The 246,785-nt window shown below is 38.7% G+C and overlaps 3 protein-coding genes and 1 long non-coding RNA gene across 6 annotated transcripts; 2 read left to right on the forward strand and 2 right to left on the reverse strand.

Annotated features, from left to right (window-relative positions):
- Window positions 1–227: 227 nt before the first annotated feature.
- Window positions 228–35,787, reverse strand: FGF9 (fibroblast growth factor 9). Of its 2 annotated transcripts, XM_038573486.1 has the most exons (5): window positions 35,653–35,787; window positions 34,147–34,218; window positions 32,703–33,498; window positions 23,740–23,843; window positions 228–3,544 (listed from the first exon to the last, which is right to left on the reverse strand). In XM_038573486.1, the coding sequence occupies exons 3-5, from the start codon at window positions 32,977–32,979 to the stop codon at window positions 3,299–3,301; spliced, it is 627 nt and encodes a 208-aa protein (XP_038429414.1). In that variant the 5' UTR covers window positions 32,980–33,498; window positions 34,147–34,218; window positions 35,653–35,787; the 3' UTR covers window positions 228–3,298. The 2 variants fall into 2 exon arrangements, with proteins under 2 accessions (XP_038429414.1, XP_038429413.1); XM_038573485.1 differs by lacking the exons at window positions 34,147–34,218; window positions 35,653–35,787 and having other exon boundaries at window positions 32,703–33,807.
- LOC119865921 lies at window positions 29,503–32,552 on the forward strand. Of its 2 annotated transcripts, none has more exons than XR_005378482.1 (3): window positions 29,503–29,740; window positions 31,734–32,043; window positions 32,138–32,551. It is a non-coding gene; the product is annotated as an uncharacterized LOC119865921 (long non-coding RNA). The 2 variants fall into 2 exon arrangements; XR_005378483.1 differs by lacking the exon at window positions 29,503–29,740 and adding an exon at window positions 30,536–30,683 and having other exon boundaries at window positions 32,138–32,552.
- Window positions 35,788–51,014: 15,227 nt separating the features above from the next.
- On the reverse strand, window positions 51,015–51,811 carry LOC607844 (40S ribosomal protein S3a-like). Its single transcript, XM_038573057.1, is given in 2 exon segments — window positions 51,015–51,083; window positions 51,086–51,811. Coding segments are annotated over 2 exon segments (795 nt in total).
- Window positions 51,812–96,597: 44,786 nt separating this feature from the next.
- MICU2 (mitochondrial calcium uptake 2) lies at window positions 96,598–222,630 on the forward strand. The gene is made up of 12 exons (XM_038573487.1): window positions 96,598–96,839; window positions 130,760–130,904; window positions 155,639–155,670; window positions 155,782–155,857; window positions 175,502–175,549; window positions 176,527–176,609; window positions 193,637–193,702; window positions 205,514–205,611; window positions 215,725–215,896; window positions 219,264–219,372; window positions 220,254–220,411; window positions 221,991–222,630. Exons 1-12 carry the CDS (start codon window positions 96,630–96,632, stop codon window positions 222,093–222,095), a joined length of 1,302 nt encoding a protein of 433 aa, XP_038429415.1. The 5' UTR covers window positions 96,598–96,629; the 3' UTR covers window positions 222,096–222,630.
- Window positions 222,631–246,785: the final 24,155 nt, after the last annotated feature.

Here is a 246,785-nt window from a genome sequence, read left to right on the forward strand (position 1 = left end):
AGTTCATGAATCTTTATCCCAGATTACTCGTTTCTTCATCTAATGCTCACAGAAATGAAGAGACATCTGGATATGTTTGTCCTCCCCCTCCACCCTCCACATCCCCCCATCCCCTCAACACACACGCAACAGCTGTAAGAGCAAGGAGAGCATGTTTTTAAAATTCCATTGGTTCATGTAGGCACATAATCTGAAGCAGCTCCAAAATGGACATCAAGTAAAAAATACCAGTTTTCAAAAGTCTGTAATTATGTATTTACACAAATTACATAATCCTGTATGTATTTACATACAATTACAGATTATCAAGTAAATAACACAATGTTGTAGTGTTAATGAGATGAAATAGAAGGAAAACACCATAAACTAAAGCCATTCATTTATCTACAGAACAGGACCTGGCAGGGACAAGTTCCCCAACACTGACCTGGCATGTCCTTCACACTGCCTGGGGACATTCACATGACAGATGGGAGGGTGGTTCAGTCTGTGCCCATTAAGTCTCTGACCAAGGTGCAAGTACTGGCACCAGTAAGATAATGGTTTGGCTATCTGAACATCTGTTTGTGAAACCTGGAACCACCCATCCCACAGTGGCTCGGAGCTGCCATCCAATGGGCTTTGGGTCTCTTATGACAAGAACCGGCTGCAAACCCACTTGCTCTAATGCCCAACAGGACAATGCCCACGCCAAAACCCTGAGCCATCTACTCTCCCAGAACACTTATTTACATAAATTGCATAAGTCAATATTTATTTATTTACAGACCATTACAGTTTATTGTATCCATTGCCAAAAGCATATAACATTTTGTTTCTCTTTAAAAAAAGAAAAAGAAAAAGGTACCAAAACAAAATAACTCCAAAAGTAGACGTTAAAGTAGCATTTTCTGGGAATGCATGGAGATTTTAATCTTTTTCACAAGTTGGTTGCTTTCTTTTAGGCCGATCATCTAGCATCTCATGCTACTTCAAGATTACTTTTGGCTACCTCCTAAAACCAATTTCTTCAGTGCTAAATAGTGTACCTATGACATCCTAGAAACTTGATTCTTCCCTGTGGTCAGATGTTTAATGTTTTCAGCCAAAAATATTAAATGCCTTTCGGAAAAACTGAAGCCTGAATATGTGCACATTTTAGCAGCAGCAAAGGGTTAAGTAATAAATAAGAATACTACATCTCAGAATTAAATGCAGTTTCTGTTTAGAAAGTTAAAAAAAAAACAAGAAAATAAATGAAGAGGACATTCTGAGTTTATCATAAATCAACTATTTTACATTGCTTCTGTCCCCTCCCCCCAAATATTTCTTAATTCCAAATGTGAGACTTAGTTTTTCCTTAATGCACATCAGCAGGAGGGCTCTGCTACATACTCCAACTTGGCCTATAGAAGGGCCACATGTGCTCATGGCAATAAGTCATGCGCTTCTACTTCAAAACAGCTTTAACTCAACAGTGACATACTTTTATTTTTCATAAAGAATGTGCATCAGAGCAAAACAAAGTTGGAATATTAAATTTTAAAATTAGTTACATAAATCCCAACACATTTTTTAACTGTCACTTTCAATTTCCCAACATAACTGGCTAGAAAGTGTTATATGTGGTATGAGAATTTGTTATAAATTCCTTTTTTCCTAAATATTGCTTTAAGAATTTGGCTCTTTTCTCCTTAGTATATAGTAAGAAATAGTCTTCCTTGCCCAAGGGCAAGTTCCAAAATTATTGCTACTAAAGAAATATGTTTTCTTATGCTTTTCAGCATAAAATGTTATAAAAGCCTTGTAAAAGATATTCTATATAGTAACCTCCCCTCTAAAAAAATTGAGCGCTTGTGAAGACCATTTTTAAAAACAAAACATAGTCAGCAAGGATAATACTTTCCCCCTCATTGTCATTATTGATGAAGATTTGTTATGTTGCACGTTTTCCTTGAAGGGTGCTATTCCCATGTATTACGACGGTTCACACCAAAAGCAATTTTCTATAAAAGATGTTACAATGACCCCTATGGTACTTGTATAACGTCATATTTGATAGCCAAGTACACAAATAAAAAGTCTCCAAGAATGATCCTGTTTAATCTGACTCTTGTCCCTTAAAAAAAATTTTTTTTAAAAATCTGTGCTATATAAGCTCTTTTTTTTTTTTCGTTTTGAGGATTCTAAATCAGTACAGTGTTTGATGTTAGTCCTGTTGTCCTGGAGATCGACTAAAATAAAAGCATAGTTATTGTTTAGCTTTGGTATATTCTGTAAGAGATTCAAACACGTAGGCTAGATACCAACCCTTGTATTTTCCAACCGTGAAGTTACAGTGATGGAATAAGTCACTTATGAGAGAGGAAATATTACAGACACAGAATAAAAGTTTGAGACCCAGTTTCTCTTTAATCCTCTGGGATAAGCTATGAAACAAGCAGTCTGAAGAGTGAATACTCAGTGTCATGAATGATGTGCATAAGTTTACAATAATACGGGCACAAAAGAGATTGTCGCCTTTAGTACATTAGGGTCATTAGGATTTCTCCTATCCATGCACCGTTATATTTACTTGCATGAATTTACCACAGGTTCGTAGCGGACTTTGCCATTTAATGCTTACAGAGCCTAAAGCTTCCAAAATGCCTATCTGGCCTGTACATATTTCATTAAAAATAAACTCTATATAATAAATAAATATATAAAATAAATAAAATGTTGCCTTTGGAATTTCTATAAATAAATTTAACTTTTTTTTTTATTACTAAGAGGTCTTTGCTTTAAATTCACTGGGATGGCACCAGTGAGCCTTAAACTGAAAAAGTCTTGTAAGTAAGACTGCACCCTCCATGCCTTTGCAAATGCAGCGTACCCTCGCGCAGGCCACCAGCCAGAATCCTGATGAGTCGAAGTATGGCAGCTGTGCTGATACAAGGTGAAGGACAATTGATCAAAAATGTAAAAGCGCGTCTAAATCCCAGCATGCATCAGGCCGTTGTCCTCTCTGCTTCTGCTTCTCTTCAACCTCCCCTGCTACCCATCCACACACACACTCACACTCCCGCTCAGCCTCCCTCTCCTCGGCTCACAATAGACCGGAGCGAGTGGGCGGCGGCGGCCCTCCAGGAGGACAAGCCTGTAAGTGCACAACAAAATCAGCATGTTCCCCTCCAAGCCTCCATCGTACAGAATGCATGCGGCAAAGTTTGGCAACAGTGGAGCTGGTGTGATGACACAGCTAATCAATAAGAACCCACCGCGTGAAACCTTTATAGTGGTTACTCTGTTAAGGGCTCAAGTGGAGAAATGGTCTTTGTCAACTTTGGCTTAGAATATCCTTATATAGTTCGGGTACTTTGTCGGGGTCCACTGGTCTAGGTAAAAAATGGGTGAATTTCTGGTGCCGTTTAGTCCTCGTTCCTTCTCTTGGGGTCCCGTCTTTATTTAATGCAACATAGTATCGCCTTCCAGTGTCCACGTGTTTATATAGATTCGAAGAGTACGTGTTATACCAGTTTTCTTCAAACTGTTCTCTGAATACACACTCTTGGGTTAGTTTTTCCTGTTAAAACAAACAAACAAGCAAACAAATAAATATTTTGCAAAAGAGCTGTTTTCTGTATTTGAAGCAACATTCAATGGCTACATAATATCACTCTGATGAGAAAACACTGATTTTAACCCAGTTTAACCATTGGGATGTATTTTCCAAAAAAGTGCCTGGCTATATAAATTTAACTACACTTAATTGTTTTTCATAATGGCTGAAGTGCAAAAGATTCCAAATATTTTCTGGTTAGATTTCTTTTCATACATCAATTATTTGAAAGAGACAAAGAGACAAAGGATGATCAATGCTTCGAGTTGTTCCCATTTTTACTACAGCAATTGGATTGGTGACCATCCTGCAAGGGAGAGCCTTAGCTGAAGCCAAAGGTTCAAATACCTGCCTCATCTTTAATACATGTTTTACAAAGTACTTGCCCAACATTCTCAACAATCACACTGTTGTCAGAATCCCCTGCCCTCTGAAGCAGTAGAGTTTACTTACTACTCTAAGAGTGCTTTTCAAACTTCAGGGTTACAGAACAATCACCTGCATTGCTTCTTTAAAATGCAAATGTTCAATCTCCAATCCTTTAAAATTCGGATCCAGAAAGTCTGGAAATATGCATTTTTAACAGGCCCTGGGGGGAATTCTGATACAGTTAATCCCTGGTTCACATTCAAGATAGAATGCTTTCTATGTGACTGAGTCTTCCTGGATACAAAGAAGTAAAAACAATTGTTGCAACCCTCCTACTCCCTTGAATTTAGACAGAAAGAGCCCCCCAACTTAAAAAAGCCACATTCTCAGGCACACATCTACCAACAGAAAAACTGTACTTTTCCCCACATTCCCAAAGTTAAAAGGTTCCCCATTTTCACAGATGAAGTGCACCTCTCCCTCCACCTGAGCCTTATGAAACTCTGGGTCCCACTTATCCCCACAACCCAGAGCTCCTGCAGCCAGGTGTCTCGTGAGCAGTCATAATGACCAGAAACCTCTGCCTCACATCCCAAAACCCAGTCACAAAAGTTGTCCCCTGGAGAAACGGGCCAACAGGATTGAATGGCCTCTTTGCCCCTCTCACCACCGGACTGCAACTTTTCAAATCAATACCTTCCATGATGGCACTTTTTAAAAATTAACACAAAATGACCTTTTAAAAGTATTTCTCTTGCTCTCACCCATCTGGCACCTTACATGAATAAGAAAACAAACCAAAAACCACACACATCCGTGTGCAGACTTAAAAGAGCAGCACAGATCCTTATCTTTGATATTCTTCCCTTTCTGACATTCAGACGCAGAGGACAGCAAACTAGACATCACCAAAATATAGATGTCCTTCTTACATGCACACACATGCACGATTTAGTGCACTGAGTTCACAGACGGCAGCTGCACAGGATCCATCAGATCCTTGCAACGGAGGAAGTCAGGAGAGCAAATGAAGGGGAAAGGGAGAGAATCTGATGAAATCAACAGTCCGATGGAAGGCTGGCTTCCCTACTTCTTTGAGAAACTGAGGGCTTAAGAGCCACTCCAAAGCACATAGGGCCTGCAATCCCCCCCTCCACCAATTGATTATTACTCCTCAAGGCCCTGAAAGGGTCTGTGACATAATCTTATCTCATTGGGCAAGTTCTTCTTAAATCAAATGGGGCCAAGAGAAAATGAAAAAACAATGCATCTGTCAAGGACAGAAATGCTGGGGAAATTTTGGAGCGCGGATGCTGGGTTTGTAGGGACAAAATGAATTGCGGGGAGAGAGAAGTCATCTATGGGCCGCCCCCCGCCCAAGCTGGATTACTCCACTGGGGGCCAGGAGGAGGAGGGGGCGAGCAGCTCAGAGGCAGTGGCACCTCACTGTACACAAGGCACCTCACTCTACACACAGAAAACTAGGGGCGCATTCTTCTTCTCCCCTCCCCTGAGCTGGGGGATGAGGCTGCATGTGACTTCTCTTTCATCTCTATTAAGACTGACGAAATAAAAATAGTGTGTTAAAGACATTACCAGCTATTTTAGTCTTTACTTCCATCTGTGTAATAAATATTCTCCTCACAGACAAGATTATTCCTGGCTAAAAATGTCTGGTTTGGGTTTGCGGTGATTAAGTAAATTTTCTAAACAAATTATGGTTTTGTTTTTGTATTTTTTTTTTTTTTTTTACTTAATAAAATGGACCAGAGTATGGAACTGGATACTGAACCTTTAGTTCCTCAAAAAACATGAAGAACTAATTCAAATTAAGCTTTCTTTTTCTCGGCAGGAAATCATATCACTGATAGACATTTTACTTAAAAACAATAGCACACTTTCTCCTTTTGGAATCATGAGTTAGGTACTGGTTCATGTTTGCTTTGTAGACCTGTCACATCTACAGTACAGTAGCCTTTGTTGGATCAGAGACACACATGTCACCTCAGCAGAAGACAGGTAGTTGGCTGGTGAAGAGCCCACCGTGGTGCCCAAGGGCCATGCAGATGCCAACTCCGCCCTTCACCAGCTGGGGACATGTACGACATCTGTCCTTAACCTCTACGAGCCTCAGAAACTTCGTCATTAAGGCAGGTTAGTATCTTGGGACAGGGCTGTTACAAGCACACAGTCAGAGGACACGCCCGGCACGGAGGAAGGCCTCCATAAACCACGGTGGTTGTTGACATTTTGTTAACACCATAACCTCTCGCAACTGGGACCAACTTTGGAAAACTGCTAATACAACTTCGCCCATTAAATACAGCGGACAGGGAGGCTGTCTGTGAAATGGCTCGTCCCGGGTCGATGCCACAGGACCTCGTTATGATGGGAACGAAGCCACCAGAGCAAGAAGTTTCCAGGAGCCCTCCCTGCTGGATGCGCCGCACTCTGGAGACAGTCCCCTTTTGGGTTTTTTTCTACTTTTCACTAAGCACCATGGTTCCTCCTGACCCCCTCCTCGGGGAGCCTTCTGATGCTGTTTTCCAAAGGGCCAGGCACCAGGAGGGCCACGCAGGGAAACGGCGAGGGCTCACGGACCAGGCTCAGGAATCACACGCAGCAGCTGTTGGTCTAAGATTCATATATGCTTCCTCTCTTCTTTACCTTTACAAAATGTAATTTTCAGAAAACCCTATTCACTTTGGGGGAAGAATGAGTAGAGATTAAACGAAAACAGAGATTATGAACAAAATTCTACAGTGGTAGGGAACTCACAATCTAGCAAGGGAACACATTTGTTTTTAGTATTTATGAAAAGATTCTCATTTTATATGTTTCGAGGGTGTTTTTTTAGCTCATAAAAAAAATCTTTTTAAAAAAAGTTGTAAGCTAAGAAACTGAACTAGCCTTTTCACTGCTCAAAAAACACTCCCCTAGCAGGCTATGATAGCATTTTTTATATACACATAATGGAACTTTGTAGGCAACCCAGAAAATAAAGTGAATTATTCCACTTAAAACAGTATCATTTCTAGCCAGCACTTTTTGCGATTCTTAACAGAGTTCAATTGCCTCCTACACTAAAGAGTTGTCTGACTTAAGTTAAATGAGACTGTGCAGATATTCCATTGCAAAAGCACAGGTACTTTTCAACTCCTGTAATCATTACACAATTAGTATGATGCCACTCAGATAAACTGACATATCTTAAAAAATTAAAACGATCATTAAGAATTAAAGACCCTGTTACTTTTTTATGCCATGTAAATGCTTTTAAATAATTTCTTCCTCTCATGTGTGATTACATTAACACATGATTTCTGTTTTGGATAGACAGATAAAATAGCAAGATTTATAGAATTACTCTCTTTATGATCATACTCTAGAACTCAGTGACAAAATATTCAGTTGAGGTGACTATACTTATGTATTTGTACTCCACAGTGCTTTTTCTAAATTAAAAATAAGCAAATGAGTGTAAATTGGGACAGCAAAAACATATCAACCTGTATTCTTCTATATGTGCAGAGGAGGAAAAAAGTTTCTGCCTTCAAATCAACTATACACTTTAGAATTATAGAACTCAGATGTTTTAAAACTCACCACATGTTTCCAATGCAGACAGTTTATAGAGTATTCCACTATAAAGTGATCAATTCTTGTTTTATTGTATTTCCATGTTTTAATTTTTTTTTAGATTATTTAACTATAGCTGTTTATGGCATACCTATCTTTGAACTGTTGGATTATATCACTAGGCTTGGGTGGAGAATGTGGATTTAATTCAAAAGTCTACTAAAGTCCATGTTTTGGAACAAAATCTGGTGAATGTTAGCAACTATGGAAACCTCTTTTCATTTTATATCATCAAATTCTAAGCAGTGGGAAAAACTGAAATTAAAACTTCAAAACTTTTACGAATCCTATTAAATCCAAAGAATGAGATAATAATATGAAAATTACAGCACACCCTAGAGAATGTTTAGGAATGTTATAAGATAGACATCACTTTAAGATATTAGACAATTGGAAAATGTGTAGTCCACATGGGCATTATTATGCCCAATTCATATCTATACCCACTTAAAAAATGAAATCAGAATTTTTCAGAATTTGAGGCTCAATAGTTCTCATGGAAACCATACAGGCTTATGTCATATGTATACATAAATATATATACAAATATTTTTGTAGATATATATGGTGTAGCTTTAACCACAGTATCCAAAATGGTTGCATTTACTGAACTCAATGGTTCACTTAAACTAGTTGCATAAACTAGCCCAACCCGTAAATCCGAGGTCAGTGACTCTACAGAAACTAACTTGATCATAGAGTTCTCAAACACTTTGTAAGTTAATGATTTGATGTAATCGCTTGTTCTCATATCTCCCGTTTATTACAGTCATGGTATTTCAACCTCCCTCAACCACAATGACTCGTTCAGATGTACTCTCTTCCTCATTAATAATCTAGCAGTAAAGTCTTAATGGGAGTTCTTGCAAGGATCAGGGTGATTAAATATAATGACTAAAAGGACCATTAATAAGAAGCCAGGTCTTTTAACTCTTCTCTCCTGGGAGAAGTCCCCATATAGACAGAAAGCAACAAACACAGAGAATAGGCAAGAGGGCGCTACTTCTTATTTTATTAGACTCCGATTCAGAGCCAACCCTCTGTGCCCTTGATACAGCTCACCATAAGCCCCGTCTTTCAAACCCCCTTTAAAAACCCCCACTATTCCAGACGGGCCCACTTTCATACCAACCACCCTGGAGTTGTGGGAATAAGTGAATCAGTTGTGCCTGGTCAATATAAACAAAATGAAGCAAGGAGGCAGGCAATTCGGTCTCATCAAAATATAGAGAAAATTCTGAATTACTACATTTTCTGCACTAGTAACAAACAGTAAACAAAACAAACACACACAATGCTCAAGTAGAAGCTGCTTACTTGGGCATTTGGGGATTCCAAGGCCAGGGCCAGGGCCCAGTCTAAATCCAGAGACACACAGACATCTTCTACACCATGTACTCACCTGCCTTGTAGCACCAACAATGCTGCCAAAACAGAACCACGGGCAGGCTAGACAATTCAGGGGCCTTCCTTAAAAGCTGCCTATGGGCATGGATATTTGCTTAGCAAATCACAGTAGCTTGTAAACTTGTAATACATTTCCAGAGATGCAGTCCCACAGAGGAAAAAAACCTTGCTCCAGGTACAGTAGGATTCAACTTTGAGAAGTCCAATATTCACTTTAAGGGATACTTGCTTGTGCCCCTATGCACATGAGGCACAGTTAACGGTTCCACAAAGAACCCCAGGGGAAAAATTCAGGGAACTTCTCTTAGGATTGTAGAACACCAAAGTAAAAAGAAATCACATGTAACATTTCATAGCATAGATGATGGCTGGTAAGAGTAGTAAGTCATCCAGTGACCACTGAAAATACACATCAAAGACCTGCAAACACTGAAGAAACCCCACACTAGGTAAGTAGCACAAGAGGGAAGAGCCGGGAGCAGAACACCCTCAAGAATCAGACTGACACACAATGGCGGAAACATGGAAAGCTGAAAAGCTGGGAGGGGAAATTAAGGAAATAAGGGATCCAGAAAGACAAAAACAATGGAATCCAACTACTTTTTTTCCACAATAACCATCAGATATACCACAGGGAGTAGCTGGACATATTGAACAGGAAATGGAAAAAGAAATTGCAGTAGAGGGCAGCCCAGGTGGCTCAGCGGTTTAGCGTCGCCGTCAGCCCAGGGCGTGATCCTAGAGACCGGGATTGAGTCCCACGTCACACTCCCTGCATGGAGCCTGCTTCTCCCTCTGCCTGTGGTCTCTGCCTCTGTGTGTGTGTGTGTGTGTGTGTCTCATGAATAAATAAAATCTTTTAAAAAAAGAAAAAGAAATTGCAGTGGAGGAAAACAGGGAACAACATCAAGTAAGATGTGCTGCATCAGTTGCCCACTGCGGACAGGGCTAGGGCAGCTGATCTGAAATGCAGACAGAATTAATGCTTCCAGAAGCAGCCAAGGGAATAAGGTTGCTATTTCAAGGAAGAAATGAGGACAAGGAAGAAGACATCACTTTGGCACAAGAGGCCCCTTCTTTCTTCTCTCTGGGAGACCATCAGGAGGATCCCACGCTGGAAGGTGTCTCATCTACTACACTTCCTTGCATTTTGGGACACCTGCCACTGCCCTCTTCACCATGTTGACCACCAGAAACATGCCTTATTTGATGAATGTCTGCCTGACCAACAAAGCCTACATTGTAGGTTCTCCCCAGGAGAACTGGCTTAGGAGAAAAACCAAGTCTGACAAGAAAACAAAAAGTCCGCAATATTGTAGATAGAGCACTGAAACCTATCATGGGAAAGTAGGACATGCACATAAGGCAGACAAAATACAACATCACAGAAAAATAATACCAGAACTCTTGAATTTCTCAAACACCCCCATCCCCTCCCAACACCTACAGAGAAATCCTATGTAAAATCTCAAGGTATATAAAGCTTGTCTCCCCACCCCAGTTCTTGGGTCCCTACCTCCTACCTTCAACTGTACTCATGCTAGCCCAGATTCCTCTGGAACCCAAACGTTTCCTCCCTCCTCTGAACCTGTGATACATAAATGGTCCTGATCTCTCAGAAAGTGACCAGTGCTGCTGCTCCCTCCACTTTGAACACTCAGGTGACTGTGTCTAATTCTCTCAAGGCCCCTTTCCTGCTAGAGTGTGACAGCCCACTTCCAACCATAATCAGGGCTGATACTATCAACTAATAATTCCACTGCTCCAAAACCAAATTCATATGCTGACATGGATCCTTCTTAAAACAGTGCTTTAATCCTGGAAAAAGAAACCGTTCTGACAGTAGCCATTCGGGTGCTGTGACAGCCTGGTGAATTTACCAATATGTTAACATTAGAAAAAAGAGTTACAATAATACAAAGGAAAGTAAATCCCAAAGAAAGAAACTTCTTTAACTACGTGGATAAAATAATAATGAGCTACACATAAAAGTAAAGTATCTAAAATTAATCTTGATAAGCAAGGCTTCATGGTTAATACTTTATGATTCCAGGGATGCAGGAATGAAGGAAACACATTTATTTTCAGAGACTATGTCATAAATCTCCATTCCAGAATTCAAGCTTGCAAGAAACAGAGTTTCTGTGCACCTCCCATCCAGGAAGGAGCACAAGAGGCTGTACCAGGGCAGCGTTTCATCACTGCCACACTTGTCCATGAAGAACGCTAAGGGAACAAGCCTGTACTAACGAGCCACTGCAAGCCACGCAGTGTGCTGGCTCTTTTATGGGCTTCGTCTCCTCTCAGCCTCATAGCAATGCTGACATGTGGCTGTCCTTCGCCCTGTTCCACAGTCAGAGCTCAGCAAGTTTGAGTAGACTGCCCAAGGTCGCACAGCTAGCAAGCTGGAGCTGGGATGCTAAGCCTTGTCTTTCCACTACTCTGTGCTTTACCCCCAACTTCGAACTGTTCCAAATGCAAGTAGAGGCTTCACTATTCCATCAAAACATGGCAAATGGGAAAAACCAACCTTGAAAGATAGAGAAAGAAAAAAGATACAGGCCAAGTTAACACAGTCAAGAGAAAACTATCTGAAACATGACAATTCATATGGAAAATAGATGGAGGGATGAAACCTAGAGCTAAGGGTGGACACACAATGGAACATGGCAGCTAAATGGGCAAAACTCATTCCATGCAAAGTAATCACATTAGGTACCATATGGGAAGGGATGTCTTCACTATGACCTTGGCCAGTCTGTTCTTGGAACACCGCACTGAGCTTTGAGTGCTTCATTACAAAGGAAAAGCAAGTCACGATAGAGATTTCAATGATTTATAAAATACCAAAAAAAGAATAAGAAAAAAGGGGATCAGCTTATGTCAGGATTTTAAGCATTTAGAAAGAGGACAGGGCAGCCTGGGTGGCTCAGCGGTTTAGCGCCACCTTCAGCCCAGGGCCTGATCCTGGAGACCCAGGGTAGAATCCCACGTCAGGCTCCCTGCATGGAGCCTGCTTCTCCCTCTGCCTGTGTCTCTGCCTCTCTTTCTCTGTGTCTCTCATGAATAAATAAATAAAATACTAAATAAAAAAAAAAAAAAAGAGGACAAAGGAAGACAGATCCGTCTATGTCTCTCCCACTTAACACTATAACCTCTAATCCTGAGGGGGAGACCTCTGCATCAGGGGTGTCAGGAAGGCAGACACTCTTCTCAGCCACCTGTTAGGATGCTGCTGAGGTGTACCCAGTCAAAGGACTGAGAAACGACGTCTATGCACAAGTACAAATCAGTCCCCGGCACGGAGGGGGGAGGCAAGACGTAGAGGGTGGCCTGGCCTCCGCTGTCACTGCCCTGAAGGGTGCAGCTCCCACTTGGCTCCAGGGAGGCAGTCACCTTCTTTGTGAGGCTCAAGGGCACCTCCCATGCCAGGGCTGACAGTAATGACAGAAGTCACTCCAAATGTCAGCAGTGTAGCCTCTGGCGGCAGCTGGGAAAAACAGAAGCAAAGACCATGGCAGGGGGAATGGAAGTAAAGATAACAGAATTAGGAATGTCCAGTAGCCACCATGATTCCGAATCCTGCAGCAAAGCTGCCTTCACACAAGCCTTCCTCTCCTAAGGACACTTGCCTGTTTTCTCCATCTCCTTTGTGAATAATCCTCAAGTTCTCTCCTGCTCCAGAATTAATCTCTCCCCTCTAAGTTCCCCCAAATCTTTTTTGTACATAATTCTATTATAACAAGTATCCTACCAAATTATAACTCTTGGTCTGTGTATCTGCCACCCACCCCCCCCCCCCCACACACACACAAAGTTGCAAGTTCATGGACCAGTTCTAAGCTCATCCACAAGAGGAAATGCCCTTTGCATTTGTATGTACAGTTGATCTCATTATTCGCCATAGTTCTGTTCTCTGAAGCCACTATGAACGCTGAAGTAGTAAATACCGACACCCTGCTGCCAAGAGAAACACGGGGTTTGGTTCCACACAAGCCACTCATAACACTTTGGTCACATAATCAGTGCATAACCTTGTTTTTTGTGGGTTTCTATTTAAGTTAATATCATAGATTCATTAACAATGAACTCACCTCCAACAGTACTGTGAAGTTCATGCTCACACAAAACTATCTCATTTATCTGGTTTGCTCCATAAGACACGTCACAGCCAACTTGCATTTAGAAACACCAGCTAGCACTTCAGCACTATGCTTGGAGGGATATTTTAAACAGTAAAATCACCAACAAAAAAGTTTAAAAAAAGGAAAAATGTGGCATTAAATAGATCCCCAAAAGGATATTGTTTATAGTGTGAGCTGAAAGAAGGCATAGCATCACATGGTAGGATCTCAGCTGGAAACAGGCTCATCAGGCAATTCCCTTTTGCTTCTCCTTGAATGTCTGCAAACGACCATGGAAATGCCACCAGGAATGATTTTAGGGTCACTAAGCAAATTTAATAAGTAGACAAATTTGCAAATATACACTCTGCAAATAATGAGGAGCAAGTATATTTCTAGCACCTACTACAGTACCAGCGTGTATTAGTAGTAGGGGTGTCAGTGATGTTGGCTTCATGAAAGCCAGCAGGGAAGACTGAGGGTGTGAGAAGACTGTGAACAAGCAAGGGTAGTGAAGGTATAAGTGAATGAAGGTGTGAGGGAATGAAGATGTGAGTGTGTGAGCAAATGAAGGTATGAGAATGTGAGTGAAGGTGTGAGCCAGTGAAGGTGTAAGGGAATGAGGGTGTGAGTGAGTGAGTGAGGATGTGAGTGTGTGAGCAAAGGAAGGCATGAGCAAGTGAATGTGTGAATGAGTAAAGGTATGAAAGAGTGAGAGTGTGAGTGAGTGTATGAGTAAGGACGTAATTCGTGAGCAAGTGAGGGTGTGAGTGAAGGTGAGAGAGTGTGTGAGCAAGTGAGGTTGTGAGTGAGTAAAGTATGAGCCAGTGAAGGTGTGAGGGATTGAGGGTATGAGGGAGTGAGTATGTAAACAAGTGAGTGTGTCAGCCAGTGAGCAAAGGTGTGAGGGTGTAAGCAAGTGAGTATGTGAGTGAGAAAAGGCGTGAGGGAGTGAGTATGTGAGGGAGGCAGGGAGGATGTGAGTGAGCATGTGAGGGTGTGAGTGTGAGCAAGGGGGTGTGAGCAAGTGAGGATGTGAGTGAGCAAGTGAGGGTGTGTGTGCCTGAGTGAGCAAATATGCAAATGAAAGTGTGAATGAGTGAGACTGCCCCAACTCTGGCCAGCCTGTCTGGCATGACTGATCCCAGGGCCTGGGAGGCTGACACACTTGAAAGAGGAGCAGGAGGCCATGCGACCAGCATTCGCCTCTGAAACAGGCCGCGGGCGGGCGGGCGGACGGGCCGTGCAGGTTCCGCGGGGCCAGCAGGCCGCTCGGGACCCCGGGAGACGCGGGAGAGGCGAACCGGCGGCGGGGCCAGGAAAGCGGCCGAAGCGAGGCGGGAGGCCGGCAGCTGGGGCCCGGTTGCCCTCGTGTTATGCTCTCTTGGTGGCCCTCTCACTCCCCGGTTGCAAATTCACCAGAGTTCACAGGCGCAGGGAACCTGAGCACGAGACAGCCAGAGCCAGCACCCGCACCCGGCACGGCAGGCAGCTACCTGGGTCCAATAGCCACGGCATGGATTTGCTGCTCTTTTCAAATATATACACACGAACTGTTCTGTAACGAGTGCATTTTACAATGTTAACGAATTCACAGCACTTTTTGTCCACAATGTATCACCATGAATTTTTTTCAATCAAAAGACACAAGCACAGGGGCCCCTGGGAGGCTCAGTCCTTAAGGGCCTGACTCTTGATTTCGGCTCAGGTCCTGGTATCAGGGTTGTGGGACTGAGCCCCATGGTGGGCTCTGCGCTCAGATGGGAGTCTGCTTGAGAGTCTCTCTCTCTCTCTCTCTCTCTCCCTCTGCCCTTACCACCCACCACCTTGTGGTCTCTCTCAAATAAATAAACCTTATAAAAAAATAAAAATAAATAAATAAAATATATATATATGAAATATATAATCACAATTACTACCCCATGGGACTCCCTAACATTTTTTATCAAAAAGGGAACCTTGAAGCACCTGGGTGGCTCAGTGGTTGAGCATCTGCCTTCAGCTCAGGACATGATCCCGGGCTCCTAGGATCAAGTCCTGCATCACGGTCCCCACAGGGAGCCTGCTTCTCCCTCTGCCTGTGTCTCTGCCTCTCTCTGTGTGTCTCTCATGAATAAGTAAATAAAGTCTTTAAAAAAAAAAAAAAAAAAAGGTGGGGAGAGAGCCTTGTACACAATATGGTCAGGAACCACTCCAGTCTGTAAATTAACTCTAATCTTCCTAAATTAGGTGCTTAAGAGCCAGGGTCTGCACGGTCTTCTTTAAAAACAAACAAACAAAACAGGTGACTCGGGATCCCACTGACAATACGTTCATACTTTCAACTACATGCAAGACACTGTTTTAACTAGTGGCAGTTCCATGGAAAACAAAGTAACCAAGTCCCTGGCTCCCCAGAGCCGCCCTTTATGAAATGGAATTCTATTAGGGACGTGGAAGAACTAGATCCCAGGGGAGGTTCTACCCCAGAAACAGCCCTTCTCTCAGCCTTTCCTCATCAGACACTGAGGCAGCAGGGCTTCAGAAGAGGCAGCAGCATGGAGCAGGGAATCGGAGTCAAACCAAAGAAGACAGAAGGGATCTTATGTGAAGTTTGCACCTGTCATGAGGAAGATTCTACTCCAAGACTCCTGAGCCTAACAAAGACCAGTCCTAAGCATGTTGCCTGGTACCCAGAATCATCCTCCTCCAGAGGAGAGGAGAGCAATCTACTGAGCTATTAATGATTAAAACCAAACCCTTTCCAAGGCCTATAAGTCTCCAGGCTTGTGTTCTGTGACTTTGGAATGTTTTAAATATGCCTCAATAAATCAGTAAAGTTACCCCCACTAAACAACATATACTTAACTAAAATTAAATAAACAAATTGATACATGTGTTAAAAGATGATTTTCCACTAATGGCCATCAGTAAAGATGCTAAGGAAACAAATCAACCACAGTATAAAAACTAGGCTACTAGAAACAAAAAACAGTTCGAAAATCCTATCTGTAAAGGAAATACTAAAATCCTTCTCCAATACATGGTTGATTCCAGTAGAATTATTTTGTATTCACATAAAGGATGGCAACTCTTATGTGCATGTACTGGACAAAGTTTATTCATCCGCTTATGTTCAAATTGTAATTTGTCACCATTTGACCTTGAATAAGCCACTAAGCTGCTAAACTCTCACTCTCTCCTTCTCTAAAACAAGGACAGCGTAGGAACTAAATCAAATAATATGGTAGAAAATGTTCTTCTGAGGTGCTGCCCTCTTTATCATCAAAGAATTATTACTCAATCCTTTGAAAATTGGCAATGTACATAGGCAGTATAAGGCAGTGCTCTATTACCCAAAATATCCGTTAAAACCACCTATTTCCAGAGCATACTGCTATCAAGTAGATTACCAAACAAATGACCCTTTCATTTCCTTTATATGAATTACATTCTTTGGAGACTCTCCACAGGACATGCCTAAACATCTACCATCAAAGTAATGTGAACTGAAAAACCACAATGACAAATTGCTAAGTCTAGTGGTGCCCGGCCATTTGGTATGGCATCCTGTTCCACAAACACTAGTTTATGCTGCTCATTCACACGTTGCTCACGATCACCAGTGCAGAATCCAGTCGAGTGCCAGGGTTGTGCTGCCTCTCTAGTATTCCCACCAACTCTCCTGACTGGACTTCACACCTGCTGTAATGTTTTCAAAACTGGCATCTGCAGATGCCAGGAAGACAAGGGACCAAATTTGGAGGGCTGCAAGTTTTAGAGGTGAATGTTTTCATTTTGTTTTTTCATTTCATAAAAAAGTAAAGGGATTGTTTTAAGGCTATTCTGGACCCTCCAGGTGACTATCTGTAACCATATACTGCCACCCGGGAATGTATTTGTACTAAGTAGTGCTAACTAGTGCTATTCTCACTATCAAGGCTAACAGGAAAAGGAAAAAACACACCTGGCACAACAGCAGAGACCACATGACATCATCTGGTCTCCCAGGAATTGGAATAGGAAGACTTGGGGGGTTAGGGGGACAACTGCCTTCCCAAGGTGCTCCAAGGAACAGGTGGGCTCAGCTCAAAAAACCTTTAGGGCCACACTGACAGTGAAGCAGCATCTTGGCCTCAGTCAGAGTGTATCTTCCATCTCACCAAATCAACCACGCCAATCTGGATTTTCATTGGTCTTAGGTTGAGTGTAAGTTTTAATATTAATAGGTTTTGAATTGGAGTTGCCAAAGAAGAATAAGAAGTCCACATCGGTTTGTATTCAAATGACAGAATAACAAGAATTTAAATCAGTAGGGGTTTCTAGGGATCTGAGACACTTTTTTTTTTTTCCTCTTAGACTGATATATTCCTTCACTCTGGGACAGGTGGATTTACAGGATCTCTCGCCCCCTGTACCCCACACCATGGAAACACTTTGCAAGGGAAATCCTTTGACTCACATACCTCTACCCAGCAGAGACAACGGCCCCAGCCAATGTATTTTTTTTCAAGTTTATACACATAGAAAACGTAGTCAAAAACCCATCACACCTTGTTATTACATGGATTCATATAAACTGGAGCCCAATTGTGTCTTTGGAAACAACCAAATCTACTGGGAAACACATGTTTTATAAGCATCTGCATCAGGATGATGATCGGGTTCCAAAGCACTGGTCTGAGGGCTGCAAGAAGTAGGAATGAGTCACTCTGCCATCTACAAGGTCTGGGTCTTTAAATAAGGAAATACAAGACTCTGCAAGCAGGAAACCACATACTAGGTAGTGCTATCGACACACGGTGCTTAAACACAGCAAGGCTCTGCATGGATGCAGGGCATAAGAGGCTGAATAGCTGGGCCAACGAACACTGACCATATGCCAACCACACATAATGTGTACTGCCAGGCCTTTAAAACCAGAAAGATTTTAAAGACAGAGAAACCGACTCCTAGAAATTTAATCTAGTGGAAAAGACCAACAGGAATTAAAATTCTGGAGAGAATAAAATAAGTGCTGTAGAAGGGATATAAGCTCGAAATCTGCATGTCATCCTTTTGTATCACTTTTACAGATTCTATCCTTTACTTTCCTGTATCATTATAATTGTAGTGATTTTTTTAAAGAAAAAGTGAAATAACTTTTATTAAATGCAAGCTTCTTGAAGGAGATTAATTTTTCCATGGCATTCTTTTTTAAAGAGATATTTATTACAGTCAATTATTCTTGATGCTTTAAAGTATCTCAATAACATTCAGATAGGTTAGATTAAGACTCTAAAAGTAACTATCCAAGCCTTACTTAGAATCTCCTTGATAGGAATCAAAGTGACAAATGTAAACTAATACCCTAATACTATGATCCTCTGGCTGTGTGTGTGTGTGTGTGTGTGTGTGTGTGTGATCTCTCTACAACACAGGCAGGATATTCTAATCTTCACATTTGAAAGCTCATGTGCCCTAACTTGTCTGCCCTACCCTTACTGAAACTCCTATTCATCCCTCAAGATCCAGTTTAAATATTTACCACCAATGCAGTTATTTAAACACTCTTTCAGACTCCCAAGAAATTTGTGTGTTTCTCTAATATACTGCACTTCACATTGCACTGAATTATTTATAAATATATTTCTCCCTCCAGATTTTGAGATCTTTGCTGCACTGTTATACACTCAGCATAGTGCCAGGCACAGAGTAGTTATAGATGTTTGTGAATGAATGAGCAAACAAAGGAATTGATATGAATTAACACACGATTGCAAGAATCAATCCCTACCCTAGAACCAGAATTATTCAGATTGCCCTTAAATCATATCATGATACACACTAGCAATGTAGTTTTTCCTACTGCCATATTCAAATAAGGGGATCAGAATTCTAAGTTTTCTGAAGAAATATGACCCCATTGACCTCTGGCCTTTTAGATACATTCCTAAAATAAACTTGAAAACAAAAGAATTACATAGACAAAAAGAGAAAACTTATCCCAAAATACATTTTAAATTAATTTTTGCTATATTTTGCTTTACTTTTTGAGTGGAAATCTGCTATTTCCTCAATCTTCTATTAGCCTTCTTCTATAACTCTTTTCAAGGTTTCCCCAGTGTTTAGAAACAAAACATCTCCACTTTAGTTTGCTGAGCTTTACACAACTTCATATAGCTAAAAATTCTTTAAGCTGAAATTTTTAGTGTATAATTGATCCTTGAACAATACAGGGTTGGGGCACTGATCCCTGTGCAGCTGAAAATCTGCATATAACTTCTGACTTCCCCCAAACTGAACTACTAATAGCCCTATGTTGCCTGGAAGGCTTGCCAATAACATTAATATATATATGTATGTTATATGTTACATACTACATCCTTAACAATGAGGTCAGCTAAAGAAAAGACAATGTTAAGAAAACCACAAGTAAGAGAAAATAAATTTACAATATTGCACTGTATTTATTGGGGGGGGGGGGGGGACACCTGCCTGGAAGTGGATTCACCCAGTTCAAACACATGCTATTTAAGGATCAACTGTATTTCATAGCACAATCATTGCCTGTTTCTTTTTTTCCTCCTTCTCCTAGTCTTATCACAATGAAAATGTAACATTTCAGTCACTCCTCATTTCCACTGCCACACCAGATATCATAACCACAAACCCAACAGAAAACATGATACCTAGTCACAGCGGAGCACAGATCACATCTTCATTCCCTTCTCCTGCCTTAGGTAGAGACCAAAAGGAAAACCACCTGCTTTCTTGCCAGCTCTATACGTAAGAGGCAAAAAGATCTTGCTGCATGAACACTTCGTGTACATAGAGAACATCGTGCATTAGGCAGACGAGACTTGAGAGTAAAGCCTAAAAAATCCAAGCCACAAGTTCTTGAGATCCAGAATAAGAAAAGACATCCCAGACATCCAAGTCAAGCTATTCACCTCACAGATGAAGAGAACAAGAGCCCAGCACTTCACTGGTAGTAGAGACAGAATGAGAGCTCAAGTCTCCTGACTCCTGTTGCCATGCTTTTGCCACTACACTCTTTTTCCAGCCTCAGCCTCGTCCCCCTAGGGCTGGACACACCAGGGACAGCATATCACAGCCTAACTCGGGATGGGAATGGAAGATGGGGATTCTCCCTTCCAGCAGAGTTCTCAGTACTGACTGTGTACCTGACCACACAAGCAGACACAGTGAGGTCCATGCCCATGTGTTTCATGAAGCATCAAAACAAATCGCAATGCTTAGTTCATTTCAATCCAACAAGTGTTTATTGAGCACATACCATGTGCAGATGCAGGCAAAGTGGTTGGTGAAAAGTACTGAATGTTCTGCTACAGCTCACGGTTGCTCCCCTTTAAAGGATCCACCCTGGGATGCCTGGGTGGCTCAGTGGTTGGGCATCTGCCTTCTGCTCAGGCTCAGGGCATGATCTCAGGATCCAGGATCGAGTCCCACATCGGGCTCCCTACTGGGAGCCTGCTTCTCGTTCTGCCTATGTCTCTGCCTCTCTCTCTCTCTGTGTGTGTGTCTCTCATAAATAAATAAATGAATCTTTAAAAAATAGATAGATAGATAGATAGATAGATAGATAGATAGATAGATAGATAGATGATAAATAGATAGATAAATAATCCACCCTGAGAGGTGACACTCGTATAGGAGTTTTGAAAGGTAATGTTCCCAAGAGTGTGGCAAATGGACTGGAGAGGGAACAAGCTGGATGCAGACAAGCCGCTACAGACACTCTTCCACTCTTCCTTCCACAAAGGAAATCACAATTTGGAAATTATTCCTTATTATACTTTCCTCCCAGCAGTTTCCAAGCCTGAAGATACTCTTTACAAGAGAAACTGCATTTCTCAAGCATGGGAGGAAATGGAGGCCTTTCCTTGGACCCACCCCACCCACCCCCTTTGCCCAGCTCAGGTTCTGTGACTGTGGTTTTCAGACACCTGTGTCACTTGCTGGCCTTGCAGCAGTGGGCCCAGAAGCCTGCTCCTAGCCACTCACTCTGTGCACTCAAAAAAGCCCAACACTAGGCAATCAGACTTCCCAGAAAACATGCCAAGATGGGTTCCCCAGCTCTCTGCCCCCACCACAGGCAGAACCATCGCGGACATTGATTGAGTCTACACTCAGGGCACCCTCTAGAGTCCACACTCTGTTCCCAGCCTGTGCTGCAGACTGAAGCATCCAAAGACAGAAGAGCCCCCAGAGGAGAGGAGACATGAGCAAGAAACCACCAGAAGAACCCAGACAGCAAGATGAGGCTCAGCTGGACAACAAACATAATGCCACTGTGCTGAATTCAAAGTTGCATGCTTTCCTTGCCAACCAATCAACTGCAAGAGGCTGTCATGCTGGCAAGTTCATCTGGAAGACTGGTCATCTCTCTCCAGGGGAGGGTACTCTGCAGGGGCATGCAAGGTAGTCCAGGGAGCAAATACAGCCTCCATTTGTGTTTACTCATTTGTTACAACCTTTAAAAATGTTTACCTTAATATGAGTCTTATAAAATAAAATAATCTATATGAACTATATTTTATATAGAGAAGCTTTAAGTAATTTAATATACACTGTTGAAATCCATACTCAAACAAATTTGTTTTGCTGGTGGTATGTGATCAAGAGTCTGAAGATGGTGATGATAAACCATAGTCCCTTCCACCCACTGAAGTTTGGATTGTGCCCTACACACAAGAAGCATTTTACCAAGTTCAAATGTGACCAACTTTATTTAATCCATAAATTAAATTTCCATATACCTAAAAGTGAAAAAAAAAATGAGGGGGTGACAAAAGGAGAACATTAGTTTATGTTTTAGAAGTGTGAAAGCAGGGGCCCCTGGGCAGCTCAGGCCTTAAGCATCTGACTCTTGATTTCGGCTCAGGTAATGATCTCAGGGTTGTGAGGCTGGGCTCTGTGCTGGGTGTGAAGCCTGCTTAAGATTCTCTCTTTTCCTCTCCCTCTGCCCTCATCACTCTCCCTCTATAAAAATAATAATATCTGTGAAAACTTCCTTATACCTTGTAGCTTTGCACTTAAAAGTGCTGACAAAGATAATTTAGGCAGTAAATAACTTTATCTAAACCATGATCTGTGTTTAAAAAAGCTAAACCCAGGATGCCTGGGTGGCTCCGCAGTTGAGAGTCTGCCTTCAGCTCAGGGCATGATCCCCATCCAGGAATCAAGTCCGGCATTGGACTCCCTTCGAGGAACCTGCTTCTCCCTCTGTCTATGTCTCTGCCTCTCTGTGTGTCTTTCATGAATAAATAAAATCTTTTAAAAATAAATAAATAAAATTAAATAAAAATAAAACGCTAAACCCAATCTTATGCTTAAAAACATATTTTAAAATAATCTATTCTCTCAAGAAAGCTTTTTTTTTTTTTAAAAAAAAAAAAAGGACAAATATCTAACAAAATCTACACTGGTTAGTGTAGATTCAAATTTTACCAAGGCAGAGAAACCAGTCTTGCATCATTAAAAGTGATGTGTGCTATATTCAAATTACACAGGCCAGTCACTGTCATATGCAGTGTCTGAGTAAAAGTTTTGATACTACTCCAACCCTTGCATGTGTGTGCACATGCACACACACATATATTCACTTTATGTGGACAGGCAAGGAATATATCTAGAAAACATTTATCCTAATTATATATGAAAATCCCCTTTATTTCTGTCTCCCATTCTGAGTTTCTTTTAATTTTTAACTTTTTGTAGTTTCTAATCAAAGTTCTCCTATTGTAGGTAACATGGATTAAATCCTTGGCCACCAGTAATGGCCAGGAAAAACTAAAGGTTGATTGCACTACAAGCTTTTTGTTGAAAACTTAAGTTTATAGTAACTAATAATCTATGATTCACACTCATCCATTTAGCAAAAATGTATTAAGTTCCTACTGTGTAGCATGCACTGTGTTTTAGAAACCTGCTAGCACAAGTAAAGAGATAACAAAGATCTAATGTCAGTACCCTTCTCTCAAAGCAGAAATAGGGACTTTGTCTCATTCACTGTCATCCCTAAGCACATGGAAGCACCTGGCACCTGCTAGGTCGTAATAAATACTTCTTCACTGCCCCCTTCAAGGAGCCTACAACCCAGTAGAGATGGGAAGTGAGACGGGGGAAAAAAAGAAACTCATAATATTTGCAAATAATTATAATATTTTTATATTATTATTCACATACATGAATATCTGACAATAACTTCCATTTCCCTCTTCTCTCTACATAATGAAAGTCTTATGTAGCTCAAAGAAAGGGTTTATACTCACAGCATGGTTGTCTATTTCTAGTTTTAATTACACTGCTTTGCAAAGCTTAGGAGAAGATAATTTCAATTCATTTCAAAAATAACTCCCATTCAATACAAGAACATGGGATTTTTCACACTTGTGAATTTTTTATTTACTTGATAATTAAAATGGTTTGGCATATAAATAAAGCATTTTCTTAGAAACTTTGGTCTAGTGAAGAGCCAGGGCTGATATCTATAAATAAAAACAAAGTGGTTTTTCTCCAAAAGCAAGAACTTCCAAACAGATTCAGTTTCATTTCTAGATATTTACAATCTAGAGAAAATGCAGTTTGAATCAAATGTGAGGCATAGAGATTGGCAAAGTCTCTCACAGTACTTACTGATCCATACAGCTCTCCCTTCTCATTCATCCCGAGGTAGAGTCCACTGTCCACGCCTCGAATGCTGACCAGGCCCACTGCTATACTGATAAATTCCAGAATGCCTGTAAGACAAACGGCAGAAGGCAAAAGACAGGTCAGAGCACAGAGCAATTCCTTAGTCTCAGCACCACTAGGACTTTTGAGAGGACACTGAGCCCAGCTCCCAACTTGGATAATCTCACAGTCGTTAAAGAAGTCTCTTCTCTTAAAACCACCTCCTACAAGAGCTGATTTTTCAATTAAACTCTATAATAATGACACTAAAAGACTTACCAACACAACACATAACAAAACACTTTAAAAATGAAAAAGCTAGTATTTACAGATACCCTAAGAAGTGACATAACAGATAAACCAAAATACATCTTCTAAATAAATTTACAAGACTACAATTTAAGAGAAAGCAACTTACTCCCACTTTGTAAATATGAAATTAGTTATTTGTATATGTGTACATATATTTGTGTATATATTTGGAAATATTCTATTCAGAGAATGGTCTTCTGTCCCTAAAACAGGAGTACGAAGTGCTAACCCAAGACCTGATTGGTGTCTAAGGAAAATTATCCAAATCTTTACTGCGTAACTTTATTGAGCTCCATCTGAAAAATTACAATAGCCTATACACATCCCAAATATTTCTGCCTGAACAAAGTATTGATTTTTGCTGTACTTATCTAAGCCTCAGAGAGCTAGTTAAGCAATTAAGATAACATAATATTCGGGGGGGAGGGTGCTGATACCAAAAAAACGCTCTTGATGTAAAATAGGCATGGAAGACTCTACCCTAAAATCAAACTAACATAATGATCCTCTTTTTTAGTTTCCCCTTGCTTACCTCACTAAGAATAACAATACCTAAGCTGGGTATAAATCCAGAATTTTATGGCCATACAACAGCAGCTTTAATTTCTCTAACTATATTATTGTTTTAAGATGATTACCCAACTGTATGTTTGGGACAATGCTAGTATTACTTGTGCTAGCCATTTGCTCAATTTTGTCATAAAGTGCTACATTTTGTGTAGACCTTGAGTTAACACATACCAAATACCAAGTTCTTGTATTAAAAATATCTCGAATATTAAAAAATTCACTTATATTTAAGAGTTTAGGAAAAAACTAAGGATAACAGTATGCTATAGGCAGTCTCATGTGACTAATAAAAAAGCACTTACATGGATTTTTAAACAATTAATTTTGCAACTCTCACAAAATAGACTGTGTTGCAATCGAAAGAAGACATGCACTACATAAATCTAATGAAGCAAAGGGCTCCAAGACGATGTAAAAAAAAAAAAAGAAGAAGAAGAGAGATTTCTTATAAAGGGTATTCTTAATTCTTTGATAAGCACAAAATGTAACAAATATCTTGGGTTTACATTTTATAGAATATCTATCTGGAAATGCAAGACTATTTTCATAAAATGTGAAATAGTGTATGGAAAAAAATATAAAGACAAATTACACATTGTATTTTGGATCTAATAATCCCCAACTCTATATTGGGAGATGGCATCTAAAAGCAGCTAATTTATTACTAGCCTTCCCTACCTCACAAAGCAAATGGAAAGATAAATAAGGAAATATTTCCATAGATTTATTTCACATGAGATGCACTCCCTTATTGACACAATTATTTCATTTCATTGTGCTATTTCTGATTCTTATGATTAAAAATAATTTAGGGATCCCTGGGTGACTCAGCGGTTTAGCGCCTCCTTCAGCCCAGGGCGTGATCCTGGAGTCCCGGGATCAAGTCCAGCATCCGGCTCCCTGCATGAAGCCTGCTTCTCCCTCTGCCTGTGTCTCTGCTTCTCTCTCTCTGTATCTCTCATGAATAAATAAATAAAATCTTAAAAAATAAAAATAATTTAAATCATGGCATTTTATTACCATTAGGAGCCACATGCATACGCGGTGTGTTTTAACTACCTGAAAACACACCACAATATAGGTCGGGGTGATCCTGAAATTAGTGTTAGGAATTCATTAATGTCCAATTTTCATTATAAAATGAATGATAGGACTCATTTTACACCCATTGAGGTCTGACCACTTTAATATCCCATGTCAATGGGGAAGGGTTTAATCACAAAACTAAAAGACACTTGCATCTTCCAACAGGGTCTTTCACGACCTCTCTGTTTTCCCTAAATGGGAGGCAGCTCAGAGAACTAATCATGAATATTCATCATCATTGCCCACCAGGCCCCAAAACGATGGGGTGTGTGTGATCTTACAAAACCATCTGACTAGCTTGTCTTCAGAACAACAAGAAGACTATCAATAACCACAACAATGACAATCATAATAGCTTGAACACTTGAATATTTAGTCTCTGCCAAATGAGAGGCCTTCTTTCACTTGATGCTCAGAACAACCCTTGACATTACAATATTTTAATCTCCACCTCATAAATGGGGACATTGAGGCTTAAGGATGTTAAATAACTTGCCCCCAAGCAATCAGACACCAAAGCCTATGTCCTTATGGATTATGTACATCTTATGATTCTTTTTACCTTTTTTTCATGTATCCATGATTTCTGTACCATTTTTGCATAGTCATTTCCTTACTAGTGACTAGAAAACGTTACCTAGATCAGTCTCCACAGACCCAAGGAGTAGGACTTGAAGTAGCAGAGAAAGTGAAAAGCAGGTTGAGTTCCTGTGGCTGTCTATGCTCTCTCATCATGCCGAATTTGGGAAGATGGGCATCCCCTATGTATGCAGACTATTCACCCAAATTGTTTATGTGCACAGAATTAACCTCTATTAAAAGAGTTAAACACTGAAATTATTATTATATATTTTAGAAATGAAAGTATTAAGATATCTATCTGGTTTCTTTTTCTAGCAAGATGTTGATGCTAGAAAAAGAAACCAGATAGGTGTTAATTCATATGCACTGACTTATTGGATCAACAAACTATTATTGGGCAGCCTGGGTGGCTCAGCGGTTTAGCGCCACCTTCAGCCCAGGGCATGATCCTGGAGACCCAGATCGAGTCCCAGTATGGAGCCTGCTTCCCCCTCTGCCTGGGTCTCTGCCTCTCTTTCTCTGTTTCTCATGAATAAATAAATAAAATCTTTTTTAAAAAAAATAACTATTATTGAGTGACCATAAGCCAAGAAATATGCCATTTGTTAAATATACTAAGATGAATAAGATATAGCCTAAGCCCTCTATCCACAAAGAACTTACCATCTAGTGCAAGGAAAGACAAACAGATAAATATGACAATAATGTGATAAAGGCAGCAAGAAGATGTTTAGGGTATGGCCAGTGTCCAACAATGGGTAGCTCACTCAAGTTTGGGAAGGGGAGTCAGAGAGGGCATCCTGAAAGTGAGAAAAGTTTTTGAGGGGCTCTCCATGTGAGAAGGAACTACCTATATAGTGAGCCCAGGTGGAAAAGATTTCATCATCTCAACCCACCATCCATCTCTCTGCAGCTCCTTGAAAGAGACCTCAGAAGAACAGCCCAGCCTTTTATGAGGTCATCCCAGTGACCTAAGGGCAAGCAGAACACCTGAATGTGTGAGTCACAGCATTCCCCCACACACAGAGAGAACACCAATGTTGTTAAGGTCAGAAAGACCTGGCAACCTGGCTCAAGATCCTCTCCGCCCAGATTGAAATCCTTATCATTCCTGGTACCATCTTGTCCACAATAAACTCTATAACCTCTACCAAGTCAAGTAACCTCTCCCTGGGCCTGAGCCAAGTGAGTGCTTCCAACCACACTTATTTGAGCGCGGACCACTCCCCATGTTATCTGTTTGCATGAGTTTGCAGTACAGAGGGCTGCTAGATCCGGAGCAACCCAGGAGAAGGTTTCTGTGCAGCAACATTTCAATGTTTAATGAGCAACAGGAGAGGAACGAAGGAAGGGAAGAGTGAGGAAGAGAAGAAAGAAGACTGGAAGAAGGGAGGGAAGGAATGATGGGATTGTGCCCAACATTACAACCGTGGCCCTCACATGTGTACTGTGGTGGGCTGTCTCTCCTCTTAAGCAGACAATCAAGACATCAAGTCAGAAGAGTCATAGTAATGGGTAGTGATTGAGTGACAGGGGAAGCACAGGTTCGGTGGCTAGTGGCATTTGGCTGTTCTCTTTCACAGGCGCCAAGAGTTCCTTTGAGGATGTGCTCACTGGGTGGGCCCAAGGGGGGTGGGGTCTGATGGGGTGTGAGGTGATCTCTGGCCCACAGGAAGGCCAGGACAGTTCCTGGGACCACCTCAGGCAAATGACCACACCAGACTTTATCCTTGCTCCACAATCACTAGGCGTGAGCCCTCAGCCCAGAGCTCAGTTCAAATAGACCATTAACCTAAACGTGGCCCAGCTCCCAAGAGCCCCTCCACATTGAGCCTCATCCCCAAGGCCATAATGAGGCCAGCCATGGCCAATGGGAGGGCAGGCAGAAGCTGCTCCACTCTTGGCCCATGCTAAACAACCCTCTAGCCTAAGAGCCCCCAACACTTAACAGAGCTGCATTCTTTAGAGGACAAGAATGTATGCAGACTGTGGAGAGAGGCAAGACGAAGCTTTCCAAAACAGATTAACCCCCCTCCCTCCGGAGCTCCCTGCTCACCCAGAGAATCCCACACCAGGGCTGCCAAATCAATCATCTCAAAGCCCCAGATGCAATAAGTCTGAGTCTGTAGCAACTAGAGCAAACCTCAGTTTCTTTAGGAAATGACTGACTACATGGGAGTTTACAACTCCAATTTTTCAAGAATCTGAACCAATCCGGAAGACAACACCTTCAATAGGAAGTCTTTCCTTTAGTGAGGTATTGAGCATGCAGCCCCAGGCCCTGCTCCTGTGGGGTCCTGATGAAGCCTGGCCTTCCTGGCCTTTTAGAACCACCAGGCCAGGCCCAGAGGCTGAGCGGCAGAGAAGCAGCCACGTTTCCACGAAGTCAAGCGGTCAATCCACTCGGGCTTCCTCGCGCCAAGTTAAATAGCGGATCAGGACCAACGCTCACTTTTTTATTATTCTGCATTACCATTTCCTCAATTGATTTTCTGCTCACTTTTTTTTCCGTCTAGCAAGTGCTTTAAAGAGAAAAAAAATATATATATAAATATATATATATGAAATGAAACCTCTCACTCCCCCAGCCGATTACCCAGAGATACATTCCTTGTCCCTTTCCTCCGTGCTGCACCGGGTCTCCACCTCACCACCCCCAAAGGAAAAAACAAAGGGCTCCCTCAAGGTCCCACCTAAGTTGTCGCTGCCGCAGCTCCTGCTGGGACGCCCGTGAGTCCCCCGCCCCCAGTCCCCTGCACTGCCGCTGCTGTGTCACCGCCAGGCTTGCCAGCAGCTGCAGTCAGTCACCTGCGGCTGCCTGGGGGAGGCAAAACCATTTCTCCAGCACGTTTCCTTCTACCAGTTCACTGCACGTAGAAATGCACCTTCTGTTTAATCAAGGTGTAAGCCCACCCCCACCCTCGACCCACGGCTACTCTGCTCTAGGGAATCGGGAGAGAAATCGGGGTGAAGACACAGTGCCCTGGGGGAAGCTGCAGAGACGGCAGGGAGGGGGGCAGGAGAGGCTGCGGGGAGCGCGCCGGAGCGCCAGGTGTGGCGGAGCTGCCGCAGCCCCGCCGCCCCTCCCCGAGCCCGAGCCCGAGCCCGAGCCCGGAGCCGCGGGCTCCCGGGCCCTCCCCTCGCGCTCCCCGCGGGTCCTAGCGCCGACGCGCCGGCCTCCTCCCGGGCGGGGCTGAGAGCGCGGGCTGGAGGCTCCCGGCACTCGCACCTCGCTGCGGAGGTTGCTAATATTGGGACCTGCCGCAGCGGTAGCGGCGGGAGACCGCAGCACTGCTGCCACCCCGGGGGCCGCTTCTCCCTGCCACCGGATGAAAGACTTAAATAACCCTCCCGCCTCAGCCTCTTCCCCACCCCCACTGCGCACAGCCACCCACTCGGCTCCATCCGAACGCGGGTGAGTGGCACCGCGGAACGCCGGGCGCGCCCTTCCCCCACAGCCAGCTCAGGACGACCCTCGAGCTCGCCCGCTCGGCGACCCTTCCCCCAACCCGGGCCGGGGCTCTCCTCTCCTCCCTCCCGCGCCGCCCCCACCACCCCAGCCGACAGTGCCAACCGAGCCTAAGGAGTGGAGATGTCACTTCCTTGGCGACACCTTTCTCCAACCTCCAGGACTGGGGGTGGAGTGGGGTGGAGTGGGGTGAGGGGTGACGACGTCTAGTTCTTGTTTGATGATCTCTATTCAGCTGCTGTAGCAGCCGTCCTTGTCTGCTGACCCCAGAACTCGCTTCTTGGGTTCTCTCCACCCTCGTGGTCCCCACAATTCCACTCTCGCATCCTCACTCTCCCCTGTGGATTTACTGGATTTCTAATGACTCGACTGCATTTAGCGAACGTCCTACCCTAAAGGTGACTGCGCTAACATTTTTTTTTTTTTAAAGCCCATGGGGGTGGGGCCGTGGAGAACCCCCACTGGAACATCCCATAATCTCTCCAGGCCGGGGAGCAGCCGGGCTGCACCGGGTTCCGAGCGCCCTCTCCGAGGCCAGGATCGGCGAACACACACAATGAGGCTGCCCTGGCCCTGCGGCGGTGAACCCCGCGGCGCTGCCCCTCGCCCCACCCCTCCCAGCCCGGAGGCCGGGGCCCGAGCCGGGGCTCCGGAACGCAGGCGGGCAGGCCGCGAGCTCCGCTCCCCGAACGCCGTCAACAATAGCTCGGCGCCCCCTGCACCGCCTCGGCGGCCCTTTGTCCCCCCACCCCTTGCCCTGTGGCTCCGGCCTTGTCGGCCGGGCCCCGGACCCACCTCCCGGGCACAGCGGAGCCATCGACTCTCCGAGACCTGGCTGCGTGCTTCGGCGGAGGGAGATGGGTCCGAGCGGACACCGGGGAGGTCAAGGGTACGACCTGCGGCCGGTCCTCGGTCCCCGCCACCCGTTCGGCCGCCGCGGTGCGCGCCTCCGGCGGTTCCCACACCGCAAAGACCGCGCTGCCCGGGGCGGCGGCCGTCGGCCCCGCGCGACCCACACTCACACACAAAGAGGAAGCGGAGGGGCTAAACGTGGGCCAGAAACAATCTCATTCCCTAAACCCCGCCAGAGGCGTGCCAGCCCCTGCCCGTCGCCCCCGACACGAGGCGTCCCTGCAGCGCCGAAGGGCGCGCTCCAGCCGGGTAGAAAGGGGGGCGGAAGCGGAGTGCGTTTAGGACCGCGCGGAGCTGGCCCGGCGGCCGCCGAGAGCGCGGGGGGCCCGGGCGGCCTCGGCACCTGCCGGCCCCGCGCGCGGGAGGACCCGGGCTCCCGCCGCCAGGCGCACCTAGGCCGCCCGCCCAGGGCCCTCGCCGTCCGCCCGCGCGGTGCAGGTGTCCTCGGTGGCCGTGCGACGCCGCACGCTCGGTCCCCCACCCACGGCCGCCCACCGCCTGCGGTTGGAGTACCGCACGCTCGGCACCGGGGCAGCCCTTAAAGCGGCCGGACACAGCAGCACTTGGAGTAAAGTTTAGTCCTCGCTGTGCAACAATCAGACCTGAGTTTATCTGGGGGTGGGGGGGATGCAGTTATATTTCAACTGAATAATTGCCAAGCAAAGAGCTACAGCTTTGTCTTTTCTTTTTTGAAGCAGAGGGGAGACTGCCACAATTTACACTAGGAGGTTCAGCTTGGGGCTTGGGGCTTGGGGCTTGGGGCTTGGGCTAGGCGAAGAGCAAAGGGAAAACATCCTGGGGATGGTCCCAGACCATCCCCATCCTCACCTCCTGGCATCATCGACAGCCCCACGAACCTAGACAGATAGTTTAGGCTGTGCTCAACATCTGGCATTAAAGCATGAGGAAGAAAAATCACAGGACTTCGTTTTTTACGACCTAGTTTAAGTGTTGTCAGGTGGGTTCACTGAGAAGTTAACTCCTTCCAACAGTCTGGCTGTCCAACTGGCGCTTTCTTTCTTTCTAGTCACTAAGGAGAACAACCGAGACTCCCTTCGCGGGCACTGAGCTCCCTGACACTGTGCTGGGCTCTGGGCGGCCCCCAGGCACCTGTGTGCAGGCATCAGGGTGAGCACGGTCACCAGCTCTCGGGGCTGCAGCCCTCAGTGCTGAGTCACAAGAACCCTCCTTGGGAAATGAAATCCTCCGAATGCCCTTTAAAATTAGCTCGCAGCGTTTGCACGCGCGCGCACGCACGCCGGAGAGCCACCCAGGAGACCCACGCGGGGCTGCACACGTTAGTGATAACTTGATAGCTGCAAGGACAAACGCCCCCGGTGAGCGTTCTGCCCCTTCCCGAGTCCTGTTCCCCCAGCGCCTCTGCCTCCGCTGCTCTCCGAGTCTAAAATATGACTTTCTTCCTCCCCGCAGAACAATCCGTCAGCAACCTTCGCCTACGGGGTTTTCAGACCCTCACGGTGGGAATAAACAATACGCTTAATTTACAATTCAAGCAGTACACTTATTAGAAGAAAAGAAGGAGCAAAAACTTCCTTGGGCCATAAGATGATAACCACTGCCTCAGCAAAATGCATTTTCAAGTTCTCAGTAGTTAATGATTAAAGCTTTAAACTCGTGCAATCAGCCCATTCAAAAGAAACTTCCTAAACCCCATCTTCCCGAGTATCTGATGCAAAAGAACTAGAGACTTTTGTTATATTTATAAATCATGTCCTCCTTTTAAAAAAAAGTCGCGGGGGGGGGGGGGCTTTCAATGTAGACTTGCATCAGTGCCAGCGGCAGATCTGCAATTCCCGAGGCTTTTTGTTTTTTCCTTCTTTTTTTTTAAGCTGGCAAGACAGAGACAGAGGTACAGACCCCTTCCCGCATCCCTCCTCCCCACCCCCACCCACCCACCCCCGGGCCGCCACCTTCTGGGTACTTATAACCCGGACAGGTCATTGCACGGACATTAAAGGGTTAATGGTATACCTACCGAATCGGCTGTGGTCTTTCCTGGTTCCCTGGATAGTACCATTGGGGAAGATTTCTAAGTGAAATCCAGTCCTGCAGTATAGCTGCCTCCGCCTGAGAATCCCCTTTAAATGATCCAAGTCTGTGACTGCGGGTCCCCTGGGAAGCCCCCCTGCTTCGGACTGACCCAGGTGGTCACTTAACAAAACCGGACTGTCCACCGGCAACACGGGCACATTCCCAAACGGTACCGCATCCTGCACACCGAAATAGTTCCCAACTTCACCTAAGGGAGCCATCAGAGGACTCGGCTTTTGGAGCACAGGAATAAACAATAATGACGGTATCAACCCAGAAGATATTAGGCGAGGTATATCCAACTCCCCTCCCTTACTGCAGTTGCAGAGAGAGAAAAAAAAAAAAAAAGGTTCTTTTCTTCAATCCATTAAATGCATAAATAAAAGTAATCTGCTGTTTCACTGGCACAGGTTCAAGGTCAAACCACTGATAGTCTAAGAAACCACCACTTTATACTCACACACTGACATATTGATAAACATATCTATGTATCTCTATAGATAGATCCCCAGCTCTTAGCAGGCAGGAAGGTCTTCATCCCATCCGACCGTAATAAGGAAAAAAAATCCGTAGTTTCTCCATTTGGTTTGAGATCAGAATGACCATAGCAACTTAAATGCCTAGGCGTTATTATAGGGATTTTTAAGATGCACGGGCTACGTCAGAATTTACGGATCCCGACTCCAGGAAGGCATGCGCTGTTTTTACTCTAACCGACTCTGCAGACATCAGCATGAATCCTTTAAGGGGAAAAAAAAAAAATCTCACGTTGGCGGTGGCGACAAAATCTCCCCTCCTGGTCCCCCCTCCAAAAATAATAATAATAAATTTTTTAAAAAAGAAGAAGAAAAAAACTTTAGGCGTCCAAAGCTAGTATCCAGAATTCTCCGGAGGCTCGGCAGACGTCCATTGGCTTAGAACGGGTGGCGAGCGGCGAGCGAGGAGAGCCACGGCCGGGAGCTCGCGTGCCGCCCGGGCTGCCGCGAACAGGTGTCGCCGCGCCGGCCCGCGGAGCGTTGTACCGGGCGGAGCGCTCCTCCTGCGCAGCCCCCGCCGGCGCGCAGAGTGGCGCAGCAGCGGCATTGGGCTGGGTTTAAGGTAGCGCCGCGGCCGCCCGGGCGCCCCGCGGTCCTAGCGCCCGTCCGCCGCTGCCGCAGGCCCGTGCCGCGTGCCAGAGCGCGGGACTTCCCAGGGCACAGCCGAGGTACCCGCTTTACAGAGAAAGATGCGCGGAGAGCGCCGGCGGCCGTACGCCCGAGTGTCCTGCGGCACTGCATCTGGTAGCCTAAATCTTCCTCGGTGCATTGGTAGAGGTTCGGACTACGATTGGGAAAGTAGTTTTCACATGGACTCTGTAATGTTGCATTGCATTATAAAATAAAACTTACTTGGAAGAGTTGGAGGGACGTGGGGTTGACTCAGTTAGCTTGAACGGGCACGGCAGTTTCTCTTTCATTCTCCTGCCAGACACACAGAAGCGCCAACTGTGTTGCAGGTAAGCCGGATGGATGTGAGCCCAGCCGTGAGTGTGTGTGTGTGTGTATCACACACACACACACACACACACACACACACCACACGCCCGCACAGAGGCACCAGTGGCCTGTTCTGTCCCAGGCTTCCCGGCGGCAGGGGTCGGGGCAGGTATGGGTGCAGCCCGCCGCCGGGTCCCGGCCGCCGCGGTCCAGTCGGCAGGGGGGCGCCAGAGGAGCGCCTCGGTCCCCGACTCGGACGGGCACGCGCACCTTTGGAGAGCCGGGTGGAGGAGCGCCAGTGGGCCCAGGTAGGGGAGCCGTGCCGCCCCCGCTGTTTCAGCCCGTCCGCGGTTGGGGAAGCGCCGGAGGAGGTCCGGGGTCCCTCCCTTAGGGCCGCAGGCCCCGCGGAGCCGCGTGGGGGGCGCCACGGGGCCAGCAGCCGCGCCTTCCTGCTCCGCCTCGCGGGGCCGCAAGTGGAAGCCTGAGCTCCGGAGCCAGGCTCCGCTTTCCGCTCGTGGCCGGCGGCCCTCGCGCCCAGCCACAGGCCGGACAAAGACATCCGCCACCGCGGGCCTCGAGGGGCCCAGAGCCGGCGGCGCGCTCCGCTCCCGGGACAGCCCGCGGGCTCCTGGGTCCCCCGAGCCGCCCCTGCCCCGCCCCGCCCCCGCCCCGGCGCCCACCCGCGGGCCACCCTCCTCCCCGCGCCTCTTTGTTCACATTGTCTTAGGGAGGGCTCGACTCTCGGGTCAAGATGGTGAAAGTTGCCGAGACTCGAGCTCAGCTCCAGACGGCAGGACGTTCGAGGGGGCAGCAAAGGCGAAGCGGAGCCGGGACCCCTGCGCTGGGAGGGGGCATCCGCCTTTTGCGGGGGGGCCGCCTCGGGGGTCAGCTACGGGCTGGAGGTGAGACACTGGGCTGGCCCTGCTCGGGACACAGCGGTTTCACCCGTGGACGTAGGGGAGTCGTGAATGTGCAGATTTCTCGGGCGCAGGAGGTGCGGCGACCTGGAGCGACCTTGCCCTGCCCCCGGGGTGGGAGGCGGGCTGGGGCCCGGCCGGGGGAGGCGAGAGGTGAGGTGGTCCTCCCTCCCTGCGGTTCCCACACCCCTTTGCCGCAGTCCCAGGTCATTGGGTGTCCGCGGGCTGGCTCCGTGCGTCGTGCTTACGTGTCGAGGAAGCACCCGAGCCCTGCCCCGCGGCATCTACGGCGGTCACATCCGCGGTGGGCTCCGACGCTGAGTGCCCCGGGGCAGACACGAGAAGCCGGGGCGGCGGGAGGGGCGGGGCGGAGGGGGGTCACCTCTCCTAACCCGCCCGAGTAGCTGGCATCAATCACCGAGGCAGCCGGCGGCGCTGGGCGAAGCGGGGCGGTCCTGGACCCTCGGGGACAGCCTGCTGGCAGGCTCACTTCTTTACAAACCTGGTCAGCGCAGGCGGGCGGGACCGATGGGGAGAGGGAGACCCTCGGTAAGGGAAGGCACGGGCGGCACGTGGACATTTCCACTGAAGACAGGACTGGGACAATTTCCACCAGTCGTCTCCCACCACATTCTTTCGGTCTGAATTTAGACTGTGAGCCAATGAGCAAAGACCATTTCCGCTTCCGAATCCCGCAGCCTCGTGACTGTCACTTTAAAAAGGATGCAGCAGTGGGAGACAGGGCTAAGTAGCTGATAGAGCACTTTCCCGGTTAGAAGCAGTTTGCCTGCTCGAGCATCTACTCTACTGCGGCGAATTTAATCCACATTTCCTCTGCATCCCTAACTCTACCTGCAGGAAGCTTTTGCTGCTTCCTTGTCCTCTTAACTTGCTGGTCAGGTTTCATTCTCTCCTTCTGTTTGGTCCTGTTTTCCTATTACAGTAATGCAAACAGTATCTTTCCTTTTATTGATCACATCCCTTTTTCTCCGGAACTCACTCCACTGGCTCTGTCTGGCTGACTTCCTCAAGATTCCCTTCCAGCTCTGCCATGATCACCAGCTCCTATGTCCACGCCTGTTTGCGTATATTTTACAAGTGTTCTTCAATGAGTACATAGATGTTAAGCTCCAAGAGGAATGAGGCCTTGCTTTCTAGACCTGTGGTGTAATTGGCTTAATAACACCTGCCTTGGAAGATTGTTGTTAGGAATAAAAGGAAAAACGCACATAAAACAGGCAGCACACAATAGACACTTAAGACAGAGTAGCTATTATTATGCTGATCCTAATGTAGTTCCCCCTAGATTTCTGCCCATGAGATATTCAGCAAATACTATTACTGATTTCAATCCCAATGCTCTCTCAGGCTATCTCTTTTTAAAATATTTTAATCCTTCTGGTTTTCTCTTTTTTCCAGTTTGTCATCTTTTCTGCTGATCATTTAGTGCTTACACTCAGGTGGGAATAAATGATGAGGTAAGTGAAGACAGGTACAAAGATAAATGAGACTAGAATAGGCATCAGCAGATGTGGAACTAGCTTGTCCAACCCTCCCTGCAACCTCACGATCTACTCCCTATGATTACTGATACCCCCTCCATGGGCCCTGGGTAAGTCACTGTAAATATAGGTTTATGATACATGTATGTAAAAATGGCCTGTAAGCTATGAAGTATCTACAGATGTAAGGAGACCACTGGACAAAAGTACTCTGTCCATCTCTGCTGCTTTGCTCATTAACATGTGTCTCCTCCTCTGATTTCCTTGAACCCCCAAATGCATATCACCAAGGAATACTTTCATTCCTTTCCTATAACAATAAAGGTGTAACTGGGCCTCTGCCCTTCTACCTCCATTTCACACATTCTCCCACTCCCACTTTATAACCCTTTGGTCAAAGGCTTTGGATTGGGAACTGTGATGAGTGTGGAGTGGAGAGGAGTGTTTGAGCAACAGACTAGTGTCTGTTGCTAGTCTGACTCCCATGGACTATGTTTAAGTTTCAATGGTAAGAGGACAGGACTATTGTAGTCGACATTTATTGACTACTTTGCTATGTTCCAGACAGTCTACTAAGTGCTTTTGTGCTTTATCTTTTTAATTTTCAAAACTGCCTTATGAAATCGGTACTATTATTATCCCATTTTACACATGAGAAAACTGACATATTCAGGAAGGGGTACCTGGGTGAGTGGCTCAGACGGTTAGGCATCCAACTCTTGATTTAACCTCAGGTTGTGATCTCAGGGTTGTGAGATCAAGCCCCAAGTCAGACTCCATGCTGAGTATGGAGCTTGCCTAAGGTTCTCTCTCTCTCTCTCTCCCTCTGAGTGTCTGTCCCCCACCCCTCTGCTCACTCACTCTCTCTTTCTCCCCTTCCCTCTCTTAAAAAGATTAAGTAACATGCCTATTGTTACAGTGCCGATAAATGGTGGCGCTAAGTTCATGGGACTTCAGACCGCCATTATGTACACTGCCTTCTATTTTAATAGGCATATACTTCTAAATATTTATAAATGGCATGTTTCCCTAAAATAAATATATAGAAGTAAACATCTTATATACACATAGGATCAATCAGCTAAAAGACATAATAAAGGATTAAAGACCCTAGTTACAATCAGGGTGGGGGAAAGAAAGATAAATTTCCTAGGAATACAATTAACAAAATGTGCAAGATCTAAATGAAGAAATATACTTAAAGCTCCTTAGGGACACAAAAGAATACTTGAACAAATAGAAAGGCATATAGTGTTCTTAGATTTTTTTAAATTCAATTTTATAAATATGTAATCATTCCTAAATTAATCTAAAAACTTAACCTTGATGCTAAAGTTAATATAGAAAATTAAATTTAGGGGTGCTTGGGTAGCTCAGTCAGTTAAGCCTCTGCCTTCAGCTCAGGTCATGATCCCAGCCCCGGCATTGGGCTCCCTGCTCAGCTGAAAGCCTGTTTCTCACTCTCCCTCTGCTGCTCTCCCTGCTTGTGTGCTCTCTCTCTCTCTGTTAAATAAAGAAAGAAAACCTTTTAAAAAAAGAATATTAAATTTAAATTGACAAGAGATATGGAGAGTAACTAGCTATACAATATTTTTTAATATTTTAAAGCTATAGTATCAAAACAGAGTAGTGTTGCTATATGATCTATTTATATTAGAATATCAATAGGGAGATAAAACAATAACAGAATAGAAATCACAGAAATAGACCCAAATACACAGAATAAGTTAATATGTGATAAGGCAAGCAATAGGGGGAGAATGGAATGAACAATTGAGTAAATGGTTTTGAAACAACTGAATAGACAACTGGGAAAACATAAATGGTATGTACTCCTCACAGTTTACATGAGGATACAACCTAAATTGAGCAAATATTTCAATATTTTTTTTAAAAGCCGTAACAAGTACTAAAAGAAACAATGGAAGAATTCTCTTCTAATCTCAGTAGTGAAGGTCTTACTAATTGTATAACAGAACCCAAATGTCTAAGAGGGAATAATGACAAATTCTAACACATACAAAATATTTGTTTAATTGTGTGGAGGGAAAACACAAATTCAGAAGATAAATGACAAAATGGAAAAAAATGTGCATCTCATATCAAGTTAAAGAACTCATTTCCCAGGATACCTGGGTGGCTCAGTGGTTGACCGTCTGCCATGGGCTCAGAGCGTGATCCCAGGGTCCTGGAATCGAGTCCTGCATCCGGCTAACTTCAGAGAGCCTGCTTCTCCCTTTGAGTATGTCTCTGCCCTTTCTCTCCTGAATAAATAAATAAAAACTTAAAAAAAAAAAAGAACTCATTTCCCTAATATACAAAAAGCTCCTATAAATCAATAAGAAAAATATGACTTCTATTTTCCAGTCTGACATGTAAAGACTTGGAAATCATCACTGCTGTCCACACAAGAAAAAAGTTGGACAAACTAAAGTCAACAGATATTCTTAGATCCCTCAAAGAATTCAGGTCACAGGATAAGCTGCTGCTGTGAAAACTGAAAAGACAGATAGATGTAGAGACTCATACCTTAGAGGAACAGGAGCCCACCTCTGGAACTAGTATCAGTAAGAACACCTAACTGTCATTGATGAATTGTTAGGAGCTCAGTTTGAACAAGCTTGAGAGTTAAAAATTCAGAAAAGGCCTAATCTTAGAAGGGACCCTACACTTTCCTGACATGTACCCCCAAGAGCTCTACCAGATTCTCACTGAGAAGATCTGAGAAAAATTTCTTCCTGCTTCCTTCAGGGAAGGGAGAAAATAACCATTTTGAAATATGCCCAGAGTTCTCTATTCTTCTTAACAAAGCCTGACCTCGAGAAAAGATATTTTGCCAGCACCTAATCAACCTGGAGGAAGGGAAATATCCACCACCAGGCCCTTCCAGACCTCACTGTGGAGAAAAGGAAATATTCAACCGGGACTTTCTAAAAGACTGAGACCTAGTCATAGGGCCATAGAACATTTCCCCTGCCCCTACATCTTACCATGACATCCAGAGAGCTCCTGTATAGTAAGAAGGATTAGAGCTAAAAGAACTGCAGGACTCAGACCCTATTTTAGAAATCTCTAGGGAAACCCAAAGACAACAAAGGAAACAAAAACAGGGACACCGGAAGAAACTTTAGCCCCTGACCCCATAGCCACTGCAAACAATAAAAACAGCCTAGTTCCTCACCAGATAAATATAAAATCTCCACTAAAGGTGTTTACCTAAGTAATTTTTACCCAAGTCATAAAATCCAGTTTTCAACAAAAAAAATTACACAGCATTCTGAAAGGTTAAAGAATAAAAGCATAATATGAAAAGACAAAGCAAGAGTTAGGAGTTTGGGGATTATCACACCAGGAGTTTGAAATAACTATGATTAGTAAGGTAAGGGCTCTAGTGGACAAAATGGATAACATGCAAGAACAGACAGGTAATGTAAGCAGAGAGATGAAGACTAAAGGAAAGAATCTAAAGGAAATATGAGAAATCCAAAACACTGCAAAAGAAATGAAGAATGCCTTTGATGGGTTCATCAGTGCACAGAACACAGCCAAGGAGAACCAGTGAGATTCCAACATAGGTCAATAGAAAATTCTAAAATTGAAATGCAAAGATAAAGGAAAGAAAGATATGGAACAGAATATCCAAGAACTGTGGGAAAATAACAAAAGAAGTAGCATCCACATAACGGGAATACCAGAAGGAGATGAAAGAGAGAAAAACAACAAGAAACATTGGAAGTGATAACATTTAAGAATTTTCCAAAACTAATGACAGATTCTAAGCCACAGGTCTAGGAAGGTCAGAGAATAATAAGTAGGATAAAAACCAAAAAAATATGCAGTGTATCTCATATTCAACACATATTCCATGTCTAAAGTATAGACAAACATAAAGAGAAAATCTTGAGAAACACCTGGGTCGCTCAGCAGTTGAACATCTGCCTTCGGCTCTGGTTGTGATCCCGGGGTCCTGGGATTGAATCCCACATCAGGCTCCCCACAGGAAGCCTGCTTCTCCCTCTGCCTATGTCTCTACCTCTCTGTGTGTGTGTCTGTTGTGAATAAATAAATAAAATCTTTAGAAAACAAAGAAAATCTTGTAAAAGGATAGAGAGGGGGGAGGACATCTTACCTGTAGTGGAACAAGGGTAGAATTAAGTTGGACTTCTCCTCAGAAACCGTGCAAGAAAGATGAGAGTGGAATGACATATTTAAAGTGTTGGGGGAAAAAAAGAAAAATACTCACAATAGAATAAAATAGTTTACAGAAAATACAAATGGTTCTTAAACATTAATAAATATGCTCAACTCCATTTATATTAAATGCAAAAAAACTGTGCAGATATACCATTTTTTACCTATAAATTTGACAAATATTTAAAAATAATATAAAACACTGTGTTAGAGTTTGGAGAATTCAGATGCTCTCATACATTACTGTGGAGATGAAACTTACACAGCTTTTTAAAAAGATTTTATTTATTCATTCATGAGAAACACAGAGAGGCAGAGACACAGAGGAAGAATCAGGGTCCCTGCGGGGAGCCCGATGCGGGACTCCATCCCAGGACCCCGGGATCACACCCTGAGCCGAAAGCAGATGCTCAACCACTGAGCCACCCAGGTGCCCCCTGACACAGGTTTTAAGAAGGGCACTTTTGATAATATCTACTTATAAATCACAAATACATAGATCCTCTGACTGAGCAATCTCTCTTCTGGAAATTTATCTTCAATATCTATGTACACATGTACAAAATCACATGTGCAGAAGATTCCTTACTGTAGCACTCTTTGCAGTAGCAAAATAGTGGAAACAGCCTATGTGTCCATCGAGAATGACTGGTTATATGAATTTAAAGAAATCTATAAAATAGAATCTTAAGCAACTTGGTAAAAGAAAAAAAATTGGGAAGCTTTTTGTATACTTCCATGAACTAATCTAATCTGCCATGAACTAATATCAAAGGATATTGTTAAGGAGAAAAAAATACAATCCAGAACAGCTTATATGTTATGGCATCCTGTGTGTCCTAAAGGGAAAACTTTTATATTTATACATGTAAGTAAATATCTCTGGAAATACATACAAGAAACAAAGACAATGACTTTCATTGCCTTCAAGAAAAAAAATTATATAGCTAGCGGACAATGGATAGCAAGGAGGATTTTCACTATATACACTTTCTTACCACTTTGAACCACACAAAGTAGTGTTTATTTACAAAAACAGAAGTACGGTTTAATGTTTTAAAGTAATCACATATTCCTCTTTGGAAGGAACGGAAGTACAGTGCCTGATGCAAATGTCTTGAGAGGAACTACAGAAAACATGATCGGGGACCCTGTTCCTCCACACAGCCCAGGTGGGTGAATTAACACATCTCTGAAAATGTAACAGAGTCAAATCCAAATGCTGTTCCTTTCCATCTCTTTCAGTATAATTCTTGTGTTTCCTTAGCATTTTCTCCTGTTAATTTTATCTTTCTTCCTTCCTCTCCTTATTTCTCCTATCATAAAACATGGCTGGGGGGATCCCTGGGTGGCGCAGCAGTTTAGCACCTGCCTTTGGCCCAGGGCGCGATCCTAGGAGACCCAGGATTGAATCCCACGTCGGGCTCCCGGTGCATGGAGCCTGCTTCTCCCTCTGCCTCTGTCTCTGCCTCTCTCTCTCTCTCTCTCTCTCTCTCTCTCTGTGACTATCATAATAAATAAATAAATAAATAAATAAATAAATAAATAAATAAATAAATAAATAAAACGTGGCTGGCAAAGCCCTGGACTTTCTTTACTTCTAATTGTCCCAATATTGGATCACATTGCTAATTCAAAATGCACTACCTTCCACTCCAAGTTCATCCTCATGGCCAGCAAAGCTGCCCAAATTCCAAATGTGACCTCCCCTCCATGTTTGCCTCTTCATTCCCATTTCTCCCCACTTTCCTTTTGGTCACTCCAGCATAACTCATTTTAATTTTTTTTCTTGCCTACTTCCCTAGTTTTATTATTATTTTTATTTCCCCACTTTTAGAATATAGATGGTGTATAAATAATAACAATACCAATAATACTTATCACTCAGTACATGCAAAGAACTTCACATACACTGTTTCATTCAAACTTGATTACAGTATAAATTAGACATCATTACCTCTGCTTGTTAAGGTTGAGGGAACTAAGTTGTAGAGAGCTTTAAAACACTTGACCAGAGTCACACAGCCAGGGAGCAATGGAGCAGGATTCTAATGCAGACCTTCCAACACAAAAGCCTGGGTTTTCCCCTCCTTCTTCTTCCCAGTTTAGGTTAAATTTGTAATCAGACTCCCACTGAGTTATCTGTCTATATTCTCTTCTCCATTTTTTTCTAACTCTGCCCTTTGTTATCATTAACAAGAATGCTAAATTTAATGGAATATCTGTCTGCTTCATTTCTTACACTCCAATGCTTTTTAGTGACTCAATGGGTAATTACCAAGTTAGTATTTTTTAGTAAGTACCTCAAAACATAGACATAGGAAGAATAGAAAAACTTTGAAAGCAAAAATTGTATTAAGAAGAATAAAATAATTCCAGAGGTGTGACTTACATTTTTTGAAGCCATATTTTAAATATAGTAAAGGATGAGCAAAAAACAACAGGCATCTAATTTCTCTTATCTATTAGCCAGCATAAACTTCCTACTTTTGTCAAAGAGTTGCTTCTCTGATTAGATTGGAATCTCTTTACAGTGGGAGAAAACATCTAGAAAATGTTTATTTTTGTACAGCCTATGTTCATTTATATCCATGCACGACTAGATATTGTTGACTATATGCCAGATGTTGCATATAGAAAAGTGGAGGTTATTGCTGATGCTCTATTGCACTAGACAGTGTGTCCCTTTTTTTCTTAGATATGAGGGCTTGATCACATGAATCCAATCAGGAATTTAACTGGTTTGGGGCAGGGTTGCAGTTTTAGGATGAGACTATAGGCCTTTGTCTATAGGCCTTTGTCTATATCCACCCTGTTCCTGGGGCATAGCCCTGCCCTACTTCTGATGGAGAGCCCAGTGGATGTCAGTTTCCTCAACTCTGGAAGATTTCAGACGTTTTCAAACCAGCTTTCCAGGTTCCTTACACACACACACACACACACACACACACACACACAACATGTCTACATCTGGCAAAAGTCTTAAGGCCAAGAGGAAACAGCCGTGTGCTTGAAGTAGGCCCTGTCCCCCCAGAGGCTTCTCGTTTTTTAAGAATGTAAGCTTGTGGGAGGTTTCATTTGCCCTGTAGAAACTTCCAGCCCCATTCCCCATCATCCTATGAATCCTGATAACTCAGCAAATATTTTGCAGAGAAAACCAGCTCTGCGTGTGAAGCGTTTCAAGTTTCCAATTTGTCACACTAGGCCCTGTATTGTTTAGAGCTTTGCTGGTTTCTCTTCCTTTCATGAGGACCATCTGCCTAAGCCACATCTGATCCTAGACCTGTACCCCAAATCAACAAATGCCACTAGGGCCAAGAACACCTGTCAGTCTTCAACTTGCCTGGGAACAATTCTTCCTTCTCTGTCCTTTTAGTTCATCTAGTACTCATTTCTTCCATGACTGCCTTGTGCCTTCCAAAATCTCATTTTCGTCATTCTTCCAGTTCCTCCTAGTGGCCTGCCTCCACCAACTACGTTCTATCCAAAAGGAAAAGTTTCACATTTTAATCTTGAAGATGTGAAGGTGATTATCATAATGATTCTACCTTATACGTCACCGTGTTTAGTCCTTTCTGAAGGTCTTACACATTCACTGTCTCACTTGGTTCAAGACTTCTCCCGGGATCCCTGGCTGGCGCAGCGGTTTAGCGCCTGCCTTTGGCCCAGGGCGCGATCCTGGAGACCCGGGATCGAATCCCACGTCGGGCTCCCGGTGCATGGAGCCTGCTTCTCCCTCTGCCTGTGTCTCTGCCTCTCTCTCTCTCTCTCTCTCTCTCTCTCTCTCTGTGACTATCATAAATAAATAAAAATTTAAAAAAAAAAAAAAAAAAAGACTTCTCCCAAGTCTGGCATAGGTAAACGAGGCTACCCGACTGGGCAGGAAATCTCTGAAGCACACCCCCCAGGCACAACTGGCACTGAAGGGGAGGAGGCCTCTCCTCAGTTCTTCTGAGACCTAGCTTGTCTACAGTCTCCAAATTAAGGACATAAAAATAAATGGGAGATTTTTACCACGCTAGACAGCATAGTCTTCAACAACTGACTTGCACTTGTTAGCCTTCATTTACAAGAATGCTTGAATACAGACAGATTCAGTGTGGGATTTAAGATGATTAGTGAATCACCTTAAATCTTCATAAATGTAGGTTTACAACATTTATGAAACAATCACCTCAGACAGCATTTTCCACTGAGTTACTGATTGAAGAAAATACAAAATCAAAAATAACATTCCAAAATTTTCTAAGGATATATATATAGCACTAAAAGTGTACCCTATATGAACCTCCTGGCACATAAATTTCATGAATTATGCTGGTATGTAAACTCACCTCTAGATAACCATGCTTGCTTCTCAATGTTGTAGAACTGGGAGGATATGTTTATCCTTAGTATCTCTCTAGATAGGTTTACCAAGCTGACCTTTCAAAGAAATGGAATGTACAACATGTTTAAGTACCTTCTAGAGAGCTTTTGCAATTCAACAAAGTCCCTTTCACTGTAGCAGAGTAGTTCTATTCAGCTAAGCTGGTCTTTGACATGGTGGCCAGCACTACTCATTAGGTATTCTCTGAAGGAGGTCCAGAAAGTCCCTGTGGTCAGAAATCTTCCCCCAGCATTAATGCATAATTTTTTTTTATTTTAGAAATCAGAGGTAGAAGGGGAGAGAACAAGTCCTACTCATAAATTGGCCAGATCCAGAAGACACAGAGTTAATATCAACTTGCATATTTTACTCAAGAACAATGAAATAGCACGAATCCACAAAAAAGTTAAAAAACATAACCATACTCAGCATACAACATCACTATAGATAATTCTGGGGAAGCATTCTTATTTGCAATATACAGGAGCTACTTGAGGGCAAAGGAAGTGAAGTAGTGTTTTTCATGCTATAATTTGATCATGTGCAATTAATTTTAATTGATCAGTCACATTTGGGATTGTTTAATGTGGCATTATTTACTTCAATGTGTTGAACACCCAGTAAAACAACCAAAGTTTCATAGTATTTCTAATTACACCCAATATGGAAAGAATGCTGTTACTACTTCACATGAAAAGGAGATTCAACTGACAGTGCCCATTCTTAATCTTTGAACATTTCTTTAATCATAGCTTCATTTTACTTATTTTTATTTATTTATTCATTTTACTTTACATCCTTCCATTTGAGTTGAATGATGATGTAGCACTTTTCTCTGTCAATTTTTAAGCATGTATCTGTCTGTGGATTTCAAATGGGAGGGGTGCCAGTGACTAACCCAAAGTCTAAAACTATGGTTTTCCATAGTTAACTTTTCCTTGGTAAAAATTATTGGAACGTGAACTAAATTTGAAAACATAGATTGAAATGAAGCATAAATAGTCATAAAAGAAAAAAAGACATCCTCACTTTGTCAAACTTTAGAAAAATGCTGGCACTGTATGATACAACATCAAACCAGATATTGAGTCTTTGCCCATATTCTTTCCCATGGAACAAGATGAAAAGGAGTGCTCTCCCACAGTCTGTAAATCCCTTTACCCACAGAAGAGAATATGGTGTAAAATAAGCAGACAAGACAGCATGGCAAACTAGAAAGAGTGCATTTTTTGAAAGCTCTGCCATGGCAGACTGGACAAGCTCTTCAGCGACACCCAGACCAATTTCCTCATCTGTACAATGGGGATGCTAATATTTGCCGCATGCTTGTTTAGAGGATAGAAAGGGATACAGCCGATGTGAAATGCCGAACATCTAAAAGGGGCTTACTTAAAGTACATCTTATCAAAGAGTATAAATTGACTTCACTTAAATGGTAAAGCTATTTTCAACAGAAAACTAAATAAATAAAGGAAAAAATGAGATTTATGAAGATTAAGCAATAACAAAGCAGCAAGCAGGGGAAATTTTAAATACAGCATGATTGCCTCTATACAAAAACTGGCATTTGCTTGGGGTAGGGGTTCAGAACGGAAGCCTCAAGGAAATGCACCAAAATGCTAACACTAGTTATGTTATGACTGTGAATATAAGGTATTTTTCCCTCTATTTTCCAGATTTTCAATAATGTGCTTAGTGTTACTTATATAATGAAAATACTTTTCTTTTTTTGAATTTTGAAAGCTAAATGATGCCCTTTTTTTTCCATAGAAATCACCAACTTCCTAGCAGAAACATTTAAAATATTGTTTTAAATACTCCAGAGGGCAGCCCGGACGGTTCAGTGGTTTAGCGCCGCCTTCAGCCCAGGGCGTGATCCTGGACACCGGGATCGAGTCCCACATCGGGCTCCCTGCATGGAGCCTGCTTCTCCCTCTGCCTGTGTGTGTGTGTGTGTGTGTGTGTGTGTGTGTGTGTCTCACGAATAAATAAATAAAATCTGTTTTAAAAAAATCCCTCCCGCCCCAGTGATTGTATTTTAAAAAAATAATACTCCAGAGCTTTTTGCAGTAATTGCTAATAACGTATTTCATTCGATTCATCATTTATTGAGAGCCATGTGCCAGATTCCAGAAGAAAACAAAATAAACAAGATAGGGGCTTGTCCCCATTCTGTCCCTTGATAATAACAATGCTTGTAGTTCTCCTACTGTAAACCAGCTTGAACATTAAGGCTTGAGGTGAAACAGAGGAGAGAGTGAGAGAGGGGAGGGAGAGATTTATTGCAAAAAATTGTGAGGGCTGACAAGGCAAATTCAAAATCTGTGGGGCAGGCCTGCAAACTAGATCTGCTGGAGCAGAAGCTGAAGCTGCTGGGGGAAGGTGAAATGTTTTCTACCTCAGGGAAAGCCCTCAGTTACACTCAAGGTCTTTCAACTGATTGGATCAGGCCCACTCATATTATCCAGGGTAGTCTCCTTTACTTAAAGTCAGCTGATTGTACATGGTACCCACATGTGTAAAGTATCTCAAAGTAACGCCCAAATGAGTGGTTAAATAACTGGGGACTATAGCCTCACCGAATGGATGCATCAAATGGACCCTCATGGTCACCCAACATTTCTGTTTTCTCCTACTTCCTCATTTAGTTAAAGCCACTAGTTTCTTAGCTCATTCCAGACCTCACCAAAAATGGAATTCTCAGGAAATAAGGTCCTTGCTACATCCCTGTCTTCCTGCCAAGGCAGGGGTAACATAAAGCTTGGTCAATTGGGAACTTTATTACTTCGCTGAACCATCATTACATCAAACAAAATCATCACAGAGGTTTAAAAGCTCTCTCACTAGAGAATGCCTTAACAAATTAGGAGAGTAGTCTTATTCCAGGTAGGCTGTTGCCTTAAATTTGGTGAAAACCAAGGCAGAGAGGCATTACAAAAGTCAGTGTAAAGCAAAATCAGCTCCCTATTAACCACAATGTCAAATGTGAGGAGGCAAAAGATGAAGAACAGAACAGCTATGATCCCTACCCCATGGAGTCCAAAGTTTTTTGATTGTTGTTCTTTATTAAATTTTATTTTTATTAGACAATCCCTTATTTACATGTATTTTAGGCTGTGATCTCTACTTATTCATGCAACTAGCCTTGCTCGTGCCATATGTGTTCGCACCAGGGGTTCTCGCCTGGGCTGATTTTGCCCCACCGGGAGACTTTCTGCACGGTCCAGATACATTTTTGGTTGCTCAGTCAGGGGTACATGGTGGAGGCCAGGGTGCTGCTGAACATTCTAAAATATAACAAAGAATTATCCAACCCACAATGTCAGTAGTGCCAAGGTTGAGGAACCCTGGTCTAGATTGTCCTGGTGTGAGCTCTGCCACAAATTCCAATCAAGTTCCTCAAAAACTAGGTCTATGGAGAAAATAAGTTGTTAATTCCTTTAACCTTCAGTTTCCAGACTTTGCTGAAATTACTCTTTAAAATCATGTCAGAGTTTTTAGTGATTTTGGAAGGGTAAAATGAAGAAAATATGTTCATTTTTTTAAATGACTAAAAATACTAATGTTCTAGGTCAATTAAAGTTATTGATTATAGATAAACTTTCGGGGCACATGACTGGCTGAGTCAGTAGAGCCTGCGGTTCTTGATCCTTGGGGTGGTGGATTTGAACCCCACGTTGGGTGTGGACATTACTTAAAAATAAAATCTCTAAACTATTAAAATTTTAAATATGATAGTATTTTGACATGTCAGTCACGTTGCTGAAACATAAACTCATGAAACAAAATTTACATTATTAACGTTTTAAATTACATATCTCAAGTGACTTATTCAATTTTCATTTATTCTTTAATGGAATTTATATTAAACATTATTTGCTCTTTTCAAAATCTATTTCATCTGAAAAGTAAAATAAAAGGAAGTTTTCTAAATTTTTTTAAAGATTTATTTATTTATTTATTCATGAGAGACACAGAGAGAGAAGCAGAGACACAGGCAGAGGGAAAAGCAGGCTCCATGCAGGGAGCCCAACGTGGGACTCGATCCCAGGACTCCAGGATCACACCTTGGGCTGAAGGCAGGTGCCAAATCGCTGAGCCACCCAGGGATCCCATGAAGTTTTCTAAATTATAGCTATAGCACCCCCATGCCAATGATTGTAATTCACAAATAACACAACATATGTTTTTCTGCTAGCAATCCCATATTGTCACTAAAAAAAAAACGTTTCTAAATACAATGAAAGTCATGTGTTCTTCATCATCCATTGTATTAGTCAGGGTTGTCCAGAGAAACAGAGTCAATATGATATATACATGTGTGTAAATATGCATATATACATAGAGATTTATTACAGATATTATTAGACTTTGCATATAAAGATTATATGCATATAAAGATTATTATATAGAGAGTGATTACAGGAAGAGATTTATATAAGGAACCGGCTTATGAGATTACAGAGGCCAGTAAGTCCAAAATCTGCAAGGCTGACGTCCCAGTTCAGCTGGAAGCTGCCAGGTGGAAGAGCCAATGCCTAGGTCAAACGCCATCAGGGCAGAAAGTTTTTTTCTCTCTCAGAGAAGAGGGTCAGCTTCTTGTTCTATGTAGGCTATAAACTGATTGTGTGAGACCCACTCACATTTATGGAGGGCAGCTTCAATTCAGCCTGCTGATATAAATGTTAACCACATGCAAAAACACTCTCACAGAAACACACAGAATATTATTTCACCAAATATCTAATATCTAAACTGACACATAAAATTTATCATTACACCTATTCAGGAAGAAAAAGACATCTGAAAAAGGGGAAGAATGAGAAATAACTTATGATGGCCAAGATATGTCTATACACACTGGCATATTACTCAGCCAGAAAAAAAAGATGAGATTTTGCCTTTGCGACAACATGGATGCACCTAGAGGGTATTATGCTAAGTGAAATAAGTCAGAGAGAGAAAGACAAATACTGTATTATTTTAATCATGTATGGAATCTAAAAAACAAAACAAGTGAATAAATAAAAAGCAGAAGCAGACCTTTAAACACAAGAACAAAGTGATGGTTGCCAAAGGGAGAGGGTAAAAAGATGAGCAAAATGGGTGGGTGGGGAGTAGGATATACAGAATTCTGGTTAGAGAATGAATAAGTCATTAGAATAAAAGGTCCAGCCTAGGGAATATAGTCAATGATATTTTAGTAGGTGCTATATGGAGACCAATGGGAGCTCCACTTGTGAGCATATAGCATAATGTATAGAGATGTTGAATCACTATTGTACACCTGAAACTAATGTAACATTGTGTGTCAACTAAACTCAAAAAACTTTTTATAGTTGGAAATAACATGTTCAATAATAAGGAATCAGTTAAACAGACAAATTCAGCCCCACAACAAAACCATTATTTTCCTAGTGTGGTAGAAAACTGTTTAGTGTAAAAGTTTCTTAAATACCATTGACCAGGCTCAGCCATTATATACATGAATTCTTACAATACCTTGAGAATACTTGAGAGATGAGAATACTATTTAGATGAGAATACTCCTCTAAAAATGTAAACCTATTTAGTATACTCAAATACTCACTTATCAGAGCCATTAAATGGAATCATATAATTGGAAGAAAACTTGGTGATAATCTCCAACTCCCCTCAATAGTGACAAAGAAAAACAAGATGGTGATTTAGATTTTTCTGCAATTATTGGCAGAGCCTTGATTTCAGACACTTGAGAATAATAAACATTTATTTTTTTCATCACAAATATGTTTTTATTTGTCACCATTAAATGTCTGAATTTTAAACAGATCCTTGGACTGGTGGTTCATATCCATCAGCTCATTCAACTTTAGCACTGGTCTCATCCCCCATGTAGCTTTTCCAGAACTACTACCTTCACCATGAAGCTCCATGAGTTTTCCCAATTCAAACTTGGGCTTCTTCAGCATTTTTACTTTTCTAACAAAAACATCATGGAGTGGATAAATAGACTGACAAGCTTTTTCTATATCTTTTCTGATGCTGTCTGGAATCAATTTATTGACCACTTCTTTCAAGTCATTTGTCTGCACCTCTCGAGTCATGATTTCCATCATCTTTTTCCGGATTTGGTGGACCTGTTGGTGCTGAGCATAAGAGGTCTTCCGAATCTGATTATTGCATTTTTTAGTAAAACCAACAAAAAATAGACGAAGCAAATAGCCATAGGTAGTCTTTACATCAACATGAGCTTCAATCATGGTCTGCCATTTTTTGACCATGGAGCACATTTTGTCACGGGTAAGATCCATGCCATGAAAATTAGTCAGGCAGTTTTTGCCCTGCACATCCTCAGTGATTAGCTTGAATTTCCTAAATGCAACTTCATCATTCTGCAGATCAGCAAGACTAACTTCAAAAACGCAACCCTTGAGACCATCAGACGCAATTTTGGTTCCTTGAGTTCTTGTGACTAGTGTTTCTCCAATATTTCTTATATTGAACATAGCTGGCGCTTTCACATCATACCAATCTTTCTTAGAAAATGGATCAACCGCTGTCTTCTTGGCTCCCTTTTTGCCGCCTTTCGTAAGGTGCTTGTTCTTGCCGACTGCCATGGCGCTGCTCTCGAGAATAATAAACATTTAAATATCAAAGTAGGATTTACGCTGACCACTCAAATAAATGGGAAAAGCACAAATCTGGGTTGGCAAAATAATTTGTCACTATTCCTATTTTTTGTTAATGTCAAGATTAGATTGGAGAGATTGCTTTTTATTCTGCAGAGTATGGTTACTGTTGTAGGAAACCCCAGGAGTAGGTCTCAGTTCTGGCTATGCCTCAGTTTTATGTGCAGAGTGACATAAAAATACAGCTGCTTGGGACCACTTCAGACACTGCTAGGATTTCTCTCCTCTTTTAGTAAGAATGCTAATCTAAAGTTTTACTAAAACTTTTGACTTACTCTACATAGACATGCCCAAAGGAAAAAAAAAACAGAAAGGAGTATTAGGCATAGAAATTATGACTACAATTTGGGAAACAGCATTTTCACAATTACTCTTTCCCACCTTTAAAAGTTCTGTATCAGAGAAAGTCTTACTATAGTCATTTCTGAAGTTAATCACACACACAAAAGTAAAAATACAGAATATCGAATTTAATTGATAAATCTGGGACAAGCCTTTCAGAATTCAGTTATAAGTCTGTGATACATATATCTGTTAACAATATTTAAATATCTAAATGCCACCCCATTCAATTTTAATGCTCTGACATTAATGACAAAAATTTTCCTCTTGTACCATTTGGTGTCTGTGAACTGCAGTGAAGTCTAGAGAAACACTGGCTTTTATTTTCAAGATGTGACTTTTTATTATGAATCTGTTGCTCTTGAACTGAAAAGTGAGGACAGTAACGTTTACAACCTCTGTCAAAACCATTTTTAGAAGAACGCCTATAAGATACGTTGAGTTCCTTAGATAAACGGTGCCACAATAGACACAAACTCTGAAGCTATAGCATTATTGTACCTTATCAACATAATCAACATAATCAGAAATTTTCTCTTTCATTGTGCAAAACTAGTTACTGAAGTGCATTACCTCTATTAGGAAGGTCAATAAATTGATTCTTAAACATAACTCAATAATTTATCAAGGGACCCTCTTTCCACTGGAAACAGTTTCCTAGAACTGGCTGCCAAATGCAGTTGCTGCTACTGAACCAAGTCTATGTACCAGGAGTTCCAGAACTTTTCCTGGAAATCTCAGGATTCTTATCTACTGCACATGCCTGTGTGCAGTAGAGACTCCAATTCAGTATGTCTGAGGTAGCACCAAAGCATCTACTTTATTTGTTTGTTTGTTTTTATTTTTTAATTCAATTTAGTTAACGTATAGTGTATTATTAGTTTCATTGGTAGAATTTAGTGATTCATCAGTTGCATATAATACCCAGTGCTGTTTCCATCACATGACCTTCTTAATGCCCATCACCCAGCTATCCCACCCCCTGACTCTCTTCCCCTCCAGCAACCCTCAGTTTGTTTCCTAGAGTTAAGAATCTCAGGGGCACCTGGGTGACTCAACTGGCTGAGCATCTGCCTTAGGCTCAGGTCATGATCCCAGTGTCCTGGGATCAAGCCCCACATCCGGCTCCCTGCTCAACTGAGAGACTGCTTCTCCCTCTGCCTATGCTCCTCCTCCCACTTATGTGTTCTCTTTCTCTTTCTCCCCCTCCCTCTCTCTCATAAATAAAAAAAATAATAAATCTTTTTTTTTTTTAAAAAAGAGTCTCTTATGGTTTGTCTCCCTCTCTGATTTCATTTTTCCTTCCTCTAGGTTCATCTGTTTTATTTCTTAAATTCCACATATGAGTGAAACCATATAATTGTCTTTCTCTAATTGACTTATTTCACTTAGCATAATATCTACTAGTTCCATCCACATCATTGCAAATGGCAAGACTTCATTCTTTTTGATGGTTGAGTAATATTTATATGTGTGTGTGTCTATGTTTATATGTGTGTGTGCCCATCGATATATATTTATCGATGGGCATCATGGCTCCTTTCCACAGTTTGGCTATTGTGGACACTGCTGCTATGAACATTGAAGTGCAGGTGCCCCTTTAAATCACTATGTTTGTATCCTTTGGGTAAATACCTAATAGTGCAATTGCTGGGTCATAGGGTAGCTCTACTTTTAACTTTTTAAGGAACCTCCATACTGTCTTCCAGAGGGGCATCCACACTTTTAAAGCATGCCCTAAGTGACTCTGGGTGGTGACTGGGGAACCTGCCTTGGGAGGAACTCTGTAGCCTTTGGCAAAGGGAGAACAGAAGTAGGTATAATGACCACACCAGGCCCTGCTCTTAACCTTCCCTAAACTTTTACTAATTATGCTCCCCAGAGAAACCTACCTTCTGGGATCCCTGGGTGGCTCAGCGGTTCGGCGCCTGCCTTCGGCCCAGGGCCTGATCCTGGAGTCCCGGGATCAAGTCCCAAGTCGGGCTTCTTGCATGGAACCTGCTTCTCCCTCTGCCTGTGTCTCTGCCTCTCTCTCTGTGTGTCTCTCATGAATAAATAAATAAAATCTTTAAAAAAGAAAGAAAGAAAGAAAGAAAGAAAGAAAGAAAGAAAGAAAGAAAGAAAGAAAGAAAGAAAGAAACCTACCTGCCCACTCTCTTTGTACCTGCCTAACATTCAAGGGATGAACTCACTCCAAGCACATCTCCAATAGTTCTCCTCTGGGAGATATGTTTGGGAGATATGTTGACTATATATATACATTGGAAAGAAAAGTTTAAAAGACCAACCCAAACAACAGTAAACATATAAATATATATCCTATGCACATGCATTGTGAGGGGGTTGGGAGTCTAGAAGTGATGAACCAGCCTCCTCCACGAATGTTACCTCAGATGGAAGAAAAATGTCTGCTCTGTGTAAACCCAGTCCTCTACATACAAGTTAGACACAAAACACACGTGTTACTCTACATGTACGGGTCTCTGTATGGTGCACTAGTCTGTGTCTATCTCCCTTAGACAATTTACTGCTTATTCATGTTCAATACATTTACAGCTATTTTGAATTTTTAAATGTAGAATAAATAAAGCTTAAAGATAGTTCATGCCAGTTATGGAAAGACCACGTGTAATTTATCTCATTGTTTTTCCTTCCATTGGCACTGCATTCCAGTTCTCATTGCCATTCTTCCATACCTTTGAGTTTAGATTTCCTTCCTAGCAGGTGGCTTGGCTCCTTCTGTACCACCCTCAGTGGAGATGGCCCCCGTCCTCTCCAAGGTAACGATTCTGCATACACTTGAATCATGCCAAAAAGTCTAATTTCAACTGTGTCTCCCTCAGCTACATAACACTGATTTCGTTATTTTGCTTTTATTTTCCTCACCTTCCAAACTTAGGCTGGAGGTGTGGATCTTCTCTGCACTTTCTATTCAGTAGCGCATGCTCACCAACATCACCCAGATGTAAACTCTGCTAAGTCAGGGCTCTTTGTCCAATATATCCAAGTTCCAGGAAGAGGGGTTACTCCAACTTAGGTGCTCAATAAAGATTTGTTTATTGACTGAATGAATGTTCCTGTCTCATCTTTCTGTGTTTCGAGTCAGATTATATCTGATAAATAGTATGTTACAGCATTAACTTTGCCTTCAACTCTGTCTCATTTCTGGTTTCTAAAAAATGAGGTGATGGCTTTGTGCCAAGCCCCACCTTTGCCATTACTGGTAAGTAAGCATAGTGTCTGGCATTATAGGTCAATGAATGCTGACACCTGGATCAGAAACCAATTTTTGAACAAAAGACTAATGCTAACATTTTTCTTTTCCTTTGTGAGTGATTATGTTTTGCTCAACTTTTGTTACTGAGCACAGTGATTTCTAGAAGAACGTCTTTGGCTTGGAAAAGCAAGGGTAGATTGACTCTCCGATAAAGTAAAAGCTACCTCCTTCACTTTGCCTTTACTCCAGGTGGGTTTGCTGTTGTTCCCTAGATTATGCAGAAAGGAAGGGAAGTCCTGAAAGAGAAATCTGAACAGCTATGAAGGGTCCATTAGACTTTGGCAAAGGCCCAAAGAGACCACCAAGCTTGCTCATAAATGCACAGTGTCTAATAAAAATGTGATGATGATTATTATTATTATGCATTTATTGAGCAGCAAAAATGTGCTAAATTTTAAAATGTATGCACTCTGTTATTCATATCTCCCGGATGGGTGTGTAGAAACTTCTTGCTGTTTGTTTTCCCTGGTAATTGGCATGTTGTTTTCCTGGCTTGATGGCTGCCAAAGGTCACCATTCCACTCACGCTTGAGGTCTCTGTGGCCCAAGAGCGATGCCTAGGTAACCCCACCACCTCAGGCTGGTACCACTTCGTTATAGGCCAAGTTCCATTCTATGATGGAATCAATATGGGACAGGCGTGTTTACCAAGTGCATTGAATTTCTTTGCTCTCTTTCTCCAAAGAAAAACATTTGTTTGAGCCTTCAAAGTGAGGAATTTGCTTCTTAACCCAGAGATCACACATAAAAAAAAAAAGTGACTTCATACCTTAAATCTACTTCTGATTCAAAAATCACTGCAGGAAATTGCTGACCTCTTAGGCAAACTCCCATTCTAGTCAGAGAATAAAAACAACAACAAATTAGTTCCTGGGGGATTTCAGGCGCTCCCAACAACCATTACTTTACAAGCACTTTATCAACTCTTAGGCAAAGTGTCACAAAAATATAGACAATGTTTAATATGTGGGAAACGACAACCTGGATTGCCAACCAGAAATAGGTGCTTTGTGAACTGCTTGCTTTCTCTAAATTCTGCAATGAGAAGAGTCAAATCAGTCAATAGGAAACTCTTGTTTTAAATTAGGTGAAATCTGTGATTTTTCCTTGTGCTTCTCCTCTTAAGAAAAAAGAAAAAAGAAGAAAAAGCTATAAGTCACTGGAATGACTCAAGCCAAAGCAGAGAACAAATACTACAGGATTCAACTTGACCAGGCATTATTATACCAGCACACCTAAGGCCGGTTGCTCAAAAGGTTCACGCCCTGTTTGCACCTGCAATTATTTTCATGCATAAATAATCTAAGTCAATTTGGTCACTTGTGAGCTGAATTCAGCACTGTCCCCTCATTCTGAATGGATAAAGGATCATCTTCTAGTGAAATTATATTTTACGAGTCATTTTTGTGTTTGCATGTTGTGGTTGCAACAAACGCTTTAAACGCTTAAACCAATGACAACTAAAACTCTTTAGAACTCAGTACACTACATGTATTTGTTGCTTTCTCTCATCTCCACTTTTCTAATGATGATTAGTCAATAGCTATCATATGTGAACAAACCCCAGGAAGCTAAGGCAAATCTGAAGCCTCTTGGGATTTTTTTCCAAACAAAAAATGTCCAGATTTGAGTCAACCAATGACGCTCAAGAAAAATTATCACAATGAAAAAGACCTAGCTTATCTTGAAATCTACCCAGTACCCATACTGTTGTCTTAATTTTTTTTTCCTTCTATAGTTTTTATATTCAAAAACATTTGCAACTCCTTCAACACCTCGGTCTTTCCACCCAGGAGATGAAGTACATGTTTTCATATTATGCCAAATTTACTAACATATTAATTCAGTAAAAATAAATGAATCCTATCATTTGAAGAAAGAGTGTTCGTGGGGAAAAGTGGAGGGGTTTTTCCCAGGTGGGGAGTAGGGTGATGCAAGCGAGGGGCCTGTAAGAGGGCCTGACAGGCACTCACACAGAGGAGCTGACCCTGCACCAGATACCCCTGCAGGAGAACGCTCTCCTATTCATTCTCAGAGTCTGGGTCCTTCTGGGGACAAGTCAACACTGCCATGACAGCGCAAGACTGGTCTTTCCAACAGATGAAGTAAAGCCAAGTCGCTGACCTTAAAATATGGTGACTCTCACAGCCAGATCTGGAAGCCCCAGTTCTGTCACCAGAGGTGTTAAAACCTGTGACAGGGGACACCCGGGGGGGCTCAGTGGTTGAGTGTCCGCCTTCAGCTCAGGACGTGATCCCAGGTCCAGAGATTGAGTCCCACATCAAGCTTCCTGTGCGGAGCTTGCTCCTCCCTCTGCCTATGTCTCTGCCTCCCTCTGTGTGTCTCTCATGAATAAATAAAATCTTAAAAAAAAAAAAAAAACTGTGACAGTAAACCGGTTGGATCATTTTCAATAGCATTGACCAGCTCTCATTCACGCCCCGAGGGAACTGCCCCGCATTCATGGGTTCTCATCATGAAAAGCCTCTTCTGCCTTTTGTCCCTCCCACTTTCTCCAAGATGTTCCCGGTGAAGTGAAGGCCAAGGCCCGGAGGGAGGCCATGCTCCGTCCTTGTTAAGTAGAGTGCCCTGGTGCAAGAAGGGGCTGCCTCGGAGGAGGTGGATTTTGAGGCAAGGCATGCTTCCTTCCTCACTTGCTGTTGCAATTTCAGTTTTGGGGAGGAGAATGGGTCAGTGTCACCTTCTGTCTGTTTTGGCTTCCTCGGGAGACACGAAAACCACCTCGACCAGCAGCGCTGAAGTACTGGTCCCTGAATAGACGTTGTCACAGGCCTGTTGTTGCTCAATGAGATTAGTCTCTAACTGATGCACACGGGTCTTATTGAAAAGGCCGGTCTGTAATTGTTGCCATTAGCGAGGCTACCATCAGGCCGTTGCCTCAAACTTCCTGGAGGGACTCGCTGGCGGCTCTGGCAGCCCCGGCTCCCTCATGGAGAACAGCGGGAGCCGCGCTAATTTCCAGTCCCCCAGCCATTAGGGGACAGAAGCCGCTCATTAGAGGTCCTCCCCTCTCAACTCCAATTACCCCGAGATAATGACAGAACATGGAGCACACTGGAGACTTTCAGAGCTTCCCAACCATCCCTCCCATTCATGCTCTCTGCTGATTGCCTCCACAGAAATCGGCCCCGGGCCCCAAACCTCCTCGCAGGCAGGCGTGTCCACACGGTCAGCAGTGTGAACGCGGGGTCACGGCAACTTAAAAGCTGAAGGCTTTATCTACCCTTGAGACTTCTTAAGAGAACGCCCAGCGTAAGAGTAGGATAGAAAAGGTCCCCGGCCCCAGCTCTTCTTCACCTTAGGAGGGAAGAAACTCTCAGAGCAACGTGAGCCAAGTCATCAGGCCCAGACGTTTCCATCTCCCTCACCCTTGCAGAAAGCTGTGCGAAGGTAAAGCCTGAGTTAGGCTTCCCCTCTCCCCAGGTCATATTAATTTAGGAGTAAAAAGGTAGGGGCCGGCAAGCGAAGAGGGAGAGAGGGAATTATTCCCCAGGAAACCAGAAAATCACACAAATCTCCTCTCAAAAGGGCATCTCCACCCACGGGCCCACGTATCAGACCCAGACCGCCAGGTAGGGCCGCAGCCCGAGCCACAGGGACAATTCTTCACACGCTTTTGTCTAGTGTCGCCAACACTTAGCTCCTATTTCTTCCATCTCTTATCTGCCTTCATTATCTATTCATTCATTATCACTCCATTATCGATTTGCACTTTGACAATAAATTCAGAGGCCACAGATCTTTATTTTCAGATCTCTCCACTCAGCCTTTCGGGACACTGAAAGGAGTTTGTGTATTTACACACATGTGTCTACCCTCCTCCCCCTGCCCCCCAGCCCCCTTGGAGACGGCCAGCCCCTTTCTTATTTCGGCGTGCGATCTGCAAAAGTGTCATGTTACTCACGTCTGAACTTATTAATGGCAATGTCTCCATGGTGCTGTAACTGTCTGAATAATAAGAAAAAGTACTATTCAGTTGTTTCACCATTTTAAATGAATCAACCACTTGTTTTCTGTATTATGTAAATATTCTCTCAAATATGCAGAAGCCTATTTTGTAAGACTAATATTTTACTGACAGGTCTTGTTCATAGGCACTAATGAAGGAGATGTTTTTCCAGATAATCCAAATAGCATAGACCTCATCTATTATAAGGATATTGTTAGGAGATGAACAGCGCATGTTTTTCTCATGTCCTCATCTAATATTCCCAAGTCCCAGTGGAAAAAAATTATAACCGTTTGGAATGTAATACAACTGTCAAAATTTACATGAAATTAGCTCAGCAAACAGCAAAACATAAGTCACTCTTCTGTTTATCCTGTGCGGGTAGGAAAATTGTTTTTTGCTTCCAGATAGAAAATAAAAACGAAGAATATAGGCGCCCTCTTGTGGAGAGAACCAACGCTACCGCTTAGATCTCACCACATCAGACAGGGTTCCCAAACCATAAATACATACACATTTTTGAAGATGTTCGCCTTCCTAGTTATTGCCCAAGCAGACACTTACCCTCTAGGCTAGGGAACCACAGTTTCATTTTTGTACAGGCCAAGGCCTTGCCTCCCAGGCCCACCTGTGCATTACCTTAGCCCCAGGAACTCCATGAGGGGCTACACGCAAGGCGCCTCCTCCACTGGAATTTCAGATCAGACCTGGGGCTAGCCTGGCTGGTGGAGACTCCTGCTGGTCTCACATCAGGTTTTGCCCATTTGGGACATACTGAAACCATCACAGCCTTATAAATATACATCTAGTGAAACTGATCCCTCTCTTCATCAAACATTGTACATTAGCTTTATCTTCATTTATATGAATAAATCTTATGATCATTGATCTTAGAGAAATAATAGTGCTGTTCTTACGTGCTAGGGCAAGAGCTCTTTTGCCAGCATTTATTATGATAGATGTTCATTGCTTAGCTGCTGGTGGTCTCTCCCCAGGCCACAAGTGCGGTGAGGACAGAGACCACCTCCCCTTTCCACATGGCACTGTCAGGGCCTTGCACGGTTTCTGGCACACAGTGTGTGCTTTATAACTAGGTCTGCATAAATAAATTCCTTTCAATGCCCAAAAGTGTCTTGCTAGAAGCAGCAGCCTAGAGCCCTATATATAATAAGCAGCACACGCACATGGTAACAGGAAGTAGGAAGAATCGTGATAGTATTGCAAGAAGCTTCCCTTTTGCAGCCACAGGAGAGCAGAAGTGAAATGAGAGAAAAGGCCAGGGACAGCTAAACCTCGGAAGCTGAAAGAAGGCACACTCACCTAACACTGAGGCACCCAAACCTGAGCGGGCACCAGACTCACCTGGAGGGCTTGTTACTTGCAGCTGGTGGGCCCCCCTCTAGAGTCTCAGACTCCATAGGTCTGGGTGGAGCCCAAAGAGGTGCAGCTCTAACAAGTTCCCAGGGGATGTTGATGCTGTCGGTCCAAGGACCACTCTTCAAGAACCACTGATTGAAAGCTATGTTTGATTCTCACCACGGCTGTGTATTAGAACCACCTGGAGATTTTTGAAAACTTGGGTTGCCCAGGACAACTGACATCAGAATCCACGTGGATGGGACCCAAGCAGCAGTAATTTTAAAGCCGTCCCCCAACCCCACCCAGACAGAGGGCTTTTCTAGACAGAAAGGCTTTGCCAAAGCCTGGGGCCCAATGCCTGTATAGGTAATCCATTTCAGTGTTGGAAACATCAATAATAAAACATCTCTTTACTGCAGAGTCTTCCCCTATGTTGTCTCATGTGAGCCTCAAATAATCCCAAGAGAAAGAAGGCAAAAGTTTTAACCGAATTTTAGAGAAAAGAAGGCAGGTGGTGACAGCTCTTGGGTTTAAATCCATTTTTTTTTTTTATGTTAACTTTTGAGTAAACTTTGGAGTAAACTTTTTTTTGGGGGGGGTAAACTTTTAAGTAAACTTAGACTAGAGGTGTTACAGAGGCCATGGAAAAGCTGAGTGAAGCAGTCTGCAGATTGGCAACAACATCCTGAACTAAAAGGGCAACGTGTGCTATCAGAAACCCAGGCTCTCAGCGGTTGAGCATCTGCCTTTGGCTCAGGGCGTGATCTTGGGATCCGGGATCGGGCTCCCTGCATGGAGCCTGCTTCTCTCTCTGCCTATGTGTCTGCCTCTCTCTCTCTCTCTCTCTCTCTCTCTCATGAATAAATAAATAAAATCTTAAAAAAACAAACAAACAGAAACCCAGGCTCACTCGGTGGAAGCTGAACCCACGGTAGACCTTGTAGAGCCATGGCAAAGAAAGAGATACCCTGGCTTCTCCCTTCCTGCCAAGCTCCTCCTGGAGCCCTTTTAGCCCAACCAAGGTAGAAGCCAGCTGACATGGGAGCTCAGGAAATGCAGCCTACAGGGCTCAGCACACAGTGAGGATCTAAGTGTGAACAGGCCCACAACAGGCCATGTGGACATCAGCAAGTCTTGGGTCTGCCCATATACGCTGGGCCACAGTGGTCAAGTTACCAGACCTCTCAGGAATGGGAGTCTATCTCTCTAGAAAATGAAGATTATACACCTAGACTGAATAACCACATGAGGTGATACTCGCAGTCCCTAGCACAAGCCAGGCACTGAGTTGGCATCTCAGAGGCATTACTTCCCCTCTCTTTACCTGGCCCTCTGCTAGCAAAGCTGTTGGTCTTCCTGTGATCCCACAGCTCCGAAACTGCTACAAACGATGGGCGCACACATTAGTAATGCCTGAGATCTGAGTGGGGCCTTTTTCCAAGGCACACTGCTCTTACTGCTTCCATTACCATAGATCTCTTTGTGCCAGGACAGCTGGCACTGTCACAGGTGAGTTAGACCAATATGAGAGAAAAGTAGCTATTATGGGCTATGGCAGAGCAGTGTCCAACAGGTGCTAAAGACAGGGTGATGGTCAGTTTGAGGACCTGCTAACAATATTGTCCAGAGGAGGAATGCCTTTACCGACTAGATCAAGAAGGAGGTTTGAGGTGTAGGCTGCCTCCAAAATATTCTTGCCCGTGCCTTAGGTTGGTGGCCACAAGCTAAGGAATTCATCTGCCTCTGCCTTCCAGTAGGATATCCACAAGGGAAAACATTGTCTGAAGATATTTTCATGAACACATAGAGCATTTATTTTTATATCACTAATTTTTATTGTCCATCAAAGGCAGCAGATTCATCTTGCAGTCACCTTTCATCTATAGAAACTGGATACACACTATATAAGAATTAATCAATAAAGACAAGTAAGAAAAAGAAAGGGTTGAAGGCAGGAAATGTAGCTTCATGAATATTTGGTAAGAAGTAAACAAGATTTGCAACATTAAATGTAACAGGGCAGGCTTTGGTTTTGCTAGTCTATACTTAAAAGGCTAAATTACTAAAGTCTAATAGAAAGATGGAGTTTTAAAAAAAAAACACAAAAAATTTTATCTAGAAGAAAGTACTTATCTAGAAGTCAGGAGACCTGGGTTCTACTGCTGGATCCAGCACAAAAGCTTCAAGTCTCTGAGGTCATTTGATTTGTAGAATTAAGGAGCTAATAAATAATTTCAAAAGTTTCTTCCAAATCCAAAATTATATAATTCCTTTATTCAAAAAGGGGATTTAAAATTCCACCTCTTATTTTACTAACATTAGTTTTATTTACCAATATATTGTCTTCATTGTGTATACACAAATCAACTACTATCCCACTGATAGTCAAAGAAGGATTAGGTTTTTTTTTTTTAAGGTTTTATTTTATTTATTCATGAGAGACACAGAGAGAGAGAGGCAGAGACAGGCAGAGAGAGAAGCAGGCTCCATTCAGGGAGTCCAATGTGGGACTCAATCTCGGGATTCCAGGATCATACCCTAGGCCCAAGGCCAGCGCTCAATTTCTGAGCCACCCTGACATCCCAGAGGGTCAGGTTTAAAAGAAGCAATATATTAGTAGAGTGGTACACTGACTTCCTCCCTGGGAGGTAACACAGCATCAAAATTAAGAAGAAAAACTCAAGGGACTCCTGGGTGGCTCAGTCACTTAAGTGTCTGCCTTTGGCTCAGGTCATGATGGAGCCCAGTGTAAGGCTCTCTGCTCAGTGGGGAGCCTGCTTCTCCCTCTCCCTCTGCCTGCTGCTCTGCCTACTTGTGCTCTCTGTCAAGTAAATAAATAAAATCTTAGAAGGAGAAGGAGAAGGGAGACTGGAATAGGACTCTCCTTGGGCAAATCTCTGAGCCTCCATCCCCTGTGAAGTCAAACATAGCAACTTACCTCCTCAGGCTGGGAAAGTAAATGACATACATATTGAGCATGATGTCAGGTGCTAGGCATGTGGCATCAGTTATGTTGACCATTATCACACCACACTTAAGTTCTAAGAAAAAAATTTGTTCTTTTTTGTTAGTATACAAGAAATTTGCAGAATATCATACCAAAATTTCTTATTAAAAACAGAGTATCTTATTATAAGGTCAATTAAATCAGCATTCAAATATTACCACATATAATGGACAAATGGGTCTTTTCCCTTTGTAATATAAGAATAATAATATGGGGATCCTTGGGTGGCTCAGTGGTTTAGCGCCTGCCTTTGGCCCAGGACGTGCTGCATGGAACCTGCTTCTCCCTCTGCCTGTGTCTCTGCCTCTCTCTCTCTCTCTCTCTCTGTCTCTCTCATGAATAAATAAATAAAATCTTTTTTAAAAAAGAATAATAATATATTTTCCCTATTCAGATAACACTTCTATTCCTAAAATGCTTTAAGTACTTTTCTTAAGTATTTTCTTTAAATATCTTGACTACAGGAAATAATCCCAGTTAAAATGTGATGTGCTTTACAGGAAATAATAATTATGATGCAGTTTTACAATCTTCAACTTTATTAGGGAAAATTTATATACACTTTGTCATCTTCAATATTATTTTTAAAAGCATCAGATTTTAAGGTAGATTTTACTATTAATTACTATTATTATCAATAATAATAATAATTATAACCATTAGCCCTTGGCAGCTGCTCAGAGAAGTTAGAGACTCAATAAGCTTCTTCGAGTTTAGCATTTTCATGCAACATATAATTTTAAAATACTGAAAATAGATTTAAACACTAGTAATTCTATATTTGTTTCTTTAATAGTGTTGTGACGTAATAGATTTCTTTCCTATTTAAGTTGTTTCTTCCAGCTGCACACTCCAATTATTCAAAACTCTGGAATTTGCATTAGACTTAGATATAGAGATGCTGGTAAATCTTACTTGAGTTTGGAGTAAAATGTATCAGTTAATATTGTTGGTCTTGACATGCTTTATTAGACTTCTTAATCCAGTTTATTTCAGAGCCTAGAGGCACACGCACACACATACATATATATACACATATATATAAATTTTCGTATTTTAACACCATCTTAAAAAAACTATCAATAAAAAAGTAACAAAATTAATAATTTTAATAAGAATTTAAAAGACCTAATTTCACTAATGTTACACATCTTAAATGTTCTAGAATTGATCATTTCACCTGAGTACACATTATCAATACTTGCCAGAGAGGAATCTGAAAGTGCTCAAATGCATCAAAGGATCCTGGTAAAATGATAGCATATGTGCCTTATAAAGTTTTCCAAAAATCACTCACCTTTCTCAATCCTGTTTAACTTGCGTTTTTTCAAATATCTTCTTTTATATAAAAATATATATACTCTGTGCTACCTCTATCCAAATTCATATCCACTATATTCTATTTTATCACATTTAAAGAATACAAGTATTTGCTTTGGGGTAAATAAGATTAAGGCAATATCTCATTATTCCATACACCTCATCAAAATTAGTCAATTGAGTTTTTATTTTATTTTATTTTTTAAAGATTTATTATTTATTCATAAGAGAGAGAAAGGCAGAGACATAGGCAGAGAGAGAAGCAGGCTCTTCACAGGGAGACTGATGGGAGACTTGAACCCCAGGACCCAGGACCATGCCCTGAGCCAAAGGCAGACACCCAACCGCTGAGCCACCCAGGCATCCCAATTGAGTTTTTAAAACTCAAAGTAGAACTTGTGACATCTAGTGGCTCTCAAATCTTAGTGTGCATAACAATGAGCTATGAGCTTCCAACCAGCAGAGTTGCAATCTAGGTAGTCTGAAAGGCCCTCACACCATGCAACAAATATATTCTGTATAAAAAGCTGTATTTGCTCCATTGCTGCACTTTCAGGAATTAAATTGCAGTAGGCATTCTTAGGAGTTACCAATATCTGGTTCTCCTTTCCTTCTGGAGCCTATGGAAGGTTGTATGTCCCTGGACCCCTGCAGCTGGAAGAGTCACATAATTCCCCCAATAAATATGAGCTGGATGACAAGTGTCCTTTTGGAGTTGATAGAGTAAAGGCTTCATATATAATTCTCTACGCTCTCTTTTCCTTTTACGCCGTGAAAGGAGAGGCCTCACATTGAGACAGTCAAACCAGAAGAACAAAGTAACCTGGGCTGCTTAGTCACAGCATGGAGGACAGGTGCCCTGGCAAGTCCTGTGACCTGCATCAGGCCTTATGTGGGTGACAGATGAACTTTGGCTGTTTTAAACCACTAAGATTTTTGGAATTGTTAGTTAACACCATGGAGCTTACAGGGAAGAAAAATAACCAGCGAGCTATACACATAAGTGCTGTGTTGCATGGCGATATCAACCTATTCCTCATGAAGGGAGAGAAGTTGAAATAAAGACATGACGATTGGGGGAGGGGGGCACCTGGGTGGCTCAGCAGTTGGGCATCTGCTTTCCGCTCGGGGCATGATCCCAGGGTCCTGGAACCGAGTCCCACATCAGGCTCCCTGTGGGGAGCCTGCTTCTCCCTCTGCCTATGTCTCTGTCTCTCTCTGTGTGTTCTCATGAATACATAAGTAAAATCTTAAAAAAAGAAAAAGAGAGACATGATGATTTAGCCAGAGACTCAATACAGGTCCAATGAAACCCCTAACTTCCGGACAAAACAAATGTTCTCAACTGAAGTCCTAGGTTTTCCACATACTAATTAACCAAATATGAGTTCTCAGGACATATGTGTGAACTGTGTGGCTCAGCAGTTGAGCATCTGCCTTCAGCTCAGGGCGGGATCCCAGGGTTCCAGGATCAAGTCCTGAATTGGGCTCCCTGTGAGGGGTCTGCTTCTCCCTCTGCCTGTGTCTCTGCCTCTCTGTGTGTGTCTCTCATGAATAAATAAATAAAATCTTTAAAAAAAATATGAGTTCTCAATAAAAAAATCACAAAATCAGAAGGGAAAAGATAGATCACCATAAATGAGAGTTAGCAGAAACAACAAAAACAATTTGACTCTCAGGGACTTCAGATATTTAAATTACTATACACTGGACCATAGACTATAAAATACTTATATATTTAATGTTTAAATGGAATGGCTAAAATTAGCAAGCAATAAGAGACTATGAAAAACAAAATATTTAAAAATAAAAATTAACAATCGCTAATTTAAGGTGCTAACATATTTGGGAGAATTATTAGTTTACACATTAGGGCTCACAATGTATAAAGATGTAATTTTGTAACATTAACACTGAGAGTGGGGGCACATAGCTGTAAAAGAGCACTTTTATATGTTATTGAAGTTAAACTGGTATAAATTCAAATTAGAATATTGTAACTTCAGGAAATTAAATGTAATCTTCTTGGGTAATCGCACAGAAAATAGACATTACACACAAAAGGAAATGAGAAGGGAATTTAAACATTTCACTACAAAACACTCAACTAAGCACAAAAGAAGACAGTAATGCTGGAAATGACAGACAAAGGGCCATAAAGCAGATAGGAAATAAATGGCACAATGACAGTAGTCAGTCCCTTCTTATCAACAATTATTTTAAAGGAAATGGATTAAACTCTTCAATCAAAAGACAGAGACTGGCAGAATGGAAAAAAACACATAATCCAATTCTATGCTGTCTACAAGAGACTTGCTTGAGATCCAAAGACACAGACAGGTTGAAGGTTGAAGACTGTAAAAAAAATATTCCATGCAAATAGTAACCAAAAGAGAGCAGGTGTGGCTATACTAATATCAGACAAAATGCACTTTAAATAAAAAAAATTAGAAGAGATAAAGAAGGACATTATATATTAATAAAGTGTTCAATACAGTAAAAATGTTCAACAATTATGAATACTTACACACCTAATGACAGGCCATCAAAATATAGAAGCAAAAACTGACAGAATTGAAAGCATGAAATACACAGTTCTACAATAATAGTTTGAAACTGCAATACCCCACAATGATGGATAAAATAACCAGATAAAAGATAAGGGAAAAAGACTTAGCAGCACAATAAGCCAACTAGATCTAATAATCATATAGAGAACACTCTATCCCAAGAACAGCATACACATTCTTCTTAAGTGCAGGTGGCAGATTTTCCAGGATAAACCATGTGTTAAAAGTTGTTTCAGTAAATTTTTACAAATAGATATCATTCAAGATATCTTCTCTGACCACAATGGAATGAAGTTAGAAATCAACAGCAAAAGGAAAACTGGAAAATTCACAGAATTTTTTTAAAGATTTTATTGATTTAGAGCAGCCCAGGTGGGTCAGCGGTTTAGCGCCGCCTTCAGCCCAGGACGTGGGATTGAGAGAGAGGTGGAGACCTAGGCAGAGGGAGAAGCAGGCTCCATCAGGGGAGCCGGATGTGGGACTCGATCCCGGGACTCCAGGATCATGCCCTGAGCCAAAGGCAGATGCTCAACCGCTGAGCCACCCAGGTGTCCCAAAATTCACAGAATTGTGGAAATTAAACAACACACTATTAAATAATCAGTGAATCAAAAAAGAAGTCACAAGGGAAATTATAAAATACTTAGAAATAAACAAAAATGAAAACATAACACGCCAAAACATGGGATGCAGTGAAAACAGTGCCAAGGAGGAAATTTATAGCTATAAAAACAGACATTTAAAAAACAAGAAAAATATCAAATCAGCAACCTAACTTTACAACTTAAAATACTAGGGTAAAAAAGAGCAAACTAAACCCAAAATTAGCAGAAGGATGGAAATAATAAAGATTAGAGCAAAGAAAAATAAATAGAGAATAGAAAAACAATAGAGAAAATCATAACACCAAAAGTTGGTTCTTCAAAAATGTCAACAAAATTAACAAAACTTTAGCTAGATGAACTAAGAAAAAAGAGGGAGAAAACTCAAATTACTAAAATCAGAAATGGAAATGGGAATGTTACTACTAATTCTACAGAAATAAAAAGTGTTTTAAGATTGTGTTATGAACAATTGTACACAAAAAAATTGGATAAACAAGGTGAAATAAACAAATTCTTAGATCACAAAACCTACCAACATTAAATCACAAACAAATAGAAAATCTGAATAAACCTATAACTAGTAAGGACATTGAATCAGTAATTTTAAATTTCTCGACAAAGAAAAGCCCTATACCTTATGACTCTGTTGGTGAATTCTACCAAAAGAAAAGAATTAGTACAACCCTTCCCAAACATTTCCAAAATACTAAAGAGGAGAGATCATTTTTCTAATTCATTCTGTGAAGCCAGCACTACGAAAGTCAAAGAAACAGTAAGAAAACTGCAGACCAATATTGCTAATGAATATTGTTGCAAAAATTCTCAGAAGAAAAATACTAGCAAATAGAATTCAGCTGCATACTAAAAGGATTGTGCACCATGACCCAGTGGGATTTATTTATGGAATTCAAGAATGGCTCAATATATGAAAACTGATCAATGTGATATGCCTTATCACATGAATGAAGGGGGGGAAATTACATGATCATCTCAATTGATGCAGAAAAAACATTTGACAAAACTCAACACCCTTTCATGATTAAAAAAAAAAAAAAAAAACCACCAAACAAACCAGGAATAGAAAAAAACTAGGGGATTCCTGGATGGCTCAGCGGTTTAGTGCCTGCCTTCGGCCCAGGGTGTGAGCCTTGAGTCCTGGGATCAAGTCCCACATCAGGCTTCTTGCATGGAGCCTGCTTCTCCCTCTCCGTGTGTCTCTGCCTCTCTCTCTCTCTCTCTCTCTCTCTCTCTCTTTCTCTCTCTCTGTCATGAATAAATAAATAAAATCTTTAAAAAAGAAAAAAACTGCCTCAAAGACATGAACAGACATTTCCCCAAAGAAGACATACACATGGCCAACAAGCACATCAGAAAATGTTCTGCATCACTGGCCATCAGGGAAATACAAATCAAAACCACAATGAGATACCACCTCACAACAGTGAGAATGGTGACAATTAACAAGACAGGAAAAAGACAGGAAACAACAAATGTTGGAGAAGATGTGGAGAAAGGGGAACCCTCTTGCACTGTTGGTGGGAATGTGAACTGGTACAGCCACTCTGGAAAACTGCGGAGGTTCCTCAAAGAGTTAAAAATAGAGATACCCTACGACCCAGCAATTGCACTGCTGGGGATTTACCCTAAAGAGACAGATGCAGTGAAAAACTGAGACACCTGCACCCCAATGTTTATAGAAGCAATGTCCACAATAGCCAAACTGTAGAAGGAGACTTGGTGTCCATCGACAGATGAATGGATAAAGAAGATGTGGTCTATATACACAATGGAATATTAACTACTCAGCCATCAGAAAGGACAAATACCCACCATTTGCTTCAACATAGATGGAACTGGAGGGTATTATGCTGAGTGAAGTAAGTCAGTCAGAGAAGGGCAAACATTATATCGGTTCACTCATATGGGGAATATAAAAAATAGTAAAAGGGATTAAAAGGAAAAGGAGAGAAAATGAGTGGGAAATATCAGCGAGGGTGACAGAACATGAGAAACTCCTAACTCGGGGAAACAAACAAGGAGTAGTGGAAGGGGAAGTGGGCAGGGGGATGGGGTGACTGGGTGACGGGCACTGAGGGGGGCACTTGACAGGATGAGCACTGGGTATTACACTATATGTTGACTACTCAGACTCCAATAAAATATATACATATAAATAAAAGTGCCTCAACATAATTAAAGCCATATATGAAAATTTCATAGTAAACATCATGTACAATAGTAAAAGATAGAAAGCTTTTCCTTTAAAATTAGAAACAAGGGAAAGATGTCCACTGTCACTATTTATATTCAACACAGTACTGAAAGTTTTAGCCAGAACAATTAGGCAAGAAAAAGAAATAAAATGTGTCCAAATTGGAAAGGAGGAAGTAAAATTATGTCTGTTTGCGGGTGACATCATTTTACATGTAAAAAACCCTAGAGATTTTACACCCGCACACACAACTGTTAAAACTAGTGGCAAAGTAACAAGATACAAAGTTAACATACAAAAATTTGTTGCATTTCTATACATGCATAAACAGTGAAAAATCTGAAAAGAAAATTACAAAAAATAATTTAATTATCAATATTAATGAAAAGAATAAGGGGATGAAAGACTTGTACAATGAAAACTTCAAAACATTTCTGAAAGAAATTAAAGAAGATTTAAATGAATGGAAGCACATTCTTCCTTTAAGGATTAGAACAATTAATATCATGAAAGTGCCAATACTACTCAAAATGGTCTATAGATTCAATGCAATCCCTATCAAAATCCCAATAATGATTTTTGCAGAAATAAAAAAGCCCATCCTAAAATTCATATGGAGGGCAGCCTGGGTGGCTCAGCGGTTTAGCGCCGCCTTCAGCCCAGGGCATGATCCTGGAGACCTGCATGGAGCCTGCTTCTCCCTCTGCCTCTCTCTCTCTCTTTCTCTCTCTCTCATTCTGCTTCTCGTGAATAAATAAATAAAATCTTTAAAATAAAATAAAATAAAATTCATACAGAATCTGAAGGGATTCCAAATTACTTCAAAACCATCTTGAAAAAGAAGAACAAACTGGAAGACTCATACCTCCTGATTTCAAAACTTATCACAAAGCTGAAGTAATTAAAACAGAATGGTATGGACATAAAGACAAACAAATATACCACTGGAATTGAATAGACAGCCCAGAAATAAGATCTCATGTATATGGCCAAATGGTTTTTGACAAGGGTGCCAAGACCATTTCATGGGGATAGGACTGTCTCTTCAATAAACGGTGCTGGAAAAATTGAAGATCCACATGCAAAAGAATGCAGTTGCATCCTACCTAACACCATATACAAAAATTAACTCAATATGGTTTAAAGATCTAAATATAAAATAATAAAATTCTTAGAAGAAAGTATAGGATAAAACCTCATGACATTGGATTTGGCAGGTATTTCTTAGATATGACACAATGGCACAGGTAATAAAATGAAAAATATACAAATTAGGCTTCATAAAAATTTTAAAACTTTGGCGGATCAAAAGACACTATGCACAGAGTAAAAAGTCAACTTACACAATGAGAGACAATATTTCTAATCATATTTTCTAATCTAATTTCTAATCATTTTTTCTAATCAATATTTCTAATTCTGATAAGGAATTAATATCTAGACTATGTAGAAACTTGAATAAACATTTCAAAGGTCAAAGGCCAAAAGACTTGAATAGACATTTCTCCAAGTAAGTTATGACCGACCAATGGCCAACAAGCACTTGAAAAAATGCTCAACTTTACTAATTGCCAGGGAAATGCAAATCAAAACTACAATGAGATATCACCTCACAACCATAAAGATGGCTACCATAAAGATGGCTACTATTTAAAAAAAAAAAAAAAAAAAGACAGAAGACAATAAGCACCGGCAAGAATGTGAAGAAATTAGAAGATTTTGGTAGAAATGTAAAAATGGTACAGTGGAAAATAGTTCCTCAAGAAATTAAAAGCAGAATCACCATGTGATCCAGCAATTCCAATACTGGATATACACCCAAAAGAATTGAAAAGAGGGTCTCAAGGAGATACTGTACAATCACGTTCACATAAGCATTATCCACAGTAGCTAAAATGTGGAAGCAACCCAAGTGTTCATTGATGGATGAATCGATAAACAAAATATGGTTATACATACAATGGAATATTATTCAGCTTTAAAAGGAATTAAATCTCCAACATGCTATAACATGGATAAACCTTTATGACCTATGCTAGGTAACAATAAGCTGGTCACAAAAAGACAAACAATGTATGAATATATTTATATGAGGTACTTAGAGTAGTCAGAATCATAAAGACAGAAAGTAGAATGGTGGTTGCCCAGAGCTGGGGGAAGGGACAATGGGGAATTGCTGTTTAATGAGTATAGAGTTTCAGTTTTACAAGATGAAGAGTTATGGGAATATATGGTGGTGATGGTGGCACAACAATGTGAATGTATTTAATACCACTCACATAAAAAATGGTAAAAATGATAAGTTTTATGTTAGCTGCATTTTATCACAATAAAAAAATTAATAAATACTTTAATAACAGTTGTTAAAAATTCTAAAACCCAATAAATAAAACAACAGAAAACACAGATGAAGAGGAAAGTCAGTGAACTGGAAGACTGATCTAAAAAAAGAAATAGAATGCATATAGAATGATAGGAAAGTGGAAAATTTGAAAGAAGCATTAATAGATACAGGAGAATGGAAAGTAAAAGTCTAATAGGCAAGAATTGTCAGAATGAAGAAGAGATCGGAGTAGAAAGGTAATGACAGAATTTCCAGAAAGGCATGAATTTACAGAGATTGGAAGCAAAACATGTTTTGAACATGAAAATTTTTTTTAAATCCCCAGCTAGACACATCTTAGTAAACTATTGTTTACCATATATAAAGTTATCTTAAGAGCAAAAGGACAGATCACCAAGAACCCACAACTGGATTGCGAGCAGACATCTCTGAAGCAATAACAGAAGTAGGAAAGCAATAGTATATCTTGAAAAATCTAAGAATAAATAATTATCAGTACAGAATTGTGTACCCAGAAAAGTTGTATCTCAAGACAGAGTTCAAAATAAAGAAATGTCCTGATAAATTAAAAAAACAAGCCAGTAATAGACTATGCTAGAGGAACTTATAAAAGATGTATCCAGGAAAAGGGAAAATGATCTCAGAAGGAGGGACTGAGATGCAGGAAGGATAAGTAAGCAAATAAGTTGCTTAGAATGCAGGAAAATAATTTGAATCAATAATAATGTTCTATTTGGAAATATAAGGCTAGAATAAAATGTTGAATAAAAATATCATTTAAATTGGGATAAAGTGATCAGCTAAAGTGTTCCAAGGACCTGAACTGTTCAAAAGAGGGCTAAAATGTTAACTTTAAATGTTGATAAGATAATCATGCATAAGATTTGAAATATGAAAATAGAATGTATCCTTTCCAACCAGTAGACAGAAAGTGAATTAAATGAACAATTATTTTTTTAAAAAATCAATACTTAAAATATAAGAAAGTAAAAAAGCATAGGAAAATGTAGTCAAATAGAAAGCACCAAGTAAGATATTCAAATTGAAATATGTCTATAATCATGATAAAAGTCAGTGAAGTAAATTTGTCAGAAAAAAGATAGGCAAAATCCAGTCATATGCTGTCCACAAAATGCAAAACATACAGATACAGAAAATTGCAAAGTAAATTTTAACTCACCTTTACATATAGAAAAAGAATTCCAGGAAACTAATAAGCAAAAGATAGCTAGAGTAGCTATACTTATTTCAAACAAAAGAAATTCTCTGACCACAAGCACTAATAAGGATACATCACTACATGACCATAAAAAGATTCAGTGCACCAACAAATTACTATAATTACAAAATTTATATACCTCAAAATGAAAAAAAAAATACTGCTAGAACTATAGGAAGAAAGTAACAAATTGGCATCATAAGATATGTATATGGATTCAGGAGAGTAACATATTTTTCCCAAACATGAAATAAGACAGGTCAATGAACAAAAAAAGCAATTCCAACTATAACCATAAAAGAATCAGAAAATGCACAAACAAGCTTTACTTATTGAACTTATCCAGAATTGATCCAATAATTAGAAAATGCACATTTTTCTCAAGCACAAAGGGAATATTTACAAAAATTAAAATAAAACTAGTCTCTACATTTAACTGAAATATCACACAAGTCATATTCTCTAGGCACAAGACAGTATATTAAGCAAAAGATAAACAAAAGTCTCTATATTTGGAAATTAAAGAAATCTTCTAAAAATGGGTCAAGGAAAATATAGTAGTGAAAAATCTAAAACATTTATAAATAAATAATAGAAACACCATATTTGAGGGACGCCTGGCTGGCTCAGTCAGTAGAGCATGCAACTTGAGCTCCATGCTGATGGTAGAGTTTACTTATATACATTACATATATACATACATAAAATTGATATGATTAAATTAAAAGAGAGAGAGAGAGTGGAACCATATTCGAAAACTTGTTAGGGGTATAGGAAGAGCAGTAATTCATGAAAATTTAAAGACTTAGATGCTTATTTTAGAAAAGAATTTACAGGGGTGCCTGGGTGACATGGTCAATTAAGTGTCTGACTCTTGGTTTTGGCTCAGGTCATGATCCAGGATCATGAGATCAAGCCCCACTTTGGGCTCTGTGCTCAGCATGGAGTCTGCTTGGGATTCTCTCCCTCTCCCTCTGCTCCTCCCACTCATGCCCCCCACCCCAAATAAATAATCTTAAAAAGAAAAAAGAATAAAGATGAAATTTAGGTGTACACTTAAAAAGAAGTTAGTAAGAAGGAAAAAAAGATAAAAAGAAACTACAAAGAAGGAAGTAATAAAAAAAAGCCAAAATTAATTCAATCTAAAAACAAAAACAATAGGAAAGAAATCATACCCTAAGAGGTGTCTGATTTCTTTATTCAGTGATCTTAAACTTCACCTTGCAACAGAATCATATGGAGGGCTTGTTAAACATGGGCTGTTCAGAATCATCCCTAAAGTTTTGATTCAATAGGTCCAGGACAAGCCCAAGATTTTGCATTTCTAACAAACTGCTACATGGTGCTGATGCTGCTGCTCCAAGGATCAAACTTTAAGAACCAGTGATCTAAGTTAATGTCTTTAAATTCTAACCAAAATAACTATAAAAGTACTTTTAATTCTAGTCATACGAGACAAATTATACACATGCATTCTTCTCTCCATTCTGAGACTCTGCTAAAATGTAAACCCAAATAAATAATGAGACCAAGAGGAGTCTATCAACAAGTGAGAAATCACAACAAAGTTCTGGAAGAAAACAATTGGAGTAATGGTTGCAAAGTCCATGATGAAGAAAAACCACAACTTTCTTAAGGTCAAAGTCTACTTAATTATTTCTGATAAACTCTGGACAGGATCAGAATCAATCTAGCATCTGTGATAGAAATTCAAAGGGGAAAAAAAGAGAAGGAAAATAGAGCAAAAAAAAATATCAGTAAAATACACACGAACATAATTTGGATTATTTTCTTATTTGGATTATTGAAATACACAAGAAAACCTTGATCTACTTGGAGAGAAACATATACAAATGAAGACAACAGTCACCAAATACTGTCAAGCTGGGTAGCTAGGGATGTAAGAAAAGATTTTACAAAAGAAGTAGAACTTGACCTCATTCTTAAAACCACCAGATGTTATATGAGGGACAAGAGTTTGTTTTTTTTTAATTTCCTTTTTAATGCTTCCTCTTCCAACGTAGTTTTTATCATTGATTAATGTCAAAAGTAGGTTACAAAGTCTACTGAACTACTAAGGAGAATTGTTCACCTTAAGTATTTGATACAAATTAGAATTTTAAACATATTCATAACTTTAGTAGTCAAGCAGGAAAAGTAGATGAGAAATCTTTTATTGATAAAAGATATTAAATAATGCAAATATATTTAAAGCAATATATTTTTACTCCAAAGACCATAGAAATCCAGGAATACCTGAACTATATTATTGCCTATAGATATTTGACATTAGAAAAGATTCAAAATAAATTTGTCAACTTATTACTACAAGGAAAAAATTTTAAGGATTAATTTTATTAAAGCATTAATAATAAATACTTAGTTGTACTTTGGGTGCTTATTATTTCTTTAAATTTTGCTCTAAATCATATGTCATTCTTATATGCAATGTCATAGACCAGCAGAGGAATATTAAAAATAATCTAGCCCTTACATTTTACCAATAAGGAAAAGGAGACCCAGAGGTATTGTGTGAATATATTAATTGTTGTGCTCTTATTCTAATAAAGTTGTTAATTTAAAGAAAAGCCTCAATAGCAATTAAATTTTTATGTATCAGTATAAAATTAAATCTAGCTTATTTAAGCAAGAAGCATTTGTTTGACTATGGTTAATAGCAATCTAACAAACACTCAAATTGCAATGCTCCTTAAGTGGATTTTAATAAAAGTAAAGCTTCATGTGTGCTAGCTTTGCAAATGGAAAACCATAATGTGATTATGGCTGAATCTTGAACAACAAGGGTTTTAACTGCCTAGGCCCACTGTACATGGACTTTTATGGTAAGTACAGTACAGTTCTATAAATGTATTGTCACTTAAGATTTTCTTAATAACATTTCTTTTCTCTAACTTAATTGTAGGATAACAGCATATAATACATATACAAAATATGTGATAATTGATTGTTTATGTTATCAGGAGGTTGCTGGTCAACAGTATGTTATTAGCAGTTAGGTTTTAGGGAATCCAAAATGATACAGGGATGTTTGTGCAGTGCCTAGTTCAAAGGTCAACTGTACAAACATAATAATTAGTCAATTCATCATCATCTTCATTGGTTTTTTTTTCTCCCCAGAGGACATTTTCTTGGACATCTCTGAAGTCATTACATTTTGTATACTTTTTAGGAAGAAATAGGCAGAGAGTATGCAGCACCCTTTTGTGAAGTTTCAAATACCTACAGCATTCAATCATCATCCTATTTCTAAACTTCTCTCTTTTTTCTTCCACATATTCTTCTACACTTCTACTCCTGCTAATGTTGCAGTAGGATGTGAAAGACAATCCTTGGTTTCCTTCATTCTTTGGAATTTATTTTGATAAGTTAGGTAGATTTGCTGGTTAGATATTCTCCAAGAGAGCTGGGTTTTATTTATTTTATTGTTGTTCTCCTCAACAAGAGACCAGACTACCTCATATGCTTAGGCATCTATGCTCATTTTCTGAAGTGTCTTCCTGCCCAAAAACTACTTGTATCTCACATGACTCCCCAATATATCTATGTTCATCAGAACTGAATTCTCCGTCTTCAGGCATGTCTTATATTTCCCTCCCACTTATTAACATTTCTGTTGGGGTGAATACACATGAGAGGCTTGTATGCTAGTGCCACCTATTGTTGAAAAAATATATGTGAATATAACTCTTGCTAATGAGACTAGAATTAGATCAAGATTGGCTTTAAGACTACTAAATGATAGAACCACAACTTTATTACAAAAACACTAATGTAGTGGGAGAGGATACCAAACAGGTATATTTTATCTTTGTTTTATTTAAGATTTACAAAGGCTATTTTCATTTTGCCATAGTTAATTGGACTAATTTTATATTTATAATAAGCATAAGCACATATTCCAAGCACAGAAAGGAGTAAGTTCAAATGAAAAAAAACAAATTAAACAATGAGGTGCTTCTCTTCTGTATAGATAAAATTGTCAGTGTTATAGTCAATGCAAAACTTTAAGATATTTTGTATTAATAGTGAAACTTTATACCAACATAGGCATACTTGGATAATTTTTCCATTTAAACTCCAAGAATTGACTTGAAATAAAATTTTAAGATACTATTTTAAAGTAAAGCTTCTCTTTGTGGCTGCCTTCAAAATTCAAACAAAACAAAACATCCCATAAGATACATTTCCATTCTTACTCTCCACAACCAAGAACTAAAAATGTTCAAAAGTTAGAAAATAAGAATTATGAGGAAAGATAAAAGACACTAAGATTATTTACAATCTCCTGTGATCCTTTTGACTTTGGGTTCCAAGAGAATCAAGAACAGAATTGCCATTGGAACCAAAGGGCAATAACCAGCCTCTCACCCGGGGAGCAACTAACACAATCTTTAACGTCTAATACTGAGCTCATGGGTTTTGGGTGACATTTAGGCCAACTTTTTCTCCCAAAGTAAAAATGCCTTTTGAAATATCTCACAGATGGCCAACCATACTTTTCTTGAACACTTCCTGAGTGGGAAGCCGAAGTCTTCCTGAGCAAGCCTGTTCCATTGTTGGACACTTATTACTGTGAGGAAATCCACCTTCAAGTTAAATAAAACTAGACATGCCTCCTGCTTAATTAGAAGGACTCAAACATAGAGGACAAAACTATTTTCCAGTTAATGGTCTGTCCACACAGCTCTCTGTTCTGACTGTCCCATTCAAATATTACAGTAACACTTTTATGTAAATACATTCTACAACCTTTCAATGACCCATTACAAAATAAAAAATCTGTCAATAACAAGACTTCCCTCAATCAATAAACAATTCTTTAAATCAGGCTGATTCCCCTCTGGAATCCATAAGTCTTTTCTTATTCCACTTAGTGTTTTTCTATTTTATACATTTTTCCTCTTTGGACAAAGTTATGTTTAGTAAATGCCAATGCATTTGTTTCTAAATGTTTCTCCAATATAATAAATGTGCTTGAAGTGTAGATACATGGTATTTCCATAGCATAGAAAGGGCTGATCACCCCCTTTCTCTCTAAAATCCATTCTTTAGTTTATAATATTCATCCCTGAACTCAAAAATACTCTGACTGCTCTTCAAAACTCTAAACAAGCATTTTCACTACCTGCTGGACTACTTTGCTGCATCAACATTTCACAAATACTGCAAGACCAGAATAGAATTTTTATTCCCTTCCTCACCACATCCTTTCTCTCTATATGACCTTCTTCACTGCTACTGCCTCCCTTCATGGTACTGCCAAGATTCCAATTGTTCTATATTCTTCCCCATCTTCAATATCCAATCAGCTGCTTGGTTTTTTTTTTTTTTATTTTACTTCTATCTTGTACTTCAAATCCTCCTATTCTCCATATCCTCTGCTCCTTTCCTTGGTCAGGTTTTTATGTTCTGACTCCTGGACTATTCAATAGCTTCCTAACTGATCTTCCAAAAGTCCTCCAATGAGAAACGTTGATGATTCTCCATTAAACATAGTATGAAAAACAAATACTTCAATCTAGAACTCAAAGGAAAATCCTTCACTCTTGGATCTTTAAACTTCTCTACAGCCTTATTTTCTACTTCACTTCTCTTTATCCATACCATATACCTGTTACTGTTCTCTCAGAATATATCCTACTCTGTCCTACCTCAACACCTTTGCTCAGTATCCTGATGGTAATGTTCCTCAAGGAATATCTGCTACTTGACATAACTCTCCATTCTTGAATTCCTATTGCAAACTCCATTACCTCTTCCAAGAGCACTCCCAGTGATAATCAGTCCCTCTTTCCCCAAATACTCCCCAAATACTTTGAACCTGTCTGCAGCATTTATCTCACTTTACCTTATATCTGAATTATTTATATATGAGTCTTTCTCCCACCAAACTGGAAACTTCTTGAAAGCAGGCCTGTGTCTGATTTATTTCTGCATCATTTACAATTCTAGGAAAATTCTTTGTTCATAGTGGGTACTTTACAAATATTTGCAGTAAGAATGAACAAAAGTCTCAGGAAGATCAGAGTAGATTAACATATAACATGGTCAGCTCTTTAGGGAATGTTGTATATTTCGATAATGTGCCTTGGGAATTAATAAAACAGGACAAAGGATTTTAGAAGATTGATTCAACCAAAACTTGGTTGACATCAAACAAAAGAATTTTACAAACCCTGTCCTATCATTTGTCCTCAGAATCCTAGATTTAGGTTGTTTTGTTTGAAAAAAATAAAATTTCATAAAGCACCTATAACCTAATGGAAACTATGCAAGTGTCTTTTGAAAGTTCTTTGATCACATAATATATTTCTTCTTTGCTTTTGGGCTCAAAGGAAAGGGATGACAGAGAGACTGAATGGAAAATGGAAGGGGAGGGGTAAGAGGGAAAAGAGACAAATAGAAGGAATAGTGGTAGAAGAAAATAAAAGGCATAAGAAGTAACTTAAAAGGACTAGAAGTGATTTATAATCCGTTTGGTGTCCAGTGTGCTCATCACTCTGCCCTCTGGTCCCGGGTTGTCTTTGATCTTTCTCACGGCTCATCCCATCTGCTCCCTGAAGAAGCTGTAAGGACCAAGGGTCAGAGTAATGTTATTTCTTCTCTTGTTGAACCTCAGGCTCTTCTTGTAGTCCCGCTTCCTTGCTACTCTTATTGGGGCTAAAATCAATGACCTGCATATACATGCATGTGCTTATATACTTCAAGTGACTGTTGTGGATTGAACTGTGTCCTCCAAAAAAGATGTTCCTCCAACATCTTTTTGTTCCTCCAAAAAATCCATAACACCTGGTACTTGTGACCATGACCTTACTTCAAAATAGTCTTTACAGATGTAATCAAGTTAAGATCGGGTCATAGAGGCTAAATTGGACCCTATTCCAGTGACTCCTGTCTTTATAAGAGAAAGGAGCAGGAGATTTGGACACAGAGACACTGAAGCACACACATAAAAGATAGCCACATGATGATGGAGGCAGCTGCCAGCCAAGGAACCCCAAGGATTACCAGCGAGCACCAGAAGGTAGAAAGAGGCAAAAACGAATGCTTCCTTAGAGGGAGCATGTCCTACTGACACCTTGATTTCAGCCTTCTAGCTCCCAGATCAGGGAGAGAATACATTTCTATTTTTTGAGTCACTCCGTTGGTGGTAATTTGTTATGGAGGCTCCATGAAATAGATACAGGGTCTAAGGCTATTGAGTGATCAGAGGGGATCTTAAGACTCAAGAAGAAAAAATTATAAAAGTTCTCTCTTCCTAAGATAGAAGTTAATCCATTTGGCCCAGATTTCCAAACAATGTGGTTTGCTCTACTTAGAAAATATTTTGTAATATTAAGTTCAGCCTGGGTAATTTCATTTTGTTATGTTCAAACTTTCAACCAGAAGAAAGACGCTGTTGCTGTAAAAGAGAATAAAGGGGAAGAATCAACAAGTCAACTTGTACCTAATAGGTGTTTAATAAATACTTGTTGAACAAACGAATGAATGAAAACAGAATTACTAAAAAATGTCATAAGACATAAAAGCAGAACCTCTGATCCTGATATCTGAGCACCAGAGTAAAGCACTTTAATAAACTGAGCTAACACAGAATGCACATCTACTACTGGGCAGACATAAAATCAAGAGTAGTTTGCATAACATAAAATATGTATAAAGCACTGCAGAAAGCACTATGTGCTCTGGTAAATAAAATGTTTTCCTAAGAAGATGGATTCGGGGATGAATGTGTGAAGAAATGTAGTGTGTACCCACTGTTCATTAAAAAAAAAAAAAAAAAGGAATGGGGATCCCTGGGTGGCGCGGTTTGGCGCCTGCCTTTGGCCCAGGGCGCGATCCTGGAGACCCGGGATCGAATCCCACATCGGGCTCCTGGTGCATGGAGCCTGCTTCTCCCTCTGCCTATGTCTCTGCCTCTCTCTCTCTCTCTGTGACTATCATAAATAAATAAAAAAAATTAAAAAAAGGAATGAATCAAAAGAATTGCTTATGATGTGATACAATGTGAGCAACTAATTTTATCCTTCCTCTCCCCTCTCCCCACACCAAGCCTGCCCCATTCCATTAGCCTTCTCCAGTTTGAATGTTGTTTTCAAACAATCATTGTCTAGTTACACATTTCTTCAGTAACTTCCAGCCTTCACTCAAATCAAGCTTTCAGTCCTTTTTTTTCCCCCTTATGTCTACTAATACTCTCTGAGATGATGAAAATGACCTTTATCTACACTGTTACCCAACACAGTAGGCACTGGCCACCTGTTACCAAGCACTTCAAATGTAGCTAGTGCAACTACAGAACTAGGTTTTCATTTTTTTCACTTAATTTTAGTTAATTTAAACAACCATAAGTAGCTAGCACCTACTGTATAGGACAGTACAGCTCCAGACTACTTTTGAGAAAATCTGTCTTTGTCAATGCTTCCATCTCCCACTCTCACCCTCAAACTCTGGTCTGACAAGAAAATGGTTAATAGCCATCCATCTACACACAGTCCGTCCTTTAGCCTTGAAACCTGCAGGATCTCCCTAGGAATTGAAGACATGCCTGCTCTTTCCCTTGCCTGTGAAGTGGCAAGAATTTGGGGGAATTAATGAAGTTGCAAAGAAATCCAGCATCCAGCCATTCTGATAATCCATTACTGAAAGGAGTGTCACAAGACTGAATGTTCTACTTTTACCTGGATATTTCCAGTGACCTATGGTAATGACCGTCATTTGGCATTTCTCAACAGCCTCTAAGTAATGAGTGGTTTTCTACACCGTATAAAAAGTAAAAAAGGGACTCACCAGGGCAGGTTTTTCCTCTACTTAGAAAAAGCTAACATTGACAAAGAATAATATACATATCTAAAAACCAGATATTCAAGATATATTTATTTGTTGTCTGGTTTTTCCTTATTTTTTTCATCTGGGATTTGAAGTGCAAGTTCTCTGTCAGAACCACACTCTTCTTAGGGCACTGAGGGTCTTCTGTTCCTATCCTGAACCCCAGCTGTCACATGAGAATCTCTTGGGAGCTTGTTAGAAATGCAAGCTCCACCTTATTACTATGGAACTCAACATGCGTTGTAATGAGATGCCGAAGTCATTTACTTGCACATTACAGTCTCAAAAACTGATCTAAACTATTCAGAATAGCCCACACTGATTCCAATAAATCTTTTTGTGCTCGTTAGAAGGATGGTAACAGGCTAGGCCTCAGCTGGTATTATATTTTATGGATATTTAAATTATTTGGGAAAAGCTTGTCAATTAACTGTAATTAAATGTTAAATTTGAGAAGTAGTATACTCTTATAGAAAGAGTGCTCAATTGAGACTAGAAAATCTGAATTTTCTATTCTTGACTTTGTCATTATCTGGTGATTTAACTTTGGGCAAGCCATTAATTTTGTTAGGTTTCAGTTCTTTTGTTTTTGTTTTTATTTATTCATTACTTATTCATTTAAATATATAAAATGAGGGTTTTCTAGTAGTTGCTCCCAAACTGGGATCTTCAGAATTTCACGAATAAATAATGATCAGACTTCAAATATCTTTTTGTATACATAAAAAAGACTAACATTGGTATCACACATTCCACTATAATACAGTTACCTGAAATTTGCTCTTTAGCTATCACATCTTCATTGCCTCCCAGATTAATGTTAAGATTTCAGCTGTCTCAGACACTGGAGGAATTCTCTCATTTTGAAAGACTTCCGGAATTACGATGGAACTGATATTTACCAGTCTTCACTGTAAACGAACCTAAATCCTTCCATCCGTAAGCTGTAGTTTGAGCCTGATTCCTCAAAGTCAGCGGAGATGAGGGACAGCTAGTCCCTATTTTCTGAAAGAAACCTTTCACATATACTTTCCTGGGGATTAGCTGGCAGTTAGCTTAGGACAAGGCCCTCCAGGAATGGTACCCGGGCTACTTGCAGGGGCCTGTAATGGAAGGAGGAAGTCTGATAAGACAAAAACAAAAGTGGTCTACTTCACAGGAGTGCCCAGGGTCAAAGGCCTTTCAAGTCAAATACAAAAAGAAAGATGGACACAGTTCTTCCTTTGCTCACACTTTTGTTCAGCTTACTTCTTTTGTGGGTTTTACATTGAATCTGAAGTCTTTTTTTCTGTTCAGCTCCAGTGACTTCATACAGTCACCACTTTGTAAAATCGAAAGTAGATCTGTCCCCAGGAGGGATACCTGAACATTTTCCAGTACCTCAATGTTTGAGGGACTTAGTCAAGGCTATATTTAGATACCATGCCACATTTCAGACATGATTTTCCTTGAAGGGTTTGCTCCTATATCCCCTACTTCACCCAAACATACTTTCCAAGTTAATAAAAGCTCTACCTGCTGAGGCAGCAAATCTGACTATAATTAAAAAGGAGGAAACATTTTACACAAGAAAATGTGCTATTTGGTCAAAGCATAAAGATGAAAAACTGTGAAACATGATAGCAAGATATAATTTGTATTCCTGTTTTTTATTTACTGAACAAGAGGTTGGAAGAAAATTATTGTAACTATAACTTACTATATTCTAATACCTTCAAATGTTTCACATACTGACTGCAATCGAGCCTATAAAAATAACCTTAAATTCCAACGTCAAGTGGAGCATGAAGATTTGGTTTCATTTTCAAAACTGCTCTGTTGAGAAATATGCCCTAAAAGGCAATTCTCAATTTACTCCAATATAGCTCCAACAGCTGCAGGACAAAATATAAAATGTATTTAACCCAATCTGAAATTTAGAATTTTGATCTCTGACAAAAGTATTTTTGAAGAGTCTCACACATGCTAGAAAAAGGATTTAGAACTTTGATAAGACTTCACCAAGAGAGAAGCACTGTAAAATTTCAACAAAGGATTACCTTTTTTTCCTCAAGAATGCTTCAGATCCACACTATATAATTTAATACTTTATATACTGTATTATATACAGATTAGTAATATTTTACTTTACTCCTAAATTTTACACCCTCCAGACATATCATACTATCATATTCTGAAAGATCCTTCATACAAATTCAAATACTTGTTTGTTCACAAACAATCAAATTTTTTCACACACACACATATACATACCCATATATATTGGTTTTCTGACAGTTCACCTATAAAGAAACCATGCTTTCAAACACAGTATATCTTTCTGAAGCTGCAGACAGTTCTTTGAGGAGTTACTAGTTAATAAGGACCAAGAGCCACAGTGATTTTTCAAAGCCTATCCCAGGGGATCATCACAGACATCTAGGAAAGTATGGAAATTGTCCACAGTGCCTTCGTGTCTGCACGGGTGAGCCTTTACTTGAGCACAGCATGGCTGCCTTCCCACCTGACATTGGCCGATACCACGACTGCCTGTACCTTATCTTCACTCACAATGACATGTAATTCATCATTACTGTCATCTTAAAAAAAAATCACAATGCTGTATTTAGGTATCTGTTTTACTGCAGCCATGATAATTTGGATACTTGCATTAGGGAAAATATACCTAAGTAATTCTTATATTAACAAAAATGTCCCATGTGCTACTTCACTACTTTTTTCCTTTGACTTCATTAAAGTCAAATTTAATGACATTTGTAAACACTATATTCCTGCCCAAATCATAAGTTATTTGATATCCACATTTGAGCAAGAAATGAAATAGTTCTTACAAAAAGAGCACAATACACACTGAGATCATTTGAACGGAAATGTAGACAAGTATAAATGTAACAAAGTCATGCACACCATATAGATTTATCTATACTTCATGTCTAATCTCTACCTGTTTAGTATTATAATATTCCTTTTCCTAACTTCTGTGTCATTGTAACATCTAATTCATTTTAAATTTATAAGTTTTAAATCAACACATATACTAATATCTTTGTTAATTAATCAACCAAGAAATATATATTAAATGTTATTGGGAGATATACCAAAATTCTAGAAGACACGTTACAAACTCTCAAACAAACTCTCTTTTCATTTTTTACTGAAAATATGACCAAACAGATAACAGTAAGAGTCTACATATTTTTAAATGTATTCATAGCAGCTTCTTTATCAAAAAATATTTGAGGCATTAAAATAAACATTAAAAACACTAAAAGAGGGATTTATTTTTATGTTATAGAAGAAAGTACAGTGACACAGGAAAATAAAGGCAGAAAATCAGGATAACGCATATAACAAAAATTAATAATGTATAGCAGATTAATATACATTATACAGTTAGAAGACAGAAGCCACAAGGTTGGCACTGAAGAAAACATGATCAATTACCAGGCATGAAATGTCACAAAATAAAGAAGACCAGGTACAATGACTGATGAGGGATCCTTTCTTACTACTGGAACTAAGAGAAATTTCCCCCTCTAGATTCTAACTAGGAGATACAATATGACTTGGTGGGCTATAACTTCGACACTCTTTAAACAATTTCACAGTGAGTTTCATTTTCCTGTCTTCTTCAGAGTGATGTCAGTGAAAGACAGTCAATAATTGAGAACTGTACTGGAGAATTTAGATCGGGAATATTAACAGAGAACCTGTGTATCAGGCAGGGCAATTCATGCCAGGTACTCTAATATCCAATCACAAAGCCTAGGCTATTTAACACAAAAAGGGTCAAAGTCATATGTAGACTGTCCATTCTCCTTGGCAGCTCTCCTCCAGCAGGGGATCTCGCTCTCTCTTACATCTCCACCATCCAGAATGCATGGCTTCCAAGATTACTGCAGAAGATGATCAATGCAGAGCACGGAGAAAGGTATACTGACTCAACCCCCTTGGCTCAGAATGAACACAGGCCAACTCCCTTTAATTGCACACCTTGCTGCAAGAGAAGCTAGGAAATGCAACTTCCTGTGTGCCCTGAAAGAAGAAAATAAAATAAGATTTGGCTTATTTATAACACTGTCTTTGCGACAACTGAGAATATGAGGCTGGGAGATAGATTTGACCCAAAATGTACTGGACCTGTGATTCTCAAAGGTGAATGTATATACCACAAATGACACACAAACAAAATATTACAGCTTCTATGTACTATGTTATTTTAATCCAACAAAAAGAAAAAAAACACCTATAAGCAATACATATATGCAGTACTACCCAAATATAAATAATACACATACATGATAGAAGATAGCCTCGTATCACAATATGTGAAGTATCTTGACAAAAGATTAAGGGTTCTACGACCTGAAGGAATGTACCAGATGCCAGTAGTTGATCATTGTCAGGTTTCTGCACACCCAGAATAGATTACATTATCTAGCGTTAATAAAAATAAGTCTGATGATAATGGATAACTAGCTTTAAAAGACTCCTGCAAAAACCAAAAATAGAACATAATACTAAAATTCCAGTGAGCAAGGTAAAAATAGCAGGGCACATGCTCCTCCTTTCCTATTATGAGATGAAAATAACTATCTAATCAGACAAAGTCAGTAAAGACAAAACAAATTATCAAGAAGGATATTTGAAAATGGATTTATATCTATTATCAGTAATAATGAACTTAATCCTAAGTGTATATTGTCTTGAGATAATTAGTTATTAATGGTACAGCACCAAAAAAAGAATTCAAAATAAACTATCCAGAACATGAAGATAAGCCTCTACAAATCATTTTTTCCAGCAACATCCAATTCAGAAGTTAAACAAAATTTTACTAAATTTAAAGATAAATGTTCACAAAGTCCTTCTGAGGTTTGTTAATCACAAAGACAGAACCCCCATGAGGTGCTTGGGTGTCTCAGTCAGTTAAACGTCTGCCTTCAGCTCAGGTCATGATCCCAGAGTCCTGGGATGGAGCCCTGCATCGGGCTGTCTGCTCAGTGATGAGCCTACTTCTCCCTCTGCCTCTACTGCTCCCCCTGCTTGTGTTCTCTCTGTTCTCTCTCTTGCTCACTCTTTCTCAAATAAATATATAAAATCTGTTTTAAAAATTTAATTTTAAAAAACCCACAAAGACAGAAGCCCCAAAACTCATTGAGAAAATCCTTGTTTTTCCTGTTAAAATAAAAATGACTACAATAATATTCATTCATTTAATAAGTAGTTATTGAATGCCTATGTGGTAAGCATTGCTCTAGGCACTAGGAATAATAGAATGGTTACACAAAACAGGAAAAATTCACTCCCTTCCTACAGCTAACATCTTAGAACACTGGTTTTCAATTGGGGAAGATTTGGCCCCCTGGAAGACAATTCAGCAATATATGGAGATATTCTTGCTTTCACAACTAGGAGGGGTGCTATTGGTATCTAGTGGGTGGGGGCCAGGTATGCTGCTAAACGTGCTGCAGTACACAGAACAGGCCATCACCAACAAAGAATTATCTGGCCCAAAGCGTCAATAGTGCTGCAACTGAGAAACCATCAAGGCTTAATTTCTTAAGAAGATGTTTAATAGGTCATAGAATATTTGCTACACTCTTAAAATGAGATAGAAAGTGATTATGAAGCTTTTTCTGGATCACACAACAGTTTGCTAGTCAACTGACAGCAAAGTAATTTAAGCAACTGTCACTGGAAAGATGAGTTGTACACTTTTCTTTTAAAAACGGTGTGTTCCAGATTTGTTGCCCACTTCTACAAGCGGCTGTTAGTAATACAGTAAATTTTTTAAAAACCCACATTAATCTATTTTTTAAGGGCAAAAGTGATGTCTAATATTGACCAACCAAGAAAGTAATTGCTGTTTGAAAGAAACTTGTTCTCGGAAAGTACATTTTGGAAACCAATATTTGGAAATGACTGCATCAGTCTGTGATATGTTGCCCTCAAATAATGCAAGTGTGACTTACAAAAACTCTTTTATCTACACATTTACAAAGCCTGAACACAAAATTTTCTAACCTATTTGAAAATCTTTTTTTTTTAATTGAAGTATAGTTGACATACCATGTTATATCAGTTTCAGATGTACAACACAGCAATTCAAAAAGTCTCTATGTTATAGTGTGTTCATCACAAGTTTAGCTCCTATCAGTCCCCATAGAGCACTGTTATAATACCATTGACCATATTCACTGTGCTGTACCTTTCATCCCCATGACTTATTCATTCCATAACTGGAAGCCTATACTGCCCAACCCCCCTCACCCGTTTTGCCCATCTCTTTATCCCTTCAAAATTTTTGAAGTAAACATTTTTGGCAAATTTCAAGCCCAATTAGTTTGAATGAACAAGTGAGTGATATCAAGGAAATCAAAGGTTTCAGGGGTCAAACTAACAAAATCTTCCCCTAACTGGTGGCTGGAACTGATATAAATATCAGGGCAGTATTTTAGACTTGCAGTCAGAAGTGCCAGTCATGCAACTAACTGCCTGCTGTCCTCACCACACTCCATGCCCAGCACATGGGATGACAGCTCATCCACGCAGGACAGTTACATGTGAGCAGCAGAGAGCAGCCAATGGCCAGCAGCCCTGCTGCAGCCCTGGAAGAAACTCCTAAAGCAGCAGTACTTGCCCCTGGTAGGAAGCTCTTACCCTGTTACTGCACATATCAGCAACAGGTACAGGGGCCTCCAAACCTCCCATGCCTGGGCTCAGTGCTCACACTCTGGTTTCCTGGTGTTTCAGTTCACTTGCCCTCTTGGTTCTAGATGTGGCTTCTACTCAGGCCCTCCTCCTGAAGGGGAGTAGCTCTCTCAGCCCACTCAGCCAGCCTATCCTTGCAAAACATCTCAAGCTCCTGAAAAGGCCAAGGGGATCTCCAAAGTGTACCTGCAAATTGGCCACTAGAACCTAATGTCCAAGTTCCGGGCTTAGGTGGAACAGGACAGATGGGCCATGTGGCTGTTCCTTGAAGACAGACTTCCAGTGGTCCCCTCTTCATGGCAGGCAGTCCAGAAACAGCCCTAACACTCTACCTGGATGGTCTATAAACCCTACTCCCCACACTGAAGCACACTCCCAAACAAGACGTTGCTCTGCACTTTACAGATTCAGCTGTACTGGCTCCACTTGTGAATACATCCCCTGTTGTGTGGCAGGAACTGCTGGCTTTCAAAAGCCAGCCAACTTCTGCACAGCTTGTCTTTGTTACTGACAACTACTTCTGGGTTTGCAGGCTTTTCTCTTCAGCTGTCCTATCTTCAACCCCTAACCACCAAAGGTTGCAGCTAATGGCCTCATAACTAGAAGTCATGGAGATCATGGCCAGGAAGTAAGCCAGACTGAATCCCTCATCCCTCAAGGCTACCTGCACCACCTCCCTGCAAGCCAAGAAGGCAGCAGATCAACAGCCCAACCATCATTCTGCATGTGTTTCAGGTGCAGATCTGTCCACCCTGTGAGTCATCGGAGGGTCTCCTATCCCAATTCCCCCCCTATCCTCAAATGTTGCCAGAGCACTAACATTTCTTGACACCTCATGATCATCATTGTCTCTGAGAGACCTACTGAATAGTGACCATATCAAATTATTTTTTCTGAGTCTCTGAAGCACAAAGCAAACTCAGGGCAACCGAATCAGTTGGAGGAAGAAGCTTCTGAAAGAAACTCAGATTCTTCTGCCGGATGACAAGCGTCTAGTTCTGCTGGCCTCTGCTGCACAAATCATCTTGGGCTAGTGGTGCTGCTACCACATGTTTACATAGTTTGGTGGCCTAAAGACAGAACCAACAGAACTACTCTTGGGAGAAAGAAAAACAATGAAATTGAAATTTTTTATTTTTTTTATTTTTTATTTTTTATTTTTTAAGAAACAGCAAAAATGTGAAGCTTTTGTGCTAACTTAATGCCTTCATCTTTTGCACAGTTGAACATAGGCTAACATATTCTGGATGTCCGGATGCACATGAATCCATATCATGGACTTAAAAATTTCTGCTGAAACCTTGGATCAAGGAGCATTTCATTAGATTCTTTAGTTCTTGCCCAGTTCTTCCTCTTGCTCATTTGGACATGCCATGTTTCCTAACTCTTCCACTGGTTATCTTTGATTCGCTGGAAATACATGATTTACAGTTGAAAGGGGGCAAAGGAAGGAAAAGTGTTATTTTTCTTTCTTGGTGAGATATGCAGAACTTTGGAGATACTATAACTGACTTGAAAATAATCAACTTTCCCAAGAAGATACAATCTGTTACATAAATGTGTCCTCAGAGAACATCTTATTTGCAACTTCAAAAGTTGTACCATCACTCATCCTCCATAAGTGCACTTCATAATAGCACAGGTCACTTTCCCCATGACTTGGAAGTGTTACACACGCTTGCACAGCACTCTGCTTCTTCCCATTGCCCTTGTGTTCCCCTGACTTCCCAGCATTTTATGTCATCTTTGTGACTTTTTTCCTCAGTGAATGTTTGTGTGTCTATTGGATTACAAACACTACTAAAAAATACAAAACAAAGAAATAGGTATGTGGATTTTCTTTTAAATCATCTTTTTAAAAAATGCATACTCAAATATTTAGAATAAAATTGTGTGAGTTTGAGAATTACTTCAACATAATCTAGTTGGGTGAAATGGGAGTACTACAGATGAAACAAGATGGGTCATGAGTTGGTAACTGTTCAAGACAGATTAGATGTACATGGAGGCTCATCATTTTATTCTCTCCAATTTCATATGTATTTTAAGTTTCTCAAAATAAAAAGACACATATATCATGATTCATTACTTCAGTTAATAACACACCCACTCCCTTCCTTTGAATTAATATGTTTTTATGAGATATCTTTTTGAGTTTTTATAGTCATTAAAAACTGTCTAAATTAACCAAACATAAGCCAGATCTTTGTACTTCTCACAAAACTTAAACCAAAATTACCCAATTTAATAAAGCCAATTTAAGCACATTGATCTCACTAGATATTATTAACATTTTTTGAGAGCAAAACATTTATTGCACCTTTAATAACAAAATTAAAACTTTATTTTATAAATACTGGCTAATTTTTATCATCATTAAAATTTTTACTCTGTGCTTTTTGTCATTTAGTTGTAAATGTATAGGTTTAAGAAATAAAAAATGTACATAATTAGGGGCAACATGCTTTAAAAAGCTTTAAATATAGGGGCCACACTCCAATGTGTGGAGACCCCTCTCATGACAAAACACAGCAGAGAGAGCTATTATTTCTTTGTCTTTGCATCTCTAACTTATGGCACTAAGCTTGGCACATATTTCACACTCAATACAGTTTGCCGAATTAAAAAAAAAAAAAGCCACTTTGGAATGGCATAGAATGAAAATTTTAGAACTGGAAAAATAAACTGAAACCAAACCCCCATTTTCCAACAAGGAGACAGAGGTTTAGGAAGGTTAAATCACACAGCTAATGGAAGTATGGTGAAAGAAATGTTTTAGGAAGATTGATCTGACATAGATCTATGAGATGCTTCAGAGGAGAAAAAGACTGGAAGCAACAGTACGTGTTAAGAGACGATTGCAATCATCAAAGCACGCAGTAATGAGAGTGTAAGCTGGGATGATGGGAAGGGAATGAGAAGCAGAGGAGGATCTGAAAGACATTGAAAATGCAACCCTTGGCACTGCTTTTTCACTGTCACTAAGATTTAATCTTGACCTATTTCTACACAAGCTGGTATCAATCATGATACCCAGATATTTTTACCCATGGCCCCAAACTGCACAAAAAAGACATAATTAGCAATTCTTTGACTCATCTAGGGCCTCTGAGAGTGATTCATACCCTTCGCTACACAATTATCCACCATAAATATAGTTTAACCTCTGTCTATTCCAAGCAATGGTTCTTTATAATGTCCATCTGTATGCCACTTGCTCTATTGCTAAAGGACTGAGTCCAGCCTCTTTATCTTTTGAGATCCTCCATATTTTTTTCTTCTCCATCTAAGATAATCAATCTTCACATTATTCTGTAATGCAACAGCAAGGACTCTTTCAGAATCAGGATAGCAAGTTTTATTTATCTTCCCTAAACATGTTAAGATCAAAGATTGATTTGACTTAATGTCATGAACGTACAAGAGTAAATGTCTTCAATAAGAAAAGCTAGTTGATCTCTTTTGTTCAAGACCAACAACACCAAGAAAATCAAACTTTTAGTTGTAGGTAAGAAGAATAATTTAGAGAAGCCCCTGGATAATTTAGAGAAAGGCCAGAACAGGAAGAAGGTAAACACTGGGTGGAGAGTATCTGACATACAAAGGAGGAGATCAGACACAAGGTGGATGAGGATATCAGAAAAAAGGCATAAATACCCCAAGACAAACCTGTATAGAGGGTCAAAAGAGCTAAAAGTTGTTCCATATATTAGTGGAAACACTGCATGATACCCTTGTGGCCCTCAAGCCACTAAAGGCCAGACCTACACCAGTCCTTCTATTCCGTGCTAGGTAAACACACACCATAACACGGTTTCTCCCATCTCTCAATTCTACTGTTCCTACAATCTTTGAGGTTCCTATCTATCCAAATCTTTCTCACTTTCCAAGTTCCTGATCAAGTCTCCTTCCTTCCCTAGTTGTCTTTGACTATTCTAGCCAACCACACTCCTCCTCCTCTGTATAACAGTTAAATGCCATCTTGCATTGTTTTGGATTCAGGCCTGGCCTCCAGTAAAAGTGAAGTCCCCCGAGAATAGTTCTTCTGTCATATAACTTATGTCCCTCCTCCAGAAAAGAAGCACAGAATAAGTGAATTTAGAATATTTTAGAACTATCACTGTTTCTCTTCTGTTTTTCCTCCAATTATGATTTAAAACAGCATAGATCTTTCAGTGTTAGAAGCAGTTCTTTACTCAGAGATTACTTTATAAACTACATGGTTGAAAATACATCCCAGTCGAGGATGTATATTTTCTCTACAGCTAATGATGAAGAAATGAACAAAGCTGGAGCCTAAAAAGACCAATATAGTCAATGCACTTAGACAAATGTCAGCAGCTGCCAGGGAAGATTTCATACTTAGAACGGTTAGTCGGCTAGAGATTGGTTCTATTATAAGAATTTGTTTCTCTGCAGAAGAAAAGTTTGAATAGATTAAATCTTAATGAGAGTTCTACAGGCCTGGGCACATAATGCAGAAAACAAAAACAAAAACAAAAAAACCAACAACAATAAAACCAAAACCAAAAAACCAAAGCAGTTTTCCAAGTACATTCAAAGATTTTCAGCAAAATAATTTAAAGTAAGGTTTTTGTCTTGAAAAAACTAAACTATATATATTTCTGTATGTTTGATATCAAAGAATGGAAATAGATCCACCAGTTTCATTTGTGCCCTCTATTTTTTTTACTTATTCATATATTCACTCATTGAATGTCTAATATGTGTTGGGCATTGTACCAGTCCAAAAGAAGATATAGCCCTTCCCAAAACGATGTCAAACTGTGGGATAAATAGAATATTTCTAAATATGCCGAATGTTCTAATGGGAATATGCATTTATTTGGGGCTTGGAGCCATGACTAAGCAATAGATGTGGGGGCTTCATTAAATGGATAGAGGGACTGTGTGAATTAGACATTTAACTACCATTTTAACTATGGTTTGTGGAAATCAAGACTATATTACAAGGTAAGCAGAGGTCAGGTCTCAGCCAATTTCATTTGTGATGAGAGGGCGGGAGTAAGCCAAAATTTGAAGAAGGTAAATGAACATCTGTGGTGAGCCTACAATGTGCCAGGCATTCTGCTAGTTCTACAGAGTATCTCAGTAATCCCCCAATCCCAAACCATGAGAGTTGTTTACAGTTAAGAAAACTGAGACCAAGAGATTAAGTAATTTGCCCCAAATCACATGGATTATCCTAGTACAGACAGGATTCCAACCCTGTGGTTTGGCTCACAAGTGTGTACAGTGAGTCTCATCTGCTTACTTCTCGCCTGGAAAGGCACATCCAAAGTGGTTTCAGCAGCTGGGGGGCGGGGGGGGTAGCGAAGAAGCTCTGACTGCAGATTTAGACAAGTTGGCTCAGAAAAAGGGAGCAAGAACTAGAGGCAGATCATGACAAAACAATCCGAGAATTAAGTGGTCAAATTAGATTTAGTGTGGCACTTGTTTTTCAGTTTTCGGTGTTTTGTTTGTTTTACAAACGTCAAGATGGCACTGATTACGTGCTAAGGATCTTGGCATCTTTTAGCTGTAAGTTACCACATGTCCAAGTAAAGCTTCTATGACTAAGGACATTTCAGAGGCTGAACAAAGTTTATTAAGTAAATGTACTCTGAAAAGTAAAGACTGAAGAATGGAGGACCAGAGGCTACAAAACAAAGGCCTCTGCTAGAGGCATGAGCCTCCTGCAAATCATTTCCCATGACCAATGGAACACCTGGGACTGAGGTATTATTCTCAGCCTTTCCAAGGGGAAACACTGACAACAGACAACAGTGACTGTTGGGGTAGTGGGGTAAGTGTTCTTCTGCATCTGACTCGGTCCTAGATGGGATAATAGGTAACAGTTAACTGGAACAGAGTTTAAATTCAACACTGGGCAAATAATGATTGCCTGAAATAGAGAGGCTTTGTTCCGGAGCTCATTAGAAAATACTGCATCAAAGTTAGAAGGCTGGGATAGGATAGGATTTAGCAAAAATGAGAGATCAGTCAAGAATATAAGAATGGGAAGGATGAAGAAGACAGATGGGGAAGACACTTTTTTTTTTTTTTTTTTTTTTTAGTTTGCCTGTTTTGCAAGAGGAAAAGAAGTTCTGGAGATGGACGGTAGAGATGGTTGCTCAACGTCAATGTCCCCAACACAACTGAGCTAATAACCGTACACTTAAAAATGGTGAAGAAAATAAATAAATAAATAAATAAATAAATAAATAAATAAATAAAAAAAATAAAAATGGTGAAGACTGCGGTGTGTATATTTTACCACACTTCAAAATCAATGAAGTTTGCTTAGCCATTAGAGTAAGAACACGCACACAATTTTTTAAAAACCATTTTTAAAAGCTTTTTGTTTACTAGAAGCTGGGCGAGCTAACTGATCTTATTTTAAACCGCCTGCGGGAAAGTATCTGCAGCTTCTGCACACTTCAGAACAACAATGAAGAAATCGTTAACACGCGTGGGCTTGTGGAATTTGGAGCGAGTGCAGTTGTGGGGAATGTGCAGGGATGGGATTCCAGCGCTCAGACGGCTTCCACACGGTCCAGCTCCTCACTAGGAGGATCCCGTCCACCCGGGCCGGACCACACGATCCAGCACATCCCTGTCCCGAGGGCCTGGCTCACCCACCCGCGCCTCCCTCGAACCCGCGGGGCCTCAACACGGGCTTCCCCCTAGCGAGTGACACACTCTCCCAACGAAAAGAGTAGGGCCTGCCTACACAATACTGGAACTCTCTTTCGCGACCGGGGAGGCCACTCGGGGTCGCGTCCTGACCACGTCCGGGTTCCCCCCCCCCCCCCCCCCCCCCCCCCCGCAGCTCTCCCCGCACCGCTGCCCGCCAGGACGCCAGCTCCAGGGGCCAGGCGGAGGCCGGCCGGGTCTCGCGAGATCCGCGGCTGCGCGCGACTTCTCCGGGCTCCTAGATGGGGCGCTTCCGCAAAGATGGCGGCCGCTGCGGCAAGAGGTGCTTGGCTGGCAGCCTGGAGCGGAAGACTGCGGCGTGGGGTCGCGGCGGGACGGCGAGCTCTGCCCGGCCTCGGCCCCCTGACCGCGGCCGTGGCCGGCGCAGCCCTAGCAAGCACAGGAGTGGTATGGTACCATGGCCGCAAGAACGTCGCGGCACCCCAAGGCAGCCTCACCGTCTTAGCACAGGTACGGGATCTGTCCTTTTCGCCAGCCCAGCCAAGCCCCTCCGCCCTCAGACCTCCGGGGATGGAGGGTGAGGGTCTGGAGCGGGCAGCCCCGGCTCCTCTTCCCGAGTCCAGGTAGGGGCCGTGCTGCGGGAGACCCCCGACAGGCAGCGAGCGTTCCTTCCGCGCCCCGCCCCCCGCGCGCCCCGAGGTCATTCGAGGTCAGGGCCCGGAGAGTCAGGCTCTTTGGTGAGAATTCCGCGAAAGGCAAACACACAAAGCCCCCTGCGTGAACTGGCGGTGATGAGTGGGAGCCTGTCTCACTTCGGCACTCGTGACTTGCAGCGTTCTCGCAGCACGGCGACCCCTGTCCCTCTCTGTTGTGGGGAAGGGGTGCTCAGATCCGTGATGGCTGTGTGTCCAGGTCCCCACCCGACATAAAGTCCACCTTTGTAACTGAGGCTTTGGCTGGTTCTTTGTATAGCACGGTGAAGCTGTCCCTAAGAGATGACTTGTTTTTAATCATGAAAGTGTCAACCATAAAAATTAGCTGGCTGATAATTTACAGATTGTATGATCTACTGTAAAGGAACATCATTACGTGATTATAAACCTTAATGCTTCAGTGGACTACAAGCACTAAGCAAAACACATCTCTTTGAAAACTTCCAGGTACTAAAGGTAAAAAGTTCCCCACTTCAATATAAAATTGCCATGTAAAGTGTTTGAAGATTTGAAAAATTACTGCTTTTTAGATATTTTATAGACTTTTAATAAGTTTTAGTGTGTGCATTGCTTTGAAAACCAGCAGCAGGTATTCTTTCTGTTTGTTAAGTTTACATTATTCCTTTCTAATGAAAAGCCCAAGGAACAATCAGATACGATGAAAGAGACGGGAAGAGGCCTTGTGAATTAAAATCAAATTTTACTTTAATATAAGTAAAAAATATCATTTGTCAATGATATTTTTTACTTATTATTTGATAATGTCATTTGTCAATGATATTTTTACTTAAATTAAGATGCTACACAGATAATGCAATAAATTTCTCATCCTTTTGCCATTTCTGATCATAGATGGAAGGATCTGTCTTGTGGTATTTTGTAGCATTTTTGTTAGTTCTTCTGGTGCTAGGGATTCAATTTATTATTCATCTTTGGTTTCTCTCTTTTCTCAGCCTCTTAATTCATCTTGTGAGGACCCTTGGGTTAATCATCCCAAGTATATCACTGTTTAACCACAGAATCTACCCTTCTTTAGAAACCATTACTGCCTCATTGGGCCTAGGATAAAATCCACATTTAAAAGTTTTGTCATTCGGGAAGCCCAGGTGGCTCAGCAGTTTAGCACCGCCTTCAGCCCGGGGTGTGATTCTGGAGACCTGGGATCGAGTCCCACATCAGGCTCCCTGCATGGGGCCTGCTTCTCCCTCTGCCTGTGTCTCTGTGCCTCTCTGTGTCTCTCGTGAATAAATAGAATCTTTAAAAATAAATAAATAAATAAATAAATAAATAAATAAATAAATAAATAAATAGTTTTGTCATTCAAAGCCCTTTGTAGTAACACTATAATTTATCAGTACTCAGAAGTTACAGTAATTCACTCCCTTTCAGAACATGACTTCAATTTTTATCCCCTCAGCAATTTGTAGATTCTCATTTCAATTAGTCGTCTCATTGTATTTTTGGGGGGTGGGGGTACCACTTCTAGCCCACCTGTGTTTTCAATTTTATACCAGTATATTTTGAATTTTCCCCAGCTCTCTCCCCGCCTCCAACTTGTAGTACTTTCGGCCTAGTTGAAGTAATGCAGAAACGATTTTATTATCCACTGGTTTTATGTTTTTTTTGTGTTTTATTTTGTTTTTTTATGACAGAAGGAGAAAGCAAGTGAGCATGCATGAGCTGGGTAGAGGGAGGAGAGAGAATCTGAAGCAGGCTCCACAGTCCAATGAAGAGCCCAAGATGGGGCTTAATCTCATGACTCTGAGATCAGGATCTGAGCTGAAATCAAGAGTCAGTAGCTGAACAGACTGACCACCCAGCCTCATTTTATTATCCATTTTTTAAGAAGTCTTTTGACACAGCATTTGCTTGATCTGCTCTTGGACCAATTCAAAACAGTGGTTCTCATCCCTTTTACCACCACGGTAGACTTGCAGATGACCACACATTCCTCTCAGCAACAGTGGCTCAATTGAGGGGCTTGTAGTTTGAAAACTCTCCCTCTCCCTCAGTCATTCTGATAATACTGCCCTAAAAGGGGGCCTCTTAATCCCTCTGCCACAACCACCACTTTGGAGTCATGTGTGCACAGTTGAGAATTACTGATGGATACATACACATACCATCTTGATAGTATAGTTATTGCAGGATGGTAGAATCTTCCTGACATGGATATTTAACAATAGTAATAATGACCTTCACTCTCGGTCATCACAGAGGTGTTTTCCAGTAAAAATAGGGAATTTAGGGCAGCCCAGGTGGCTCAGTGGTTTAGCGCTGCCTTCAGCCCAGGGCCTGATCCTGGAGACCTGGGATCGAGTCCCATGTCAGGCTCCCTGCGTGGAGCCTGCTTCTCCCTCTGCCTGTGTCTCTGCCTCTCCCTCTCCCTCTCTCTCTCTCTCTGTGTGTGTCTCTCATGAATAAGCAAATTAAAAATCTTTAAAAAAAAATAGGGAATTTATATTAATGAATTCTATACTTTCATGATTCCCATGGTGACCAACAGCTTGCATTTGTGAGGGTTGATCAGAAAGTAAGGGTAGAAGAAATCAAGGTCATGAAACAACAAATAAATTGGAGTTTCCTTCTTTCTTTCCATCCCTCCGTAATTATTGAAGTGCCTGTTCTGCAGCGGTATGCAAGGACTAGCAGTTCGAAGTACAGTTCAAATGCTTATGTTTTAATAGGGGAGGGCAATTTTAATTCAGGTTGGTAAATGTGATAGGGGTAAGTTCTGGGTGCTATGGAAGCACAATGAAAGAGCACCTAACAGTTTTGGTTTTTTGAAGTAATGATAGATATATGGGCACTTGTAGAATGACTGGAAGTTTGCTGGGCAAAAGAATGGGAAGAACATTATAAGCAAAGGGATTATGTTGCAGAATTCTGCAGAAGAGTGACTGTGTAGAATGTGAGCTGTAAAAAGATAAGGCTCAAAATGGGATGAGTGGTAGCAAAGAATCATCAAGAGGTGCCCTTAAGCTCTATGACAGAAATTTTTATCTTGAAGATAACAGGGAGATGTTGTGGGGGTTCTTAACCCTCCTGTACCCCAAAAGGTGCAGACATAGAATTCAGGGAGTTTATGACTTTAAATAGAAAAATAATACTTTCTTTTTTATTAACCTATAATTTAACATTTTCTTCAGTTACAGATTTAGGCAAAAAGATGTAGTACTTATAACAGCTGACTTTGTTGTCAACAGAAATCTCAGATATTTTCCTGTTATTGTTACAGGTATCTCAAAGTATCACATCTTTGAAATCAGAGTATTTATCCAATCTGCCACTATATCATGTTATTTCATGCATAAAGTTACATATATTTCTCTATCACAAATTTGGCTTTGACCTTTAGAAAGAGTATCAAGACTTTAGTGAAGACAATGAATTGAAAACTGGATGAGGGAGCTGTTGGAATTCCAGAGAGAGATAAGTTAGTGGATAATTTGAAAGACATTTAGAAGATAAATTTGCAAAGAATCTGAGTTGCAGATGTTACATAAAATGCAATTGTAGTGTTTTTAAAAATATGTAGTGACTTCAGCTGAGCAAGAAAACACTTCATCCTACAGATCCTTAGAGAATTTGCTTTGTAGCACCTGAGCATAATATTTACTTTTTTGTAAATTGCTTCTTCTGAAACATTTAAGAATATTTGAAAACTGTTCTAAGATTTTACTATTACTCCCTTTAAAATATTATTTTAATTGGTTCAGACATAGTAAAATCAGATAAATGATTAGAAGGGGAAATATAAAAGTGTTCTATTATTCCAGTCCATTTTTCTATAAAGGGTAGCTGCATTGTTAATAAACAATGATATATTTAAAAACAAAATTATTTCAGTGGTGAAAGCCGTTAGGAGTGGTTAGAGTCAGAATGGCAAAATTATTTTCTTCCTGCAGGTATTTCAGTAACAAAAGCTGTTATTGTATTTTGTTTTTATAAGCTAGAGGTAATATATTGATAAACTACAACTAATGAAAACAAATTTTCATATGACTAAGTAAATCCTCAATGCTATGTCAGATCAGACTAACTATAAAGCTTTTCTGAACCATCCATATCATTGTAATAATAAGACCTAAAACTGGAGGGGTTGGGGGGAAGGTAAAGAAAAAGCCATAAAGCCAAAGTAAAATGCAATATAGTTCACAGTTGACAAAACAGTAATAGTATTTGCCTTCTTTTTAATTTTATCAATATTTCATTTATTCTCAAAATGTTTGTATTTTTGGCCTTATCTTAATTTCCAAGTTATTTATGTGACGTTGAATGCTATGTTTCCCTGACTGCATAACAGGATTTTTTTCGTTTGCTTTTAATGAAAAATTTGTTTAAAAATTATATTTAAAAAGTGAAATTATTGGGGCACCTGGTGACTCTGTTGATTGAGTGTCCAGCTCTTGATTTCAGCTAAGGTCAGATCTCAGGATCTTGAGATCAAGCCCTTCTTTGGGTTCACACTCAGCAGGGCAATTCCTTGAGATTCTTTCCCTGCCACCCCCACCCCTCCATGCATGCTCACATACACATGCTCTCTTTCAAATGAATAAATAAATCTTTAAAAAAAAATTTTGAATAACTTAGTCTATAATACTGTATAAATGTTTTTTATTCTAAATAAATTCAAATGTCATATAGTTTCATAGGTATTCGATTTCCATGATATGTGTATTTGTGTATATTTATATATCTTTGAAATTTCCCCCACTAACATTTCATCAGTTTTTTCTTTCTTTCTTTACTTTTTTTTTTTTTTTGAGATTTCATTTGTTCATTCATGAGTGAGACAGAGAGATGGGCAAGCCCAGACAGAGGGAGAAGCAGGCTCCCTATGGGGAGCCCAATGTGGGACTCAATCTCAGGACCCTGGAATAACACCCTGAGCCAAAGGCAGATGCTCAACCACTGAACCACCCAGGTGCCCCCTCATCGGTTTTTTCCTGAGTAGAATTTATTACTCTCCAAAGTTATTTTATCTATTTGTTTATTTTGTCTTTTCCTACAAAAATGGTCTCTTCATCTTATTCACCTTTGTATGTTTACAGTCACGTAATGGGACATAATATGTTTATTTAAAGAGTGAATGAATAACCTGCACTGTATAACAAAATGACCTTGTCTAACTTTTATTTGATTGGCATTTACAGAAATATTAGACAAGCAGTATCTAAAATGGTTAGAATCAGCTAAGTTACTAAATGTTCTGTATATACTCAATTACACACTTCAGCTCATAAAGATCTGTCATCTCATATTCCCAGTAGAACATATAAGTAAATAAGAAACCTTGCTCTTTTCTGCTATATCCCAAGGGCCCAGAAAAGTCTTGTGCATAGTAGGTGTGGTAAACATTGAATGGGTGAATAAATCGATAGAATTTGTAGCAATAATAGGTATACCTTTCTCTCAAAAGTTTAAAGATGAGTCCATTTCATCTATTCATGTGTATGAGATTTCATTTTTAATTCACTTTTATATTTGTCTTTATATAGTAAGCTTTTGTCCTCTGCTATCATATTAAAATATCAAAATTAATTTTAGAATTTAAATAAAGGTAATTGCACTTTCATTCTAGTTACTGAGATGCTTCAACTTGTGAACCCCAAGCCAGTTAAATTGTTTTTGAATTTGGAAATAATCCTGACATATGGTGAAAACTAACCATATAAATAAAAACTATATTTTGATAATAGTGATGTTATATTTTTTGTGTTTTTTGTGATGTTATATTTTTATATTATTCTGATATATTTTGATATTATAGTTAAATGCATAGTATACATTATATATACATATATTTCTTACACTGAAATATTAAGATGTAAATATAATGAGATCTGTACCTTCATAATTGGTTAAAATTTTTCTTAGGGAGAGTTTTGGTTTTGGTTTACCTACTAAGTTTCTGGTGGAGAGTAAGCCCCATAAGAGCCTGAATGTAACTGGCTTGGGCTTCAGGGGCAAGGAGAGGCAGAAGAATATGGAGCACATAAGGAAATGTGGGCATAGAAATGAAAGGGAGAAGGAAGGACAAAATTGGAAAGACTGGATTCTCTGTAACCTTTCGATCTCCCCATTGCCCTTCTAGTCTTCAGTAAAGTCTAGTATGTTCACAGATGCTTCAACAGAGTTACACAAAGTTCGTGTGGTTTAAGCACTAGATGAAAGCAATAGCCAAAAGAGAAGGCAAGAAGAATATAAGTTCCTCCCATTCCCACATTTTTAGCAGCACTCCTAGAAGGGTGTTTTGTTTTCTAGCTTTATTGAGGTATAATCAACATAAAAATTACACATATTTACAGTGTACAACTTGAGGGGTGCCTTAGTTAAGCATCCAACTCTGGATTTTGAGTCAGGTCATGATCTGAGTCCTGGGATAGTGCCCCTGCATAGGGCTCTGTGCTCATCAGGGAGTCTGTTTCCGACTCTTTCTTCTTCTCCCCCTCCCTCTACTGTGCATGAGCACTCTCTCAAAAATAAATAAATCTTTTTAAAAATTTTTAAATACATGTAAAAATTTTTAAGTATACAACTTGATTTTTTATACATTGTGAGATGATCACCGCATCAAATTATTTATCATATCCATCACCTTATGTAGTTATCATTGAATGTATATATGTGTGTGATGAGAACACTTAAGATTTACCCTGTTAACAAATTTCTGATGTATCATAACAACATTTATAAATGTAGTCACAATGCTTAATGGTAGATCTCTAGGATATGTTCATCTTGCATAATTGAAACTTTTACTCTTTGATCAACATCTTCCCATTTCCACCAACTTCGAGCAACTACTTCTATTTCACTATTTTAGATTTCACAGCTAAGTGAGATCATGTCACATTTGTCTTTCTATATTTGGCTTATTTCACTTAGCGTAATGTCCTCCGTGTTCATCCATATTGTTGCACGTGGCATGATTTCCCATTCAAGACTGAATAATATTTTGCATATCACATCTTTTCCATTCAGCCATCAATGGACAACTAATGTAGACAATGCTGCAGTGAATATGGAAGTGCTGATTTCATTTCCTTCAAATGTATACTGGAAAGTAGTATTACTGGATCATATGGTAATTCTATTTTTAATTTTCTGAGAAACCTCTGTACTGCTTTTCGTAGTGGCTGTACCAGTTTATATTCATTTCTTTGGCCACTTAGTTGTGTGAGTTCCTTATTTATTTTGGATATTAACACCTTATCAGATAATGCTTTGTAAATATTTTCTCGCATTCTGTAGGTTGCTTTTCACTATGTGGTTTCCTTTGCTGTGCATAAGCTTTTTTTTTTTTTTAAGTTTGATGCAATCCCACATGATAATTTTTGCTTATGTTGCCTGTGCTTTTGGTCACATTGAGAAAAATCATTACCCAGATCACTGTCAAGAAGCTTTTCCCCATTGTGTTCCTCTAGTAGGTCTAATGTTTTGGATCTGTCATTTAAGTCTTTCATCCTCTTTAATTTTCATATGTGGTATGAGATAAGGGTCCAATTTCATCTTTCTACGTACGGATATCCAATTTTCTTTACACTATTTGTTGAAGAGACTATCCTTTTCCTGTTGTGTGTGGTCTTACGTCTGGGCTCTATTCTGTTCCATATGTCTGTTTTTATGCGAATACCACGCTATTTTTATTACTGTGCTTTGTAGTGTATTTTGAAATCAGGAAGTGTGATGCCTCCAGTTTTGTTCTTCTTGCTCCAGATTGGGTTGTCTTTTCAGGATCTTTGTAGTTCTATATGAATTTTAGGATTTTTTTTTTCATTTCTGTAAAGAATGCCATTGGGATTTTGATGGGGACTGCATCAAATCTGTAAATCACTTGGGCAGTATGGACATTTTAACAATTTGTTAAAGATTTTATTTATTTATTTATTTATTTATTTATTTATTTATTTATTTATTTATTTATTTGAATGGGAGTGGAGAGGAGGGGCAGAGAGGGAATGCAGATGCTTAAGTGACTGAGCCACCCAGGCACCCCAACATTTTAACAATATTAGTTCCTGGATTGGTTTTGAACAGTTATAGATTATGAAATTAAAGGTAGGATTGATCTCTGTCAGAGTCCAGTCAGGAGACAGAAATTTAAAACAGTAATTTGAATGACGAGGTTTAATATAAAGAATTATCTAGTAAAAGGTGGTTGACTTCTAAAGGAGTAAAGGATATTAAGGGCTTCACAAGTAGTAGGTGTCAAAAAGTAGCCTCAAAAAGAAGGAACTAAGGACTTGGGAAAGCTCCTCCAACCCCAGAAGCTGAGATTTAGCCTCTTTGAAGAGGGCATGGTTACCAGAGAAATAGTAAGTCCACTGTTAGTAGCTCTGGCCAGATGGTACAGACCAGAGCTAGTCTTTGGAAGAAGCTTGTCATTGCTGCAAGGTGTGTGGGGTCTGGAACTGGTCCATAGAAGCAGCCCACTGAGTGGAAGAATGTGGCCTGATGGCATGGCCAGAGCTGCTTTAGAAGTAGCACCTGGAGCTGCTCATAAGAGGTATCTGGTGGGTTGTGTGTGGCCTAATGGCCCCACCAGAGCAGCCATGGAAGCTGTCCACCAAATGGGAAGTTTGCATACTGAGGGTACAGCCAGATTACTTTATCTGCTTGCTGGAGTTGACTGAAAGTGGCCCTGGCTGGTCTGTGAGGGACGCTTGGCTCTAGCTCTGAATAAAAAAGGCAGAAATGCCTTCCCACCTCTATTTTCTTCAGTGTCACTCCGGTGCCCTCTATTGACAGAAGCTAAAATTCTTCTAGCTAACAAAGGAGAAAATTCTGCAGGGGGTTCAGTTCCAGCATCAGAAAGCAGGACAAAGAAGAGTAAAATAGAAGCTGAAACAATTGACCCTAGAGTTGAAGAATGTCTGACCCAGGTTTCAACAGGAAAAACTCCAGTTGACCACTTGTTACAAAGGGCACTGACTGGATTTCTTACTGGCATCATATGCAGTGCTGAGAATATGTGAGCATTTAATAGAGTCCAACTTCTACTTTGTGTTTCTTCAGTTATTTGTTATCAAGGAATAGAACTCAACAAAATGAGCTTTTCTTTCATATTGTCTCTCTAACGCTAAACTTAAATGTTTGTTGGATGTACATTTCCATAGTTGTAAGATACATCCTCCTCCATCAGAGATTTCTCATGGAATTACTTGTTACTGCTCTTTGTAAAATTCCTGATATTATGGTATAGTAACTGAGGTTTAGAATATTTTCATTGTAGTGAAAAAAATTAAAAGGTTATAAACATTGTTGAAATTATCATTTTTATATTATTGAGACATAACATTAATGATGACAGGAAATTAGTGAGGTCAGTATGATTGTTAATTTTATGTGTCAAATTGGTAAGGCTGTGGTTCCCAGTTGTTTGGTTAAACAGTCTACATATTACTATGAAGATTTTCTTTAGATGTGATTAACATTTAAGTAGGCTCCATGCCCAGTGTGGAGCCCAACTCGGAGCTTGAACTCACGACCCATAGATCAGGTCAGATGCTGCTTCACAACTGAGCCACCCTAGCACCCAGAGATGTGATTAACATTTAAATCAGTAGACTTGAGTAAAGCAGATTACCCTCCATCATGTAATCCAGTCAGTGAAGGGCCTTAAGGGCAAAGCAGAGGTTTCCTGAGGAAGAAAGAATTTGGTCTCTGAAGGCAACATAGAGACCTTGCCTGAATCCAGAAATTACAGCCCGCCCCACACGTTTTGGGTTTGCTGTTCCCCACAATCCGATGAGCCAGTTTCTTAAAATAAATCTCTTCCTCCCTCTGTCTCTCTCCCTTTATACATATAGGATATAGGATTACCTTATTGGCGCATTTCTAGAATGGATTCCTCTCTAGAATCTAGAGAACCCTGACTAATAACAGATTTTGGTACTGGGAATTAGAGTGCTGCTGAAACAAATACTAAAACTGAAAGTGGTTTTGGATTAGATAAGGCATTAATGGATAGAGGCAGGGGAAGTTTTGAGACATATGATACAAATGGTCTAGATTGCCTTGAAGAGACTGTTCCTACAGCTATGAATGTTACAGGTACTTCTGGTGAGGTCTCAAATGGAAGCGAGGAACATGTTAGTGGAAACTGGAGGAAAGGCAGTTCTTGTGATAAAGTGACAGGGCACTTGGCTAAATTGTGCAACTACCATTCTAAAGTACTTATACATAATTTTTCATTTTTATTATTTTACTAACAACACTTAGCAGTCTGTGGCTCATAATAGTTATTTAATTGAGGAATGAATGAGTGAATGAATAAATGGAGTATGCAACTAAAGCTATGTTTAAAATGGCTAAATTCAGTTCAAAATTAGTGTGCCTTTCCCTCCAAGCTTCAGTCCATGTATATTGTTCTAAGACTTGTTTGCAATTTTAAAGCCCTTTGACCTCACTAAGCAGAGGCTAGTTACCTTGCAGAATTTAGATCCCTAAATTTAGATTTGGCTGATATTTCCTCATGATTTATGTATTTTTGTTAAGAATAACACTACAGCTTTGCTGTGTTCTTCTCAATGTATCATATTAAGGAGGCATATGATATAGATTGCTACTGATGATACTAATTTTTATCATTTGGTAAGATGGTGTCTGCCAGGTTTCTCCATTGTAAAGTTAATGTGTATTTTACAATCATTAATTAGTGTTTTGTGGGAAGATAGTTTAAGGCTTCATGAGGCTTTCTCTTCTCCACTGTTCTTTCATTCATTCATTCATTCATTCATTCATTTGGACTCATGGATTCCTGCTTTATTCAGAGGGTTTCAATCCATGACCGTCATAATTTGCAGACAGTCACCAACCTCTGGTGATTGATTTACAGTTTTTAGACTTTACAGTGGTGCAAAAGTGATGCCCATTTGGTGGAAACGATACTTTGAATTTTGGCCTTTTCCCAGGCTAGTGATGTGTGGTACCTACTCTCATGATGCTGGGTAGCAACAACAAGCTGCAGCTCCCAATCAGGCATGTGATCACAAGAGTAATTAACAGCATATACCCTTACAACCATACTATTTGTCAGTTTCAGTAGTTTAGGTCAATTACATAATTTAGCCAGTACTCCATTATAAGACTGGCTCTGTGTTCGATGATTTTGCCCAACTGTAGGCTAATGTCAGTGTTCTGAGCACATTTAAGGTAGGCTAGGCTAAGCTGTGATTTTTCGTAGATTAGGTCTATTGGATGCATTTTTGACTTAGGATATTTTCAGCTCACAGTGGGTTTTTTGGGGGATGTAACCCCATCATAACTCAAGGAAGATCTGTATTTTTTTTTAATCTTTATTTATGATAGAGAGAGAGAAAGAGAGGCAGAGACACAGGAAGAGGGAGAAGCAGGCTCCATGCCAGGAGCCCGACACGGGACTCGATCCCGGCTCGCACCCTGGGCCAAAGGCAGGCACCAAACCGCTGAGCCACCCAGGGATCCCCGAAGATCTGTATTTGAATAGTGGATCTCCCTGTATGTAACCAGTCTCCTGGAAGCTATGCCTTGGACATGCCATGCCCTACACTCCTTATCCCTGGCAAAGGGGAAGAAGGAAGAGAGGAGCTGCAGCCAATTCTGAATTGTTCTAAAAGAAGAGGACTTTTAGCCTAAGTAACACAAAACAACTTGCTAGGGGATACTAAGTAATAGGTTCTGAAAATCAGAAGGAAAGAGGGAAGAGGATGCCTAGAAAAGCCACTTCTAAGAAGTTGAAGTAGACAGCTTCCCCCACTGACCTTGTTGCTGTCATTGTTTTGGTTTTTTTTTAAACTGTATTTGAATGTTTATCCTGAGCTTGATGCTGAGAGGATTTTAAATGGCTTTAAAAAGTGCTATTGTGGGCAATAAGTGGAGAGAAAAGTAGTATTCAGATGAATATAGAAAAAATAAAATAATGCTATAAGATCTTGTGTTATGCTTGAGGTTAATCATAAAATTGATTTTAAATTTAGCAACAAGTTCAAAGAGGAGAACAGGCCAGTTATATGCTTCATAGTAGTCAGTTGCTTAGAAACAACTAAATCTGTGAATAAGACAATTATTTTCTACAGTTTCATAAAGAGGATACTGTAGCATCATTATGGTAAGAAGTATAGCAAGAAGTTTCATATGGTAGTTTTTTTATAATCTCAAAGTGGGACATTTGCATAACCAAAACAGATAAGTGGCAAAATGTTCTACATTATAGTATAGTCTTGAGAAAACCTTTCAAGGGGTGGGGTGTTTACTTAGGTCTGTTGGCTGCTGAGATGGTGAGAACAGAAAGTTGGGCTTTGGGTGTGGCAGTAGGGAATGTGTTCCTGACCTTGATGAGAAATTTCAGGGAAATCCTGGGGACAGAAATTTAATTGGAATGTGCTAAGAAATGATAAAGAAAGGAAGCAAAGAATATGAATAGAGATACTTCATTCTTCAAGTTTAACTGTGAAGGCTAGCTATCCAAGAAGAGGCAAGATAGAGACCAAGGTTAGGTTTTGTTTTTAATGTGAGACAATAGAGGCATTTGAATGCTGATAGAGCTGATGTAATAAAAAGCAAAAATTGTTACAGATATTTCAGGGGATAATTATAGGTTGAGGTCTTTGAGAAAGGAAGTTATATGGAGTCAAGACCATAGGTAGAAAGGTTGGACTTTGACAATAAAAGAGGATTCTAAAAAAAAAAAAAAAAAGAGGATTCTTCTTCTGTTGTAACAGGAGTGAAAGCAAAGGTTTGGGTTAGTCCTAGAAGCTGGCCATTGACCTAATTCCTAATTTAATAGACTTTCCGTCTATTAAAAAACAGGCAAAAAGAGCCTGGTTGTGAACTGCTCTGGAAAAATAGACCATATCAGAGGGACCTATAATGACTGCTACTAAAGAGAAAAACCCAGAGTTAGTGGGAAGGGGATAACGGAGTTCTTGAAGAATGAGAGCTTAGAAACAACAGTATGATGAATACAGGGCTAAATACCACAAAATTCTAATGGCTGTGTTTTGGTGAGTTTTTCCATTGCTGCTAAAAGTATCATCTAATAAGTTATTTTGAAGAAAAATTGGTATTATGAGTTTAATATGAGTAACATACTCTATCATGGCATTAAATTTTAAAATATTTTTTAATGGGGAGATTTTCTTTTAATAATAATTTTATTTTTTATTGATGTTCAATTTGCCAACATACAGAATAACACCCAGTGCTCATCCCGTCAAGTGCCCACCTCAGTGCCTGCCACCCAGTCACCCCCACCCCCCGCCCTCCTCCCCTTCCATCAGCCCTAGTTCGTTTCCCAGAGTTAGGATTCTTCCATGTTCTGTCTCCCTTTCTGATATTTCCTACTTATTTTTTCTCCTTTCCTCTTTATTCCCTTTCACTATTATTTATATTCCCCAAATGAATGAGACCGTATAATGTTTGTCCTTCTCCGATTGACTTATTTCACTCAGCATAATACCCTCCAGTTCCATCCACGTTGAAGCAAATGGTGGATATTTGTCGTTTCTAATGGCTGAGTAATATTCCTTTGTATACATAAACCACATCTTCTTTATCCATTTATCTTTCAATGGACACCGAGGCTCCTTCCAAAGTTTGGCTATTGTGGACACTGCTGCTATAAACATCGGGATGCAGGTGTCCCGGTGTTTCATTGCATCTGTATCTTTAGGGTAAATCCCCAGCAGTGCAATTGCTGGGTCGTAGGGCAGATCTATTTTTAACTCTTTGAGGAACCTCCACACAGTTTTCCAGAGTGGCTGCACCAGTTCACATTCCCACCAATAGTGCAAGAGGGTTCCCTTTTCTCCGCATCCTCTCCAAAATTTGTGGTTTCCTGCCTTGTTAATTTTCCCCATTCTCACTGGTGTGAGGTGGTATCTCATTGTGGTTTTGATTTGTATTTCCCTGATGGCAAGTGATGCAGAGCATTTTCTCATGTGCTTGTTGGCCATGTCTATGTCTTCCTCTGTGAGATTTCTGTTCATGTCTTTTGCCCATTTCATGATTGGATTGTTTGTTTCTTTGCTGTTGAGTTTAATAAGTTCTTTATAGATCTTGGAAACTAGCCCTTTATCTAATATGTCATTTGCAAATATCTTCTCCCATTCTGTAGGTTGTCTTTTAGTTTTGTTGACTGTATCCTTTGCTGTGCAAAAGCTTCTTATCTTGATGAAGTCCCAATAGTTCATTTTTGCTTTTGTTTCTTTTGCCTTCCTGGATGTATCTTGTAAGAAGTTACTGTGGCCAAGTTCAAAAAGGGTGTTGCCTGTGTTCTCCTCTAGGATTTTGATGGAATCTTGTCTCACATTTAGATCTTTCATCCATTTTGAGTTTATCTTTGTGTATGGTGCAAGAGAGTGGTCTAGTTTCATTCTTCTGCATGTGGATGTCCAATTTTAAAATATTTAAAGTCTAAAATAGTAAGAGAACACCAGGGATGGTTTGTTTTCCTCTTATAATATTTAAATTCACATTTGAATTCCTATTTTGTGGCTATGACCCAACTTAAACAAATGGTCACAAATTTTAAATAAATAAAAGCAAGGAATATGGATCATTGTGTTTAATCCGTCAAACAAATATATTAATTGGGAATTGAACTTGTAAGTTTCATTCGATGTAATGCATTTCTATTATGTATCAGTGAATAAAAACCCCGATTGTGTAATTAATACAGTGGAGCTATTTTAATTTGCTGTGATAACTCTATACAATTCATAAAATTAAGTTGGTATTGCTTTCTTTGCAATAGTTGTCTGACTATATTTGTGGTGATTATTTTTGTGAAAAAGGGGTAAAAGATGTTAATATCATTATCAATGGGTAACACGAACTTACTGTAGTATACTTGAATTGGAATGTATATGTGTGCAGTACATTGGGTTTAATGATAGTACATTTAAAATTGGTATGCCAAGGGCAGTATACTTTACAGCAACATACAGAAGTTTAATAGCCATGAAATGCTGAAAGGCCAGGGAAGACTAAAGCTTCCTTTAGTCAACAGTAAAGCAAGAATGTGAAGACATTTTTATTCTTTATTGCCTCAGGTAAAAATGTCTCTAGAAACAGATAAGTGATGACAAAGCTTTGATGTTAATAAACCTAAATGGAAGTAAAAAAATCAAAGTGTGTAAATGGCTAGATTATGAAAAGAAAGATGACAAAGTTATACCCTGTAATTAGATGTAATTTGTGCTTTTGGCATAGCTATTTGTCTTACGTGAATGAGAGATTGTCTTACTTTCCTTCCTTGTATACTAGGAGGACAGCAGCACTTACATATACTACTGTAAATCTTTTGTGGTACTTTTCTCGGGGGTAGGGGGTACCAAGAAAAAAAGAAAAACAAATTGTAATATCAAAGCAGAAACTTATTTTAATCTTCCCTTTTGCAATTAGGTTTGCTTAGCTGGACCCACGCAAAAAAATTCCTATTTACTCATATTCTACAAAACATATATTGTAGTAGATCATGTATACAAATTAATGCTCTTATTATTGTGAATTTTAGAGTTTCATGAATCACAACACCAAATAAACATATCCTAAACCACCACTAGTAGCAGTATATGGATTAAAAATTGAATAAGATTGAATGAAATAAGATTGTTAAATGTTTCATATTATAAATAGCTTCACTCTAGAAATAATAGTTAATAAATCATGTGTTTAAGTACAGCCTGGTCCATGTAGAAAATTTTTATTGACATCTATAAAAGTTCCATGAATCTGCGATATATAGAATAAGAGTTATGGTTACTGTTGAGAAATACAGCCTTATAAAATCCTAAATTTATCCATATATATTATATGATTTATGTATTATGTACTAGGAACTCTATACCTTGTTTCATGTTATGTCTGAGTTCCAAGCGTCTCCCTTCTCAGTTCTTCATGACTTAGCTGTTGTCTACCCTGAAAATGCAAACCATTTTTTGAATTAGACATAATAAACCTTAAATAGTAAAGTGCAGTTTTTTTTCACAAATTATCCTAGATATTTCAAAACAAAATATGATCAACTTAGTGTATATCTGCTGTTTGGGAGTATCATGTCATTTTTCTCATTTGCTAATATATAGAATTAGAAGATTATACATAATAAGAAATTATAGGTGTGCCTGGGTGGCTCAGTCAGTTAAGCGTCTTCCCCCCCCCCCCCCCCCTCAGGTCATGATTTCAGTGTCCTGGGATTGAGCCCTGCATCACTTCCCTGCTCAGCAGTGAGTGCTTCTCCCTCCTCCTCTTCCTCTGTGATAGCTCTTGCTCTCCTCAAATAAATAAATCTTTTTTAAAAATTATAAATGGGTTGATTTCTATGTTTTTTGTGTGTGTGCACTGTAACCAAGAGATTAAATCACACTCTTAAAAGTGTTTTAAAGGCAATTTTTTAAGTTTATTTGCTCATAATTTGCCCAGTTAGGAAAACCAGCTCAAATCAGAAGCAGAACCCAAATGTGGCTTCTGCCTCTGTTTAAACCCATAGTCGAGGAGTTGTGGAATGCTTGGAATTGCTCCAGGGTTGAAGTCCATGTCAGGAAACTGCTGTTGTGGTACAGTACTGCTTTTATGTGTTGCTTCAGTGTGTGTCCCATGGCTGTGACTGAATACTGCAAAGAGAAAGTAGTAAACAGCTGAGCACTGGCTAAAGGTTCATCTGATTATCAGTCCTACATTCATCGAAGTATAATATGAAAGTCTTATCTCTTCTAGTACACCTACCAAGTGTGGGATAGGTTAATGGCAAGCTAGAAAAGAATGACTATAAACAAACATTGGTATTTAATCATTGCAACAGAAAATGGACAGTGGTATAATGTGAGCCAAAGACACAGACTTAATACTAACTAATCATGTTTTAGTTGTAATTTTTTATGTAGTACTACAATTGTTTTGTTTTTAAATTAGGATTTTGAGTTTCAAGAGTAGACTTGACCACTAGACAGTGATTAAATCTATCCTAAATTACAGTCATGAAAAGATTGCTTCTTGATACACCATCAAAATACTGTTTTATTATGGTTATTGAAATTCATTGGAATATATTAGGAAAGGGATTTGGAGCTGTTGGCTATATCTTGATTCTTAAAGATTACTTATATTAGCTTTTTTCTTGAAATATGTGTATATTACAGAAAATTGAAAAGGCAAAAAGAATGTAAAAACCATCTTCCTTTTACTATGACTTAAAAATACTTGTCATTGTTAAAGTTTTGGGTTTTATATCTTGAGTAGGAAAGTTTTTCTTAAAACTTTGCAAGATAATATTATTAACAAAATACTACACTTTCATGTTATTGAAATAATGGCTCATTATAGTGAAAGTGAGCTGTCCTTGTCCTTTTGGAGACTGTCTCTTGCCCCATGTCCTTGCTGCCCAGTCTCTTCTTATCCATGTTTCTCTAGTAGCCTTTCTACTAAAAGCTGGTAAGTATTTATTATGCTTAGTGTGATGATGGTTTCTTTATATAGAGTAGTGTCTAGTTTGAGGAAAGCACCCTACAATGGCTTTAGCACCATATCGGTGGAAAAGTATAGTGATACAAAAATCAATATTGTGCATTATAGTATTGTATTTCAATTATACCTCAATTTTTAAAGAGTTGTAAAGATAGGCATATAAGATTTCATTAAGACCAAACTTCTGTTTGGTATTTTTATACAGCAAAGATGTCCTTTAGTACATTGCTTTGTTTCAGCTAGACAGCAATTGTGTATTCTTTATTTAAATTAATCTACATTAATTGGTGGAAAATGTAAGACCTTTTTAAAGGACCTGGAATTAATAAATTTCTTATTTTTACTTAGTCCTATTTGGGAAGCTTTTTTTTTTCTTTTAAATTTTAAGGGATCCCTACAACTGTATGTTGAACAGAGATTGAGTCTAATATGGCACTAAAATTGGAACATTTTATTTTACTAATCATTGTATTTTACCATATTATCACCTATGTTTGCCGATTCATCATTGTCACTTATTTCTAATCTTTAATTAGGCTGTGAATCCATTTAAGAATGTGATCAAACAGGGCATCTGGGTGGCTTAGTGGTTGAGTGTCTGCTTTTGGCTCAGGTCGTGGTCCTGGGATCGAGTCCCATATCAGGCTCCCCACAGAAAGCCTGCTTCTCCCTCTGCCTCTGCCTCTCTCTCTGTGTCTCTCATGAATAAATGCATAAATAATTTTTAAAAATTTTTAAAAGAATGTGATAAAAGGTATATACTTTGTTCCTAAAAGTGCATATACACGTTTTCACATGAAATTTCAGGGAGTTATGAACACTAAGAGATATGACTATGTAGTGTGGGGTTTAGAACCTCTGCTCTAATTTTTTAAGTTTTATCCTTCGTCCCTCTGGCTTCTAAGTATTTGTTTTTCTTCATATTATGAAATGTTTGAAATGTCTAAAATTTAATCTTCTAGTTCACTGCTTTTATCATGTCTTACTCCATTACTCCTAGCTTTTCGATGATTTTACCTTCAAATCAGATAATTAACGGTATGTACCTTTACTTTTCGATATTTACTCTTCCCTCTCACCAGTTCTTCACTTCTGTTCTGATTGTACATTCTCTTTTCTAGCCAGTGTGTTTCATTAGCCTTACTGTAGTAGCTTATCCTGTGTATAGCTTTATAAATGGTACACATACTTTGGTCAATTACCATATCCCTCTCCTTTAAATATTAAAGGCACATTGTCTGAAGGAGAGTCTTCAAGTTTATTCTCTTTACCCTCTATCCTGTGAGCAGGTTGAGTTATTCAAGTTCTCAGAGCCTAAGGGTCTACTTATAAGTTCATTGGAATATTATTAATACTGATAATACATAGTACTTATATGAACTTTTTCTTAAAGATTGATTTATTTATTTTAGAGGAGTTGGGTCAGAGGGAGAGATAGCCCCAAGCAGATTCTGCACCTATGTGGGAACCCCATGTGGGGCTCAATCCCATGACGCAAGCCAAAACCAAGACACCCAACTGACTTGTGCCACCCAGGCACCCCTATATATATAAGTTTTTTAAAGTTGGTTAAGTGTTTGTTTGCCTTCAACTCAAGTCATGATCCCAGGGTTGTGGGATCAAGCCCCACATCAGGCTCCCTGTTCCGTGGGGAGCCTGCTTCTTTCTCCCTCTCCCTCTGCCTGCCACTCCTGCTTGTACTCACTCTCTTTCTCTCTCTCTCTATCAAATAGTCTTTAAAAAAAAATAAAGTTTGTAAGTTAAAAGTATCTAAACAATAGCCATAAATATTTAGAAACTAATTTTACCCTCTAAGTGACAGAATCCATCCAAGTCTTTAATTAAATATTCAGAGTTACTCTTTGGGACTTTCCTAACAATTCAAGTTTGGAGATTTGGGTTCCCTGAATCATTTCATTACTTTAGGCTCTGTTTATTCTAACCTACAAATATATCTGTTTTTTTCTTTCCTTACTTTTCCCAAGAGTTAACTAAAATTATTATTCTCTTAGTTACAGAGTACAGGACTAATTATCACCAAGTAAATTTTAACAGAATTACCCAAGTGCTAGTTCTGCCCGTACCTACCCTTAACGTACATATGTAACAACTTACCAGCTACACGTTTTCACTGGTTTTGTTTTCTTATGTAAGATTCTAAAATTCTCAGGGGTCAAAATAAAGATTTTTCGTTAACATGCACCCAGAGAACTTCATATTTAGTACACACCTCACTGTTGCCTAGGCAAATGCTAACAATTCTGCTAATTTAGTATATGATTTACTGGCACACTTTTATACTGTTTCTTTCCTGTACTTGCAGGTTAAGTTATAGAAATTCATGATTCCTCATTTGACACCAACTGCTGTAACAGTGGAGGAGGATTTGAAGGAGAAAAGTGACCGAGTACTAGAAGTAGTGGCATCTGAAATAGTAAAGTGGAAAATTCTTTTCCATTTATTTATTTAGCATTGGTTTGCTTTAGCTGTGCTTGGTGCTACTTTAAAGCAAAACAAAACTAAACTAAACTAAAATAATCTGTTTGGTTTTCCAGTCAATATAAAGCAGAGTCTGTTATGGAATCTTTTTAAATCTCCACTGTTGCACTCTCTTCAGAAATTATTAAATGAGAGCATGGATATATTCTCATGAAACTTGTCCAGGGAATATGGTAAAAGCAGAAAGATTTAGGCAAATCTTTATTAGGTCTTAAGTGATTTGCTTGAATAGTAAATTAATTTGCCAAAATATATAGTCATATCTGTTTATTAGTTGTCTTTTTGTATTGTGTAATCTATATATTACTTTATTTACTGGTAATTTAATTTGTAAACATCAACAGAAATACAAATGACATGCATCTCAGTGCCTTTGCTAGTAAAATCTACCAGTTTTGCCAATGCTTGGTAAAATGTCTGGCTTATCCCCTGCTCATCTCCTACAAGTACATTCTAATATCAAAATGTTATCATAAATATACTATATTAAGTTATGTCAGTGAACTCCAAGCCAAAGCTGAAAAAATCCATTAAAATCTAAACCACACATGGTGTAAGGTCTGAAATACATTGGATCATTCATTAAGATTTATAGGAGAGTGTGAAGCAGCTGGTGTAATCCAGTTTCAGAGCATTCTATTTCTGAGATTCCATGATTTCTACAATAGGCAAAAAAATAAGGCAATATTCTTTGATATGGTTAACATTGCCACCACCTGTCAATGGCTTTACCTCTTTACTCTTGTTATGAAGGCATTTTTAAAAATCTGAAGTACTTAACAAGGTGCAGTGATTTGTGGTTATAATAAAAGGAAACAAAAGGCCTTTATTTCCATTTGTGTGCAAACTTTAGTGCAGTTGCACACAACAGAGTACCTACGTAGCTATCTAAAGATATTTCAATAAATAGGGTTTAAAGTATGTAAACACAAAAAAAACAAACTTTTGGATATTAGTTCAAAAACCAAAATCTTTTCTTTTTTTTAAATGGTTGTATTTATTTAATTGAGAGAGAGTGAGCACAAACGGGAGGGGTAGAGACAAGAGGCAGAGAGCAAATCTCAAGCAGACTTGAGCGTGGAGCCCACCACAAGGCTTCATCCCAGGACCCTGAGAATCATGACCTGAGCCAAAACCAAGAGGCAGACACTTAACCTACTGTACCACCCAGGCACTCCCCAAAAATCTGCTTTTAAGTTAATTTTTTAATGTCACACTCTGAGTTGGGAATTGATTCCCATTCATAGAGATCCATGCATTCCTGGCACACTTCTTTTTTAAAAAAAAAACAAAAACCATTTAGCAATATTAATCATGTAGTAGGCACTGGTGATACAGAGGGAAAAAAGATATCTCTGTTCCTAAAAAATTCACTGTATTGGGCTCTAGACAGTTCCAGTTAGAATCATTAGGTCTTGAAAAAAGTTTACTCAGGGATCTCTGTACTTCTACTGAGATGCTACCGAACCTAAAATGGGTACTCAGGGAAGGACTTCTAGAGCAGTAACTACCAGAATTAATTCTTAACTAATAAGGTAGCCAAATGAAAAAAGGTACAAGAAGCAACTAACTATATTACATGCTTAGCTTTGTGTAGTGTTTTAATTGTAGTCAAAATCAATAAATGGTTATTTAATCTGTCTTCTAGAAAAGTATGCAGCAAAGGTTTGTTGAAGCTCATTGAAGGGTAGCCAGGTCAGTACTGAAGCTAAGGACACTAGCAAGCCAATCAGTTTTAGGAAAATCCTATTAGCAATGAACAAAACTAAGGTTGACATTTTAATTAGTACAATATTTTGCACAAAGACCCAATTCATTGAAAAGAAAAACAATAGTACCAATGGCATTTTTAAATAGAAACATAATTTTGTTTTTAATTAGAGATTGCAAATCTGCCCCTTTATTCAGGTTTTCATTATCTTTCCACTTACCAAAAGGTTTTTTTTTTTTTTAATTGTTTTATTTTTGGTTTGGGTACAATTTCTATTTGTATGCAAGTAACAGTGCTGTTTAAAAAAAAAAAAATTCCAGTTTTTGACCAAATTTTGTGTAGGGTTAGGGTGTGGGGCTTAAGGGACTTGGTGAATGGCAAAATTGCTATCAGTATTCAGCCACAGGCTTTTACACAGCCGTTCTCACAATGGGTTTCCTGTTAACCAAAGGGACAGAAAGTCTTTTGCTGGGAACTGGGGATATGGAAGTCTGAGTAGATCACAGAGAATGTGGGAGCCTGGGGGGAAAGCAATGCAAAATACTATAGGAATGAATTACTTTCCTTCTGCAGTCCCAGACTATAAAATACTTACAGCTATAGACTGCAGCTGTTCCTCATGAAGGGGTGGGAGGGAGGAGAGAGGGATTCTTTAATCCATCCCTTCATTGCTCCATACTGTGTCATGTATCGTAGGATACAGTATCCTAAATGTTATTATCTTTAGTATCCTCTGTTTATGACTCAGCCCTTTGATAGCAGCACTTTCTCCAAGCTTACTTGAAGTTCTCAGTTTTAAGGAGACCTTCTTGCATGGATATATAAGGTTCTAGAAATTAGATCATGGTTTCCATCACAAAGCTTAGTTGTTACTGCTCTGCTGCCCAAAGAAGGGAGATCACAATCAAGATAAAGTTACTGATACTAGACCTGTTACTAGCTTTCTACTTAAATTTAATTGTACCGTCTTGAAAAATATTAGTCTGGCGCATATCTCATTTTGAAAAGTGAGAAGTCAAAATGTCATGATTGATAAATAACATTTTAAAATAATTATCATAGTTTGAAATTTATCACTGTGAGACATACACACTTGCTAAATGATAGTTGCTCCTTTCATACTGCTGCCTAGCACTTCCCACCTTCCATTCCATTATGCTTCTCTCCTCTAGGTTAACGTCTCTCATTTTACGTCTATAAATGAGAAGATGTCTCCAGATGTCTCCAAATGGTCATTGGAGACACATGATATTTATTAAATAAGTTGGCATTGAATAGTTGTAGAAAGTTCACAAAATAATGTTTCTCTTGTCCTTTGTGGGGGTAGGGGCAGTGAGGTGGGTAATAAGCTGAAGTAACTCTGCACTTCCTTAGAAAAACATTTTTAGTTATGGTTGCGATGAATGATATTGTTGAAACTTTAAGAGGGGATTGAAGTTTTAAGTTGAGATTTCTAGTCTTTTTTTTTAATCACATGAAGCCTAATTTAAACTTTTCATTAAGAACATAAACAAAAACTTATGTAGTTGTTATATACCTCCTGCAAGGTAATTATGAAGGAAGGGAAAGTTAATATTCTGCTCAATGACCTTATCAGGAAAGAGAAAGCAGTTACTAGAAGAGACGATGCTTATTTTTTTACTTATCAGCATCTCCTGACAGTGGCTAGTTCTCTACACAGAATTCTGTGGGTTTTTAAAAAATTAATATATATAAGCATGTGCCATTTCATTACCACGCTTATCTAAGAAAAGTCACATTAGCTGTTTTTCAGTCTGTGGGACAGTCTAGACAAGGCCGTCACTAGATCAGACAATGTTCAGAAGCCACCCAAAGTAGTTCCCAGAGCTTCCAGGTCTCCCAGGAGGGACTTTTGTCTCCTCGGCTAATACTCTGTGAATTTGTAGAGTTTATTGTAAAGTATAGCTTATGCAGTGAATATTTCTAATTTAGTCTGGCACTACTTTGTTTCAGGTACAAAAAAAAATCTCCCCAATTCAGAACGAAATGGGAAAGTTCTAATGACTGAAATTTTCCAATTGTAAAGTTTTCTTTACGAAGAAAAGATTAGTCTTTTCAATTGCACCACAGAAAGTTCAAAAACAATAAAGCAATTACATTGTTTACAGATTATTACAAATTCCAAAATAAAGGTCCCAAATGAATATTGTTTTACTACATTTTATCTAATGCATTGTAAGGTATATTGTATATATTAAAAGCATTGCAAGGAAATCTCTTTCTCACTTTCTTCCTGAGAATGCAGAAATCAAAGAATGTCCAACAAAGAACAGAGAACTAACTTTTTCAGATTTGTCACTTCATGGATAAAAAGTAGAGACAGAATGGTGAAGCACCTGTTGCTTTAAAGGCAATAAACTAGGGAAATGTTTTAACAGAAGTCATCAGCTTTCAAAGATCTCTTTTATCCAGTTCACATCACTCATTGCTCTTAATTCCTTTGTCACATTTTTTCCTGCATTACAAGTAATCCTTGAAATCCATGGAGCATTTTATATATAACCAGAACCATGTGGATGGTTCTCACGTGTTCAGTATAGCCCCAAATCCCAGCATTTCTGCTGCCCCTCCTTTCTCATGTATTTAGCTGTAGATGCAGGTTTGAGAAGCAAATAGTTGTGGTAATTGGAATTCATCCCCACCACCATCACTTTCCACCTACCAAGACTCTAAATTCAGTCTCTGGTGGGTTTCGGGTAACAGAGAGCCACCAACAGGCTCTCGGCAGCCCTTTGATCTCCACCACTGCATTCTATACTCTTCTTTCTGGAGAGCTCGTTCCTCTGGCAGCTGCTTCCCTCATGCCAGTCCATTGATTATTTATGTGTAACAGTATACATTGGCCAACAGAGTAGATTTGTAGAAGTTTCTTATGAAATCTCATTATTCAGATAAAGGTTAAGATTAGTGTTTAATTCATTCCTAGTGGAAAAGTTCTCTTGAACTGCAGTAAATAAGTTGAGATGAGGAGAGGCAAAAAAGTTCTGTCCAGCCCTGTGGGTTGAGTAGCTTCAGTGTGCTTGCTGTCTCCTTTGCATTGCTTTAATTTCCCCCACATAATATGTAAGTGATACATGTCTTTTAAGAATAACCTTAGAAATAAATGACTTATCTCTTATGGTGCTCTTTCTCTTTATTAAGTCCTTAGAAGACAGTTTTTAAGATATCCAGCAATAGGGGCATTGTGGTTTCAACCTTATTTAGATTTTCTAACATTTACCTTATTTAGGTTTTCTGAAAGAGATTAAAACTGATCAATGTCCCTTGAGGTCTTCTAGGATTATTCAAACCCAAAGTACATACATGGAGGACAGTGGCAAACAGAGTAGCAAATTCAAGTCTCCATTTCAGTAAAGTTTTTTTTTTTCTACTATATTTTGGAAATTGATGTTAGATTTTGCTCTTTCTCTTCCTGGAGTAGAGCAGTTATTCATATGTTGAGTCCTTCATGTCTGTCACACATATGGATATTCTTCCCCTGATTGCTTTTCTTTGCCTTCTGTGTGATTTTTTTTTTTCCTATCACACCATCCATACATTTTCTGCAAGGTTGATTCTAATCTTTTGTTTCTTAAAGTATTTTAAGGTTTGTAATGGTGTTTTCCTCCTATTTCTCTTATTTAGCTAGACCAACTCCCTTTTCAGGTATTTATTTCTATTGTCTTGCATCTTATCTTTGCTCTCTGATGTTGTAAAGTTGCCACTTTCATTTCCTGTAACTTTTTCATATTTTCTTTCAGAATGTGATTTTCATTGTTCATTGTTTCTTATTGCTCATCTTCATTTTTCCCCCACAGAATTTGCATAGGCCCAACACTAGGTTTTAAACACACGTTCTAGGCAAATATGTTGTTTGCCAAAAATAATGTGAATGTGTATCTTTCACAGCTTTCCATCCTGATCTGAGCATCTTTTTTATCTTCTCATTAGAATATTAGCTAAAAAGCAGGATGTTAATAGTTATATCAACTATTCAGTCATTTAGCTGCCTAAGGGATCTGTGGTCACAAATACAGTATTTCCCTCTGCCCAACCAAGCCACCTTAGTGATGCTGGCCCTCCTTTGATAAAACACAGGAGGGAAAAAGGCCAACTGTTGGGCCTCTAGTGAACACGGAGTGACAGGAGCTTCCTATGGGACATCCTGTACTTTCCTCTGGCCTGCATAGTCCCTTCAAGCAGAGACACATCAGTGACAGCACTATCCCATCTCATGTGGTAACTTTGTACAGTTAGAAAAGCATACCCCTTCCTCAGTGCACTTTGCTGTCATTTGCTGAACAACCTCATGGTGACTCAAGTGAGTGGCGCTCCCTTAGATTTGTGTAGTGCACACAGTTCTACAGGGTGGCCCTAATCGGTGAGGAATTTCAGGATTTCAATCTCTCATTCCCCCCTACATGGCACTCTTTAGAAGAAGAAACTAGTTTTCAGTCTTAGTGTTGTCTTTCTAGTTTGATCCAGATTATCAGAAGATCCTTCTAGGACCAATTTAAAGTAGGAGGTTAAGAGCTAGCATCAGTATGACTGGACTTTTGTTTTTTGTTGTTGTTGTTGTGTTGTAGGGGAGGTTTTAAGAACTTTGACTTACCCCTTCCTCATCATTTTGGGAGGTTTCATTTTTGTTTTGCTTTTTAATGACCCTTTGATTTTATTAAGAGTTAACTCTCTCAAGAAGGTAACTTATAGCCCCCTTTTTAGAGGAAACTAGTAGAGTTGAAAGGATCTTCCCAGATTTTATTTTCAAGTGGATCACTATATTGATTTAAGATTCAAAATAAAAAATCCAAAGGAAAAAAGAGAACACTTGTTTATGTAGTAGATTCTTTCTGGTGCTCATATACTCTCCAGAGCCTGGAAATAGCCCTCAGTACTTAGAAGGATTTTAGACGTGAATATTGATATTTATGCTGACATTTATATCCTAAATAAATTGTTTAAAATTATGGGTTGCCTTATAATACTTTTATCTTTGAAAGGAATTGATTTAGCCCGAAGAAAAAGCAGTCACAGTTCTCTTGACATCCTGAAATCCTCCAAACCTATACGTCAGCGTACTGAAATGCTATTTATAGATGCTTTTCCTGTAAGTGATACCTCATTATCACTAAGAATACACTAGTGGTAAGTTCTTTTAAAGGTGTATGTTAACAATATTGGAAAGATGAAAAGACTTACATCCTGTTACCTAATTTTATTTGACATGTAATAGTATTTATGACAAATCCAAACTATGTCTAGTTATGTTTTTCTGAAAGATACTGTTTTTCAGTCACAATTCTAATCATTTTCGGTTTGTATAAACATAGTCATGATATATAACATGCATTCTACAAAGTAGTTTGGATATATAGTAGATCAGGCAGTAATGCTGAATTTATATAGCATCTTAGGAGTGTGCATGTGAATGAATCTTCCAGATGACAAAAATTACCCTTGTAAGTAATTAAACATCCTTTTTATGCCAAACATGCATTAAGAACAGTTAAACTATGTTACATATTTTCATACATTTTTAACAGAACATTCCCTATATAATTAGCAGTTTCTCAATGCCTGAAGATCATCACCAAAAATAGACCCAGAGGCCACTGATTGGTGGTTTAACAGTGATTGGTCCAGACTATTGCAGCCATGTCTGTTTTATATTATTTTTCTCTCCTATATCACTGTCAGGCTATTTGGATCTCCCTTCTCTAACATTTATAACTTATTATGGGTTGCCTTATAATACTTTTATCTTTGAAAGGAATTGATTTAGCCCTAGGAAAAAGCAGTCACATTTCTCTTGACATTCTGAAGTCCTCCAAACCTATATGTCAGCATACTGTAATAATGTAATAACTTATATGGTGACAGAAGTTGTTCCGAGGGTTGTGGGTTATTGTTAAGCTGTTTATATGGTGACAGATAGTGACTGCATTTATCATGGTAAGCGTTGATTAATATATAGAATTGTTGAATCAATATGCTGTATACCTGAAACTAATACAACATTGTATGTTAATTATACCTAACTTTTTTTAATGAATAAAAAATAAATAAAAGGCCCTTAGAGGTAAATACTACTATTTTCTCCATTTTCTGGATTAAGGTTAAGTAAAGGAGAACAGTAATATAACTTGGCCAAGTGATAGAGCTGGGATTTATTGAGCAGTTTGATTCCAGTTTTCACATTTTCCGTATCAGTCAGATGAAGCACAGAGAGGTAATTGGTCCAAGATCACGTACCTAGTAAGTGACAGTACTAGAATTTGAATCCCAGACAGTTTGACCTCAGAGACAGTGCTCTTAACTATTTATTTGCTGTCTTACACTCTCCTTTGTAGACTCCTTAAGGGAAGACCTCATAATACCATCATATATCTATGGAACAGTGACACATAAGAGGTTCTTAAAAAGGAGGGCTCTTGATGTAATGACCACTGGGTGTTGTATGGAAATGATAAATCACTGAATTCTACCCCTGAAACTAATAATACACTAGAAATTAAATTTTTAAAAAAGAGATTCTTAAATGTTTGAGAATAAATTAATGAACTTTTCACTGCCAGATACGTAGCAATACTAATAAGCTAGGATTTCCTTATATATTGTTACTCTCAAATATAACTTTAATATTTTGAACTTTATTATTCCTCCTCATCCTCTCCATCCAAACTGATATTTTAACTACATTTACCAAAGTCTACAAGCCACTGTTTGCCTTAGTTTAGTTTGCCAAGCCCAGTCTCCCACAGATGGGCCACATATCTGCCAAAGTGAGAAAGAGACTAAAGGAAATGAGTGAAGATTAAAAGGAATGAGTACCTGCAACAATATCAATAACAATAATAGTTCAAATAGTTTCAAACAAAAATACTACAAGCTGAAAACAGCAACCAATTATTTTTAATAAGCCCACTGAAAACTCCTCTGTTTTTGGAGCACCTGGCTGGTTCAGTCAGTAGAGCATGCAGTTTTTGATCACAAGGTTGTAACTTTGAGCTCCACATTGGGTATAGAAGTTACTTAAGGTAAAATCTTTAAAAATGATAAAGCCACCGAAAACAGGCAAGGGAAGAGAAAGGAAGGGGTGGTGAGAAAAGAGAGAGTGTGCAAGCATATGAGTAGGAAAAGCATAGAGATGAAAGAAAGGCTTGGAGAGGAAGGAGAATTGTTAATTCTTGACAATTAAATCCATCCAATAAGCCTGAGTTTTGATCAGAATGATTATACAAATGAAGTAAGGCTGGAATAGGCCTTATAGGTAAGTAAAATATTAAAAATGGCAAATGTAACATTATGTGTCATGCTTATACTTTAATAAAGGTAAATTATCTAAATTCTATGAAGTAAGCATAAATATATAATGCACATCAATTATACTAGTGGTCCTTTAAAATGTACTTTTAACATTCAACTACTCGGGCACCTTGTTGACTTGGTCAGAGGAGCATGCAACTCTTGATCTTGGGGTCATGAGTTTGAGCCTATGTTGGGTGTAGAGATTATTTTAAAAAATAAATAAACTTAACTTCAACTATTGTATGATAAAGGTAACCTAAATAAAACTAATTTCTTGGTTCATTAACTCTGAATTACAAAAGCTGTAGCTTTAAAACAATACTTTTTTCCCCACCCTACATAAACTTATTATAGCAAAGAAACATATTAGAAATCCTACTTACTTTTAAGTTTGATTGAACAGGAGCAGTAATACATATCATTTAGGAAATGGACAATAGTCCAGATCTAAAAGATGGCTAATTCTTGTTGTAGTCATTTTTTTTTTCCTCTAGCTTAAATCCCACTGTTTTCATGAATTACCTCAGCTGTCATTAACCACACTGCCTTGTTTTCCTAATTTATGTAATTCTTAGAGAAGCTAGTTTAGGATAGTGGTTAAGACTGGGGTTGTTGTCATACCACCTGTGCTGTCAGCTTACTTGCTGTGCAAACCTAGGCAAGCTGATAAACCCTGACAAGGCTTGGTTTCTTCTTTTGTAAAATGAGGTTGATTAAAGATGATGTCCATCCTCAGGGGTATTGTGAAGGTTGAGTGAGACCATGTAAATTTTTTTTTTTAATTTTATTTATTTATGATAGTCACATAGAGAGAGAGAGAGGCAGAGACACAGGCAGAGGGAGAAGCAGGCTCCATGCACCGGGAGCCCGACGTGGGATTCGATCCCGGGTCTCCAGGATCGCGCCCTGGGCCAAAGGCAGGCGCCAAACCGCTGCGCCACCCAGGGATCCCGAGACCATGTAAATAAAGATGTTAGCATCTTGCCTTCATATACTACATGTTTAATTAACATAAGCTTTTATTGTTAGGGTATACTACTGTACAATTGCCTCCTTCATACATGTTCTGTTTCTTCCTAGAGTGTTGTCAAGTTAGTAGATTCTCATAAATATTTACTTGAAGGGTGGATTAGGATGCAGGGAAAGACCAGTAGTAAGAGATTGTACTTTGGGGGCTTCCACTTTATATTCCATAAGAAAAGTAGTAGGATTAGAATCTACAGTGGTGGTGACCTCCAGGTGGTAGCTGGGTACTCAATAAGCAGAGTATGAGATGTAATAGAAAGGATCAACAAAAAGAAAGCCATTATTAGTGTTGGCATGGGAGTTAAAAGATTTGAGGGGTAGGAGAATAGGTTTGTTTATATCATGAAGTAGCAGGAATTAAAGGCCACAATACCAGATTGAATTGTGAGAATGTTGGTAGGGGTTGTTAGATGGTTGATATGCGTATCAGCCATCTACCAATAGAGTCATGGTGGTAGGACAAATTTGGAGGTCATTTGTTTATAAGTGACCTTCTAAATTCATGACTTGTAATTCACATGACAACTTTAAGCTCAGAAATAAACCCTTGAAAGGAAATTTTGGTTTTACCCCCTCTACTTTTTTTTGTTCACTGGAGAGGATATTTAATCAAAATTGGAAGAGATGACCACCCAACCAACCGTTATTTAAAATGGTACTTCCCAGAATAATTGATTCCTCTCAAGACTCTTCAGAAATGTTATGCTTATACAAGTTATAGATACACAGGCATATGGAAAAGGGTAACAATGAGATGGGATTCTTAGATTCTAAAAATCTAAAGAAGGAAAAAAATAGAATTTGTTTGAAAATAGTTTTCATGTCCTGCTATAAAAGAGTGAGGTTAAACCTGTGTTTTTACTTCTTGGTCATTTTCAATATACTAAGAGTAGAACTGCTACAAGATGGAGGATAACATGAAAACTAAGAGAAGCAGAGTTAATATCTGTCCTGTTATGAGACCATTTGAAGAGGAGAATAAATGAGTAATTGACTCCTTTAAGTTGTTTGAAATTTGAAGAGTTTATGTATACAAAAAGGATTGAGTTGGGTAAAAAGGTACTCTTTTAATTAGGAACAACTTAGATATTAGAAAGTATAAAGAAAGAAAGACAACATTTGTTTAAGGGCTTGGAAATATACTGTATTTCCATGTGGATTAGTTACTTTTGTTAACCTTTTGATAGACTATGTATTAACTTTAGTATAATAAATAGAACTGTTCTCTAAGCTAATAGTGTATATGCTCTTCTTTCAGTTCTTCTAATATGCTATATTTTGTCTCATATATAGGACTTTGACAATGCTGTGACATTTACTGAGAAGACTCTTACACCTTCTCTTCTCTGTCTCAGTTGTACACTTTCTGTAATTTCACTACTGAAGCACTTAGTGTATTCTGATAGGAATTGATATTTATCTTGTTTGCCACTGTTTTCCTACACATACTCAGTATCAGTTTGTTAAATAAAATAATATATCTGTTACTATATCTGCCTAATATGTAAAATGTTCAGAGTATTAATAAAATTCAGTTTTCTGACTCATGATAAAAGTATGGACTCATGTAATTAAAACATGCCTCGTGAGTCATTTTTATAGTAGTAATTTAGGGGGAAAGAAAAGGAAAGACATGAATAGACAATTTCTGAAGAAGATAGGGGTTCAGTTCACTCTGGTATTATTGAGTAGTCTATATATGTCCAGTATTCTGGTATACACTGTGTAGAACATAAAAGAGGTATAAAGCTAACTGCTCAAGGAAAGCAATTGTCAAAATGAGAGAGAATTAATAGTCAGAAAACTGAGATAGCCAAAAAAGGAGCTATTAACTTTGAATTTTGTTAGCTTTGAATTTTTAGAGGTTTAAGCAACTAGAATTCACATTCCCCCCCCCCCCCCCCGCCCCCCATTTCAGTTCTAGTCAGTAAATGTCACTGTGTGTCAGGGTAAATAATAGTTTCAGTAGTAGTAAGTGTGAAAAGGAAGTGATATGTGTTCAGGAAGGATGTTGTGGTCCAGGTCAAAACAGTGCTTTAAGGAAAGCAATCCAAGGTAAGAGTATGCTTTTGGATTTCACAAATAATACTTTCTTTCTGTGTCAAGATTGCTATATTGAGGGACACCTGGGTGGCTCAGCAGTTGAGCATCTGCCTTTGGCTCAGGGCATGATCCTAGGGTCCTGGGATCAAGTCCCACATCAGGCTCCCTGTGGGGAGCCTGCTTCTCCCTCTGCCTATGTCTCTGCCTCTCTGTGTCTCTCATGAATAAATAATAAAATCTTTTTTAAAAAATTGCTATATTGGGCAGCCCGTGGCTCAGTGGTTTAGCACCACCTTCAGCCCAGGGCCTGGTCCTAGAGACCTGGGATCGAGTCCCACATCGGGCTCCCTGGGGTCTGCTTCTCCCTCTGCCTGTGTCTCTGCCTCTCTCTTTCTGTCTCTGTGTCTCTCATGAATAAATAAATAAAATCTTTTAAAAAAATTGCTATATTGATTGCCATGTTGTCTTCTTCCAGTCTGCATAGGATACAATGCCTAGCCATGGATAGGTTAGTGTGATAGGTAAGGGATTGAACACACTTTGAGTTGGACACCCTGGTTTTTTATCCTAGCTGCGCCATTTACTTTAGTTGCCATACTGCTGTAGTACTGTTCAGTTATTGTGAAGACTAGCTAAATAAATCATGTAGAGTGCTTTATTAGTATAGTCCCCAGCACATGGTAAGTGCTCAACAAAAGGTTAGCAATAAAGATTTCAGTATCCTCTCCATTAGCATTTGAGTCAAGATCTAAGTAGGTGCCATTGCCTCTGTTATACAGACTTTTACACTGACAATATTTTACCAGTTCTTGTCCTTTTAGCACTCTCCACCCATAATGTAAACATATTTCCAAAAGCAGAGCTATTTATCAGACATGGTATATTTTATCTTTGTGGAAAAACACAGCTGTATTTGGTCTCTTGCCTACCTCTCTCTTTCATCTTATCTTTGCCACACTATTCCGTGAACACATCAGGCATACCTTGGACCACATACACGCACATACACCAATCTCATGGTCTTTGATCTTCACCTCTTGCTTCAGATGCTCTTTTTTTTTTAAAATAATAAATTTATTTTTTATTGGTGTTCAATTTGCCAACATACAGAATAACACCAAGTGCTCATCCCGTCAAGTGCCCCCCTCAGTGCCTGTCACCCATTCACCCCCACCCCCCGCCCTCCTCCCCTTCCACCACCCCTCGTTCGTTTCCCAGAGTCTTTATGTTCTGTCTCCCTTTCGCTTCAGATGCTCTTCCTCCAGAGAGCCCCATAGCTCACTAACTGCACCTCATTTGGTCTCTTTAATATTACCTCTTTAGAAAGACCTCCCCTGAGTATCCTATCTAAAAACTACTCCTTATGATTTTCTTATCCTGCTTGTTATTTCTTTGTGGCGCTTCCCATTATCTCACCTTATTTTCTGCATGTATTCATTGTCATTTCCCCCACTCTGGAATGAAAGTTCTGTAAGTTAGGATCATTCACTGTTTTATCTTCATGCCTGAAAGAGTGATAAGTAGACAAGTAAGTAAGTATTTATTAGTGAATGATTTAAAAATGTGGAGATTGTTAGACCTAAACATGAAAGCTACTCTTTAATAATTATTCTAGAAGTAGCTAAGTTGGAGAATCCTACTGAAAAAAAGTCTTAAATTGCAATTTCTTTTTCTTTTAGGAAAATATTGACTCTGGAGAGATGGGAGAAAAATTGTCCCTTCGTAAACAGCGCTTCATGCAGTTTTCTTCACTAGAACATGAAGGAGAATATTATATGACACCACGAGACTTCCTCTTTTCAGTGATGTTTGAGCAAGTGGAACGTAAGTTGTTTTTGGATTTTTTTTAAGTTTTTTTTTTTTTAATCAAACTTTAAGGCTAAAAACCTTCTATTTTTCAGAATTGGTAACAGCTCTTTTTCATTTCAAGTATAATTCTTTGTACCATGCATTTGCTTATTATTTAGACTTTATATTCTTCATGAAAGAAGTGTAGTTGAACTTTTTATGTATTTAAGAAATAGTTATTTTGTTTTGTTCATAGGTTTTTCTAAAGAACCAAAAGAAAAACAAGTAAGTTTTTAATGTCACTAAATATGTTAACAGAATAATTAAATTATCTAGCATATTAGTTTTTGGTAGTATTGATGTTTTAAATTGGGCAAAGAATGAAACCAGATTAAAGCAGTTGGGGAGAACCCCAAAAAAATACAATAAGAAGCAAAATCCAGAAGCTATAATTATGTAATTTTATTTCATAAACCATCAACTTTTAGTTTTTCCACATGATGTTAGAAATTCTTAGTTTAATCACCTAACCTAATCCCTTTTACTTTGCAGAGAATAAATATGGCCCTGTCCTCTGTGCCTTTATTATAAAGGTGTTCTCTGGAAGCTTCTTGACTTCCTGACACCTCTCAGGGGTGCTGGAAGTACTACCCTGGAGGTAGCTATAGGTGGGACAGGTGATATGGGCTAGGCCAAAGTATGCAATAACAAGTATAAATTGAGTTGAAAAAGACTACAAAGACTTTGGGGAACCATTATCAATATAAAACATCAATACTACCAAAAACTAATATGCTAGATAAATTAATTATTCTGTTAACGTATTTAGTGACAATGAATATAGGTCCCTTTTACTTTGCAAAGAATAAATATGGCCCTATCCTCTGTGCCTTTATTATAAAAGTGTTCTCTGAAAACTTCTTGACTTCCTGACACCTATCGGGGGTGCTGGAAGTACTACCCTGTAGGTAGCTGTAGGTGGGACAGGTGATAGGGGCTAGGCCAAAGTAAGAAATAACAAGTATAAATTGAGTTGAAAAAGACTACAAAGACTTGGGGAACCATTATCAATATTGAGAGATGACTTCAATAAAAAACTTGTGAAGACCCCACCATGAGAGTCCCGTGTACTTTTGTGAATTTTACCTAGAGGAGTCCCACCAGGTTCTCACAGTGACTATCTAAGAAAAATCTTCCCTCGGGAAGAGGAGAAAAGTAATCATTTTGAAAATACTTCCAGAGCATTCTGTTCTCCTTAGTGAAGGGCTACACAGACAGGGAACTTTTACCAAAGTTTAAGCAACCTAGGGGAATGGAAATATCCAACTCTGGCCCCCTCTAGCTTTCCTGTTTCACTTATGGAGGAAAACAAAAAACCTAAAGCACTAGTGAATATCACAGCTCAGGGACACTGGCTCGCTAACAGACCAACACCTAATCATAAGGTTATAAAGCTCCTCGCCTCCCTGCACACGTCACCACACGTCACAAAGGCTCCTGTCTAAGGAGAATACCACAGAAGAACTGCACCCTCAGACCTTATATATGAAGGAGTCTCTAAGGAAATGAAAACAACAGAAAAAACAAAAACAAGGACAACAGAAGAAGTGTTTAAAAGCCTCTCACACATACAACTGTAGCAGAAATTAAACTCATCCTAGTTTTATCCATATAAAATAGAACCTCACACTTAAGATCTATCTCTAAGTAATATTTACCTAATAAATCCTGTCTGATTCTCAGGAAACTCAGTTGACATGTTAACAGGCAAAAGACAGTCTGAAGAGACAAAGCAAGCATCAGAACCAGATAAAAATATAGCAGAGATTTTGGAATTAGCAGACCAGAATTTAAAATAACCATGGTTAATATAACTAAGTGCTCTAATAGAAAAAAGTACACAACATGTAATAACAGATAGGCAAGGTAAGCAGAGGTGGGGAAACCCTTAGAATCAAAAGGAAATGTAGAAATAATAAACACTATAATAGAAATGAAGAATGCCTTTGATGGGCTCATCAGAATAATGCTCTGGGCCAAGGAAATAATCATTGAGCTTGAAGACATGTTAATTAAGACTCCCCAAACTGAAAAAAAGAAAGACTGGGAAAAAAAAAAAAAAAAAAAAACAACATCCAAAAAGTGTGGGACAATTCAAAAATTTTAACATGAATGTAATAGCAATACCAGAAGAGGAAAGAACAGGAGAAATATTCAGAGTAATTAATGCTGAGAAATTTCCAAAATTATTAGTAAACACTAAGCTACAAATTCAAGAAGTTCACAGAATCCTAAGCAGGATAATTTTTTTTTTTTAAATCCTATACTTAGGCATATCATTCAAACTATGGAAAATCAAAGACAGAAAGAAAATCTTAATAGAAGTTGGGGAGAAAACCTTTACCTAAAGGGAAACAAGGTTAAGAATTATACTTCTTTTCCAAAACCATGCAAGCAAGAAGAGAGTAGAGTAAAATAGAATTTTGGGATAGGGGGAGAAGCTAAGATGGCGGAGTAGTAGGGGGACCCTGGAACACAGCTAAATCAACATCAAGTCATTTTGAACAACTAGGAAATCAATCTGAGGATTAAGAAAACAATTTGCACAATTGGGGCAAGAACGTGACAGACGTGAGGTTCAGAGACATGAATTGGGAGAGCGAAAAGTCATGGCACTACAGAACAGTGGAAACCCTTCTCACAGAGCAGAGTCAGGGATGGAGGGAGAGAGTGGTGTGGAGGGCGGGCCAACCGCCAGGCACAGATGGGTTGAAGGCAGGGTTCTGATAGCCTGGGACACAGAAGAGGAGATCATTCACTTTTCTGTGAGGGCCTTGGGACAGCGGCAGCCATAAGTTCCTTTCCTCAGGTTGAGAAGGCAGGTTGACCCCATCTGCCCCCACTGCACCCCCACTCCTAATAGCAGCACAATTAGACTTCAGACAGAAACACAACCCCTAGAGTCACTTAAACCAAACCCCACCCCCCTGCAGTGGCCAGGGAGGGGAGGTGGTGGAATCTTTACAAGGGTAGGTCTACTTGTGAGGCAGTGCAGCAGGCCTCTCCCTCAGAAGACCAACAGAGGCCCCCTGCTTGCGTCAAGACTACTGATTGTAGACTGCTCCAAAGGATCCGTTTCAGTTCAGCTCCCCCTACTCCTTCCTCCCTTCCTCCCTCCTTTCCTTCCTTTATCCCTCCCTTCCTCTCTTTCTTCCTTCCTCCCTTCCTCTCTCTCTCTCTCTTTCCTTATTCACATATTTTTTTTAATATATATTTTTCCCCTGCCATCAGGCTTATAGTTCTTTTGTTCATTTGTTGGCTTGTTTCTTTTTGTAGTTTTTTGGATCAGGCTTTTTTTTCCCCTCTTGCCTTCTTTTTCTTTTCCTTTGGAATCAGGCATATACTTTCTTGTTTGTTTATTTGCTTGCTTGTTCCTTTTCTTCTCTTTTCTTGGATTGGGCTTTTTTTTTTTTCTTTCTTATCAGGCCTATCCTAAACAAACCCAAGCATAATGGCTTAAAGGTCCAAACACTCATCACTACAAGCATGGAGGAACTCAGCAGAGGACCGGCCTGTGGGAAAGAGCAGCCAAAACACAACAGCAGAATGTACACAGCATACACCAGAAATACTTCCTGAAGCACCAGGCCCTGGACAGTGTACTCCATATCATAGGAGTACCAGAAGAAAGGAGGGGAAAAGCGGGCAGAAGGTCTGTTTGAACAAATTATAGCTGAGAACCTACCTAACCTGGGGAAGGGAACAGGCATTCAAGTCCGAGGCACAGAGAACTCTCCTCAAAGTCAATAAAAACAGGTCAACACCAAGACATGTGATAGTGAAACTTGCAAAATACAGAGATAAAGAGAGAATTCTGAAATCAGCTAGGAACAAAGGTCCGAACTTACAAAGGTAGACACATAAGATTAACAGCAAACTGTCCACAGAGATCTGGAGGCCAGAGGGAGTGGCATGATATATTCAGTGTGCTGAATGGGAAAAATATGCAGCCAGGAATACTCTATCCAGCAAGGCTGTCATTCAGGATGAAAGGAGAGATAAAGAGTTTTCAAGGCAAGCAAAAACTAAAGGAGTCTGTGAACACCGAACCAGCTCTACAAGAAATACTAAAGGGGACCCTTGAGCGGAAAAGAGAGACCAAAAGGAACAGAGACAGTCTACAGGAACACCGACTTTACAGGTAATATAGCACTCAATTCATATTCATCAGTAATCACTCTGAATTTAAATGAACTAAATGCTCCAATCAAAAGACGTAGAGTATCAGAATGGACAAAATTTTCAAAGAAAAATCCACCAGCCTAGAGTTCTGTATCCAGTGACATTATCCTTCAAAAGTAAAGAAGTAAAGAATTTCTCAAACAAAAACTGAGGGAATTTGTCACCAGTGGACCTGCTCTAAAGAAATGTTATGTTCTTCTGAAAGAAGGAAAGTGATATAGATCAAAAACTCAGGTCTACATGAAGAAAATAAGAGAGTTAGAAATGGAATAGATGAAGATACAAGAAAATCATTTCTTTTTCTTAACAGATCTGACAGTTTATTCAAATAACAATAGCAGCAACATAGTGGATGATTGATTATAGCTTATAGATAAGTGAAATGAATGACAGCAGTGTTCGAAGGAATGAGATTAAGAAATTTAGGATACTCTGCTATAAGGCACCTGTACTACCATGAAGCAGTATAGTGTTACTTGAAAGTAGACTTAGTTTGGTTATAAATGTATATTGCAAACCTTGCGGAAACCAATAAAAAATATTTAAAGAAACATAATTGGCATGCTATGAGAGAAGAGAATCAAATTGTACTAAATGCTCAGTTAAAATCAGAGAAGGCAGAAAAAGACAAAAAAGGAAAGGTAACAAAAGCAAGAACAATGAATAGAAAACAGTTGCAAATATGGTAGATAGTAATCCCAACTATATCAAAAATCACTTTAGATATGAAAGATCTAAATACACCAATTAAAAGACAGGTAGTAAAAATTTTTCAAAGATAATTTTAAAAATCTGTTTCCTTGTGTTAGAGAAACATTTCTTAAATAAGACACAAAAAGTAGAGGCATCTGGGTGGCTCAGTCAGTTAAGCATCTACCTTTTGGCTCAGGTCGTGATCCCACATCTGGCTCTCTGCTCAGCAGGAGCAGGTCCACTGCTCGGGTAGACCCTCAGGTCCCTCTCCCTCTGTGCCGCCCTCATGCACACATGTGTGCTCTCTCTCACTCTCAAATAAATATTTTAATAAATAAATAATTGTTTAGAAGACACAAATAGCATTAACATAAATGATTGACAAATTCAACTATATTAAAATTAGAACTTCTGTTTATCAGCTCTATTTGCCTTAGAGAAATTGAAAAGACAAGCCACAAACTGGTAACATTTATGTATAATATATATGACTGACAATTAATACTCAGAATATATACAGATCAATAAGAAAAAGACAATCCAATCAAAAAATGGAAGAAATAAATAGCATTCACAGAAGAGAAAACATACAAGAACAATAAACATACATTTACCTTTATTAGTGACAACAGTAAGATACAAATTTTTACAGTGTAGGTTGGCAGCAGTTAATTCTGTTAACAAAGGTAGTAGAGGATCTAGATCAATATAGACTTTCATACCCCAGTGGGTATAAGTACCAATTGAAACAGCTACTTTAGAAAACACTTTGGCACTGTCTTATAAAGTTAAACATTTGCATAACTTTTGATCTAGAAATCCCATTCCTCTGTGTATGCATACTGTACAACCCAATTGGAATACTTGCCCATGTACATACAGTGGGATATATGTATAAGAATATTTTATAGCAGCAGTATTAGAAAAAAAAAAAAAAAAAACCAAGAAACAACCCAGACATCCCTCATTTGGAGAATGGATAAATTGTCCCATATTTGTACAATGGTATCTTATTTAGTACTAAAAGTGAACAAACTGAAAAGATAAACTCCTATCACATCAGCATGAGGAGCTCCATGGACCTGCATCCCACTGACACTGATTGAATATTTTAAAATATCATTTAAAATCTCAGGAAACATTCCTAAGGTCATACAGCAAATGAAGAACCATATATTCAAGAAAATCTGCTAAAATAGGATAAAAAGTGAGAATCTGTGCTGTTTGAACTAAGACTAATCCCTTCCTCATTCCAGGGGTGAAGCCAAAATTCCCTTCCAGACTAGTGCAGCCAAGAACACAGGGTTCTCTCTATCCCCAATTCCCAGTCAGAAGGTTACGTCCCAGGGGAGGTGGACACTAGCATTTCTCATCCTGCCTTCAGTTACTTGCAGAGGCTGATTTCTGTGCAAGTGCAATTGAAAGGTGGGAGCTTTCTTCTTGTCCCCCAAACCTCACTCATAGAATGGAGGCTCTGCATGGGCTCCATGCCACTGAGAATATTGGAATCTTGATGTCTCTTCTCCCGGCTCGTAAGGCTTTGCTTCCACTCTGAGATCAGAGATTACTACCACCCACCTCTTAGAATAGGGGTGTCACTGAGAGCCCTACTCCCAGCTCCAGAGCCCTGGCTAAGAGATTTTGCCTGGGGAAAGAAAGAGGTGGCAAAAAAAAAAAAAAAAAAAAGCTTCTGATATCTCTGCAAAGAAACTGACATTGTTTTAAACAGCATAGAGAAGCTCAAGCCCAAGGGTGCTTTGAAAAACAAGTGGAGGTTGTGGTGAAAGGTAATTGGGAGATTATTGATAGTTTCAATGAAGATAGCTGGCTTTAACTGTAAGCTGTCTAGTTTGCGAAAGAGAATGAATGAAAGATAGCTGGAAAGAGCACTAGAGGGTTCATAACAAATATTAAACACTGATCATGGGAACTATTCCTTCAGGGATCCCAATTTTGATTTTATTATTGTCCAGAGCAGTGCCTATGTCCCAAGCATTCTTGGAAACAGTAAAGCAGTCAGCTGAGGATGGAGTTTAACATCTTGATATGGTCAGGAAAAGAGACCAGGAGAACTGCCAAAAGTATTACCATCCCAGTGATTGTGGGCATACCTAAAGTTGTGCCTCCCTGAGAAGTGGAGGCCTAACGTACCTAGAAAACAAAAAGTAAAATGCTAGATACAAATTCAGCTATATCAGTACCACTGTCAAATGTGAATGTATGACTCAGTACAATCAAAAGGCAAAGTTGTCAGACTACATTTATTTTTTTTAGGTTTTTATTTTAATTCCAGTTCGTTAACAGTGTTATATTAGTTTCAGATGTACAATATAATGATTAAACAATTCTATACATTTCTCAGTGCTTATCATACAAGTGCCCTCCTTAATCCCTATCACCTATTTAACTCATCCCCTCACACCTCTCCCCTCTCATAACTATCAGTTTATTCTCTGAAATTAAGAATCTGTTTCTTGATTTGTCTCTCATTCTTTTGTTCCCCTTTGCTCATTTGTTTCTTAAATTCCACATACGAGTGAAATCAAATGGTATTTTGTTTTTCTTTGACTTATTTCATTTAGCGTTATACTTCTAGCTCCATCCATATCATTACAAATGGCAATATTTTATTTTTTTTTTCTATGGCTGAATAATATTCTTTGTGTGTGTGTGTATACGTGTACCATCTTCTTTATCCATTCAGCAGTTGATGGACACCTGGGCTTCTTCCATATCTTGGCTATTGTCAGTAATGCTGCTATAAACATAGGGGTGCATGTATCCCCTTGAATTAGTGTTTTTATATTCTTTGGGTAAATACTCAGTAGTGTAATTGATGGATCATATGGTAGTTCTATTTTTAACTTTTTGTAGAACCTCCATACTATTTTCCACAGTGGCTGCACTAGTTTGTGTTCCCACTAGCAGTGCAAGAGGGTTCCTTTTTCTCAACCTCCTCACCAATACTTGTTTTTTGTGTTTGAGATTTTAGCCATTCTGACAGATTTTAGCCATTCTTATAGGTATGAGATGATATCTCATTGTAGCTTTGATTTGCATTTCCCTCATGATAAGTGGTGATGAACATCTTTTCATGTGGTCACACTAGCTTTAAAAACAAGATCCAACTATTTGCTGTTTGCTGTTAACAGGAGATAGTTTAGATGCAAAAACAAACAAAAAAAGTGAAAGTAAAAAAATGGGAAAAGGTATACAAACAACTGCCACAAGAAATCTGGAGTGACCCCTCAGTATTTTATTCCTTTTGATACTATTGCAAATGGAATTTTCTTAATTTCCTTTTTGGATTATTCATTGCTAGTGTATAGAAATACAAGATTTTTGTGTGTTGATTATTTTATCCTGTTACTTTGATGAATTCATTTATTCTAACGGTGTTTAGTGATTTTCTTAAGATTTTCTACATACAAGATCATGTCTATTAGAAATAATTATACTTCTCCTTTTCTAAATGGATGCCCTTTATTCTTTTTTCTTGCCTAATTGCTCTGTTGAGAACTTATAGACACTTGTTGAACTGATTGGTGTAAACAGCTGGTCATCCTTTCCTTCTTCCTAATCTTACTCTTAAGACTTTACCATTGAGTATATAGTTCTCTCTCATTTTACAAATATGCCCTTTATAGAAGATCCCTTCTTTTCCTAGTACATTAGGAAATTGAGTGTTTTTATAATGAAAAGATGTTGGATTTTGTCAGGTGCTTCTCAGACTCATTGAAATGATCATGTGGGGATTTTTCCTTTGATTCTATTAAGTGATGTAATACATGGATTGGTTTTCGTATCTTAAATATGAAGGAATCCCTTGCATTCCAGGAATAAATCTCCTTTGGCCATGGTATATAATCCTTTTAACATGCTATTGAATTCTGTTTGCTAGTATTTTGTTGAGAATGTTTACACCGATATTAGCAAGAGGTATTGGCCTATGGTTTTCTTCTAATGTCTTTACTTTTGGCATCAGGGTAATAGTGGTCTCTTAGGGTGAGTTTAGACTTGTTTCCTTCTCTTCAATTTTTGGAAGAGTATGAAGAGTATTGGTGTTAATTCTTAATTTAAAATGATAGAATTCACTAGTGAGGCCATCAGGTCCTGGGCTTTTGTTTGTTGGACACTTCTTTATCACTGATTTAATCTCCATGTTTGAGTATATTCATATTTTCTATTTTTCTGGGTTCATTTTGCTCATTTATTTCATTATTTCTAGTTATTCACCCATTTCATCCAGGTTATCCAATTTTTTGGCATATTAATTATAGTATTCTCTCAATTCTTTTTATTTCTGTAAAATCGGTAGTAATGTCCCCATTTTCATTTCTGATTTTAGTAATTTAACTTAAGCTTTTATTCTTTTATTATAATCAAACTAGGTTAAAGTTTATATTTTGTTGATCTCTTCAAAGAACTAATTTTTGGTTTTGTTGATTTTCTTTACTGTTATTCTGTTGTTTTGTTTATCGCCACTTAAATCTTTATTATTTTCTCCCTGTGCCAGCTTACAGTTTGGTTTGCACTTTTCTCTAGCTTCTTAATGTGTACAATTGATTTGAGATCTTCTTCTTTGTTAATGTACACATTTATAGCAGTAAATTTCCCTGTAGGCAATGTTTTTACTGTATCCAATAAGTTTTAATATGTTGTGATTTTATTCCCATTATTCTGAAGGTATTCTGTAATTTCCCTTGTGATTGCTTCTTTGACCCATCAGTTATTTGAAGAGTGTGTTGTTTAATGTCCATAATATTTGTGAGTCTTTTAGTTTTCCTTCTGCTGCTTATTTCTAGTTTCATCCCACTGTTATTTTATGTGATTTCAACTTTTAAATGTATAAAGACTTGATTTTTAAACTAGCTTATGGTCTATTCTGGAGTATTTCATGTGTATATGAAAAGTATGTATAAACTGATATTCTTAAGTGTTCTATTTATCTGTTAGGTCTAATTGGTATATAGTGTTATTCTGGTTTTCTAGTTCCTTTATTACTCTTTTTGGTGGTGGCTCTGTTCATTGTTTTGTTTTGTTTTTTTTTAAATACATCTTTTTTTTATTTTTTTATTCATAGAGATGCAGAGAGAGAGAGAGAGGCAGAGACACAGGCAGAGGGAGAAGCAGGCTCCATGTAGAGAGCCTGATGTGGGACTCGATCCAGGGTCTCCAGATCATGCCCGGGGCTTTAGGCGGCACTAAACCGCTGCGCCACCGGGGCTGCCCTGTTCATTGTTAAAAGTAGAATATTGAAGTTTCTTATTGTAGAACTGCCTTTTCCCCTTCAATTCTGTCGATTTAAGCAGGTTCTTAAAAAGTGTATAAAGAGTAAGAGTGCATATTTTTCTTATTTATATTTGTTTTTAAATAAAATACAGACTGCTGTAGTACAAATTCTAATAGTACACTCTTGGCTTTTGGCATTATTAGTTTTTATATTTTGTTTTTGTTCTTGCAATTTTCTAATTCCTCTGCAAAATATAATATTGGTCTAAAAAAGAAAATTTTAAATGCTTCTTAAGTGTACATTTAAAAGGTAAATGAAGCAAAAGAAGCAATTGATTTTTAAAATAAGACTGTTGACCAGAAACGAGAATGCAGTGTCATATGAGTCAGAAAATGTTTGGTCAGTAGTATGGATGTTCCAGAAAGGTCTGGTAGAATGATAACTGGAAACAGGTTATTGAATTTGGTCACTAGCATGAGTCATTAGGACCTTAGGTAGATCAGTTTCATGAGAGTAGTGGGCAGTAAAAGAGAGAATTAGAAGGAATGAAAAAAGCAAGTATAGATTACTTTTTCTAAGAATTTTGATTCTAAAGGATACAGAACGAAGAAGATGATATTATAGGAGGAAACAAAGGATAATGGAAGAATTCTTTAGAAATATTTTGCAGCCAATCAACTCTTGGTTATCAGAAATGTCAATGCTGTCTATGTCTTATACTATAATTTGTGCTCATTTGTTTGTGCGCTTCAAATAGAAGTTGTAAAAATTGATCATCATCCTCAAAATATTAAAGTATACCTGTAAATAATATGTATTAGTGTTTGTTTTCTTTTCACCTGATTCAGTGTTTTCTCTTCACCTAATTCAGTGGTTCACTTCTTTGATTTTCATTAAACATTTGTATTTTCTTCTTCATCAAACTATTACTCTTGTGCTTAATATCATCAGAGAATTTCCTCCCTTTTTCAGTTGAATCTAGTTTTTGCTTTACCTTATTTTAGCCACAGACCTATACTATTCTTCTAATCAAATTTAAAGTTTATGTGGCTTTTTTTCTTTGTTTCATTGTTGTTTTTATGCAACCATTGGTTTAACCAATTTGGGCTCTTATAACTTTTGCACTTTTATTGTTCATTGGAATGCAATTAAACTCTATCAGAAGGCATTTAGCTAAATCAAGAATTCAGTAATTTGCAGGCCAAATAATATATCCTTTATGCATATGATGTACTTCATCTTCATTTTTCATCATGGATAAGAATAATAATAATCTTGGTTGCATTCCTATGGATCATGGTGAACAGCAAAACAAGGAAAACTAGAGCCAACCCAGTGACCCATGGTCTTCATGTATAAATAGAAAGAAACAAAGCAGTCTGAGATTTATTAGATCCTAAACTCATTTTTGCCTGGTTTGTACCTTTCAGAACTTTTTGCAAATAATATACTTTGCTAATGTTCTTTCAAGTGGATGCTGGATGCTTCTTCATTTTTTCCTGGGTTTGGGGGAGATCAGTGTCATCCTTAATTCCCCATTGTGTACTCTAAATACTATAAAAAGCATGCTCCTTTAAGAACTAGGTTATGTGATTGAAACATAATTTTCTCTTATTTAAGTTCTTTTACATTGAAATCTCTTTAGCCTTACAGTTCTTTGGTTCTCAATTCCAGTGACCTGTATTCTTATCATTCACATCCCATGTCCATTTCCTGGAATTGCTCCAATTTAGAAATTGCAAATTACAGAAACCACTCTCTAGCAACAATGTATCAATTATCCTTCCATCTTACCCACTTCCTAATACCCAATACACCTATTCTTGGCCTCAGAAAAGCTTCTAATCTCAATTTTTCTACTATTCCCAAGCTCTCAGCTCTTCTGGATTTTCTTCCTTTTCTGTAGCTACATGGTTTGTCATTTTGTCACTCACTAATAGTTGCTTTCAAATATCTTTATCCTTTTTAAAGGATAAACCTTGCCTGCCAAGAACTATTGGGAGAAAATCACATTATTGTGCAGTTTGGAGCCACTAAATTCATGTTCTTCAACTTCACTTAGATTCTCTAAAGCACTTACACATCCGTCATTAGCTTTCTCCTAGTGGTGTGCTCCTCACCCTAAGACTAATTCCACCACCATCTCCTCTAGTTTTGTCATTCTTTTTATCTCTACTGCCTCCTCCTCTGAAATTTACAGGTGGTCTTATGTCTTTACTATCTTGAAAAAATCCCTAACATGATCTTACTTCTCTCTGGCTGTTCTCTCCTCAGCCAGATTTCAGCCATCTATGCTCCTTCCTTTATAGCCCACTTACTCCCTCGTACACCACAACCTGGCTGCTTCTCTCACCTCTCTACTGAATATTATCTTTAAGATTACCAGTGACCAAATTGCCAAGACCAATGGCTGCTTTTTCTGCCTACTTCTTAATTGATCTTTTAACAGCATTTACTCTCTCCTTGAAACTTCATTCTCCCCAAGACACATTCCCTAGTTTGTTGGGGTTTTTTTTTTTTTTTTTTGCTAACAAATATATTCATTACTTTTCAGTTGCTTTTATGATTCCTCGTCTTCCTGTCAACTCTTAAATGCCCATGTGCTCTTAAGCTCTACTCACCTTATAATCCCTGAATGATTTTATTATCACTTGTGACTGTTACTTCAGACATTTTTGTCTTTAGCCTAAAACTCTTAGCTGTCCATTAGAAACTTGTGTTACCCCACAGACATCGAAAACTCAACATGTCTGAAATGAATTCATCATCTTTCTTATTAAGTCTTTTCCTGTATCTTTGTGATGGCACAACTCTCATCACATCCCTAAGTCACTCCATCTTTTGGGAGTTTTCATAAACCTCTCCATCTGCCTCATCTTTTATATCCAGTTCATCACCAAGACCTGCTTGTTCTGCCTCCTTAATTTCTCTTTTATTTGTCTTTCTCTATTTTTATTTCTTTTGCTTTATTTTAGGCTCTCAGCACTTCTCTCTGGATTATTGCAACAACCCCCTTTCCTTCAGTCTAGACATCTTTTTCCCATACCAACAATTGTTCCTTTTACTCTCCTACTTAAAATTACTTAGCATTTCCCATAACTTTTAGCTTAACACTCGGAGCACTTGTTGCACTGACTTTTACCTCCTCTGTATTATGCCCTTTGCTTCATTCATACAGAGCAACTTAAGAACCAACTCTTTTGTAATAAGGCTATGTATGTAACAAAGCAGTAATACATCCTTGCCATGAGAAGTACACTTCATTTGGAGAAATGTTATTAAAAATAGTCAAATTTATAAAACTAAAAGGCAGCCTATGAAATGGGAGAAGATACTGCAAAGATATTATCAGATAAAGGGCTAGTATCCAAAATCTATTAAGAATTTATCAAACTTAACACCCCAAAAAACAAAGGATCCGGTTCAAGAAATGGGCAGAAGACATGAACAGACATTTCTTCAAAGACATTCAACTGGCCAACAGACAAATGAAAAAATGTTTAACATCACTCGGCATCATGCAAATACAAATCAAAACCACAATGAGATACCACCGCACACTGGTTAGAATGGCTAAAATTAACAACTCAGGGAAATAGATGTTGGCAAGGATGCAGAGAAAGGAGAACCCTCTTACACTGCTAGTGGGAATGCAACCTGGTACAGCTACTCTGGAAAACAGTATGGACATTCTTCAAAAAGTTAAAAATAATGTTACGTTAAAGTATTTTATAAAGTATAAACTTATCTGTCCACCACTATCACCTCCCTAACCTGAACACTTGTTATTCTCTTAGCTCACTCCATTCTAGCCACATGGGCACCTTGCTTTTCCTCAAACAATAAACATGCTCCCACCCTACAGCCTTTGCACTGGATGTCCCCTTTGCCTGAAACACATTGTCCAGATATCTTTTGGCTAATCCTTCCGTTGCCCTAATTGCCTACTCAGGGAAGAAATGTAATCTCACACCACACACACACACCTATCCATTCATTCTGCTGCCCTTTTAATCCCTTTTACCTTGTTCAGGTTTTTCTCCTAGCACTTATGACAATCTAATATATACTATATCTGATTTACTTAATTTTCTAAGTTTATTGTTTATTATCTGTGCTCCACCCCCAGAATGCTTGTTCCATGACAACAGGGATTTTTGTCTCTTGTGCTCAGTGTCATAGACCAAATGTTCAGAAAAGTACTTGACACACAGTGGGTATTCATTAACAAGTTTCTACTAGAGTTCCAAGAAGAGTAAGCAGTTACACAAGTAAGGAGGTGAACTGAACCAAAAGTATAAATTTAAGACTTTTCAGCGAATTTGTGCTATTTAAAGTTAAGATACTTGATGAGATTGTAAAAGTGAGTTTAGATAGAAAAGATAAGCAGTAAAAATGAGCTCTGAGGTATTCTGGCATTTAGAGTTGGAGAGATGAGAGAGAAAGCAGTAAAAGAAACTGAGTAGGGGCAGTTAATGAAGAAAACCAGTAAAGTAGAGTATTGCAAAGTGCAGGAAAGTATTTCCAGGAGGAAGGAATAATCAACCATGAAAAATGTCAGTAACAAGTCAAGTAAGACAAGGAGTAAAAATTGACTATTGGAGGTGGTGTGGAGCAGATGGCAAAGTAGGAAGATACTGAGTTCACCTCTTCCCATAAACAGACCAAGCCTGCAACTACATGTAGAGCAACTTACTCTGAGAATAACCTGAAATTAGCACAATAGGTATTCCATGAAATTAGCTACAGACATGAAGAAAAAGCCAAATCTAAATGAGTGGGACATGATGAGGTACAGAACCAGATCCCCAGCAGAGAAAACTACAAGCCAAAAGGATATCAAAGGCACAGAGGTTTACCCTGCAGAAAGAGGGGGTCAGGCCCAACGTTGGGCACCCCCACCCTGCAGATCACACCCCATGATATCTGGCTTTGAAAATCAGTAGAGCTTAACTGCCTGAGGAATCTTCAGTTTTTTGGAATAGTTTGAGTTTACCTTTTCAGAGAACCAGCTCTTATTTATATTGGTCTTTTCTTAAATTTCTATTTCGTTTGTCTGATCTTTATCATTCCTTTCCTGCTACTAATTCTCACCACTTTTATTCAACATGGTACTAGGAGTGCCAGCCATGGCCATCAGACCAAAAAAAAAGGAAATAAAAGGCATCCAATTGGAAAAGAAATAAAATTGTCCCTGTTTGCAGATGATAGGTTACTGTGTATAGAAACCATAAGGGCACCACCAAAAAGCTGTTATTTTTTTTTTTTTTTCCAAAAAGCTGTTAGAACTAATAAGTGAATTCATTAAAGTCACAAGATACAAAATTAATATTGTTGCATTCTATTGCCTAATTACAGACTAGCAGAAAGAGAAATCAAGAAAACAGTCTCATTTACAATTGCACCAAAAAGTATAAGATACCCAGGAATAAATTTAACCAAGGAGGTGAAAGACCTGTACTCTGAAAACTATAAGACATTGATGAAAGATATTTAAGATGACACAGATAAATGGGAAGGTATACCATGCTTGTGCATTAGAAAAATAAATATGGTTAAAATGTCCATACTTCCCAAAGCAATCTACAGATTCAGTGCAATCCCTATCAAAATTTCAGTAGCATTTTTTCACAGAACTAGAACAGATCTTAAAATTTGCAGGGAACCACAGAAGACCCATAATAAACAAAGACAGTCTTGAGAAAACAGCAGAGCTGGAGGTATCACACTCCAGATTTGAAACTATCCTCCAAAATCAGAGTGATCAAAACAGTATGGTATTGGCACAAAAACAGACACATAGATCAATGGAACAAAATAGAGCCCAGAAATAAACTCACATTTATATGGTCACAATCTACAACAAAGGAGACAACATTACAAAATGGGAGAAAAGACACTTTTTTTAATCAGTGGTGTTGGGAAATCTGGACAGCTACATGCAAAAGAATGAAACTGAGCCATTGTCTTTTACCACATTAAAAATAAACTAAAATGGATTGAAGACCTAAATATGAGACCTGAAACCATAAAATTCCTAAAAGAAAACATAAGTGAAAAACTCTTGGACATCGATCTTAGTAATATTCTTTTGGATCTGCCTCCTCAGGTAAGGACCACAAAAGTAATAATAAATAGTTGGGACTACAGCAAATTGAAAAGCTTTTGCATAGCAAGGAAACTATCAATAAAATGAAGAGGCATCCTATTGAGTGGGAAAGATATTTGCAAATGATATATCTGATAAGGGGTTAATATCCAAAATATATGAAGAACTCCTACAACTCAACACCAAAAAAAACTAATCTGATTAAAACATGAGTAGAGGGCCTCAATAGACAGTTTTCCAAAGGAAACAAACACATGGCCAGTAGACACATGGCAAGATGCTGAACATCACTAATCACCAGAGAAATACAGATCAAAATCACAACGACATCACCTGTCAAAATGGGTAGTATCAAAAAGAAAAGAAATGTAAGTATTGGCAAGGATATGGCAAAAAAGGAACCCTTGTGCACTGTTGGTAAGAATGTAAATTGGTGCAACTACTGTGAAAACAGTATGGTGGTTCTTCAAAAAATTAAGATTGGAATTACTGTGTGATCCAGTAATTTCACTTCTGGGTATTTACCTAAAGAAAATGAAAACACAAAAAAAAAAAAAAAAAAAAAAGAAAATGAAAACACTGATTTGAAAAGGATCTGCACCCCTGTGTTCATTGCAGCCTCATTTATAATAGCCAAGATACGGAAGCAACTCAAATGTCCTTCAGTGGATAAATGGATTAAGATGCAGTGTGTTTGGAACAAATCTATGCTTATGAACATAGCATAATATATAAAGTTAACCAATCACTATGTTGTACACCCAAAACTAATGTTATGTATGTTCAACTATACTCATAGAAGAAGGGAGAGAAAAGATATGATACATCTTTATACCACAATGGAATATTGCTCAGCCATTTAAAAAAATGAAGTCTTATTATTTACAGCAACATTGATGGACCTAAAGGTGGTCCACAGGGCAGCCCCGGTGGCTCAGCGGTTTAGTGCCACCTTCAGCCCAGGGCCTGATCCTGGAGACCCAGGTTCGCGTCCCGTGTCGGGCTCCCTGCATGGGGCCTGCTTCTCCCTCTGCCTAGGTCTTTGCCTCTCTCTCTCTCTCTCTCTCTCTCCCTCTTTCTCTCTCTCTCTAATAAACTCTTTTTAAAAAAATAAATAAATAAATAAAAATAAAAACCAAAACAAACGAATAAACAAAATAGAAACACTCTGATAAATACAAAAAATGGACCTAAAGGGTCCCTATTAGGCTAAGTGAAATGTGGAATCTAAAAACCAAAACACATGAACAAACAAAATAGAAACACTCTGATAAATACAAAAAATGGAGTTGGTGGTTGCCAAAGGGGAGATGGGTTGTGGAATGGGTAAATAGCTGAGAGGGATTAAGAGGTACAAACTTCCAGTTCTCAAATAAATAGTTCAAGGCAATGTAAAGCACAGTGTAGGGAATATAGTCAGTAATATTGTAATAACTTTGTATGGTGACATATGGTAGCTACACTTGCCATAGTGAGCATTTTGTAATGTGTGTTAAATGTTGAATCGCTGTGTTGTACACATGACATTAACATAATAGTGTTTGCCAACTATACTTCAGTCAGAAAAACAAATAAGTAAATGAATGGATTGACCACTGGATTTGACAACATGAGGGTTTAGTGGTGATTTTCATAGGCACAGTTTTGGTGGAGTGGTATGAAGATGAAAGCCTATCTAAGGTAGTTTTTAGTGGACATGGGAAAAGAGAAAATGGGAAAAAACAAATATAGATACTGAGGGATTTGCTGTAAAAAGGAGAAAGTTGGAGCAGTAGATGGAAGTGGAAGTGAGTTCAAGGAAGAGTTTTTTTTAAGATGAGAAAAACAATTGTGTATGTATAGACAGATGAGAGAAAAACTTGACAGTGAAGAAAAGAAAGAGAAGAATTTCTAGGACCCAGCATTTCCACTCCTAGGTAGACCATACAAGAGAAGTAAAAACATACCTCCACACAAAAACTTGCACATGAATGTTCATAGCAACGTTATTCACAATAGCCAAAAAATAGAAATGACCTAAAGGTTCACCAACAGATGAATGGATCCAACAAAATATGGTAGATTTATACAATGAAATCTTACCCAGCTCTTTTAAAAAATGAAGTACTGATACATGCAATAACTTGCATGAACCTTAAGGACATAATGCTTGATGAAAGAAGCCAGTCACAAAAAGCCACATATTATATGAGTCCATTTATATGACATGTCCAGAAAACACAGATCTCTAGAGACAGAAAGGAGATTAGCAGTTGCCTAGGAGTGGGGAAGAAGGAGTGACGGCTAATGGATTTTTCATTCTTTTGGGGGTAGTAACATGTTCTGAAATTAGATTGTAGTGATGAGTGTACAATTCTGTGAATATACAAAAAACTATTGAACTATACAGCTTAAATGGATGGTTTTTATGGTTTATGAAATATAATAAAGCTATATAAAATGCATGTATAAAAAAATACTAATCCTATACCCAATTGAAAATACTAGTTTTAAAATTACGATCTTTTAGGAAAGATAAATGGAGACACTAAAATAATAAAAACATGACTATATGCTTTTCTAAAGCAGAGAACTCCTGTGGGTCTAAGCAGGTATGTAACCAAAATATTCATCTAGGGTAATTCTAATAGAAAAGTGAACTGATTTATAGGAGGTATCTTGTCTTTATATAATCAAAAATTTTAAAAGCACAGATTGATGATAGACTCATTTTCCAAAAAAGAATTGATGTGTTAGGCCTCCAAGGACTTTATGGCACTTTTTAGGCCTAAAAGGCCATATGGACATAGAGCCAGTTGCTATTATCATTTTTAATGGTGAAAGATTGACTGCCTCCAGGATCAAGAACTAGGCAAGGCTCTTCACTCTTACCACTGGTATTCAACAGTGTACTGGAAGTCCTAGCCAGTGCCAAAAGGCAAGAAAAAAAGAAATGAGACCTATAGATTTGAAAGGAAGAACTAAAGTGGTCTTTGGTCAGAGACATGATTACCTATGTAGAAAATCCCAAAGCATCTACAAATAATAAAACTACTAAAATAAGTGAGTTATCAGGGTCAGGATATAGCATCTCTACACAAAAGTCAGTTTTTCTTTATACTAGCAATCTTTGGATGTCATGCTAAGTTTCTTATACTTTCTCCTACATGTTCGAGCAAACTACCTTGATCACCTACTCAAAGAGAAAATAGAAGTCTTTAGGTAGCAATTACCTCAGCTTCCTGCCACCAAAACTACCACACACTCTTCCCTCCTCATCACAGTAGAAGTAACTGACAGGCCCCACTCTGTTCCTACAGTGCTCCAACTCTCCTTGTCTCAGAACTGCACATGCTGTTCCCAGAATGCTTTAAACCCCATTTCTCTGAGCGAATTCATGCATACCTTAAGATGTTCACTTCAGCATCTCTTGTTTGGAGATTTCCCTGTCTTCCCCTCCCCCTATTACTTACTTTCTAGCTGCTGTATTTACCCCTTTACATCAGGGTTTTTTGTTTTTTGTTTTTTTTTTAAGATTTTATTTATTTATTCATGAAAGACACAGAGAGAGGCAGAGGGAGAAGCAGGCTCCCTACAAGGAGCCTGATATGAGACTCGATCCCAGGACCCCGGGATCAGGACCTGAGTCCAAGGCAGATGCTCAACCACTGAGCCACCCAGGTGCCCCATACATCAGTTTTAAACTGTAATTAAATTATTTGTTGTGTGAATAAAGAGACCTATTGCTGTTATTATATACTACGTTACTATTTCTGCTGGAATATTTTTGTATTCTGTGTTCTGTGTAATGTTATTATTTCACAGTACTTGAGGTTGCAAAAAATAGTCACTTTTTTCCCCTTCAAAAATAATTTAAATATATTTGAAGAGCAGTTTAGCAAAGTTGACAAGTAGGCAAGTTTCAGACATTTTTGGAGGTCACTGTTTGTCTCCCTGTGGAAGAAATACCAACCAGAGGATATCTCTTGCTCTCATTATTTAAATATTCCAGTAGAAATGAGCAAACCACATACTTTGTTGAAGGAAAATAGCACCATTTAATTTGCCCTCCTTTTTTTCCCTCCAGTTATCACTTTTATTTAGTGATATTAGGAAGTTTGTTTTGCTAATATGTCATTTTCTCCCTTAGTTTTCATATTAGCTGTGATTGAATTCAAGCAAGTATTGGAGTAACTAGTTCTGTCATACTATTTTTAACATTGATGCCAAGTTGTTCCATATATTCATGCAAAAGACCTGAAATGATGGCAGTGTCTCTGCTGTCTAATTGTTATGTATCAAAGGCTGCTTACCTCCAGCAAAGTGAACTGGAATTAGATACCATTAATAATGTTTTTATAGTTACAATCATCAAATAACTTTATTTTGGCTAGCAGCAAAGATTTATTCGACCTGTAATAATACTTAATATGTATTAATGCAGTTTTACGTATTTTAAGTATTAAAATGGCTGTTTGTCTTTAACAAGATGTGCCTGTTCCTGATTTTTACTTTGGAAATCCTCTGTAAACAGTGAAAGCCACATGGCGGAATCTCTACAAAGAGATGGAGACCTTTAAAAACATTCTACTTCCTGAGCCAGAATTCCATTGTAGTGCTTCATAGATCTTCAAGATCTGTGCTTCCCCCTGCCAAGAAAAGCCACAATGTATTTGCCATTCTTCAAGCTCATGTAATAAAACATTACAGCCTCAACTCTAGCTCTACCTTTTTGCTGTTTTTCCCCCATTCTGTTATTTCCATATATGAGTACGTGAATATATATGAGAAAGGTATGCATATAAAAAGACTGGGTTTTTTTATATATTTCCAAAGAAAGGAAAGCAAGAATTTTCCCCTCCCTCCAAGAAAAAACCAGACAGACAAAACAAACACACACACACAAAAATTTTTTTTAGATAATTTAAAATGGGTTTCGGGACGCCTGGGTGGCTCAGCGGTTTAGCACCTGCCTTCGGCTCAGGGCCTGATCCTGGAGACCCGGGATCGAGTCCCACGTCGGGCTCCTGCATGGAGCCGGCTTCTCCCTCTGCCTGTGTCTCTGCCTCTGTGTGTGTGTGTGTGTGTGTGTGTGTCTCTCATGAATAAATAAATAATAAAATCCTTAAAAAAAAAACTTGAAATTAAAAAATAAATTAAAAAATAAAATAAAATAAAATGGGTTTCATTTTTAAATAGAAAAATGTGGCCAAAAATATTTGGGTATATTTAATATGTCCTGATGTTGTAGTTGCTGTCAGAAGAATGAAAGTCGTGGTTTATCATACCATAGACCATGGACCTCTTATTTTTATCTGTGGTATCCTTAGTACAGTGCATGAACAAGTGGTATACAGGTAGGCACACCTGGGTAAGACACTTTCTACCCTGGTGTTCTGAGTTTGAAACATCACAACCCCTTCTCTTACTGAAAGAAAAGTTTATTGACTTAGGAGGAAGAAGAAACAAGAGAAATTAGATGTTTACCCCTAGTAGCTCTGACTTATTTTTTTAATCTAAAAATGAGTTTTATATAAGAGAATGACCTCTTTTTGTCAGCTAAAATGATTTGTCATTTAAAAAATTATTGATTCCATTTTGAAGAGTATTTCATACAAGAGAAGCTCATTAGGTACATTAGTTTCTCCATTTTTGATAAACATGTATGCTAGTACCAGCAGAACTTGTAATCAACATGAAATAACCATTGTTCCCTCTCTAACCATCCCATGTTTAATCATTCAGTTCTGTGAAATTTCCTGAAGTGTTGAGAGTGGTCCACAGGTTCCCAATTGCTACTTTAATAGAACTGAAGACATCTAACACCTGTTTTTGAAAAATCTTGATGAGAAGAGAAATCCTCGAGTGCCCACATTGTGACCTAATTCCTCTTGCCTGTCAGCCTTATTTGTTTTATTTGTAAAATGAGGATAATAATTATTAACCACTTAAAGGCAGGGATCTGAATAAGAAGACTTCCTGGAATCTTTTCTAATTTTTTTTCAGTTATTCACTCAACCAATATTTAAATGCTAATCACTGAGCTACATAAAAGGAAGGACAGATATGGAATCTGCCTCAATAGGGTTTTATAGTTTCATTCTTACATGTGATTTTTGTAGTTCATGACTTTATTGTTGTATTTTATTCATATAGTATTGAATTTTACTGGCTTAGGTATTTGGCATCAAGACTTCTAGCCCACAGGGAAGCAAAGGCTACCTTCTTTCCTCACTCAGTATTAAGTAGAAGGATTTTTTAAGCACATAAATTGTTAAAAGACCAAAAAGAAATCTAGATATGAAGCAAATATAAGATCCCTTAGAAATAATCTTATTACTTAGAAACCACCCATATTGTCAACTTCAAGATGTCAATTATTACTTCCTAGAATCCTTTTTTCTGTTGGGTACAAGGATTAATCTCTTTGGGGAGTAACCTTAATTGTTTAAAAATAAAAGTGCCTAAGGTAATGAATAATCTGAACATGAAGAAGAACAACATAAGGTATGTGAATCGTGATCAATTTCTTTTTTTAATAGAATATACAAAGGTAGATAAAAATATATGTATTACATATTTTTCTGGGGTTTGTTATCAGCATTGTATTACCATCATCTCTCTATATACACATTCACACAAACCCTTAAGCTTGTAATTTAGGTGATAACTTTTGACTATTTGATGATCTAAGGGTATATTAGCACCTAACATTAGAATCTAGGGTTCTTTGTCATTGGATGACACATTGTTTAAAATTATCCCAAAATAGTAACACCTAAGTTTATAAACATTTGTCATAGATGTTTCTAAAAATGATACAGTCATATCTGCAACCACTATTTTCTTTTTTTTTTTTTTTTTTTTTTTTAAGGATTTTATTTATTTATTCATGAGAGGCAGAGACCAGGCAGAGGGAGAAGCAGGCTCCATGCAGGGAGCCAAATGTGGGACTCGATCCTGGGATCACAACCTGAGCCAAAGGCAGTGCTAAACCGCTTAGCCAGCCAGGCTGCCCACAACCACTGTTTTCATTAATAATACAAAACTAAAGGGCGCTTGGGTGGCTCCGTGGTTGAGCCTTTGGCTCAGGCCATGATCCTGGGGTCCTGGGATCAAGTTCCACATTGGCCTCCCCATGGGGAGCCTGCTTCTCCTTCTGCCTATGTCTCTGCCTCTCTCTCTCTCTCTCTCTCTCTCTCTGAGTCTCTCATAAATAAATAAAATCTTTTAAAAAAATAATGCAAAATTAAAATTCTGACAATTTGTTAACACCAAATGATAGAATGTGTCCCCAATAGATATATAGTCCAAATTAAGCATCCTGAAGTACAGAAAAGGCACATCTGAAAGTATTCATTTTTTTTAACCTGTCACCTGAACTTTCATAGACCATGTAATTATACTGAAGGAACTTCACAGATAAGATAATCTTGAAGCAGAAAGGGAAGTTTGTGATGCATATGACTTATGTAAGAAAGTAAAACATTTTTCAGCATTCTGGATGTGTAAATGACTTGAGGCCATCTTCAAAATAAGTCTCAACAAAAGAAGCACCTGATTGCTTTAGAATTATAGTGGATATGGATGGCTGGGTGGCTCAGCAGTTGAGCATCTGCCGTTGGCTCAGGGTGTGATCCTGGGGACCTGAGATCGAGTCCCACATTGGGCTCCCTGCATGAAGCCTGCTTCTCCTTCTGCCTGTGTCTCTCTGCCTCTCTCTCTGTCTCTCATGAATAAATAAAATCTTTTAAAAAAAATTATAGTGGATAAGAGGAAAATGATGTAAGCAATAATGAGGATGTCTAAACACCTGAAAGAATTATAAATCTGTTGTCCAATAGGAAATTATTAAAAATAACTTTGGAATGTATAGTCACGTTGGCTAGACTTTTAAATTGACTAGAGAGCTGAAAACTTAAGAGAACTTTTACGGTTTAAAAGGGCAGCTTTGTATTTTTTTAATCAGTGAAAGCAAAAAGATTTTTTTTTAATCAGGTTTGACAATTTATTTATGATGCAGACAACTAAGAGAAGTAAAATATGGTGGTAAGATTTTATATGTCTAGGGGATCCCTGGATGGCTCAGCAGTTTAGTGCCTGCCTTTGGCCCAGGGCATGATCCTGGAGACCTGGGATCGAGTCCCATGTCGGGCTTCCCGCATGGAGCCTGCTTCTCCCTCTGCCTGTCTCTGTCTCTGTCTCTCTCTCTCTCTCTGTGTCTCTCATGAATAAATAAATAAAATATTTTTTAAAAAAGATTTTATATGTCTGAAATAGGGTGAGTGAAATTGAAAAGTAGGTCTTAAAAACAACCCATGATGTCTTTGTGTTTAGACTTAGAATTCTCTAGCTCATAACTTTGGTTTAAAGACACGAGCTAAATTGCCTAAGTTTTATTTCCTTAGAAATATTTAGTTGTCTGTTTTGTCTTTTAAATGATTTTCGTTTTTAGTAGAAGTTGAGTTTTACCAAGGAATGTGGATATTAAATAATGTTTCTTCTTTGCTGTAGGTAAAACTGCAGTAAAGAAGCTGACAAAAAAGGTAAGCAGGATGTATGGGAGAGAGTTCTTTCTCCCTTTCTTTTTGTTTTCTTGGTGACAAAAAAATGAACTTTTATAAGTTAAATTTAAAGATTTTAATGTGCATTCAAAGGATATCGAGGATATACTGGCAGGAATCCAACCAACTCGTTCTGGAGCAACCTTTTTCAGAGACCTTGGTGATAAAGGTAATTTTGACTTGTTAAATTTCTGTTTACTTGCTTTATTTAACCAGTATATTGTTAAGGAATTGTTGTGAGGCCAGCAACAGTATGGTAGAGAATATACAGTAGAGAACCTACCTAAAAAATGTTTTAATGCCAAGTTCTTTAATGTTTTTAAATTATAATAAAATACTACTTAAGGAAGAAATAACTTTCTCAAGAGAGATTACAACTTAATTATTAAAACATCAGTTTTATTTAAAGCTGGGGGAGGAGGAATGTGGCAAAAGAACGCCTCGGGGAGATCCGAGGAACAGCAACATTTAAGGGAGTAGAAGAGGAAGCAGTGCCCATGAAAGAGACTAGGGATGAGGAGAGGCGACTTTGGTAAATGACCACTATGAAGAAAAAGCAAAAGGTGGCCTGGCTGGATAGCATTAGAGAAACAGAGAATTTTATAAAGAGGTTAGAAGAGAAAGGGTCTGGAATTAGCATTGAAGCAGAAAAAAATTAGTAACTTCCATTTCAGAAGTCTGTGAAGGTACCAGTACCCTTAGTGGCGATCCGGGTTTTGGATTTGGCAAGACTACACATACAATGAATAGGTTAAAGAGGTGTACTATGGAAAGAGAATTTCAGAGAGCACAGTAGGAAAATTTGGGTAGAAATAGAGGAGTAGAGGAGTAGGAGATTGGTTCAGTCAGGAAAGGTGAAGGATAGACCAGCATCCAGATGTATAAGCAAAGAGGAGAGATACCATTTTGGAAAGAGGGATGAGGCTGCTAAGGATAGTTGGACATAAACCAGAGAGTTAATGTAGAGCCTAAATCATATATCCCTTTATAGGAAAGTGAAGAGTTTAGACCTTATCCTAAGAAGAGTGCATTGCTATTGAAAAGTAAGAAAGTGACAAATCAGAGTAGAACAGTCACTCTGAGGGTTGAGTGGATTGAGGGAGCAAAAGAAACAGGAGGTGCAAGGGGTTATAGGCTGGAGAAGAGGTAGTAGAAATGGAGAGAAGAGGATAAATTTGATAGGTATTTTGGTGATAGAATTAGTAGGATTTAATGAGTGATTGGTTATGAGAAGGGAGGAAGAAAAAGGAATCGTGTATAGTGCTCAAGTTTCTGGTTTGATCAGCAAGGTGAATGGTTGTGCCATTCACCAAGATACATGGATCATAAGGAAAAGACTAAGTTGGGGGAGGAAAAGGCAGGGAATGAGTCCAGTTTAGGACATACTGAGTTCAGATTTAAGAATTGTGAGCCATCTAAATGGCAGTTGAAGTCACAGTTACAGATGCAACCATGCAGGAAGCACTGAGGAGAGAAGAGGCCCTGAGATAGAACAACTTAGTTTAAAGAATGGACAGAAGAGAGAGCAGCCCTTTACGAAGTTCGAGAAGGAGTGGTCAGTCAGGGACTCACCCAGGGGAGTGACCTAACCAGTGCTGTGCTGTAAGTGCTTCCAAAACAAATGCACGTGATCAATAACAGTTTTAATAGGTGTAAATCCTTACTGATGGCTTCCTATACTATACTGAGCCTCTTATATGTATTACTACATTTAATCCTCACATCAGTCCTTTGAAGAAAGTAACTTCATTTCATACCCCCATTTTATAGAGTAGCTAACAGAGGCACAAAAGGATTAAGTAACCTTCCCAGGGGGATCCCTGGGTGGCTCAGCGGTTTGGCACCTGCCTTCAGCCCAGGGCGTGATCCTGGAGTCCCGGGATCGAGTCCTGCATTAGGTTGCCTGCACGAAGCCTGCTTCTCCCTCTGCCTGTGTCTCTGCCTCTCTCTCTATCTCTCTGTCTCTCATGAATAAATAAATAAAATCTTTTAAAAAAATAAATAAATAAGTAACCTTCCCAAAGTCATGTATAGGAGTAAAAGCAATTTATAAATAGCATTTAGTGAAAAGGAGTTAAGATGGGAGAGTAGGGATGCCTGGGTGGCTAAGCAGTTGAGCATCTGCCTTTGGCTCAGGGTGTGATCCTGGGGTCCAGGGATCGAGTCCCGCATCAGGCTCCCTGCATGGAGCCTGCTTCTCCCTCTGCCTGTGTCTCTGCCTCCCTCTCTCTCTCTCTCTCTCTCTCTCTCTGTGTGTGTGTGTGTGTCACATTCATGTGACTGCCCTTCTGGGACAAACGTGCACCAGCCACAGCGCAACAAGACCCTTCCCCAGAGGATCAGAGTGAGTCTGCATCATGCCTAGTCTCTAAAATTTGAGGTTTTCAAACCCAGTCTTTCTGAAATAAAACACAGGAGCACTGTGCTGCCAGGTGGGCACAGACAGGGTGAAGGCAGAGATCTGGGGGATGTCTAGGTAACAAAGGAAAGATTGATAGCTTTTCTATGAGGGCTTTCTGGACAGTGGTGGTAGTGCAAACTCCCCACTCCAGGGAGGAAAGACCTGACTGATGCCATTTTTCTCCCCTGTCCATCAGCATGGTCTGACTTCAGTGAGCAAACAGCACAGTACCCACAGACATCCAAATCCAAGCTGCTTATTCCAAGCCCCACCACCCTGCACTCTGCAAGTGCTTTTTTACTAAGGCAGGCATGCCTGAGAACCAGAGCAGGAGTGGGCCCCCTCCCCCAGAAGAACAGCACAACCCCCACACACACACATACACCAAGCCTACTGACCATAGAGTGCTTCAGCTCTGGTGGAAACAGGATCTAGCCTCTTAACAAGCAGACCAAAGCACACATAATTAAAACTTGCCAAACACTGGACAAGGTCTAAACACTCCCCAGAGCAAGCAAGGAGAAACTCCACAGAGGACTGATCTGAAGGGAAGAGCAGCCAAAACACAAGAGCAAAGTGCATACAGCATACATCAGAGACACTTCCTGAAGTGCTAGGCATATAGCCATTACCCTCAGGAGCAGGGAACATAACAAGCTTTCCTAACACACAGAAGACAAAGACCTAGACAAAATGCAAAGACAGAGTAATTCATCCCAAAAGAAAGAACAAGAAAAGGTCATGGTCAGGTATCTAATTGAAACAGCTCTAAGTAAGATGCCTGAATCAAAATTTAAAACAACAATCATAAGGCTACTTAGCTGAGCTTGAGAAAAGCATAGAAGACACCAGGGAGTCCCTTACTACAGAGATAAAAGACCTAAAAACCAGTCAAGCCAAAATAAAAACTGCTGTAACTGAAATATGAAATCCACTAGATGTAATGAGCACAAGGATGGAAGAATCAGAAGAACATATAAGTGATATAGAAGATAAAATTATGGAAAATAAGCTGAAAAGAAGAGGGAAAGGAAAATATTGGATTACGATTGTAGACTTAGGGAATTCAGCATAACAAAGCATAATAATATTTGTATCATTGGAGTTCCAGAAGAAGAGGTGAAAAGGGGGCACCAGGTTTATTTGAGGAAAATATACCTGAAAATTTACCTAATCTGGGGAAAGAAACAGACATCCAAATCTAAGAGGCACAGAGAACTCCCATCAAAATCAACAAAAGCAGGCCAACACTAAGACATATCTTAGTAAAATTTGTTAAATACAGAGATAAGGAAAACGTCCTGAGAATAAGGGAAAAGAAATCCCTAATTTACAAAGCATAACAAGCTGCAGACTTAATTCACAGAAACTTGGCAGGCCACGGGCTCCTGAGTAGCTCAGTTGGTTAAATGTCTGCCTTCGGCTCAGGTTGTGATCCCCCCCACATCAGGCACCCTACTCAGCAGGGAATCTGCTTCTCCCTCTTACACTGCCCCTCCCCCTGCCATTTGTGCACTTGCTCTCTCTCTCTTTCAAATAAATAAGTAAAATCTTTAAAAAAAACAACAACAACTTGGCAAGCCAGAAAGGAGAGGCATAATATATTCAACATTTGGAGTGGGAAAAATGGGGCCAGGAATATTTTATCCAACAAGGCATAATAGGAGAAATAAAGAGTTTCGCAGACAAACAAAAAATAAACGAGTTCATGACCACTGAACCAGCCCTGCAAGAAATATTAAAGGGAACTCTTCAAGTAGGAAAGAAAGATCAAAAGCAACAAAGACTAGAAAGGAACAGAAAAAATCTCCAGAAACAACTTTACTGGTAATACAATGGCACTAAGTTCATTACTGTCAGTAATCACTCCGAATGTAAATGGACTAAATGCTCCAATCAAAAGACATACAGTATGGGAATGAATAAAAAAATAAGACCCGTTTATACACTGCCTACAAGAGACTCACTTTGGGCCTAAAGACACCTATAGACTGAAAGCGAAGAGATGGAGAACCATTCATCATGCTAATGGACATTAAAAGAAAGCTGAAATAGCCATCCTTATATCAGACAAACTAGATTTTAAACCAAAGATTGTAACAAGAGATGAAGAAGGTTACTATATCATAATAAAAGGGTCTATCCAACAAGAAGATCTTTTTTTTTTTTTACAGGATTTTATTTATTTATTCATGATAGACACAGAGAGAGAAAGAGAGGCAGAGACACAGGCAGAAGCAGAAGCAGGCTCCATGCCGGGAGCCTGATGCGGAACTCGATCCCGGGACCCCAGGATCACGCCCCAGGCCAAAGGCAGGCGCTACACTGCTGAGCCACCCAGGTTTCCCCCCAACAAGAAGATCTAACAATTGTAAATATTTATGTCCCTACCTTGGGAGCACCCAAATATATAAATCAATTGATTACAAACATAAAGAACTGTAACAATACAATAATAGTAGGGAACTTTAACATGCCACTTCCTGCAATGGATAGATAATCTAAGCAGAAAATCAACAAGCAAACAGTGGCTTTGAATGACATGCTGGACCAGAGGGACTTAACAGATATATTCAGAACATTCAAACTAAAGCAGAAGAATACACATCCTTTTCGAGTATACATAGAACATTCTCCAGAATAAATCACATTACTAGGTCACAAATCAGGCCTCAACAAATACAAAAAAAGATTGAGATCATACCATGCATATTTGCTGACCACAACTCTTTTGAAACTTGAAATCAACCACCAGAAAAAATTTGGGAAGACCACAGGCACATGGAGGTTAAAGAACATCCTAGAAAGAATGAATAGGTTAACCTGGAAATTAAGGAAGAAATTTTAAAACATGGAAACAAATGAAAATGAAAACACAACAGTCCAGAATCTTTGGGATGCAGCAAAGCAGTCATAAGAGGGAAGCATAGGGACGCCGGGGTGGCTCAGCAGTTAAGCGTCTGCCTTCAGCTCAGGGCATGATCCTGTAGTCCCGGGATCGGGTCCCACATTGGACTGCCTGCATGGAGCCTGCTTCTCCCTCTCCCTTCTCTCTGTGTCTCTCATGAATAAATAAATAAAATCTTAAAAAAAAAAAAAAAGAGGGAAGTGTATAGCAATACAGGCTTACCTCAGGAAGCAAAAAAAAGTCTCAAATACACAACCTCATCTTACACCTAAAGGAGCTGGAAAAGAAACAACAAATAAAGCCTAAAACCAGCAGAAGGGAAATAAAGATTAGAGCAGAAATAAATGTTATAGAAAAGAAAACAATAAAAAGCCTGTAAAACAGATCGATTAAACTAGGAATTGGTTCTTTGAAAGAATTAATAAAATTGATAAACCCCTAACCATCCTTATCAAAAAGAAAAAATAAATAAATAAAATAATGAATGAAAAAACTCACAGCACCATAGAAATACAAACAATTAGAATATTATGAAAACTTATTTACCAGCAGATTGGGCAATCTGAAAAAAATGGATAAATTCCTAGAAATATACAAACTACCAAAATTGAAATAGGAAGAAATAGAAAATTTGAATGGACCTATAAACTAGTAACAAAATTGAATTAATAGTAAAAAAATCTCCCAACAAACAAAAGTCCAGGGCCAGATGGCTTCCTAGGGAAATTCTACCAAATATTTAAAAAAGAGTTAAAATCTATTCTTCTAACTATTCCATAAAATAGAAATGGAAGGAAAACTTTCAAACTCATTTCTGAGTCCAGCATTACCTTGATCCCAAAACCAGACAAAGACTCCCACTAAAAAGGAGAATTATAGGCCAATATCCCTGATGAACATGGTTGCAAAAATTCTCAACAAGATACTAATCAGTAGGATCCAACAGTGCATTAAAAGGATTATCCACCACAGTCAAATGGGATTTTATTCCTGGGCTGCAAGGATGGTTTAATATTTCCAAATCAATCAACCTGATACACCATGCTAATATTTTTTTAAAAAGGATAAGAACTATATAATACTGTCGATAGATACAGGAAAAGCATTTGGCAAAATACAGCATCCATTCTTGATTTAAAAAAAAAAAAAAAACTCTCAACAGGGCAGCCCAGGTGGCTAAGCGGTTTAGCACCGCCTTCAGCCTAGGGCCTGATCCTAGAGACCCAGGATCGAGTCCCATGTCAGGCTTCCTGCATAGAGTCTGCTTCTCCCTCTGCCTGTGTCTCTGCCACGCTCTCAATCTCTCTCTCTCTCTCTCTCTCTCTCTCTCTCTCTCTCTCTGCCTCTCATTAACGAATAAAATCTTAAAAAAAAAAAAAAAAAAAAAAACTCAACAAAGTAGGTATGGATGGAACATACCTTAACATTATAAAGGCCCGCCCGCAGTTCATATCATCCTCAATAGGGAAAAACCAAGAGCTTTTCCCCTAAGGTCAGGAACACAACAGGGACGCCCACTGTCACCATTATTACTTAACATAGTACTTAGAAGTCCTAGCCTCAGCAAACAGACAACAAAAAATAAATAAAAGGCATCCAAATTGGCAAGGAAGAAGTCAAACTTTCACTATTTGCAGATGAAATGATACCCTATGTAGAAAACCTGAAAGACTCCACCAAAAAATTGCTAGAACTGATCCACAAATTCAGTAGTCACAGGATACAAAATTAACATACAGAAATCTATGGCATTTCTATACACCAATAATGAGCAGCAGAAAGGGAAATCAAGGGATTGATCCCATTTACAATTACACCAAAAACCATAAGATACTTAGGAATAAACGTAACCAAAGAGATAAAAGGTCTGTACTCTGAAAACCATAGAACACTTATGAAAGAAATTGAAGAGGACACAAAGAAATAGAAAGACATTCCCTGGGACACTTGGGTGGCTCAGTGGTTGAGCTCCTGCCTTCAGCCAAGGGCGTGATCTTGGGACCCTGGATCAAGTTCCATATCAGGCTCCCTGCATGGAGCCTGCTTCTCCCCCTGCCTGTGCCTGTGCCTCTCTGTCTCTCATGAATAAATAAAGTCTTTAAAAAAAAAAAAAAACCCAAAATTAAATAATCCAGTTAAGAAATGGGCAGAAGACATGAATAGACACATTTTGAAAGAAGACAGCCAGATGGCTAACAGAATGAAAAGATGCTCAACATCATTCATCATAAGGGAAATACAAATCAAAACCATGATGTGATGATACCACCTTGCACCAGTTAGAATGGCTAAAATTAAGTTAGGAAACCACAGATTTTTGTGAGGATGCAGAGAAAGGGGAACCCTCTTATACTGTTGGTAGGAATGAAAGCTGGTGCAGCCACTCTGGAGAACAGTATTGAAATTCCTCAAAAAGTTAAAAACAGAACTACCCTGTGATGCAGCAATTGCAGCACTAGGTATTTACCTAAAGGATGCAAACATACTGATTCAAAGGGGCATATATATGCACCCTGATGTTTATAGCAGCACTATCAGCAGGCACCAAATTATGGAAAGAGCCCAAATGTCCATCCATAGATGAATACATAAAGAAGTGATGGTGTATATACATATGTACAATGGAGTATTACTCAGCCATCAAAATATTGAAATTTTGCCATTTGCAATGGCATGGATACAGCCTGAGTATATTATCCCAAGTGAAATAATAAGTCAGACAAAGACAAATACCATATGATTTCACTCATCTGTGCTTAAGAAACAAAATAGATGAATTAGGGGATGGGGAAAAAAAGAGAAAAGGAGACAAACCATGAGATTCTAGTATAGAGAACAAAGGGGAGGGTTGCTGGAGGGGAGGTGGGTGGGGGCTGAGCTAAGTGGGCAATGGGCATGAAGGAGGGCACTTGGGATGAGTACTGGGTGTTACATGTAAGTCATAAATCACTAAATTGTACTCCTAAAACCAATTTTATACTCTGTTAACTACACTGTAAATAAAAATTGTTAAATAAATAAAAAGCATTTAGCTTTACTGTCCTGTCTGTTCAAGCTGAATTTCATTTCAGTGTCACTGGGATATATTTGAATATTCTCGTACAAATAGGCAGAGGGTCTCCCGTGGTCTTTTTTTTTTATAATAATTTTATTTTTTATCGGTGTTCAATTTACCAACATACAGAATAACACCCAGTGCTCATCCTGTCAAGTGCCCCCCTCGGTGCCCACAACCCAGTCACTCCCCACCCCCCGCCCCCCCACCCTCCTCCCCTTCCACCACCCCTAGATCGTTTCCCAGAGTTAGGAGTCTTTATGTTCTGTCTCCCTTTCTGATATTTCCCACTTATTTTTTCTCCTTTCCCCTTTATTCCCTTTCACTATTATTTATATTCCCCAAATGAATGAGAACATATAGTGTTTGTCCTTCTCCGATTGACTTACTTCACTCAGCATAATACCCTCCAGTTCCATCCACGTTGAAGCAAATGGTGGGTATTTGTCATTTCTAATGGCTGAGTAATATTCCATTGCATACATAGACCACAGCTTCTTTATCCATTCATCTTTCAATGGACACCGAGGCTCCTTCCACAGTTTGGCTATTGTGGACACTGCTGCTATAAACATCGGGGTGCAGGTGTCCTGGCGTTTCATTGCATCTGTATCTTTGGGGTAAATCCCCAACAGTGCAATTGCTGGGTCAGGGCAGGTCTATTTTTAACTCTTTGAGAAACCTCCACACAGTTTTCTAGAGTGGCTGCACCAGTTCCCATTCCCACCAACAGTGTAAGAGGGTTCCCTTTTCTCTGCATCCTCTCCAACATTTGTGGTTTCCTGCCTTGTTAATTTTCCCCATTCTCACTGGTGTGAGGTGGTATCTCATTGTGGTTTTGATTTGTATTTCCTTGATGGCAAGTGATGCGGAGCATTTTCTCATGTGCATGTTGGCCATGTCTATGTCTTCCTCTGTGAGATTTCTCTTCACGTCTTTTGCTCCCGTGGTCTTTTTTATATAAGGACCAGTCTGTGATAAGTAGAGAAAGTCTTCACCTGAAGTTGGTGATAATGTTCTTTCCTCTTTTCTGAAGGAGTTGGAGAATTAAGCCAACTTCCAAATTAGTGGCTCCTGACCTGTTTATTCAATACGGAAGGCTTGTGACAATTAGCTCGAGAGATCTGCAATGCTGTCTTGTCAACATTTGTTTGTGCCTTGTTTTTGCATGTGAACGTTAGTTTTAAAATGTCAGCACCCCAGCTCCATGAAGTCAGTAGCAGTCAGATTGCTTATTTTAGTATCAATTCCTGCTCACACTTCAGTGTGTATTTAGTGGACTACATAAACTTTAAGTCTATTTTACAAGTATTAGTTCCTTATACTAAACTGTCTAATTATCTTTATACCCCTCCACCCCACCTCTGACCTGATTCCTTTCAGTAAGCACCAGAACATGTATTTAAAGAGGTTAAAAATCTCCTTACTTTTTTAAGTGGCAGTTTACTGAGAGGTAGTCTCTAGGTAATAAATAAGAGCATATGTTCTGGATCAGCAGACTTAAATTCAAATTTTTCCTGGCTTTCTGTCCTCAGGAAGTTATCTCTTTCATTGTCATTTTCATTGCCTTTAAAACAAGAGAGTAATGCCTGCCTTTATGGGATTGTTGAAGAATATAATAAAACAAGATGTTTTTAATGTTTATAGTATCTCCTTGAACTGCTTAGGAGCATAGGCGTTAAGCTTCCCAGCTCTATTAGTTACCTGTCTGATCTTTGGCAAATTAGTCTCCGTTTCCTTACTATGTGTCTGGCACATTGGAAATATATAACTGATAATATTAGTAGCATTGTAATTGCTCTATGTTTTTGTAAGATTTTAGTATTAACTGGATCTTGGCCTCTTATTAGTGAGTTAATAAGTTAAAATAAGTAATGCCTTTTAAATTGTAGTTGATACAGATTTTAGGACATTGTCAGTAATTTGGCACTTCAGAGATTTTAGGAATCATATTTAAACTCCAGATACTGATATTTAGCTCAGAGCTACAACTTTAAGATATCTTTTCTTGACAAATACTTTCTAAACACATTTTGGATTTGAAGAAAAATATTGTATTTTCTAGTTGTGAAAATTTGAGTGATGTCTATGGATATAAACTCAGTTATTTTATATTTGATTGTTTCCCCCTCCCCCGCCTCCCATAGGAAGAAAGAAGGGTGGGGAGAATTCTTGAGTAATTTTGACCTTGTGGCAGAATATAGAATAAGGAGTAGGTTAATTCAGCATTTTTATAAATCATTAATATAAGTATATAATTTTAGGAATTCTATTAAAAGTTATTTTAAGACAGAGTCATAAAATAAAAACTGAAGTTTAGATTATTTTAAGAGAAAAATATCTAAAAGATTAGAGATTAATCTGTAGTACCTAGAAGAGAGACTTATTTTCAAAGACCTTAGAAACACTCTTCACTTCTGAAAAGAATTTCTTCCACAAGCCTCATCTCCTGCATTAACTAATCTTCCATACTATCAGGAGTGCCTCAAATACCACCTGCTATATCAGCTAGGCTTCCCTCACCTGCCAACTTCCTGCTCATCAGGTGTCTTACTCTGTGAAAGTAATCTCTGAAACCACCAGAGATCTTGTTCTCTTTCATTCTTTGCATTTTGTTGCACTGTACTGTCTGTCATATTTTTTAATTAAACCATAAATTCTCTAAGAGGATAAATCTATGTGTGGTCATTTGCATAGCACGTTGCCTAAAATGTTCTTTAGCACATAACAGACGCTCATTTAAAATTGCATGCCATGCTGATAATGTTAATAAGAATATGATAATTACAAATTATTCTGATCTATTTCAGTGAGTCCCTTGACTTTGTTATGTAATTTGAGTCAGCCTTTCTATGAATTGAAAGTACAAAAACTACATCTTTTTAAAAAATATTTCCAATTAAAACTTTTCAATAATTTGTTGATCTTCCCAGTTAAAATTAATTGGTATTACTTTATCAACAGAATTAAATCCAGCTAGCACTAATGTTTACATCTGAAAAAAAAATGAAAATTATCAGCAAGTAATTTTATCTTCTTTTTCATTAAAACACTTCCTTTTGATGTAAAATATTTCTAAAATAATATTAGGTAAAACTTCTGCCTCCTAGTAACTAACGTTTTATCAGCTTAATGCTTAATGACCTGCAACTATCCTATGGAATATTTTTGCTTTTCCTGAACTGGATATTATTTAAATTAAAGTTATTCATTGTATTACCGTATCTTATGTGATGTATAGTTATTTCAAAGTACATAACCTATAAAGTGCATTAAGCTAATTGAACTAAATAAACCTGATCTTGGCAGTTAAGCACAAAACAGTTTTTTAAATTGCACTACCCTACCATAGATTATAAGAATGTATCTCTAATATCATATATTCTGTGTTCACAATCTTGGAGATAATTGTTAAAATTAGTAAAATTCATTATGATGTATATCCTATGCAGAGAAGAATTTAGTGAATTTTAAAGGCATTTTTTTCTTTACATGAAGGAATGCCTCCAAGTCTGCTGTATCCACATCCGGCAACTATGTTTGTTTTTCCACCTTCACTTTGTTATAGAAGTACTGTTCCCAATAGCAGAAATAGTGCTGCCTTTCTGTATTTGCCCCAGGCCTCTTCTGTTGTCTTCCCAAGGCTTCTCCACTCTGGTGTCATTCCTTCCCCCTGCCACATTCTCTTTCTGGGCACCATATCATTCCCGTCTTACATAATAACTTATGAACATCTCCCATATTTAAGGAAACACATTCCTCCTGTGACTCTCTCCATACTTTGTAATCCCTTTTCATAGCCAAGCTCTTTGTTTTGTGTTGTGCTCAGTTCCTCACCTCTCAGCCATCAGCCCACTGTAGTCTGGTACTCATCCTCTAACACCACCACTCTTAACAAAACCATCAGTGACCTCCTTGTTATTAGATCCAGTGAAGATATTCTGTGTTCTTGGCACCTATGACCCCAGCCGTACTGATGCTATTACCTGTTCTCACGTCAGACTAGTCCCTTCTCTTGGCTTATAGTACCCCATACTTTGTTTTGTGTTGTGTTCTTACCATCCTAGTGGTATCTTCTTTGTCTCCTTTGATGAAATTCAACCAGAACTACCTAAACTGGGGAAATCAAACAGGTCATTCTGATGAGGTGAGTTTGAACACAGAGGCTGACTTGTCAGCCCTAGCATGAATGTGAAACTCTGTTTCACAGGAGATAATGGAGTAGAAGGCAAGACGTAACAAACTAAAGGAAGTGGGAGGCCATCTGGCAAATGAAGGGTGGTATTTTTGAGACCTAAAGCGTGATGTGGGAGTTGAGATTTCTAAGAGCAGTAAGCAAAAGTTCATTTTCTTGGTATAGAGAAGTAGCAAACAGTGGTGGAGCTTCCATAAAACAGGCTATAATGGAAGCCTTGTAAGTAACAGTGAAATTTGAAGGGAAGATAGTGTTGTGCCCAAGATCGCAAATCCAAGAAACCGCCAAGGAGCCAACACGGATGCAAACACACGAGGGTTTTACAAGCTCGAGACTGGGCCCAAGTATACCCGAGGCAGCGGAGCAGGTACTTGGACCCCGAGACTAAGAGGCTTAGCAACTTTATAGGGGCCAGTGGCCAATGGGATCGCAGAAAGTTGCACAGTCATGCTGGTCCGCTGAGCCGGATTTCCGGTGAGGGTGTGTCCTGGTCTTTGACTAGGGAGGGGCAGTGCCCTAAGTAATAAGCAGGTCAGCGCAAGGCGGGTGCAGCCCAAAATAGAGTCAGTCCTGTTCTGCTTGTCCAGGGGTAGGGGATTTTGTTCAATTTCCTGGGTCCCACAGATAGAAAGTTATTAGGTTTCTTTTTTTTTTTTTTTTAATTTTTTATTTATTTATGATAGTTACACAGAGAGAGAGAGAGAGAGGCAGAGGGAGAAGCAGGCTCCATGCACCGGGAGCCCAATGTGGGATTCGATCCCGGGTCTCCAGGATCGCGCCCTGGGCCGAAGGCAAGCACCAAACCACTGCGCCACCCAGGGATCCCAATTATTCGGTTTCTAAAATGTGTTTCAGACAGGAAAAAATATCTGTATATTTTCTTTATTCCTTTCTCCTTTCGGTGGGAGGGAAGGTTTTAAAAGGTTTTATTCACTTCTTGAAATTGAGGGTACTATTCTCTCCATTCAGCCTCTGCTTGTAGTAGCAAGATTCATGAAGCAGTTCTGCATATCAGCATATAAGTCAGAGAGGCATCCTCATGAGAGGCATTTAGTCAGGACTCTGTTAGAGTGTGGTCACTTCTGGAAATCATGGTTCTAGTTTTCAGGAGCAGCACTATGACTCTGTATGTCTTTGCCAGCCTCACTGTGTCTGTGCCATAAGGGAGATAAAATAGATGTTTGTTTTCAGAAGGCATTGAGGAGGATTTTCAGTAACTTCTTTAAACTTTCAGTTACAGGCACATAGATCTCTATATGTCTGTCTCTGTCTCTCTTTCTATATATATATACACCTTTCCAACTGTCAAGGAGATAAATTCATCAACCTACTCACACATTTTCCTATTGGATAGTTCTCTCTCCCTGTTAGGTAGCTGGAGAGTTATTTATATTCTCAGAATGAATAGGGGCATCGTGCATCTCCAAGATTTCTAAAAGCATTAAAAGCCACTATTTCTGGATGGCTGGGGAGGTGGAGGGAAGGCCTTTAGTGATGGCCTATTAGAAAAAACAGAAAGTGGAAGTCCACAGCAGAAAGCTTTGTTTTTTTCCTTTATGCAAAGTACATGAAGTTATTAGTATGAGAAATAAAGGAAAGGAGATGATAAGTGAGAGAAAGGGAGAGAGGCTTTAAGAGGATCCAGGAAGAATAAATGACTGCAAGTATAGATAAGATAGATAGCATTCATTTCAAAGTCAATGAGAAGGAATAAGTAATTTGCACTGGGCACCTGCAGGAGGAGACTTTTAAACATATCTCCCTACCACATAGGAGATATGAAAGAACAGCCTTCATTAATAAAAGACTGAAATCAGGACTCAAAGGATGACCTAACCTTGACAGGGAAACTAAGCAGCTGTCAGGAAAATGAGGAACAGCAGGGTTGTTATGTACGTAGGAAGAATTAGAAATGCCATGAAAGGGCAGGGTAAGAACTGCTAGCTCACCATTCTTCCAAATGCTGGTCTCTCTTAATGTGGGTTTTCTTATGCTTGCTTGTACTCCACTCTGCTTGGAGTCTCAATCCTACCCCTTCATATTCTCCATCCCTCGGACACATCCACTGTATCATACTGTAGCTGAGAAAAGAGCACCCGTCCCTAAGGATGCGAAGTGTCATAGGCTGAACCTGTGGATCTCCATAATTCCTGGATACCCTGAGTTTGTAACTTTCTTTAACATCTACTTCATTTGTAAAATAAAGGTTACAATCTCTATCTATTTCCATGGTTCTGGTGGGAATAATATATATAAAGCTCCTCCACTGTGCCTTGAGATCAAGTGTCACTAAAAGATCTTTTTATTATTATTAGGCAAATTCATGTGCCACAAGTTCTCTTGGATTCTTGGAAACTACATTGTCTCAGTTCTCTTGGTACCTATCTCTGTTATTGGTTTCTCTTCCTCCTCCTGCCCTTTAAGTGTTGGTGCTCCCTAGGATCTCTGTCCTTTGTTTACTGCTTTCCTTCTCCTCTTGGTTTAGCACCCATGGATAATGCTGCAAACTCTCAAAACCCCTTCAGTATCTGTAGCCCTGGCTACTCTCCTGAGCTTCAGACTTCTGTACCCAAACCAGCTGCCACATGCCTGCTTGTGGGTCTTTCAGTTACCTTGAGTTTGTCATATCCCAAACTGAACTCACGGTCCTCCCTAAATCAGCGCTTTGTTTTCTTGGTCTCATTTGGTAGTACTACTTTTCACCTACCTTATCAAAACCCAAGAAATATCTTTGAACCCTTTCTCTTTTTGCCATTTTCATCTTTCACATGCAGTCAGATACGAAATCCTTCTAATTCTGCCTCCTAGGTATTTATCAGATTCATCAAGATATATAAATATGTTCTTATGATGGATATGTTAATTTCTCTTTAGGAAACAGAATTCTCAAAATTGCACTTAGTAGCGAGTCATATTTAGAATGGTTCCAAATTTAAAATGTTTGTAGAGAAGCATAGCAAATAACAGAATTTAGTCATGTCTTCTAATGGCCTTTCCTTAAGGATTTATTAACAAATTTTTAAATATAATTATTTAGGGGATCTCTGGGTGGCTCAGTGGTTTAGTGCCTGCCTTCGGGCCCAGGGCGTGATCCTGGAGTTCCAGGATCAAGTCCCACATCAGGCTGTCTGCATGGAGCCTGCTTCTCCCTCTGCCTGTGTCTCTGCCTCTTTCTCTCTCTCTCTGTCTCTATCCCTCTGTCTCTCTCTGTCTCTAATGAATAAATAAATAAAATCTTTAAAATATATATAATTATTTAAAATACCTATTTAACATGTACTTTTAAAACATTGCCACTTAACAGCATTTACTTTATAATTAAATTAAAAAATACATATATTAAACTGTTTCTCCTATATTCTGAAGTATCAGTTTTCTTTAAAAGCATTTTCAGAGGGCAGATGCCTAGAATGCTATTGTAGAACCATACTGTTTATAATCTATCTTGGGAGTGTAGTTGCTGTTTTCACATCATCTCAATTCTGTTTATTCAAGCTTTTTATTTAAGTCAGCATTTCAAAGAAAGACACTGGAATTTTCTTTCTCACAAAGTCCCATTGTAGAGACACATACGTGTGTGTAAAGAAGAATGAGGCCCCCTCTTGGCACCAAGCCCACGTCAGTCTAGCAGTTTGGCCATTTTTTTCACATTGCCGTACTCCCTTCAAAATGAAAGGGAAAAAAGCTACTCTCCATTTTTTTTAGTCTACCAAGGGATGGTATTTCAAAGTATTTCATCCTTTAATCCTTCAACTAATATTAGAGCACTTCTCTCAGGTATTATGATAATGACAAAACATTTAATTTATTCTCCTTCCATATAAACACTGAATATTTTTAAGGAAAAATATCTGAAGACACTGGACTTTTTTATTAAAAAGAATTACACCTGCTCCAAGATAAAGACAAACATAAAGTTCGTAATGCACAAAAATGTAAGTCACTTAAAATGCGTACCTGAAGTTATTTGCAACTACAACACTGAATTACCTAGAGATAAAGTCCTCACCTGCCTTGCTCTGAACTTGGGCCCTCACTCTGTGTGTTATTTGATTGGGAGCCAGTAGGGCAAATCCACTGTCATCACCCTCTGCCTTCATTCTTCATGTCTGGGTACCATCGTGGGCTTATTTCCCATTGCTTCTTCCATATGGACGTTATTTCTCTCAGTCACTTTTTAATTTTCATATTTTTATATTTAGTTTTCATATTCAGCTTCATATTCATATTCACCTCAGTTGGTTAAGCATCCAAACTCTTGATCTCAGCTCAGGTCTTGAGCTCAGGATTGTGAATTCAGGCCCCACATTGGGCTCCACACTGGGCATGGAGCCTACTTTAAGAAAAAAAAAGATTTAAGACACAGAGAACAAAAGAAAAATCTAAAACTTTTGTGAATCAAAGTACACTATCAAAAGAGTGAAGAGACAATCCACAGGAAAGGAGAAAATACTAGCAAATCATATATAGGGAGTTAAAATCCAGTATATAGAAAGAACTCCTATAACTCAACAACAAGAAAACCAAACAACCCAGTTAAAAAATGGGCAAAGACTGGAATAGACATTTTTCCAAGAAGATATACAGTTGACTAATTTACACGTCAAAAGATGCCTGACATCACTAACCATTAAGGAAATGCAGATCAAAACCATAATGAGATACCACTTAATACCATTATTATCAAGAAAAAACAAGTGCTGACCAGGATGTGGAGGAATCATAACCTCTGTGTACTCTTGGTTGGAATGTAAAATGGTACCACCACTTTTGAAAAACGTATGGAGGTTCCTCAGATTAAGCACAGAATGACCGTATGGTCCAGCAATTGCACCCTGGGTAAATACCCCAAATAATTAAAAGCAAAGATTCAAACAGATACTTGTACACCAGTGTTTATAGCAGCATTAATCACAATAGCCAAAGAATGGAAACAACCCAGATGTCCATCAACAGATGAATGGATAACCAAAATGTAGTATATATACATATAAAGGAGTATTTTTCCACCTTAAAAAGGCATGAAATTCTGACACATACTACAATATGGATGAACCTTGAAGACATGCTAAGTGAAATAAGCCAGACACAAAGGATAAATACTATATGATTTCATTTGTATGAGGTCCCTAGAGTAGGCAAATTCATAGCAACCGAAAACAGAAGAGAGGTTACAGGGGCTGGAGGCAGAAAAAAAATGGAGTTAGTGTTTCATGGATATGGGGTTTCAGTTTATGATGATGAAAAGTTCTGATAATGGTTGCAAAACAATGAATTGACTTAATGCCACTACACTGTATACTTAAAGATAGCTAAAATGGTAAATTTTTTGTTATGTGTATTTTACCACAGTAAAGAAAAGTGACTTGAGACCTGTTGACCAAGTGCAAACCAAGGACATTTTCTGAATCCTGATTTGAGCACACTTGAAAAAAGCATTTCTGAAATAGGGACATTTGTAAAAGTGATGTGAGTTTGATGATATTGAGGAATTACTGGTAATTTTTTAGGTGTGGCAAATATATTTGTGAGGAGGGAACTTTTAGAGATAAAGCTTGAATTTTCTACTGTGAAATAAGATATTTAGATTTGTTTCAAAATAACCCAGTGAGGGGGTGGACAGAGGTGGTGCCTGGGTGGCTCAGTCAGTTAAGTGTCTGTCTTCAGCTCAGGTCATGATCCCAGAGTCCTGGGATTGAGCCCCACATTGGGCTCCCTGCTCAGCAGGGAGTCTGCATCTTTCTCTGCCTCTGTCCTTCTCCTCACTTGTGCACGCGCTCTCTCTCTCTCTCTCTCTCAAATTAATAAAATCTTTTTTAAAAAAGTAATCCAGTGCGAAGTGGGGGGGAAGGGAGTGAAAAGAAGTACAGATAAAATAAAATCTGCAATGAGTTGATAATTACTAAAGTTGATATGTAAGTTACTCATTATATTCTCTCTACTTTTGTGTATGATTGAAGTTTTCCATGATAAAGTTTAATTGTGTATTTTGCTATTATATCAAATTTATGATCTAGAAGGAAAAATTTTTTAGCTTATCAGGAAGCCATGATTTATAAGACATTGTTTTATATTTATTGCTATTCTTTTCATTGCAAGCACGGAAAACTAGACACTATCTATTTGAGCTAGTAAGGACAGACATAGAGCTAGTGGCCAGACACAGAGCTGGCTTCAAGTTCAACTTAATCCAGGGCTCAGACATCACCAGTATCCATCTTTCAGGTCTGCCAATTAAAGATTGGCTGCATTCTCAGGCCCTAAACACTGGCTGTCTGACAGTTCCAGGCACTCTCTCCATTGCCTCACATTCCTAAGTGAAACATTCTCACATCATCAAAATCCAGGGGGGTTGGGGAAGGAAAAAAAAATAATAAAGTGAATGATTAAGCATTCTTGTCAGAAATTCCACTCTAAGCGACCCAGTTTAGGTCAAGGCCCATCCCTGAACTAGTCCCTGCAGCCAGACTATTGCAACCTGCTCCTTAGCTTGGGTCAGCTCTTTGCCATCTCTGTACCGATTCACTGAGAATACAGTGATTGACTTAGGCCAGTCAGTATCTACCTTCAAAGGTGAGGATGAATCATCCTACCAAAACTGCATGTTTGAGAAGGGGAAAGGAATGGTTTCCCAAAGGAAAATCAAGTTACTGCTGCAAAGATTTAATTACCTCATTTTCAATAATATAGTTTGACCTTTTATATATTGAGATCTTTGTTTTACTCAACTGAATTTTTAAATTTGCTCCACTTGAGATGTTATGAACAGTGAAATTTGAGCAGAAATTGCATGAAGTGCTGTGCAAATAAAACCTGTGCTGGATACCTATTATTTGCTAGCCAACATCCATTCCCCTTTTTTAATAGTATAGTATCATTTTAAGTATAAGTATTATACTTAATTCTCTGTTACAGAAATTTTCCACTATACCAAAGAGAGAGGTAAATTAAAGTAAAAATGTGTGTTCTTATTTTTTCTCCCCCCACTTCTTTTTGAGGGGGGTGGGTGGCGGAGGGGAGAGAGAGAGAATCCTAAGTAGGCTCCATGCCCAGAGCCAGACACAGGGATTGATCTCATGACCCTGAAGTCATGACCTGAACAGAAATCAAGACTCAGATGCTTAAGCAACTGAGCCACCCAGATGCCCCAAAAATGTGTGTTTTTAATTAAATGAAGTTTGCGTGTAGTATTTATGTATGATTACTTCTAAACCTGAAACTTACTTTCTGATGTTTTTATTTTATCTCTTTCAGGACTGATTTCATATACTGAGTATCTTTTCTTGCTTACAATCCTTACTAGTAAGTACCCTACAGTTTTTGTCACTGATCATGTGGAATTATCTGTTCTTAGCAAACAAGGTTTTGGAAATTTGGTATTTATGTCTTTATCATTAAAACATTATTGCTACCTTAGTTTTTATTTTTTAACACAATGATACTGTTGGGTTAGATTAGCCCTTCTATTCCCTTTGTACTATGGCTCCCTGTAACTTTGTCTCCTTAAAAAACTTGTTGAGAAGAATCAGACTTAGCCTTCACATGTTAAAAAAAATCCCTCATCAGACATTCTTCAAAATTCCTGGTCAGTACTTTTCAGATTAGTCATGAAAATCAAGGAAGGACTGAGAAACTTTCACAACTTGGAGCAGAATAAGGAGACCTAACAACTAAATGCAACATGGTTTCTTGTATTTGATCCTAAAGTAGAAAAATAGCATTAGTGGAAAAACATGAAATCTAAATAGTCTGTAGTTCAGTTAAAAATGCTAAAAATGAAAAAAAAAATGCTATTACGGGTGTTAATTTCTTAGTTTTGACAATGATACTATAGTTATATAAGATGTTAACATTAGAGGAAGCTGAATGAAGAGTATATGAGAACTCACTATACACTATCTTTACAACATTTCTTCGGTCTAAAATTACTTCAAAATAAAAAGATTTTTTAAAAGCCATACTCTGAGAAAGGGAAATAAAGACTAATAATCAGTATGAAAATAACCAAGTTACTATAAGAATATAGGAAAGCTCCTGGTAGAGTTAAAGAAATAAATTTTCAAATTAATTTTGCTTTGAGAAGCAAAGCACTTAATAGCAGAACAACGCAGCCAGGAAAACATATCAGCCTTTGAAAATTGTTATGAGAAGAGATTATTTTTTTCTCTGTTTAGGCACTTGTATAATAGTTTCTGGAAGCTTTTGAAGACCTATAGATCAGTAAATAATTTGCATTTCACCAACATTTAAATAACTATTCACTTTTCACTTAATTGCAGAACCCCATACTGGGTTTCATGTTGCTTTTAAAATGCTGGATGCAGATGGTAATGAGATGGTTGAGAAAAAGGAATTTTTTAAGGTAAGTAGATTCTACTTATTTTTGGTTTATCATGAAACATTTGGATGCTTGTGTGATGTACATTTCCATAAAAATCAAAATTATATCCACTGCTTACATATGAAATGTCCAGAAATCATTTATACATTCAAAAGTGTTAAATTTTCTATATTACAACCTTGAAAAAAGTGTAATGGAATAGAGCATAAGATTCCTGTGGGAGAAATGAGCTTGTGCATCTACATTTTTTAGAGTTTTATTTTTATGATTTCAGCAGGAAATAAAATGGAAAGGGCCTCATAGATATGTTCAAAATTACTCTTATAAAAAAAAAATTACTCTTATACACCCCTACCTCCACAAAAGGAACAAGAAAAATAAAAACTTAAGCCTTCATAAAGAATAGAGAAAAATGAAAAAACTACAATAGGTATAAATGGATGCAGATTTTCCAGAAATTTGCTATTTGAAAAGCTGAAAATATGTTTCCAAGACAACTCTAAGACATACAACCAGTAAATTTCACTCCATTTCAAGAATGTTGATGACAATATTAAAAAAAAAAATACCTCAGTGCATATAAACTTTTGGGTATGTGCCAAAGTTAAATGTTTTTAATGTATTAGAGTCTTTTGTGAAGAAAAAGATAAAATATGTAGATAAATATATAACACAGCATTTGGTACATACTAACTTCTTAGACCTACCATTGATAACTACTGAGTACATATATAAATGACTACTTTATGACTTTTTTTAAAAAAGTTTTTGAGACATGAAACATGGAGCTCTCTTACATTGCTGATGGGAATGTGAAATGATACACACATTTTGGAAAACAAAATTGGTAGCTTCTTAATGTATACTCAGCATATGACATGGCAATTCAGTCCTATGTTTTTATTCCAGAGTCAAAGAAAAGAAAACGTAGGTTTACCCAAAGGCCTATATGTGAATATTCATAACAACTTTATTTATAATAGCCCCAAACTGGAGACAACCTAAGTGTTCACCAAGTGACTAGACAAACAAATTATATCCATACAATAGAATACTACTCAGCAATAAAAAGGAAAAAATTACCAGTACATACAACAACATGGATGTATGTAAGTGAAACAAATAGTGTACATACAGTATAAGTCCTTTGACATGAAACTCTAGAAAAGGAACATATCTATACTAACAGAAAGCAGATCACTGGTTGCCTGGGTCGAGAGGGAGTAAGGGAGTAAGGAATTGACTGCAGATTAGCAGCAGCTTCCATAAGAGAACATCTTTAAGTGCTGGAAACATTTTAAATCTTGGTTAGGATACTAGTGACTTGGTGTATAAATTTGTTACAACCCATCAAACTATATTTAAACAAGTGCATTTTATTACATATGAATTATACCTCAGGAAACACCTTTGACAAAGTTCCATTCCACAGGCTTTGCAAATTTAATTACTGAGATACTTGGTTTTATATACAAGACACCATCTCACAGTCTAAAAACAAAGGACATGACAAAAGGTTCTAATCAGAGATTAAACTTATAAAACCAGATCCAAAAAAGGTAGGCGTATTTGACATTTTAGAAATTATCTGAAAGAGTGTATAAATCTAAGCATACGGAGAGAGATTCTCTCTCTCCCTCTCCCTTTGCCCTCCCTCCCAGTCATGCTTGCTCACTCTCTCTCAAATAAATAAATAAATAAATCTAAAAAAAATGGGACTCGGGAGAGGCAAATACTGTATGGTCTTACTTCTGTGTGGACTCTAACAAAAAACCAAGCTCATAGAAAAAGAGATCAGATTTGTGGTTACTAGAGGCAGGGTTGGGGAGGAAGGAGACTAGGAAGAAGATGATCAAAAAGTATAAACTTCCAGTTAGTTGATAAATAAGTACTAGTAGTGTAATGTACAACATGACAACCATAGTTAACACTGCTATATGATACATAGCAAAAGAGTAAATCCTGGGAGTTCTCATAACAAGGAGAAAACATTTTTTTTTTGCTTTTGCTTTTTATTGTGTATATATGATATGATGGATACTAACTAAACTTACTGCAGTAATCATTTCAGAATACATGTGAATCAAACCATCATGCTTGTACGCCTCAAACTTACACAATGATATATGTCAGTTATGTCCCAGTGCAACTGAAAAAAGCTAATATTTGTGGACTATTAACATACTAGAAGGATCAAAGTCTATAAGTCATAAAACAAGGCTACAGATTTTCCAACACAGAAGACATCCTGTTGAAACCTCTTATGACAAAGGTTAGAATTTATAGGAGTAACACTAATACTTCCTTAGTTGGCAGTATCAGACAATGAAATATTTCATATAAATGATTTTTAAAATTGAGAATTACCTTTAACATTAAATTTTTAACATTTGTAATTCTTTTTGATAAGCTCTCCAAGAATATATATATTTCCCTGTCTTTTCAAAGTAGTTATAATGTGCATAATTTATCTTTTTTTTTTTTGACAACTTAGTATTATCCTTATGAAGATCAGTTTCATAATGATGGGCTAGTTAGATTTTGAGAGTTTCCTAAGGGCATGAGATACTTATCCTTACACTGAATGGCCTTAGACTTTCATGCTTTTAATTCATATTTCTGGCTTTTGTCCTCATTGTTAGGATATCACTAGTTTTTTATCACTGATATCAGTGAGACTAAACAGTTGATCTTTCAATTTCAGTCATCTAGTTTTTCTTCCAGTCTCCAATGCAGTGGGAAAACAGCAATAAAGTTTGTTAAAAATCATATGTAAAGTACAGAATCTTTACTTGCTCTGTCCAGTAAATTAGCCAGTAGCCACATGTGGCTGTTGAGCCCTTGAAATAAGAAGCTTGGTTCTTATTGTGGTTAAGAAGCTTGAGTTTTTAAATTGTAATTAATGTAAAATTTAAATTTAAAACCTGACATTTGCTTCAGATATTGGGAGATTTTCATATATGTTTGAAGCAAGTTGGGTATATGGATCTACTTTTTCAATTGTAAATTTTATGAAATCTAAAAACACAGATCAAGAATTTCCAATGAAATGTAACATCTGAATTGAGATGAACCTGTAAATGTAAAATGCACACTGGATTTTAAAGAAAAAGTGTAAAATATCTCAATTTTTATATTAATATATGATGAAGTAATAATGTTGGTATATAAATTCATCTTCATCTTTTTTTTTTTACTTTTTTAAATCTGTCTACTAGAAAACTTAAAATACTTATGTAGCTCCATTATATTTCTGTGGGACAACACTGCTTTAGAATATACAAGACTATAAATTCTGATAAATATTCATATATATTTTATTATATGTCCCTCATGACAGTTGTTTCAAATGCTGAAAAACATCTTTCTTCTGGGTTTGCAACTTAAGAAAGAAAGCTGGAGTATTCCAGAGGATTGAGGTTACCTGAAGTATACCTTTAGACACATGAAGTTTCACTTACTGTTCAGAAAAAAAAGTATTCACTTTCTCAAAGTGGTAGAAGTTAAAAGTAACAGAAAGCTATAGAGAAAACTATACTGTGTAACTGCTTAAAGAATAGTTGGGGGGATACCTGGGTGGCTCAGTGGTCGAGCATCTGCCTTTGACTCAGGTCGTGATCCCAGGGTACTGGGATCAAGTCCCACATTAGGCTCCCCACCAGGAGCCTGCTTCTCCCTCTGCCTATGTCTCTGCCTCTATCCCTATGTCTCTCATGAATAAATAAATAAAACCTTTTTTTAAAAAGAAAAGAATATTTGGAAGGTTTCATGTATTCAAACATGTTATATGTAAGAGATACAGGTTTAAAAAAAAGAAATTATTTTATTACAAAATCATTGTGAACAAATGTTAGCAAATCTGCCTTTTACCAAAAGAATAGTATGGATAAAATTTACCATTGTACATCAACTGGTTTACAAAGCAGCCTGGAATTCCACTTAGACATTGAAGGTGCTTGTGAATAGACAAAGTGGAAAAAAACAAGGATTTCCAGATAACATGGCTCTTACTTAGGACCTCAGGTTAAAAAAAAAAAAAAAGGCAGGAAAGGAAATACTAGATAGTCATCATAGATTTATCTTAAATTCAACTTTATTCAGGCTAAGGAAAGCAGAAATAACCATATTGCTCTATTTAGCATCAGTAACCATTATTCATGGTCTCTTGAGGAAACAAACTTTATAAAATATAGACCACTATAAAAGCATTGTTGCTGTTCTTATGTGTCAGAAATGTGAACAGAGATACCTAAGAGGCAGAACCCCCTAATGTGAACTGTACACTGCTGTCAGGAGAAACCAGCAGGCAGTTATGGAGAGAATTGTGCTTCAGTGTTCCAGATTCATCTAACACCACAGTGTGAAAGCTGAATTAATAGAGAAGAGATTGGGGGATGTGCAGGTGTTCAATTGATTAAGTGTCTGCCTTCACCTCAGGTCATGATCTCCAGTCCTGGGATCAAGTCCCACATCAGGCTCCGTGCTCTAGGGGGAGCCTGCTTCTCCCCTGCCTCTCCCACTCCCCCTGCTTGTGCATTTGTGCGCGCTCTCTCTCTCTCTCTCTCAAATAAATAAATCTTTAAGCTTTAGAGTAGTCCAGTTTACAATTGTGAATGAAAAGTAGGAAATATAATCAAGATATGCTGTGGAATAAACTCTGTAAATCTGGTTTCTGACTGATTTGGAGAGATGAGGGGAAAGGAGAAATCAGTGGTCACTCCTTTTTCCAGCCAGCCTAACTAGAAATAATTATAGTATTAAGTGATCTAAGAGAAAAGGTGACTAGTTCTTATTGAGGATTGGTTATTTTCAACATATATGTTACATTATTTAATCTTTACAGCATCCTACAAGGTAGGTAATAGTATCCCCATATTAAAGATGAGAAAATTGATATGCAGTCAATACTGCAGCCAAGATTTGATTACAAGTCCATCCAGTTCTAAAGCCCTGCTCTTTCCTTAATGTTAGGCTGCTTCATTTGAAGGAGAATGCAAGGGAGGACTGGGTTGAAAAGATCTTAACTCTGAGCTTGGAAATGTTGACCTTTATCGGCTGTTGGGACATCCCTGTAGAGATAGACAAGTGTAGCAAGCAACTGTCTGGAGATAAGTATCTAGCCTGGATTAGGAACCATCCTGATAAAGGTGATAATTAAGTCATGAGAGTATGTGATCTAAAGGGGAGTATGTAGAGTGAAAGGAGATAAAGATCAGAGTCTTGGAAAACAGTTGAATTTAAGAGGTTAAAATGAGACTGAGAAGCCAAAGAATCAAATTGAGAAGAAGCATAGTAGTAAGCAGAATACCAGAGAAGTAAGAAGAAAGCCCAGAGAGTGCAGGATAATGGAATCTAGGGAAGAAAAGAGCAACCATGAGGAAGTGTTTAATATCAGACTTTTTAAAAGTGGTCAAGTAGGGTAGCAACAGAGTTAGAGAACTCCTTAAATTTTGTAGGTGTTTGGGAACCATTATAGAAGCAGTTTATAAAGAGTTGTAAAGAACGATGCTTCAGAGCAAAAGGCTAAAGAGGAATGGATAGAAAATGCAAAATCAATGGCAGTTTCTTCTGAGATGCTTGATGTTTAAGGAAGGAAATTAATTAGATACTAGTTTAAGGTAGAAAACCTATCTCTCCACACAAGTAGGACCTGAAATACCAGTGTCATAAGTCACAAGATATCATTATATCCTACCTAACTCAATCTACCTCAGGCATAAGAAAAGGGATATATTTAAGATTATTATTCAATATGAGGCTAATAATTATGAAAAGGCTATTCTACATGAATGTAAAATTCTGTTATGTAAATTAAGCTGTTAGAATGTGCACAAACCATAATTCCCTTAGACCTGGATGAACTTTCTGCTTCTATTTCTAGGAGTCACAAGGCATAGGGAGCCAAATCTTAGAAGTACTGTGTCCACTATCCATACATCCCTGGATTTGTAAAGTTGGAGGTAATTTTATAAAGTGGACATAATAGAGCCTTTGGTAATATCACTGTCATACTTACCAAACCAAAGTTCTGATTTATTATTCTAACATTTGATGATAATCAAGTCTGAATGACAAAGCCTATAGATAAAGGAGACACTGAAAAAAGGCAGTAGAGGACATGTTTTTCTATTTGTCATCTTCAGGTCTCTTCTCACATTGAAATGTAGAGTTTCCTAGTTCAAGAGACTAGACAAGTCTCTTTTACAACATATACAGCCTCTATTCCTGAAATTGTTGAGGATACCTATGTTAAAAGTTTTCAGATACCTTTTCTCAACGTAATTTAACATGCTGAATTTATGGGACACTTTCTGAATACTATAATTTTTTCTAAATGTTTGGAAAATTCTTAGATGATCAACTCATGAATTAAAACAAGGAAAAAAAAAAAACAAGGAAAAAAGCATGTTAGGATATGGCACTGATTTTTTTTTTTAAGCGTAACACTATAAAGATCAACCTTCTAAGCCAATACAGGTTCTTTTATGCTGATCATAGAAATAAAACAGTAAACTTAATAACTCACAAAGTATGATGTAGTCAATTTAAAATGACAGCATAGAGAAGATGAAGGTGTAGAATTACCCTAAACTCACTTCCTCCCTGGATACACCAAATCTATAGCTGTGTACAGATAATTCCCTCTGAAAAAGACCAGCAAACTAGTTGAACAGCCCCTCCACACCAAAGGATAAAAAGGCCACATGGGAATGAATAGCAGAATTAGAGACATGTTCTTACAAAAAAAAAAAAAACCTTACCCCCAGCATGGCAACCTATAAGTGGGAGGGATCTTACAAATAAATAAGAATGTATTCCATGGGCAGGTTGGGTGGCTCAGCAGTTTAGCACCGCCTTCAGCCCAGGGCATAAGCCTGGAGACCTGGGATTGAGTCCCACATTGGGCTTCCTGCATGGAGCCTACTTCTCCCTCTGCCTGTGTCTCTACCTCTCTCTCTCTCTCTCTCTCTCTCTCTCTCTCTCTCTCTCTCTCTCTCTCTCTCTGTTTCTCATGAATAAATAAATAAAATATTTTTTTAAAAAAGAATGTATTCCTGAGGAATAAGGAGTTCAAGCCCCACATCAGGCATCCCAACCCCAACCCTTGGAAGCTATGCTGGAAAGGTAAACCTTCAAAATAACCAGCTTTGAAAACCAATGGAGCTTACATCCAGGAAACCCAAAGGGCTGTCGGCAACTGAGACTCTACTCTTAAAGGACTCATGCATAGATTCACCCTGAGATTCAGTACATAAACATCAGGTTGAAAAATACTTGGGCCATATGTGAAGGAAATTCATTGGCTAATTTTAAAGCATCTGCTGGAGGAGTAGGGGTCTGTTGAAACTCTCTCAGGGATGGAGGTTCTCACAAGCACCATTTTTTCAGTCCCATTTTACCTTGCTACTGCTGTTTGCCCCACCTGTGCACTCTCCCATGGCCCAGCCCTTCTAAACCCAACAGCAGGCTTGCCCTACCATGCCAAATTGACAGGTATGTGCAGTCCACACAGGGGATGCCCTTTAAATGCCTGACTCTAGTGGCCAAGGAGCATTGCATTCTGGGCCCCACGTGACTAAAACAATTGAAGAGACTATTCTTAGGAGGCTGCCACCCCTAGGGCACTGCATAAAAAGCAACTGAAACGCATCCCCTGTCTTCCTATGACTGCTCCATCAAGATGGAGATACTGCTGTTTTGCCTTATACATAGAAACAAATACAAAGTCAAACAAAATGAAAAAACAGAGGAATGTGTTCCAGATGAAAGAACAAGATAAAACCTCAGAAAAACAACTTAACAAAATAGAGATAAGTAATTTACCTGATATGACCACTTTACCTTCTTTCTGTTTCTCTCAAAGCACCCCTATTTCTTCCACAGACTGTCTTTTTCCCCCATTCCTTTGGTACCTTTTATCATTCAGATCTCAGCCCAAATGTCATGTTCTCACAAAGAACCACACAGAATAAACCTATCTAATAGTAACCCATGCCCAGTAGTCTTGGAATCCTGTTAGCCTACTTTTATTTTATCTTATTCTAGTTATACACTTGACATTATTTGAAATTCTCTTATTTGTTCACTGTTATCTAGCCCATTAGAATGTAAATCTCATGACAGCAAGGATATTATCTGTCCTTAACTACTATATTCCCAACACTTAGAACAACACTTCCACTACATGATGGGCATTAACTATACTACTATCATGAATCAGTGTCATGTACAGCTATTTTAGAAATTGTCTTAGGATGCCTGGGTGACTGAGTGATTGAGCGTCTGCCTTTGGCTTAGGGTGTGATCCCAGAGTCATGGGATCAAGTCCCACATCGGGCTCCCTGCATGGAGCCTGCTTCTCCCTCTGCCTGTGTCTCTGCCTCTCTCACTTATGAATAAATAAATAAAATCTTAACAAAAAAAAGAAAAAGGAACTGTCTTAAAACCATAGAATCCTTTTACATAAGAGGATACAGTTGACTCTTAAACCACATGGGTTTGAGCTGTACAGGTCCACGCAGATTTTTTTTTATAATACAGTACTATAAATGTATTTTCTCTTCCTTAATGATTTTCTTAATAACATTTCCCTTCTCTACTTACTTTATTCTAAGAATACAGTGTATAATACAACATACACATATTTTTATGTTATCAGTAATGCTTTCAATCAACAGTAGGCTATTTATTAGTCATTAAGTTTTAGGAGACTCAAAAGTTACATATGGATTTTCGACTGCATGGGTTCGGCATCCCAACCCCCATGTTTTTTGAAGGTCAGCTGTGCCTAGTATAACATGTCTGTGCTCTTTCAAATGGACCTTTTACTATAGAACTAAGTATACATACAGCACTATTATCTTCAAAGTACACTAAAACCTGCTATAACCCTCTCCCTGAGTACAGATCAAAATGTTTTGGATAAGACTAACATGACAAGGTTTTTAAGTTCTTATTATTTTATTTTTAGTTTTTCTGAGTATAGTTGACACACAATGTTACATTAGTTTTAGATATACATCACAGTGCTTCAACAGCTCTGTTACACTGCACTCACTATAAGCATGGTTAGCCTCTGTCACCATATAATACTATTATGGTACCATTAACTGTATTCCCGATGCTTTTATTTTTGTGACTTATTTGTTCTATAACTGGAACCTGTATCTCCCACTCTCTTTCACCCATTTTGCCCATCTCCCTGCCACTAACCTCCCCTCTGGCAACCATCAGTTTGTTCTGTGTATTTATAGGTCTGATTCTCCTTTGTGTTTGTTTGCTTATTCATTTGCTTGTTTTGGGGATTCCATATACAAGTGAAATCATATATTTGTCTTTCTCTGTCTGACTTATTTCATTTAGCATAATATCCTCTAGGTCCATCCATGTTGTCACGAATGGTTAAGATCTCACCCTTGTGGCTATGTAATATTCTGTTGTATGTTTATACCACATCTTTATCAATTTATCTGTGGATGGGAACTTAGATTGCTTCTGTATGTTGACTAATATAAATAATGCTGTAATAAACATAAGGGTCCGCATGTCTTTTCAAATTAGTGTTTTTGTTTTCTTTGAGTGAATACCCAGTAGTGGAATTATTGGATTTTATGGTATTTCTATTTTTAATTTTTTGAGATACCTCGATACTGTCTTACACAGTGGCTGTACCAATTTACCATCCCTACCAACAGTGCTTGAGGTTCCTTTTTTCCTCTGCATCCTTGCCAAAACACTCTATTTCTTAACATGGCAAGCTTTATCTCGTACCAGACCCACTCAGATAAAACTTTGGGACATACCCTAATTCTTCTAAATTCCACATCCTATTGGAATAAGCCTCCTAAAAAATTCTCATTTCAGTGAACTAATTAATCTTTGCTTTAGTTTGCTTGTCACTATTTAATGACTGTAAAGATTGTAACAACTATATTAAATGTCATAATAAGAGAAATATGTTTTTAAAATTTTGCACAAAAACTTACAACCATTATGGTTAACATCTATTTTTATTTTTAAATTGTTATATGTATGATAAATTTTGAATAATTTTCAGTACTGGATCTAATTTTAATACTTTAAGAGGGTCCAAATTACCATTGTTAGAAATGAAAAGGAGATATCACCACAGATTCTGCAAATATCAGAAGGATTAAAATAGATATTGTGAACAACTTAATTCATATGTGACTAAATTTGATAACTCAAATGAACTGGACAAATGCCTTAAAAAACTTATCAAAACTAACAAGATAGAAATCCGAATAGCCCTTTATCAAAGAAATTGAATTTGTTATCAAAAACTTCCCCACAACGTGGGGATCCCTGGGTGGTTCAGTGGTTTAGTGCCTGCCTTCAGCCCAGGGTGTGATCCTGGAGTCCTGGGATTGAGTCCCACATTGGGCTCCCTGCATGGAGCCTGCTTCTCCCTCTGCCTGTGTCTCTGCCTCTCTCTCTCTCTCTCTCTCTCTCTCTCTCTCATGAATAAATAAATAAAATCTTAAAAAAAAAAAAAAAACTTTCCCACAACGTAATGTCCAGACCCAGATGGTTATGCTGGTGAAGTTTATCAAGCATTTAAGGAAGAAGAAATACCAATTTTCACAAACTTAAAAAATACAAGAAAAAGGAGCAATTCCCTCTCATTAGATCAGCTTATCCCTGATAACTACAACTTGGCAAAAATCTAACAAGAAAAGCAAATTATAGACTAACTTTTATTCTGGATAAAGATACAAAATACTTATTCAGAGCAAAACACATTATATATTATATAAAGTAATGCACCAAAATGAAGTGAGATTTATGCAAAGAATACAAAATTTGTTTAATTATTGAAAATCAGTGCAATCCATCATATTAACAGAATAAAGGAGAGATTAACATGATCCTATCACTACATGCATATAAAGCATTTAATAAAATAAACACTTTCATAATAAAACTGAGCAAAGTAGAAAGTGAGAAGAACTTTTTCAATCTGATAAAGAGCATTTATAAAAAATTTAAAAATGGCATCAAGCTACAGATGGAATGCTGTCCCTTTATGATCAGAAACGAGGCAAAAGATATATTATCTCTTCTTTTGAACATTTTACTGAAGATTCTAATAATAGCAATACAAGTCGGGGGGAAGCAATAAAAAGATTGGAAAGGAAGAAATAAATCTGACTTCATTCACAGGTATCAACAAGAAAAGGAAAGCTGCTAGAACCAAAAGCAAATTTAGAAAGGTCTCAATATAGAATGTCAATATGGAGAAATCAGTTATATATCCACATACTAGTAGCAAATTGTTGGAAAATGAAATTAAAATCAGTTCTCCTTTGGATAATATCAATGTAAAGTAAGTAGATATTTAACAAAAAAACATTCACCAAAAACTTCAGATATGACCAATAGAAACTCAAGGAAACTTAAATAGAGGAACATAGCATGTTAATGGTTAGAAGATTCAGTAGCGTTAAGATGTCAGTTCTTCCCAAATTGGTCTAAGATTTAATTTACCAAGCAAAATCCTAGCAGGCTTTTTTTTGTAGAAATTAACAAGCTGATTTTAAGTATACGTGTAAAAGTAAAGTACCTAGAACACTCAAGTCAATCTTTAGAAACAAGAGCAACTCTGGATAACTCACACTACCTGACTTTAAGACTTAACTGCAAAGCCACAGGAATGGTAACATTGTGATATTGATCTAAGAATGGGCAAGTAAATCAGTAGAAGATAATAAAGAATCTACATGTGGTCATTTAATTCTCAGTAAAGTCACCAATTTAGTTCACAGGAAAAGAAAAATCTCTTCAATAAATGACTAGAACAAGAGGATATGTATATGAAAAAAAATTAGTTATAACCCCTGCCTCACATCATATATAGGCATACCTTGGAGATACCACAGGTTTAGTTCCAGACCACCACAATAAAGCAAGTCAAATGAATTTTTTGGTTTCCTAGTGCATATAAAAGTTATGTTTGCACTATACCATAGTCTGTTAAGTGTGCAGTATCATTATGTCTGAAAAACCAGTGCACATACTTTAATTAAAAAATACTTTGTTGCTAAAAAATACTATCTGAGCTTTCAGTGAGTGGTCATCTCTTTTGCTACTGAAGAACCTTGTATCAATGTTTATGCCTGCTGATTGATCAGAGTGGTAGTTGCTGGAGGTTGGGGTGATTGTGGCAATTTCCTAAGACAGTGGAGTTTGCCTCATCAATTGACTTTACAAATGATTTATTTCTCCCTAGCTGTTTGATAACATTTTACCCACAGTAGAACTTCTTTCAAAGTGGGAGTCAGTGCTCTCAAACCCTGCTGACTACTTTATCAGCTAAGTTTGTGTAATATTCTAAATCCTCTGTTGTCATTTCCACAGTCTTCTCCAGGAGTGGATTGTATCTCGAGAAACCATTTTCTGTGCTCATTCATAAGAAGCAGTTCTTAATCCATTAAAGCTTATCATGACATTACAGTAGTTCAAATATAAAAATAATGAAAAAGCTTAAAATCTTGTGAGAATTACCAAAACGTGACACAGAGACACAAAGTGAACAAATGCTGTTGGGAAAATAGCACCAAGACTTGCTCAATACAGGGTTGACACAAATCTTCAGTTTCTAAAAACTGCAGTATCTACAAAGTGTGATAAAACAAGGTGTGTCTATACAAAAATGTATTTGAGATGTATAGATTAAACATAAAAACTAGGGATCCCTGGGTGGCGCAGCGGTTTGGCGCCTGCCTTTGGCTCAGGGAGCGATCCTGGAGACCCGGGATCGAATCCCACGTCGGGCTCCCAGTGCATGGAGCCTGCTTCTCCCTCTGCCTGTGTCTCTGCCTCTCTCTCTCTCTCTCTCTCTCTCTATCATAAATTAAAAAAAAAAAAACTATAACCATTAAGCTTCTGAGACAAAACATAAGAGAATAATCAGAATCTAGGAAGTTCAGAGTTTCTTATGGCACTAAGCAATAACCACAAAAGGAAAAGTAAGTTAGTCTTGATCCAAATTAAAAACTTTTGTTCATTATTAAACTCAACACCAAAGAAACAAACAAAATTGAACACCAATAAAAAAATAAATTTAAAAAAAAATAAATAAATAAACTCAACACCAAAGAAACAAACAATCCAATCATGAAATGGGCAAAAGACATGAACAGAAATTTCACAGAGGAAGACATAGACATGGCCAAAATGCATATGAGAAAATGCTCTGCATCACTTGCCATCAGGGAAATACAAATCAAAACCACAATGAGATACCACCTCACACCAGTGAGAATGGGGAAAATTAACAAGGCAGGAAACCACAAATGTTGGAGAGGATGCGGAGAAAAGGGAACCCTCTTACACTGTTGGTGGGAATGTGAACTGGTGCAGCCACTCTGGAAAACTGTGTGGAAGTTCCTCAAACAGTTAAAAATATACCTGCCCTACGACCCAGCAATTGTACTGTTGGGGATTTACCTCAAAGATACAAATGCAATGAAATGCCGGGACACCTGCACCCCGATGTTTATAGCAGCAATGGCCACGATAGCCAAACTGTGGAAGGAGCCTCGGTGTCCAACGAAAGATGAATGGATAAAGAAGATGTGGTTTATGTATACAATGGAATATTACTCAGCTATTAGAAATGACAAATACCCACCATTTGCTTCAATGTGGATGGAACTGGAGGGTATTATGCTGAGTGAAGTAAGTCAGTCGGTGAAGGACAAACATTATATGTTCTCATTCATTTGGGGAATATAAATAATAGTGAAAGGGAATATAAGGGAAGGGAGAAGAAATGTGTGGGAAATATCAGAAAGGGAGACAGAACGTAAAGACTGCTAACTCTGGGAAACGAACTAGGGGTGGTGGAAGGGGAGAAGGGCGAGGAGTGGGAGTGAATGGGTGATGGGCACTGGGGGTTATTCTGTATGTTAGTAAATTGAACACCAATAAAAAATAAATTTAAAAAATAAATTAATTAATTAAAAAAATAAATAAATAAATAAAAACTTTTGTTCATTCAGAGTCCCAATAAGAAAATGAATAGGCAAACTATAGGATGGGAGAAAATGTTTCCCAAACAGATATCTAACAAAAGACTTGTACCCAGAATAAAGAACTCAACAACTTAATAAAGAAGGATTTAATTGTTCCCTTCCTAGGAATTCATCCAAGAGAAATATTGAAACATAGGTACACAGAAAACAAAAGAATTCTATAAGAAAGCTTATGGCAGAGATGTGCAATACAACATAGTACATATAGCTAAGAATACAGTGTTGTGCACTTAAAAACTTAGGAAAGTACATCACATGCTACGTGTTCTTATACCAAAGGAAAAAACAGTTACACAAATCTTTTGGACGTAATGGAAATGTTTATTACCTTGATGTATCTCAGATGTATGCATGTGTCCAAACTCACCAAAATGTATACATTAATGTGTGCAATTTTAGCATATTAAGTATACCTCAGTAAAGCTGGAAAAAAAAATTATGGTAGCTTGATTCACAATGTCAAAAACTAGAGACAGTGCAAACACCTGTCAATAAGTGAATGGATAAATAGTGATATATTCATACAATGGGATACAGCTCAACAACAAAGCCTGCCCTACGACCCAGCAATTGCACTGTTGGGGATTTACCCCAAAGATACAGATGCAATGAAACACCGGGACACCTGCACCCCAATGTTTCTAGCAGCAGTGTCCACAATAGCCAAACTGTGGAAGGAGCCTTGGTGTCCATCGAAAGATGAATGGGTAAAGAAGATGTGGTTTATGTATACAATGGAATATTACTCAGCCATTAGAAATGACAAATACCCACCATTTGCTTCAATGTGGATGGAACTGGAGGGTATTATGCTGAGTGAAATGAGTCAATCGGAGAAGGACAAACATTATATGTTCTCATTCATTTGGGGAATATAAATAATAGTGAAAGGGAATAGAAGGGAAGGGAGAAGAAATGGGTAGGAAATATCAGAAAGGGAGACAGAACATAAAGACTCCTAACTCGGAAACGATCTAGGGGTGGTGGAGGGGAGGAGGGCGGGGGGTAGGGGTGACTGGGTGACGAGCACTGAGGGGGACACTTGACGGGATGAGCACTGGGTGTTATTCTGTATGTTGGTAAATTGAACACCAATAAAAAATAAATTTATTATTAAAAAAATAACAGACTACTTATATGCAAAATGAATGAATCTCAAAACTATTATGCAGAGTGAAAGATGGTAGTAGCACAAAAGAATATATACCAGCTGGTATAATTTATTTGAATTTCTAAACTAAGTGAAACTCGTTTCGATGGGGAAAAAAACTAGAACTCTGATATTCTTTCTGTGGGATGCAGAGAGAAAGGATTGACTGGGAAGAGACACAATGAATTTTCTGAGAAAATAGAAATATTATTATATTCCAGGTTAGGAGGATGGGTTACATAGGTATATCCATTTGTCAAAATTGTGTGGCTATGATTTATACATTCAGTGTATATAAATTTTCCCTCAGGAGCTATAAATAATAATTGAGAAGGAACTGGGAATGGGTAGAGGTATAAAGAAACCAAGAATAACAGAATACTGATAAATTGAAGCTGAAGAATGTGTGGTTTATTACAGATTTCTCTCTTCTTTGCTGTGTTTCAAATTTTCCATCATAAAAAAATTTTAATGGAGGCATGGTAAGCAAAAGGAGAACGATACTGAACTTGGCATTATATATTTGTCAACCTAAAAAGTAAAAATAAAACAAATGTAAAACCTTTCAACACTTTTTCCCTAAAATGTTATGCAGGGAGGAGATGTGGGAAAGTTTGAGGGACTTAGGGAATTAGAGATAAACTATTTGCCTAAAAACTAACGTAATAGAGGCAGCCAAACTTGAGATAATTAACTTGGAATTAGTTGAAGCAGTTTTCAAACTATTAACAAAAAGTAGCCTAGAAAAAAAATGAGTGAAGGTTTGTCTCCTAATTCATTTGCATCCATAGTTTCAGATTTTTGTCTGCATTTAATTTTTTAAAAACTTTTTTTTTAATTTGCTTTCCATATGAGGATTGGTACAAATGACTCTGAAAGGTAGGCTTTTAAATGTACTTGGTCTTAAGATACTATTGATAATTTTATAATTGGCAGAAATGTATGTTTTTAAATTATTTTGATGATTAGGGCACCTGGGTGGTTCAGTCAGTTAAGCATCCAACTCTTGGTTTCAACTCAGGTCAGGAATTCAGAGTTGTGCCATCAAGCTCCGCTTGGGATTCTCTGCCTCTCCCTTTGCCTCTCCCCCATTCTCTCTCTCTCTCAAATAAATAAATAAAATCTTTTTTAAAAATTATTTTCATGTTTTATAAATGCATAAGGAGAAGAAGATCACTTTTATATGATGTAAGTAGCTTTTTAAGAGCTACATACTTGGGCACCTGGGTGGCTCAGTCGGTTAAAGGTCTGACTCTTGATATCTGCTCAGGTCATGATCTTACATGATCTCAGGATTGTGAGATCCAGCCCCAAGTCTGCTCTGGGTAGAGCCTGCTTAAAGATTTTCTCTCTCCCTTCTGTCTCCCCCTTCACTCATGCACAGGCTCTCCATGTCCCCCCTCCCCACCTCAAAAAAAAAAAAAAAAAGATTCTCTGCACCCCCTTTCTCTCCCTCTCTTAAAAAAAAAGCTCTATACTTGAAAATGTGGCCATAAACTATCAATGATACAAAAATTATGGATAAAAATTATCTTCAAGAATAAGGGTAATCATGAAGTTTTTGTAGGGTAATATCTTTGGAATATGTGTGTATTAAGTAGCTTTCTTAGAAAAAAAATGATTCAAATTGTAATAATAGTAATGTAAGTACTCTTCTTTGATTCTTACATGATTCAAGAAAAAATAAGTAACAATATTAGCTATAATAGAGAAAGAATTTAATATATAGCAACTGGTATAGGTTTTATAATAAAAACATCTGTTTTAGGCTTAGGCTGTCTTAGGCTACTTTGAATAGTCTAGTAGTCACATATCTGAATTCATGTTTGCTATCTTTGTAGCTACAGAAGATCATAAGTAAACAAGATGACTTGAAGACAACAATAGTTAATGAAACAGAGTCCCAGGTATGTGCAAATAAAGTAAATATTTCCAGACAGACTGATATTTATAGTAGTTTCTCTATTCTGTTTGTCAAATAAATATTCTCACATAGTTGGGAAAATTATCAGTAACTTCATTTTTCTAAATATTTTGAAGAGACGTGCTATATTCCCATGGTCACGTGGTCCAGATTTCAAAAGGTTCACAAGAGTATGTGGAGAGTGCAACATTTTCTTCCCAGTCATCCAGTTCTCCCTGAGCAATGAGTGCTTTCAGTGTCCTGTATATTCACCCAGAGATACTCATGTGTGTATAAGTGTTTCTGTAAAGAAGTGACTAAATATATCCATGTCTTCTTTTCTCCATTTTTCTACAGGGAGTAGCACACTGTGCATTGTTTCACACTATTCCATTTTTTCTTCAGTACATCTGAATATCTCCTTTTTAACAGCTCCATAATACTTTGTTGTATGGATGTACTAGTTTATGTAGCCATTCCCCTCTATAAAGACATTTACCATATATCCAGTGTTTTGATCATGCAAATAATGCTGCAATTAATAATCCTATAATTATGTCATTTTATACATATGTGAATATATCTGAGGGATAACTTCCCAGAAATTTGATTGCTGGGTCAAAAGATATGACTATTTCTAAGGTTGTTGATAAATTTTGACAAGTATTAGCAAGTATTTCCTATAGAAAGTGAACCGATTTCATTCCCACCACTAAAGTAGATCAGTAAATTTTCTATTGATAATCTTTCAATCAGTTCTAATTCCACAGCATGCTTTCCATGAGATTTTCTTAAATTTCCAAATCAGTCCATCATTTCATTTGAGCATGTATGCTTCAAATTTTGTGAATTATTAAAATCAGAGTTCTCTCTTATATTTCATCATTTTGAGCAATCCTGTGCTGAACTTCTTTTTCCCACATCCAAGTCCTTGAGTAGTATTCCCTTTTCCTAGATTAGATGTATGTATCCTATGTGTTCCCATCATACCCTGTATGTCTGCCATCATAACATCTGTCACACATTAGTATAATTGTTTAATTGTGTCCTGCTTTGAACTGTAAGCATCATTCCTCTCTTTACAGTTGTTTGAAGTTAGGGAACAGTCCACAAGACCACCTGCTTTTGATAGCAACTGCAAATTCAAGGGACCCTCAAGACCTCCATAATTCACTGGAAGAACTCACAAAGCTCACTGAAAGTAGTTAGGTTCATGGGTACAGTTTCTTACAGTGAGCAGATACAGATTACAATCAGCCAGAGGAAGAGACACATGAAGCAGCAGTCCAGAAAGTTCCACCAGCAATTTCCAGTTGTCCTCTCCTCAATGGGGTCATGGATAACACTAACTCTCCCAGCAAGGTGTATAACTACACACAGAGTCGTGCCAATCAGGGCCCTAATGTCCAGAAATTTCCTGGGACCAGCTATGTAAACTTGGTTGGCTGCCCATGTTGCTAACCCCCATCTCTAGCCATTCTGGAAGTCATGCTGATACCCCATGACACAAGCCAAACCACCTTAAATCTCACTGTTAGTCTGGTATGACCCAAAACCCCCAAGTTCACAAGACACTTATTGTAGAAATCACCTCCCAGCAGCCCAGGACAAAAGCTAGACCTCTATCTGGGTACAGTAAATTCTTTACTGCGTAAGTTGTATCTACATAGCCTGGGAAAGCACCAAAGCATCCTCTACATGCTCAGTAAGTATTTTTAAATGAATGAACAAATATTTAATCATATGAATAGACATTTATATTACTGATTTTTAAGATTGTTTCCAAATATTTGCTATTAGAATCATGCTGCAGTAAATAGTTAAACATGTAAATTTAGGAGAGAATAATAAAGGTGAGATTTAAGAGTATTTTATATTTAAGAATATTAACCTATCAAAATTATTGAAATATTTAATAATTACCAAATTACATTTCAGTGATCCAGAAAACTAGGATTATCCTCTGGTTTAGTTATGCTTTTGGTTTTTTACATTTAATTTTTTCATTCATCTGAAATTTGTTTGAGGGCATCCTTAGTGGCATTACTTTTTTACTATTATAAATGGACTCCTTTCCCTCAAGGGAAAAATTATTGCACAGGAAATCTATTTGATTTTTATTTTTAGCCTGACTTCCTAGAAGTCATTCCCGTGTCTGCACAGCTTTAGTGTCCAGCCAGAGATTGTACTAAAGACACAGAGCTAATAAGGTGTGTCCTCTCTTCCTGCTGATGCGTCTGTGTGAGAGTATATTCACACTTAGGCTCTTTTTAAGCCTGCCAGTACACACACGTGTCAGCTCTTTGAGCTGAGGATGTGTTGGCAGCTGGAGCTGATACAGTCTCTCCTGTAAGTGCAGCACAACCTGGGCTACAAGGAGAGCTCAGCAAGTCCTTATGGTTGTCTCAGCTCCTCAAACAAACCTTCAAGTACCTGCCCATCTGCCAGTCCATTGTTTGCTCCAAAGATGCCTGCAGTTTCCATTAAGGAAGCCACCAAGATCACCAGGGAAACTGGTTTTGGACAGCTTGACACTCTCTGGTAAAAATTCCATGGGGTAAAGCTGGCAAGGCAAGAAAGCCATAGATTGTGTGCTGCCCAAAATTGAGTAGTTCATCTGAAAAACACTTCTCATTTTGTTGATTGCCTTTGGTTAGATTCCACAGCACTGAATAGTTGTATTTTGACCATTTTCTCCAGTTTTTTTTTTTGTCATCTCATTCTATTGTATGGTAAGTCGGAAGGCAGTTATCATATTTTAATTTGCCAGTAGGTTTACATTGGCTTTTAATAAACATAGTTAATAAGTTCTAAAAGTTAATATTTTAGGTAAACTGATATAGTTAATACAGTATAAAATTTTGCTCTTTAAAATAAATACCATACTATATACCAAAAGCATGAAGAATGTATTTTGATGAGGCTTATATTAATTACACTGAATATTTAATAATTAGTTTTTAAGATATATGAAAAATAAAGGTTAATATTTTAAAGATCTAGGGTAACCAAATTATTAATCTATAGCATTGTACGATGACAGATGGGAGCTATGCTTGTGAGCATAGCATAATATATAGAGATATGGAATCACTGTTGTACACCTGAAACTAACAATGTGTGTCATCTATGCACAAATAGAAAAATATAAAAACAAAAAAGCATTTAGAAGAATCTACATGAAGAAAACTATAAACTATAAATTTTAATTGAGGAAGATAAGAGAAGATTGAAATAAAGATAGGCTTTATTCTTAGGTAGGAATGGTGAGCATTGTAAAGTGTCCAGTTCCTACTAAATTAACATATGAATTCAGTACAATCTACATCAGAACTCAACAACTTAGCACTTGATTTTGGTTTTGTTTGGTTGTGTTTTGGGGGAGGGTTGGTTTTGGATGGTTTCCTTTTTGGTCCTAGTGTTAGAGAGGTAGGAAGTGTACAGAAACTTGGCAAAATGATTCTAAACTTCATCTGGGAGAATAACCATGAGAGACTAGCCAAGAACATTCCAGAAAATGCAAGTAATGAGAGGGATAATGAAATGTTATAGTGAGCAATAGAATAGTCAAAATATAAACTCAAATACATATGAGTATTGGCATATAATATAGATAACATTTTAAATCAGTAGGAAAAAAACTAATTACCAAATTACATTTCAATGATCCAGAAAACTAGGAGTCATCCTTGACATCTTCTTACCCCTCACATCCATTCAGTCACTAAGTACTGTCTGTTCTACCTTTTAAATATTTCTCAAATCTTTCCTTTGTTCTTCTCTTTCCACGACTGTCATTTTATCAGACAACCATCATTTCTCACTTGAGTTATGCAGTGGCCTCCTGACTGATCTCTCTGCATCCAGTCTTGTCTCTTCTATTTCGTTTTCACATGATAGCCAGTATGACCTAAAAGGACAAATAGGATGTAACTACCCTCAAGCTGACTGTTCTTGCAACCTCCAGCTGTACCATTTTTTTCTACAGTATAGCACAATGGTTAAGAACTCAGACTCAGAAAGACCAACTGCCTGCATTCATATACTGCTCCATCACTTAATAGCTGCATGGCTCTGGGTTTAGCGTACCTCTCTTTGCATAAAATTCAATGTCTTCATTATAAAATGAGAATAATAGGGCTGCTTGGCTAGCTCAGTCAGTAGAATGTGTGACTCTTGATCTCTTGGGTTAAAGTCCCATATTGGATGTAGAGATTACTTAAAAATAAAATATTTAAAAACCGAAAAGAAAAAAAGAATAATAGTAATCTTCTCAGTAGGTTGTTTTGAGGATTAAATTAACTAATTTAAATCTCTTTAAATTAATTTAAATCTCTTAGAACTGTGCTTAACACATAAGCGAGAATATATATATTATATTATATTATATTATATTATATTATATTATATTATATTGATTATCATTGCTTTCTACTACCAGCCATAAAGCACCATGCTCTCTAGCACCTTCAGACCTTTAATTTCCTGTTTGGAATGTTGTATTCCCACTTCTTATTTTCTTAACTTCAACTCAAACATTAGATCTCAGCTTAAATGGTATTTTTCTCAGGAAAGCCTTGTCTGAGCTAAGTGAGTCAGACACCCTTTATATGCTCCCAAAGCTCCTTGAACTTCTTAATACTTTCATGCTTGGATTACTATCTTTAATAACTTGTTGAATGCCCAGTTACCCAACAGGAACAGAAAACCATGAAGCCCCAAGGCCTAACATGGTGTCTGACACATAATAGGCATTTACTACATCCTTGTTTATAACTAATGGTGTGACTGACTACAGTGCTGGGTGTATATGTCAATTCTTATAGCAAAGTAAATTCCAGAGAAATCAAAGATAATGTCAAAAATCAAACTATGGAAATACTTAAGAAAATGTGGAGCTCTTCTGCAAGATGACAGCATGGGAAGATCCTGAACTCACCCTGTCCCACAAATACACCAAATCTATCGGGACATGTGGATCATTTTCCTCTGAAAACTAGATGAACTGTTTCTCGACAACAAAAGTCAAAAAGACCACATCAAGATAGGTAGGAGAGTCAGAGATATGGTCTTACCAGAAACATCCCCCCAGCACTGTGACACAACAGTGAGGATTCCCACCAGTCCAGTGTTTCTCCTGGAAGAGTGAGGGGACAGTGTCCCACTTAAGTCACCCCCATCCTTGGGATCTGAGCCAGAGAGATGAGCCCCCAAAATATCTGGCCTAGGAAATGCAGAGGGGCTGATATTCAAGGGACCCAAAGTGCTATAGGAAACTAAGATAACCCTTTTAAAGCACTCACATGCAGTCTCATGCTCCCTGACCCAGCAGAAAGTAGTAGCTTGAAAAGTACCAAGACTCCAGGTAAAAGAAATTCATTTGACAATCTAAAAGCATCTTCTGGAAAGGCAAGGGATCATTGAAACTCTCCCTGGAGTTAGAGGTGCTGGCAGAAGCCAATTCTGCACTCTCCACTTACTCTGCTAGCAAAGTGGGTAGGCTCACAAGCAGCACCCTCATGCTGCATTGCTAAGACAGGTGGGGACAAGCAGTCACCACACCATCCCACTGCCTTCAGGATGCTAGAGAGCACAGAAGGTTGCAGCACTCCCCCACTCTGTAGCTGGGACAGGCAAGCACAACATTCAAGGTATCTTCTCATTCCCTAAATAAAATTGGTAAGGGTAGGCAGTTGCAACACTCTGTAACTCTGACTGGGGCTGTCATTCTCAGGCTCCCAGCCTAAAGCCAGCATTCATGCACAGACAAGGGACTCTCCCACTCTACCCTGAAGCACACAGGTATACCGTCAAGATTTTGCTGCTACTTTTCTGACACTAGCAAACATGATTTGCCCTATACACTCTGCCTAGATAAAGCCAGGAGATACATGCTGTCCACACAAGGGACACCACTCAATTGCCTGGCCCTGGTAGCCAAAGTGATTGACAGTCCTGAGCTCCACAGGAATATAACACTCAGGACAGTTCTTGGCAGGCACCAACTCAGGACACTGCACAGCAGCAGATTGAAACATAACCCCAATCTTCTGGGAAAAAGGCCTATTTACTTAGCTTGGAGCTTCAGCTTAAGGGACAGGCTTTAGGTTTCCCATGCATATGGAAATTAAGGAGGTGCTCCCAGGGAACCCAGTTAGAGACACACCATCCTTGCACACCTCCTTGGCCTTCCTACATCTCAACTAGACCTGTCAGAAAGGAGTTTATACTTTTAACTTATCTGGAACCCCAATTTTTGCAAATGTCACCCAGGGGTATCCTCTCAATCTCCTGGTCTGGTGGCAGCATGGACTATGCTTGTAGCCCCACAGCACTGTATGTATTTTTTGTTTTAAAAGCTGCTGCCATTGTATACATGAACCACATCTTCTTTATCCATTCATCTTTCGTTGGACACCGAGGCTCCTTCCACAGTTTGGCTATCGTGGCCATTGCTGCTATAAACATCGGGGTGCAGGTGTCAGTCGGAGAAGGACAAACATTATATGTTCTCATTCATTTGGGGAATATAAATAATAGTGAAAGGGAATATAAGGGAAGGGAGAAGAAATGTGTGGGAAATATCAGAAAGGGAGACAGAACGTAAAGACTGCTAACTCTGGGAAACGAACTAGGGGTGGTAGAAGGGGAGGAGGGCGGGGGGTGGGAGTGAATGGGTGACGGGCACTGGGGGTTATTCTGTATGTTAGTAAATTGAACACCAATAAAAAATAAATTAAAAAAATTAAAAAAATTAAAAAAAAAAAAAAAAAAAGGCTGCTGCCTGGGCAGCCCGGGTGGCTCAGCGGTTTAGCGCCACCTTCAGCCCAGGGCGTGATCCTGGAGACCCGGGATCAAGTCCCACATTGCACTCCCTGCATGGAGCCTGCTTCTCCCTCTGCCTGTGTCTCTCCCTCTCTCTCTCTCTCAAATAAAATAAATAAATAAATAAATAAATAAATAAATAAATAAATAAATAAATAAATAAATAAATAAAATCTTTTTTAAAAAATAAATAAAAGCTGCTGCCTGGGAGTCTGTTTCCAATCAACCTAAAGTTGAGTGTTAAATGAGATTCCTCCCCCTAGAATAGGCAGGTCTTGGCATTCCCTAACAGTAGGGTCATATCAAGAATAAATCAAGTAGTTTAGACAATCACAAAGGTTCAAGAGACAACAAAGAACCAAAAAGTAAGGTTGAAAGAGAAGTTTCATCACCTACACAAGGGGCACTACTTTAAGAGTGGGAGAGAGAGCTGCTTCCGCTAATACATAGAAACACACCAAGAGTCAAGCAAAATGAAGAAACAGAAGAACTAAAAAATAAAAAAATAAAAATTAAAAATAAAAAAAAAAGAAACAGAAGAACATGACAGAACCTCAGAAAAAGACCTTAATGATACAGAGAAAAGTAATCTATCTGAACAAGAATTTAAGTTAATGGTTATTAAGAGGCTCATGGAACTCGGTGGGGAGAGTAGGTGAACACAATGAGAACTTCAACAAAGAGAAAGTATAAGAAAAGACCAAGGGGCGCTGAGTGGCTCAGTCAATTAAGTGTCGAACTCTTGATTTCAGCTCAGGTCATGATCTCAGGGTTGTGAGATCAAGCCTCACATTAGGCTGTGTACTGGACATGGAGCCTGCTTAAGACTGTCTGTCTCTCTCTCTCTCTCTCTCTCTTCCTCTCTCCCTCCATCCCCTCCTTTCCCTCCCTCCCTCCCCCTCACCCCTCTACCTTCCACCCCTCCCCACCTCTTTCTCCCTCTCTTAAAAAAAAGACCAAGAGGGTCTTCAGTGGTAGACTAGATGAAGCAGAATAGATTAGTGATCTAGAAGACCACAGTGGAACTCACCAAAGCAAAGCAATGAAAAGGGAAAAAAAAAATATTTTTAAAGGTAACTTAAGAGACCTCTGGGACAACATCAAATAGAGTAACACTTGCATTATAAGGGTCCCAGAAGGAGAAGAGAGAGGAAAGGGCAAGATACGTATTTGAAGAAATAATGGCTGAATACTTCCCCAGCTAGGGGAAGAAAATTGATATCCAGGTACAGGAAGTTCAGAGGGTTCCAAATAAGATGAGGTCAAAGAAATCCATACCAAAACACATTATAATTAAAATGTCAGAAGTTAAAGACAGGGGGCGCCTGAGTGGCTCAGTGGTTGAGCGTCTGCCTTCGGCTCAGAGCATGATCCCAGGATCCAGGATCAAGTCCCACATCGGGCTCCTTGCAGGGAGCCTGCTTCTCCCTCTGCCTGTGTCTCTGCCTCTCTCTCCGTGTGTCTTTCATGAATAAATAAATAAACTCTTTAAAAAAAAAAAAGTTAAAGACAGAATCTCAAAAGCAGAAAGAGGAAAAACAAATTACTTCATACAAAGGAAATCCCAATAAGGCTATTAAAGATTTCATGGCAGAAACTCTGCAGGCCAGAAGGGAGTAGCATGACATTTTCAAAGTGATGAAAGGAAAACATCTTCCAACCAAGAATGCGCATACCTCAGATATTGGGGGATATTGAATCAGTAATCAGAAACCTCCTAACAAAAATCTAGGATGAGATGGTTTCACTGGTGAATTCTACCAAACATTCGAAGAACATTTAATGCCTATACTCAGACTCTTCCAAGAAATTGAAGAGGAAGGAATGCTCTCAAACTCATTTTGCAAAGCCAGCATTACCCTGATAACCAAAACCAAAGGACACCAGAAAAAAAAGGAAGAAAGAGGATGTAGGGAAGGAAGGAAGGGAAGGTAGGAAGGAAAAGGAAATTACAGGGCCAATATCCCTGATGAACATACATATAAACATCAACAAAATATTAACAGGCCATTTGACAATACATTTAAAAAAGATCTTAAGTCATGGGCAGCCCGGGTGGCTCAGCGGTGTAGCGCTGCCTTCAGCCCAGGGTGTGATCCTGAGACCAAGGATCAAGTCCCATGTTGGGCTCCTTGCATGGAGCCTGCTTCTCCCTCTGCCTGTGTCTCTGCCTTTCTCTCTGTCTCTGTGTCTCTCATGAATAAATAAATCTTTTTTTTAAAAAAAAGATCTTAAATCATGATAAGGTGAGATTTATTCCAGGGATGCAATTATGGTCAGCATCCACAAATCAATCAAGATAATATATACCACATCCACAAAATGAAGGCTAATTATTGTATCATTTTAATAGATGCATAAAAAGCATTTGAGAAAATACAGCATCTATTTATGATTTAAAAAAACTCAACAAAATGGGTAATACCCCATTTGAGGTATGTTGAGGGAACATACCTCAACATATTAAGAGCTGCGTATGACAGGCCCACAGCTAACATCTTACTCCTCTTACTCATCTTACATCAGCAACAAGGATGCTTACTTTTACCACTTTTATTCAACATAGTATTGGAAGCCCTAGCCAGAGCAATTAGTCAAGCAAAAGAAATAAAAGGCATCCAAATTGGAAAGGAAGAAGTAAAACTTGCACTATTTGCAGATGACATGATAATGTATATAGAAAACCCTAAAGATTCCACCAAAAAGCTGTCAGACTAATAAGTGAATTCAATAAAATTGCAAGATAAAAAATTAATATACAAAGCTGTGTTGCATTTCTGTACATTAACAAAATATTGGAGAAATCAAGAAAATAATCACATTTACAATTGCATTAAAAAGAATGAAATACCTAGGAATAAATTTAACCAAGGAGATGAAAGGTCTATACACTAAAAATTATAAGACATTGATGAAAGTAATTGAAGAAAAAAAAAAAGAAAGTAATTGAAGGTAACACAAATAAATGTAAAGGTATTTTGTGTCATATGTTAGAAAAATCAAAATTGTTAAGTGTCCATTCACCCAAAACAATCTACAGATGCACTGCAATCCCTATAAAAATTCCAATGACATTTTTTACAGAATTAGTATACCATAACTTATGTAGAAGGAACTGCAAAAGACCCTAAATAGCCAAAGGAATGTTAAAAAAAAGAAGAACAAAGCCAGAGGTGTTACTGTGCATTATTTCAAACAGTATTATGAAAAGCTGTAATAAAACAGTGTGGTATTGCCACAAAACAAACACAGATCAATGGAACTATAGATATAGATAATCCAGAAACAAACCCACATGTACATGGTCAGTTAATTTTCAACAAAGGAGACAAGAATATACAATGGGGGAAGAGCAGTCTCTTTAATAAATAGTGTTGGGAAAACTGGACAGCTACTGCACACAAAAGAATGAAACTGAACGCTATCTTAACCACAAATGCCCAAGAAGAAAACAAACAATTATCTCCTTGACATCAATCAGTAATTTTTTTTCTAATCTCAAAATAGAAAACATTTTAATAAAGGGCTTATGGGGACATATATTGTTCCTTGCATTATGTGTTCTAGACTGGGTGTTTTGTGTCTTGCTGATTTGTTCTATTTCTTGCTATGGTTCTGTTGCTTAGTTGGCATGCTGTTTCTTTTGCTCATGCTTATGCTCTGTCCAGATCTTCTCATTGCTATGGTAAAGCACAAATGAAATACTCTTCATGCCTTATCTAGAACAAATTTGTCTTTGTCCTTTTGAGCTGCAGGCATTGCATTTTGGTCCATTGTTCTGTAGACCAAAGGTGTAGAGGCAAGGGGTAAGAGACTCCTCTGGACTAAATGCAGCCCTTCTTCAAGAACCTATATTCTGTTCATTCTTCTGATCTCATTAAGCATCGTAGACACAGTTCACTCCTCCCCTCCAAGGTACATCCCACCCCATACAGAATCTTTCCTAGTGCCGTGAAGGATTCTGCACCCTGGAAGCCCTCCTTCCCTCTGTTTAAGCTTAGCAAGTTCTATTAGAGCTTCTATTGGAGTTGTCCTCAATTTGTCCCCACTAATCTATCATTAAGTTGAAGTTTTTACTGAAGTTCTAATGTAATAGTCTCACTCCTGCCATTTCTGAGAAGTAGAGTTAGGGATGGGATTAGAAGACATGGGGGACCATCCAACACCTGAATCTAGTGTTTCTTTTCCCAGCTGCTCTTTTTCACGGTATTTGGGTTAAATTTGTAATCCCCCTTATTGTTTAGTTGCAGCTGATAATCTTTTAGCAGTTCTGTTTTGTGATTATTTTTGTTTACTAGAGATTTGAAGGAGAATCTGTGAATCTGCTTTACTCAGTACTTAATGGAATTATCACATTAATTTTATAATTATGAAAAGCAGATGTTTTTCAAGTATTTCTAATATTCAGCAAAAATTCACAGACCTTCTGACTTTCAGTCCTGCTTCATTAAAAAATGCCTCAAGATCACATTTTGAAATAATATTTATTTCATTTCTAAGCTCTCTTTTTGGACTATTCTAAGATTTTGTTTACTGCTGAACTCCATCTTGAGTATATTGAGTGTTTTAGCCCTCATTGTTTTTCTCCTGCTTAAGCAGAGATAGTTAAAGAATAGTACTATATGAGACATCTGGGTGGCTCAGCACTTAAGCATCTGCCTTCGGCTCAGGGCATGATCCCGGAATCCTAGGATCAAGTCCCACATCAGGCTCCCTGCACGGAACCTACTTCTCCCTTTGCCGATGTCTCTGCTTCCTTCTCTCTGTGTCTCTCATGAATAAATAAAGAAAATATTTTTTTTAAAAAAAGTATTATGCAAAGCAAGAGATAGGATGGCTACACCTTTTTCTTCCACCTTTGTTGTTGTTGTTGTTGTTGTTGTTACAAGAATCTTTTATGGATATTGTTCTAAGAGTTCCAGGCTACCATGTCCATTTTTGTTCTTTGGTATAATTACTTGAAATTATTGTATCCCTTTTTTTTTTATAGGAATCAACAGTAAAAGAACCTGAAATTACCACAACCCTTCAGATACATTTCTTTGGAAAAAGAGGAGAAAGAAAACTTCATTATAGGGAATTTCGAAGGTAAATGCAATATTTATATTCATTTAGGGAAATTTATAGGTAAGAAGTTACAAAACAATTGAATATACTCATTTCCCAGAACTGCAGACATGGTATTTATAAAATATAAAGTTACATTCTCAAAAATATCTAACCTATTAGAAAAGGAGGTATCTGTTTTCTTTTTCTTTTTTTTAAGATTTTATTTATTTATTCATGAGAGACAGAGAGAGAGGCAGAGACAGAGGCAGAGAGAGAAGTTCCCTGCATGGAGCCTGATGTTGGACTTAATCCTGGACTCTGGGATCACACTCTGAGCCAAAAGCAGACGCTCAACCTCTGAGCCACCCAGGCGTCCCAGTATCTGTTTTATAGAATACAATTTATTTTATTTTATTTTTTAAATTTATTTATTTATTTATTTACTTATTTATTTATTTGTAGTCAGAGCTATCATAGATGCATAGGGGTTTTTGATAGCACAGATCACATTGTGTACTAGTTTGGAGTTTGGGAGTAGATGATCAGGGAAAACTTTGTGAAGGAAATGGCATCTAAGCTGAATCTTGACAGATGAGCAGGAATTACCCAGGCAAAAATAGTCTGGGCAGAAAAGCATTTGAGGAAAAGAGAACAACATTAGAAAAGACATATAAGCATGAAAATGTATGGTTTGTAAAGGGAATTATAAGCAGTAGAGTCTAGAGTAGTAAGCATAAGGTACTATGGTAAAACGAAAACAGAGGTTGGAGAAGTGTGTACTTGCCTGCAGAAGATTTTGTACTCTGAAAGATCAAGCTTGAATTAACTCAACAGTAGGAGGCCCTGAAGAATGAAGAATGAAGGGTACCTGGTCAGATGTGCCTATCATTCTGGCAGCAGAATAAAGGATAGATTTTATGAGAGAGATACTCCAGATAAGAAATGATGAGAACCTTGAACTAGTGTAGCGGCAATAAGGATTTTGAAGTAGAGTTTTCAAAAACTAGTTAGGAGATGAAAATGTGGGGTTTAGTGATTGAGGATTGAGGTAGAATGCATGAAGACCCAAGTCTGAATTATGTCCAATCACTATGTTCTCCATAGCAAAACTCCAGTAGGTCATTTAACCTCTCTAGAAGTTTTTCTCCACAAAATTTTTTGTCTCTTTTTTATATACCTGAAAATACTACTATCTTAACATTTCTTAAAATTTCAAAGTATGATTTAAAACCAAGCAAAGCCATTGTCATATCAACTGTACTTGTTCAAACTGATACACCACTCCCCCTTCATTTTAAGACTCCCTGAGCTAGTTAATTTTTAAAGTTGTTGTAAATTTAATTTTCTTTAAAGGGAGTACTTTTATTTAAAATCTGGGCAGCCCCGGTGGCGCAGCGGCTTAGCGCCGCCTGCGGCCCAGGGCGTTGAGACCCTGGATCGAGTCCCACGTCGGGCTGCCTGCATGGGGCCTGCTTCTCCCTCTGCCTGTGTCTCTGCCTCTCTCTCTCTCTCTCTGCATCTCTATGAATAAATAAATAAATAAATAAATCTTAAAATCCTTACTTATTTTTTTTTTTTAAATTTACTAGCATTTCTCTAAAAAATGAACTCCGTGAGATTTGGCTTGCCATCATGCAGTTTAAAAAACATCCAATTAACAACAAATGCTTTAAATGCAGTTTTTGAAAATTTGTCTCTTGGACAGAACAAAGTTCTCCTAGGGACGCCTAGGTGGCTCAGCATTGAGCCTCTAGCCTCGGCTCAAGGCGTGATCCCAGGGTCTTGGGATCAAGTCCTGCATCCAGCTCTTTGTGTGGAGCCTGCTTCTTCCTCTGCCTATGTCTCTGCCTCATGCTCTCTCTATGTGTCTCTCATGAATAAATAAATAAAATATATTTTTAAAAAGAGAACAGAGTTCTCCTAAAGTTAAAATTATTATTATACTAGCTAGAATTAATAATCATAAAATGTCTTTAAAATTTTGCATAAGTCATAAAGTAACAGAAAATAGCTTCTGTGTATATATATATAATGTTTCTAAAAACTTTTTACCAACATACTGACCAAATTAATAATAAAATTTCCATGAAAATTTTTGTGGTCTGTGTTTTTTTGTTTTTTTTTTTTTTAATTTATTCATGAGAGAGAGAGAGGCAGAGACACAGGCAGAAGGAGAAGCAGGCTCCATGCAGGGAGCGTGATGTGAGACTTGATCCCGGGACTCCAGGATCACACCCTGGGCTGAAAGCAGGAGCTAACCACTGAGCCACCCAGGGATCTCCCTGTGGTCTGTGTTATTTGGAGCTTTGAGTTTGATTTTTACCGTTACCGGAGTATAATTAATGTATCCTTTTCTTTAGAAAAGAGATGTTTGAGCTTGGTCTCAGCCACCTTCTTATAGCTTCTCTGATAAGGGATATTGTTTCAGGAGATATAGTTTATTAGTTTCAAGGAAAGGCAAGGAAGGTGACACAAAATTACAGCTTTTGTAGTAGCTACTTAAAATGTTTGCCTATAGATATCAGCATCTCATTTAGAGAAAACAGTATTATTGATTTTGAAAAACACATATTTGCAATTTAGACATACTTAGGTTCATACTTCATCATTTATTAAATGGGATTTAACCTGAGTCCCTAGTCTCTATTTCTTCATCTGTGAAATCACAGTGCTAATATCTACTTAATAAATGTGTATATATATATATATATATATGTTAATTTATTGTGTGATTATATATAATGAATATATTGAGTAATATATAATTTTAATATGTTGGCTATATATAATTATTCTGAACAACGGTCCAGCTATAAATTGGCATTTGTAATAGGATATAAGTAGATGGGGAATCCTTGGGTGGCTTGGTGGTTTAGTGCTTGCCTTTGGCCCAGGGCGTGATCCTGGAGTCCTGGGATCAAGTCCCACATCAGGCTCCCTGCATGGAGCCTGCTTCTCCCTCTGCCTGTGTCTCTGCCTCTCTCCTCTGTGTCTTTCATGAATAAATAAATAAATAAAATCTTAAAAAAAAAAAAAGATATAAGTAGATGGCTTATCAGAAACAGGTGAGAAGGATGAAGAAGAGAAAAACAATGATAGTTTCATAAAATGGAGCCAGCAATTAGGCTAATACACAAAGTGCAAATCTTGAGATTCTATGCACTTGATAAGAATAAACCACAAATTTGACAGATGATATGAAGAGGGTTACATGATCAGTTACACAATTCACTGCATCCCTAAGTTAGAAGCTCACTGATTCGACACAAGGTGGGGGGACATTTGTCCCCCATAGGGCCAAAAAGAAAGCTTCCCATGGGTCCTATAAAAAGGATACTGTGTAATATATTTTTTTAACAACTGTAGTAAGACCAGCAATAAATTTTAAATTACATAAACTTTTTTTATAGCATCTATCAGCAGAGAACAACTAAAATCACAGTTTTAAGCATGAAGTCATACTTCAGCTTCTGAAATTCAGCTGCTTTTTCTTTAAAACCACTTTATATTTTAATAGACAAGTACAAATACTAAATTCCAAAATTTTAGAAGTTGGCAGCAGTCTAAAAGAGAAAAAGCACTGGACTTGGGATACAAATAGCTGTAATCCTATTTATGCGGTTTATTTAGCTGTATGGTCTTGAGAAAGTAATCATGTGCCTTTTTTTATTCTTTGTAAAAATTTATAAAGTGATGCTTGTCCTGTCCACTTTAGAGAGTTAGGAGTAAATATAAAAGTAAATTTAAAGATTATAAATTATAACAATTTTACTGTAACCTAATAAAGGAAAAGAGATCTCTAATTCGTGCAAATATCTCCTTTCTTAATGTTTATTCGATTCTTCCTACTCTTATTTATGTTAATATCCTATCCTCCCACATGAAAAGTCTAAGAATTAAGTGATATAATATATTAAAGTACACACAATGTAATACATGGTAAGCTCTCAGAATATGTGTCAAACTCATATCAACTTAAATTATTTTTAGACTTTTTGGCAGCTTTGTTTTCCAGCTCCCAGATCTCTCTTCTTAGGGAATTCTTTTCTCTGACTGTTTTCTCTGTTTGCATATACCCCAGCTCTCTTGGTCAGGATATTTCTTTAGCTTAGAGTTTCCTCAGCCTCTTTTCCTGAAGGCTCCTTAATCCAACATCTAAAGAAAAAACTCAAAACTAAAATAAAATTATAGCATATTCATCTTTTTCCCCAAGGACTGACTGTTTTAAAATTCAGAGAGAAGGATTTTTTTTTAGTTAGAAGAGAAAACCAGACACCGCTTGTATTTTTCATCACAAATGGCAAAGTTGTTTCCACTTTTATTACCAATTTTTGGATTTGAAAATTCAGTAGTAATTGAGAAGTTGTATCTGTTTTATGAAGGATCCCTAGCCTTATAAAGTCTTCTGAAAATATGCTAGTAATGTAATTAAACCTACCAACAAGTAACAAAGTTACAAAGCAATGATATATATATATTATATATATATATATATATATATATATATATATATATATAAAGGCATTTCTTTGGGATCTTAGGAATTGCAAGTTCAGGAGACAGAAATTAAGGCAGCAACCCAGATTGCTCCAAAGAGACAAAGAAACTTGGGATTTTTAAAATTAAAAGAAGAATTTTTGGCACATCACATAAGTTGTTCTTTTATGATTGGCCCTGTCAGGGTTATAGTAACACTATTCTGTATGTCGGTTGCTAGGATCACTACGAGACAGAAAGTCCATTCAAGTCTATTCTTGCACATAGCACGTGTTCATCCAGGATGTTTGCAGTTTGCCAACAAGCCAAGTTTAGCATTTTTCTGAGAACCAAGACAGGAAATGTGCATAGGCCCTGCCTCAGTGTCCTCCCAACTCCATTTTAAGTGACTTTTTTTAGCCACGCTTACTCCATTCTATTGTTCTTTTATCAATTGGAAAAGGTACTGATGTCAGATTTAACCAATCAATATTCCAGATTTTGTTTCATGTGTTATTGAAATTCTTAAATTATAAATTTAAATTCTTCACACAAAAGAACATAGAAGTCTCTGGAACAAAAACCTTTCTTAGCCAGTGTAGACTTTACACTAAGGATAAAGCAATTAAATTCAAAAACCTGTTTTACAGTCCAATAAAACAGTAATTTTGTTTAAATCTCTGGGTCAGATTTTACTTTATACAATATTGATGTTTTTATCTATTTGGCCTAAACTACTGATTACAGACTGACAATATACAGAATGTCTTACCCTAGATAGGTTCATTGGTACTGCCAATATACAGTGAATTTAAGTTAGAAAAAAATTCTCAGAAATATTTTAAGCTTATTTTCATTCCACAGAATAATTTAATTGATGTAAATGTAGATAGACTGCTGCTCTGTTCAAATAGTTCATGTTTTTAATTTCCCAGAAGAATCCATATTTCCATAATGTTGGCAAGATTTATCAAGCCAATGTTTTCCAAACCCAATAATTACTAAATAGATAAGATGTCCAAATGCAACAGAAGATGTGGCAGGTTCAGAAACTAGAAGTTTGTTGTGACTTAACCAGACATGTAAGAGATGAAGGTGGGAAGGTCAACACAGACACAGTTGTGAAGGCTTTTATGCCATGCCAAGAACAACAGAGAGCCATGAAAGCCTTGAAGGAGGGGAGTAAGGTGATCATCAGATCCACAGATTGGCCAAGGAAATCAAACAAAAGCCAGGAAGATCTGTTAGAGACTTGCATTAATAGAGAAGAGAGGATCATGATTAGACGAAGGTGGTAGCAGTGGGAACAGAAAAGAGTGGAGGAGTCCAAGGGATTATTTAGAAGGGAATTAACAGTATTGGTGACTGACTGGATGAAGAGTAAAGGGGGAGAAATCTGAGCTACTGCCTGACTTCTGATTGGAGCCAGTGAAACAGGTGATACCTGTTCACTGAGCTAGAGAACACAAGGAAGAACAAGTTTAGGAAAGAAAATGATGAATGTAGGGTGGACGTGGTCGATGGGAGCAGAAAGCAGATTGCAGTGGGTTGAGGAGTGAGTGAAGGGTGAGTAGAGAAAAAAATATAGGTAATTCTTTCAAGGAGATTGACTATAGCAAAGGAAGAGAGGGGGCAGTAGCAAGAGAGGAATGTAAGAAAGATTTCCTCACATGTTTAAATGATGATGTGAAGAGGGAAAGACTGAATGCAGGTGTGAATGGGAATCACTAGAGGAGCAAGTCCTCTGAGTAGAAAGAAATAAAGGAATATAAGTGGAATTCAGAGTACAGGTAGCTGCCAACAGGAAAAGGGACTCCTCCTTTCACTGAGACAGAAAGGAGATTGGAGGTGGGGAGAAGAGGACTGCATGCTTTTAACACTCCCCAAGTGATAGCAAGACAATGAGAGCATTTCCTAAGTAGTGACCTCTAGTTTCTCTGAGAAGTTGGCCAGATCATCTGCTGAGGACAGATAGAAAGCCAGTGAGATAGACTTGTAGAGAATATAAACGGATTGAAATAGCCACAGAGTGAAATAAAGGAGAGCTCTCTAGCCTGGCAGCAGGGTGTGGGCAAGGCTGAGGACCCTGTTAAAGGTGGAGACCATTAATTTCTGCTGGTGTCACTATGTGCAGTTGTATGATTTTCTCCAGGCTGCCCTTGGAGAAGGCCTTCCACAGCCCCAGGGAGCTGAGGGTGTGAGCAAGAGAGAGGCTGAAGCAATTTAGAGTCTGCATCCTCAGTGCCATCACTGCATGCCTGATATTTGTCTGAGTATTTCACATACATTATTTCACCTGTTCTAAGAAAGTCATATAGGAGTCTTCCCTTTATACAACTGGAATTTGAGGAGATTAATAAGGGGCTTGGTCCAGGTTATATATATTAGAAATTGAAGAGATAAGATTCAGACTCAGGTTTCTATTAAAAGATTTAAATCACATAGTTTCTGAAAGAATTAGTCCCACAGTAGGTGGTTGGGTACACTGAATGGGCTTTCAAGGAATTAGCACTAGACCAGGTGACCAGAGGGACAGAAGACACATTAAGTAGATACTACCACATGTTAGGAGAAACTTATCAGTTAGTGAGGGAGCATGTGGATAAATTGTGATTTGTTTGAGTTGTTTTTTAAATTGGTTTGGTTGGTTTTTGGTTTTTTACTTTTACAATTAGTCAAAAGACTAAATACTTTGGAGCACCTAGCTGGCTCAGTTGAAAGAACATTCGACTCTTCATTTCAGGGTTGTGAGTTCGAGTCCCACACTGGGTTTAGAGATTATGTAAATAAACTTTTAAAAAATGTCTGAAATGCGTGTTAGCCAATTAAATAAAAACCAAAGTATAATTTAAGCTCTGTCTGCTGGAATTTCAGTGTTTATTCATTATGATAAGGGCACCTGGGTGGCTTAGTGGTTGAGCATCTGCGTTCGGCTCAGGTCGAAATCCCAGGGTCCTGGGATCAAGTCCTGCGTCCAGCTCCCCCTGGGGAGGCTGCTTCTCCCTCTGCCTATGTCTCTGCCTCTCTCTATGTCTCTCATGAATATTCATTGTTATGAAATCAACAAGTGATTTAATTGTTAAAATTCCATTCTTTATCAGTATATATATATAGCTCAGGAAAAAAAAAATGATGCTCAGCCTACTCAGACAGTTGTTGATGGCACTTACCAACTCTGCATCACTACCTCTGTTTTTCCAGCCTCGTTTTTCCTTTTTTCTACTTTCTTTAGGGCCTTTTCTTCTACATTTCTTTTCTCACTTTTTTTTGTTTCTCCCATTGACTTTCAGGGCCAACATTTTGGGAGCTTGTCTCTGCAGTGTAGGTGCCAGGGGTTGGGATGCCTGATAGAGTAGGACTGTTACTCCTCAGGGATATGCTCCTTATTTGTGAGATCCCTCCTAATTGGTTATGCTGGGTTAGGGTTTTTAGGAAGATCACAATGTGGCCCTTTTGTCCTTTGCCATCGGGAGCTCCAGCTAGTTTTGAAGTCTTTTTTAGAGGGAGTTGATTGATATGTAACTGTAGATTTTGTGTGTCCGTTGAAAGACTTGAGTTCAGGATCTTTCCATGTACCATCTTCTTGATGTATTGATGTACTAATTCTAAAATACCAATTAGTTGACAATGTTCTAAATTCATGAGGAGTTTTTATAAATTCAAAGATGTCTATAAGCAGTGCTGTGCTAATAAATACGTTTAACAATCTGCTCTCAGGAAGAACAGCCTGACTTGTAGCATTTGCCAATGAGTGATGTAAATACTATACCAAGCCAATTTCAAGGTACTGTACATTAAAAAGTAGAAAAACGTGTGCACAATGGATTCTCAGAGCTGATAAGAGCCAGCTCTAGCACCCCATGACCTAAAAAATTAAAATAATAATAATAATAATAATAATAATGAAAAGCCATTTTTTCCCATTGTTCCCAATTAACCCACTAATTTGTAAACTATTTAATTTGTTTAGAAAGTATCTAGTGAAGGACGTCTGGGTGGCTTAGCGGTTGAGTGTCAGCCTTTGACTCAGGCCTTGATCCCAAGGTCCTGGGATCGAGTCCCACATCAGGCTCCCTGCATGGAGCCTGTTTCTCCCTCTGCCTGTGTCTCTACATCTCTTGGTGTCTCTCATGAATAAATAAATAAAATATTTTAAATAAAAAAATTTTTAAAAAGAAAGTATCTGGTGACTTGATGTACTATATAAATTCTTCAATTCATATATTTATGTCCAGTAATCATGTTCTAAGATTTTCAAGTCATAACAAGATCTGTAATTTTAGAGATAGGAAAGATGGTTTTCCTAAAATATACTTATGTTCTTCAAAAGTAGTATAATTAGTCAGATAAAAGTAGCTTAAACTATACCATGTATAGTTTAACAGCAGTTAAATTTATATTTCAACCTCAGGGCCTGAAGAAAAAGAGAAAGGAAAGGAACAAGTTAGTAATATGTTTATACCATATTTTCTACTTTCATAAATTCACTGTACACTCATTTGCAAGTAAAGCATTTTTTTTAAGAATCCTAATAAGTTGAATTTTCTCACGGTACACTGTATAATAAAACTCAGTAAAACAAAGGACAAGGCATATCAGTAAAAGGTTTGTTGATCTTTCAGCCCAAACTGGAATTGCTTCAAATTTTAGATAAACCTCTGCCTGAGGTTTATTGATAAATTGATAAATCTATGTATGCTAGCACATTCAGAAATGTTGTAGGTAACAGGCTCTTACCTGTCACACTAGATAGAAGCCTAAAATCAAACTCCTCCTTCATGCTTTTAAGGTTTATGGGATAAAGGTAGAGCCAAAAGCAAGTAGTTTTTTAACAGTGGCAGTTTTTCTCCCACTGAACTGGAATAGACCTATTTTTCACCCCATACATAATTCCATTAAATTGTGACATGACAGATTGTACAGTTCTTTTATCATGTAGAAAAGTGAATAGAACTGTCTGCAACATATTGAGACACATGGAAATAATAATACTTTTCACATGATTTAGGTTAGAAATAAATCAGGTGCAGCATTTCTGCGTTCTTGGTCAAAGAAGATTTTTTTAAATCTGATATCCTTTCAACCTGCACTTTTTTAAGGGAGCTGTTGATAGTTTGATCAAAGTGCCATGTTTTTATTTTTAAAAGAATGTTGATCATATATTCATATGCTATTGTCCAAAGGATTATAAATGTTTTTAGGTAAATCTAAGTTTTTGATGCAAAGCCATTGATTATGCTGGTCAAGTTTGGTATCTGAAAAATATTAGGAACCATTAATTACAATTAACATTCAAAAAACAATAGCCCAACTGAATTCTAAGTATCTCTGATGATGAATAATTTTTCTTTCTATGTTGAAAAAAAATTATTATAGATACATCAATGCAATGGTTTACATAATTTTGTAAATCTTTATCAGAATGTAGGTTGCCAAGTATAATTTGCACAAATTGAGTATAGGAAGTGACAGATGGAAGCAGGTATTGGACTTAATCAGCTTCTCTGTGTCCTCTACTCCCCCACCCCTTGCACAGAACTAATACTTTGTTTGACTCAACATTTTAAGAGCCCGGCCACTCAGTAGGTAATGTTCAAGGTGCCTTGGAATCCCGTTTACAGCATTAAAGTTGAATACTACTAGTTCCTTACATCAATTTTGTATTTTAACATTTAGATTTATGGAGAATTTACAAACAGAGGTTCAAGAAATGGAATTCCTTCAGTTTTCTAAAGGTTTGAGTTTCATGAGAAAAGAAGACTTTGCAGAGTGGCTACTTTTTTTCACTACCACTGAAAATAAAGACATCTATTGGAAAAATGTAAGAGAGAAGTTGACAGCAGGAGAGGTTGGTATACCTTTTTATTATGCTTCTTGGTACAGATGAAATAATGTTAGAAATATTTGTGTAATTAAAGTAACTTGCACATTAACAAAAACCATGTTGCTGTATATTATTTAAGTATAAAATCAGGGTGAGAAATGTTCTTTACATACTGTTTTCTTATGAATGAATTATTACCTAAGATAGAATCTGTATAGCAAACATGAGTTTTTGGATTTCCAGTAAAGTCAGGAATAAGACAAGAATGTTCACTGTCACCACTGTTACTTACTATTGTTCTGGAAATCTTAGCCAGTGTAAATTAACAGGATAAAAGAAAATAAACATCTGAAAGGAGTCACAGTTGTCTTTGTTGCAGAGATGTTATTATATGCCTAGAAAACCCAAGAGAGCTGAGTGAAGTAAGTCAGTCAGAGAAGGACAAACATTATATGTTCTCATTCATTTGGGGAATATAAATAATAGTGAAAGGGAATATAAGGGAAGGGAGAAGAAATGTGTGGGAAATATCAGAAAGGGAGACAGAACGTAAAGACTGCTAACTCTGGGAAACGAACTAGGGGTGGTAGAAGGGGAGGAGGGCGGGGGGTGGGAGTGAATGGGTGATGGGCACTGGGTGTTATTCTGTATGTTAGTAAATTGAACACCAATAAAAAATAAATTAAAAAAAAAAAAAAAAGAAAACCCAAGAGAATCAAATTGAAAAGCCATTAGAAACAGTAAAAATTCAATAAAGTTCCTGTTACAGTGCTGATATATTAGCAGTAACTGCCCTATGTACAGATTAAAAGTTAGAAAATGTTTAATGGCACTAGTGTGTGTATATAAATGTGAAATGATGATTGCCAAACTACTAATAATGATTAATACACTGTTGCGAGGGACACCTGAGCATCTGCCTTTGGTTCAGGGCTTGATCCCAGGTCTGGGATCAAGCCCCACATCGGGCTTCCTGCATGGAGCCTGCTCCTCCCTCTGCCTGTGTCTCTGCCTCTCTCTCTGTGTGTCTCTCATGAATAAATAAATAAAATCTTTAAAAAAAAAATACACTGTTGTGAGATTTTAAATGATTTTTTTAACTTTATGAATTGGTTTTATTACTTCATTGTTCCAATACATGTTTTTGAAGTGGGCATATATTTTTATATAATTTTTTAAAGCTATTTCTATAACAAGGAAAAAGGGAATAAGATATAATGAAGATCCCATTTATAATTACAATAGAAACATACAATTAAAAATAAATTTAACAAAAAAAATAAAATAAAAATAAATTTAACAACAAATACATAAAAAAAAACTAAAGTTTTGATGGATCTAAAGAAAACTTACCTAATTATATTGACATCTCTGATTATTGAATGGGAAATCATTTTTTTTTTTTAATTTTTATTTATTTATGATAGTCACACACGCAGAGAGAGAGAGAGGCAGAGACACAGGCAGAGGGAGAAGCAGGCTCCATGCACCGGGAACCCGACGTGGGATTCGATCCCAGGTCTCCAGGATCGCGCCCTGGGCCAAAGGCAGGCGCCAAACCGCTGCGCCACCCAGGGATCCCTGAATGGGAAATCTTAATAGCAGTTCTCCCTTAGATTCATCTATAAATGTAATGGTTATATTAGTCAGAACAGCCTAGGTTTGTTGCAATTACAAATTAACCCTGAAATCTCCATGACTAACACAAGAAAGATTTCTTTCTCAATCATGCTACATTTCCATTGTGGGCTGGTAGGAGGCTCTGCATACAGTTGCGCAGTGACCCAGACTCTCCCAAGTTCTGTCATCTTGGAGCTTTACCATCTGGAAAAAACATCATCTGCAGAGCTTATGTCAGGAAAAGAAAGGAGGAGTGAGTACATTCCAGCAAGTAAATGTTTTGGCCTAGAAACATCACACTTGGCTATTGACCAGACTAATCACATGACCCCCACGTAACTGCAAAGAGGCAAAAAAGTGTAATCTTTCATATGTGCAGGAATCCAAAGAGAAGAGATAATGGTGAACACTAATGGGTTCCCATAAAAATGCCATTAGATTCTCACAAGTGACCTACACAGACCATAGTTAGAATTTTTCTACCATCTATATGTTACCTCTTCAAAAACTTAGTTAAAATTTTAAAAGTAAAAATTCCATAAGTTCACAAAGGTTGAAAGCAGTAAAACTTGAATAAGACCACACATAAGGGGGAATCCCTGGGTGGCTCACCGGTTTAGCGCCTGCCTTCGGCCCAGGGCGTGATCCTGGAGTCCCGGGATTGAGTCCCACATCGGGCTCCCTTCATGGAGCCTGCTTCTCCCTCTGCATGTGTCTCTGCCTCTCTCTCTCTCTGTCTCTTACAAATAAATAAATAAAATCTTCAAAAAAAAAAAAAAAAAAGACCACACCTAAGCAGAGAACATGATCCTGAAGGGTCCCTATAAAGAGAAACTTTTTTAGACTTAACTTACTTTTTCAATGGAAAAACTAGTTTTTCTAACTTATTTTTTGTTTTGTTTTTATGTGCATAGGTTTTAAAGTCAGATGAACCAAGGTTCAAATGAATCCTGATATTCCATTTAGTAGATGGTGAACAAATCACTTAATTCGTGAAAGGTTACTTACTTAAGGCTTAAAGAGGCTAAGACCATGCACATAGTAAATGGCAGAACTGGAATTTCAACATAGGTTCCTCTAACTCCAAAACCCAGTGCTCTTACTCAGTGCTGTGGGCAGAAAAGCAAGGAGGCGGACCACTTAACAGTATGTATTAGTTTCCTTAGGCTTCCATAAAAAATACTCCAGGCTGGATGACTTAAACAACAGATTTATTTTCTCAAAATTCTGGAGCCTGGAAGTCTAAGATCAGGGTGCTGGCAGGTTGGTTTTCTGTGAAGTCTCTCCTCCTGGTTCACAGATCACCTGTTTTCTCACCGTGTCCACACATGGCCTTTCCTCTATACTTAACACGCAGAGTGAGAGAGCACTGGTAGTCTCTTCCTTTATTTTATGGGGACGCTAGTCCTCTATCAGATTAGAGTCCTACCCTGATGACTTCACTCAGCCTTAGCTGCCTCCCTAACAGCCTTGTCTCCAAATACAATCATATTGGGTATTAGGGTTTCAACCTATGCATTTTGAGGAGACAATTCAGTCAGTAACACAAGGCCACCCCAGGTCTTGCCCTGCTGCAGGAGACCCCTTTCACCCAGTGTGCAGTCTGTGCAACCATACACTGTGGCCTTACCCATTCTTTTTAATAAACTTTCTTAGAAAGCTGTAAAAGTTCATAAGCTTTATGATAGAAACAGGACTTGTGTGTATATTCTAAGATTATTTAATGTATTTACAAATTTGTAATTAAAATTCACTTTTGTTATTTTATTAGAGTATTAGTTTGGATGAGTTCAAGTCATTTTGTCATTTTACGACTCACTTGGAAGACTTTGCTATTGCCATGCAAATGTTTAGTTTAGCTCATCGTCCTGTCAGACTGGGTAAGTTATATGACTTAGTTTAATTTTTGTCATCTATAAACAATATCACTCTGTTCTTCAACTAGAATGTATGTCAAGGAGCCAGTTGTCAGTAAAACAATTCATTGGCCTTTTAATTAATTCATTGTGGTTACTCTGGACTTAACACATTGACTCTCACAGTTAACAGTTACTTTATTTGCTTTTACTTCCTTATTTCTCCCTAAGAAGGGAAAAGAAATATTTAAATACCTTCTTTAAAACATTGATTAAGGGATGCCTGGGTGGCTCAGTGGTAGAGCATTTGCCTTTGCCCCAGGGCTGATCCCGGGACTCCGGATCGAGTCCCACATCGGGCTCCCTGCATGGAGTCTGCTTCTCCCTCTGTCTGTGTCTCTGCCTCTCTCTCTCTCTCTGTCTCTCATGAATAAATAAATAAAATCTTTAAAAATAGTAATAGCTAATTAATTAATACAAATTTTTTTTAAAAATTTTTTAAGATTTTATTCATTCATTCATGAGAATACACAGAGAGGAGAGAGAGAGAGGCGGAGACACAGGCAGAGGGAGAAGCAGGCTCCATGCAGGGAGCCCAGTGTGGGACTTGATCCCGGGACTCCAGGATCAGGCCCTGGGCTGAAAGCAGCGCTAAACTGCTGAGCCACCCGGGCTGCCCTAAAATTTTTTAAATTAAAATAGCCTGCTTTTCTTTCAGTTACTTTCATGACATTTCTCAACCAAATTTATTATTTCAATATGTTCTTAATGAGTATTTTTGGTTTTGTTTTACTTTTCATTAATGAACGTTTAGATTTGTTTTTGCTTCTTAAATAATAAAATGTAGATTAATTCCACTTAGACTATTTCACATAGTTGATGAGTTGTCTTATGTTTTCTTTCAGCGGAATTTAAGAGGGCCGTGAAAGTAGCAACTGGACAGGAGCTCTCAAACAATATTTTGGACACCGTCTTCAAGATCTTTGATGTGGATGGTGATGAATGTCTTAGTCATGGAGAGTTTCTTGGGGTTTTAAAAAACAGGATGCATCGAGGTTTATGGGTAAAGATTTTGATTTTTTAAATAACTATGTTTACATGTAATTAAATGAATGATATTACACCTCGAATTTGGGCAAATCTGTAGTCTTAAGTGGAAGTTTTATTATTTATAAAGAGATTATAAGCTATGATCACAACACCGAGATATCTCCTAGAGGTGGGATCCAGTATGTTTTTTTTTTTTTTTTTTTTTAATAAATCTAACCAGAAATCCGGTTCAGAAATCATAGCCTAGAATTTTGCTTTGGGCTCTGTAGTTAGACACACCTAATTTCAAATCCCAGCCCTGTCACTTTAATAACTGCCTAATCTTGCAAAGCCACTTAATTTTTCAGAGCCTCATGTTTCTCATCTATGTGCAATGAGGAAACAGGATCTCCCAGAAAAAATTTTATAAGAATTACATGTAGAATACTTAGTATAATGCCTAAGACACACAAAATACGTGTTAGCCATTATCATTGCATTCAAATTCACATATTAGTCTGTGGGACAAATAAAACTCAAAATTTTGTTTAAATTCGAATCTGCTATGCTAGAAGCACTCCCATAAAATAGTCTGCAGGCTGTAAACAAGAGTGGAAAGAGAACTATGTGATAAGCAGGTTAGGCCAGAAGATGAGAGAGAATGAGGGAGAGAATAAAACTATCTATTTACAACTCAGAAAAGCACATTCATTTCCTCCCATGAACATTATTTATGGAAAATGAACATGTATGATTTCTTTAAGCAAATATGTTTTACAAGCTTTGTAGTCACCCGGTACCTCATAGTTAATCGTATCCCTGGAAATTAAACCAGCCTTCACAGTTAACAATTTAATATACCAAGCAGTCTCTGCCATTTCTCAAAAGACACTAAATAGAAGACCTGTAAATCGATCAGAAAAAGAACATATATACACACATACATATGTGTATTTTATATATTCTATATATTTATATTATATATATAAAATCTAAATTAACTTTTGCTTCCATTTGGCAGATATCCAGTAATGCTTTGATCCTGTGATCACCAGGATACAAATATTTTCTAACCTTTACTTTCTTGTTTAACCGAGAGGAATAATACCCATACAGAACTTTCTAATTCACAGAGCACTCAGGTGAAATATATTATTTCTTCTTAAAGATTCTTATCAAATATAGTTTCTTTTTAATTTAGGCAAGGCTAAACCAAAGTTTTAGGCTTAGAATTTTTATTCCACATGGCTAAATAAAGTTCACCGTAAAAAGGGAAACATATCATAAAGCATTATGAAATAATTACATTTTAAAACCAATAGGTGGAAGAAGATCACCCAAAGTCTTCATTATCTTCTTAGGGAGGAAGTTCCAATCATGTATGCTTAGTCAGCCTCCATTCTTTAGTTACCCTAAGGATAATCTTACATCATGTTCACTGTTTTGCCTTTTATCCTGTCTTACTTACAGTTAGTTCTGTTGCAGTCATCTTTTACAACATAATCTACCTCAAGTACTTTTTGGAGGCGTGTGGGAAATAGTAAAAGAGCTCACATGAAATCATGTTTAACCTTGAAGAGAGTGATCTCTTTACTTTTATCTTTGGTTAACAGGTACCACAACAACAAAGTATACAGGAATACTGGAAATGTGTGAAAAGAGAAAGCATTAAAGGAGTAAAAGAAGTCTGGAAACAAGCTGGAAAAGGTCTCTTTTAGAAAAAGCTAATATGGGAACTATATTGCTCCAAATGTACTAGTAATTTAGAAATTTTTTTAAGTACTAGATACTTATCTTGATTTTCTTTGTAATATAAAGATGCCTTGTATTTACTTTCTGATTCAGTAATTTCTTAATAAAATTTCATCAAAGAACTTAGTAAAAATAGATACTGGATTCTATCAGAGGATCTAGAATTGAAGTAATGCTTTGTACTTTGATAAGATGGAAAACCTAGTTATTCACGGACTTCTTAGACGCAGTATTACCATGTGCTCTTCAGAAAGGTGTCGGCTAGTACTTACAGAAAAAAATATTTGATACACAGGCCAATATCACATCCAGGAGTCCTGATGATCCCAGTAAGGCAAATTAAATTTAAAACATCTCAGGTTTTCTCATTGTATGTCATATCTCATAAGCTCCTTGTGTATTTTGCTTGTTAGCTGTATATTAATTTTCTCTAAAATAATATGTAAATCCCAATATCCTATGTGAAAACAGAATAAAATATTTATACAGATACAAAAATTACATGTATTGTTTTACATGTGTTTTAAACATTATTTTTTTACAAATGTAAATACTCTCATCCCTTTACAGCCTCATTAGTTTATGTTCTTAAAAACTAGTGTGAGTGGTGGGGCCCCTGGCTGGCTCAATCTCTTGATCTTGGGGTTGTAGGTTTGAACCTCCATTGGGTGTAGAGATTACTTTAAAAAATTTTTAAACTCGAGGATCCCTGGGTAGTTCAGCAGTTTAGTGCCTGCCTTTGGCACAGGGTATGATCCTGGAGTCCCGGGATCGAGTCCCACATCAGGCTCCCTGCATGGAGCCTGCTTTTCCCTCTGCCTGTGTCTCTGCCTCTCTCTCTCTCTCTCTCTCTCTGTGTGTGTGTGTTTGTGTGTGTGTGTGTATGTGTGTGTCTCATCAATAAATAAATAAATAAAATCTTTTTTTTTTTTAAAGGTTTTTTTTTTTTTTAATTCAAAAACCTAGTGGGGCACCTGGGTGGCTCAGTTGGTTGAGTGTCCAACTGTTGAGCTCTTAGGTCTTGATCTTGAGGTCATGAGGTTTTTTTTTTTAAAAAGGCAAACAAAAAAAAAAAATCAGTGTAATTGGGGGAATCTTGATCATAATATCAGGGTCTCATGGGATATATTGGATTGTGGGTAAATGTTTAAAATGTCACTAAAAATTGGCATTAAATATAAAATGCTGTTATAAATGCATTTTTTAACACAGTAAATGCAAATTATTTTTTTTAAATATGCTTTTCAAACAAGAATTTGGCAAATATTTAAAACATGTTCCATTCCCTGGTTAAATGGCTGATTCTGAGACTAGAGCAGGAAAAGTACCAGATGAGCCTGGAGTACATATTGAAAGGACAATGCCAGGGATCCCTGGGTGGCGCAGCGGTTTAGCGCCTGCCTTTGGCCCAGGGCGCGATCCTGGAGACCTGGGATCGAATCCCACATCGGGCTCCCCGTGCATGGAGCCTGCTTCTCTCTCTGCCTGTGTCTCTGCCTCTCTCTCTCTCTCTCTCTGTGTGTGTGTGTGTGTGACCATCATAAATAAATTAATTAATTAAAAAAAAAAAAGGACAACGCCAATGTAAAGGGGCTCTCCCTGGCCAAATATGGTTCCATTTGAGTATCAAAGTAATTAATGTCAGTAATGGAACATAGCCTATTGAATAAACTAAGAATCCGTGAGTTTACACTGATAATTAATTAATTGATTACTGGAACAAGAAAAATCTGTCCCTCACAGTTAAATGATAAGGCCTGGAAACATGCTAATCTGCTACATGGAAGACTTGTATAATTGATGCTTAAGAATGATAAGTGGTAAAGACTTTTGCCCAATTATAGAAACACATTTACTTTGCTGCTGATTATGAAACAAATATGTGCTAACTCATTATTTTAGAAATAACTAGCTTTTGTGTTTCTTTATTGTAAAACCAGACCAAGGAAAAGGATAAGCAGTACAAGTGAAGGATGTGCATCCTCCATCATTTCCTCTTAGCCATAAAAATACTATCTGGCTCTCTCCTGTCTGTCTGCCCAATTGTCCTTATGAGTCAACATTAGGAGTGTAAAAGTCAAAAACCAGGATTAGTGTCTGGTGTTTTCACAGTCTCAATTTTTCCAGCTTCTTACCTGACACTGACTCCCTCTGGCCACACTCCAGAACATCCATGGATACCATGCTCCAGCCCTATAAAACTTCTGGCCCATACACCCATACTTTTCATTTTCATGTTTCCCCACCCCATAGCATTTACATACACCAGCTTCAAATGGCGATGCTTTTCCTTCTCCTGTCCTCGTGGCAAAGTTGTAGAAATCCAGCTGCTGTCTACAGGTCAAGTATGCCTCTATAAACTGTTAAATCAGGAGCAGGAACAATGCCTTATTCATCTTTTTTTTTTTTTTTTTTTTTTTTTTTTTTTATTTATGATAGTCAGAGAGAGAGAGAGGCAGAGACATAGGCAGAGGAAGAAGCAGGCTGCATGCACCGGGAGCCCGATGTGGGATTGGATCCCGGGTCTCCAGGATCGCGCCCTGGGCCAAAGGCAGGCGCCAAACCACTGCACCACCCAGGGATCCCGCCTTATTCATCTTTATTAGTAAATAAAGATAATTTTTTTAATCTGACTACCTGACCTATAGAAGGCATCTAACAAATATTTGTTAAATGAAGGAAGAGGAGAAAGAGAAGGAGAAAGGCAAGGAGTGGAAGAGAGAGAGAGGGAAGGAAAGTTGTTTTTGTTTTTGTTTTTTTAAGATTTTATTTATTCAAGAGAGGCAGAGACACAGGCAGAGGGAGAAGCAGGCCCCTGACAGGCATCCTGATGTGGGACTCGATCCCTGAACTGGGATCACGCCCTAAGCCAAAGGTAGGCTTTCAACCACTGAGCCACCCAGGCATCCTGGGAATGAAGGCTTTTAGTGTCCATTAACAAGTATGCAAACAACCTGCTAGGTTGCCAAGCATAAAATGCTGAAGACAAATGGTCACTGTTGTCATGGAACATAGAGTGTAGAGACTCAAAACTAACCAGAAAACTTTTTTTTTTTTTTTTTTTTTTAGATTTTATTATTTATTTCAGAGAAGGGGTAGGGTAAGAGCTCCAGCAGAGGGAGAATCAGACTCCCCACTGAGCAGGGAGCAACCCCTGAACTCTAGGATCAGGACCTGAGCCCAAGGCAGAGGTTTAACTGACTGAGTCACTCAGGCACCCCTAACCAGAAAACTTTTTAAATATGCCATTATAAATTAAGATTTTTTTTTTTTAAATAAAGCAGTGTTAGGGAACAGAGGAGTAGGCTTTCTTAAAACAGTTTTCTTGGGGATCCTTAGGTAGCTCAGCGGTTTAGCGCCTGCCTTCAGCTCGGGGCGTGATTCTGGAGTCCGGGGATCGAGTCCCACATCGGGCTCCCTATATGGAGGCCTGCTTCTCCCTCTGCCCGTGTCTCTGCCTCTCTCTCTCTCTATCTCTCATGAATAAATAAATAAAATATTTTTTTAAAAAAAGGAGTTTCCAAGAATTGAGGATACAATCTTCAATTTTTCTGAAACAAAAGGAAATGTTCTACAACTAAAAAAAAGTCAAAAATGAATATGTCATTTTCATCATTACTGTATGATTGCGGCAAACAACTTGGAGATCCCATTTGAAAAGAATATGGATAAAATATTTGTATCAGAAAGCAAACTAGATTTGCCGGTGTCTCCTGTTAGGTGTGTGGAGGCAGTCACCTTGAAAGCAGCTGTACTTCCTAATCTGAACTGAATCTTCAATCATTTCCTTTACTGTGATTGTGTTGAATAAATGATCATTGAGTCTTCTAATATTTTGGTGGTTATCTTGTATTTCTCTGCTTATCTCTTGAAGACAGAGATGGTGGTGGTTATCCTATCCTGAGCCTTGCCTCTTTTCTCCTTGTCTACTCCCTTAAAGGACAAAGACGTCATTCACATCTCTGGCTTCTATTCCCTCCCCTGAATTCCTGGCCCATTTACCTTCTGGATGTCTGTTTTGTTGACCCAATTCAATATGTCCACAACTGATCTCATCATCTCCCCAAACCTTGCTTCTTCACATGTGTTCCTCTATTTCAGTGAATGTCTCTCAACTGACCAAATCAGAAACCAATCAGTTGTTCTAGAATCTTACTCTCTTATTCCTCCATATTTAAATTCGAAGTCCTGTCAATTATACTTCCTCGAAATCTCCCAAACTTGTTCTCCATCTTCCAGCCCCACTGCCCTGAGCAGTTACTCCTTAGGTCACCACAAAAGAATCCTGTAACCCCCACTAAAAGCACAGTGATTAAACATCCATACTGGTGTTAGACTACCTGGATTCCATCTCAGCCCCATCTCTTACCAACCCTAACCTTTGGCAAGGTACTTAATTTTTGTGTCCATTTCCTCATCTAAAAAGTGGGAATGATTATAATTCCATTATAAGGGATCCCTGGGTGGCGCAGCGCTTTAGCGTCTGCCTTTGGCCCAGGGCGCGATTCTGGAGACCCGGGATCGAATCCCACATCGGGTTCCTGGTGCATGGAGCCTGCTTCTCCCTCTGCCTATGTCTCTGCCTCTCTCTGTGTGACTATCATAAATAAAAAATAAAAATAAAAAAATAAAAAATAATAATTCCATTATAATAGTGTGTTACAAGGATTAAACAAGATATATGTAAAATGCATGGCAGTAAATCCTCATTATGTGTTAAATTACTGTTGTCAACTTCTTTCAAATCTGCCTTCACACCATTTTTTTTTAAGATTTGTTTATTTTATTTTATTTTTTTAATTATTTTTTTTCTTCATTTTATGATAGTCACACAGAGAGAGAGAAAGAGAGGCAGAGACACAGGCAGAGGGAGAAGCAGGCTCCATGCACCGGGAGCCCGACGTGGGATTCGATCCCGGGTCTCCAGGATCGCGCCCTGGGCCAAAGGCAGGCGCCAAACCACTGCGCCACCCAGGGATCCCAAGATTTGTTTATTTTAAAGAGAGTGAACAAGGGAGAGGATCAGAGGGAGAGGAAATCTCCAGCAGACTCCACACTGAGTGCAGAGCCTATCGTGGGGCTCAATTCCACAACCCTGAGATCGTGACCTGAGCCAAAATTGAGTGGGACGTTTTTTTTTTAAGATTTTATTTATTTATTCATGAGAAACACAGAGAGAGAGAGAGAGGCAGAGACACTGGCAGAGGGAGAAGCAGGCTCCCGGTGAGGGAGCCCGATGTGAGACTTGATCCCAGGTCTCCAGGATTACACCCTGGCCTGAAGGCAACGCTAAACCTCTGAGCCACCCGGGCTGCCCTTGAGTGGAACATTTAACCAGTTGAACCACACACGGGCCTCACACCAGATTAATTTTTCTAAAATATAAATCTGATCATGTCACCACTACTGACAATCCTGTGACACTACAGTCACTACAACATAAAATTCAATTCCTACATGATCTTGTCCCCACCTAGCCTCTCTGGCCTCCTCTCCTAACCCCCACACACCTTACACCAAAACTATCTGCTAGCACCCAGCTGGCCATGTTCTCATTCCTGGACTTGATAGTGCTTCTGGAAGATATTCCCACCTGGCTAACTTCTTCAAGTGCTACTTCATTTGTGAAATTGTCCATTTTTCTCCCTACTTTTCCCTCAAACTCATTTAGGCATTCCCTCTCTCAGTTCCCTCAGCATCTTTTTTCCACCTGTTTCAAACCTCACCAAGTGTACTGGGATTCTTCATTTGCCTCTCTCACTCAACTAATACCTCATTAAGAACAAGGACCTGTAGTTCTTTTAACACCATCTCCCCAGCATCCATCAAAGATCTGGCACATAGCGGTTACTCAAAAAGTATGGGAGAAATAAAGAATAAAGAAAGAAACGGGAGGAAAGGAGGGAGGACATAAAAATGAGACAAGTAATATCCCCATATGTGCATGCTTTTTCCTGATATTTCAGCCATTCTGTTACAGGACCGGGCAGGAAAAAGAGAAGAGCTCTCTTAGAAGCTGTCCTCTCAGAACTATAAGACCTCTCTGGCTTGGCCTCTGCCTTGAACATAGAGGACAAGTGAGAGAATCTGGCCGGGGACTATGACATGATTGAAAGACAGAGTAGGTGCTAAAGACCATAACAAAACTGAGATGCCATCCCACGACTTAGAAATAGGTTTACCGCCTGGGAGCTAAATTACATAAAACATAGAGAGTGATGTCAGGGAAGATGGCAGAGTAGGAAACTAAGAATCTGTCCCTCACCTAAACAATTATTGAACTGGCAGAAACTGTCTAAGTTACTGTTTTGAAACTCTGGAGTTTAGTAGAAGAGGTTCAGCATGTGGGAGAGCTCAGTGAAGAGGCTGGTAAATATTGGTGAATTTGAGCCTTTTGCAAGATTGCAGTTACCAGCCCAGGGGAAGGCAGCTGTGGACAAAGCTGTGGACCTGGTGTGGCCTACTAGACCCAGGGTGGCCAAAAGAACATTGTGTTAATAACTGCTGCTTTCGGCCACTGAAGGAGCAGCACAGATGTCCCAGCTATTTCCTGCAAGCAGCTTTTGCACTACAGGGGATTACAAGAGGCAAGATCTTTTGCCCCCTCTTAAGAACCAGACTTTTAAGGAAATTTTTGTCAGGTCAGTAGCAGGCCACAGAGAAAATGGAGAACTTCAGTGACCACAAAAACAAGAAAACATACTTTTTAAAAATAGTTTGGAAAGCCACAAGAGGATGGATATCCTCTTTGTTTTTTTGTGACCCACAAAAAAACAAAAACAAGCAATCCCGCAGGAATGGGAGAATTAGGTCTCCTACAACATATACTTAGAATGTTGAGTTCTCAAGAAAAAAACTACGGAATTTACAAAGCAACAGGCAAATATGATCCATTCTCAGGAAAAAAAGGATTTCACAGAAACCATCCTTGAAGAAGCCCAGACACTGGAATTAATAGCCAAAGACATTAAATTAACTGCCTTAAATATTTAGTTCAATGAGCTAAAGGCAGCCATGAGCAAAGACTAAAGGAAATCAGGAAAATGATATCTGAACAAAATGAGAATGTCAATAAAGAGAAATTATGAAAAAGAACCAAACAGGTCACTAAAGGAATTCAGCAGCATACTTGAACAAGCAGAACAAACAATGGATTAATTTGAAGATAATACATTTGAAATTATGTGGTCTAAGATATGGAGATTTTAAAAAATGAAAAATAGGGATCCCTGGGTGGCGCAGCGGTTTGGCGCCTGCCTTTGGCCCAGGGCACGATCCTGGAGACGCGGGATCGAATCCCACGTCGGGCTCCCGGTGCATGGAGCCTGCTTCTCCCTCTGCCTCTGTCTCTGCCTCTCTCTCTCTCTCTCTGTATGACTATCATAAATAAATAAAAAAAAAAAATTAAAAAAAAAATGAAAAATAAATGTGAGGGACCTGTGGGACACTATTAAACAAACCAAGGTATGCATCATAGGTATCCCAGAAAAGAGAGAGAACCTGGGGCAGAAAACATATTTGCAGAGATAATGGCTGAAAACTTACCCAATCTGATGAAAGTCATGAATATCCACATCCAAGAAACTCAATGAACAGTAAAACTAAAAAATTCTTAGAAGAAAACATCAGAAGTAAGCTCATAATGGATTTGGCAATAATTTCTTAGATATGACACTAAAAACACAGGCAATGAAAGAAAAATCAGATAAATTGGTCTTTATCAAAATTAGAAAGATGTATATATCAAAGGAAACTATCAAGAGAGTGAAAATTCACAGGATGGGAGAAAATATTCACAAATAATATATCAGATAAAAGATAATATCCAGAATATATAAAGACCTACAACTCAACAACAAAAAGACAACTAGATTGAAAAATAAGCAAAGGAATTAAATAGACATTTCTCCATAGAAGATATACAAATGACCCACTAAGCATATGAAAAAATGCTCAACATCACTAGCTATTAGGGAAACAAATCACACCAATTCACACCCAGTAAGATACGTATTATCAAAAAAAAATCCCGAAAATATCAAGTTTTGGCAAGAATGTGTAGAAAAGGGAACACTTTACATTATTGGTGGGAATTTAAAATGGTACAGCCACTCATAGAGAACAGTTTGGTGGTACCTCAAAAATCTAAGCACAGAGTTACCATACGATCCAGCAATTCCACTCCCAGGAATTCAAACCAATACTTGACGGCAATGTTCATTATTGTTCATGCATCATTATGTACTTATAAATTATATACATTATATCAACATATGAATTGGAAAACAAAATATGGTATATCCATACAATAAAATATTATTCAACCACAAAAAGAAATGAGGTTCTGCTACATGCTACATGGATGACCTTGAAAACACACTAAGAAAAATAAGCTAGACACAGAAGGACTAATATTGTATGATTCTACTTATACAGGTACTTTCTAGAGGTACTTCATAGGCAACTTCATAGAGACAGAAAGTGGATTAGATGTTACCAGGCACTGGGGAGGATCGAGAATGAGGAGTTATTGCTTAATAGTTAGAGTTTTGGTCTGAGGTGATGAACATTTTTGGAAAAAAAATAGGGATGATGGTTGTACAATATAGTGAATGTAATTAATGCCATTGATTACATACTTAAAATGATTAAAATGGAATATTTTATATGTATTTTACACAATTTTTAAAAATTGGTCATACACAATAAACACTGATTTTACCCTTTATATGGTTGAACTGTTTGGTATGTGAATTATATCTCAACGAAGCTATTTTTTTAAGAAAACATATCATAGACAAGATTAGCCAATGGTGATAGGCTGAGAAAAAATATTTGGAAATGTCAAAGGCCAACAAGGGATTAATATCTAGATCAGTGGTTCTTAACCTAATGAGACCCAATGTCCTTCCTAATACCATCACCATTTTTTTTAAGATTTTATTTTTTATTCATTCATGAGAGACACAGATTGAGAGAGAGAGGCAGAGACACAGGCAGAGGGAGAAGCAGGGAGCCCGACATGGCACTCCATCCCAGGTCTCCAGGATCAAGCCCTGGGTAGAAGGCGGTGCTAAACCACTGAACCACCAGGGCTGCCCAGCCACCACCATTTAAAAAAAATATTTTGTAATATCCTTTCTCCTATCCTGAATGAAATCCATAGGTAACATAACCTTCTTAAACATATATTTTTAAAAAGATAAAATGATACGTTTTTTAAAGAATTCATAATAAAATAACATATAATCATTGCATATAGGTTCAGGCACTACTATACTAAAAGATCCAAAAGAGAAAAATCTATATTTGTCAAAAATACCTCCTAGGGTCAGTACTATCTAGAATATATATAACAACACAACAACAAAAAAAATGAGGAGTGGCTGTCCCTGTGGTTAGAGCATGTGATTCTTGATATCGAGGTCATGAGTTAAAGCCCCACATTGAGTATAGTGCTTACTTGAATGAAAGAAAGAAAAAGCAAGAAAGAAAGATCTCAGAAAAATAAGCAGTTAATACTGATTTTGGTAATTCACAAAAGGAAGGTGTAGTGAGCAGGAGATGGATCTGAGTGACTAAAAAAGAAATGTTTGCTCACTAGTAACCAGAGAAATGCAAATTAAAACAAGATACCAATCTACACTTTATCAGACTGGCAAAAATAGGAATCTGATAATATTCCATTACTTCATGTAGACATGAAGTAATGGAATCCCTCCCCCATGTGCTGCTGGTTAAAAAGCAATCTAACGATCCTGAGTGAAATTAAGTATGTGCTCACCCTGTGACTCAGGAGTGTCACTCTTGGACAAAGGCACTCAGAGAAACAAGCACAAACTTACATGAGGGCATGTCCAAAGATGTTCATCTCGGTATTAACTGTAGTAGTAGGAAGGTAGAGGAACACAAGTGTCCACCTCTAAAAGATGCATAAGTAAAATGTGGTGAGTGCATGCTGTGGAATACTAGGTAGAACATAGAACTATAAACTGGAATAACGGGCAGCCCCGGGTGGCTCAGCAGTGGGCAGCCCATGTGGCTCAGAGGTTTAGCGCCACCTTCAGCCCAAGGCATGATCCTGGAGTCCTGGGATTGAGTCCCACATCAGGCCCCCTGCATGGGGCCTACTTCTCCCTCTGCCTCTCTCTCTATGTGTCTCTCATTAATAAATAAAATCTTAAAAAAATAATAAAAGAATAAAAGAAACTGGAACAACATGGGTAAATCTTCAAAGTATAATATTGAGGGTTTTTTCCAAGATTTTATTTATTTATTCATGAGAGACACAGAGAGAAAGGCAGAGACACAGACAGAGGGAGAAGCAGGCTCCATGCAAGGAGCCTGATGTGGGACTCGAGCCCAGGAATCTGGGATCACACCCTGAGCCAAAGGCAGGGGCTCAACTGCTAAGCCACTCAGGTGTCCCTAATATTGAGTTTAAAAAAAAAAAAGATTGATAACAAATAAAATTTACCCAAATTTAAAATATATATAAGAATGACAATACTGGCAGAGGGTAGGATGGGAAGGAGTGGCTGGGGAAAAGGAGTAAAGGGGAAAACAAAAATCTTTAAAAATAAATAAATTGAGAAAGACATTGCTTAGACCCATAATGATGGCATGCCTCAAAATAAGGAGTATGACCAACTCAACACTATGCACCTGAGGTCCAGTATAAAACAAAAATATAAAATAACCATCTAAAGGATCTGAGGTAGGCAACAACATCTAGTAAAATGGATTCATATTATGACTTAATAAAATATATTAGTATACTCAAAGAAAATTCCTTCTCAGGCTCATACACTGGACTTCTCTTCAGAAACCACACAAACAAGAAGAGAATGGAGTGAAATACTTTAAACAGTTGGAAGGAAAACCCCCCATCCTAGAATTCTAGCAAAATCATCCTTCAAAAGAGAAGTTGACAAACAAAAACTCTCAGGCTTTCTCAAACAAAAATTGAGAGAATTCATTACCAGTGTACCAGCTTTGCAAGAAATGTTAAAAGAAATCCTTCAGAAAGAAAGAAAATTATGGAGGTCGGAAACTTGGCTCTACATAAAGCGACAGCACTGGAGAAGACATAAATGTCGTTGTTTTCTTATTCTCTATTGATCTAACACATCTAATGGTTTGTTGAAAATAATAACAGCAACAATGTCTTGGGTGATTCTGGATCACCTGCATACAGATGAGTGAAATGAATGAGAGCAATGCTGTAATTGCAGGATATGAGGAAGGAATTGGCAACACCCAGTCATAAGATAACTGCAGGACCCAGCTGCAGTGTCCAGGAAGTGTAGACTGTGCTCTGAAAAAAGACATGGATTAGCTACAAATGTATAGTGAAAACTCTAGGGTAACCACTAAAAAAATAAATAAGCCATTTAGGTTACCTTCCTGCTCCTACTTCCCAACCTCCCAACCATACCTCCATTGCTGTCCTTCTTGCTCGGCCATCATGGCCATTTTGTTTCTCCTGAAACCACCCCCACCAAGCTCACTCCTGCCTCAAGACGTTTGTCCCTTGCTATTCACTTGGCCTAAACTGTTCTGATTCTGGGTCTTCCACGAGACTCATTCTTCCACTCTCTGCTCAAATGATTCTTTTATCAAAGAAACTCTCACAGACCAATGCCCATCCTCTTGTGTTCTCCTAAAACTCTCCATCTTCCTATTCTATTTTTCTTCATAGAACTTTATCATCCCCTACCATTATAGATTACATTTTTAAAATTTATTATCTCTCTATCCTCTTAGAATTTCTGTTCCATAAGAATAGGGAATTTTTCTTATTCACTAGGGTGAATAACCACCTGGACAGTTCTTAACACTTAAAACAACATCTGGCACAGAGTAGATGCTCAATAAATATTTTTGAATTCTTTCAATAAATCAGAAAGAGCTATGGACCACCTACAAAAGCATAGAAAAGACACCACAGAAATAAGCTATGCAATGCAGAACTTTCCAGACAGAGGGAAGCTGATCAGTGAAGCATCCTTCTTCTGAGACAGATCTATCCTATTAAAAGATGGGCATGGGCAGCCCCGGTGGCTCAGAGGTTTAGCGCCGCCTTCAGCCCAGGGCGTGATCCTGGAGGCCCAGGATCAAGTCCCGTGCTGGGCTCCCCGCATGGAGCCTGCCTCTCCCTCTGCCTGTGTCTCTGCCTCTCTCTCTCTCTCTTTCTCTGTGTCTCTCATGAATGAATAAATAAAATATTTAAAATAAAATAAAATAATAAAATAAAATAAAATAAAATAAAATAAAATAAAATAAAAGATGGGCACATCAGGCTACCAGAGCCTGTGGTTATCACACCCTCTGATCACATTATTAGTGCCCCCTGTTCTGATTTTATTCTCACCAACCTTCTGATAATCTGGTTCCATCTCAGCTGCTTTTACAGGGATGAAAAACTTTGGTCAGGGGGCACGTAGGTGCCTCAGTCGTGAAGCATCTGCCTTCTGCTCAGGTCATGATCTCGGGATCAGCACCCCATTCTCTTCCCCTTGCCCCTCCCCATGCTCAGGCTTTCTCTCGCTAGTTCTCTCTATCAAATAAATAAAATCTTAAAAAACGAAAAAACCTCTGGCCAGGCCAGCCTTTCTTGACCATCCTACAACCTTGATGTGGTTCTTCCCACGTGTATTCATTAGGACTTTTGGACACAGACGGTAGAAAACTATTCTGAAATAGGTTAGAGGAATTCATTGGAAACACCTTGAGGTGTCACATAGCCAAACCTTGGGAAGGTCAGAGGAGCAGCTGGAACTTACAAAAACTCCAGCTAAGGACTTGAAAACCACTAGAACTTTCACCACCCTTTGCTCTGCTCTGCCTCTGTATCAGTTTCTTTTTCTTTCACTGCATGGACACTGGACACCGAAGAAGGACCAACTCTGCTCTCTCTGAAATTCAGAAACTCCTGGGGAAGGTGCTGGTGGGCTGGCCATCTGGCTCAGGTTCCATCCCAGGCCAATCAACTGTGGCCAGAAGGGTGGCATCTAGAGAGCATGGCAGCTCCTAGGAGCCTGCAGGGTTGGGGGTGTGGCAGAGGAGGGACCTTTTCTTTTTTTTTAAAGATTTTATTTTATTTCATGAGAGACACAGAGAGACAGAGAGACAGAGGCAGAGACACAGGCAGAGGGAGAAGCAGGCTCCATGCAGGGAGCCCGACGTGGGACTCGATCCCAGGTCCCCAGGACCAGGCCCTGGGCTGAAGGCAACTCTAAACCCCTGAGCCACCCAAGCGTCCCTGGAGGGACCTTTTCTAAGGAAGAGGTTGCTGCTCTCAGAAGAATGTGAAGTGACTGGGCAGACATACAGTAAATTCTTTTCCCCCAAATTGAAATTCTGTAAGCAAAACCCGTGTAGGAGTCTTAGAGGCATGCAGGGCAAACTACTCACTGCTGGAGGAGCAGAGTGAAATTTACAGATAAAGTTTAAGAGAACATTCAAGAAAATAGCTCCCTGGCCATAAAAAGGATACAGTGAGCAAGTTACTCCAAAAATTCAATAGACTTAACCCTCTTTCACCAATACATTTGAAAGTATGCAATAAACTAAAAGCTATGGAAAAAGTTTTAATTTTATTTATATATTTGAAACTTTTTCTCCTACTCTTGCTAGGGCATGTTTTAGACTTTTATATGGTACCAAAGGTGAAATAGTAGGAAGATTTGGGTAAGCAGAGAGCAGCCACCTAGGCCTTCAGCTGCCAGCCCTGTCAGTCCTTGGGTCTTCCTTTCTAAGCCCTTAGGTATCCCATACACTAGCAGAAGCACTAGTGCCTGGAATCCTCTTATGATATGTAAACCTTTCTCCAGACTCCAGGCTCTCCTGTACCAAAGAAAAGCAGAACCAAAGTCAACAAATGCACGTCAGACAGCTGAGCTGAACCCCACCTTTGGAGAGTGAACTCCACATTCTTTCCCCGCTCCTCTTATGTGGCAGATATTCCCCTCTAAATTGTAACTGTTATAGGATTTTTATAGAAATTTCCCTGATTTTCCCTGCGGAAGTGGAAGGCAAACTACAAGATTGGAATTTGATGCAAATAAAGAAAAGGTAAATAGATAAATGCAACACAGGACAGGAGAGGGGTTAAGTTTTGTTTAGTGGAAATTACCGTGCTCAAAAGCTGGGGTGCAAATCAACACTAGTACCACCCCGATGCCAAAAGGTTGACGTGTAAAAAAAAAAAACTGTATTGAGAAAAATTTAAAGAGTCCTGCAAATCATTTGTAGTAGGTCTGCAGTTCATTTAAAATTATTTTTTAAAAAAACCCTAAATATGAATGTTCCACAAGATGGCAGTCTTGCTTTTCCAAAATGTTTTATCCGCCCTGAGCACCAAGCATGATCTTTAACAGAAAAACTAAGCAAAGGTACAGAAAATTACAGAACATTTTGAAGATGACTTCCCGATTGAAAGAGAAGCACCGTGGAGACTTTGGACTGGTGTTGGACCGAAAGGCCTAGACTAAATATTTACCAGCTCTTAGAGAAACTTGCACAGGGAGTTACTGGATTTGCCACGAAAATGCGCCTTTTGTGACTGGTTACACTCAGTGGGGAAGGAAATTAATCTTTGGAATCTCTAGGCGACACTTTGTAATAGGTTAGGGTATCTCTCGAATCAAACCCTTAGTGAACCCTGCTCTGTTCGATGCACCCCGCCGGGGCCGTCCTCCTTCTGTGAGAGTTTCCTTTCCAAAACGATGGAGAGCAGAAAAAATATTTTGTTTAAAACATCTATACCACCTAGATTTATATAACATTTAGATGTTTGATATTGCAGGACAAAAAATATTATTAATTAATATCTCCTTTACTGTTGGCAGAATGTCATAAAGCTCTCCCCAATTACAAAATTTTATGACAATCCAGAGTATCAAAGAAATACTCATTGCAGGGACTCCTGGGTGGCTCAGCGGTTGAGCGTCTGCCTTCAGCTCAGGTCGTGATTCTAGAGACCCAGGATCGAGTCCCACATTGGCCTCCCTGCATAGAGCCTGCTTCTCCCTGCCTCTCTCTCTCTCTCTCTCTCTCTCTCTCTCTGTCTCTCATGAATAAATAAAATAAAATAAAAAAAAAAAGAAATACTCATTGCAGGGTCATTTCAAATAATAAAATTCTGGACCCCACTTGACTCTACAGCACCATGGAAGTGAATAAATAAACATGCCAGGTTGTACCCTGGACTTCTTGGTAGCTGTCAAGATGATGAATTAATCAAATTAAGTGACCTGATGTTGCTGGTCACTAAGCCACTGTCTCCAGTTCCCCTCCCTCCCTCCACAGGCTCTGCTCTCTGACGCTGGGCCGACCCTGCAAAGCCCGTTTTGCCTTCCTGGCGAGGCCTTGTGAGGCTGGAGGAGCCGAGGGCGTGCTGCTGTCCCTGCCGCTGTCCCGGCTGTGTCCTCGGGGTCACATCCTTCAGCCTGGTGGCGGGTGGTACGAGGCTCCAGCTTGTGTTGTTATTGTTTTGGAGCTCTCAGAACCAGCTCATTGTGTTCCTGGGGCCCAGCACCAGCTGGCAGGACAGGGCCCTTCCTTCAAGCTTCCAGGTTCCACCACAGTCAACCTCGTCCCTTTGTGCCCCTGCCCTTAGGGGCGGAAGCTCTTGCGACGGGTGCTTTCTCTATGTCGCCCTTGGCTTTTCTTGTTCTCTGTTTGACACATTTCTTAACATTACATTTTCTCAGGGTGCCTGGGTGGCTCAGTGGTTGAGCTTCTGCCTTTGGCTCAGGTTGTGATCCCAGGGTCCTGGGATCAAGTCCCACATCAGGCTCCCCATGGGGAGCCTGCTTCTCCTTCTGCCTGTGTCTCTGCCTCTCTCTGTGTCTCTCATGAGTACATTAATATATATATATATATATACACACACTGTTTTACATAGACTGCATATATATGCATGTGCACACATTGTACTTCAAATTTCATGTATTCCTCACAACAAACACTATGAGATAAATGCTATTACCCCCGTTACGCAGAAGAAGAAAGTGAGTCTTAGGGAGTGGAGATAAATCCCATGGGACTATGTAGCTAAAAAGTGATGAACCTGGGATTCAAGTCCAAATATCACTGACTCCACAATCTATTTTTTTCCTACTCTCCTTAGTCAATTTATCCTGAATAGTGCTCTGCATCAAAGTTCAATCCCTGGACTAGCCCTCGAATGTTTTTTTTTTTTTTTTGACCTCATAATACAAAGTATAACACTATTCTATTAGCACCTAAGAGTATAATGCTTGTCTACAAGATTGCCTCTGTGATTAAAGTTAGGGGGAGTTCGAGAAAGATTGGGAAAGCACGGATATCCGTAATTCCAGGGTGCTTGTCATTCATTTGTTCAATTAATATGATTTAGTGCCTTTTATGTCCTCACTAATGTGCTGGGCTCTTGGTGGTAAGCAAAAGAGACCTAGTCACTCTTTTAAAAAGTTTATATAGGGCAGCCTGGGTGGCTCAGCGGTTTGGTGCCGCCTTCAGCCCAGGGTGCGTGATCCTGGAGACCTGGGATCAAGTCCCATGTCAGGCTTCCTGTGTGGAGCCTGCTTCTCCCTCCTCCTGTGTCTCTGCCTCTCTCTCTCTCTCTGTCTTTCATGATAAATAAATAAAACCTTTAAAAAATAAAAATAAATTTAAAAGTTTATATAGTCTGGGGAAAGTGACTTTTTAATTAAATAGTCATTCATAGGAGAGGTACCTCAGTGTATTATATGGGGATGTAACATAGACTGCATGTTCCAAATCCTGAACCCTCTACACACACACACACACACACACACACACACACACACAAGAGCTTAGCATCTGCCTATCTCCTGTGGGGCATGGTCTGTCATCTCTGCCTTTGTTTTCCAAGAATTTGTCAGCTTTTAATCCAAAGTGATCATAAAGAGATATCACAGCAGTAGAGACTGTGGAGTTGTGTGGCGTTTCCTAAAAACCTGCTGTCCTCTCATAAGGAGTCAATGTTTCCAATGGCAGCAGCCAAGCCCAGACTCTCCTCTGTAACCCACACGCCATCAGTAACACATGTCTGGACCGCTGGGTGAACAAGTGGCCAGAAGCTTTCCTGGGGACAGAGTTCCAGATGTGCAGACATAAATACAAGCAAACCAGAAACTCTTGCAGTCATCAGGGTCCGGAATCTACTTGTCATCCCACCATGACAGCTAAATCTCTGGGCTCCCTTTTCGGTTTCATTTCATTAGTCAAGAAACACATCATTAGTCAACTATGCAGCAAAGAAAAAGGCCTTGCTGCAGCCTGGATCCCCAGATGGATGTTAAAATTATTGGCAGAAAGCTCACAGAGAAACAAGGAATCAGTATAGCCTCAAAGTACCTCTCCCCAAATACTTACCAGTTACTGTAATGGTTTGGATAGATGTCCACGCATTCTTCGACATTCCTCCCTGCAGGAGGTAAAATTTAATTCTCTGTCCTTTGAGTGTGGCTGGACTTGATGATTGCTTTCCAATGAATAGTGTGGGGAAAAGGGAAAATTGTGACTTTACGGTAGAGATAGCATCTCATCCAAGTGGTGGAGCTCAAACTAATATCACCAGTAAAAGCAAGTCCTCCCTTACATGATGTGAGGAGAAAGGCACATCTTCTCTGCGGTTTTCTTCCCCCAGTCTAGTCACAGGAAAGCATCAGACAAACCTGAATTGAGGGACGTTCCACAAAATACCTGGTCAATCCTCCTCAAAAGTATTTCCCCATGCAAAGCAAAGGAAATCTGAGAAATAGCAAAGGAAAGCCAGCCTCCACGGAGGTTAGGAAGCACCTTATTCATTGTGTTACCAAGGACTGTAGCCTGGGAGACATCTTCTCAGACTGCTCTCAAGAACTGCTCCGAAGCTGTTAGCTACAAGATTCTATATTTAAAAGGGCAAAAGGGTATATGTGCTGGTAAGCAGTACTCCAGGTACTTGTGCTTTGCAAGGTATGCTTTGGTTGTATGTAAAAATTAAGGTTTTCTACTTTCCACATAAACACAAGAAAGACCCTTGGGTCATCTTAATATGTTATGCTTCTATCATATCTGATTATTCAGAAATATTGCCTGCATGCTTCTGCTTAACTGGTTTCCTGGTTCTTCCTGTTTTTGATATTTTCTTGAGGTCATTGAGACAATCACAGAAGGCTGACAGTCACCTACTGCAGTCTGAGTGCACAGAAGGAGGCTAAGAAGATATGATAGCTACATGCAAATACTGGAACAGAAAATTACATGAAGGACAGATGCCCAGGTGACTCAGCAGTTGAGCGTCTGCCTTAGGCTCAGGGCATGATCCTGGGGTCCAGGGATCGAGTCCCACATCAGGCTACCCGCAGAGAACCTGCTTCTCCCTTTGCCTGTGTCTCTGTCTCTCTCTGTGTCTCTCATAAATAAACAAAATCTGTAACAAAAAAAAAAAAGAAAGAAAGAAAGAAAGAAAGAAAGAAAGAAAGAAAGAAAGAAAAAAGAAAGAAAGAAAGAAAGAAAGAAAGAAAGAAAGAAAGAAAGAAAGAAGAAAGAAAATTACATGAGAGGAAAAACTGGTAAAAAAAAAAAAAAAACAGTCTGTAGTTTAGTTAAAAGTGTTGTACCAAAGTTAATTTCTTAGTTTTGATAAATATGCCGTGCTTATACGGCATACTAACATACTAACAGTAAGGGAAGCTGGGTGTAGGTTATATAGGAACTCTCTATACTATTTTAATAACTTTCCTACAAATTTAAAATTATTTTGAAGTAAAGAGATTAAAAAAGAAAAGGGATAAAAGCCACTAGAAGCTGGACTCCATCTCTCCTGAGGCATGTGGCCTTTCTGCTGTCTAAGTGATGGGTACTGGAAATGTTACTTTTACATTCACAGCAAAGACATGATCTGCAGAAGAGAGGTTGGTCCTCTAAGATTTGGATCCAATCCCTTAGCAACCAGGCCAGGACACAGGAGGATTCAGGGAAGGCTCCCCTGAGGCAGAGATGAGCCAGGTCTGAAGGCAGGATAGGGAATACCAGGGCGAGGTGAACGGAGTGGACACTTTGTAGGCACAGCATGCAGATGGAACAGCGTTGCCAAGACCTAAGGAAGCCTGGACTGAGGTTCAAGGGGAAAGAAGGAAGCCATGGGGGAAGTAGGTAGCTGAGTGAGGGTGGCAAGCCCAGAGGAAGCTGGGAAGAAAGAGCTGAGGAGATGAGGTGGGGGGTAGGAAGGCAACAGGGCTGCAAGGCCTTTGAAGCCCCATCGGACATCATTCAAATCATTCAAGTGTGTTGCGAAGATCTGATTTCCTAAAGGCTCGCTCTAACCATGGCATGGAGGTTAACAGAATACAAGAAAGAACAATACAAGAAAAGCTTCATGGGAGCCAAGATTTTGTCTCTGTTCCCCATGCTTAGAACAGTGCCTGGCACAAAGCGGGCGATCGGAAAATGTTTACTACAAGAGTGAGTAAAAGGAGGGAATGAATATGTGGAGTGGGTCGGAGGGCGGTCAGTGTGGCGAGGGCAGATGGTGATGTAACGCGGGCACAGACCTTACTGGAAGACAGGCTAAGGGGTGAGGGAAGCAGGCCGCTAGCCCTCAGTGACGCCTCTGCCTCCTGGAGCAGCTGCCCACTCCCCTCTTCGTACAGCCCTGCCCCTAACCCTGCCCTGCTCCCTCTCTCCTCTGAATGCACCATTGAAGAATGAGGATATGCAACGTTCACTGACTCATTTGCTCCTAAAGCAGGACACAGCCATTCTTTTTTCTTTTCTCATGTTTTAAAGATTTTTAAAATTTATTCATTTAAGAGACTGACAGGGAGTACAAGCAGAGGGGGAGGCAGAGGGAGATGGAGAAGCAGACTCCTCACGGAGCTAGGAGCCCAATGTGGGGGTCAATCCCAGCACCTGGAGATCATGATCCAAGCTGAGGGCAGACGCTCAACCGTCTGAGCCACCCAGGTGCCCCCAAACCAGCCATGCTGAAGTTCTCAAAGAATATTTATTATCAGTAGAAATAGGGAAACCAGACTTTGTTTTTTCATGTGTTTCAGCCTATCACCTACACTTTGGTGGGCTGACATATCGAAAGACTGTGGTGAGATTCATTCCTACTACAACAAAAAGCAAAGACAAAGGCCTGTGTGGAGGCCAAGGGCAGCCTGGGCCACTTTGGCATGAAGATTATTTTGAGTTAAAAGCAACCCAAACCCAGCAGATCCCAAAGAAGTTATTTACCTCCCCCTCTGCTGCCTGCCTGTACCAGGAAGTGAGCCATTGACAGACTCCTCTTTACCTAAGAAACTTATCTGCCTAACAGAGCAACCTTGGTTTCCCAAACATCACTCACCTCCCGAAAAACGTCTTCCTTCCCAAGGCATCCTCAGGCCCCTACCCCTCTCCTTAGCTCATACAAGTTTCATGTTGCCTCACCGTCTTTGGGATTTCCATGTCTGTGTGGATTCCCCATATGTACACTATTAAATTTGGTTTTCTCCTGTGAATCTAGCTTGCACCCTTTGATTCCTAGTCTAGCTGGAAGGACTCTGAAGGGCACAGGAAATTATTCCTCCCCAATATCTGTCTTGGAATTTTTTTTTTTTTCGCAAAGATCTACATATATGTATTTAAAGAGACTATAAGCCCTCGATGTCTTGGAATTTTTAATGATCCTTAATTACCATCTGTTCCTGTATGCTAGGTATTTTCCTCTTTTTTAAAAATGATCACATATTAAAGTATCATGTTTTTATAGAACTGTGGAAGATACAAAAGCAATTGCTGCTGGTAATATTTTACTTCCAATCTTTACCCAAGCACTTTTATGTTTAAAAATGTAGTGTTTACTCTATATTAATTTTAGTTACTGATTTGGTAGATTTTAACTTTCTCATCTCATGTATGTTTTCTGCTTCCAATCCTTTTTTGTTGCTTCCTCCCTTTTCCTATCTTCCTTTGGACTGAAGAACTTTTCTCTATTTTTCTCAACTGCTATTCTGATAGTTTATAAGTTAGAAATTATATTTCTGTTCTTTCAGTGAATACCCTTATTTTAGCATACATTTTTAAATTTCTTTCTAGCAAAATTTTTCACTATCTCTCTCCAGCTTGTGAATAAAAGAAGCTTTTCCACACAAAATTAACAAACTTTTTAAAACTTCTAAAAGTTAGGGATGCCTTGATGGTTCAGTGGCTGAGCATCTGCCTTCAGCTCAGAGCATGATCCTGGGCCCGAGGATCGAGTCCCATGTCAGGCTTCCTGCGAGGAGCCTGCTTCTGCCTCTGCCTGTGTCTCTGCCCCTCTGTGTGTGTGTCTCTCATGAGTAAATAGATAAAATCTTAAAAAAAAAAAAAAAAAACAATCTCTAAAAGTTAGTTTTATTTGAGCCCAAGTTAGGACAGCTGCCAGGAAAACACATTCTTCACTGGAAGAACATGCTCTGGAGAATGAACAGTGTTTACAGGGTCATACACTTTTCTCATCTTGTAAAAGCTCAAAATATTGTAGATTAGCATGGAGGCAGAAATCACATTTTTAACCTCAAGAAAGGCAGAGAGTAGGAACATTGATCAATATCTTAAAGACAAGGGCAGGGCAGCCTGGGTGGCTCAGTGGTTTAGTGCCTGCCCAGGGCCTGATCCTGGAGACCCGGGATTGAGTCCCATGTCAGGCTCCCTGCATGGAGCCTGCTTCTCCCTCTGCCTGTGTCTCTGCCTCTCTGTGTGTGTGTCTCTATGAATAAATAAATAAAATCTTTTAAAAAAAAATCTTAAAGACAAGATGATTTTCCTTTAGGCTACTCATTTACAAAGTAGGTGCACAATGTATGCTTGGTGAGTCATAAATTAGACTATACAAAGGTTATGTGCAGTCTTACTGACTTAAAAAAATCTTAAATGGCTTCCCTTATATCTCAGACCTTTAGAAGATTTTTTTCCTCTCATCAAGCTTAACATCTAACTACCTATATATGTACCTTCCAACACCCCCTTCTGGGTATCATTGACCAGAGCTTTCTTTTTACTCTTTTTTAAACACACAAGAAAGTTGTTTTAGGTTTTTACATTAGTTATAATTAAATTCACAAACATACTTTACCAAAACCACATTCACCATTGTTTCTTGTTTTGAACACCTTCCTTCTTGCTAATCACTATTCTATGTGCTCAGGCACATCTCCTGATAGCTACACTCTGGTGAGAGTGTGTAGGTGGTAAACGTTCTTAGTTTTCATGTCTGAAATGTCTTTACTTTGCTTCCACTCTTTTTATTGTGGCAAAACATATACAACATAAAATTTACCATTTTTAAGTGTTCAGGTCAGGGGCATTTAAGTACGTTCACTGATGTCACCACCATCCATCTTCAGAACTTTTTCATCTTCTCCAGCTGAAACTCCATACCCATTAAACTCCCATTTCCTTTTCCCCCAGACCCTGGTAGCCACCATTTTAGTTTTTCTCTCTATGAATTTGACTATTCTCGTACTTCATATGAGTGGCATCATATATTGTATGTCCTTTTGTGACTGGCTTATTTCACTTACCATAATGTCTTTAAAATTCATTCATGTTGGGGCACTTGGATGGCTCAGTGGTTGAGCCTCTGCTTTTGGCTCAGGGAGTAATCCTGGAGTCCTGGGATTGAGTCCCTCTTTGGGCACCCTGTGGGGAGCCTGCTTCTTCCTCTGTGTAGGTCTCTGCCTCTCTCTGTGTGTCTCTCATGAATAAATAAATAAAATCTTTAAAAAAAAAAGATTCATTCATGTTGTAGCATGAATGTTTTCTTCTTAAGGCTGAATGATATTCAACTGTACTTACATACCACATTTTGTTTATCCATTCATTTGACAATGGATGCTTGGGTTGCTTTTGTAACCAAACTCAAGGGGCTCACTCCTTGGGATGCATTAAGTTGAATACAACCCATGAAAGTGTTGAAAGCAAAGGATTTTTATTACTTGTTACCAGTAAGGAAACAGGGAAATAGTTCTCAAAGCACTCTTTCTCCATGGGTTTAGTACAGGAAGCTTTTATTTAGTGTATTAGGTGATAGGGGCAGGGACCTTGCATATCCATTAAGGAACCTATATATATCCTCTTATTTAGGCACTTTGGTTCAATCGCACATATCTAGCATGTCAACATACATTGTATGTTCTTTCTTTTTTTTTTTTTTAAGATTTTATTTATTCATGAGAGAGACAGAGAGAGAGAGGCAGAGACACAGGCAGAGGGAGAAGCAAGCTCCTTGCAGGGAACTCCATTCGGGACTCGATTCCAGGGCTCTAGGATAACCACCTGAGTGGAAGGCAGACTCAACCGCTGAGCCAACCAGGCATCCCCATTGTATGTTCAAAATATGGTGGCAAGCCCTGCCCATAGGAGAAATTACTATTATAATGAACTAATGATAACTTCAGGACAAGTCAGTGGGGCTTATGTGTAGGTCCTAGTTCCAAATCACCTTCGACTCAAGTAAGGGGCTATCAGGTGAAACACCTAGCTAGGCAGCTCCTTGGTGGGAACGGCTAGTTCTGCAAAACAGAACACACTCATTCCGTGCTTTTGTTCTCCTCCCTATTTCTGATACCTTTCAGGCCTCTGGTCTAAATAATTCCCCATTGCATCCTAGCTAACAGTGCGCAGTAGTCTCCTGAGAAGGTGGATGCAGCTGATTGAAGGTCTGTGAGGCCATTGAAAAGGTATTCTGGTGCCGCTTCATCTAGTCCCCTGGAAATCTTTACCATCTCAAGAGACTTGGAATCTAAAAAATAACTTTTATTCCTTTATTCCTTTTATAAATATTAGAGATTTAATTAGGTACATTTAGTGATTTTTACCTCTAGGGTAGGGCTGATTCCCTACTTGTCCTACAGATTCCTTTGAATGATAAGCTAGTTTTCCCATACCTTGAGCCTGCGTCTATGTGTTCCTTGGTTGGTCCAGCCATGCCTGGGGATGTCTAATGCTCTGAACTGATAAGATGGATGTTTGGATAGTGTCTTCATTTCCACCTTTCGACAACTGTGAATGATGCTACTATGAACATAGGTGTACAAATATCTATGTGAAACCCTACTTTCATTTCTCTGGAATATATACCATAAGTAGATCATATGATAATTCCGTGGTTAATTTTTTGAGGAATTGCCATATGTTTTCCACAGCAGCTACATAATTTCATATTCCCACCCGCAATACACCAGGGTTCCAACTTTCTTCATAACCTCAAAATTTGTTATTTTTTTTACTTTTGTTGTTGTTTTTGTTCTATAATAGCAACCTAATGGGTGAAAAGTGGTACTTATTTTTGTTTATTTTTGCATTTTCCTAATGATTAGTTCTGTTGGATGTCTTATCTGTCATTTGTATTTATCTGGGTTTTTTTTTTTAAGATTTTATTTATTCATGAGAGACACAGAGAGAGAGAGAGGCAGAGACACAGGCAGAGGGAGAAGCAGTCTCCCTGTGGGGAGCCCGATGTGGGACTTGATCCCAGGACCCCAGGATCACGCCCTGAGCTGATGGCAGGCACTTAACTGGTAAGCCATCCAGGTGTCCCTTGATATCAACCCCTTATCAGATATATGATTTGCAAATATTTGCTCTGATTCCATTAATTACCTTTTCAAATTGTCTTTACTCTTGAATGA

This window comes from Canis lupus, chromosome 25, assembly GCF_011100685.1.
Source record: "Canis lupus familiaris isolate Mischka breed German Shepherd chromosome 25, alternate assembly UU_Cfam_GSD_1.0, whole genome shotgun sequence".
NCBI lineage: Eukaryota > Metazoa > Chordata > Mammalia > Carnivora > Canidae > Canis > Canis lupus.

What these genes read in the sequence shown, in the direction of transcription:
- FGF9 (XM_038573486.1), bottom strand. Translation starts at nt 32,979, where the DNA reads ATGGCTCCCTTAGGTGAAGTTGGGAACTATTTCGGTGTGCAGGATGCG. An exon ending in GAAAGACCACAGCCGATTCG is followed by an intron (nt 23,844 to 32,702) that starts GTAGGTATACCA and finishes TTTGTCTTACAG; the next exon opens with GCATTCTGGAATTTATCAGT. An exon ending in AGGGAGAGCTGTATGGATCA is followed by an intron (nt 3,545 to 23,739) that starts GTAAGTACTGTG and finishes TTGTTTTAACAG; the next exon opens with GAAAAACTAACCCAAGAGTG.
- MICU2 (XM_038573487.1), top strand. Translation starts at nt 96,630, where the DNA reads ATGGCGGCCGCTGCGGCAAGAGGTGCTTGGCTGGCAGCCTGGAGCGGA. An exon ending in CAGAGACCTTGGTGATAAAG is followed by an intron (nt 155,858 to 175,501) that starts GTAATTTTGACT and finishes TATCTCTTTCAG; the next exon opens with GACTGATTTCATATACTGAG. An exon ending in AGAAAAAGGAATTTTTTAAG is followed by an intron (nt 176,610 to 193,636) that starts GTAAGTAGATTC and finishes CTATCTTTGTAG; the next exon opens with CTACAGAAGATCATAAGTAA.